Here is a 288,358-nt window from a genome sequence, read left to right on the forward strand (position 1 = left end):
CCAGAGATCTGGCTCCCAGAACCTGTAATGTCAAAAGCTATGCAGCACTATCTAGCATTAAAAATAAATAAATAAATAAAGAGCTTCAGATTCAATTCTTAACATCAGGAGTTTGATTTGACAGCTTATTTCATGAGAGCCATGAAAAAAGGAAAAATCAGAGAAAAATGAGTTCTCAGAAATGAAAAATACGATCATCAAAATTAAAAAAAACTAATAGCATGAGTACAAGATAAAGTCAAGGAAATCTTGCAGAACATAAAGTGACACTAGGAGAGAAAACATTAAAAGAACGATAGGCAGCACAGAGAATCAATCCAGCAAGTTCAAAATTCAATTAATACTAATTCAAAAGAGATAAGAACTAGAAAACAGATGGGAGGAAATTATATAAGAAACATTAGAATAAAATTTTCCAGTAGAGAATATGCAACTTCAGATTGTAAAAGGGCACTCCGTTTTGAGGGAGAAGAATGAAAGAGGACCATTATCAAAACACATCTTTGCGAAATTTCCTGCACATTAATGCTAAAGAGAAAGGTTGAAAACTACCAGAGAGAAGGGGAAAATATTTGTTTTATAAGGAATGAAGGACCTCCCCGCAGACTGATAAGAGATTTTTCATCAGTTACACTGAACGCTAAGAAGTCTTTGGAGCCAGCTCTTTCAGGTGCTGAGAGGAAATATTCTTGAGCCTGGAATGGAAGACAAATCCAAGTATAAATCCATGAATGGGGGCAAAACGAAGGCATTTTCGGACCTTCAAGGATTCAGAAAGTTTAACTTCTAAGCACTTTTTCTGAGGAAGTTATTGAGGGTGGACTATCTCCAAATGAGGTAGAAAACTAAGACCCCCAAATCCAAAAAACAGTACCTCAAATATGTGAATGCTATGAAAAAATGCTCATCATAACCTGCTTATAATTTTAAACAAGTAGGTGTCATTTAATTTAAAATTTGAGTTCACTCTGCATATTTAGTAATTCCTATCATACTAATGCAGAGATTTTATGTTTGTTTTATATTTATAACATGTACATTATTAAACATTATGCTAAATATAAAAACTACCGCATTAGCTTTATAATTTTCCTAAAGATTATCTCATAAAAAAAAAAAAAAAGTATGTGAATATTTCATACAGAAGTGCTGGCAGAATACGGTTTTTAAATTCTGTTCATAGATACTTGTCAACCTTAAAAGAATGTGTCCTCAGGAGAAACATATTTAATTTGTTTTTTTTTTTATGTAACTGTTCCAAAAATAGTGGTTCCACAGAACTTCAAGTTCCCACTGGAAACCAGACTTAGTGTATACATTGAGACTGGAGGAACCCCGGAATCTTTTGTCTGGAAACAACTTCTAAGCCTTGAACTGAAACTGTCTCATGAAGACATCTTTAAACAACAATTTAATTTGTTTAATAAAGAATGCTCGCCTTGAGCATTGGTCTCTTTTACAGAAATATCCATATGAGATCGAATGGACAACAGCAAGTCTACAACACAGAGAACTTTAAGGGGCAGAAAATCTAAGTTAAGGGTATAGAAACAATATAGGCAGAGATAGAGTTGTGATACAGTGTAAAGGATGTTACCATTGTCAATGAACTGTATATGCAGAAATTGTTGAATGGGTATATGCTTTGCTGTGTATATTTTCACCAGAAAAAAAAAAAAAAGGTGGTTCTGGGGTTTGAAATATAATGCAGAGGACATCCATGATCTGAAAAAGTTGCAAGCCATTAGTAACTAGGCGAGTTTGATGTTACTTCTTTAAGTTCCTATTTGAAATATGGCTCTAAAAAATAATCAAAGTTGTTATCACAAACATCATTTTGTCTGAGATGATGACATATTCTTATTGTTGCTGTGTGCCATCAAGTCAATTCTGACTCGTAGAGACCCCATAAAACCAAACCCATTGTCATTGACTCGATTCCGAATCATAGCATCCCTGTAGAACAGAGTAGAACTGCCCCATAGAATTTCCAAGGAGCACCTCGTGAATTCAAACCGCCACCAGAGATTCCAGAGCTTCCAGAGACCCTATAGGACAGGGTAAAATTGCCCTATAGGGTTTCCTAGACTATAATGTTAACAGGAACAGATCATCAGGTCCTTTCTCCCACAGAGCTGTTGGTGGGTTCGAACCAAATATCTTCCTTTCAGTTAGCAGCCAAGCACTTAACCACTGGACCACCAGGGCCCCTTGACCACATACTAGCTACAGCATATTAGTGAAATACTGCTTAGTGAAATTTAGCTATAACAGGACGTGCTGAATGCATTAGTTTCCTAATGTTACTGTAATAATCCACCACAAATTTAGTGGTTTAAAACAACATTAACATATTATTTTATAGTTCTGGAGATCAGAAATCTGAGATAGGTTTCACAGGGCCAAAATCAAGGTATTGGCAGGGCTCTGCCTCCCCTGGAGACTCTACTGGAAAATCTGTTTCCTTATCTTTTCCATCTTGCAGAGGCCCCCTACGCTCCTTGGATTGTGGTCCCCTTCCTCCATCATCAAAGTGCATCACTTCAACCTCTGTTTCCATTGTAACATCTTCTCTCTGACTTTATTCCCCTGCCTTTCTCATATAAATCAAGCCAAACCTGCTGCCATCTAGTCATTTCCAACTCACAGCAACCCTACAGGATATAGTAGAACTGCCCCATAGGGTTATAAGGACCCTTGTAATTATATTGGACTCAACCAAATAATACAGGATAATCTCCCCATTAGAAAATCCTTATTTTAATCACATCTGCAGAATTCACAGGTTCCAGGGATTAGGATGTAGGTACCTTTGGGAGACCATTTTTCTTTCTACCACACTGAAGTATGAAAATAACCTCAATAATAGTAATTTAAGCACAACAGTCCTTTTGAAAGAAACCAATAAAGTTAGTCAAAAGTAAGGAACCAACCATACACATAGAACCAGCCGTAACCTATGACTAACACCAAGAAGAGAAAACAATACTTGATATACAGCTATTATATTTGATCGACATAGTGACTCAGGAGCTCCTATTTAAAAAAAAAAAAAAACTTGCATCTTCATGGACACGATGTATTAATGAGTATGTTGGAGACAGAAGGAGGATGGGAACTTTAGGAGAGTGGGGGAGTGAAGCACGACTCATTTATCATTTTATATCAATATGACTCATGAAAGTCATAAAATGAAAACTTTGTTATCTACAGAAATAATTGAATTTAATAACTGCAATCCAAATTAAAGGTCAAGAAAACAGATTTTTTAATAGCATACTGTCAAAAGAAGAACTTCGCATCCAAGCCCCATTTCTTACCACACGGCCTTGAACAAGGAATAACCTCTTTAAGTGTCCATATCTGTTTCTACACCACGGGGCAATAGTATCTGCCTCGTATATAGATTGTGAGGGTTTGATGCGATTCTGTTAGGCTTGTAGTGAAAGAATCAGTTCTGTCTAGTCACCTCAATCTCTACCAATACATTAACCCTCAATACATCATACAGCCATCTAAGTTTATATCTCACAAGTGATCTGTCTTCAGATAGCGCCGTTGAACTGCCTTCATTCAGAAATCACTGAGCTGCAGAATCATCTGTATTATTTTTTATGGTGTCATTGATCTCAACAGACATTTCTGAGGTTAATTCTAACCAATCACCCAAGATTAATGTAAAATCATCTGACTCAGCCAGACACAAACATAACTTTATTGTATTTCGGTTTGCACTGATTGCTTCAAAATTTAGGATTAAGTAAACTTAAGTAGCTCAATGACATGATCTTTTCTTCTGTGAAGTACTGTTTACCATCAATTCCAGGACTTGCTCCAATTCTCTAACTCACTCCAATACTTACTTCTATATAGTACAATACATACAATCATCTAACATAATCTGAAATACACAGTATCTGCCTTTTTTCTTTTTAAATTTTGCAGAGAATTAGTATTATTCCTTCCATATTTACAAAATTTAAAGTTACTTGGTCCATGTCATCAGTTTGGGTCCCAGGACTTTAACTAGATATTCAAGAAAAATAAATCCACATAAATTCATAGAATCTTGGCATTACAATTGTCCTTGACAGTCATCTAGTCCAACCTCTTGTTTAAATTCTCCATGTGCTAATGGGACATACAGGCAGGGTCTCGTTTTCTTAAAGAAATGTATGATAACTATTTTGGAGACAATGCCTCCCAGCTTTGTCACCTAACACACAGAAAATTGTGTAGCATTTTAGAACTTTTCAAATCCTACCCTCCATATAACATACCATCAATATACATATTTCAAATCTCGAATGCAATTTGAAATCACTTTCTTGATGAAAAAGAGATTTGCAAACAGGGTTTGGCTCATCCATTCATAATATCTGAAGTTTTTCCCCATTTCAAAAACCTGTAGTCCTGGGAGGAAAAAAATCAATGTAGTTGGATAAATTGTCTTTAGCTAGGGATGAGTGCCTTGCAAGTGCTTGCCCAGGCCCAAGGGAAACTGAGGAATTATCAGGTTGGAAGGATTTTAGCCATTACATCTTTTTTTTTTTTTTAATTTCTTTTTTGCTGTTGAGAATATACCCAGTAGAACATACACCAACTCTACAGTTTCTATATGTAGCGTTCAGTGACACTGATTACATTCTTCGAACTGTGCAACGATTCTCACCCTCCTTTTCCAAGTTGTTCCTCCCTCATTAACATAAACTCATTGCCCCCTAAGTTTCCTGTCTTATCTTTCGAGCTGCTGTTGTCAGCTTGATCCCATATAAACAGATCTTGAAAGAGCGCAGTGCTCTATTACCATTACATCCTGATACATAATTTTTAAAATTTGGGTTATTGCCATGGATAATTACACTCATTTCATCTTAGGACATTTCTAAATCCTCTGTTCAGAAGGTGATTTTTTGAAATATTAAGGAGGATTTTCCGATATTGAAACGAACAAACAAACAAAAAATTAAGGTACCATGAGCATAGAACTCATGGAAATTTTTTTCTCAAGGAATAACTGAAATGTATTTAAGAAGGAAAATTATCAGAGGGCTTTTATTACAGACAGTAAGCAACACAGTAGTTTTCTAATGGTCTGGGACCTCCAGGATCAGATGATCAAGAGTACTTATTAAAAATGCAGCTCTGTGGTCTGCCAAACTCACTAAATCTGATTATGGGGGCCGGGTGAAATCACAACTTGCTGTTTTAATAAATGAATACAATTCACAAGTTCTCTATAATTTACAAACTATTCAAATATTCCTTGAGTGCTTACTACCTGCTAGGCATTTTTCTGGATGGGGATTGGCAAACTGTGGTCAACTCCAGCCTGTTGTGTACTATTGTGTGACCTGTGAACACAGGAGCAGCTTCCATGTAATTATACGGTTGAAAAAAATCAAAGAAGGTGCCACTTTGAAATGTGGTGTCTGGGGTCTTAAATGCTAACAAGCAGCCATCTAAGATGCATCAATTGGTCTCACCCCACCTGGAGCAAAGGAGAATGAAGAACACCAAGGTCACATGATAACTATGAGCCCAAGAGACAGAAGGGGCCGCATGATCCAGAGACTTACATCATCCTGAGACCAGAAGAACTAGATGGTGCCCGGCCACAACCGATGACTGCCCTGACAGGGAGCACAACAGAGAACCCCTGAGGGAGCAGGAGATCAGTGGGATGCAGACCCCAAATTCTCATAAAAAGACCAGACTTAATGGTCTGATTGAGACTAGAGGAATCCTGGCGGTCATGGTCCCCAAACCTTCTGTTGGCGCAGGACAGGAACCACTCCCGAAGACAACTCATCAGACATGGAAGGGACTGGACGATGGGTTGGAGAGAGATGCTGATGAAGAGTGAGCTACTTGTATCAGGTGGACACTTGAGACTGTGTTGGCATCTCCTGTCTGGAGGGGAGATAGGAGGGTAGAAGAGGGTTGGAAGCTGGCAAAATTATCATGAAAGGAGAGACTGGAAGGGCTGACTCATTAGGGGGAGAATAAGTGGGGGTATGGAGTAAGGTGTATATAAGCTTATATGTGACAGACTGACTTGATTTTTAAACATTCACTTAAAGTTCAATAAAAATTATTTAAAAAAAAATACGATCCCCTTTAAAAAAAAAAAGAAAAAAAATCAAAGAAGGATAATATTTTGGGAAACATTAAAATTGTATGAAATTCAAATATTAATGTCCATAAATAGTTTTATTGGAACATAGCCACACTCATTTATTTCTGTATTGTCCATGGTTGCTTTTACGCTACAACAGTAGAGTTGAGTAGTTCCGAGAGATTCTATATGCAGTGCAGTTATCTGTTTCACACTACTGCTTAGCAGAGTACTAATAACAGGCAAACAGTTATAACTCAACAGCATTTCAAGTGTCAAGTGCGTCCTACATTGTGACATTTTAATTTTTATTACCAGTTCAAAGCCATCATGTCAAAACTAAAAAGGAACACAAAAAGTAGACTTTAACCGTTATGCTTTCAAGGCGCAGTTGAGTGTGGATTATTTTCTTATTAAATTAGATTGTGAAACATTGTGCTTATTATGCAAGGACACCATACCTGTGTTAAAACAGCAAAATATATCTCGACACGACCACATCAAGCACTCATGACAATATTTTCAACATTCAGAAAAATTAAAATATTTAAAAGAATATATCTCACCACAGCAGAATTTCTTCATAAAAATAGAAATGAAAATGAGCTACAAATCATTTGTTGGCTGAGCAAGGGAAGCCATTTACTGGTGGTTATATAATCAAATTATGCTTGCTGCAACATCTGAAGAAAAGTGTCCTAGAAAATAAGCTTATTTAAAGCTGTAAACTGTGCTACGCAGATGACACAACCTTGCTTGCTGAAAACAAAGAGGACTTGAAGCACTTCCTGATGAAGATCAAAGAATACAGCCTTCAGTATGGATTATACCTCTACATCAAGAAAACAAAAATCGTCACAACTGGACCAACAAGCAACATCAGAGATAAGATTGAAGTTGTCAAGGATTTCATTTTACCTGGATCTACAGTCAATACCTGTGGAAGCAGCAGTCAAGAAATCAAAATGACATATCGCATTGGGCAGAATTGCTGCAAAAGACCACCTTAAAGTGTAAAAAACAAAGATGTCACTTGAGGACTGTCATGGATTGAGTTGTGTTCCCCCAAAATATGTGTCAACTGGGCTAGGCTAGGATTTCCAGTATTGTGTGATTGTCCACTATTTTTGTCATCTGATGTGATTTTCCTAAGTGATGTAAATCCTAGTTCTATGATGTTAACGAGGCAGGATTAGAGGCAATTGTGTTAATGAGGCATGACTCAATCTATAAGATTAGGTTTTATTTCAAGTCAACCTCTTCTGAGATATAAAAGAGAGAAGGGAGTAGAGAGATAGGGGAACCACCTACCATCAAGAATGAAGAACTGGGGTGGGGGGGAGTGTATCCTTTACAGCTGGGTTCCCTGTGCTGAGAAGCTCCCAGACCCGGAGAAAATTGATGACAAAGATTTTCCCTCAGAGTCAATAGAGAGAGAAAGCCTTCCCCGGAGCTGGCACCCTGAATTCGGACTTCTAGCCTTTAGATTGTGAGAGAATAAATTTCTTTTTATTAAAGACATCCACTTGTGGTATTTCTGTTATAGCAGCACTAGACATCTAAGACAAGGACTAAGGTACGCCTGACCCAAGCCATGGTATTTTCAATCGCCTTATATGCATGTACAAGCTGGACAATGAATAAGGAAGACTGAAAAAGAATTGATGCCTTTAAATTATGGTGTTAGTGAAGAACATAGAATATATCATGGACTGCCAGAAGAACGAACAAATCTATCTGGAAAGAAGTTTGTTCAGTCAGCTTGTTCCTTAGAAGCACGGATTGCGAGACTTTGTCTCACATACTTTGGACACATTATAAGGAAGGACCAGTCCCTGGAGAAGGACATCATGCTTGGTAGAGGATCAACAGAAAAGAGGACAACCCTCAAGAAGATGGATTTGCACAATGCCTGCAACAATGGCCTCAAACAGCAAGGATTGTGAGGATGGCACAGGACAGGGCAGTGTTTCATTCTATTGTGCATGGGGTTGCTATGAGTCAGAACCAACTCAAAGGCACCTAACAACAACAGTATTAGCTTCTTGGTGAAAAAATTTGCTCAAAGAGCCAAGAATATTGAAAGCAACATCACTAGTCATTTAAAATACAAGACAAATGATTCTGAGTGGTTTTCTTGGCTCTTGTTAAATCAATATAAATTAAAGATACTGCTCGATTTTTGTTGTCTATTCAAGGAAGCAATATTGAGTTTGAAGTAAATAAAACATTAGCCTTTACAAATAGCCTGCATATAAACATCATGGGAAGAATATTTTGAAAGTAGTTGAGAAAGCACTAATTCAATACAAGCTGAAACAGAATCTGCTAAGATGTGTTAAAACTGATACTGGTAAGTATATGCATGGAGCAGAAAAAATCATAGTTGGACAAATATCAGAAAAAAAAAATCAGAAGCTTGTGAAAATGCAAAGTGCTTAAAGCCTGTGATTATTCATCAGCAGGTACTTCGTAAAAAATACAAAATCTACCATGTGGCATTGGATCAGCAGTGTCAATAGTGAATGTCATCATTCTCAAGGGTTTAGCCATACATAGTCAGTTCCATGATTTTTTTTGTCAGAAGTAGAAACTGAATATTCTGACTTGCCCTACCACACAGAAGTTGGATGGTTTAGCAGAGAGAAGTTTTTTTGCATGTGTGATTTTTTGAGCTAAGGGCCAATATTAAAGTTTTTCTAAGTGAGAATCATCGTATACCACTATCATCAATGGCTAAGTACTTCCCAGAGGTCAGATCCTTGAAAACCCTACAGAGCAGGTCTACTCTGCACCTGTGGGTTTGCCATGAGTCAGAATCCACTCCACAGGAACTAACAACAAAAACAACTACAATCACTTTGAAAATTAGTTTCTGGTGCATAGTTGATTATGTTTCTTTATTAACTCAACCTAAAATTACAAGGGAAAGCAGCGCTTACATAAGAAACTTACACTGTGGTAAAGCCATTTTGACAAAAACTAACATTATTTGTGTCATCGGTTGAATTGTATCTCCCCAAAAATATCTGTCCACTTGGCTAGGTCATGATTCCCTTGCATGTCTACCATTTTATCTTCTGATGTGATTTCCACATGTGTTGTAAATCCTATCACTATGATGTAATAAGATAGATTAGAGGCAGTTATGCTGATGAGGTCTACAAGATTAGGTACTCTCTTAAGCCAATTTCTTTTGAGATATAAAAGAGAGAAGCAAGGAGACAGACCTGGGGACCTCATACCACCAAGAAAGCAGTGACAGGAGCAGAGCTTGTCCTTTGGACCTGAGGCTCCTGCGCTGAGATGCTCCCAGACCAAGGGAAGATTGACGCATCACAAGGACCTTCCTTCAGAGCCAACAGAGAGAGAAAGCTTTCCCTTGGAGCCGGCAACCTGAAATTAGACTTCTAGCCTACTGGACTGTGATGGACTTCTCTTTGTTAAAGTCACCCACTTGTGGTATTTCTGTTATAGCAGCACTGGATGACTAAGACAATTTGAGTCACAAGTAATGTCAAGCTATTTATACACTTCCCATGCTCTCAAAGGTTAAAATAAGGAGCAAGGTCTCCATTCATACACAAATATGCTGTGGATGTATCTTCTGAGTTCAAACTACAGTTCCAGTAACATCTTTGGGACTTGATGCAAGTAGGAATAAAATTTTCATTGTTCAAAAATCCACTTTACTGTGCAATTGAGGAACTTCTACCTAACCTTCAAGTGGAAGTTAATAATTTTTAATGTAATCATATACTAAAAGACAAATATCAAAAGAAGAATCTAATAGAATTCTATAAGCACCTTCCAAGTGATAGATATGCTCAACTAGAATCATATGCTAATGGACTGATGTTGGTATTTCATAACACCTGTCTACCTGAAAGGATTTTCAAATATGAAACATGTAAATCTCATGGCACATTTTACAAATCAGCATGAATAGATAAACATTTGCAACCAATTTTGATGATAAAAGAAAAATACTAAACCCACTGACATCCATTCTGACTCACAGTGACCCTATAGGGCAGAGTAGAACTATCCCATAGGGTTTCCAAGGAATGGAGCAGCTGGTGGATTCAAACTGCTGACCTTTCAGTTAGCAGCCAAGTGCTTTAAGCACTGCACCACCAGGGCTCCTACAGAACCTATATGACAGGTATTCCACAAATTACTTTGAACCCTAGCATGAACAAGTTTTAGTTTAAAACACGCAAAGTTTATACAGTAATACCTCTCAAATAGTGCAAAAAACATAGTGGGCCAGGGTTCAGAGCAATACCTATGTATTGCTAGATTTTTTAGAAAATGCTGCCCCATCCATCTCAAGACACATTTTCTGAATTTAGGAATCAGATCAGGAGCTTGCACCATTGGAAGAGGAACGGGAGGGATGCACGTGTGCATGTGTGTGTGTGTGTGTCTTTGGAAGGTGTTATGGATTGAATTATGCTCCCCCAAAATATGTGTTGTAAATTCTAACCTCTGTGCCTATGGTTATAATCCCATTTGAGAATGGGTTGTCTTTGTTATGTTAATATGACTGGATTAATATAGGGTGTGTCTTAAATCAGTAACTTTTGAGCTATAAATCGAGACAAGCAGAGATGTGGGAACAGACATACCAAGCCACTTGAAAATCACTCAGGAGCAAAAGCTCAGCAGAGACAAGGACCTTCCTCCAGAGCCGACAGAGAGGGAAAGCCTTCCCCTAGAGCCAGCACCCTGAATTTGGATTTCTAGCCTCCTAAACTGTGAGAAAATAAATCTCTGTTAAAGCCACACATTTGTGGTGTTTTTGTTACAGCAGCACCAGATAGCTAAGACAGAATTGTTGCATTCACAATAAAGGATCTCTGGAAGTAATGGAGCAGGATGGGGAATACTGAGAGTTACAGTTTTCCCTCTGTTTATCCAGAGTTCCACTCTGAGTTGTGGAGGAGACACTCACATGCCCTCAGGGATTCAGGGCTCTTTGCTACTGTGGAATACAGTTAGCATTTTCAGTATCTTTTCCATTTTTTTTATTAGAGGGAAACAGGGAGTAAAGGAGGATATAGGCCATTGCAGGGCAGTTTCCACAGACTACCTTAGAGAAAGTATGTATTCTGAGAAAACATCCCCTTATGGGTTTCTAATACAACAGAGTCAATATATTGTTGAAGAAATAAAGGACTTGCTGACACCCAACACCCCCTCTAGAGTCACACATCAAAAATGGGTAGTCTCAGATTGCATGGTCTCTTTTTTGTTATATTACTTTGCCTTTAACTATTTTTTGTTTTAAATTACTAAATAAGCCATGTTTTCTAGCTCATTTGGCAAAACATAGTTTATAAAGAAACTGTTCTACATTCTACTTTGGTGAGTACCATTTGGGGTCTTAAAAGCCTGAGAGCTACCATCTAAGATATGAGACTGGTCTCACCCCTGCAGGAGCAAGAGAGAATGAAGAAAACTAAAGATACAAGGGAAAGATTAGCTCAAAGGACTAATGGGCCACATCTACCATGGCATCCACCAGACTGAGTCCAGTACAACTAGATGGTGCCTGGCTATCATCACTGATTGCTCTGACAGGGATCACAATAGAGGGTCCCAGACAGACCTGGAGAAAAATGTAGAAGAAAATTCTAACAAAAAAAGACCAGACTTACTGGCCTGACAGAGACTGGAGAAACTCCAAGAGTATGGCCCTGTACACTCTTTTAGCTCAGTAATGAAGTCACTTCTGAGGTTCACCCTTCAGCCAAAGATTACAGAGGCCTATAAAACAAAATGAGACTAAAGGGGCACACCAGCGCAGGGGCAAGGACTAGAAGGCAGGAGGGGACAGGAAAGCTGGTAACAGGGAACCCGAGTTGGAGAAGGGAGAGTGTTGACGTGTCATGGGGTTGTTAACCAATGTCATAAAACAACATGTGTACTAACTGTTTAATGAGAATCTAGTGTGTTCTATAAACCATCATCTAAAGTACAGTAAAAAAAAGTAAAAATAACCAATTTTTTTTGAAAAAATACTACCAAGTTCCAAAAATCAAACCCGTTGTCATCAAGTCAATTCCAACTCATAGCGACCTTATAGGACACAGTAGAATTGCCCCAGCAGGTTTCCAAGAAGCAGCTGGTGGATTTGAACCGCAGACCTTTTGGTTAGCACCCGAGCTCTTAACCACTGAGCCACCAGAGCCCCACAATACCAAATTATCTGTAATAAACAGTGAAAATGTCCTCCTCACCTACCATGTCCCCAGGAACGACCACTGTTCACGTACTGGTGCATAACTCTCCAGAGCCCTTCTGTAAATACACACACTTGTGCAGTAGTTTCTTTTTTAATTGTATTATTGTATGGCATCTACTCTACAACGTTGAGTTTGGTTTGTATTTTTTGGATATGTATTATCTGCTTTTCATTCAACAATGATAATGGACGTCTTTCCACGTGCACAGATCCACCTCTCTCTTTCATTTTTATTTTTGATCTCCCTTAAGTGTCTATGTAGTATCTTGGAGCCCTGGTGGCACGGTGGTTAAGAACTCGGCTGCCAATCAAAAAGTCAGTAGTTAGAATCCACCAGCCGTTCCTTGGAAACCCTGTGCAGTTCTACTCTGTCCTATAGGGTCACTATGAGTTGGAATTGACAGCAACAGCTTTGGTTTTTGAAAGGTAGGATCTTATGGTTTTGGATATAGTATAAATTATTTAACTCTTTCTACTTACTTTCATTTTGGTTGTCCACAGCACATTACAGTTAAAAAAAAAAAAATCTTAAAAGAACATATTTGTGCATATAGCCCTGTTCCCCTGGGTGCACATTTAAATCTATTGGATTGGTTCTTAAAAGCAAAATTTCAAGAACAAAGCATATTTGCCATTGAGATAAGGTTTTCAAAGCTTTTAGTATCAACTGTCTACATAAGTGTTAGGATGGAAATCTGTCAGAAAATGTTAAAGCCCACAAAGATCATTCCTGTGAATATTTGTGGATATAATCTTGATAGTTTTTTTTTTTAAGGAAGATGTGCATATAACTATTAAAACTCAAAAAAAATGGAATACATAACTGAAGAACAAGCCCTTGTTGTCATTCTAATTTTTCTAGTATAATATTTTTCCTTAAAAAGTTTTTCCTTAAAAACTTATAGTTTTTATATCTTTAAGGTTTTATTTCTAAATCTGAGAATTTTTTTTTAAATATAGTAATTATGTTCTTGAATATAGGAGTGCCACACAGCAAGAGTATTGTATTTGTATTTTAGAGATTTAGAATAGTACAAACCATATTTAAGAAACTTTCTAATTCACAATATTTGTATTAATTTTATCTGAAGAAAAAATTATAGAGTGTCATCATATTTGCTTCAAGTGCCAAAAATATCAATATTACAGAAAATGTTTAGTTGGTTTCTATAGAAACTACTTTGTTTTTACTGTAGCTGTTTTATTATTATAGCATTTGTATGACATTCTTTTGAGATTATATCCTCCTAAAATATAAATTGTGTTTATGATTTTTTTCCTGGTCTTATGTATTTTTACCACTCCCAGCTTTAACCACTGAACTAAATCAAGGTATCAAACATGAGTTTCATATATTTTTTTGGAGCAAGAACTGGAGAAATTTTGCCTGATGAGAAGATTTGAAGTACTGTTTAAAGAGAAAAAGAAGTTGTGTGGTTTATTTTTTAAATGTGCACTCACACACAAAGTACTGGAGTTGAAAGGAGAGAAGAAAGAGTAAAAGTTCATTGGAACCCAGTGATTTATAGGGAAATGCGCAGCGAGCTTACAGAAAAACTAAAGGGGGGAAGTGGTCGGACATTGGGTTAAATCTTCATTCACATGTCGCGTAATAAAAGGCGGACTGCAGCCTTTCAGCCTTGCTTCTAGTCATAGACAGTGGCAATTGCCGAGCAAGACTAATAACAGGATTTAGCATAAATCCACCACAGGAAGTGAACAGTTGTACTAGCAAATAATTAGCCAGGAAACATTTTATAACAGCATCAGGATGCATCCGTGAGCTCTCAAAGCATTTGTCATCATGAAAACATAATTAGTTCTCAGCGATTGTAATTTTTGTGTGTGTTTGTTGTAGGGTGGTTCTGTTCCCCTCCTTTCTTTTCACCAGCAGGCCTTACTTTTCCTGTCCTAATTTAGCAGCCCCGGCGAGGGTTTTGAAGTCTCTAGGGAGGGTTTTAGAATGTTCTCTTTTTTTCTCCTGCTGATGCTTTTTATTGCAAGGTGGATGGTGTTTATTTTGCACAGCTAACAAGTGAGTTCAAAGCAACACGTCGCTCTTGAACTCCTGCCAGATTCCCAAAGCTGAAAGCCCCCCTGCGTGGTCGAGCCGACCTGTACTAGCAAAGCCTGACTAATTTGCAAAGGAATGTCAAAATGACTGGTGCACCGCATTTTCCATCACCCGCTTCATTTGACACTTAAAGGAAAGCTAAGTGGGAGTGTAAAAGGAAGGAAATTCATTGAAGGCAGCACACCCCATAATGTGAATTGATTTCAGAAGAAAATGCGGGCTCTTTGCTGAGCACTTCCCATTTTCATCTTCTTGTTCTTTGTTGTAGTCACACTTAGTAAGGGCTGCAAATAAACATTCTATTTCCCTTCTCACATCATTCATATTAGGAGGAAAGACTGTCGCTGTCGTTAGACTTGGCTTTGAAATTCGTTGTGTTACTATGTCTACCTGAGGCTGCTGCAGCTGATTTAGTCAAAGAGCGGCCCCAGGTAGACAAACCCACGGTGCAGGCCAACATTTTTCTCCTTTCAGCACTCTAAGAAATCATTCTATCAGGACTAAGAGAGCTATGTTTTTGAGAAAACACACATTTTTGTTAGAGGAGACAGGACTAATGGAGCTCTAATGTATTTAACTCAACCCACAAAGTCCTAGGCTGGACTTTGGAAAGCCTAATTCAGAGATAATGTTTGAAAATTCAGTACAGCTCACATAAGAAGTATTAATGCTAAAACAAAGGTCACAGAGCTAGTAAGGGCCAAATATGAGATTTAGATTTAATTCTGTCTGATTCTAATCTCTGCATCTTGCTGCATTTTATAATCTCAAGCTTTATTTAAAACTTATACCGAAAATATCATGTGACATATTCTCCCCAAGTAAGATCATTTACAAATCATTTCCCCGACATTGGCCCTAGAGCTGTATAAATATTCCTGATTATTTCCCTAATAAGTTTGCCATGATTTGTATAAACTGCCTGGGCTAACAGGAATCTCGCCTTCAAAGATCACCCCCTTCGCTTCAGTTTTTACCATGGATTTCTTCAACATTAACCAGCAGTCGCCATTGAGTTGATTCCGACTCATGGTGATACCATGTGTGTCAGAGTATAGAACTGTGCCCCACAGAGTTTTCCATGGTTGATTTTTTTGACGTAGATCACAAGACCTTTTGCCCAAAGTGCCTCTGGGTGGACTGAAATCACCAACGTTTAGGTAAATAGCCAGGAACGTTTAACTGTTTACCCCACCCAGAGACTCCTTCTCCCACAGCACCCGCTACCTACCCTGAACTCCGTTCTCAACAAGTGTTGCCGTTAAAAGTCTACCTTATCTCTGTTATCAAAATATGAGCTAATCTGGAGTTCAAACTTCTAACAATGCCTCAGTTGTTTGGAAGTGAGTTACGAGGATATGGTCATGCTGTAGTTCTCTAAAAAGTAAGTTAATGTCAAACTGGGTGGTATGCTGCTGAAGAACGAAGGCTGCAGTCAGACAGATCCAGGTTTGGACTATAACTGGAATGCTTACTAGTCATGTGGCTATGACCAACTAATGAACCTTTTGACGTCTTAGTTAACTGATTCATGTGTAAAATGAGGCTAATAACTGTGCACCGTAGTTTTCAGTGGTTGATTTTTTTTTTAGTAGATTAAGGCACGTACCTTGTAGTTTACTGTGTTCAGTATAACGAATGGCAAGTACCAAACACTGAATGAATGTTTCAAACCCAGAACCAAACCTGTTGCTATTGAGTCGATTCTGATTCATGGCGACCCCATGTGTGCAGAGCAGCACTGACCTTTCAGAAGCAAATCACCAGGCCTTTGATCTGAGGCACCTCTGGGTGGGTTCAAACCATCAGCCTTTTATTAGTAGTTGAGCACTTAACTCTTTGCACAACCCAGGGACTCCTCAATAAATGTTCTGACTGCAAAATCATAGCAGTTGGAAGATGGTATGGTGCGAGAATCAGGAATCCCCTTAAGCTGGCCTAAAAAGTAGGAAATAACATACTTTATGGAACAGGAATCTATAAGAATGGCAGACTCCAAGTCTGGTATCATCAAGACTCCAGCTTTGTCTTGGCAATGCTCTTGGCTTTACTCTCTTCTCTGGTTAGTTTTGTCTTCTGGCGGGCTCCCTTTATGGTTGCAAAATAGCTGCCAGCAACCATTCGAATACCCAACTTTTTTATTCAAGTCCAGCATAATATAGAAGAAGGTGTTCCCTCAACGATGGGATAAAATTTCTCCCTGCAGCATGTCTGGGGGCAACTTAAACTGGGCACCCAACCCATGTGGCATGATGGCGGTCCCCAGGGAAATAGTCTACTCTTTCTTAAGCCTAGTTCCCTAAGCCACTTTCTAGCAAGGGGAATGAGGCTTTCATGATTGGCCTATACCAATGAGGATTTCACCCTGGGGTTGAAGATGGAGGTCATCATCCCCTAAGTCACATGGGCTGGAGGCAGGAGGGCGAGTACATGAGCCAAGCTGGAGTTCTGATAAGGAGGCTGAAACGGCTTGTGGGTCTATCAGTCAGGGTCCCTGAAGGACAGAAGTGGTACACTCTAGTTTAATAAAATTCTAATTACGAAATGAAGACTGGGTATTCCTTTCAAGTAACAACAGTCGGGAACTGTTACCACTCCTAAACCTGAAGGGGAAGGGAGAAAGTAGCTACTGAAAGCCGGAGGGAGGGGGGAGGACCATGTAAATAAAGCAGTTTGACAGAAGGTGTGACTTTATCAAGGGCCTCAACCAGCCCCCACCCACCGTAAACAGCCTCGCAAGGGAGACTTGGAGGGATGGCTGTGGAATCACTGTTTCCTTTTCTCCAATCTCCTGCAATTGTCTCCTATTGGTGGAACCCAACTAGCCCCAAGAAGTCCTGGGGCCCATTCATGATGTTCATAGAAGTCAGCTTCCTGAGACACAGACAGAGGAGAGAAACGAATGTAAGATACCCTGGGCAGGAAGATAAGGCAGGCAGCTTTTACACCAACAACCAAAGACAGAACGATAATGCCAAAGAAAGAAACAGGAAGGAAGAAACAAATAGAAGTATTAGAAAAGTGTACAGGTCTGGAAAGATAGGGAGAAAGCCCTTAGTAAACAAAAGAGAAAATACATTGAAAACCCCAGACTTAACTGTGATGTAAAAGGATTGCACATTTTGCTAAGCAAAAAGGGAAGGGTATTTTCAGTGTCTACAGCAGGCAATCAAAGACATCCCCTACTGGAAACAAATGCATTAATTCATTCCACAATTATTTTAAAGTGCCTACTCTGAAAGGCAATAGAGGGAGGTACTTAAAAGATGGAATTTGGGTCTAGTTTCTCTGATTTCAAAGCCTAAGGTCATGACTTACTGGCTGTGCAACCTCAAACAAATTGCTTCAACTCTCTGAGTCTCTGTTTCAAGTGAGGCTGTCCACATTACCTATCTGTTAGGATTGATTGAGAGTTAAATGAGCCAAGACATGTAAAGCACTTTGAACTGCCTGCCATATACTGAGTGTCCAATGATGTTCACAACCACCGGTTGCCATCAAGTCAGTTCCAATTCATGGTGACCCCGTGTGTGTCAGAGTAGAACTGTGATCCATAACACTTTCAATGGCTTATTTTTCAGAAGCAAATCTCCAGGCTTTTATTCTGAGGTTTCTCTGAGTGGAGTCAAACCTTCAACCTTCTGGTTAAAAGACAAGCGTATTAACTGCACCACTTGGGGACTTCTCAATAAATGTTAGCATTTCTTATTACCTTGTACTGGGCATTGCGCTAGGTGTACTTTTAAATGTTACTGTCATGGGGTTTACTTCCTAGTAGAGAGATACAAAGCCTATAAATAAATGGGCATAACAACATGTTATAGATGGTAGGATAATAGTTTGTCCGTGTACAGATGGGTCACAGAGGAAAAAAACGGCCAGTTGGTTTAGACCAGAGGTTTATACACAGGGTAATCTCTGACTTGAGCCTTGAATGAAGATTAAGTATTTGTCAGGCATGTTGGGGCTGGGAAAAAAGGATGTATATGGTGTATAGTCTTACACTATACCATATCCGATCCATATAAAGACGGTCTTGAGATAATAAGGAAAAAGTGTTTCTCTATTCAGGTTACGAAGAATAAAAATTGCCTGATATTTTTTAAAAGAAATTTCTTATTTCAGGAAATGGTTAATGTTATTTAAAATTACCAGTTACAATCAATTTCAGATTCAACTATGTTTAAAGTTCACGGAGCAATATCTCATCTTTACAATTCAGGATAAAGTGTCATATAACTGTGGATAACATTTAGGTAAATTACAATTTCACAGTCTCGCATCAATTCATTCCACTTAGCACAACTTCACTCAGTGATAAAGACTGTCCACCACTGTATACGCAGTCATTTTTCCCACCCCTCTTCCTAAGTTACACTTACTTTTGTCTTAAGACCATTGCAGAATTTATTTCTCTCAAGATTCTTGGTTTTGGGGAGAGGGTTAACTTTTCTCTATGGACCACTCATAATCAGGCCCTGCTCTCTATTGCTCTCCTCACATAAGTCAAATAACTAATTCAGTGATTTTTTTCCCCATATATTCATCAACAAGATGCTAGTGAATTCATTTCTGCAATATTCAATATAATAAGCGGTTATCGACTGCCTGTAATGTGCTAGCAATGGAATAGCAAGATGACTAAGACAATAAGGTTATCTGTGAAGGGCTCACAAATGTGTGAATAAATGTGAACACATGTGTAATGGACACATACATACTTGAACTGGGAATGGTATGGGGGCTCAGGAATCAGGGAAAATTCCAGAACACAGAATGACATCTGAGTGATACTTGAAGGCTGAGTAGCAACTCGCCATGCAAACGAGGTGGAGAAGGATATTTCAGTGAGTGCCAAGTGCTTAAGCAAAGATGTAGAAGCAGAAAAATGCATGATATGTGCAGGAGATAGAGGTAAATTTGCTAAAGACAAAGGCACATGGGAATTTGGAATTTGAGTCCCCTTCGCCCCCTTGTATTTCATGTTAAGAAGTCTGGCCTGTAAGCAGCGAAGAGGCTTTAATAGTCATTAATCATCAAATCAAATGAACACAGATCAGATTTTTGTTGCAGAAAGAAAATTCTGGTGGCACTACAGGGAAGGCCGGGGGCAGGGAGTAGTCAGAAGGCCCTCTGGGACAGAAAGTAAGGACCTGAATCAGGATCCTGGTGTGGAATCACATAATAAATGTATACATTTGGAAGATGTTTCTTGGTGAACAAATAGATTTGATGAGTAGGGGCAAGGAAGAAGAGAAGGGTGGCACTGCCATTTCATTGTACGTATACTAGCCTTCCACGCAGGAGACCTGGGTTCAATTCCAGGCCAATGCACCTCAAGCACAGCCACCACCCATCTGTCAGTGGAATCTTGTATGTTCCTATGATGCTGAATAGGTTTAGGTGGAGCTTCCAGATTAAGGCAGACCAGAAAGTCCTGGCGATATACTTCCGAAAATCAGCCAATGAAAACCCTATTGATCCCAAAGGTCTGATCTGGAACCAATTACAGGGATAGCACAAGACCGGGCAGTATTTCGTTCCATTGTTCATGGAGTCACCACGAGTCGGGGCCAGCTGGACTGTACCTAACAACAGCATTCATGCTTCCTAAGAGATGTAGCCCACTCATGAGGTCAGCTGTCACATATATATTTATATCTCCCAGACTTACATCTTCAGGACAGACACATTATCCAATGTCTAACTATTACCACTACCTGGATGCCCTGTAAGCACCTCAAAGTCAACAGATCCAATTAAAGCAGAAATTATCAACTTCTTCTCTAAATACATCTCTGGTTATACTCTGCCACTCAAAAGGTGGTACCTCTCAGCAGTCACCATGAGTCCGTGCTCCTACCTCCACCCATCCATTTAATCACCAAGTCCACTTGATTTTTACCCTTGAAGTAGTTTTTAAAGCAACTGTCCTTGCCTTTCTGTCAATGTTGTCAACTACCTGAGAGTCATTCCTTAGATACTCCTCCTACTTTTACACCATTCAATTTATCAAAAACCCTGCCAATTTTATTTCCTAAGAATTCAGTGTAATTCTGCCTTGGTCTAGACCATCACCATTTCTCAGTTTTCTTACCTTGCAGTCTCCTCACCAGTTCACTACCTCAGCATTTCTCACCTGGCCTACTAAGACACCTCTAACTGGTTTTTCTGCCTCCCATTCAGTCCAGTTTCCACCCCTTCTTCCAAGCAAGTCATCTAAAACACAAAGCTATCCATGCCACACCTCTGCTTACAACCATTCAGTGTCTCTTTGTCACCAACAGGATGAAGGCCAAGATCTTTAGCAGGGCTAAGGAAGCCTGCTAAGATCAAGCCTCTACCCTCTTCTCTTTACCATCAACTCCCACCACTCCTTGCTTCACTAAGTAGTTTTTAATTACATACATTAGCATAACCATAAATACAAGTTACTGAAATCAAGGCTATTTAGTCATTTCCTCTTCTTTCATGCGCAAACTGTGGTTCTTCAATACCTCTAATTATTGAATTAGAATATATTACAACATTCTCTAAAGGGCACACAGTAGTCAAGTAGCTCTCTTAGATAATGATAATTACAAATGTAGTTTTAGGGCTCTGTATTAAGGTATTTAAACTTTAATAGCATTTCTACAATTGAATTACAGAGCAATTAATACGGCTTAAGTTAATCTGGTTATTTCAATTCTGGGAAATCATATTAATAATGATGATAACCACCATCTACTGAGAACCAATAATGAATGCCCCAAATGTTGCTGAATGCTTCATCTACATTATCTCAGCAGGCCTCAAAGTGTTTATCATTTTCCCCATTTCACAGGTGAATAGACTAAATCTCAATGAGACTAAGGTTCTTCCCCCAAACAGTCATGCCAAAACAAAGATTCAACCCCATATCTCTCTGATGCTAAGCTCATTTTCTTGCAATCATGAGGTACTATTACTAAAAGTTTATTAAATGGGTGGATGAGTACATGAGTTATAATAATAAAGTACAAAGTTATCCTTAATTCTGTACTAAAATGTTTGCTTTTCTTTCCCTTATTTTGTGTAAAAGGGTTGGTTCACCAAAGCTTAAACACCAACAGTAATGCTCAAAAAGTAGCAACATAATGTTTAATTTTGCACTTGGCTGTAGAAATTCCCGTTTAAATTAATTGCATATCAGAAAGCAATCTTAAACATATCTGAGCATCTACTTGTACCAAGCCTCAGTTAAGCCTGAGACAATTAAAAACTTGCTCAGAGAAGACTTTGTTATCTGCCCCCTACCCCCAACATAGGCACACACATAAGATTATATTCCTGTATTGCAAAATTGCAACAGTCTGTCCTTCTTCATATCGTTCTTTAACAATTATAATTTAGCTAGTTTTTCAAGAATTATTTCTTCAGGACTATCTCCCACAAAGTGACTAAGAAGCCCACGAGAGGAGGGAATTTATCTTTCTTCTTCACATGGCCTCCTGCCACCTAGCCTGGTGCCTGGCACAGTGTATATGCTTTATATCTGTCCAACGAAGGATTGTATGCATGAAAGAAGCAAGGAATATGGGTATGTGAAAATGCTTTCAGTGTTAAACCAAACCAAGCCCACTGTCTTTGAGTTGATTCTTATTCATAGTGACCCCATAAGACAGAGTAGAACTGCCCCATAGGGTTTCCAAGGCTGTAATCTTTATGGAAGCATATTGCCACATCTATCTCCTGAGGAGCAACTAATAGGTTCGAACTGCCAACCTTTCGGTTAGCAGCCGAATGCTTAACCAGGGCTCTTTTCTCAATGTTACGAATCATCAAATACAGATCACAGGAATTTAGGGAGTGTGAGAGGTCGAGAAGGTGCCGATCCAATTGTAAAGGACCATGGATGCTGTGCTAAGGAGTCATGGACAATAACTAATAGGAAGTACAATGACTAAAACAATGTATTGTAACAGTAATTGATTTATTTGCTAGAAGTTCCTATTTATATGCGTTTTTTTAAGCAGCTGCATAAACAATTTTGAAAATTCTCCTGATAGGAGCCACATTTTTGTTTTTCATTTACTGTTTTGTAGATGAAAATTGTAACCACTTTTAAGTTTTCTCTAAGACACCATTCACATTACTCTCATAGAACTTTTCCAAATCTCTGCACTCAAGAGATGAATGGCCTTTGTAGTCAAAGCTCTTTGTCTTACAGTTCCTGGTTTGACCTGATGTACAAGATGAGACTAGGGAACTGAGTGTGATCAAGAATCAGGTAGGAGGCCTTGCATTCTCTAAGTGATGCTGTAGTTCAGTGCATGGCTGCCAGAAATGGTACATGTACTGTTGGCCCCATTTTCTTTACTTTAAAAGTTAGCCAGTCATGAATTGAAAATCACCTCATGGAATCCAGCAACTTAATTATTTACCTTTTATATTTTTATCATAGGCGTAGGAACCAATGGTTACAGAATAAACTTGCACAAAGCATGAGAGTCCGGTACAGAAAAAAATTCACTTTCATTTTCAGATCACAAAATTATGTGTATAACATTCAGCTAGTCAGTAGTTTCCCAGAGCCTCAGTTGACTACTCTTTAAAATGCCTGCCTTGACTATTGTGGGCACCAATACTCCAGGTGATCCAGTGATTCCCACCCCTTGGTGTTCACACTCTAATGTAGTCCCCTCCCACATTGTACCAATGTTGTTCTGCGTGACTGATAGCATACAGCAGAAGTGATGATATGTCACTTCTGAGATTAGGTTATAAAAAAGACTGCGGTTTTTGTTTTAGGCTTTCCCTCTCTCATCTGGAAGAAATCAGTAGCCCTGTCATGAGAACACTGAGTCATCCTATTTGAGGGGCCCATATGGCAAGAAATTGAAACTTCTGGTCAACAGCTGTGTGAGTTCACTTGGAAGCAGGTCTTCCAGCCTAGTTTTGAGCAAAGAAATTGATCATTTACTGTTATAGTACATGGTGTTAGTCATTGAACTTCCTGCTAGTTATTGTCCACGGCTCCACAGCACAGCATATGTGGTCCTTTACAATGGAGTTTTTACCTTTTGCAACAGCTTCCACTCCCTAAATTCCTGGGATCCGTATTTGATAGTTCCTAACCTTGAAAGTATTTTCATGAATTCATATTCATTGATTCTTGAATTCATTACTCCAGCTGCCATCTTGGCTGGAACTTATGGAAGTACCCTGAGCTAGAACCAAACAGCTAGGCTTGCTCCACATTCCTAAACTCTCAGAAACTGGGAGATGATAAATGTTTGTTTCATGTTGCTAAGGTTAGAGATAATTTCTTATAAAGCAATAGGTAACCATATAACTATCTCTCACAATTCTTAAAAAAAAAAAAAAACATTGCTGTCATGTTGATTCCGACTCATAGCGACCCTACAGGACAGAGTAGAACTGTCCCATAGAGTTTCCAAGGAGCGCCTGGTAGACTTGAACTGCCAACCTTCTGGTTAGCAGCTGTAGCACTTTGCCACTATGCCACCAGTGTTTCCTCACAATTCTTAGAAGGATAAAATAAAATACTGAGAAAAATGATAATAAAAGTGCTATTCAAAGGCCAACGTATCACCACCGGTAATTCCAGCTCACACTAATTCTGATTCTAGGCAGGATGCCCTAAGTGTCTAAAGGAAGATTCGGGCATAAAAAATTTTGCCCTGAAAATGTTCTCCTCAAATTTAAGTTAAATAAAAAATCTCTGAGATATCATAGGCTGCATTCATTATTATAGCCAATCTCCAATTCACTTTGTATGCCCTTCACAATGAAAATCAAACTATAGTAATTTGCTTTCATAAGCAATAAAAAAAAGAAGAATGTTTACTTTTTCTCACTAAGCAGACATAACTGTTTAGCACTATGAAGATAAAGATCACGCTGGGATAAAAAATATCAATGCTACATTCATAATTTCAGCATGCACTTTAAAATTAATCCAATGTGTGACCATCACATATGCATAGTCAGAAATATCCCTGAGAAATACATATCTTTTAAAGAGGCAAATGGCTTGGCATGGTTTTTCCAAACTGAAGCTGGTAGTATCTCTAACAATCATCCTATAGGAAAAACATTATGTCATTATCAAAGTCACTTTGGGATGAAAAATTGTGAAAACAGCAGTGAATGCTTTGCAGCTTTAAATTCAAAGATTAACATATTTCAGAAATGATTTAAACTCCAGGATTAATATATTTCTGAACGTAGTTAAAAGAAAAACATTTCTGGCAATGGATCGTCTACAACAACGTATAACTAATTTATGACTCTTTTTCCACATGAAAAAAAGCTTTGACAAACACATTTAGCAAAAGAAAATATAATAAACCAAAGCAATGCAATGGCTTTATAAAGCTGTCAAATACCATACAAATAATAAAAAAAAAAAATTTCAATAGGTATTATAATATTGGTAATGTTATTTAGAAAGCAAATCGTAAAGGGTATTTGGGAAAAAGTGTGGACAGTGAGAAAATAAAACCTGCATAGAAGAATGAAGAAGGAAACTTAGACTCAGTCATATCGAGAGCAATGTCTTTCTTAACCACTGAGAGAAAACATGTCCATTAGAAGAACACGCTTAAGTGGTTTAACATTGGGAGACCACAATCTTCTGAAGGATAGAAATCTGTGAAAAGATCTGTTAATAGTAAAGGTACCCAAAAAACCAAACCCATTGGTGTCGAGTCAATTCCAACTCATAGCAACAGAAAACATAAAAAAAGGAAGAAGATAGGACAAGGAAGAAAAAAAAAAATAAAGAATGCATCTGAACAGTATGATTTGAATTTAGAACTCAGAACATCTGTTTTTTATAAAAATCTGAATGGATTAGCCCATAATAGAAAAACATGTTGACTTGCATCTTCAATTAGAAGAAAGAAAAGTCTATCAGGAAAAAAGAAGAAAAAAAACACCATCTTGAGGACAATAAAGTTTTCTCTGACTGAAACCAGGAGCTTCTTACAGACCCGTAGAAGCTATATGTGCATCTTCCTGAGAGAATTTATATCAAATATAGCTCATTTATTTTATTTATTTATTTTGATAATGAAAAATTGTATCTATAAAAAAAGTGTTTGGCCTGCATTTGGTCTTCTTTTCCAACCCCACCTTTTAAGAATTTTACATGATGGAAAGAAGGACCTCTTATGTGAAGAAATTTAATTTTTTTATTTAAATAGGCTCTCCAAATGGGTTGTTAGAAATACTTAGTTTTCTGAAAAAGAAAACTGTAGATTCCAAAGTTTCATGATCTCCCAGTTGTCCTTTTCGCTTAAGGCAATGAATTCTTCTTTTGGTAATAATTGCTAATAGATCATTTCTTTTCTGTAAAGACAACTTTAAATTGTATTTTCTGGGAATTGTGTGATTTATTTTTATTAATTTCTGGGAATAAGACACATTACTATAAACTTCTTTAGGTTCTGGGAAAAAATACTTAGCATAATGTTTACTTCTTGATAATATGGTTTTTCCCCTCTTCATGCAGCAAAATTCTATTACCCTCAGATTCTTACTGGTTTTCTACATCTGGTTATATTTATCCCTGATTTTGCATCTAGCAAAATTATTATTTTCTAAGTTGATGTTACAATGGTTATAATGCGTCTGAATTCCCTTCCATATCTCACCTGGTTAAGAAAAATAATGAACTTTTCTAGAACTTGTATACGTTGTGACAACATCATGTCTCATGTGCATCAGATCAGCACAAACTGGAAACAAGGATATGACTAGAAACAGAGTGCAAGTGAAGGGGGCAAAACAGAGCAATCTAAACCATCAATTTCAGCTGCATAAAGGTTTTACAGTTCTTCCCTGGCATCATTCCAGCCAGGCCTCCAAATCTCCAGCCATCCCAAGCACTGCTCTGACTTGAATTGTCTATCTTACTACACTGCCCAAATGACTGGATACTTGCCAAACCACAACTTTGCTTTAGAAAGGGTTCCTCACGTGAAGTAGAGAGTTAAGACAACTATTGAGACAATTCAGGGCAAAAAAAAAATGCACTGAGAAAAACCTGCCTTTTTTTTAAAAAAAAAAAAAAAAACTTTTTCAAAGTTGGTATTATCTACATGGATAAAACTCATTGTGCAATTGTTGCATTTTGCCTCCACAAACACTTTCTTTGTGAAGAGTAGACCTGACTTCATACTATTATTAAATACTGACCACTTCTGAGTTTGTTTCCTACTGAAGTTTGTCAGGTGCATATCTGTGTTAACAAACAACAGACAGGTTTTCTATTATCTACAGAACTCATTGTTAAGTATTTGGTTCAGTGGTTTTTTGAAAGCCAAAGTAGTTTTGTTGACCATCATAATAGAGACTGGTTATTTCATTTTTATTCTATAAAGAACATCCATAGCCCTTTGCAAGAGTATTTAATTGTCCATCTGAAAAACATTTGTTAAGAAAGTATATTCTGATTTCTTGGTTTGTTTGTCCGATTTTCAGTGTAGTAAAACTGACATGTCCACAAGCTCTGTTTTCATCAATGAAAGGGTATCAATGATTTTTTTAAACCTGAAAATGAACTGATGATATCAGTAATTTTGTAAACATGGAAACGAACTGGGTATAGAATAACGTAAGGATTCCACATGTCTCCTTTAGAACATAATAGCCAGTCATGGTTTCCACATAAATTTTTAGTTCTTTCAAAACATTTATTGTACAAATTAAATATTTTTTAAATTTTAATTCATATAATAGAGCTTACTTTACGCTTCTTCTAAGTGTGATAGAAGCCTTCACAATACATGAGGTAATAACTATTATTATTATCCCAGTGCATCATCAAGCATTAGTGGTAGTTGCTAGGGATGCCCACAAGCTAGTTCTCATCTTTTCCTTCTTTCATTTTCCATTTTCCTGTGATAAATGTTGAGCCACCAAATGGAATTTTACAGAATCAGGGTTGGAGGTGGGTAAATTTTGTTTCTGGATACAGAAAGTCAACGTGGAAGCTTCTCATTTAGGACTCAATAGAAACACCCATTTGCTTAATTTGAGAATATGGTGGGGGAACAGCCTATTCCAAATATGAATTATCTTTTCTTTTTTTCTTACTTTTGAAAACTCTCAAGACCTCGTGGCTCAGTGGTTAAGAGCTTGGCTGCCAACCAAAAAGCTGGCAGTTGGAATTCACCAGCTGCTCCTTGGAAAACCCATGGGGCAGTTCTAGTCTGTAGTACAGGGGTGCTATGAGTTGGAATCAGCTCGGTGGCAATGGGTTCTATCAAATTGCCATTTTGTGGGTGAAACTGTTTGAATAATGGTGAAACACCTTCAAGGCTGTCATTTATGAGCCTTTCAGAAAACACTAGAAAGAATACTAATTGCATAAGACATGTTCATAATTTACCTAGACTGAGAAGCTGAGTCAAGGGGACCCTTTCACCACTGTTACTTCCATGCACATATCCTGTTTCTGCATTATTGATATCATCGTAAAAAACCTGTTGTCATCAAGCTGATTCTGCCTCACAGAGGCTGTTAATTTCAATTCATTGTCACAACATCTCTGTGATCTAGGTAGGACTGGGCTTAATCTCCCCCTCTTTTAGTGGGGAAACTGAGGCAAGTTGCTTCACCAAGATCACACAGCAGAATTCAAGAGAAATCTGAGATCATCAGAGCTAACATACTGTGTGACACCATTAGCAAAGGACTGCATGTTTCCTAATGGGACAAATATGTTTTATTTTTAAGTTAGGCATGGCACCAAAACAGCTAGTTAATGTGAGCAGTCTCTTTTTTATTTACCACATTCTAGATGTTTCAGTCAATTGATTAATCTCATACAAATGCTATAGCCACTTAGATGATATGTCAACTTTACAAAAGACCTATCCCTTCTCCTTCCTAACCACTTCTACCCTGGCTCAGAAATGGCTTCCTGGCTCAGAATCCTGTAAAACCACAAGTTCCAGATTAGATTTAAATTTATGAAGGCATCTGAGGTCTGAGCCCGATAGTGCGATGTTTGTCTATTCCATCGCTCTCTTGCTGATTTCACTTTCTTCACTGTGTCTAGGACACACACTGTATCTTTGTTCTCCTCTTGCTTCAGGGCTGCATCTTCTCAGTATACTTTGCTAGTTCATTTTCATCTTTCTAATCTCTAAATGTTGGACAGTCCCAATGTTAAGTCCTAGAATCTCTCTCTCTCTCTTTTTTTCTATCTGCACTCATTCTCTAACTAATCTCATCCATTCTCATGTTATTAAATCCTACGTATAAACTGTAATTTCAACCACTCCCTTGAACTTCAGATTCATGTCTTCAATTCCTATTCCTCCTTGCCATTTGAGTGTTTAACAGGCATCTCAAGCTTAACATGTCAAAAATAAAATTCCTGATTTCCCACCAAAACTTGCTCTTCCTACACTCTTCCCCATCCTTCCTGTTACTCAACACAAAAAATTTGGAATGATCTTAGACTTCTTGTCTCTCCCATACCTTATGTCCAAACCATCAGGGAACCCTGTTAGTTACATTTTAAAATAAACCTGGCATCACACCATTTCTTACAAGCCCACTAATTCTCCACACCACCACCACTTACAACCACATCACCTGTCACTCGGAATTGTGTAATAACCTTTTAACACCTGGCTTTTCAAGGTTTAGTTTGTGTACCAGCAGCATGGACATCACTTGGGAGCTGGTTAGAAATGCAAAATGTCAGTTCCCCTCCCAGGTCCACTGAATCAGAATCTGCATTTTAACAAGACTCCCTGTGATTTATATGCACAGTACAGTGTGGGGAAATTTTGTTCTAACTGGTCTTACCTGTTCCTGCCCTATAACTTCTGCTGTCTATTTTCAACACAGCAGCTGTTAGAGTAATCCTTTCAAAAGAAAAGTAATATCATGTCCCTTTTCTGCTTAAGACCCTTGGAATCTCCCCATCTCATAAAGTAATAGCCCAAGTCCTGACAGGGGCCTACCTAATAGCCTGCATTATCAGGAGCACACTAGCTCTGGGCTCTCATCACCTATGACTCACTCCTTAAGATCATGTTGATTGGATAGGGGAAGTTTCTAGATATTCTGGGCAGCTTTAGATGTTTCAAGCATCCTCAATATGTCTTATTTCTATGGATGAGTAATTTCATTCTTAATGTTGGGTGTTTACTGATGTTAGTTTTTCACTCAGAGAGTGAATTCTACTTATTCTTGTCTCTAATTTCTGGAAAATACGTACAGAATTTCCCAAACACTGATTACTTTGCCCTAAATATTTTAGGGTGTAATTTTTTTTAAGTTCTTATTTCTTACAGAGATATACTGAAATGCTTAGAGATGTGACTATGTAATGCCTCAGATATGTCAAAATAAGGTGGGAGGAGAAGCAGATTTGAGTATAGACGGAACAAGACTGGCCATAAGGGAAGCTGACTGATTGAAATAGGAAGTTTGATTAGGTTTTCCTGTGTATTTTTGTATAAGTTTGAAATTTGTCATAATAAAATATTTTTAATGTGTATACAAATTTGTTAATATATTTTTCTTTTTGTTTTATAATTTTGCTGTTGAGAATATACAAAGCAGAACAAACACACCAATTCAACGATTTCTACATGTACAATTCAGTGACATTGATTGCATTCCTTGAGTTGTGCAACCATTCTTGCCCTCATTTTCCAAGTTATTCTTCCCCCAATAACATAAATTCACTGTCCTCTAAGTTTCCTAGCTAATCTTTCAAGTTGCTGTTGTCAACTTGATCCCATATAGGCAGATCTTAAAAGAGCACAATGCTCAAGGCAGACATTCTTTACTAGGTAAGCTAAACTATTGTTTGGTTTTAAAAAGAATTCAGGGGATATTTTTGGTTTAAGGTTTAAAGATTATCTCGGGAAAATAGTTTCAGGGGGTTCATCCAGGCTGCATGGCTCCAGAAAGTCTGGAGTCCATGAGACTTTCTGGAGTCTGAAATTCTGTTTTACATTTCCCCACTTTTGATGAGGATTCTTCTACAGAATCTTTGATCAAAATGTTCAGTAATGGTAGCTGGGCACCATCCAGTTCTTTTGGTCTCATGACAAAGAAGACAGTTGTTCATGAGGCAATTAGCCACATATTTCATTTCCTCCTCCTATTCCTGACTCTCCCTCTCCCTCTGTTGCACCAATTGTTGTGCCTTGAATGGCTATTGTCTTCTTTTTTTTTTTTTTTTTGATACCAGAATAAAATTATACGATGACCTAGTTTAGCTTTGGCAATAATAATGAACAAAATGCCAAAGTAATACTGTAATAATTGTCCTCTGTCCTTATGATCTTGTGTTTCCCTACCCTTATCTAGATTATATCTCTTGTGTAGTCTGTTGCTATCAGCTTTCCAACAGCAGGTGATTTTAATGAAAAATTCTGTGCCCAGTGGAATTGAGAGAAACAAATTAACTATAACTACTTCGGGAAGCATTAAGCTTTGAGGAAAATTACTGTTTACAATATGTGAAAGAGTAATGAGGTCCTATTGTTTAATAGGCAATATTGAATTCATTTATTTTACTTTTCCTCTCACAATGTCTGGCATATAATATATAGTCAATAAGTATTAGCTGAATAAAGGAATAAGTGGAAGAGTTGATGTCAAAAAGTAAAATTCAATGTAGTCTTTCCTGCTATTAAAATTGTATTGTGTCAAAATTGCATTTTCTCAAGTGATTGCACAACGAATTTATATTTCTCATGTCGCTGGGATCACTATGCAATATATGTCTTAGATTGTGTTCACAAGGAACAGATTCTAAGATGTAGATTTGTGTGAACAAGGTTTATTGGAAGGTAGTTACATGTAGACTGCCCTGGGACTCTCCACCAAGGGCAATGCCCAGAGAGAGGCATGGCTATAAGCCATCAGCAGCTAAACTACAATACTCACCACAGTATTCACTTTCACACTCAATAGTGGAAATTTCACCGAAAAAGTATTCTATAATGATTTTCTTCCCACTCATTTCACAATGTAACCTTTGTCCCTACCACATACTGAATCATTTCTGTGTAAAAGAATACTGAACTTTTTTTTCTTAACTGTTTTTCCCTTTTCCCTCTCTAAAACATAGTAAATCTGCTTTTCTTCCTCCTTAGGCCTCTTATTCCTTAACCCTATCTATTCTTCCAGCATGCCAAGTCTTTTGGTTCACAAATCCTTACTACACCTAGTTGTCCTGTGTCCAGTCCTTTCATCCCTTGATGCTCTACTCTCTCTGCCATGTCAATCCAAAATTCTCAGTTACTCCCACAATCCAATTCTCCATGTTCAGTTCCAAACTGAGAAGTATGGTCAGAGAAAGCAGGAAACTATTGACTGAATCCCTGTCAAATCCATGCCATTGAATTTCAGCCTAGCCCTCCCTGATGCTTTGAAATATATTTTATCATATGGATGATATGGGTTATTTGGAAGCAATGAATTCATTGATCACTTCTTCCTTAATTTGAAATTATTTGTGTTCATGTCTAATTTTGCTTATTTTTTAGGTTCTATGGAAAAACAATTATGTCTCATTAACAACTAGCACATTTCCTTAAGCACAGAAGGCACTCAATAAATATTCGTTAAGGAATGAAAGAAATACTCCTGGGTAAAAAGTACCAAACATAAAAATTATGCTAAAAAACTATAATTTACAAAAAAGGTCACACAGTCACATATGTGGTGTTCTGTGGCTTACGAGTCCCACGTAGAAATTCTTTTGTAGAAGACAGGGTATCTCATGATAGCATTGTTCCAGGGAAGGGGATAGAATCAAGTTGAACATCCACAGCAAAATTAAATAAGCAGTAAACAATCATGTGTATGTATACAAGATGGGAGATCTTGCTGGGTGTTGTGTGTGTCAGAAGGATAGAAAAGTTGTGGCCATCTCATTAATTGGCAACAACATTCAATAGATTAGCAGATTGGAAGCAGGAAAAGGAAAGGCTAAAGAGGAATAAACTGAAAATTCTTGAAATATTGAAAACAGGTGCAAATTGTATGTGTTCAATGACAGACAGCAGAGTGAAGAATAAGATGGGGAGCTAAAAGGTTGCAGGAGAAGTAGAAAACAAGATGAGTGGAGTCAGAGTACAGGAACTTCAAATGAAAGGTTTTTATAGGGAGAAGAGAAATTTTGATAGTTCAGTCAACACTATCTCCTTACTTTCCAGCATTGATCTTTGGCACGGGATACGTAACACAGAAATCAATTAAAGGAAGTTGCTACAGATAGGAATAGGGGAAGGGGAAAGGAGTATAGTAAAAAGTCAAAGAGATGAGAGGTGTTGGGTGCTAATGAAGAGATTATTGAAGACACTGCCAAGGTTAAGGAGTGCTTTCACAACCTGGTGGTTCAGAGGCACTCTACATCCCTGAACTACCCACCGTCTTGTGATTTTACAGACGAAAAACAGCAGTTTTTAGTGTTTGTTTTTGTTTTCTGTTAAAGCAGCCAATCCAATATTTTAACGTATTCAGGCAAGAGTGCTGCTTGGGAGATATAGTGCAAAGCTAACTTATGAGAAGAAATAGCTAAAAGTATTCCACTATCTTTTTAGCTTTTGTAAAATAAAAATGGAGTGTGAAAGCAATTCATATTAAGAGTTTCATAAGTCAAAAACACACTTCCTGTGAATCATGTGCAAAGTGGTTGCCAAGAAATCAATTCAATAGAAGTGGATTTGCCAAGTCATCCATAAATTGTAAGGGACTCACAAATTGCTCTCAATTGGGCTGCTGAATTGATCCATGGTTTCCATATCCAAGGGGGGAAATAGGTGCCCTGTTCTTGGCACACAGAATAATCATATCCCATCACGGCATTCAATCCTTGATGCATTTTTTCAATGGGATATTGACATTTTGTGTATCCAGAGGAAACTAATCCAGAGAGTACAAACATTGGAAGTTGTGCCATAGAAGAACTGTTGAGAAAACTAGAGGTTTGCATCTTAAACAAAACGTCTCTTGAAACAGTTCCATCAGCTGTCACATGGAAGAAAAAGATTTGACTCTGTGTCGAAGCAAGGGACTTTGCATATTTCATTTGACTTTCAAACATCCTGTTCAAGTGATATTTTTAATAATACTTGCACATGGCAGGAGGGGATTCCAAAACCAACCAAACCCAGTGCCGCTGAGTTGGAATAAACAGTGTAAATTTGTGTCACTAAAGTCAGTCTTCCTCCTTTATCTGACCCCAGTCCCACTCTGTAAATCTACCATCAGTAATTTCTTGTGTATCATTTCAGAAAATATCCATGTATATACCCACATACATGTTTATAGTAAGACATAAATGAAATCATATTATATGCATTGTTTTATAACTTGTTTTTTTCATTTAATAATATATTAATAATTATATGTATAAATTTACTCTTTTTGATTTCATGTAGTTTCCCTCTTGTGGACAGACAAAAATTTATTTATTTAGCTTGTTTCCAGTTTATTGCTATTATAAGCAATTCTTGTTCATGTCTCCTTGTGCACCTGTGTGACTGTATCTTTAGACTAGATACATAGAAATGAAATTGCCGAGTCATATTTTTTTTTTAAGGAATACACATTTTCAACTGAATAGTTTTGTCCAAAGAGCCTATCAAAGAAGCTTCATTAACTTATACTCCCATCAAATACTTATGAGACTCTTTCTCTACATCTTCAGTAATACTGTATTTTATCAAAGTTATAAATTTGGTTGTTGGTAAATGGTATTTAATTTTTTCTATTACTTTAACTGTAAATGACATTGAGTATTATTTCACACATTTATGACATCTATGAAGTGCTTGTTAAGTCCTTTCTCAATTTTTCTATAATTAAGTCTATTTCTTAATGTTACGTAGATTTTTAAAAATGTCTTTCTTTTCCTTTGGCTGCTAACTAAGAGTTGGCTGTTTGAATCCACCAATCGATCCTTGGAAACCCTATAGGGCAGTTCTACTGTGCCCTATAGGGCCCCTATGGGTCGGAATCCACTCGACCGTAAAGGGCTAACAACAGATTATATGAGGCAAGAATTTTTTTCTCTAACTTTACACATTTATTTCCATAGGAAAAGTTTTTGTTTGTTTGTTTTAATTGTGACACAGTCAAATTGATCAATCTTTTACTATTTCTGGGTTTTGGAGGTCTTGCTTAGAATTACTTTCTCCATTATAAAGTAATTATGCTATCTATGATTTCAATTTTTACATTTAAAATCTTGAGCCATTAATTTAGAAGAAGGAGTGAGATAGGAATCCAACTTAATTTTTGTCCCAAATGACCAGCCCAACAGAGGTAGTTCTTGTTACTATCATTCCTGATTTTAAGAGAGAGCAAATTCAGAAAGGTTGTATGTCTGGTGCAAGTCCAAACAACTAGTACTTGGATGAAATAACTAGATTAAAGTAACAGATTTGACTGAACACGCCACATTCTTTGCATTTTACCACTCTACTTTCCAATGCTAAGCTCGTATATTTTAGTTCAAAACAAAGGGAAAAATAGCAAAAGTTACCAAAAGTAAAACCAATATCTTACAAAGTAATGAAGTCTCTATTGATAGTTAAATTCGAATGAAAATGGGAGGATTATTAACCCCAAACATGAACAGAAAAATTTTGCAATGGAAAAGATGTCGGATTGGATCTTTTGTTAGGTCATCCTTATTAAGATTTTCGTTTCTATGAGATTCAAAGAAAGCTTAGGATTCTGAAGAGAAAGTAGACTAGAATATTGGGATCTGCCATATTTAAATAGATCTCTAATACACAAACTCCTATCCCTCCCCCCATCCTTTGCAATTTTCCAGTTAGAGTCTAGAAGTGGTCCTAATAAAAATTCAGATTAGAGGCAAATGGTTTCTTCTTATCCAAGGTTTACAAATATGTCAATTTTTATGGAGCTCTAGTGGCACAGTGATTAAGAGCTTAGTTGTTAATCAAAAGATCAGCAGTTCGAATCCACCAGCCGCTCACTGGAAACCTTGTGCGGCAGTTCTTCTGTGTCTCTAGGGTAGTTATAAGGCACCTATGAGTCGGAATCAACTCCACGGCAACGTGTATTTTTTTTTTTTTTTTGGTATGTGTATATATAACTGAGAAAAAAAATGATTTTTTTCCAACACATGTATAAATTAAATTCAACAGACAATAATCATAATCTGGAGTATAGATTCTGTACACCTGACTTTTATAATTGGTCATGCCACTGTCAATTTTCTTAGAATATTTTACACTTACTTAAGCGGTAGTATTTATTTCATAGTTAAAGTGTTGTTTTCTCTGATAGATTCAGAACACTTAGTGTCTACCATCCTCTGCCCTCAAAAAATATTTACTGAATGGTTGAGTTAAGTTTCACTCTTCACTTAACACTGAGGCTTTTAGAAGCTATCCTGAAGAAAAAAGTTATCATCGTTTTGGTTTTCTTATAATTCTAGTACTCCTTTATATAACTCACAGTGTTTGAATGTTATGATTTCATTTTCATTTTGTAATAACTCCAAATCTGTAAAGTATAGTTGGTAGCTGGTTCCATTGGTTTTGCCATGTAGGAACAAATGAAACAAGATTCCGGGACTTCAAACCATCTAAATCAAAAAATACTTCAACGTTTCAACAAAATCCAATCCAAACAAAACTGCTGAGTCCCTTACAGTTCTAGTTTCAGTACATGCATAGTCATGAAGTGAAAATTAGTAGTTTCATACAACTCTAATTAGTAACAGTGGTTCATAATTTCTTTGCAGATTCTCCTACACTGGGGTTTAGCTCTGTAAGTGTCCAATTAATACCAGATTGCAAGAATGCTCTAGAAAGTCTCCTTATGAATTTTATCTTTTCCTGGCTCTTTCTATATGTGGTGGAAACCCTGGTGGCATAGTGGTTAAGAGCTATGGCTGCTAACCGAAAGGTTGGCAGTTAGAATACACCAGGTGCTCCTTGGAACACTGTGGGGCATCTCTACTATGTCCTATAGGGTTTCTATGAGTTGGAATCGACTTGATGGCAATGGGTTTGGTCTGTAAGTGGTACCTTATCTTCCCATATTAGTAATTTTTATCCCTCATTGCTACTTCCTGTTTTTAAAATATATTTACTGTTTTTATTTTTTATTATGAAAGTAACACTACAAGCTCACTGAAAAAAGAGCAAGAAAATTCTAAAATTATCACAAAGAAAATGATAATTACCCACAATCACGTCATCCAGAGACGATCCCTGTAAAGCTCTTTGTGACTACATTTCCAGGCAACTCACTACGTGTATCTACTCAAACCTACATACAACCTTAAAATCAAAGGGATCACTCTCTGCATACTATTCTGTAATCTCTCTTTTTTTTATTTTCTAATAACTTTTTATGTCATTATATAACTACATCATAAAAAGTGATCCTTTGCATAAGTGTCTCACAGTTATTTAAAGGTTCCTTGTTAATGGACCTATGGTGCCTTTCCAGCCCTTCTTTATTATAAACAGCGAAATGCTTAAGGTTAGTGTTCTTTACTTACTTTGTGAATATTTGTACAATTATTTCTCTAAGACCAATTTCTAAAAGTGGAATTGCTGTGTCAGAGATTGTGACCATTTCAATATAAGTGGATATTTGCAAAGTTTCCTCCAGAAAAAAGGAGTCGTTACTTGTTTGCACTGTTTTGTTTTGTCCAGCTTTTGTCTTAACCAGCGTAGATACCCAGGAGCCATCGAAGACAACACTGTCTTCCCGCCTCCTGACAACTCAGGTGTGGTTGTTACTGCCGCTGACAATCCGATCTAAGTGGAAAGTGACATCTTATCTTTTCCATTTACATTTTAAAATAATTACTGAAGTTCAATATTTTTTTATGTGTGTACGAGATATTTTTATTTCATCTTTTGTGATTTGCTTATTCACTCCCTTTGATCTTTGATCACTTTTGTAAGGGCAGATTTAACTTTTCCTTATTGGTTTCTTAAAAATACATAGAGATATTGAACTTTATCATATATAAAATCTCCAGTTTGTCATAAATCTTGTAACTTTTTGGAATTTTGTTTTTTATCTTGCATAATTTTTTGTTTTAATCAAATTTATGTCATTTCTTTTATGCCTGACACTTGTTCCAGTGTGTGTAAGATATTTTCTTACATATTCCATTTACATCATCTTCTTGTATTCTTATGATTTTCCCCATTTATCCGGATAAATTTCAGATTGGTTAAATTATGATTTGGGGGAGGCAATACACATGCATTTTTTTTCTGGGACTTTCAGATAGCTATGTAGTCAGTAACTTTTATGTAAGCCTTGTAGTAAATTTAATTTGGGGGAGAGAGTGACACTCCCTAAGTCTCACCATTGCATGGGAATTACTGTATTTATGCATGAACCAGTTTTCCCTATTAGATATAATGGTTCGAGTGCAGGTGTTTTATCACATCCAGTGTTGGAACTCACATGCCCAACAGAAGTGCTCAGAAAAGTTATGGAAGGAACAAATTTTATTTTAAATCAGCTCTGTATTGATCTGGGTCTGATGTTCAAAACCAGGTTTTATATAGAAATGTTTCAGAAGGTATTTTTGACCTTCTTAACCAAAGAGAAATAGCAGTGTCTTCTAAGTAGGGGCTTCCAAATCAAAGGACAAAGCACTTTATTTCCATTAAAACCCTAAGCCATAGAAATGAAATCGATGCTGTTGTATTTTATGTGGAAATTAGAAGATGCAGAACTTTTAACATCATCATGATTACTAATATTAGTTTATAATACAGAGTTAGGGTTTAGACCAAAAAAAAAAAAATTAAATAAGTTTAGCAAGCATTTAGTTCTTTGGATTGTTCTGTACTTTTCAAAGTCACTCTTCACCAAAGCTGGGAAAATTAACTTGTAGAAAATCTTCTGAAGAATTACTGCAGTCAGTTGATAGCCTTAGAGTTAATATTTAAAGCTTTTCTTTTTAGGAGGCAGTTGTACCTTTTTTTTTTTTTTGTACCTTAGCTGACTAGCTGTCCAAGACCTGGCTCTGCTCTTACCTACAGTAGGTTCTACATGACTAGGAAAGAACTCTTACCTTGTGTTTTAGGTAAAAGATTAGATGAATATTAAGGAGAAAAAGTTATCCATGGAAATAAAAGAAAATAGTAAATCTTTTTTCTATGAATAGGAGTGGTGTTTACTTCTGAGAACCACAGTCCTTCAACATGTGTTTATCTACTTTCAGATACACCAAAATAACTAATACATGATAAAATCCATTTTTTTTTTTTTTTTTTTAGCGAAGGCTACTTTCATTTATAATGTTTTAACCACACAAGCATGATGTAATGTGTTTATTTCAAGCCTATAACCTTAAATCTTAATTAGGCTGTGGAAATCTGCTTTTATTCTTTCAAGCATTCGTTTGTTGATTTTTATGTTCTAATGATTCATGTACTTTTTAGGACCACGGATACTGAGGTGCTTTTTGGAGAAAAGTAAGAACAATCGCATATTTGACAATAGGCTAAAATGGAGCAAATTGGCCAGAAGGCCCTACTTATCTGATCATTTAGGATCTTTCCCTTTACCCTTTTTTTTAAAAAAAATTAATTTGTTATTAATCAGCCATGAAGCCATTTTGTTACAAATTAAATTACTTCTATGCACAAAAGAGAATTTCATTGTAAATGAGATCTCACCCAGCTGATAACCTAACTTGTCATTCAGAAAAGTCTGACTGTCCTTCTGCCCCTAGGAGGCCATGGCTACCTCTTCTGTACTTTCCGCAAAGGTTGCTTAATAAGCAAGACACACTGATCTTACTGAACTTTCTTATAAGGACCTCTTAGCCTTGATTGTTTATCTTTTAATTTTAAAGCCTTAGTAGTGGCTACAAGTATTATCAGCCTGATGTATTTAGACATTCGCGTTTGTGAGATCCTAATGGTAGTGCTTCAGTTACATTGGGAAATGTTCAATGCTGCCTTAAGATTTGTATCTTAGTTTCCATGGATCTCTTTATGCTTGTCCATTACAAAATATTTGCTTGGAACCTAATTCTCATAGTTAGAGCCCTGAGAAAACAAGCTGCTAAATCTTTATAGTTCTGGCAGCTCATGGGTTCATAGGAGCCAGATTCCAAACCACTCTTCAAAAATAGCTCTAAAATGATGATCAAAAGAATCTGTTTTAGAAGCCAATAACCACATTTCTGTTGGGTCTGATAGTACTCTTGAAGATGTCCTCCAGATCTTGGTATCCAACTCATGATAATTTCTGATAAAGCTTCAATATGAAATTAAATGATGCTAAAATCTGAAGCACTTAGAACAGCCTGGCTATATAAAAACTTTAGTTTTTTAAAATTAAATTACTCATCTACTAAAGTGAGTAAAACTAAATTAGCTCCTAAAATTTTTAATGTAACTTGAAAATTATGACATTATCAAAAGGAAAGCCTCTTCCATTGGCATGAGGGTAGAGTTTTTAAGTTTTAATATTATCAAAACATGCTTTCAGATCCAGGGAGCATGCTAATTATAAACTCTTCTAAGTTAATAGGGTAGAAATGAGCACTTCCTGGGTCTCTTTGCCCTCCGCCTTCCTCCAAGTCCTAAAATCTGCTATTCTGACTTCTTATCAAAAGAGAGTTCTTTAAGCTGAGTTAATTCTTTAAGCCTGGTGGGAAAATCATTACCAGTTTACTGTGGCAATTCCACTCCATTTCAGAAATGGCTACGCTTCAAGCTATATCCTTATAGATAGTTGCTTAGTGCTGAAAGTCTTTGTACAGTTGCCAACAGTACAGAAAAGCAACTTCATGAGAACAGGGGCTCTCTTGTTCACTGCTGTAGTCCCAAACCCTTGAATGAGCCCAGAAGCACGGCAGGTACTCAGAAAAGTTACTGAATTAATAAAAGCATATTTACCATATTCACTATTATCAGTGCTGTATCATCTTCACTCCTTTGTGTAGACACAGTTTACATCTAATAGTATTTTCCTTCAGCCTAAAAAATTAGAACCTCATTTAACAATTCTTGGGAATGCAGGTCTTCTGGCAACAAAGTCTCTCAATTTTTCTTTGTCTGAGTAGACTTTATTTTTTGGCTATTATTTTTTGAGAGAGATGTCTCTGGGTATAGGATTCTACATTGACAGGTTTGGTTTCTTTTCATCATATTAAAGATGTTATGCCCCCCCTCTTCTGGCTTGCCTGGTTTTCTACTGCCATTCTCTTCTTTATCCTTCTGTAGATAATGTAGCTTTGATATTTTTCTCTTGATCACTAGTCTTCAACAGTATACGATTTGCCTTGGTTTGTTTTTTGTGTGTGTTTATCCTGTTCAGGGTTCACTGAGCACTCTAGATAGATATCCAGATCTGTAGGGTTAGATTCTCACCAGATTAAAAAAGAAAAATCAGTCATTATTTCTTCAATTTTTTTTTTTTCTTTTCCTTCTCTCTCTTCTCTCCTTCTGGGGCTCCAGTTAGACATATGTTAAACTGTTCTGTATTAACCATGGATTACTGCTTTTTGTTTGTTTGTTTGTTTTCTTTCTTCTCTCTGGGCTTCATTTTCTGTATTTCTTTTTTTAAAATTGTACTTTAGTTGAAGGTTCACAGAGCAAACTAGTTTCTCCTTAAACAGTTAGATTTATATGTATTGTTTTATGACATTGGTTAACAACCCCATGATATGTCAACACGCTCCCTTCTCAATCTTAGGTTCCCTATTTCCAGCTTTCTCGTCCTGTTCTGCCTTCTAGTCCTTGCCCCTGGGCTGGTGTACCCTGTTAGTCTCATTTTGTTTTATGGCCCTTTCAGATCTTTGGCTGAAAGGTAAACCTAGGGAGTGACTTCATTATTGAGCTAAAAGGATATCCGGGGACCATACTCTCAGGGTTTCTCCCATCTTCGTCAGGCCAGTAAGTCTGGTCTTTTTTTTGTGAGCCAGAATTTTGTTCTACATTTTTCTCTACATTTTTCTCCTGTGTTTCTAATGATATGCTTCAAGTTCACTGATTGTCTTAGTTACCTAGTGCTACCATAACAGAAAAACCACAATTGGGTGGCTTTAAAGAACGGAATTTTTTTTTTTTCCCTCACAGTTCTAGAGGCTAAATGTCCAAATTCAGGTTGTGACTCTAGGTAGAAGTCCTTCCTATTGGTAGACCAGGAAGTCCCTTGACATTCCTTGGTATTCCTTGATGTCTGTCTTCTCCCTGTGTCTCTCTATGTCTAGTCTGCTGTTTTTAAAACTTAGAATTGACTAGGTTTAGGACAGCCCTTCTCAGAAGACCTCATTAACGTAACAAAAGAAAGCCAAACAGGGTCATATTTATAGGTAGAAGGGTTGGAATTTCAACATATATTTTAAGGAGACACAACCCTATTTATAATTCTAATTTTTTCTTCTGCAGTATCTAAACTGATGTGAAATTTTTATTTCAGATATAGGATTTTTATCTCTGAATTTCAATTTGTTTCTAATTTGTATTTTTTATTATTCTTTCATTACACTTATGATGTCCTTTAGATCCTTGAGTTATTTTTATATCCTTGTCTGATAAATGCACAGGGTCTGTCTTTTTGGGTCTCTTTCTACAGAGGTTTTTTTTTTTTTTGACTGTAGGTCATATTTTTCTGCTTCCTCACTTGTCTAGCAATTGTTTTTTCCCCTTAGTCAGACACTAACCATTGTAATTTTACACTGAGTGCTAGATTTTTTTTTTTTTCTTTAAAGAATGTTGGACTTTGTTCTGGCAAACAGTTAAGCTACTAGGATTGGTTTGATCCTTTCAAGGCATGTTTTAATGCATTATTTGGGTGGATCTGGAAGAGCCTTTCCTTGAGGGCTAGCAAACTAAAGTCCCACTATAAAAACATGGTCCATCTGATTCCTCCATTCATTCAATGTTATTCAACTCATTCTGGCTCATGGGAACTTGAACAATTGTAGACCTTATATATAGATGTGTGATTTAACCTGCTTTTCTCACATACCAAATAAGGAAGAGAAAATGTAGAGAAACAACTCTGCAATTATGGAGGAAAATTCGCAGTGGCAGTCGTCTGGCTGAGTGTCGAATTAACATTGAAATGTCATTGCAGAGCTTTGATGGGAGTAGGTAAGTTAGCTATTCTTACTGCGGTTAAGAAGAAGAGGGAAAAAGACTCAATTTTATATTTGTAAGTTTTTTCAACAGTGTAAACCCTGAATTCTATTGAACAGATAACTGTAGCTTAAAAGCAGTAATGTATCTGTCACAATGCAGCTCTATATGGACAGAGTCTTGCCACTATGCAGATGTATCAACATCCCACCAGTTCTGCTATGCTTTTGTTTCGAAACATGATAAATGACTCGAATAAAACATCATAAACTATTTTTAAAAGGCATCACCAGGTTGTAAGCTACCTACTACGAAGAAAACAAACGGTGGCATTTTTTGTAAGTATGCCTCCTATATCTAATTAGAAAAATGGAATGGTGTAGTGAGTGGTTAGGGACTCTAGAAACAACCTAGACTGTCTCCATTCATATTGTGGGTCTACCTATTACTTTCTGCTTGAGGCTGAGCAAGGAACTTAGCCTTTAATACCTCAGTTTTCTTGTGGTTAATGGTGACTGCCTCACCCCCAAAAGGCTACTGCTATTCTACAGATTTTCATGTTAAAAGTTATTACAATTAAAAATTATGGCATAATTTCCTCAGCGACTATCAGAAAGTCCCCAAATAACCCAGGATAATTTAAACTTCTCATGATTGTGAGTTTTGTAAAATGTAACTGTGATCATTACACTTACTTAGGACTATCATTACAGTTACTTATGACTACTGTTTAAAAAAATTTTCATTTTTATGAAAACACCATTTTCCCAAAAAATAACTATAATTATACTTCAGATTTTTATTAGATTTTTAGATTTTCATTTTTCCTAAAATTCATACTTAAAGGAATAATAATCATGTACAGTTTCTGTCTTTTAATAAATGTCTTTTAAAACTGCTTTTAAAGAAAAATGTAGAACAAAATTCAAATTCCTAAAAAATGGCCAGACTTACTGGACCGGTAGAGACTACATGAACCCCGCGACTATTGACTGCATTCCTGAGACCCTGAGATACTCTTTAAATTTGGAACGCAAGTCACTCTCAGAGGACACCTTTTAACGAAATGACAGATTGGCCTGTAAAATAAATAATATCAGCCTTGAGTGCTGTGTTCCTCAAAGTGATCATCTAGATGAAAGATTAACATTTACCCTAGATCAAAGATGAGAAGGCAAGTGGGTATAGGGAAGTTAGAATAATGGCAACAGAACAACCAAAATGAAAATAAGGAGAATGCCGATATATTGTGAAGAATGTAACCAATGTCACTGAAGAATATATATACAAATTGTTAAATGAGAACCTAATTTCCTGCATCTGCTGCAAAAACCTCTTTAAAGTGTTGAAAAGCAAAAATGTCAGCTTGAAGACTAAGGTGCTCCTGACCCAAGCCATGGTGTTTTCAATCATCTCATAACCAAGTGAAAGTTGGACAACGAATAAGGAAGACCGAAGAAAAATTGAAGCCTTTGAATTGTGGTGTTGGCGAAGAATATTGAATATACCATGGACTGCCAAAAGAACAAACAAATCTGTCTTGGGAGAAGTACAGCCACAATGTTCCTTAGAAGTAAGGATGGCAAGACTAAGTCTCAACTACTTTGGATGTGTTATCAGGAGGAGCCAGTCCCTGGAAGAGGATATCATGCTTGGTAAAGTAGATGGTCATTGAAAAAAAGGAAGACCCTCAAGAGGAAGGATTGACACAGTGGCTGTAACAATGGGCTCAAGCATAATAACGATCATAAAGATGTCTCAGGACTGGGTGTTGTTTCTTTGTGTTGTACATAGGGTCACTGTGAGTTGGAACCAACTCGAGGGCACCTAACAACAAAATTTCCTATATAAACTTTCACCAAAAACATAATAAACTATATTTTTTAAAAAACTGCTCCTATAAATTGAGAATTATGCTTAAAAGGAGAAGAAAAAAAAAATTAGTTACACACTTCTAGTATTAGCTACCAAGTACAGATTTCCACTAACTGCCTCCTTAGGCAAGGACCCAAAGGTATCATTTTCTAGATAAATTTTTCAAGTTTTAGAGGTATCTGTCAGCAATTTAGAAACAGATACATCAATGAGAAAATTCCTTTTTTATTCGGTAACTCTTAGTTATTTTTACTTTTTATTTCTTACCCTAGGTAAGCCATTTTAACGGGTGACATTTTTTTCTTCAGAAGAATCCTAATATTGCATATTAGGACAATGCAACATTTTTCTAATTACTGCTTCATGCATTTGATTTTTATCCTACCCTTGTGAGATAAGCAAGGTAATGTCAGTTAAAAAAAAAAAAAAAAAAAAAGCTGAAATGCAAAAAGGATAAATTGCTTGTTAAAAGACAGTTTAGGGGCACATTAAACACTATCCTTCAAAAATGCTGACTAACCTCCAAATTCATTAGTGGTATAAATTTTGAACTTCAATTTTCACAGTACATCCACAGTAAAGCCCAATATGTTTCATGTCCAAAACGCCTACATTCTCGCCTGCCCTAACTCTCCTTTTTCTACTTTCTTGTTAGAAATTGGGTACCTGAGGGTGAGCCATGAAAACATGTCATCAGACTATATCAAAAACAAGTGAAAACCATAAAGAGTCAGTTTCCATCCATCCTTACTCCCTCCCCCATTGCTCTAATGGGGTAGGGGGGGACAGGCTTGTAAGCATCCAGCTCTGGCCACAGAGCTGTTTGATTGCTTAAGCCGGGTGGTCAGACAATAGGACCAGAAAGAATGGCCGCTTCCTTCCTTCCTGTTGAGTGTTCTGCCCGAGTGAGCAAATTCAATAGCACTTTGCTTCACAGCAACACTAGGCTCTAGCATGAGGGAAAATCAACAAAGAGCCATTCTAGGGCATTTCCAACCCCACCTAAACCCAGCTTCTGTGCTATAGAACCGTGGGGAGGGGGTGGTGAGATTCAGCACTTCTGGGGATGTGTGTTAAGGGCCACTGTTCTTGCGGCTCCGTACAATTTTAATTTTCCAGTTTAGTTATCATTTTCTAATCTACAATTCTCTGAAATGTTTGAAAACTTTCTTAAAATTTGGCTATTTCATTGTGACCAAAAAGACCAAATTGGCATGGACAGCTGTGATGATGGTAACTCTAGAATGCTCCCTCAGTGTGATGGTTAATTTTATGTACCAACTTGGCTGGCTATGGTGCCCAGTTTTTTGCTAAAACACTAGTCTAGTTGCTGTAGTTCATGTGACTAAATCTGTTGGCCTTGGGTAAAGCAGATTACCTTCCGTAATGTGGGTGAGCCTTATCCAATCAGTTGAAAAATCTTAAGAGCAAAAAGGGAGTTTCCACAGGATATATTCTCTCTCCAGGCTATAATTAGGCATTTTGCCAGAACTCCCACTCTCTTCACTCTTCCTGTTTCCTGACCTTTGGATTTTGGTCAGGGCCTGTGGCCTAATTTTGGATTTGCCACCTCCCCACAATCTTGAGAGAGAGTTTTTTGAAGGAAATCAATCTCTCTCTCTCTATCTGTCCATATACATATATGTTGTTCTTACTGCTGTTGTTAGGTGCCATCAAGTCGGCTCCGACTCACAGCGACACTATGCACAACAGAACAAAACACTGCCTGGTCCTGCGCCATCCTTAAAATCGTTGTTATGCTTGTGACCATTGTTGCAGCCACTATGTCAATCCACCTCACTGAGGGTCTTCCTCTTTTCTGCTGACCCTGTACTCTGCCAAGCATGATGTCCTTCTCCAGGGACTGATCCCTCCTGACAACATGTCCAAAGTATGTAAGATGCAGTCTCACCATCCTTGCTTCTAAGGAGCATTCTGGTTGTACTTCTTCCAAGACAGATTTGTTCTTTCTTCTGGCAGTCCGTGGTATATTCAACGTTCTTCGCCAACACCACAATTCAAAGGCACCAATTCTTCTCCGATCTTCCTTATTCATTGTCCAGCTTTCACATGCATATGATGAGATTGAAAATACCATGGCTTGGGTCAGGTGCACCTTAGTCTTCAAGGTGGCATCCTTGCTCTTCAACACTTTGAAGAGGTCCTTTGCAGCGGATTTACCCAATGCAATGCATCTTTTGATTTCTTGACTGCTGCTTCCATGGCTATTGATTGTGGATCCAAGTAAAACGAAATCCTGGACAACTTCAATCTTTTCTCCGTTTATCATGATGTTGCTCATTGGTCCAGTTGTGAGGATTTTTGTTTTCTTTATGTTCAGGTGTAATCCATACTGAAGGCTGTGATCTTTCATCTTCATTAGTAAGTGCTTCAAGTCGTTTTCATTTTCAGCAAGCAAGGTTGTGTCAGCTGCATAACACAGGTTGTTAACAAGTCTACCACCAAACCTGATGCCTCGTTCTTCTTCATTTAGTCCAGCTTCTCAGATTATTTGCTCAGCATACAGACTGAACAGGTATGGTGAAAGAATACAACCTGGCACACACCTTTCCTGACCTTAAACCAATCAGTATCCCCTTGTTCTGTCTGAACAACTCCCGTTTGATCTATGTAAAGGTTCCTCATGAGCACAATTAAGTATTCTGGAATTCCCATTCTTCACAACAATATCCATAGTTTGTTATGATCCACACAGTCCAATGCCTTTGCACAGTCAATAAAACACAGGTAAACATCCTTCTGGTATTCTCTGTTTTCAGCCAGGATCTATCTGACATCAGCAATGATATCCCTCATTCCACGTCCTCTTCTGAAACCGGCCTGAATTTCTGGCAGTTCCCTGTCGATATACTGCTCCAGCCATTTTTGAATGATCTTCAGCAAAATTTTGCTTATGCGTGATATTAATGATATTGTTCTATAATTTCCACATTCGGTTGGATCGCCTTCCTTGGGAATAGGCACAAATATGGATCTCTTCCAGTCAGTTGGCCAGGAAGCTCTCTTCCATATTTCTTGGCATAGACGGGTGAGCACCCCCAGCACTGCATCCCTTTGTTGAAACATTTCTATTGATATTCCATCAATTCCTGGAGCCTTGATTTTCGCCAGTGCCTTCAGAACAGCTTGGACTTCTTCCTTCAGTACCATTGGTTCCTGACCATATTCCACCTCTTGAAATGGTTGAGCATCAACTAATTCTTTTTGGTATAATGACTCTGTGTATTCCTTCCATCTTCTTTTGATGCTTCCTACATCGTTTAATATTTTCCCCATAGAGTCCTTCACTATTGCAACTTGAGGCTTGAATTTTTTCTTCAGTTCTTTCAGCTTGAGAAACACCGAGCGTGTTCTTCCCTTTTGGTTTTACATTTCCAGTTCTTTGCACCTGTCATTATAATACTTTATTTTGTCTTCTCAAGAGGCCCTTTGAAATCTTCTGTTCAGTTCTTTTACTTCATCAATTCTTCCTTTTGCTTTAGCTGCTCGACTTTTGATAGCAAGTTTCAGAGTCTCCTCCAACATCCATCTTGGTCTTTTCTTTCTTTCCTGTCTTTTCAGTGACCTCTTACTTTCTTCATGGATGATGTCTTTGATGTCATTACACAACTTGCCCGGTTTTCGGTCACCAATGTTCAATGCGTCAAACCTATTCTTCAGATGGTCTCTAAATTCAGGTGGGATATACTCAAGGTCATATTTTGGCTCTCATGGTCTTGTTCTGATTTTCTTCAGTTGCAGCTTGAACTTCCATATGAGCAATTGATGGTCTGTTCCTCAGTTGGCCCCTGGCCTTGTTCTGACTGATGATATTGAGTTTTTCCATTGTCTCTTTCCACAAATGTAGTCAATTTGATTTCTGTGTGGTCCATCTGGCGAGGTCCATGTGTATAGTTGCCATTTATGTTGGTGAAGGAAGGTATTTGCAATGAAGAAGTCGTTGGCCTTGCAAAATTCTATCATTCAATCTCCGGCATTGTTTCTATCACCAAGGCCATATTTTCCGACTACTGATCCTTCTTCTTTGTTTCCAACTTTCGCGTTGCGATCACCAGTAATTATCAATGCATCTTTATTGCATGTTCGATCAATTTCAGACTGCAGCAGCTGATAAAAATCTTCTGTTTCTTCATCTTTGGCCCTAGTGGTTGATGCATAAATTTGAATAATAGTCATATTAACTGGTCTTCCTTGTAGGTGTATGGATATTATCCTATCACTGACAACGTTGTACTTCAGGATAAATCTTGAAACATTCTTTTTGATGATGAATGCAACACCATTCCTCTTCAAGTTTTCATTCCCAGTATAGTAGACTATATGATTGTCCAATTCAAAATAGCCAATATGAGTCCATTTCAGTTCACTAATGCCTAGGATATCGATGTTTATGTGTTCCATTTCATTTTTGGTGATTTCTAATTTTCCTAGATTCATACTTCTTACATTCCAGGTTCTGACTATTAATGGATATTCGCAGCTGTTTCTTCTCATTTTCAGTCGTGCCACATCAGCAAATGAAGGTCCTGAAAGCTTTACTCCATCCATGTCATTAAGGTCAACTCCACTTTGAGGTGGCAGCTCTTCCCCAGTCATCTTTTGAATACCTTCCAAGCCGGGGGGCTCATCTTCCAGCACTATATCAGACAATGTTCCGCTGCTATTCATAAGGTTTTCACTGGCTAATACTTTTCAGAAGTAGACTGACGGGTCCTTCTTCCTAGTCTGTCTTAGTCTGGAAGCTCAGCTGAAACCTGTCCTCCATGGATGACCCTGCTGGTATCTGAATACTGGTGACATAGCTTCCAGCATCACAGCAACACACAAGCCCCCACAGTATGACAAACTGACAGACATGTGGCGGATATACATGTATACCCAACACACCCTGTGTATACCCTGTGTATATATATGTAAACAAAACCAGTCATCTTCCTTCACCTTTTAGATCTATGTAGAGTAGAAACATTAATTTGTCCCATTCAGCAATTAAGAATGGCAACCAGTGAAGGTTTGAAAGAATGACATTAACTATTTAATACTATATAGTATTATATATAGTGTATATATAACACTATGTAGTCCCTCGAACCTGTGAAAGTGATGAGATCTCATTCCTTAACTACATTATATGGCACAGTTGACCAAGATAATTACAAAAGTCCTTTGAAAGCAAGAAACTTTCTCCTGATGTGACAGAAGAAGTCAGAGAGAGTGGAAGAATGAAAAGGACTTGGTGCACCACTGGTAATTTGGAGATGAAGAGGTCTATATGGGAAAGAATGAGGGCAGTCCCCAGGAGCTGAGGGTGTGTCCTCAGAAGACAGCCAAAAAAGAAACAGCAACCTCTGTTCTGTCACTTCAAGGAACTAGATTCTGCCAACAATCTGAACGAATTTAGAAAAGAGATCCTCCCCCCAGGGCTTCCAGATAAGAGCCCAGCACAGCTGGTACCTTGATTTTGACCTTGTGAGACCCTAGGCAGAGAACCCAATAGAGCCCACCCAGATTTCTGATCTACAGAACTGTGAGATGTTATTTTAATTCAGAAATCCTGGTAGCATAGTGGTTAAGTGCTACCAGGTGACCCTTGGAAACTCCATGGGGGCAGTTCTACCCTGTCCTATAGGGTCGCTATGAGTCGGAATTGACTTGACAGCAACTGGTTTGAGTTTTTTTTTTTTTTAAGCCACTAAATTTGTGGTCATTTGTTACAGCAGAAATAAAAACTAATACATCTTTCCTCTTTTTCAACTACACTGAGTTTTCTCAGCTGGAATGGCAACCTTATGAATACGAAAATTATTTGTTATCTTTTGTTGCTGATTTGGGCATAGTTTTTGTCACTGTAACATTCATAATGTTTGAATGTTTCTGGAAGTCAAAGTTATGTGTATTTATACTTTGACGTTTCCACAGTTGGAACTTCGTAGCATCCTACATTGTTATTATTGAGGCATTTAAGTACATTAAAACTATTATATGGTTAAACTAAATTATATTACTCATCTGATGGATTTGAAAAAGAACATATCATGGATTTCCAAATTGAAAATGACAGATAAGAGTTTTTAAAGTCATTAAAGAACTTACAATGCTTCATCTTGCAAATGAAAAATCCAACTCTACAAGCATTCTAATTTGTAGTCATTTACACATGAGACTAATTAAGCTGTTTATTTTATTTCATAACACAGGAAGAAGAAAAAAATTCTCTAAGGAATAACAGTAAAATGTCCTAAGAGCTAGAGACCAGGATAAGACATTTTCATTTCGACTTTAAAACAACCCTGCACTGGGACACTCCACACTGGAACATCGTCCTTATCCTGCTGCAGCTTCAAAACCCCATCAGGCCTTTTCCCCACATGAACACGTTTATCACTTTGCTGCTTGGACCTGCTGGAGCCCTAACTCTCTACACATAGCTCCCATCCCCCTACTTCCTGCCCCATGTAAATGCCCTCACTACCATCTTAGGCTAAACCACCTGGTCACCCAGAGTGAACACCCTTCCAGGGCACTGTCATCCAATGCCAGACCACTCTATGTATGAATACCTTCCTCACTCTGCTTGGGCTTAGGACAGATTTATGCTTCATGAGCAGGACAAATTCCATTTTATTCATTGCAGAACATGCTGAATGGTCTGACCTTTCAGGCTCTTACAAACAGCTCAGTCTCTGCCTCCATAAAAGATGGATTCCCTTGGTCTTAAGCTCTGCTCTATGCACAGAAAGGCACCACTTCTAAGTCACCCTCCAATACTGCCATATTGGCTAATTGTTACCTTCATGCCAGCTTTACAAATTGTTGTATATCAAGATTATTCAGGTAAAAATCTTTGAATACTGGTTAGGAAAATGACAATTTGAAAGGGTATTGCAATTGTGTAAACAAGAGTTAACAGAAAACTGAACCATCCTGTATGAATGGGAGAAGGGGGAAAACAGTGGGCATGGTTTTTCTGTTTAGGGTTTACAAGAAGAATTTATTTAAAGTTGAGTGTAGTAGAAGATTCTCAGATGGATTTTTCCATAAAAAAGAGCTAGAAATGAAAAATGGTCAGGTGTTTGTGGAAATATGTACACGTGTAACAACATACAAAAAAAATGTACACAACGTGTACCAATTATAAGAAATCTACTTCCGCTAAGATCATAGTAAAATGCACATTTAAGGTGTGATACACCTCATTTACATGATGCTTCATCCTCTGCATTTACTCAATGTACAAAAATGTGCACAGGGAACAAGGTGTCTAACCTTAAGTAAACTATGAAGGAAGTGTGATTGGTTGTCATCTTGTAGAGATTTTATTCTCAGGTCTAGATTATTCTCAGTCCTACACTTGCTTGGGCATCTTTTCACTTGTCAGTAATGAAAACAAAGAACGAAAGACTCATACTATGTGTCTTAGTCATCTAGTGCTGCTATAACAGAAATACCACAAATGGATGGCTTTAACAAAGAGAAGTTTATTCCCTCACAGTCCAATAGGCTAGAAGTCTGAATTCAGGCTGCTGGCTCCAAGGGAAGGCTTTCTCTCTCTGTTGGTTCTGAAGGAAGGTCCTTGTGATGCATCAGTCTTTCCTTGGTCTGGGAACATCTCAGTGCAGGAACCTCAGGTCCAAAGGACGTACTCTGCTCCCACCACTGCTTTCTTGGTGATATGAGGTCCCCATGTCTCTCTGCTTGCTTCTCTCTTTTATACTCAAAAGAGCCTGGCTTAAGAAACTACCTAATCTTGTAGGCCTCATCGATATAACTGCCACTAATCCATCTTATTACATCATAGTGATAGGATTTACAACACATAGGAAAATCACTTCAGAAGATAAAATGGTAAACAATCCTACAAGGGAATCATGACCTAGGCAAGTTGATAGATATTTTGGGGGGACACAATTCAATCCATGACACTATGATACTCATAAAATGTTAAACAGCTTAGGTATGCATTCCATTTTCTTAATCTTGAGGGCATTTCTTGTCTAAGTCCTGGCCTATATAACACCTTCTCAGAACCTCAGCATGTTCCATATGTTGTTGTTAGGTGTCATCAAGTTGATTCCGACTTATAGTGACTTTGTATGATGAAGTAGAACTACCACTTAGGGTTTTCTAAACTGTAATATTTGCAGAAGGAGACCACCAGGTCTTTCTCCCACAGAGCCACTGGGTAGGTTTGAACTACCAACCTTTCATTTAGCAACTGAGTGCTTCGCCATTGCGCTATCGGGGCTCCAGGTTCCATATAGACTAGAAAAGAAATCAATAGAGGTAGATCTTAAAGATTACCTGTTCTATGATTTTATGGAGTCTTATGGCTCTGTTGTCATCAGTCCAACCCCCTCCAATATATGCATTTAATTCTTTCAAATTACATTTATAGAAGTGACCATTATAGTAGGTGCTTTGTGTGCTCAGGCACACATGCAGGCACACACGCATTCATTTACTAGCCCGGAATTATAAATACTGACACCAAAACACTGGTATCAGGCCATGTTTCATTCACTCTTTGTTGCACACTTCTATTTTAGTTTTTCAGCATTTACACAGTAGTCTTTCTATTTTACTCCATTATAACTCAGCTTACCAAGACAATTTAATAAAAAAGAAAAGAGCTAGATTAATTCATTTATTCACCAGTTGTCTCCTATGAACTAGGCAATATATATAGAACACAAAGATGAACAGAAAATATTCCCGATCTCCAGGAGCTGTTAGTTTAGTGGAAGATAGAGACATATAAGCAAATACTCGCAACTGCTTGTAAAATCATTAATGACTTCTCTGATAGGATTATGTCCAATGTATATGGGAATATGAGGAAACCAAGACCAATTAAGTCAAGGGGGCTGAGGAAAAACACAAAGGGCTGTATTTTAGGTGAGGAAAAGCACCTGAAAAGCAAGAGGTTGAGTGATGACAGTCCAAGAACTTCAAGAAGGTGGGAGGAGGGGAGGATCAAGAGGTGAGGCTGGGAATGAGGTGGTTTTGATCTGGGAAGGGCCTTATCTACCAGGTAAGGAAGGGATTGGGGATTGATTTTATAGGCAGTAGAATTCTGCCGAGATTTGTGAGAAGGAGAATGTTGTATTTTTTTTTATTTTTAAGATAATTCAGACAGCAGTGAGAAGGGAATGAGGGCCATGGTGGTTCAGTGGTAGAATACTTAGCTTTCACGTGAGAAACCTGGGTTCAATTCCCAGCCAACGCGTCTCATGCCCAGCCACCCCTTGTCTGTCAGTGGAGGCTTGACTGTTGCTATGATGTTGAATAGTTTTCAGCAGTGCTTCCAGACTAAGACAGACTAGGAGGAAAGAAAGACCTGGTGATCTACTTCTGAATATCAGACAATGAAAACCCAATGGATCACAGTGGTTTGATCCATAACCAACCATGGAGATGACGAAGGACCGGACAGCATTTCGTTCCATTGTGCACCGGGTCACTGCGAGTTGGGACCAATTGGATGGCAGCTAACAACAACAGTGAGAAGGGTAGACTGCACTGAGAAAGAGATAGGAAATAGGAGACACAATCTGAAAAAATTATAACTGTGTAAACAAGCATTTAATGTAAATCTGAACCCTCCTGTAAGAATAGGGAGAAGGAGCCAAAGCAATGGGCATGGATTTTCTGTTTATTAAAATACCTTAGTTCGTAACTAAAAAATGTTTTTCTCCTTGTCAAAAAACAGTAACTTCAAGTCATGGTTCAATCCACACTATTTACAACAAACACTCTCTGATGCCTCTGTTCCCTTGAGGATCAGGCCTTGGCATTATATACGAACAACCTTTGATCTATCTGTTCAACCCTGACCAAGAGATGTGTGGTAGTAAAGTGAAATAGCTCGTTTTCATGAAGCATTTTACAAAGTATCAAGCTGTCTCTCAGATGGTCTTTGAAAAAATGAACATAATTATTATTTTAATAAAAGCAACTCTTCTCTGTCCTTGCTAGTTCTGTAATATTTTTAGAGTTAGGTTACATGTTCCCAGGAATCAGAATTTCCACAGTGAATACCTGAGCTGCTAACTTCAGAATGTTCTTTGCCAAGCTCCTGCTGGCTTCTCCAGAATTTTTTGCTCTTTCCTTATCTATTCTCTAAGCTTCCAGTTTCTTGCCCACACACCTACATTGTAATTTATTACTCTATAATAGCATTATTTGCATGCCTACTTTACTGGACTGCAAATGCCTTGAAGATAAAGGTGTTTCCAAAACAGTACTTGGCACAAAATATATTAATAAGAATTTACTAATTGAATACATAGTAAATGAGTAAAGTGGCCAATGCTACACTCTTTCAATAGAGACAAGGACCAAATGACAGATCCCTGGCTTCATCTGACAGGGAAGACCAAGTATTGCTTAGGCTCTAATCCCAGGGCCAACTTGGAGGACCAGACACAAGGCACATTTCTTTTTGGTGTTCTCAGAGATTACGTTTGTCATGTTGAAAGGAGATTTCAGACCTTAACATTTTTTGTTTCACTTTATTGTGAATTTACCTATTTATTGTATACAGTTTAATTCTACTATAAGTCCAGTCAAGCCTGTTATAAGGATGCAAACAAGGACAGAATGGAAAGGGAGATATTGCCATATCAAGTTAGCAAAACACCAGAGGAAATTGGAGTAAAGCAACCAATAATTACTTATGCAATTATTAGCAAGGCCATATTCTCCTTTTTGATATTTTCAAAGCTATTTAAATCCTTTTTGGAAGTTTTAGTTATTCTGGCTTTTAGAATCAGCTTAATTTTGGAAATAAGAGAACTGAGACATAGAGAGTTCAAGAACACTCCAAGTCACAGACCTAGTGTTTGAGGGTTAGACTAAGCAGATGGATGCAGTGTTTGAACTTTGATCTAGTAGTTCTGACCTTTTATTTCAGAACTCTGTTCACTAGTTTGCAATATCCTGAATGAATACTTTTTTTCCCAAGATTCTTTTGCATTCTACCTCAGGAGATTTTATCACAATTGTATCTTAAGATTTTTTATTTTATTTTTATGTTGAACAGTATGATTTACTCTCCTTTTCCAAAAAGGGCCACACAACAAGCTCTAACAATTACAGATCACGCAAAGCGATTGATATCCCATTCCTTCATTAGAAGGTTGAATTTGGTTGAAGCTGGGAGGAAAACGAAATTGTCCTCTCTCATGCTGGTTAATAAGTACACCTTCCTAGTGGGATACAACACTTCTTCTGGTGGATGTTTTGGCAACCCCTTTAGTTAACTGGAAACTGGTGGCATAATGGTTAAGTGCTATGGCTGCTAATCAAAAGTTGGCTGTTCAGATCCACCAGGCTCTTCTTGTAAATTCTATGGGGCAGTTCTATTCTGTCTTATAGGGTTGCTATCAGTCAGAATCGATGCCAGCAATGGGTTTGGCTTGGGTCTAGTTAGCTGGAAGTATTGGTGGTGTCCTGGTTATGTGCTATGGCTGCTAACCAAAAGGGCAACAGTTCAGCTCCATGAAGTGCTCCTTGGAAACTCTGTGGGGCAATTCTACTCTGTCCTAGAGGGTCTCTATGAGTCAGAATTGACTCAACAGCAACGGGTTTGGTTTTTTGGTATCATTATTTCACTTTACAAATGGAAGAGCATAAGCCCTGCCTTCATTTACACTGACTGAGTTGTGCCCTCAGAAAGAGAAGAAAACATCAAGTTGAACTACATCTGGATATTAATATTTGTAAACTCCAATGACCTCTGAGAAGATTCTTTTAGAGAAAATGATTTTCTGAAAACGTTTTCGGTATCCCATATACTATCAATAATGGAGACAAAAGGACTTTTACACTTCACTTTCCCTCTACTTTGGTAAATATTAAATATTTTCCTTCTTTCCTCCTCCTCCCCGCCTCAAAGCAGCAAATTTTCCCCTCTTGTCATAAGAGTTCTTCAGAGGCGTTCATACATGCTGAAAGTCTTGAACGCTATATTCTTCAGTTGTGATTATAATAACTAAATAATTTCCCTAAATCCCAATTTCACTCTTGGCTAATCCATTTGTTTAAAATGTGTGTATACACAGGAGAGTTTTCACAGGGTGTCCTACTCCTAATAACCAGCAAGGCTTTGTTAGAAACCATACAAGAGGCATTCAAGGTTAAAATTCAGCGTGACTCACCCAGCAAACCTTGCACCTTCACGCCACCCCTGCTCCAACCCTCCAGAGTTTCCTCCTCCCCCCTTCTCCCTCCCAGAAGGGAGCTCATCAACATTAGCACACAAATGCAAAATAACAGCCAAGCCTCTTCCTAGGAATACAAATTAGGGGCAGGTAGTTGAAGAGCTTAGAAAGCTGAAATCGTCCACAAAGAAAAGGATGAATAGATGAGAGACTGAAAGTGGGGTAAAGTGTTCAGCTTTTGTCATTTAAAGTGACGTCTTTAACTCTTTGCCTTCTAGACACTATCCCTTACCAAATAATAGAGCTTTGCAATCAAGAATTCCCGGGTAAAAAAAGGTATTGAGTTTCCTTGTATAAGGTATGATGATAAAAATTACATATTGATTTCATGAGGGCAAGTGTCTGACAAAAATACACTAGCAGAACTGTGGTATTGAATAATTTATTAGTGGACCTTTTCATTAAAAAAAAAGAGAGAGAGAGCTCCACATTAGTTGACCTTTTTTTTTTTTTGGTCACTACTTTTAGCTAAATGCAAATCATGTTTTACCGCATTTACACTTGAGTGAGTTTTGACTTGGGAGACGAGCTTGAATGGAAGCTTGAATCTTATTTTCTAATTAGATCTACCTTATCTAGCAATCAATGGCATAGCTACAACACAGCTCTCTGTAGTAATATATGAGATCAAATGGCCCAGCAAGGCTTTTTCTAGATTCCTGACGCTTTGGGTGCGTGACTTGGATATCCAGAAACTAATACTGCAGGCAAAACAACAAAATGTGGATATACATTCTCAAGCTAAGTCTCCATGTTTTAACCATGATGCTGCCTCAGTGGCTGGAAGTAGGATTTCCAAGTAGGGAGACAACTGAGGGACACGGAAGTAACACAGCTTAGCAAATAAAACTCAAGACTTCTATTACAATAGCACATTTTAACTTATAGCTATTTTTGTTTATTTTGTTTTTTATTAAGAATGCATTTACTAATTGGGAGAGACTAATCCTTGCTTTAGCTTTGAGAGTATTGTAGAGATCATAACTCATATACTGTAATTAATGATTTATTAAACACCTATGTGTTCTTTTCAAACTCATGCACTTCTTTTACCTTTTACCTTTAAGTTTTGATAAGATTAGTTTGGACAGATGAGTTGTAGTTCCTGAAGAAGGTATACATCACTGAAGCAGAGAGAGGGTGTGTAAATAAATAATTTTTTAAATATCAAAAATGGTTATTTATAAGATGGTATTGAAGGGGAAGTCCCTGGGTGGCAAAAGCAGTTTTTGATTAGCTACTAACCTAAAGGTTGACAGTTCCAACACACAGAGCAGCACTGCGAAAGAAAGGCCTGGCAATTTGCTTCCATAAAGATTACAGCCAAGAAAACCTGATAGGGCAGTTCTAGCCTGCACATATAGGCCCACCATGAGCTGGAATTGACTCAAAGGCAACAGGTTTGGTTTTGGTTTTTACTGAAGGACAGGCTGGGAGACAAACCCACTTTTGAGGAATGTAGGAGGGAGCAAGCATGTAATGAGATTTTACACCTATCATGGCATTTTATTCACAGTGTTTCCATTGCACAGGAGGGGAAGCAGGCTTCAGAAAATTTTGGAGTTTTGTTTTGTTATTTATGACACCTCCAACTAAAACCAATGCATTACTTTGTTTCCCTCTCCCTCTCATTTCTCCAGTGGTATCCAAGCTTTTGAGAACATAAGGGTCTTTCCTTTCTCAGTGTCTTGAATAGTGCTGTTTACATATTATCCATTGCTGTGGAGTCGATACCGACTCATAGTGACCCTATAGGACAGAGTAGAACTCCCCCATAGGATTTCCAAGGGGCGGCTGGTAGATTCGAACTGCAGACCTTAACCACCCCAGCAACAGGGCTCCATTTACACATCAGTGCTTAGAAAACATTTTATGACTCAAGGTTGCCACATCACACTTCCATGTTCCCCATAGGTAACAAAGAGGTATTTAACTACCATTTTTAATTTCAAACACAGGTAACACCATAAATATCTAGTCTGAAATTTATTAATAGTAAAATTGATGTATAAAATCTAGGAAATGATTATTAGTATCAGATAAACAGTTCTAAGGAAGACATTCTCTAAAACTTAGCTATCACTTTGTCAAGCAATTTCCATAGAGAACTCCACTTAAGTCTCCTCTTTAAGTTGACTTTGGGATTCCAAAGTAGAAGCTTCTCCCACCTCCTCTTGCTTGGTTTCACGAGTATCTCATTATTTTTCTACCTTTTTAAAGGAACCTTGTAAAATCATGATGAATTCAGGGGCAATAGGGTCGAAATTAGTGGATAAAAATGCCATCTTTGGAATGAGACCCAGTTTGAACAGGATTCTGCCACTAATAATTATCTGTGTGATCTTTGGTGTTCCCTATCATCTCTGACTGTCTTAAAAATAGATTTGACACACTGAACGCTAATGACTGAAGACAAGTTGTGGAATGACATCAAGGGAATCATACATGAAGAAAGCAAGATGTAATCAAAAAGACAAGAAATGAAGAAAAGGCCAAAATGGATGTCAGAAGAGACTATGAAACTTGCTCTTGAATGTTCAGTAGCTAAAGTGAAGGAAGTAATGATGAAGTAAAAGAGCTGAACAGAAGATTTCAAAGGGTGGCTAGAGAAGAAAGTGAAGTATTGTAATGAAAAGTACAAAGACCTGGAGATAGAAAACAAAAAGGGAAGAACACACTTGGCATTTCTCAAGCTGAAACAATTGAAGAAAAAATTCAACCCTCAAATTGCAATATTGAAGGATTCTACAGAAAAAATACTAAAAGACGAAGGAAGCATCAAAAGAAGATGGGAGGAATACACAAAGTCACAGTACCAAAAAGAACTGGTTGAAGTTCAACCATTTCAGAAGGTAGCATATGATCAAAAACTGATGATACTGAAGGAAGAAGTCCAAGCTGCACTGAAGGCATTGGAAAAAAACAAGACCCCAAGAATTGACAGAATACCATTTGAGCTGTTTCAACAAATGGATGAAGCACAGGAGGTGCTCACTTATCTATGCCAAGAAATTTGGAAGACAGCTACTTAGCCAAACAACTGGAAGAGATCCATATTTGTGCCCATGCCAAAGAAAGACGATCCAAAAGAATGTGGAAACTATCGGACAATATCGTCAATACCACATACAAGTAAAACTTTCTTGAAGATCTTCAAAAGTGGCTGCAGCAGTACATCCACAGGAAACTGCCAGAAGTTCAAGCTGGATTCAGAGGAGGGCATGGAACCAGGGATATCATTGCTGATGTCAGATGCATCTTGGCTGAAAGCGGAGAATACCAGAAAGATGTTTACCTGTGTTTTATTGACAATGCAAAGGCATTCAACTGTGTGGATCATAACAAATTATGGATAACATTGTGAAGAATAGGAATTCAGAACACTTAATTATGCTCATGAAGAACCTGTATATAGACCAAGAGGCATTCCTTCTAACCGAACAAGGAGGTACTTACTCAATCTGCATGCTGAGCAGATAATCTGAGAAGCTGGACTGTATGAAGAATGGGGCATCAGGATTGGAGGAAGACTCATTAACAACCTGCAAAATGCAGACAACACAACCTTGCTTACTGAAAGCAAGGAGGACTTAAAGCACTTACTGAAGAAGATCAAAGACCACAGCCTTCAGTATGGATTACGCCTCATAAAGAAAACAAAAATACTCACAACTAGACCAATAAGCAATATCATGGTAAACAGAGAAAAGATTGAAGTTGTCAAGAATTTCATTTTACTTGGATCCACAATCAACACCCATGGAAGCAGCAGTCAAGAAATGAAATGATGCATTGCATTGGGTAAATTTGCTGCAAAACACCCCTTTGAAGTGTTAAAAAAAAAAAAAAAAAGTCACTTTAAGGGCTAAGGTGCGCCTGACCCAAGCCGTGGTGTTTTTAATCGCTGAATGTACATGCAACAACTGGACAATGAATAAGGAAAACCTAAGAAGAATTGATGCCTTTGAATATTGAATATACAATGGACTGCCAGAAGAATGAACAAGTCTGTCCTAAAAGAAGTACAACCAGAATGCCGTTTAGAAGAAAGGATGGTAAGATTTCGTCTCACATACTTCGGACATGTTAACAGGAGAGAACAGTCCTTGGAGAAGGACATCGTGCTTGGTAAAGCAGAGAGTCAGCAAAAAAGAGGAAGACCCTCAACAGGATGGGTTGACACAGTGGTTGCGATGATTGTGAGGATGGCATAGGACCAGGCAGTGTTTCCTTCTGTTGTACGTAGGGTCTCTATGAGTCGGAGCTGACTCGATTGCACCTAGCAACAACATCGTCTTTGAGCTTCTGTATCTTATCTATAAATATAGGATAATAATATCTACCTCACAACAGATTACAAGGATCAGTTGAAATCCTGTTTGTAAGTAGCCTAGCCTACTGGCTGCACATGATAGCTGCTCACTCCATGTCAAGCCTCTTTCTTTTAGAGAGTGAACCAAACCAAAAACCAAACCCATTGCCATCCCCTAGGGTTGCTGTGAGTCGCAATCAACTCTAGAGGACAGAGTGGAGCTGCCCCATAAAGTTTCCAAGGCTGTACATCTTTATGGAAGCAGACTGCCACATCTTTCTCCCACATAGCTTTCAGTTAGCAGCTGAGCACTTAACCACTGCACCACCAGAGCTCCTTAGAGAATGAACAGAACTTGTCAATTTTGTAGCTGTGTTATTTACAAGGAGATTGACTTCAGGAAGAACGAGTTGAGGAGTTTAGCCTCGTATCAAAGTGAAACTAAACTGGGTTCTATGGAGGGAGCTGGAGTCCCAGGGTGCTGTAATGGGTTAATGTGCTTTGAGGTTAGAGTTTACCCAGAAAAGCCTGGAGGTCTACTTCCAAAAAATCAGCCATTGAAAACTCTATGGGGCATAGTTCTATTCTGACACACATGGGTTTACCTTGAGTGGCAAATGACTTAATGGCAACTGATTTTCAAAAAAGGGAGCTGTTGGCTGCTTCCTAGCAAGGAGTAAAGACTGGGAAGGCCCAGGATAATTTGGTTTGAAGAAGAGCCTCCATTCTGTCACTCCATGTCTTTCCCCAACCCCAGAGGACTCTATGTCATGTTGGATCAGGGAGCTATATATATCTAGGAGTTCCTGGATTCTATCTGGACATTTCACATACATCTCAAATCTGTCATGTCAAAAACTGGATGCAGGATCTTCTCCATCCAAATCTGAACTCTACCTTGCATTCTCCAGCTTTATGACTGATGTCATTAGTTAACCTGGAAAACTGGATTACATCATTAATTTTAACTTCACGAACTACATTCAACTGGTTACCAAGTCCTGTAGACTCTTCTCCCTAAGATTGCTTCTTCTTCCTCCCCTCATCACCACTGGTTTCTTTTAAACTCATGCTTAGTTCCACCCCTTAGCCTTGATACACATGGTTCTCTTCTTTTGAAATACCTTTCCCCTCTCTTCTCTACCTCAGGAATTATTACTTCTACTTCAAAAACCAAGTCCATGGTCCTCTCTGTTAAGTCTTACTCAACCCCATGAATGGATGGTTACTCCCACTCTGTGATCCAATACAGTGGGCTAAAAAGACAAATTTAGAATACAGGCCATTCTATTATTTTATAGTTTTTAACACAAATTTACACATTTTAAAATTATAAAACAAATAGAATAAGAAAATGTTTACAGTAAATGATTGAACAATGCATAAAATAGAAAGTGAAAGTCCTGCATATTTCATCCTCAGACAAAATTACAACTATTAACAATTTGGTGTATGTCTTTCCACACTAAACAGAAACACAGACACACATATGAAAGTAAACATAACTAAAACCAAATCCACAGTTGTTGAGTCAATTCCAACTCATAGAGACCCTAAGAGGACAGAGTAGAACTGCTCTATGGGGTTTCCAAGGCTGTAATCTTTACAGAAATGGTCTGTCACATCTTCCTCCTGTGGAGTGACTGGTGGGTTTTGGAGGCTGAGCTTTTGTTTAGCAGCTAAGCACTTCAACCACTGTGCCACCAGGGATCTCCAAAAGTGAGCATAAACACATATTTGCAAGAATGAGATTTTAAATGCGACCTCTCTGTTATCTGGTCATTGCATTTGATAGACTATGGACAGTTTTTCATGACTTACCGTGACATAGCACATATGACACACATTATAATTGGTGCATACTGTGGAAGGTTTTGCATTATGTAACTGTGTCATGATTTATTTAACTATCTTTTAACTATTTAGATTTGTTTGATAGTAAAATAGTAGCTATTATAAACCTGGGTATTGCACGTATTTGTACGTATTAGGACATTTTCGTAATAATTTTTTGGGATGCATTTCTAGAAATTTAATTATACTATCAGAGTATGCATTTTTTTACATTAGTAATACTTCACCTTTGTTCTCTAGAAAGTTTGGGCTAGTTTTTAATCTTCTCAATTGTGAGCTTTCTCATTTTTATCAACAATGAATATGATCCGTATTCTATTTTTTATCTTCCTGGTCTTTTAGCTGATAACTGATGCCTCACTTTTCTGTCCTTGACTACTAGTGAGTTTGAACATATTTTCATATTTTACTTCCACAATTATTTTATAAATTATTTTTTCACATTTATTAATATTTTGCTCTTTTTTCCCCTATTGTAAGAACTCTGTATATATTTTTGTATATATTTCTCCAAATTTTGTCTTTCAATTTTGTTTATGGCTTTGCTATTTCTTGTTGGTGTTAGTCGCCACTGAGTTAGTTCGAGTTGAATTATAGCGACCCTATGTACAACAGAACGTTGTCCTGCACTGTCCTCACTATCATTGCTATGTTTGAGTCCATTGTTGCAGCCACTATGTCAGTCCATCTGATTGAGGGGCTTCCTCTTTTTTGCTGACCCTCTACTTTACCAAGCATGATGTCCTTCTCCAGAGACTGGTCCCTGGACATGTTAACATGTTCAAAGTACATGAGACAAAGTCTATACTCTCTAGCACTCCTTGCAGCCCTTCACAATTTTATTTTTCTCCTGACCACATATTACTGTCTAATATATATTTTGCCTAATTATCTGATTTGTTGTTTGCTTTTCCCTCAAAAATGTAAGCTCCATGAAGGCAGGGTTTTTATCTATTTTATTTACCACTGAATCTCCAGAACTGGTCACATAGCAGGCATTCAACAAATAGTTGTTGAAAGAATAAATGGAGTTAGAAGGTATCCTTGGTATTTCTTCTGACTTCTGGGGGAATTTCTCTAAGGTTTCATTTTTTCATTCTGATACTTACCGTTCATCCAGGTAGACACCTTTTATTAAGAAAAGTTTGTTTTACTCTCAATTTACCAAAACTTGTTGTAAATAATAGATATCAAATTTTACTAAATGCTGTTTTCATAAATATCAAATCACATCATTTTACTCCTTTAAAATACATTGAACTGTTCTTGCAATCCTTGACAGAAACACTACATGATAATGATTTATTTGCATCTATCACTTCTGAATTTTATGTAGAGGATTTTTGCATCTATATTCATAAGTGTATTTGATTTTTGTTTTCCTTTTGCATTACATCTTTGTCAAGTTGAATATTACTATTTTGCTAGCCTTGTAATTAATTGAGAAACATTCCCTTTATCCCCTAGCTTTCCTACGTTCTGGAATAGTTTAAGTAACATTGTTATTATAATTCCTTATAATTATATTACAGATAGAACAGCCTATAAATCTGTTGATGCAGGGCACTCTTTTAGGTATAAATCTTAGAATACTTTTCAGTTGCCTCTGTGCTTGCTCGTCTACTCATATTTCTTTCTCCATGAATAAATTCGAGTCATTCATATTTTCCTAGAAAACTATCCATTTCATCAATTTTCAGATTGTTTAATAAATAACCCCAATTGAATAACAGTATGTCCTTTGCATGCAGCCTTATGCCTGTATTAAATTGATTAAAACCACTTTGAAATCTCGTTGCATATCATAAAACCGAATTTTTAACTTTCTATCTCTGATAAAAAATAGAAGTGCTGAGGTCTTTGAAGTCAAATTCCTTGAGGAGGGGAATTATACCTATTTCCTCCAAGCATATGCTTAGACATGTTGAACACCCAACAATGGCATATATGGACTGTGTCAGATGGGGCCAAGAACTTCCTCATTCTCTGCACAGTTGCAATATGTGAAGTCAAGTACCTCACTTGTCTACTTTAGTCATTCCATTTAGATATACACACATATCTGTTCAAACGCTACAAAATCCAATGTTTTCTATTAGGTCTTGATAGTGTCAAAACAGGAGCATTAGGTTTACTATTAAGCTACAAATCCAATTAAATTGATCTCCTACTATGGGCAAAATCTTACTATACCATACTTCCAAAATGTTTCTATTGGCCCTCTGGAAAATATAAAGACCAATGAGAAGCATTCTTTGTCATCTAGTTACTGACAATCTAGTCAGGAAAACTTGTCTGGAGGTTGTTTTTGTTGCATACCGTCAAGTTGATTCTGACTCATAGTGACCCTATATGACAAATTAGAACTGCCTCATAGGGCAGTAGCACCGATAAAAGTCAGTTTATAAAACAGGTTCTAGATATTACTATAGTATTTTCCACTAAACAAAGATTCACTCAGTATCTATAAACCAAGTGCTATACTAGAAATTATTTGTGTAAAGACTAGTGGTCCTTAGAAAGCTGATGATCTTACCAGGGGATACTCCAAAACCAAAAAACCCACTGCTGTCAAGTCGATTCCGACTCCCTACCCTATCCAAACACAGGTTTACATGTCAACTTTATCTGTAAGAGTATGCATTTTCTTGCCTTAATGTCTTTCCTTAAGCTACTCCTGGGCCAAGAATGTTCCTCTCTTGCTCTACCTAATAACATATTTTCTTATTCTCAAAAATCCACCTTAAAAATCAGTCCTACAATAAAATCATGCTCATAACTTATTTCTCTACCCATTCTCAACTTTCTTTTGGGCCCCCACACAACATTTCATTCATGCTGTTAGCATAACATGTATCACATCCATGTGTAGTTAATTTTACATGTCTGAGTATCCTCCCCACCACCCCCCCCCATTAGTACATGTCTTGTCTGCTACTTTCATGGGCATTCAATGTGGGTTCCAGTAAAATGAAATCCTTGATAGCTTCAATATTTTCTCAGTTTATCATGATGTTATTTATATGTCCAGTTGTAAGAATTTTTGTTTTCTTTAGGTTGAGGTGCAATCCTACTGAAGGCAGAGGTCTTTGATCTTCCTCAGCAAATGCTTCACGTCCTCTTCACTTTCAGCAAGCAAGGTTATGTCATCTGCATATTGCAGGTTTTTAATGAGTCTTCCTTGAATCCTGTTACTGCATTCTTCTTCACAGAGTCCAGCTTCTTGGATTATTTGCTCAGCATACAAAGTATGGTGAAAGAACACAACCCTGATGCACACCTTTCTTGAATTTAAACCCCTCAGTATCCCCTTGTTTTATTCCAGCAACTTCCTCTTGGTCTATGTGCAGCTTCCACATGAGCAGAATTAAATGTTCTGTAATTTCCATTCTTCATAATGTTATCCATAATTTATTATGATCCACACAGTCTAATGCCTTTGCATAGTCAATAAAACACAAGTAAACACCTTTCTGGTAATCTCCGCTTTCAGCCAAGATTGGTCTGACATCAGCAGTGATTTCCCTGGTTCCATGTCCTCTTCTGAATCCAGCTTGAATTTCTGGCAGTTCCCTGCCAAAGTACTGCTGAAACTGCTTTTGAAGGATCTTCAGCAAAATTTTACTTTTGTATGATATTAATGATTTTGATCGATAATTTCCACATTCTGTTGGATCACCTTTCTTTGGAATGGGCACACACATGGATCTTTTCCAGTTGGTTGGCCAGGAAGCTGTCCTCCAAATTTCTTGACATAGAAGAGTGAGCACTTCCAGTGCTACATCCACTTGTTGAAACAACTCAGTTGGTATTCTGTCGATTCCTGCAGCCTTGTTTTTTGCCAATGCCTTCAGTGCAGCTTGGACTTCTTCCTTCAGTACCATCAGTTTTTGATCATATGCTACCTCCTGAAAATGTTTGAATGTCAACCAATTCTTTTTGATACAGTGACTCTATATATTCCTTGTATCTTCTTTTGATGCATTGTTTAATATTTTGTCCATAGAATCCTTTAATATTGCAACTCAAGGCTTGAATTTTTTCTTCAGTTCTTTCAGCTTGAGAAATGCTGAGTGTGCTCTTCCCTTTTGGTTTTCTAACTCCGGGTCATTGCACATTCCATTATAATAATTTATCTTCTTGATTTGCCCTTTGAAATCTTCAGTTCAGCTCTATCACTTCATCATTTCTTCCATTTGCTTTAGCTGCTCTACGTTCAAGAACAAGTTTCAGAGTCTCTTCTGACATACATTTTGGTCTTTTCTCTCTTTCCTGTCTTTTTAATGACCTTTTGGTTTCTTTGTGTATTATGTTCTTGATGTCATTCTACAACTCGTCACACAGGTGTAGGGTTTACAACAATCTTTACCCAAAGAATTTGGTCTTTGTCCTTGGTTCCGGAGAGATAACCTTTAACATCTTGGAGTTTCTCCAGTAATAAGTTTGTCCAGTTTCTCCAGTCTTTGATGAGGGCTCCATAGCACACCTACCTACCAGGTAGGCTAATGAGTTTACTCAAGTGGGGCCTGGCCACTTCAGAAAGACTCTTTGCATGATAATAGCTGACCTCAGGGAAGGGGAGTGTGATTCCATCAGTCCTGCTCTGTAATGAGGCCCCAATTAAGGCTCTGGCCAGGCTGGTGAGATACATTGATGCAGGTGGGAAGGTAGTGCATCCCTTTTGGAGACATGGAAGTTGCACTTTGGGAATCCTCCCAGATCTTTTTCCATGCTTTTCATCTGTATTTTTCTTCTTTTGATAAGCTGTAATTTTAAGTATAACACTTTGCTGTGTTCTGTGAGTTGTTCAAGCAAATTAGTAGTGGGAGCTAGCACATGAGAAATAAAGGGAGCTATAGGGACCCTCGAGTTTAAAGTCAGTATCATGAAGGAATAGTGGGAAACCCCAAATTTGAAGTCAACAGGTCAGAAGGGAGGGGGGCATGAAGATCCCCCAATCTTGTGGTTAGCATCTGAAGTCTTAGGCCGACTTGGCAGGCTGGAGGACTGTGCTCTTTAATCTGTGAGATCTGACATAGCTCTGGGTGGCTAAGATCAAAGGAAGAAGTACCATATGGGCAGTTGGTGTCAGAGTTGAATAGAAGTGTCACAGAGAGTAACAGAATTGATATTGAATTGGATTGATTGAATTCCTTTCCTCAGTTGGTGTGAGAAGTGAAATAGATTGCATTGATCCTTACACTTGGTATCAGAGAAATGGGATTTGATTTCTTTACAACAGGAAATGTAGGAAAAGGAGCAGGTTTTAGTGGGAAACTCAGAGGATTTTGTCAGAGCTGAAGATGTAAATTTTGGACTCAGTTTCATTTTCAAACAGCTAAAATCAAGGGATAGATGACCTAGTCCAGGGAGGGAATCTATAGTAAGATAAGATAAACAGGCTAAAATCTTAGAAAAATCCAATACATACTAAAAGTTAAAACAGATGCTATGAGGGAAATATATTGAAACCAAGGATTATTAATGGTTACCAGAAGTGGGGAAAGAGAGGAGCTAGGGGGATTTTTTGTTTGGGGGGCACTGAGTTTATGTTAATGGTGGTAGAACATTTTGGAAAAGGATGGTGATAATGGTGGCACAACATAAAAAGATGTAATCAATGTCATTGAATTGTAAATGTAGAGGTTGTATTGGTGAAGGTTTTGGTGTGTATATTTTCACATAGTTAAAGATGCTATGAGACTATAAGCAACACAGAGTTTAATTCTTGCAGAAGGCATGAGAAGAGACGTCTTGGAGGCCATGGTATTCACAATGAATTTTAAAGGTGTAGTTAGGGAGAGTGAAAGAAGATGGAAATTCTAAGATGAGAGAATACTTTGAATAATAATTGATGAATGTTAATTCAGGAACTAAGGATGTATAAGGGAAAGGCAAGTTGGGATGGGAAGGAGATGGATGGTGCAGTAGTTGATAAAACTAAAAATATATGAATTGATCTACTTGTAGAAGATATGTATTGTTATGAAGTATTCTGAACATGAGACTAACACGACCAGTTCTTTGTTTCTGGAAGAAAGCTTGTAGAGGGCTCTCTTTTGCCTATTACAGACCAGACCTCCAAATGACTGCTCCTGTTATGGAACCAAGGAGCAGTGCGGCTAACTACAATAGGGCTACCTTTTTAGACAGAAAAAAGAGGGTGGAAGGATAGATCTTCTTTCTCATAAACCTTAAGAATTCTCTAACTCAGACCCCTATCTGACCCATGAACTTGAGAAAAGGGCTCATTAATCATCCAATTATGAAAATTCTGGCTTTTAACATTAGCAAATTTATAAACTAGTTATGACAGCATTTAGGAAGAAAAATATCTTTCATCATCTCTGTAAATTAAAGAACAGAGTCTTAAATTATGTATTATCTACTGCATTTAAAACTTGGATATTGTTCAAAAGTTTGCAACACTGAAGAATAAAATTATTTGAGACTATATATTTATATTTCAGATATGATATATTGATATATTCTTACAAGTAGACAAATTAAATTAAAAAGACTTTTTTTTCTGCCCTGAAGTTGTGTAACTTCTTTTATCTAGACATTTTAGTGATTTCTTGAACATTTTTAAGTTCTATTTTATTAAAAAAGTTAAAAAAAAAAAAAAAGCTCTGAAATTTGTTGTTATTCCTGGAAATAGTTCTGTTTGTTCCAGGCTCTAAGTTTTCTTAAAGCAGCATGAAGAGATCCTTCCATTATATTTTGCTTTTCACTTCATATTTTATACTTTTTTTCCAGAAATATTAATATTAAAACGCTTTTGGTTGTAAATTTCTGGGGAAATATAGGAATAATATTATTGAAAAATCACAAAAAAGAATAAAAAGAACCTGGTAAGATTCAAATGACATTTTAAGTAACGATGTTGGAAAGCTCTTCATATGCTTTGCTATTTGCAAGAAGGTTAGAAAATTTGATAGCTAATGTTGATAATTTCTTAGAAAAGTTTTTGCAGGAAATTGGAAGAAAATGTAATTTCCCATGAGGAAGAGAGAGCAGGCATTCTGCTGGGTTGACTTTAACCTTAAGGACAAAAGAAAGAAGTGGAAACCCATTCTTCTGAGAGGGTTAACAGAGGTGTATAAGGTGTACTGTACTTTGCAAAGTATCCTTGGAGTATCTGTTATTAAATTTATGTTCAGCAATGTTCATGCCTAATTCATGTTCTATACGAGAGAGGTCAAGGGATGCTAACGTTTGTTTACTTTAACTGCCTAAGAAGTTGAGCCCACTGGGATTAAAATCCTCCCTTCTTTCCCCCGCAATGATGCTATTATGCTATAATTTGGGAAGGTGTCCTGGTATCTTTTGATTTTTGTGATACACCACGATAAGGAGAGAATAAGCACTCACTCATTAAGCATGTGTTTTCTCTAGGCACGGACCTAGACTTTGAGGGTTTGTATCAACTGACTTGAACTTTAATATTCATCACATATAGGCAGCAGAACAACATTAAGTCAAGGCACAAAGAATCAGAAAGAAATGTGTGTGATGGTTAAGGTTGTGCGTCAGCTTGGCCGGGCCATGATTTTCAGTGGTTTGGCAGCTATGATGTAGTTTGGCAGTTAGGTAATGATGCAATCAACTCCATGATGAGATCTGCTATAAGCAGACAATCAGGTGAAAGGGTGTTTCCTCAGGGGTGTGGCCTGCCTCCAGTATATAAATGAATGTTCTAGCCAGGCCCTCGCTCTGGATCTTGTATCCAGCTTGTCATCATCTGACCTCTGGTTCTTGGGATTTGAGCTAGATGCTTACCTGCTCATTTTGGGATTTGTCAGCCTCTGCAGCCTGTGAGCCAGTGGCCTGCCATCTGATCTGCCAATCTCAGGTTCACCAATCTCTGCAGCTACATGAATCAGGAGACGCCTTCAGCCTGACACCTGGTCCACACACTTGGGACTTGCCAACGTCTACAACTGCATGAGCCATTTCCTTGAGATAAATCTCTGTATATACACATGCCCAAACACACACACACACACACACACACACACATTTCACTGATTTTGCTTCCAGTAGATTCTGGAGTCAAATATATTTGACCAATGAAGAATTAAAGTGAAATGTGTGTGTGTGTATATATATACATCAGTAAAATATATACTCATATATCACTGATTTTACTTCTTTAGCAAACCCAGCCTAAGGCAGATGGTTTTTCTGAAGTGTGTTTTGAGATACATTCATGTGTGTGTCCATTTAAAAAATAGTAGCTGGAGTCAAATATATTGACCAACGAAACCTTAAAGTTTCACAGGTTCCTTTTTTTTGTAGGAACCCTAAAAACTGTTACCACAGTAATTTGGTTTGCAAATCTATAGGACAAGGTAAGAGTATGCAGCATTGCTCAAATGTATGCAGATATTTTTCTGGAAAGTATATTGCAAGAAAGTTTGGGAAATGTTGCAGTTAACAATAACAACAACCGTATCAATAGCTTCTTACACATTGTGCATACTATTTTCTGAGAACTTTTTTGAAAATACACACTCACACACGCATTCATTTAATCCTTACAACAATCATATGGATTAGGTGCTGTTATTGTGCCCAGTGTACAGACTATGACCCTGAGGCACTTCCCTAGTGTTCTTTCTATACTCCAGTGGTTCATCGTAATACCTCTGGGAAGCCCTTACCTTACCAGACCATAAAGATAAAAGAGGAAATCTGGTCAGAAATATTAGCTTCAATAAAACAACAGCAACAAAAAAAATGAACAAAATCACTTACTGATGAAAAAACAATTTTGTTGCCTGTTGAAAATGAACGGTTTTAAGCGGCAGAATAGCATCTTGAATAAGAACTTATATAAGAAGTACACACTTGGTAAATGTCCTTTAAATTGATAGTCTGCCTTGACCTTTTTTTATGATATGTCTAAGCCCCAAGTAATGAACTCCATGAGCTATCTATTGATAGGTGTTGAAAAAATTAGTTTACTACGTTCACATATAGCATGGAGGGATGATTATGTACTTTGGGGATTGTAGGGTGGTTAAAGAAATTAAAGTATCATTGCTTCTTTTTATATTCTTTATTTTTAATACAGTTGTTTCTTGGTGACTAGGAAAAGAATGATGAAAGCATTTAGCTATCACCACGCTCTACTTTTTAGCTTTACTAAAATCAGAAGCCATTATTGCTGAAAGGCTGTTAGTGACCAGGTGGCACTAACCCAATCCTTCTACTTCGCGAGAGGCAAAAATGGATTAAAGGACTTGCCCACTCTGTTACACAGAGTGACAGAATCAGTCAGGGTCAGAATCCAATTCTCCTGACCTTTGGCCCATTTATTCTGCGTTTTCTCAGTTATGAAGACAATCCCACAATTGCTCTTTTTAGAAAGTGACAGCCATGCAAAAAAGGTGCAAACAAAGCACCTGTTGTGCAGGGTATTTACTGTCAATAATTCACTGTACTAAACAGATGAACAAAGCATTTCTTTGAGCAACTAAGCAATTAAAAAAATAGTTCTGTTTTATAAGGCACCCTTTCATGAGGTAGCATTTGTTGTCCTGGAATTTTATCTGTAAGATATGCCTCTGCAGAATTGCTTCAAGAAACTCCAAGATTCACTGATGCTCGACAACCTTATGACTGCCTTTCAATCTGTAATTTATACTCACAAGCTTCAAACTCGTACAGGTGATATAAAGCGAAACTGGATGATACAAGTAATGTGGTCATCTTGGGATGAGGAATGCTTTAGGAAGAAGTTTTGTTATTTGGTTACTCCCTTTGCTCATATTATTTCACAGACAGCAGTAATGGTGGCAGGACCAAAGTCTGGAGGAGGGTTTAAGGCAACAGGTAGAGTCAGTACAATTATTGCAGCTTCATATTAGATTGAATATATGCCCATCTGATGGGTTTGGGTGCTGTGCTGCCATTACTTCACACGTGCAGCAGGTATGAATGTACTAGAACTGTGATGTTCTTCTTATCAGTCCAAGGCAAGGATCTGTGCCCTGGTGTAGGAAAATATGCCATTTGCATGCCTAAGTTGTTTTTTTTAAGGGCATAACTACAAATATATCATTGAAATGCAAGGGTTCCCACCAAACGGAATTTGTGAGATTATGCAGGAATATTGAGTCCCTGGGTGGCGTGAATGGTTACCACATCCAGCTGCTGACCAAAGGGTTACAGGTTCAAGTCCCACCCAGAGGCACCACAGAAGAAATGCCTAAACATCTGCTTCCAAAAAAATAAGTCATTGAAACCCTATGGAACACAGTTCTGCTCTAACACACATGGGGTCACCCTAAGTCGGGATCAACGAATCGGCAACTTTTTTTTTATGCAGGACATGAGGTTTGCTTGAACTTGGAGATCCTTTTACTATAGTTGATTATGCCTTCAATTACGCTGATGTCCTTGGCATCTCATAACCAGCACCCTGGGATGGGTTCATTCAGAGTTCAGTAGCATTTGCCTGCCTGACACCTGAGTAGCTCAGGGAAATGTGGTCAGGCTGGGAAAGCGGGAGAAACAATGTGACTCCCAGAAAGTTTAATTAATTTCATTGTGGTCCTGCTTCATGAGCAGGTTAAGAGGGGCACAATACTAGAAAAAGAATCTTAAAAACAACAAGTATTCAGCCAACACATCTTGCTTAACAACAAACCTAAAGCTGAAACACCGAAAACCATGGGTATCAGGAGAGCTATCATATCAGCAATAAAGACATTGGGAGATGGGAAGGAAGTAACACATTAACTGCCCACCATGAGCTAGGCGCTGTGTTTGCAAATTCTCGTACCTTATCTTTTCATGAATTCTTATAAATGTGAAAGGTTAAGTATCACTTTCCCCTTCAACGGAGATGAAGAAACTCACAGAGACTAAAGCACTCACACAGTTTTTATCTGGTAGAGCAGAGATGAAACAAGAGTATTGCAGACTTCAAAGTTCAAGCTCTTTCTGGGACACTGAACCAATGAATAAGTAGAATAAATACATAAATTGGACTATTTATTTTTGTAGGAAAGAGCACCCCTACAAAAATATACAAATAAACCAATAAATAAAATGACTCAGAGGAGTCTTATTTATAGGTGTGCTCCCTTCATCACATATATTCCCAACAAAAGACCAACCTACATTGATGATGTTGACATAATCCATGACAACATCTCAATATAATTTGTTCTTGTTCCGCATGCAGAAACAGAGTGAGGAACAGCTGTGTGAAGGAGAGAGAGAGACATAACTAGACACCTGGGCCTTTCTTCCACCTATGTTGCTTGGTAGGCTCTCATCACCTCCTGCTCAGAACAAAGACTGCCCCGGTGGTATTTTCTGTATGTTCCTCTAAAAATTTATTTTCAAAACTTTGAAAATGATTTATTTTTTCTGTGTCAGCATTTAAGCTTGTCCTTTCAACTTTCATGATTACACCACCTAAAAAAGGAATATACAAACCACAGCCTCTCCTGTATTAAATATTTTAATGTTTTTAATACTTCCTGAACAAATGAGGGTCAAAGAATCTAGGCGATGGTCGTAGAACTAAAGCTAACTCAACATTCTTTGAGAAAGGGACAGAACAAATGCAATTACAAGATTGTCTTATTCTGTCAATTTGTACATTTTAGGTTATTGCAAAACTCAGTCATCCTTTTTCTTACTTAATGGATGATGTCACTAAACTTTAAATCCCTAAGACTTATCTTCAGGCAGTTAAAGTATATTGCTTAGTGGCTCTACCCCTACTTTCTTCTCCACCCCTGTTTACGAATCACACCTAGCAAGCTGCTAGCTGCCTGAGCTCTGGGAACAAAAGGCAAGGAATGGAAGAAGGCTATCAGCCCAACACCCGCTCTCCCAAGCCCTATCTAAGAACCACTGGGAGACACAAAAACCGAACCCATTGCCAGTGAGTAGATTCTGATTCTGACCCCTAATGACCCTATAGGACAAGGTGGAACTTACCCACAGGGTTCCCAGGGCTGTAATCTTTACGGAAGCAGACTGCCACATCTTTCTCCTGCTGAGCAATTGCTGGGTTCAAATCACTGACCTTTTGGTTAGTAGCCAAGTGTTTAATCACTTGGCTACTAACCAGGCCTCTATGGGGAGGCAAGAATCTGTGAATATTTAAATTCTGGCATAATAGTTGTGTTATGGATTGAATTGTGTCCCCCCAAAATATGTGTTGTAAATCCTAACCTCTATGCCTCTGGTTATAACCCCATTCGGGAAATGGTTGCCTTTGTTATGTTAATGAGGCAGGATTAGTGTAGAGTGTATTTTGAGTCAACTTCTTTTGAGATACAACAGATTAAACAAGCAAGCAGAGTAGAGATATGGGAAGAGAGATGCCAAGCTGCGGAGCCACATGAAGATCGCCCAGGAACAGAAACTCAGAAGATACAAGGACCTTCCTCCAGAGCCAACAGAGAGAGAACGCCTAAGACAGGCCGAGACCAGACTTTTTATGTGTCCAAATGGGAGACAAATTCTTGTTAGCTTAAAATAGAACATAGTGATTTAGTATGTTTTTGATTGAATTATGGCAATAAAAATACCCTTGCTACCAAAAAAGGAATGTAAATTTTGAAAATGAAGTTATACAGCCACTTTACAGCAAAAGTTCAGTTCTTTGAAAGGTTATCCTTCTCACAATAGAAACTGATTTTACATCCCTAATGAGGCATGGGAGACAAAATCTGTTCTTGAAACGTTTTAGCTCTCTTCAGTATTCTCTATTTAATTAGAATTACTCCCTATACTAATCTCCCCAGCTAGCAATCTAATAGCTATTAGCAGAATTTATTTACTGTTTCAATCGCTGCTTCAAGTTTAGGCTTACTTCCAAGGATTTCAGCACGTAACCAAGAGAAGATTTGGCATTTTAAGTCAATTGCTTGCCTCATCTCTCTCTTCAATATAATGCACAAGACCATTCTATGTTATAAACAAAGAATCATGTCCTAAGATAGAAGACTTTGGGGGGAATGCAGAGGTGAAGTAGCACATGGTTAAGTGTATCTAAATATACCTGCAAATCTGCTGAACTTGTAAAAAGTTTAAGTAGATTCTTTTATTTTTTCTTTCTTTCTTCCTTTTTGGTAACTCTTTCAAAGCTCAATTATTTTCTCCTTTGAATTTTTTGTTGATACTATGTGTTTTCACTATTGAAGGTATGTTGATTAAAGGACCAATTTAGAATTTTTATGAGTTATGGATTTTGATATCCATTATCTGGGATCCCATATGTCCCAGTGGACTGTGGACAACATAAATCTTGCCAATATGACTCAATGATAAAATCATTTTTCAAAATTTCTATTTCTTGAAAATTTGCAAAACATGAGATAAAACATGAAGGCACCTGGCAATGACTGCACATACATTTTATTCTAGTCTAGTCTTCTTCTTGTTTTCATTATTTTTCTTGAAACTTTTCAAAACATGGTACAATGTATTCTTTATTACTGCAAAAGCAGTATTTAGAGGCCAAATAAATAAAAACAGAGGATTTTGAATCTCAGGAAAATTACCACTACCGTGTATTCTTCATTATAACGAAAGAAGTACTAACAGCTAGGAAGCAGGAACAGCTGTCCTGGAATACTCAGAACTGCTCACAGTGGTGCATTCTACCTGCTATACATGAAAGCAATGATTGGACCTTAAGATTGAATGCAGGTTAAGAATAATTTATGGGAGTTCCAATATCCTGAAAAGTACCATGCAATGCATTATTCCTTTTTCCAAAAAACCCAAACCCAGTGCCATCGAGTCAATTCCAACTCATAGCGATCCTATAGGACAGTGTGGGACTGCTCCACAGAGTTTCCAAGGACTGCCTGGTGGATTTGAACTGCCGACCCTTTGGTCAGTAGCTGTAGCACTTAACCACTACACCACCAGGGTTTCCAAACCAAACCTGCTGTCATTGAGTCAATTCCGACTCCTAGCAACCCTATAGGACAGAGTACAGTTACCCCATAGGGTTTTCAAGGAACAGCTGGTGGATTTGAACCGCTGACCTTTTTGATTAGCAGCCAAGCTCTTAACCACTATACCAGGGCTCGGCTTATTCCTTATTGGAAAGGCATTATTTACTGTTCAGAAGCTAGAAAAGAAGGGAGACACTAACACCTGGAAACAAACAATGGTATAAAGGAGAAAATGGCCACTATGACTGAATGAAGACTGGTGATAACTTTATTGGCATGTGTGTGTTTTTGTCTATGTCAAAGACATTGCAAATCCAAGTTGCATGGGCCACCAGGGCTCCATTTCTTCCAACAGTCTCTTCAAAATAATCTAGACTTTTTCTATCATGTGCCTCAAGAATTGTCTAGCTTCCACTCATTACCTCTAGCCCTGGTGGCACAATGCTTAAGAACTCAGTTGCTAACCAAAAGGTTGGCAGTTCAAATCCACCAGCCGCTTCTTGGAAACTCTACGGAGCAGTTCTACTCTGTCCTATAGTGTTGCTATGAGTTGGAATTGACTTGACAACAAGGATTTTGTTTTGTTTTTTACCTACCCATCACCTAACTTCAAAGCTACTTCCACATTGTTAGGTACTTGTTACAGCAGCACCCCACTTCCCTATACCAACTTATGTATTAGTTTTCTGAGCCTACTATAATAAATTACCACAAACTAGGTGGCCTAAAACAAAAGAAATTTTTTCTCTCATGGTTCTGGAGGCCAGAAGTCTGAAATGTAGGTATTGGTAGGCCTGTCCTCCCTCCAAAGGCTCTAGAGGAGAATCCTGCCTTTCCTCTTTCATTTTCCTGTGGTGCCAGGTGTTTCTTAGCTGTATAACTCTAATCTCTGCCTTTGTCCTCACGTGGCCTTCTCCTCTGTGCCTCAAATCTCCCTCTGTCTTTCTCTTATAGAGACACCTGCCATTGCATTTAGGCCCACTGGATAATCTAAGATGATTTCATCTTGAGCTTCTTAATTATATCTCCAAAGACCCTTTTCCAAACAGGGTCATTTTCACAGTTTCTGGGGATTAGCACATGGGTAAATCCTTTTGAGGGTCACCATTCAACTCACATATTAATAAATTTAATATAGGAGCATCCCATTTTTTTTTAATCCCATCTAATCGCCACCAGGCAGTTAAATTATGATATACTGATGAAACCCTAAAGACAAAGAAAACCATACATAACTATTCTAATTAGGAACCAAGTCTTTTTCTAGATTCTTGCTGCTCAAACCATGAAAGCAGATCTACAACATTGACATCAATGGCATCACTGGGACCTTCATCAAAAAAACCAAACCAAACCCAGTGCTGTCAAGTAGGTTCTGACTCATGGTGACCCTATAGGACAGAGTAGAACTGCCCCATAGAGTTTCCAAGGAGCATCTGGCAGATTCAAACTACCGACCCTTTGGTTAGCAGCTGTAGCACTTAACCACTATGTCACCAGGGTTTCCAGGACCTTCATAGGAATCTAGAATCTCTGGTTCTTGCCTTCACCTATTGTTGAGGATCTGTATTTTAACACGCTCCCCAAGTGATTTGTATGCACAATAAAGTCTGAGAAAAGGGTGAGCAGAAGTTCAAGGTTTGTTTTTCCTCTTATGTTTGTAGGCGTATCTCTGTTAGACTTTGCATCTGTCTTCAGAGCAGTTGAGGGCCAATTTTTTTCAGGTTGCTTGAATGTTCTCGGGCAGTGAAGGGGTTAATGAGGGAAAGTGTTGCTGCTTCTTACAGACAGTTAGGCTTTCAAACCTATCTAAAAGGTTTCTATCTGACTGCTGCTAAAGTTTCCAAAAAATGGTAAAACTCATTTTAAGTCTGTCATCTAATTCACTACCCTAGTGTACTGTCCAGTCTACATTTATGAAGTAGGTACAGAAGTCTGCTCAGCTAAGGGAAAAAAAAATCATTTTAAAGGGTCATGAAATCGATACATATCATATCATAATAGATTAATCTCAGTAACTGTTGGGTTGTAGTTAATTCATTCAAATGACATTTAGAGGGCATCTGCATTGTGCCCGGCATTGTGGTAAGGACTGGAGACGAAAAGAACTTCTCACCCCGTATCAAAAGAGTTACAATCAGTTAAGTAGAAGGATAAATGTGTAAGCAAATAAGAACAATTACATGATACAGCTACCCTATACAAATGGCCATAAATTCAATACTTCCAGGAGAAAAAATGGCAGAGAGGTAAGTTTTTCTTTAACTAAATTCTCACTTTTTTGATTCATTCCACATAAAATAGTCAGTTGAGTTTTCTAAAGTAGGTACTTCTTCATGCCCTTTTTTTCTTTCTTCACTTTGTTTTTGGGGGAATTATATTTATTCATTTTACTGTTGTTGAGAATATGCACAGCAAAATATACACCAATTCAACAGTTTCTATACATAAAATTCAGTGACATTGACTACATTCTTCTAATTGTGCAACCATTCTCACCCTTCTTCTCTGAGTTGTTCCTTCTCCATTAACATAAACTCACTGTCTCCTAAGGTTTCTGTCTAATCTTTAAAGCTGTTGTCGTTGTGATCCCACATAGATAGTTCTTAAAAGAGAATAATGCTTAAGGCAGATCTTTTTTTTACTAGTTAAGCTAAACTATTGTTTGATTTTAAGGGGACGTCAGGGAATATTTTTGGTTTAAGGTTTAAAGATTATCTCAAGGCAATAGTTTCAAGGCTTCTTCCAGCCTTCATGGCTCCAGAAAGTCTGGAGTCCATGATAATCTGAAATTCTGTTCCACATTTTGCCTCTTTTGATCTGCGTTCTTCTATAGAATCTTTGATCAAAATGTTCAGTAGTGGTAGTCCAGCACTGTCTAGTTCTGCTCTCACGGCAAAGGATTCAGTTGTTCATGGAGGCAAGTAGCCATATATTCCATTTCCTCCTTCTATTCCTGACTCTCCTTCTTCCGCTTTTGCTCCAGGTGAATAGTGACTAATTGTTGTACCTCGGATGGCTGTTTGCAACCTTTTAAGACCTCAGGTGCTATGCAATGAACTAGGAGGTAGAACAGAACCACTAAACAGTTTATTAGGCCAATTAACTGCATACTCTTTCTTTCTTAAACAACCAATGGGAACCCCAGTGCTAGACAACGTTTAAAAGCAAGGAAATTTGAATAAGTTGACCATTGCAATAAATTTAATCCAGTTACTTTTTAACTGTGTAGCATTTACGTACAGAGTTATGTCCTAAGTTTTGTAAGCAATAATGTTTATAACTTTAACTTTAAAATGTTTGGCATACACGTGAACTCAATCTAGCATACATTCAATATAATGCTAACATGGGGAATGATTTAATATAATACTGACATAACAAACATCCACAAATGCTGGAAATATTACTATTTATCTAATATGAAAAGTTTTAATTTATGTATCAAGTGATTTTCATCTTTTAAAATAGTGCTTGATATTATGCTCTATATGCTAATAAATGAGGTATTTGGCACATTAAAAACCAAAAACCAAACCCATTGCCATTGATTCAATTCTGACTCATAGCCACCCTATAGGACAGAATAGAACTGCCCCATAGGGTTTCCAAGGAGGTCGTGGTGAATTTGAGCTGCCTTCCTTTTCGCTATGAGTCGGAATCAACTCGACAGCACTGGGTTTTTGTCTGGTCCTTTTGGTTAGCAGCCTTAGCGCTTAACCACTACACCAGCTACATTAAGAGGATGCAAAATTCAATATTTATCTTGCAAAATACGTTTATTATTTTGCAACAATGAGTTCCAAGAAAGCAACAAAGGCATTACCTTAGAAAATATTGCTGAAGACAGACACAAAAAGGGAGATACCAAAAGAGAAGCTGAAAACATCACCAACAAAATGCAAACACTGGAACTTGTATTTATGTTGGTTATGTGGAATAATATACTGCAGCATTTTCATCAGACGAGACAAGTTCTCCAAGATTCAAAAGTAAATGTAAAGACATGCACAGATCTCTACCAGTCATTAGCAGAGTATTTGCATAATTTAAGAGAAGATTTTGAAAATATTGAAAACACAACAAAACAAATACTGCCAAATGCTGATTATCAAATAGTTCACCATTGCAGAAGCGTTAAAAAGAAACAGGTAAATGATGGAAGAGCTCCAGACATACTGAGTGCCAGAGATCAGTTTTGCGTAACCACATGCCACACCATCATTGATACACTTGAATCTTGCATGAAAAGAAGGACGAAAGTGTATGTTCTTTCAAATAGATTTACCTTCTTAATGTGGATATACCGGATGAAGACTGCATGAAGACATCCAAAAAATTAGTGCATGTTTATCCCGATGACTTAAATATAAACCTTTATGAAGAAATGTGACAATATCATTCTTATATGAGAACTAAGCTTACAGATTCAGAAAAGACAAATTTTATTCATGTAGGCATATATGATTCCATAACAGAAGATGAAATACAATGGATATTTCCCCATGTTGAAATTGCTTTATGTCTATTTCTAACTTTAATGATCACAAACTGTATAATAGAATACTCTTTTTTGTCCCTAAAGAGGCTCAAAAACCTTCAGCATACAATGATTCAAGAAAGACTCCGTCCATTATCCTTATTATGTATGGAAGTAGATATAGTTCAGCAGCTTAATCATGACAAAATCATTGAAGAATTTATAAAACAAAGAATAGAAAGAAATATTTTTCATTATAACTTGTTAGAGATGAAAGATTTATATAGCAATTTGTTTTAATATCTGTTTTCTGATCATTACATTTTCTTCTATGACATCTTTTCATTTGTTCATTTATTTATTTTTAATATTTTATTGTGTTTTAGGTGAAAGTTTACATAGCAAATTAGGTTCCCATTTAATAATTTTTATACAACTTGTTCCATGACATTGGTTACATTTTTCACAATGTGTCAACATTCTCATGATTTCCATTCTTTTTTGTTCTGTTTCTATTAATTTAGCTTTCCTGCTTCTACTTAGCTTCTCATCTTTGTTTTAAGGTAAATGTTAACTATTTGGTTTTATATAGTTGATTATTTAAGGAAGCACAGTATTCACTGGTGATATTTTTTATTTTATAAACTGTTGTTTGGATGAAAGCTGACCTCCAGAAGTGTCTTCAGTTCCAAGTTCAAAGGGTATCTTAGGGCAATAGTCTTGGGGGTTCCTCTAGTCTCTATTGGTCTAGCAAGTTTGCCTGTGTTAAGAATTTGAGTTTTTCTGCATTTTTCTCCCTTTCTATCTGGGACTATGGTATCCCTGGTCAGAATGATCAGTAGTAGTGCCAGGCACCACCTAGTTCTTCTGGTCTCAGTCTAGATGAGGCCACAGTTCATATGGGCTATTAGTCCACAGGACTAATTTCTTCTTTGAGTCTTTGGTTTCCTTCATTCTCTTTTGTTCCAGACAAGTAGAGATCAATAGTTACATCTTCAATGGCTGTTCACAAGCTTTTAAGACTCCAGATGCTACTCACCAAACTAGGATGTAGAACATTATCTTTATGAACTATGTTCTATCAATTAGCCAAACTGTCCCGTGAGACTATAATCCCAAGCCTTCAAGTTCAGTAATCCAGTCACACAAAGTGTCATCTGTTTATTTGTACTTACAGCGTCTATTACAAAACAGGCATCAAAATTGCAGTATAACCCATTTAAAACAAAATGGACGAAAGTTAATTTTTCATTGTGGGAATTTTAAATTGATTGTTGAAACAGCTAAGTTCACTGAATCATTTTCTTTGTTGTAGAATATGTGGAATATTGTTTTTGTAGAAAACATGGTGTATAGTAAAAATCTTAGTATCCTGCACCCACTAAATATTTTATAATCCAATTCATCTCGTTCTACTAAAATGGCATATGCCACTTTTGGGTTCAATTGCTAATATAATCACATTTTAGAGGAAGTTACATCATGGGTAGCTAAGATATACACGCACACACGCATGCGCACACACATACATGCATATGTATAACTCACATATCCTGTTCAAATGTGTGAGTAAGCAGAGGAGAGAGCACCACAGATTATTAGTGTTTAAGGACCTCATGTGTCTTAATCTGCCCTGGGAACAGTCATTTGATTTAGTGAAAACTGCAGACTGCAGAAGTTGGTAAAAATCTTCAAGTTCCTCATCTTTGACATTATGGTTGGTGTGTAAATTCGAATAATAGTCATATTATCCTATCACAGACATACATTGATATATACGTGCATTCTCTATAGAGAAACTGCAGTAAATTGGAATGCATATAATTATATTTTTAACAATACCCATTTAACAGTTAACCGTTATCAAGGTATTTTTTTTAAAAAAAGTAGTATCTCAATTACCACCACGCATCTGTCAGTTTGTTGTACTGTGGTGGCTTTCCTGTTACTATGATACTGGAAGCTTTGTCACTGGTATTTCAAACACCATCAGGGTCATTCTTGGTGGACAGGTTTCTGCAGAGCTTTCGGACTAAGACAGACTAGGAAGAAGGACCCAGTGGTCTATTTCTTAAAAAATTGACCAGTGAAAACCTTATGAATAGCAGTGGAACATTATCTGATATAGTGCTGGAAGATAAGCCCCTCAGGTCGGAGGGCAATCACAGTGTGACTGGAGGAGAGCTGCCTCTTCAAAGTAGATTTGACCTTAATGACATGGATGGAGTCAAGCTTTCGGGACCTTCATTTGCTGATGTAGTATGGCTCAAAATGAGAAGAAACAGCTGCAAATATCCATTAATAATCAGAATGTGGAATGTATAGAGTATGAATCTAGGAAAATTGGAAGTCATCAAAAATGAAATGGAACCCATAAACATCGATATCCTAAGCATTAGTGAGCTGAAATGTACTGGTGCTGGCCATTTTGAATTAGACAATCATATGGTCTACAATTCCAGGAATGACAAATTGAAGAGGCATGGCATCACATTCATAGTCAGAAAGAACATTCCAAGATCTCTTCTGAAATACAAAGCTGTCAGTGATAGGACAACATTCATATGCCTACAAGGAAGACCAGTTAATATGACTATTATTCAAAGTTGCACACCAACCGTAAGGCCAAAGATGAGGAAATTGAAGATTTTTGCCAACTTCTGCAGACTGAAACCGATCAAACATGTAATCAAGATGTACTGATAATTACTAGTGATTGGAATGTGTAAGTTGGAAACTAAGAAAAAGGATTGGTAGTTGGAAAATATGACTTTGGTGATAGAAATGACGCCAGAGATTACACGATAGAATTTTGCAAGACCAACCACTTCTTCACTGCAAACACCTTTTTTCAACAACAGAAGTGGTGACTATACACGTGGACCTCACTGGATGGAATATGCAGGAATCAAACTGACTGCATTTGTGGAAAGAGACAACGGAAAAGCTCAGTGTCATCCATCAGAAAAAGGCCAGGGGCGGAGTGAGGAGCAGATCCTCAATTGCTCATATGCAAGTTCAAGTTGAAGCTGAAGAAAGTTAAAACAAGTCCACAAGAGCCAAAATACCGCTTTGAACAGATCCCACCTAATTTTGGAGACCATCTCAAGAATGGATTTGATGCATTGAACACTGATAATTGAAGACCAGACAAGTTGTGGGAAGACATCAAAAACACCATACGTGAAAAAGCAAAAAGTCATTAAAAAAACAGCAAAGAAAGAAAAGGCAAAAATGGATGTCAGAAGAGACTCTGAAACTTGCTCTTGATCATAGAGTAGCTGAAGTGGAAGGAAGAAGTGATGACGTAAAAGAGATGAACAGAAGATTTCAAAGGGCAGCTTGAAAAGACAAAGTAAAGTATTACAATGAAATGTGCAAAGACCTGGTAATAGAAGAAAAAAAAAAAGGGAAAAATGCTTTCAGTATTTCTCAAGCTGAAAGTACTGGGGAAAAAAAAATCAAGCCTTGATTTGGAATATTGAAGGATTCTATACGCAAAATATTGAATGATGCAGGAAGCATCAAAAGCAGATGGAAGGAATATTCAGAGTAAAGTCACTGTACCAAAAATAATTGGTTGATATTCAACCATTTCAGGAGGCAGCATATGATCAAGAACCTGTGGTACTGAAGGAAAAAATTCAGACTGCACTGAAGGTATTGTGGAAAAACAAGGCTCCAGGAATTGATGGAATACCAATTGAGATGTTTCAACAAATGGATGCAGTGCTAGAGGTGCTCACTGGTCTACGCCAAGAAATTTGGAAGATAGCTACTTGGCCAGCTGATGGAAAGAGATCCATATTTTTGTCCATTTCAAAGAATGATGATCCATCAGAATGTGTAAATTATCAAACAATATCATTAATACCACATGCAAGTACAATGTTGCTGAAGATCATTCAAAAGCGGTTGCAGCAGCACAACAAGAGGAAACGGCTAGAAATTCAAGCTGGATTCAGAAGAGGACACAGAATGAGGGCTATCATCTTGGCTAAAAGCAGAGAATTCCAGAAATATGCTTACTTCTGTTTTATTGACTCTGCAAAGACATTCAACTGTGTGGATCATAACAAATTATGGATAACATTGTGAAGAATAGGAATTCAGAACACTTAATTGTGCTCATGAAGAACCTGTACATAGACCAAGAGGCATTCCTTCTAACAGAGCGAGGGGATACTGCATGGTTTAAAATCAAGAAAGATGTGAGTCAGGGTTGTATTATTTCACCATATTTATTCAATCTGTATGCTGAGCAAATAAGCTGAGAAGCTGGACTGTATGAAGAAGAATGTCTTTAACAACCTGTGATATGTAGATGACACAAACTTACTTTCTGAAAGCGAAGAGGACTTGAAGCACTTATCGATGAAGATCAAAGGCTATACAGCCTTCAATATGGATTATATCTCAACATAAAAAAAAAAAAATCCTCATAACTGGACCAATAAGAAATATCACGATAAGTGGAGAAATGATTAACATTGTCAAGGATTTCATTTTACATGGATACACTATCAATGCCTGTGGAAGCAGCAGTCAAGAAATCAGACAAATATTGCATTGGACAAATCTGCTACAAAAGACCTTTTTAAAGTGTTAAAAAACAAAGATGTCACTTTGAGGACTAAGGTGCGCCTGACCCAAGCTATGATATTTTCAGTCACCTCATATGCATGTGAAAGCAAGACCATGAATAAGGAAGATCAAAGAAGAATCTATGCCTCCGAATTATAGTGTTGGTGTAGAATATCGAATATACCATGGACTGCTAGAAGAACGAATAAGTCTGTCTTGGAAGAAATATAGCCAGAATGCTGCTTAGAAGCGAGGATAGCAACATTTCATCTCATGTAATTTGGACAAGTTATTAGGAGGGACCAGTCCCTGGAGAAGGACATGATGCTTGGTGAAGTGGAGCGTCAGCAAAAAAGAGGAAGACCCTCAAGGAAATGGATTGACACAATGCCTGGAACAATGGGTTCGAAAGTAGTAATGACTGTGCCGATGACATAGGATTGGGCAGTATTTAGTTCTGTTGTACAAGGGGTCACTATGAGTCAGAACCAACTCAATGGCACTTAGCAACAACAACAACAATCTTAATTGGCAGACCACTTATCATGTATGCATTCTTACCCACCATTTGCAGGGAAGAAAGTAAATCTCAGAGATTTTAAGTGGCTTGCCCAGAAAAATACATAGCCTATGATTTTTTTTTTTTTATGATTCTATAGCCAATGCTCTTCTTAATAAGCCATACCTGAGCTTCTCACCTTCAATATCTTACAGGCAGTAAATTCCAAAAATTAGTTTCATGAATGTTCTTTTTCAGACTTCTATCAAACTTTTTTTTATCTTAATAATGAATAAACTAATTTTGAATTTTTAGTCATATGAAATATTTCATTGCTCTGCAAAGGATTTACCTTTTTTTTTAATAGAATTTTATTTTAAGAATATGTCTCAATTCATCAACAAGTAGGTGATTGGGCAGGAAATAACATGTTAGCACCTATCAACAATAGGAGCCTGGAAAGAGAAAAAGGGACTTCTGAAAAGATATTTAATCTTAACCTAAGCGTTTTTTTTTTTTTTTGCCAAAGTATTAATTACTACAATTTTTGCTCTACCAGGAGCCCTGGTGGTGCAGTGGTTAAGAGTTCAGCTGCCAACCAAAAGGTCGGCAGTTCAAATCCACCAGCCGATCCTTGGAAACCCAATGGGGCAGTTCTACTCTGTCCTACAGGGTCACTATGAGTTAGAACGGACTCGATGGCAACAGGTTTAGTTTTTTTTTTTTTTGGTATAGCCCACCTATTCCCCCAATAGCTTTAAAACAACTTCAATCAAGAAAAATATATATACCAAAAATGAATTAAAACTAGAGTAAATGATTCATTTTATGTAGAGAATAATTCTAAAAGTAGAGTTTTCATTTGGTGTGTTTTTAGGTAACAAAGGAGTCTCGTGAATTTTATGGGATAATTGACTAAGTTTTTCTACTTGAAACTAATTATGTCCATTAAGAAATGTCAGTAAACAATATCAACAAATTCTAAAGATGCACATCTCTTAAGATTTTTCTCTCTTTATTAGAAGCCATGTTTTAGAACCTAAAATCTCTTATAAACATTTATCTGAAATATATCCATTCTTTTAGTTTCAAGACAATTTTTTTCTTTTGCTAGATTCAAGAAAAAGTACAATTTAATTAACATTTTCAAGGGTGGTTATCTAAGGGAGATAGAATTGGATAATTTTTGTTCTTTAAGAATTTATGTATCCTTCAAATTTTCTATCATGCTTCTGTAAGGCTTTTACAATCAGGAGGAAAAAAAAAACACACTAAATATAATCGGATGGAGAAAAGCCAGGCAATATGGGAGCAGGGGAAGAGGCTAATGGGTGGAAAAGGAAGAAGAAAGGATAATTACATTAGAAAAATTAGGTCCAAGTAAGATACAGTAATTGAATAATACTTTGCTCAAAGCTTCCTGATAGCCAAGATAGAAGAGAAATTTGATATATTACCATCTCTCATCATCTCAGGAAGTGTAAAGATAACCCAAGCCTCTGTTCACCTAGAGAAGCTTTACTTTATTTTCTGTATTGAGGTTTATAAGCCTGGAGCCCTGGTGGTACAGTAATTAAGAGCTTGGCTGCCAACCAAAAGGTTAGCAGTTCGAATCCACCAGCCTCTCCTTGGAAACCCTGTGGGGCTGTTCTACTCTGTCCTATAGGGTCGATGTGAGTTGGAATGGACTGGACTGCAATGGGTTTGTCCCCCTCCCACCCATCTTCAGATGGAAATTTCTGCTTGAGGAATATTACAAAGTGAGGTACTAGAAAAGGATGCAAATATATGCAAAGCAGATGGCACTTAAACCCCTCACTCAAAACAAAGGTATAACAAAGTCAAGTGATAAAGGGAGATTAGCAAGGAGCGAGCTGTTGGTGGGCTGTCAGTCCTACTTCCCTCTTCAACCACTACAACATCATCTTCAGCACACACTTTCCAGCTTGAGGTAAAGGCTTTAATGGGATCACTTGGAGAGTTTGCTTGCTGACCTCTATAGTTTGGAGGACAAAGTGGACTTGTGTCTGATTCACACTTGAAAAACTCAAAGGGAGAGAAATACTGTAGACTTTCCAGCTAATGTGTCCACTGAGGGAAGAAGAACAGGCTGTGCTGGGATCTGTGTTCCAAGAGTTTTGTGAAGACAAAGAATGTGAGCATGTTTCATGTCTGGACCATGCTCAGGAGAGCTTTGTCTTAGATACTATCAAAGAGGGCGGTCTGGAAGGCTGAACAGACCACGGAAAAAAGGGCTGAAGGCATTGCCAGATGCCCAGATGTGGGGAAAGGAATAAACAACAAACTAAATTCAAATGTATTCATCCTCAGAAAGGGAGTTCTTAAGTGGAAATCCCAGAGAAGAGGGTTCTCAAGTACAGTGGTCCTCAGCTAGAGGTTCTTCTCTCAGAGGGCATTCATTAATATCTGGAGACATTTTTGAATGTCATACCTGGGTGGGGAGTGTGCTACTGGCATCTTGTGAGTAGAGGACAGAATGTTAACCATCCTTCACAGGGCAACACCCACAGCAGGGTTCTCTAACCCGAAATGCCAGTAGTGTCCAGGTTAGGAAACCTGCCCTAGATAGAAACCATGAAAGTGCCCACCTCCAGGGAAAGATCTGACTTTAAACATTTGCCAAGTGCTCAGAAATGAGCCTGAAATGAGGGTACCTCTGTGGCTTCAGTCGAGTAAAGACATTTCTGTTTCCCTTTCCTCTTTTCTCCCCCACTCTTCCACTGGAGTCCCTCGGTAGTGCAGACGGTTAGCACTCTCATCTGCTAACTGAAAGGTTGAAGATTTGAGTTCATCCAGAGGAACCTCAGAAGAAAACCTGGCGACCTACTTCCAAAAAATTAGCCATAAAAAACCTTATGCAGCGCAGTTCTGCCCTGAAGCACAGTTCTACCCTGACACACGTGAGTATGGCAACTGATACTATTCTATTCCTAGAAGACACAGAAAGAGAAGAGTAAAAAGAAAAGCACTTTGAGAGGAAAGAAAGGTCTTCCAGGTCCCCTCAATTTGACTGTAGGTTTCCCTTTTGCAGGTGGTCCAGGCTGGGGAAGAGAAATATCAAGTTCACAGTTTTGCCTATTACATGGAATTAGATTTTTAATTACTAAGTTAAGGATATGTTCTGGGTTATACAATGGGGCTATAGGATTTTCTTTTTCTTTAAAAAAAAAACAAACAAACAGATTACTGTTTTCTAATTAGGATTAAAATAAGATCTACAGGCTGCGATTGGTTGTAATTCTCTAATTGTCTATTGAGGAAATCAGGACCTTTCTTCTGGAGTGTTTCCCACAGTCTCGATTTTGCTGATTTCAAGCCCTCTGAGCATCATTTCCCATGTTCTCCTGGCCCGTACATTTCTGGAAAATGGTAATTAGATCTGTGGGCTTTATGACTTTTTATTACTTAAGAATGGCTGGAATAATTTTGGAGTTTCAGTCAAAGGCAGGGGAAGAACTAACGCCACTGAAAAAAATAAAAGGGATTGTGGAAGAAAAAGAAAGTTGTTTTGTGATTACATCCCACAAATCATATTTATCTAACACAATAGTTACGAACTTTAATTTTAATTAAGGGCTCCCTGAATTAAAATATTTAAGACTGTAATGACTTCCTAAGGTGCACTGATTGTTCAGTGGTAGAATTCTTGCTTTCCACGTGGAAGATCTGGGCTCAAGTCCCAGCCAATATACCTCACACATAGCCACCACCTGTCCGTCAGAGGAGGCTTTCATGTGGCAATGAGGCTGAACAGTTTTCAGTGGAGCTTCCAGACTAAGATGGACTGGGAGAAAGGCCTGGTGATCTACTTCAAAAATCAATCAACGAGGCAGAGCCAAGATGGCGGACTAGGCAGACGCTACCTCGGATCCCTCTTGCAACAAAGACACGGAAAAACAAGTGAATCGATCACATACATAACAATCTACGAACCCTGAACAACAAACACAGATTTAGAGACGGAGAACAAACTAATACGGGGAAGCAGCGATTGTTTTCAGAGCCTGGAGCCAGCGTACCAGTCAGGTACAGCACAAGCACAGAGAGCTGCCCCACACCCCTGAACTAACCCCGGGAGGGGGACCAGCCAGTTCCGCGGGCGGCGTGGGATGCAGCCGGTAGGAGAAGTCCCCGGGAGGCAGTGACTGGTCTTGGAGCGGGGAGAGCAGTATCCCAGCCGGGGAACCGTCCCACAAGGATTTGGACTGGACGCAGGTACGGCATAAACACGGAGAGCTGCTCCACCACCCCTGAACTAACCCCGGGAGGGGGCCCAGCTGGTTCGAGCGGGCAGCGTGGGACGCAGCTGGTAGGAGAAGTCCCCGGGAGGCAGCGACTGGTATTGGAGCGGGGAGAACAGCGTCCCAGCCGGAACACTCGGTCAGGGCACTAGCACGGGGAGCTGCTCCACCCACCTGAACTAACCCCGGGAGGGGGACCAACCGGTTCGTGGAGGCGGCACGGCAATGCGGCTGGAGGGAGGAGAAGTCCCCGGAAGGCAGCGACTGATTTTGGAGTCGAGAGTGCACCGTCCCAGCAGGGGAGACTTGACCCTGGGCGTGGGGCTGGAAGCGGAGGATCTGACCGTGACTCCAGCGGGCCAGACCCCCCGGGGGCAATCTCCACACAGCCAGCACACATAGGCAACGTGCCCCGCGGGAATCTCAGATATAATAGTTATTCCAAGCAAGACAAGCAACTCTGGCTATATTCTGAGGTGCTACTCTCCTATCTCTCTGTTCCCTCCCCCACTCTCCCCAGGCAGCTTCATTAACGTCCGAATAGCCTGAGCCAGAGGGAGAAATCTGATAGGGATCTGACTGCATTTTTTTTTAGCGGATTTTCTGGAAAAATTAGTTTCCCAGTGATGGCTCAGAGACAACAACCCATATCAAACCACTTAAAGAAGCAGACCATGACAGCTTCTCCAACCCCCCAAACAAAAGAATCAAAATCTTTCCCAAATGAAGATACAATCCTGGAATTATCACATACAGAATATAAAAAACTAATTTACAGAATGCTTCAAGACATCACAAATGAAATAAGGCAAACTGCAGAAAAAGCCAAGGAACACACTGATAAAACTGTTGAAGAACTCAAAAAGATTATTCAAGAACATAGTGGAAAAATTAATAAGTTGCAAGAATCCATAGAGAGATAGCATGTAGAAATCCAAAAGATTAACGATAAAATTATAGAATTAGACAACACAAGAGGAAGTCAGAGGAGCAGACTCGAGCAATTAGAATGCAGACTGGGACATCTGGAGGACCAGGGAATCAACACCAACATAGCTGAAAAAAAATCAGATAAAAGAATTAAAAAAAATGAAGAAACTCTAAGAATCATGTGGGACTCTATCAAGAAGGATAACCTGCGGGTGATTGGAGTCCCAGAACAGGGAGGGGGGACAGAAAACACAGAGAAAATAGTTGAAGAACTCCTGACAGAAAATTCCCTGACATCATGAAAGACGAAAGGATATCTATCCAAGATGCTCATCGAACCCCATTTAAGATTGATCCAAAAAGAAAAACACCAAGACATATTATCATCAAACTCGCCAAAACCAAAGATAAACAGAAAATTTTAAAAGCAGCCAGGGAGGAAAGAAAGGTTTCCTTCAAGGGAGAATCAATAAGAATAAGTTCAGACTACTCAGCAGAAACCATGCAGGCAAGAAGGGAATGGGACGACATATACAGAACACTGAAGGAGAAAAACTGCCAGCCAAGGACCATATATCCAGCAAAACTCTCTCTGAAATATGAAGGCGAAATTAAGATATTTACAGATAAACACAAGTTTAGAGAATTTGCAAAAACCAAACCAAAGCTACAAGAAATACTAAAGGATATTGTTTGGTCAGAGAACCAATAATATCAGATATCAGGACAACATAAGGTCACAAAACAGAACGTCCTGATATCAACTCAAATAGGGAAATCACAAAAACAAACAAATTAAGATTAATTAAAAAAAAAAATACACATAACAGGGAATCATGGAAGTCAATAGGTAAAAGATCACAATAATCAAAAAGAGGGACTAAATACAGGAGGCATTGAACTGCCATATGGAGAGTGATACAAGGCGATATAGAACAATACAAGTTAGGTTTTTACTTAGAAAAATAGGGGTAAATAATAAGGTAACCACAAAAAGGTATAACAACTCTATAACTCAAGATAAAAGCCAAGAAAAACGTAACGACTCCACTAACATAAAGTCAAACACTATGAAAATGAGGATCTCACAATTTACTAAGAAAAACGCAAAAAAGTATGTGGAAAAATGAAATTGTCAACAACACACATAAAAAGGCATCAAAATGACAGCACTAAAAACTTATTTATCTATAATTACGCTGAATGTAAATGGACTAAATGCACCAATAAAGAGACAGAGAGTCACAGACTGGATAAAGAAACACGATCCATCTATATGCTGCCTACAAGAGACACAAACAAACTAAAACTCAAAGGATGGAAAAAAATATATCAAGCAAACAATAAGCAAAAAAGAAGAGGAGTAGCAATATTAATTTCTGACAAAATAGACTTTAGACTTAAATCCACCACAAAGGATAAAGAAGGACACTATATAATGATAAAAGGGACAATTGATCAGGAAGACATAACCATATTAAATATTTATGCACCCAATGACAGGGCTGCAAGATACATAAATCAAATTTTAACAGAATTGAAAAGTGAGATAGATACCTCCCCAATTATAGTAGGAGACTTCAACACACCACTTTCAGAGAAGGACAGGACATCCAGTAAGAAGCTCAATAGAGACACAGAAGATCTACTTACAACAATCAATCAACTTGACCTCATTGACTTCTACAGAACTCTCCACCCAACTGCTGCAAAGTATACTTTTTTTTCTAGTGCACATGGAACATTCTCTAGAATAGACCACATATTAGGTCATAAAACAAACCTTTGCAGAGTCCAAAACATCGAAATATTACAAAGCATCTTCTCAGATCACAAGGCAATAAAACTAGAGATCAATAACAGAAAAACTAGGGAAAAGAAATCAAATACTTGGAAAATGAACAATACCCTCCTGAAAAAAGACTGGGTTATAGAAGACATCAAGGAGGGAATAAGGAAATTCATAGAATGCAACGAGAATGAAAATACTTCCTATCAAAACCTCTGGGACACAGCAAAAGCAGTGCTCAGAGGCCAATTTATATCGATAAATGCACACATACAAAAAGAAGAAAGAGCCAAAATCAGACAACTGTCCCTACAACTTGAACAAATAGAAAGTGAGCAACAAAAGAATCCATCAGGCACCAGAAGAAAACAAATAATAAAAATTAGAGCTGAACTAAATGAATTAGAGAACAGAAAAACAATTGAAAGAATTAACAAAGCCAAAAGCTGGTTCTTTGAAAAAATTAACAAAATTGATAAACCATTGGCTAGACTGACTAAAGAAATACAGGAAAGGAAACAAATAACCCGAATAAGAAACGAGAAGGACCACATCACAACAGAACCAAATGAAATTAAAAGAATCATTTCAGATTATTATGAAAAATTGTACTCTAACAAATTTGCAAACCTAGAAGAAATGGATGAATTCTTGGAAAAACACTACCTACCTAAACTAACACATTCAGAAGTAGAACAATTAAATAGACCCATAACAAACAAAGAGATTGAAACGGTAATCAAAAAACTCCCAACAAAAAAAAGCCCTGGCCCAGACAGCTGCACTGCAGAGTTCTACCAAACTTTCAGAGAAGAGTTAACACCACTACTTCTGAAGGTATTCCAAAGCGTAGAAAATGACAGAATACTACCCAACTCATTCTATGAAGCCACCATCTCCCTGATACCAAAACCAGGTAAAGACATTACAAAAAAAGAAAATTATAGACCTATATCCCTCATGAACATAGATGCAAAAATCCTCAACAAAATTCTAGCCAATAGAATCCAACAACACATCAAAAAAATAATTCACCATGATCAAGTGGGATTTATACCAGGTATGCAAGGCTGGTTTCATATCAGAAAAACCATTAATGTAATCCATCACATAAATAAAACAAAAGACAAAAACCACGTGATCTTATCAATTGATGCAGAAAAGGCATTTGACAAAGTCCAACACCCATTTATGATAAAAACTCTTACCAAAATAGGAATTGAAGGAAAATTCCTCAACATAATAAACGGTGTCTATGCAATGCCAACAGCCAATATCACTCTAAATGGAGAGAACCTGAAAGCATTTCCCTTGAGAACGGGAACCAGACAAGGATGCCCTTTATCACCGCTCTTATTCAACATCATGCTGGAAGTCCTAGCCAGGGCAATTAGGCTAGACAAAGAAATAAAAGGTATCCGGATTGGCAAGGAGGAAGTAAAGTTATCACTATTTGCAGATGACATGATTATATACACAGAAAACCCTAAGGAATCCTGCAGAAAACTACTGAAACTAATAGAAGAGTTTGGCAGAGTCTCAGGTTATAAAATAAACATACAAAAATCACTTGGATTCCTCTACATCAACAAAAAGAACACCGAAGAGGAAATAACCAAATCAATACCATTCACAGTAGCCCCCAAGAAGATAAGATACTTAGGAATAAATCTTACCAAGGATGTAAAAGACCTATACAAAGAAAACTACAAAGCTCTACTACAAGAAATTCAAAAGGACATACTTAAGTGGAAAAACATACCTTGCTCATGGATAGGAAGACTTAACATAGTAAAAATGTCTATTCTACCAAAAGCCATCTATACATTTAACGCACTTCCGATCCAAATTCCAATGCGATATTTTAAGTGGAGAGAGAAACAAATCACCAATTTCATATGGAAGGGAAAGAAGACCCGAATAAGCAAAGCATTACTGAAAAAGAAGAAGAAAGTGGGAGGCCTCACTCTACCTGATTTCAGAACCTATTATACAGCCACAGTAGTCAAAACAGCCTGGTAGTGGTACAACAACAGGCACATAGACCAATGGAACAGAATTGAGAACCCAGACATAGATCCATCCACGTATGAGCAGCTGATATTTGACAAAGGACCAGTGTCAATTAATTGGGGAAAAGATAGTCTTTTTAACAAATGGTGCTGGCATAACTGGATATCCATTTGCAAAAAAATGAAACAGGACCCATACCTCACACCATGCACAAAAACTAACTCCAAGTGGATCAAAGACCTAAACATAAAGACTAAAACGATAAAGATCATGGAAGAAAAAATTGGGACAACCCTAGAAGCCCTAATACAAGGCATAAACAGAATACAAAACATTACCAAAAATGATGAAGAGAAACCCGATAACTGGGAGCTCCTAAAAATCAAACACCTATGCTCATCTAAAGACTTCACCAAAACAGTAAAAAGACCACCTACAGACTGGGAAAGAATTTTCAGCTATGACATCTCCGACCAGCGCCTGATCTCTAAAATCTACATGATTCTGTCAAAACTCAACCACAAAAAGACAAACAACCCAATCAAAAAGTGGGCAAAGGATATGAACACACATTTCACTAAAGAAGATATTCAGGCAGCCAACAGATACATGAGAAAATGCTCTCGATCATTAGCCATTAGCGAAATGCAAATTAAAACTACGATGAGATTCCGTCTCACACCAGCAAGGCTGGCATTAATCCAAAAAACACAAAATAATAAATGTTGGAGAGGCTGCGGAGAGATTGGAACTCTTATACACTGCTGGTGGGAATGTAAAATGGTACAACCACTTTGGAAATCTATCTGGTGTTATCTCAAACAGTTAGAAATAGAACTACCATACAACCCAGAAATCCCACTCCTCGGAATATACCCTAGAGATACAAGAGCCTTCACACAAACAGATATATGCACACCCATGTTTAGTGCAGCTCTGTTTACAATAGCAAAAAGTTGGAAGCAACCAAGGTGTCCATCAACGGACGCATGGGTAAATAAATTGTGGTATATTCACACAATGGAATACTACGCATCGATAAAGAACAGTGACGAATCTGTGAAACATTTCATAACATGGAGGAACCTGGAAGGCATTATGCTGAGCGAAATTAGTCAGAGGCAAAAGGACAAATATTGTATAAGACAACTATTATAAGATCTTGAGAAATAGTAAACCTGAGAAGAACACATGCTTTTGTGGTTATGACGGGGGGAGGGAGGGAGGGTGGGAGAGGGTTTTTTATTGATTAATCAGTAGATAAGAACTGCTTTAGGCGAAGGGAAAGACAACACTCAATACATGGAAGGTCAGCTCAATTGGACTGGACCAAAAGCAAAGAAGTTTCCGGGATAAAATGAATGCTTCAAAGGTCAGCGGAGCAAGGGCGGGGGTCTGGGGAACATGGTTTGCGGGGACTTCTAAGTCAGTTGGCAAAATAATTCTATTATGAAATCATTCTGCATCCCACTTTGAAATGTGGCGTCTGGGGTCTTAAATGCTAACAAGCGGTCATCTAAGATGCATCAATAGGTCTCAACCCACCTGGAGCAAAGGAAAATGAAGAACACCAAGGCCACACGACAACTAAGAGCCCAAGAGACAGAAAGGGCCACATGAACCAGAGACCTACATCATCCTGAGACCAGAAGAACTAGTGGGTGCCCGGCCACAATCGATGACTGCCCTCACAGGGAGCACAGCAGAGGACCCCTGAGGGAGCAGGAGATCAGTGGGATACAGACCCCAAATTCTCATAAAAAGACCAAACTTAATGGTCTGACTGAGATTAGAGGAATCCCGGCGGCCATGGTCCCCAGACCTTCTGTCGGCACAGGACAGGAACCATCCCCGAAGACAACATATCAGACATGAAAGGGACTGGTCAGCGGGTGGGAGAGAGACGCTAATGAAGAGTGAGCTAATTATATCAGGTGGACACTTGAGATTCTGTTGGCAACTCTTGTCTGGAGGGGGGATGGGAGGATAGAGAGGGAAGCTGGCAAAATTGTCACGAAAGGAGAGACTGAAAGGGCTGACTCAAGAGGGGGAGAGCAAGTGGGAGTAGGGAGTGAGATGTATGTAAACTTATATGTGACAGACTGATTGGATTTGTAAACGTTCACTTGAAGCTTAATAAAAGTTAATAAAAAAAAAAATCAATCAACGAAAATCCTCTATCACAACGATCTGATCTCCAAGCAATCATGTAGATACAGCAGGATCAGGCAGTATTTCATTCGGTTGCACACGGAGCCACCGTGAGCCAGGGGCTGACTCGATGGCAGCTAACAACAAGGACGACTTCCTACCTGCTGTTCCTGCCTCCATGTTGCCTCTTTTCAGTCCATCCTACACCGGTGAAACTGGTATCATCTCCCTGCTCCAGCAGGTCAGGCATCTCTCTCACCACTCTGACTCATTAGATGGCACAGAAATCTTGCTGGCCTGGCTACAACAGAGGTTTCCAGGCTCATTGCCTATCAGTACCTCCTCCTTCATGCCTTATGATCAGCTTACAAAAATTTTCAACCGAAATACAAAACTATAGTAAATATTTCTTGGGGTTCTATTGACTTACCATGTTGCTCCACGTACATTCATTGTCTTCTGCCTAGAACGAATCTCTTGCTCTTCCATGCACGGGCTGTCTGAGGACTCCTACCACCACATACAAGTCCCCTTGTAGCCATTACCTACTCCAAGAAATTTAATTGACCACATCAAGCAAGCCCAAGATAGACTTAATCATTTCCTTCCTGTTTGTGTATATTTTAAGTCTACTACCACATTTATTACACTGTAAATATTTTTTAAGGAGCCCTGGTAGCACAATGGTTAAGTGGTCCACTGCTAGCCAACAGGTTGGTGGTTCTAATTCACCAGTGACTTTGTGGGAGAAAAGACCGGGCAATCTGCTTCTGTAAAGAGTACAGCCTAGGAAAACTATGGGGCAGCTCTACTCTGTCATAGAATGTTGCTATGAGTCAGAATCGACTTGACAGCACACAACAACAAATATTTGTTTACTTGTCTGACAGACAAATTTAAGGAGGGCAGGTAATTGTGTCTTCTATTTTCAGAATTTAACACTGTGCCTGAGGGGGGAAAATTCATCTGAAATACAAAATTATATTTAACATTTCTTTAGTACTTACTTTTTACCAATCACATGGGTTAATGTTTAACAAATACCTCTTAATAGCAACCTTTGAGGCAGGAGTTATTATCTCTCAGATGAAGACTTCAGGCTTAGAGAAGTTAAATAACTTGTGGCCACGCAACTATTAAGAGAAAGGGGAGGGCATTTGCACAGGGGCTGTGTCTCCAAAAGCTCATGAACTTAAGCATCATAAAAAAGTAGCAGTATTGAACATATTATTATACCGATATTTTACAAATGTAGAGCATTTTTCCCCTGAATGAATTTCAGAGGCTTAGCACTCAGAAAATTCTCAAGTTATGGTCACAAGGATCTCCCCACGTCCTTTGACCCAACTTGCCTCCACATAGCTGACAGCTTTCCTTGCCATGTGTGAAGATACACTGCATTCTCTGCTCTCCTCCCCCAGCTTCCTCTATAGCAGCTTTTCTCAGCCTCAGCATTATTGGCATTTAGGGCTGGATAACTCTTTGTTATGGGGGCAGGGGAGGCTGCTTGGTACCCTGTGTGATATTCAGCTGAATCCCTGGCCTCTACCTACTAGATACCAGTAGCTCTTCTACCTCCCCACTTCCCCAGTTGTGATTTGACAACCAAAAATATCTCAGACCTTGGCAAATGTCCCTTGGGGGGCAAAATCACCACCCAGGGCAAGGTGCGGGTAATGCTAGCAGTCATTTTCTATGATTCAGAATCTAAGTCTTATACTATTGCTTCCAAAGGGCTATAACTAATCATTTTTAATTTGCTTGTCCACAGTCATAGACTTGATGAATTAATGAATGCGCCCCCTACCATCACTTAGCATAACAACTTTTACACTGAAGATACATCATAAATCAGTGACAAGTAATTGTGCCCTGGGCCTATAGTTTTGGTTGTTCATGAGGCAAGGCAAAGACCCAGGAAACACATTATTGGATTCATACCTGGTAACTGTTCATGAATGATTAGAATTCAACCAACGATCTGCAAAATAATCCATATTCTCAGTATTTTCAACCTTCAAGCTTAAAGCAATTAACACACTTGGAACTAAATCAATCTGGCTCTCTCCTAATTGTCAGAATTACAATCCTGGTGACACCGAGGCTTCAATGCACTTGCTGAAGGTGTGATTGCTTATATAGTTCCTCACTAGCAAAGCGATGGGTCAGAGGCAAGCATCCCTTGGGGTTCCCTAACTATTAGCACTGTCAACATAAAAAAAAAAAGATTTTTTTTCAACATAGCATGTACTAAATTTATACCTCGTGCTGGGAAGCACTTCTTCATTCATGAAATGTACACACGTGCTACTGCTTGATACATGCTAGGCTGCATGGCTACTAGGCTTTATAATGTGCACACTGACCATTTGAAACGCATCCTTAAATGTTGTTCTGAAGGTGAAAAGATGATTCTCTCCAACAGGAATCTCAAGAACAGTTGTCTAGTGTGAGTAGCCATAGATATTAGCAAGAAGCAGCCTTGTACATATGCCTATTTTGGAGCTGGAAAAGTGGGACCACGAAGGGTTTACTGAGTCTATTAAGAGCCTAGAGAAATGAGGGATGGCACAAATGTTGTATTTACCTGCTTGACTGTAAGCTCTATTGATGGAAGTCAATAAACCAGATGGCATTTGGAGCAGAAAACCATTTAAAAAATGGGAGTTATGTTAGCTAAGGCACTGGAGAAGGGCATCTAGGTTTTCAGAGCCATGCAGAGTTGAATAGCTGGGTCTCAGATACCATTTTTGGCACTGGCAGAATTGCTGCAAAACTCAACTGCTTTCTTTCACACTACCACAGATGCTTCTCATTTTTCCCTGCTTCATTATTCTCCAATTCATTCTTCACAATTATTCATCCTTCTCTAAGTACAGAGCAAGTTAAAGTTTTGGGTTAATAATAAATTCCAGCAAGAGTGACGGAAGGGTCTTTCCAACTTGTTTCTTAGTTATATATCTTGAAAAAATATATTTTTTAAATCCGTTTTTTTTTTTTTTTAAGGCAATCTTTTAGTGAATCATGAATCTTAAAACTAAGAAAAAAGCAAAAATAGTAGCTCAAATATTATTAAACATCCATAACATTTCATTTAGGATACAGGATATGAACATGATGACTCTAGTTTTAATGAGCAATACTAATTCTTTTGCATCTCTTTTAGCAGAAACTCTTGACTATTTAAGTAACCACAACCATTCCAAAGACATGGAGACTGGACCCACTATTGAGCATACATCAACACTTTTCCAAATTGTTTACTCTCGTAGCATCTTGCTAGTATATTTGTATAAAAGTGTTGTGCATTGGAGTGGCTAACCCTTTCCTTTTGTATTAGATAAAGTAGCCCTACCCCTACGTATCTGTCAGTTTGCCTTACTGTGGGGGCTTACATGTTGCTGTGATGTTGGAAGCTATGCCACTGGTATTCAGATACCAGCAGGGTCACTCCTGGAGGACAGGTTTCAGCTAAGCTTCCAGACCAAGACAGACTAAGAAGAAGGACCTGACAGTCTGCTTCTCAAAAGAACTGGTCAGTGAAAACGTTATGAATAGCAGTGGAACATTGTCGGATATAGAGCTGGAAGATGAGCCCCCCAGGTTTGAAGGCACTCAAAAGATGACTGGGGAAGACCTGCCTCCATTAATAATGAGAAAGTAGAATGTACAAAGTATGAATCTAGGAAGCTTGGTAATCATCAAGAATGAAATGGAATGCATAAACATTGATATCCTAGGCATCAGTGAGCTGGTATTGGCCATTTTGAATCAGACTATCATGTCAGGAATGACAACTTGAAGAGGAATAGTATTGCATTTGTCATCAAAAAGAACATTTCAAGATATATCCTGAAGTACAACTCTGTCAGTGATAGAATATTCATACGCATACAAGGAAGATCAGTTAATTCAACTGTTGTTATTCATATCTATACACCAATCACTAAGGCCAAAGATGAAGGAATTGAAGATTTTTATTAACTTCTGCAGTCTGAAATTGATCAAACATGCAATCAGGATGCATTGATAATTACTGGTGATTGGAATGCGAAAGTTAGAAACAAGGAAGAAGGATTGGTAGTTGGAAAATATGGCCTTGATGACAGAAACGATGCCGGAGATCGCATGATAAAATTTTGCAAGACCAACGACTTCTTCATTGCAAATACCTTTTTTCACCAACATAAACGGCGACTACACACACAGACCTCATCAGATGGAATACAGAGGAATCAAATTGACTACATCTGTGGAAACAGACAATGGAAAAGCTTAATATCACCAGTCAGAGCAAGGTGAGGGGCTAACTGTGCAACAGACCATCAATTGCTCATATGCAAGTTCAGGTTGAGACTGAAGAAAATTAGCACAAGTCCATGAAAGCCAAAGTATGACCTTGAGTATATCCCACCTGAATTTAGAGATCATCTCAAGAATAGATCTGATGTGTTGAAAGCTAAAGACTGAAGACCAGATGAGCTGTGTAATGACATCAAGGACATCATACATGAAGAGAGTAAGAAGTCATTAAAAAGATAGGAAAGAAAGAAAAGATCAAAATGGATATCAGCAGAGACTCTGAAACTTGTTCCTGAACATTGAGTAGCTAAAGCAAAAGGAAAAAATGATGAAGTAAAAGAACTGAATGGAAGATTTCAAAGAGTGGCTCGAGAAGACAAAGTAAAGTATTATAATGACATGGGCAAAGAGCTGGAGCTAGGAAACCAAAAGGGAAGAACACGTTTGGCGTTTCTCAAGCTGAAAGAACAGAAGAAAAAATTCAAGCCTCGAGTTGCAAAAGTAAAGAATCTATGGTGAAAATATTAAAAACGCAGGAAGCATCAAAAGAAGATGGAAGGAATACACAGAGTCACTATGCCAGAAAAAGCTGGTTGGTATTCAACAATTTCAAGAGGTAGCATATGACCAGGAACGAAAGGTACTTCAGGAAGAAGTTAAAGCTGCATTGAAGACATTGGCAAAAACAAGGCTCCAGGAATGAATGGAATACCAATTGGGATGTTTCAACAAGTGGATGCAGTGCTAGAAGTGCTCACTGGTCTATGCCCAGAAATTTGGAAGACAACTACTTGGCCAACCAACTAGAAGAGATCCATATTTATGCCTATTCCCAAGGAAGGTAATCTCACTGAATGCGAAAATTATCGAACAATATCATTAATATCACATGTAAGCAAAATTTTGCTGAAGATCATTCAAAAGTGGCTGCAGCAGTGTATCAACAGAGAACTGCCAGAAACTCAGGCCAGTTTCAGAAGAGAATGTGGAACAAGGGATATCATTGCTGATGTCAGATGGATCTTGGCTGAAAACAGAATACCGGAAAAACGTTTCCTGTGTTTTATTGCCTATGCTAAGGCATTCAACTGTGTGAATCATAACAAATTATGGATAACACTGTGAAGCACTGGAATTCCAGAACATTTAATTGTGCTCTTGAGGAACCTGTACATAGATCAAGAGACAGTCGTTCGGGCAGAACAAGGGGATACTGTGTGGTTTAAAGTCAGCAGTTGGAAAGGTTTCAAGTTAGAAAAGGTGTGCATCAGGGTTGTATCCTTTCACCATACCTATTCAATCTGTATAAAAAAAAAAACCCCAACCCATTGCCATCGAGTCAATTTTGACTCTATAGGACAGATTAGAACTGCCCCATGGAGTTTCTAAGGAGCATTTGGTGGATTTGAACTGCTGGCCTTTTGGTTAGCAGCCGTAGCACTTAACCCCTACACCACCAGGGTTTCTGTTTTGTATGCTGAGCAACTAATCCAAGAAGCTGGACTATATGAAGAATGGGGTATCAGGATTGGTAGAAGACTCATTAACAACCTGCATTATGTAGACACAACCTTGCTTGCTGAAAGTGAAGAGGACTTGAAGGACTTACTGATGAAGATCAAAGACCACAGCCTTCAGCGTGGATTACACCTCAACATAAAACAAAAATCCTCACAACTGGACCAATAAGCAACCTCATGATAAACGGAGAAAAGATTGAAGTTGTCAAGGATTTCATTTTACTTAGATCCACAATCAACACCGATGGTAGCAGCAGTCAAGAAATCAAACGGCGCATTGCACTGGGCAAATCTTCTGCAAGCGACCTATTTAACGTGTTGAAAAGCAAAGATGTCTCCTGGAAGACTAAGGTGTGCTGGTCCAAGCCATGGTATTTTCAATCACATTATATTCATGTGAAAGTTGGACAATGAATAAGGGACACAGAATAATTGACGCCTTTGAATTGTGGTGTTGGTGAGGAATATTGAATATACCACGGACAACCAAAAGAACGAACAAATCTGTCTTGAAAGAAGTACAACTAGAATGCCCCTTAAAAGCAAGGATGGTGAGACTATGTCTTACGTACTTTGGACATGTTGTCGGGGGGATCAGTCCCTGGAGAAGGACATCATGCTTGGTAAAGTACAGGATCAACAAGGAAGAGGAAGACCCTCAACGAGATGGATTGACAGTGGCTGCAAGAATGGGCTCAAGCACAACAACGATTGTGGGTATGACATGGCACAGGACGAGGCAGTGTTTTGTTGTATTGTACATGAGGGTCGCTGTGAGTCAAAACCAACTTCAGGGCACCTAGCAACAACTGCAATGCAGTCCTATGATTCCTAAGCAGTAGGCATTCAAAACATATTTGTTAAATTGAAATGCCTAATTATTTTCGTGCTCAAATTCCATTCCAAGGGGATCCTTGTATTAACTCTTCAATTATTATTGGTCTAACAGTATACCAGCCACTTTTTATGTCTCTGGACCTCAGGTGGTGTTGTTAGGTGCCATGGAGTCGATTCTGACTCATAGCGACCCTATATACCACAGAACAAAACACTACCTGGTCCTGTGCCATCCCCACAGTCGTTGTTATGCTTGAGCCCATTGTTGCAGCCATTGTGTCAATCCATCTCATTGGGGATCTTCCTTTTTTGTTGACCCTCTACTTTACCAAGCATGATGTCCTTCTCCGGGGATTGTTCCCTCCTGATAACATGTCCAAAAAGTGTGTGAGACAAAGTCTCGCCATCCTCACTTCTAAGGAGCATTCTGGCTGCACTTCTTCTGAGACAGATTTGTTTGTCCATGGTATAGTCAATATTCTTCACCAACACCGTAATTCAAAGGTGTCAATTTACCTTCAGACTTTGGCTCTAATGCATTTAGCATCTAGGTGGGTCTGTTTTGAAACGCAGAAAGCTCTGCAGACTGAAGCTGGAACCTCACTGTTGTGTAGGTTGAGCATTCTATTAGGTGATGCTTCCTGGATGTATTAGTTTTGTAAACTTTTGTCTCCTTCCCTTTGTTTCTGTGAGATAAGACTTGCAAACACAATTACGGCTTTTCTGTGTGATAGGGATCCCTGATGGGAGTGTTTTGGTTTTTCTTTGTCATATTTGGAAAACCAGAGGTTCCTCATGTAACCTAATGGAAAGGCTCCCACAATAAATTCTCTATTTAGTTCTCACTGGTATACTGTCATGGCACAGATTGGTGGTGCCAGAATGCCACTCACCTTATTAGCAGCTTGTATTACCAGATCATATTTCTTAAAATCCATATTACCAACCAAAAAGGTAAACACACTCAATTAGTAAGCACCCATTCCAATACTGAAAACACATGCCATCGAAGCTTTTTAAAAAACAAAAACTTGGTTAGGAAAGGGTTCTTAAGCCAAATGATTATTCTCTGTGTATAACGAACTGTTTTGAGAAATCAACTCTGGTAAGCTATGCTGAAGCCTTCCACGCCTCATCTAGCCAAGCCAGAGGCCAAGGCAGCGGGCTTCATTACAATCTCCTAATAGTTATTTAAAAAAAAAGGCATTTGCCAAAGTAGTCTGTCTTTTAAAAATCCTTTACATCAATCAAAATGTGATATTAAATAAAAATGTGAAACACTTGCTAGCCACGCCAGATTTCTGTCTCCTCTCTCCTTTAACACATAGTTGTACATTAAATGAGTATCTTAACTTTGACCGGAGGTGCAGTTTTATCAGTGGTATTCACGTTTTGGAAACCCCGGTGGTGCAGTGGTTAAGAGCTCGGCTGCTAACCAAAAGGCTGGCAGTTCAAATCTGCCAAGTGCTCCTTGGAAACTCTATGGGGCAGTTCTACTCTGCCCTATAGGGTCGCTATGAGTCAGAATTGACTTGATGGAAATGGGTTTGGTTTATTCATATTTTAATGGATGTTTCTAATACTAACAAAGAACAAAAATAAATGCCATCATTTCTCTGATTCCTGTGAACATCCGCCTACATCTAGGGGGAGTGAGAAATGTGGGAACTGGCATCCAAATAAAATCCACAGTATAGGACATGTGCAGTCTGTCTGGCTTATCCTCCTGTGAATGGCCAAACCAGTGATTACGTATCCCAGATGCATACCTCTACTGTAGTAATCAACTAGGCCAAATCAGATAAGCTGTATTTTAAAATGCTGGTCTGGCCTTCCCTCAATGGAGGCTTATCCTTAGTATGTCACTGAGACATGAGGTAATTGCTTAAATTAAAACTGAAATTAATGACTTTTGTCTTAATGTACACGGCAAGCCAAAAAATGCATACTGATACAGTATTGACATAACGAGTTAATATCCTATTTTTATATCTTTCTTTACTAAAATGGTACAAAATATTCTTCATAGTGATACACTTAGTTTTGATCTACACAGTCCGATCAATTTTCAGTTGACTCTCTTTTTACCTATACCTGGTCCTTTTGTACATTAGCCAAAAAACATGCCAAACCCATTACTGTCGAGTTGATTCGGACTCATGATGACCTTATAGGTCAGAGAACTGCCCCATATGGTTTCCAAGGAGCGCCTGGTGGATTCGAACTGCTGACCCTTTGGTTAACAGCCATAGCTCTTAACCACTATGCCACCAGAGTTTCCTTTTAGAGGAGGGCAAAAGGCCAGTTGTGAATATAATCACATTTGAAATCATAAACTTATTAAACCTTTGAAAATTCTGTCCTATAAAATAAATTACATCCAACCCATCAACTGTGACAGCACTATACAGAGAAATCCTTTTTTTTATGTAACCAAAATCTCAAGTAGTCCTGGAGACAGAAGTGTATTGGAGAAAGAAGTTGTGCAAAGAGTTTCACTGGGAGTACTTCACTGGCTTTTGGCTCTCTTGTGTTCACAATCCTCAGAGGGTGCTCCAACATGGCAGAAATTTGGGGTGGGGGGGCTTAAAAATCTCCTCCACAAAACACATGAATGAATGTTCTAAGTCACAACAATCAAGTTGACAGTCATTCTTCAATGAATCTCAAATACAGATAATGCACAAGTTTCTAACAAAAATAAAGGCAAGAAACTAGAAAAATATTTAAACTCCCCTAACCGCTGAGCAGTCTTCCACGAACATCTCTATCATCCTTTTAACCTACCAGGACATATAAAAGCTATTGGATTATGAACAGATTTAAGTTACAACATAAAACTTCATGACTTGAAATAGATTAAGAACTTGAGGTGGTTATTTTTTCATCTCAGTTCCCTTGAAATGATAAATTTGCAAGCAACATTTGAAAACCTCTCTTCTCTAACCCACTGACTAGAACAGCATCAGCCATCTTGAATTCATTTGGAAATAAACGCTTCATTTTCCATATTCTTAGAAGGACCTCTACACTGGTTTATAAGTTCAGCAATGGAATAGGCTAGTTGGAAGCCCATTGAGGAATCCAATTTTCTTATCTTTAAATGATTTTCATCAGGACTCAGTATGTAATGTCAAATGCTCTTCTAACTTCACCTGGCTATCTCTATGTGTTCTTCCTTCAAACCAGTAAATTATGCTTCACAACAGAGTTCACTAAAAAAAAAAAAAAGCTAAATTAGAAAAAAGTAGGTCCTAATTCAGCAGTTCCCAAGCTGTGTATATAATCACTCCTGGAATGGTTCAAACTGCACGTTCTTAGGCCACACCATCAGACATTCTGATTCAGTAACTGTAGGAATGGGTTCTCAATCTATTTTCTAAAGCATCCCGATTGCATCTGATGGAGTGTGTCTATAGGACACTCTCTGAAAACTGCCTGTGTGGCTAAGAAAAAAAATTAATACTCATGATTTAGAAACTCCACCAATATGCATAGCAGTTTTTGAAGAACAAATTGAGTTGAAATTTGCGTGCCTTAACAATCTTGAAAACTATACACAGACTAAGAAACCCTGCCTTGTTTTCCAGCATTCTAATTTCTCTTAGACTACACCAAAGATAAATTTAAGAGTTTTAGAATTGCAACATTCAGTATTCCAAAGTTGAAATTTAAGAGTAAATCATTTCTAAATTAATTTAACCTTGTGTTTCTCAGAGGTAGGTCAAAGGAAACTGAAGGTCCTTATAGGCACGTCTTGAATTTAGAAGGCTATATGGTTCCTTGAAAGTCATTTATCGAAAATAAAACAAACAGCAGACAACCTGTACTAAGACCTTTTAACCTAAGAGAAGGAGTCTCAGAAGAGGAAACAAGAGATTAAACAGTAATGACAGGTAAATCATTTCCTATACTTCCGGTGATTCTTGGCAGCAAAAGGCTATGCTTAGGGGGAAAAAAATCATCAGCCACAAAGTGACTAATCAAATGACTTCTTATAAATAAGAAAGCCTAATATTTGTGGAGATGGGCTTGTAGCAGCTTGCTGTATGTTTGCTCCCAAAAGACAACCCCAAGTGCACTGACTGACTGCCATACTGCATACTTTTCCCAGAGTTAAATTTAACAATTTTCTGGCTAATTTCATTAAATAAGACAGAACCTTAAAAACTGCCCTAGTTGGGCTTGAATTATTAGGCAAATATAGGATGAACTTTCATGCCACCAATATTCAAATCAAAACAAAAGTTGTATTATTTTTATGCCTGTTCTCACATAAAGTACTATCATGGTGTTGAACCTAAGAACCTAAACCAAATAAACCAAACCAAAACCAAACCCAGTGCCGTTGAGTCGATTCCGACTCATGGCGACCCTAGAGAACAGGGCAGAACTGCCCCATAGAGTTTCCAAAGAGCGCCTGGTGGATTCGAACTGCCGACCCTTTGGTTAGCAGCTGTAGCACTTAACCACTATGCCACCGGGGTTTCCTCTAAACCAAACAGACTGGAAAAAACAGGGCCAAGATTAGCTCAGTCCAGAATATAGTTTGCCTCAATTCTAAGAATCGGTCTGTGCATTCCTGATGCCTAACACAAAGACTGCCACAGACATTCAATTTTTGTCCCCCTAATTCATTTCTCTGGTCTTGAATTATCCTGATGACATTTATTTTTAATATCATATATAAAGTCTAATTGCTATCATTTTACGGAAAGTCTCACCAATAAATCGGTTTAAGGTTTTTTTTTTTTTTTAAAAAAAACCTGGAAAACAAAGGTAAATCTGCAAAAACGAAGGTAAGAACAAGAACGACGACAGAAAAAAAGATCATGGCGAAATAAGCTCTCATTCAATTAACACAGATAAGCCAGTCCAATGTTGTTATTATTTGACTGTTAGAATTAACTCCAAAAAAATTACCCAATCTCCACTTCACTTTGAGATAAAAATCACCTTATAGGTAAGTGAAACTACTTCATTAAAAGGCTAGCCTTATCATAAAAAAGGTTTGTTTTTCACTTCAGAGAGAAAAGGTAAAATAAGACAAAACAGCTTGGCTGAATTTCCAACGTTAATATATTTTCTATTTTATATTGGACACATGCATCTGTAGCCCCTCATCTGCAGCAACTGTCACATCCTCATAAAAGGGGCGAAATTTGTAAGATGCCTTTGAAAATAAATATTCTTCTTTATAAAATAATAAAACTTCAAATAAATATTCTTTACACTAAACAATATGTTGAAAAAATTAGAAAATAAAGGCTGGATTTTACTGTAACTGTACAATATACATGAAGTCCAAAGGGGAAATCAGAGTCTCACAATAAAGGCTTTCTGTAAGGCAAGATACAATCTAAGAACATACGGATTGATTCACATTCTTCCGAATGTACAACATATTAGTATAATATTTTGTGACTATGCCATGTCGTACGGCACAACTTGTTTTTCACAGTTGCAAATATTACTGTATATACAAAAATATAGCACATGATCTCTGAAGAAAACCATGGGGAAAAAAGTCCTTTGCTAATTTACAAATTTTGCAGGTACTATTCACAAAAACTTTGCCTAGGAGTGTCTGTGTGGCTTTAGCTTATGCAATACATGGGTCACACCAAGTTCTCTAGCCCGTATTTTGAGCTCCATTAGCTGAGTTCTAACAAGCATATCAGTTAAGATGGCACATGGACAAAAAAGCATTTCACTGCAAACAGCAAAGAATATCCCGACCCTCTGTGAACAGTGCCAAGATTATAACTCTCTTAGTTGGTTGCATATGTGTTAAAAAAAAAAAAAAAAAAAAAAGAACAATCCTTATTACTGTAATATTCCTGATGAATGGTGCTATGTTGGTTTTTCAAAGTTCCTGGGTGGGACAGTGGGAACTTTGCAGCAAACTGTGTTTGAGTTTTTACAACGGCATCCGGGCCTGTTAACACGGTCATAACACCCCTGGCACAATTTAAGGCAACCCTTGGCTGGAAGGTAACACCATAAGCAAGGCAAAAAGAGGGACATGACGCCCATGGCTGACCATCGTGTACAACAGTGAGACTGGCTGCAAGAACATGGGTTGTCAGCACAATTGTCCTCATCATCGTTAGAACAGTGATAGAAGAGACCTTTCACACAGCACACACAAGTCCCATAGTCAATCACGTTCTGGGCCGAGCAAAGGCACTGCTTGTCACAGATCCAGTCTGACGGCAGAGGCCTCGGGTAGGTGCACTCCTTACACTTGCACTTGCCACAGTCCTCACATCTGTAGGCGTGCAAGCCCAAATCTTCCTTGCTCAGCGGCTTAAGCTCACCTGGCTTGAGCTCAGATTTAGGCTGCACCCGGATTATTCCATCAGCAATAGGCCCCGAGGAAAAAGACGATCCTAACAGTCTCTGTTCAGAGGAGCTGCTGCTGGTACTTGTCCTCGTACTGCTCCGTGACCCTGAGCTGACTGTGCTGATGGACCTCATCAGAGGCACCCTTGCAGAAGAGTGAAGCTGCGTGTGCTGGAGCCTGGGAGGCTGGCGATGCTCGGGCAGACCATGGAGTCGCTCATGTTTGTGCTGAGTGGAAGGGCGAGGAGCAGGCTTGAGCCCAGGTCTTGGGACCACGGTAGGCCCCTCTGTGTACTCATTGGTGTTTCGGATGGCTCTGATCTGATCCAGAGACAACACGTGCACCTGCTGGGTGACAGCATCTCTGGGGTCGGGCTCCCCGCGCTGCCTGCCACCGTCACGGGGTGCCTGCAGCAAGGGCTGTGACCCGCTGCCACTCTGAGCTCTGGCCTCCATCAGGTCTTGGAAGTGTGGTCACTCCAGCAGGCTTAGAACACATCTGAACTCCTGTGGAAACCAAGAGGAAAGAGACTGGTTTACACTCCAAGATGCTTCCTCCATTCTCCACCCACCTGAGTTGGCTTTTCACTTTCCACTTCCCCTAGAGACACAGGATTTGAAATGGAGTGTGGGTGGGAGGGATGAGAATAGCTACATGATCCATGCATCCACCAAAGAGTAAAAATTACTGCAGGATACTGACAATTCTTTAATCCTGTGATAAGTAGCAGCACAAAGCTGATCTTTATTTCAATCACATATACAAAAAACCAAAACTAAACCCACTGCCATCGAGTCAGCTCCAACTCATAGCAACGCTACAGCATAACCTTTTGCTGCCAAGAATCACCAATAGGGTTTCTCCCAGGCTGTAATCTTTACAGAAGCAGACTGCCACATCTTTCTCCCATGAGTGGCTGGTGGGTTCGAACCACCGACCTTCTGGTTAGCAGTTGAGCGCTTTAACCACTGTGCAACCAGGGCTCCAATCCAATAAATAGCAACTGCTTATTCAAATACACAAAAAATTTGCAAGGTTCAGGTTCTATGTAAAAATTGTCAAAGCAGTGTTGGGATTTCAACACCACTTTTTTTTTTTTTTTTTACATATAACATTTGCAAACGTGGATACCTTGTCAAAACTTGAAATAGATTTAAATTGATCATGGTCATTTTTGTCTTAAAAGTCAATAAATGCAGTCTTGAAAATTTCTTCGTGGTTCTTTCTCCAAGTCTGCTTTTACATCAAATACTCTGAAATATACAATATTCTACAACTTTTTAAGTCCCATAGGGGCTTAAAAAAGGATTTTTTCCTCCAAGAAATAGTTATAAATTTTACAAGCATGCCATTGTGTATGACTATATAACAGCACAAAGATATGGGATTAAAAACAAATCAATTCAAATACCATTAGGTGCAAGGAACACATTAAATCAAACTTACACAACAAGCAACCAGACAGGAACTTATTCTCAACCTTCCAACAACTTGAGAATCAAGGATCTCATAACCTGATAGCCTAGGAAAAATACCTTAGATTCTGCAGGCCAACGGTTACTGCATCCTGCTGCATATAAGAATTATGTCAAAATCTTAACCGATTTGCTTGTTTTCCAAAAAACTTACAGTTGAGAACATAAATCAACTGGAAGAGGAAAAAAAAAAAGCTTTAAAAATTCAAGTGTCACATCTTGAATTTAGCATTTTGACAAGTAATCCCTTTAAACTGTAATCCTTCTGTAAGTTTCCAAACTATTATCCCCCTTTCCATGATTTCATTAAAAAAAAAAAAAAAAAAGGAACCTTATCCAACCTCTCCTTTTCAGAAAACAGAACCACAGCGAACAGGGCAGGTGACACACGCCTAGCAATTCGGGAACAAGACAGAGCTGGAAGCCAGATCTCCTCCTTACCTCCAGCAGAAAGACAAGACAACGTTGCTCTCTGCTTTCATTCCATTTATCGGTTCTATCTGCGCCCCGACGCCGTCCCCAGCAGGTGGGACTCAGCCGGAACCTCGAGAGAGTTTTCTCCGAGCGGACTGACGCTGCCCAGGGGCCAGCCCCACCCCTTCCCACCGTGCACGATCCCCAGGCCGACAGAAAGGCGCGCGGGGTGGGGGGGTGGGGGGAGGCACGGGCGCCTCCAAAAGGGACGTGTCACGAAACGCAGGAGCACGCTTCCCCCGCCGCCGCTCCCATTACCCCAACTGAGAGCCGCCTTCCAGCCCCAAGAGGGAGCCACTCCACTCCTAGGCTGGGGTCACACACCCCACCGTAGGGCGTTTTTGAAAAGGCCCTTGAGCGCGGGACCTAAGTTTCCAGCACCGACGCGGCGAGGAAGAAAGCCCTGCCTAAGGTACACAGCCCTGACGCCCATACTTAACCTCGCGCGACTCCACGCTGCACTGACCTAAGTGGACACTGTATGCAATCTGCACACTATTATCTACTTTCGGTGTAGAGAAACTAAACACACACACACATTTCTTAAAGATAGAAATTGTTTTAAGAGTTTAGGGCGCTTTCCAAGGCGCCACTGCACTCGCCGCGCAGGCAGGACTTAGATGCCTGAGCTGCAAACATTCAGCGCAGATGTGACTGCAAGTTGAGAGCAGCATGTTAAAAGAAAGTTAAGTAGTCTTTTTTAAAGTGATTTCTGTCGATTCTTGGTCTCCTTCTTCCCAGTCTTCCCCGCCCCACCCCCGCCACTTAGTGCGTTCCCAGTCCCCCCAGCCCAAAGTGCTTTGAAACCCCCATTAATAACAGTGTGTGATCAGACTATGGATTAGGAGGAAAGGACTTCGGTACTAGGGTGGGGCAAACCCACAGAGAAACCGCTCTGTAAAAACACACAAGATACCGAAATTTAAAAATAGCAACAGCAACAAAAAAAATCAGCCCATCAGAGGAAATGAAAAAAATAGCCTCTTTTGCCACCCATTTTCAGATAATGGAAAATGATCGCTACCACTTGATGACTTTCTTCCTGTGCTGGGTCAGCCCAAGCTTCCAAAAATAAAACCATGACCCAGGCCGACCACGGAGAACGGAAAAAAGAGAAAGCGCCACTTCCAAACCGCAGAGACACGGCGCCGGGCAGGGAGACGCTCCCACCAGCACAGGGCTCGCCCCCGTCCACACCAGGCAGAGGCGGGGGCCTCTCTCCACCCGCGCACCCTCGGCCCGTCGGAGCCCTGCCTAGGGACAGCGTCGCCTAGGACTTGCCTGCCCAGGAGAGAAACAGGTTACAAATCCCCGCGCCTGCAAAGACGACCTGGAAAACACAAAATGCTTTCCCTCTCCCGGCTCTCAGAGTCCAATTCGCTGCCCTCGCAGGGCCAGGAGTTGATTCCTGAGAACCTGATCGTCGTCCCAACCCACCCCCCACCCTCCCGAGCGCGGGTGCGCGGGGTCGCCGGGCTAGGGAGGACGCGGGGATACTGCGCGGGGTGTGCACGGCAGTCCCCGCTGAGGCGGGCCAAGACCGAGTCCGGGACGAGGCAGCTACCCCTGATCCCCGTGGGGAACCTGCGGGGTTACAGAAAGGGAGATCCGAGGTGAAATGAACCCCACTCGCAGTCCAGCTGCACCTACTCCATGTTGCCCGCGACACGCCGGCCACGGAGCCAGGAGGGGAAGAGCCAAACGCGCCTCACCGTGATCGCGGCTTTGCACCAACTCCTCTCCCTTGGATTCTCTTCTAACTGCGATGTGCAAATAAATCCAGCCTCGACGCAAACTTTTTCCCCTTCTTTCCAAACTCTGTTTCAGTCCAACTTCCGAGCAATCGGCGGATGAAACGTAAAGAAAACCGGGTGCCAAGTCGCTATCCGATGAACACTCCGGTGTTCGGGGATAGAGTCGACCCCCCTTCTACAAGCGCACGCGGAGTATTTCCTCTTTTTCTCAATGAACAGGAGGCCGAAGCGCCAACGGCGAGTCTCTTTCCCTGGCAAACGAGCGAATGAGACAAGAAAACGGCCTTACAGAGAACCTAAAGCCAGATCGCCAAGTCGTGCGGTCTCAGCTGTGTCGGAGCGGTGGCGGCGCGGGGGCGCGAGTCGGGCCGGACGGGCGCGGGGGCCTGGGCGCTGCGCGCTCCGCCGGCCCCTGTCCTCCGCTCGCGCTGCGGCGCGCAGCTCTCGGCGGTGCAGACTGGGCGTTGCGGAGGCGCGGCGGCGAGGCCGAGCCTAGGGCGGTGGGTGCGGAGGAGGAGGAGGAAAAGGAGGAGGAGGTGGGCCTGTGGCCCGGCCGGGGGGGGCTCGCCGTTGGCCTGCGCCCTCGCCTTTCCGGAGGAGGCAGGGAGCTCTGCGGCCGCCGCGGCAGCAGTAAATGGCGTCATGTGGATCCGAGGCGGAACAGAGCAGTTGTTGTCCCAGAGGATATATCGCATCCGGTCCCAGCTCATTGGCTCCGCGGGGCTACATTCACTCACACTCCAGCGCCCGCCAGCGCTCCGAGCCGCAGGAGGCATTCAAAAGGGCAACCGCGCCGCCCCGCGCGTCCTCTGGCCGGTCTTGCAGCCGGGGCGCCGTCACGCGGGGCGCTCGCGGGGCTGGGCTGGGCACGGCGGGGTCAGTTTATCTAGTTTCAAGGAAACACTGACCTTAAGGTTTTCCCAGAGGCCATGAAGACGAGCCATAAGCTCGGTCTGACTTATGGAACTTTCTCCCCGCCACTAGGAAAGGGGAGTGAACATTTACAACTCATCCCAGCTCTGCAATGTTCGCATTAAAAACAAGTTGCATGCAGGTTTTAAGACTTTATCCGGAACCGACTTCAAGTCCATCTCTCCCCTTTTCTGTCCCCCCTCCTGCGGGGAGGGGGAGCAGGGGGAGGAGAGGGGGAAAGGAAGGGAGCGGGAAGTGAGGTGGGAGGGCTATTGGTTTATTCTTTGTCTCCCGGATTAACCCGATTATACACCAGGCACCAGCACAAACCGCCTCCCCCACCTCGGAGCCGAGTACGGGAGGAACGGAATGCAGATTCGGGCTTCAAGTCCCTTACTCTCTTGCCGGGGTTTGCTTTTGATTGTTTAGATTGGTAGTTTTTCTGTTTAATAGGTTTAATCGGTTTTGGTTTTAGGAGGGTTAGCTATAGATGGAGGCGTTCTTAATGATTGAAGAGCATTTTTAATGATTTGTTGGGTGCAAGGAAATTCTAAAATTTAAGCCTTCTGGAAGTAGTTAATTCAGTAATACTCAGAGCAACATCGTGGGCTTCTGAAATGGGGAGGGTGCCACTTGCACTTCAGGTTTCCTTCTTCACTCAATCAGAAGGCATCCTTCATTTCTGTGTCTCCTTGTTACCTAGCACACTTTTCAAGAAGATCCTATTGTCCGTCTTGAAGGTGAATTGTGTTTTCCCACTTAAGAATAAATAGAAATACAAAAATGTAAGATGCATGCATATGTTCGTCTCTGCTGTTTATTTACTTAGAAACGTGCTTCACGTGGAAGCACAAGTAGAAAATTAAAACACCAATGATACTTTATTCTACCTAATGTCTTACAGAAATATTTTCCTTTACAGGAAAGTACCTGCTTGTAGGGGTCAACATTCCTAACAGCACCTGCGAATTTGTCCCCATGCGGGGTGGGAGTTCTTGAAGCTAGAAAAATGTGGCGCTGGATTCCCCCAGTCCAGCTCCGGCCCACATCCGTACGCAGCTACCTGGCACTCGCTGGCTTCTCCAGAGCTCTGGGTCTGGGATGCCCTCGCACGTTCCCTGTCTCGCTGCGCTCTAGCCCCGCTTTCGCCTTGTTTCTCCAGGACTCTCCCCCGCCGCCCCAGGTTTGGAACTAGAAGTGGCAGGGGAAGTAGCATGCGTTATTTCCGGACGCTGGCCCACGTTCCCAACCTTATGAGTGGAGAAAGGTGGACGAGGCTACGTCCGCTTCCACCGCGGCGTCCCCCGGGCTTCCACCGCGCGGCGGAGGGGCCTCCCTCGCCCCCGCTACCCGCTGAATGCGGGAGTCCACTGAGCCTCCGGGTGAACTGAGGCGCAGCTGCGTTACGGCCCGACAGACCACCAGGGGGCGCCCGGGGGGGCGCAGGGCTGCGCCTGCTTTCTCCACGAAGCACTGCACTCGACGCGAGCAGAAGGGGGTTGCTTTCCAAAATGTGCGTCAGGCCGGCTGATTCAAAATGGAAAAAAAGAAAAAGGTGTTTATAATTTAAAAGCCACAGAAGGTAGCTTTCCTCACCATCTCTTCGGATCGCAGAGCGATTGCGTTTTGAACGCGAGGTGAGGTACTTAGGAAGGACCCTTGCTTTTACTAAGGGTAAGGTGCTGGGGCCACAGCCAGGTTGTGCAAAGCTGGTGGGACTGTGCTGCTGGCGTCTAGCTAACAAGGTTAGGGCAGAGCAGGTGAAGGAAATGCGTTTTCTTCGACCCTTCAGACTCCTGCACGGTGGCCGTTTCTATGATACAGTTGTATCTATGCCTTTCTCCCAGAGCTGCAGGAACTTTGCGAAGACACGTGGTCAGAAATCAAAGCATAAAATGGAATTTAAGTTAGGAACTTAAGGCTAGTTAAAGAGCCCCTTTAAAACAAAAAACAAAAAAAACTGTTTTTAGTCACTCTGACTCATGGCGACCCCATGTGTTAAAGAGTAGAACTGCTGCCTAAGGTTTTTGAGGGTGTAATCTTTACGGAAGCAGATAGGCCTTTCTTCCAGGATACCTCTGAGTGGATTAAAACTGCCAATCCTGTTTAGTAGTTGAGTGCATTAGGTCACGCAGGGACCTTAGAGCACCTTATATTTTTATTAAGCCAGTGGAGAAGAATCTGTAATTCATGTTTGTCTTGCATGAACTTGAAGAAATACCATGTAAACTAGCTCCCCTCTCCTTCCTGCGCACCCTCCGGCTTGCTGGCTGGGAAAACATTCAGCCTGTAACTTATGCACAGAGTTAAAACAAGAATCTGTTGGATTCTTTCTCATTTACTTCTTAGTCTTTATTTTAATTAGTTCAATTATTATTTTTTCAGATAGTGAAGGGCGGAGAGCTATTTTTTGTGCTCTAAAGGTTACTTGTAGTTCTGGTGGTGTAGTGGGTAAGAGCTCGGCTGCTAAACAAAAGGTGGCAGCTGGAATCCACCAGCTGCTCCTTGGAAACCTTATGGGGCAGTTCTACTCTGTTCTGTAGGGTCACTATGAGTTCGAATTGACTGGACAGCAATGGGTAGGTAGTAAAGTTCACTTGGCGAGTTATAATCCAAAAGAAGAATACAATATGAGGTGTTTAGTGCAACCATGATAATGTGTCCCCAAATTGATTCCCTTATTGCGTTCCGAAATACATAACTTGGATTAACGTTGTGAGGTATTGGAGAATCATGATGGAATACTAGATAAAACTTCACAATGAAGCTCATTTTCAGGTGTGTTGTGGAAGGTTCTAGAGAGGCCGTCCTGATGCATGAACAGATGTTCTTATTTGCCTAATGTTGAAATTTACTGAAACCATGGAAACCTGTGCTGCACCAATACCTCCGAGTCATTGGGACTCACCAAGTAACGTGCCTTCCTACTTCTTGCCATTGAAGACTGTGTACCCTACATTTGGGATTTCATCTTTGGCTTCATTTTATTTTCTCTAATTCCTCATTTATTTGTATTTGCTTTTGTTTTATTTTATGACTATAATCTTCTTCTTTTTTAAATTTTTTTTTAAACCAGATCAGTGTAGAAAATGCATGTCAATTTTGCCATCTCCTGTCTTGGGTAGAATGTGTCTATGGGGCCGATGTAGACAGGATTCTTTGCTAGTATGTGTGTTGGGTGAGTTAAAGTCAGGTATTATCAAGGTTGCACTTGGCCACTGATCTAAACTTCTGATTTATGCCCTAAACATGGAGGCACTATGAGTCAGAATTGACTTGAAGGCAACTAGCAACAATAACAATAGAAGAATACAGTTTTAAACAAATCAACATCTCTAGTTCTAGCTTCTGAAATTGCTCAAGCCACTGATTTCAGCCTTAGAACTTGATGTTGTTGTTACTGCTATTTGCCTTGGGGGCAGCTTTGACTCATGGCAACCCCACGTACCATAGAACAAAACGCTCCTCGTGATCACTGGCATGCTTAAGTCCATGGTTGGTTTGCAACCTAGGGGGCTTATCTTCTAGTTTTATGTTGAACAGTATTCTGTTTTGATCCATAGAGTTTTCCTTGGCGAGTTTTCAGAAGTAGATTGCCAGGGCTTTCCTCCTAGTTTGCCTTCGTCTGGAAGCCCTGCTGAAACCTGTGCACCGTGGGTGATCCTGCTGGTATTTGAAATACCGGCTGCATAGCTTCCAGCATCACAGCAACACGAAAGCCACCATAGTATGACAGACTGATAGAAGGTGGTGATGGAACTTTATAACCAAAGGAAAATCTTACAGTAATATGATGCATTCTTGAGGAAAAAGAATTAGTAGCTATAGGTTGTTTGGTTATTTTGTTAGTTCCCTCACTAAGGTTATCTGCACACGCATTTCAAGATGCACAAAACACAGCAGTGTGTGTTGCTCCCAGGGGTAACAATTTGAGGCTTTCAACTATTAGATCTCATCACATTCCAGTTGTAATAATAAAATGAATTTAAGCACAAACACTTTAGTAACCTCCCTGAGTTAAAGAGCTTTGTAGTGATGGACCTTCTGATTTGGCAGCCGGGATGCTTGTCGTTTCAGTTTTTGAGCTGCTTTGGCTCCCTAAATTCTGTTGATACGGCCTTTGGGGGTGAGGGGTGGGGGAGATTCAGAATGGCTGCAATAAAATATGCAAAGGAATTCAAAACAGATCACTTAACTATTGCATTCTTAACTAGTTCTTTTGGAGGACTGGAAACAATTCATCTCCTGATCTAGACTTCTTGGGAGATGTTCTTCATCCCTAACTAAACTGGGAGAAGGATCTGGCGTTTTCGTAGAGCAAGTGGGCGGGGGGGGGGAGGTTTCTGTCATTTTGAGCCCATGTTAGAGTTGACCTTGGACTAAATACTTCCGTTGGTCTGGGTGTTTTTTTTTGCAGAGATCTTATCTTCAACCTGAATCCATCTCTTGGTTTCCACTGGTTACTTAATGCTAGATTCATGCACATTCTTACCACAATTCATGCAAGGTCAGATGTTCTGTAATAAGGCTGAAACAGAACAACTGGCCAACATATTTCTCACATTATATTTCCAATATACGTCTTCCTTGACCTTGAAGGTCAAGCTTCTTCCTCTGTCAGAGAGACGTGCATAATCAGTGAGGACATCACGTTCTTGTTTTCCCTTTTCCTAAATAGCCCTAGGTTTGTTTTTCCTGTTTGTTTTTAACATTTGATCCCCTTTTCTCCAGAATCGTTTTAACTAAAGCCTCATGTAAGTGAAAATCATAAATTGAAATTAGTATTTGGACATTATGGGGCAAGCTTAGTAGCAGTAGAAAGACTTTAGACTCTGAATAAATGGAAGTTTTATACTTCCCATTAAGCGGACACTTTATCTACAAAAATTTTTTTTTCTTTTTTTATCTACAGGGTATAGGAAGTTCAACCTGTTTTCTAGGGAAGATGTAGCCAAGCAAATTCCACTAAAGCCATTCATATGTTCTAGATGCCATGACATAGAGACTTCTAGCCAGTTCTGAGTTAATCTCAGTTAAGAGATCAAGTCTAAAAATGTTCAGTTTGGTAAAAGGAATATGATTAACATGCAGGTTTAATATGTTTGTGACTTTGCACAGGAAGTGTTTTGAAGTCACAGCTAATTGTGACTCATTTGAGAGCATTATGTGGTTATATAACACAGCTTTTCTGTAGGGACTCTGCGTTAGGTGTGGCTCTTCAAAAGGACAGACTCCTTCAGAGGTCTGGGGAGTCTGTATCAGGACTGGCTTCAACTTGTTGGGGTCTGGAATTGAAATAGATTCTTCACCCTCTTGTCCTTAAAACAAAAAATCTTCACTCGGATTTCTATACATTGTTGTTGTTGTTGGGTGCCATCAAGTCCTTTCCGATTCATAGCAACCCCATGTGACAGAGCAAAGCTGCCCCATAGCATTTTCTTGGCTGTAACCTTTACAGAAGCAGATCACCAGGTCTTTCAACCCGTGGAACCGCTGGGTAGCCAACCTTTCAATTAAGAGCCGAGCACTTAACTCTTGCGCCAGCAGGGCTGCAATAAATGCTTTTGAATGAATGAAATTTAGGAATGGACTTAAAATATGTGAATATGTTTCAAGCTTTTCATTTTGTAGAAGCAAATTAAGACTTTTTGAGTTTTTTCGACAAAATTTAAGAGTTATTCTGCTATCTTAGAAACTACCATTGTGGTTTATATAGTCACCAAGAAGTTACTAAAACAAGTTTATTAAGGCCAATTTTTTTTTTTAATTTTTATTTTGTTGTTGAGAATATACACAGGAAAACATAGACCAATTCATCAGTTTCTACATGGACAATTCACAGACATTGATTACATTCTTCGAGTTGTACATCCACATCTTTTCTGAGTTGTTCCTTGCCCATTAACGTAAACTCACTGCCTCCTAAGGTTCCTGTCTAATCTTTGAGTTACTGTTGTCATTTTGAGCCCATGTTAGATAGTTCTTAAAAGAGCATAGTGATTAAAGTAGACATTTTTTACTAGTTAAGCTATACTATTGTTTGGCTTTAAGAAGAATTCAGGGGATATTTTTGGTTTAAGGTTTAAAGATTATCTCGGGGCAATAGTTTCAGGGGTTCATCCAGTCTCCATAGCTCCAGAAAGTCTGGAGTCCTTTAGAATTTGAAATTCTGTTCTGCATTTTCCCCATTTTTATCAGGATTCTTCTAGAGAATCTTTGATCAAAAGGGCCATGATTTTTAATAGCTGAAATGTGTGTATTTATATAGTTAAAAAAATAAATGTCTATGAGATGTCGTGTAACTAGAAGGGAGGCTGTAGGGAACATCTATTCTGAAAGTATGCAATAAAAAAATCAACAAATATGCTAATAATGGGTGGCTACCATGAATGTCTTACTTTGGAAAATTGCATTTGAAAAATAGTATGGCTATGTTAATCATTAAAATTAACTATTAAGCTGAAATTTCAATTTAAGCAGTTAGCATTTTGCTGGCATTTAAGAACTTGTCTTAAAAATAGCTTCAGGGCAGCCACCAAATGTCAGTGAATGATTTTTGCCTTTCATGTTCTAGGTGAAAATTCCTGTGCCATCTTGAGAAATAGTCTTCACACTCTGGTTTCACAATGCGGAGACATACTCACATGAGAGCCAGAAAGATGTTCAAATCGTGCCTGAGCAAAATTAGAAATTAGATCCTCAATATTATTATTATTACTTGCATTCTAGCTGTAATTCCTGAAAGAAAATGACACGCAAGGTTGAAGCTTTGGAGTTCTGAATCTGGATTCAGTCTAAGCCACTTTGGACAAATTTGATCACAATCCTGAACTGGCTTCTCCAAGATTGAAGTTCCTAAAACAACACAGCCCAGTGAACTCCAGCCCCTTTCCCAGCCTTCTGTTACACCACCCTCCCCTGATTTCTGCCCTGCAGCTATGGAGATAGCTTCGTAATTATGTAAAAGTACCTCTCTACTGCAAGGAAACCCTGGTGGCCTAGTGGTTAAGTGCTAGGGCTGCTAACCAAGTTGTTGTTAGTTCAAATCTGCCAGACACCCTGTGGAAACTCTATGGGGCAGTTCTACCCTGCCTTATATGGTCACTATGAGTCGGAATTGACTTGACAGCAGTGGATCTGGGGTTTTTTTTTTTTTTTTTTTTGGTTTTCTTCTGCAAGAGGACCTTTGTAGTTGCTATTTCCTGATGCACTTTTCTTGCCAATCTCTTTTGCCTTATTAACTCCTATTTCTCTTTGAAATCTCTATTGTCATTTTCTCAGGAAAGCTTTCTCTGACCTCTCTGACTAGTCAAATGCCCCCCTCCCTCCTTTTTTTTTTTTTCTTATGACCTTCTCCACTGCAACTATACATGTAACGGGGTGAGCCTTTGAATAAAAACGATTTACTTCCCTCTATTCTTTTTTTTTTTTTTTTTTCTAGGTTTTTTTTATTCTAGGTTCCTGGGTGGCACAAATAGTTTGCTCTTGACTAGTAGCCAAAAGCTTGGAGACACTAAAGGAAAAGTGGGTGATTCCAACCCACCCGTCAGTGCCACAGAAGAAAGGCCTGTTGATCTACAGAGCTCAGTTTTACTCTGTAATACGCGGGGTTGCCATGAGTCACAATCAACTTGACAGCAATAGGTTGTGTTTATTTTTTATTTTTCACTCTATTCTAAGCTTCATGAGGGCTGGAATTCAAGTCTGGTTTTGCCCTCCATTTTATCCCAGCACTGACGGGCTTGGCATACAAGGATTTCAAATACTATATCTTAATAGGATGAATGATTGAATGACTAAAATTAATAACCTTAGTTCCTGTCTGCAAGAAGGGCACATAGGGTTGCTGTGAGAATTGGATGATGTGACGTATCCCCCAATGCCTAGCACATGGGAGGTTCTTAATAATTTCAGTTAACTTGGGCTTGGTAGTTTTTTGGTAAAGTTAGTTGTTTTCCCTCTATAGCTTCAAAAAGTTTTCAAATTAATAAGCACAATTTGATTTATTTTATGTGTCTATTTGAGCTTACATGAAAATAAAAGTAGAGGGATTTCAAACACCTTTTAACCGTTGCCATTAGCTGTATTCAGCTACTAATATATTCCTATAGAAACCTTAACCTTACATTGATTTTTGTTTTCACGTATGACTTTCTCAAAGTAGGTAATGCACTTTAGGGAAGAAGGACTTGCTTAGCAGATGTGGCAGTTTCTGTCTGGTCTACTCACTAATTACTTGTTCAGGTAATCCGTAGGTTTGAGAAATGCGAGTTCTCTCTTACTTGAGAATGGCCTCAGCTTTGGGGCTACTATCCAACTAAATTAATAATTTCTTTTGTAAGGATCAGCACAAACCTGATTCCTATGAGGCAGAAGTTACAGATGTCCCAAATGTCCAACTTTTCCAAACTGCTGTACCCCTCCATGGAAACCCTGGTGGCGTAGTGGGTAAGTGCTATGGCTGCTAACCAAAAGATTGGCAGTTCGAATCCACCAGGCACTCCTTGGAAATCCTGTGGGGCAGTTTTACTCTGTCCTATAGGGTCGCTATGAGTCGGAATCGACTCGATGGCAGCAAGTTTGGTTTTGGTTTGGTACCACTCCATCATCTCTAACATCAACTGCTCCCTCCCTTCTCAGTACTCTCCCTCCTGTCCTTCAGTTTCCTAATTCACTGCCACTTCTCGCAGAGCTCAGCACCACATAAGGGAAACAACTCGCACAGTTGTGGAGGCTGGCAAGTCCCAAATTTGTGGATCAGGCATAGGCTTCTCCCTAGTCCTCAGTCTCTGCCCAAAGTCACGCAGCTTTCTCCATTAGTGGCCTGGGAAGCCCTGAGGGTCTCTCCTGCCAGGCTTTCTTTCCTTGGTGGTGGTGGGCTCTTCTCTCTGCCGTGAAATTGGCTATTTTAAGGTAGAACTGACCAGTCCCCTTGGTGGCCACAATTATCTTTGCACAGCCCTACCCAATCACCTGGGTGGGAATTACAAGACCATGTTGAGAAAGCCCATACTAAGCAATTCATCACACTGCACCAACACTGAATGTGACTGTATGTTTTGGAATGGATCTCTGTGTCTGAAATAATATAGAAACTCCGTCTCCTGTCAGGACGAGGATGTACGTTCGCTTACATCGAATTATGTGTGGCAGAGGTATTTGTTGTGCACAGAATGCTGTGATATTTCATTGTTCTAACTTCCTCAGGTTGTTATGATCCTGTAAAGGTGAATTTGCACATGACACAGAATAATAATAAAACACCAGTCTTGGGTTTAGAGCCTCGCTTTATCTAACAAATCATATTTTTTGCAGCATTATGAGGAGAACAATATCAAGTTCTCCTCTTTCTTTTAGATCTACATGCCATGGATCTCTGGAGACAGAATTCCCTGGACTAGGAGCTTCCGGCTCCATCGCTTTGCTCAATGGTTTTGAGATGAGAAAAATCTCGCCTCTGACTGCAAAGAAGTGGCAGTCTAATTGGAGAGATGAAGCAAATAGTCATGAAAATACTAGAAAGCCAATCAAGGCAATCTAAGAAGCCAGTTTTTAGTTATATGATATTGAAGCTTAAGGATTTGTTAGCCCAAAGGAGTCAAGGAGGCCTATGAAGGAGGCAGCCCCTGGAAGGCAGTAGGCAAGTTGTTGTACCACTTTGGGCTCTATTTTCTCTGAATATTTAGAGAATTGAACGTTTATTTTACAGGTCTGTCATTCTCTGATTTAGGCAGCATAATTTTTTTTTTTTTAATTGTGCTTTAAGTGAAAGTTTACAATTCAAGTCAGTTTCTCATACAAAAATTGATACACACATTGTTATGCGACCCTGGTTGCTTTCCCTGTAATGTGACAGCACACTCCTCCTTTCCACCCTGGATTTCCAGTGTCCATCCAGCCACCACCTGTCCCTCTCTGCCTTCTCATCTCACCTCTGAACAGGAGCTGTCCATTTAGTCTCATGTATCTACTTGAGCTAAGAAGCACACTCTTCACGGGTAGCATTTTATATCTTATAGTCGTGTCTAATCTTTGACTGAAGAGTTGGCTTTGGGAATGGTTTCCGTTTTTGGCTAACAGAGAGTCCATGGGCCGTGCCTTCTGGGGTTCCTCCAGTCTCAGTCTGACAATTAAATCCGTTTTTTTTAATGTGAATTTGAGTTCTGCACCCCACTTTTCTCCTGCTCTGTCAGGGACTCTCTGTCATGTTCCCTCTCAGGGTGGTCATCTGTAGTAGCTGGGCACCATCTAGTTCTTCTGGTCTCAGGCTGATGGAGTCTCTGGTTTATGTGGCCCTTTCTGTCTCTTGGGCTCATATTTTCCTTGAGTCTTTGGTGGTCTTTATTCTCCTTTGCTCCAGGTGGGTTGGGGCCAATTGATGCATCTTAGATGGCTGCTTGCTAGCATTTAAGATTCTACATGCCATTCACCGAAGTGGGATGCAGAACATATTCTTAATAAACTCTGTTATGCCAATTGACCTAGATATCCGCTGAAACCATGGTCCCCAGACCCCTACCCCTGCTACTCTGTCCCTTGAAGTGTTTGGTTGTATTCAGGAAACTTCTTTGATTTTGATTTAGTCCAATTGTACTGACTTCCGTTGTATTGTATGTTGTCCTTCCCTTCAACTAAGACAATTCTTGAGTACTATCTAGTTAGTGAATAACCCCTCCCTCCCTCCCCAACCTCATAACCATTCAAGAATGCTTTCTTCTGTGTTTAAACCTTTTTCTGAGTTCTTATAATAGTGGTCTGGTACAATATTTGTCCTTTCGTGACTGACTAATTTCACTCAGCATAACTGGGCAGCATAATATTTAAGTGGATTATTATTAGGAAGCTGAGATTCTCTGAATATATGCTGAGAGTGTGGGTGTAAAAGAGCGTTTTGTTTACAGTTCTCTAACATAATAATGAAATTCAGAGAAGACAATTCTAGATAGAAGCTGAAATATTTGAGTTTCGGAAAAGAATCCTGTAAATAATTTGAGATATTATAGGGGCATTTCAACCTCAGGCAGGGCCAAGGTTTGTGGCGGTTGACAGAAGACTTCTTCACATGTTTGGCATCTTTTTCCCAAGAATTTCATATAATTGATAAAATAAGCTGTTTTAATGTCCTACTGCTTGGCAACTTTTCAAGTTACTAGTGAGTCATGATAATTCCGAAACCTAAGATAGTACCAAAAATCCTGGGTCAAGCCTATGGTAGTTAAAGGCAAAGGGCATCTTCCACGTGGAGGTTATTAGCACCATGGCTAGGCAGGCATTATAAATCAGATTAGCAGAGGCTGGGAGGGATTTAGCATGTTTTTGGTAATGGAGTGGGGATTTTTCCAAAAATCGCTAGTATATTTTGCGGACCATTTTCCTTAATTTTTACTAAATACTTTATGTTCTGGAATTATCCAAAGATAACTGTCCTTTCTATCCTTTTTTCTCTGTCACGGCCCCTCCCCCTAGCAAAATGAAAATAATGATTTATATTTTCTGAATTGCATCCTCACTGTAAAAAAAAATAAAAATAAAGTTAAACAGTCTAGAAAAGTATGAAGTAAAAATCCCTCCATCACTAACATTTGATGAATGTTTACTTAAAAAAATCCTCTAATCTGGGACTTCTAAGTCAATTGGCAAAATCTATTATGAAAACATTCTGCATCCCACTTTGAAATGTGGCATCTGGGGTCTTAAATGCTAACAAGTGGCCATCTAAGATGCATCAATTGGTCTCAACCCACCTGGATCAAAGGAGAATGAAGAACAGCAAGGTCACACGATAACTAGGAACCCAAGAGACAGAAAGGGCTACATGAACCAGAGACTTACATCATCCTGAGACCAGAAAAACTAGATAGTGCCCGGCCACAACTGATGACTGCCCTGACAGGGAGCACAACAGAGAACCCCTGAGGGAGCAGGAGATCAGTGGGATGCAGACCCCAAATTCTCATAAAAAGACCAGTCTTAATGGTCTGACTGAGACTAGAAGAATCCCGGCGGTCATGGTCCCCAAACCTTCTGTTGGCCCAGGACAGGAACCATTCCTGAAGACAACTCATCAGACATGGGAGGGACTGGACAATGGGTTGGAGAGACATGCTGATGAAGAGTGAGCTACTTGTATCAGGTGGACACTTGAGACTGTGTTGGCATCTCCTGTCTGGAGGGGAGATAGGAGGGTAGAGAAGGTTAGAAACTGGCAAAATTGTCATGAAAGGAGAGACTGGAAGGAGGGAGCGGGCTGACTCATTAGGGGGAGAGTAAGTGGGAGTATGGAGTAAGGTGTATATAAGCTTATATGTGACAGACTGACTTGATTTGTAAACATGCACTTAAAGCACAATAAAAATTATTAAAAAAAATCCTCTAATCTGCTATTCATTAAGTTCTAGGTTTTGGAGGATTTGGGGATGGCACAATAATACCGTGGTGGGCATTCTTATCCATATATATTCATATATATTTGCACGTTTTACCTTCTTAAGATAGACTTCTGAAAATAGAATATTTGAGTCAAATTGTATGCGTGTTAAAATTTCTGACAATATTGCCTATCTGGTCCCTAAAAGATCACCTCAGTTTACATTTCCAATCAGTTTGTGAAATGACTGTTTCTCCAAAAACCTTATTAGCATTGAATTTTGTTGAAATTTTTAATCTGTGCTTATCTGATAACTGAAGCATGAGATCTCATTGGTTCGCTTTGCACTTCTTTGTTGACTTTTGACCTTGAGCATTTTTTTTTATATTTACTGATAGTTTGCTTTTTTTCTGTGAATTCAATTCTGTATCTGTTGTCCATGTTTTAATTGGGATGCTTGTTTTTTTTGTTTATTTTGTTGCCTATTCTATTTTAAAATGGCAATATTTTCCCTATTTTTCATTTACATTTTAAGTTTGCAGTGTTTTTCCCTCTATTTTTTTGCCGTATATTTCAGTGTTTTCCTTGGTGGTTTCTGGCTGTGTTCAGTTGCTTAAAAGAGCTGTTTCGCATTTAAATTATAAAAATGTTGACCCTTCTAGTACTTTTATAAGGACCCCTAGTAGTTCGGTGTTTAAAGCACTTGTCTGCTAACCAGAAGATTGGCAGTTTGAACCTATCAGCCATTGAGGGAGAAAGATGTGGCAGTCTGCTTCCATATACAGCCCTGGAAACTCTATGGGGCAGTTCTACCCTGTCCTGTAGGGTCACTATGAGTTGAAATTGACTCAACAGCAGTGGATAACTAGTACTTTTATAATTTAGCCTTTAAGTACCCAAATCACTGGGAATTCACTTGGTATAGATAATAAAGTCATGCTGCTTACTTGCATACTCATAATGCCAAGTTTCAGTGATGGGTATATTTGGATAGTGGGTGATAAAGAAGGAAGTTGATGACGTGTGAAATTGTGATTTGAAGCATAGAATGCTGGCCCCAAATTAAGTTAGGATTGCCAGATTTAACAAATAAAAATACAGGACACAGCTAAATGTGAATTTCAGGTAAACATCAAATAGTTTTTTTAGTATAAGTATGTCCCATACTGTTTTTCTTCTGGCAACCCAAAGTTAAACAAAATCAGGGAATACAAACATAATATTTGAAATGGAAGTTAGGAAGTCCTTATTAATTTTTTTTTGGTACCTGACTTACTGAGATATTTAGATTATTGAGAAAGTTTTGAGAAAATCTGCATCTCATCCTAATGGTGACCCATATTTTCACCTCATTCATCTCTGCAGAAGTTTTTAAAGGTCTAGTGTGCATCTGTACAACCAAATAGAAGTGTGAATTGAGCTTCATCTAAGACTTAACATACAGTTACTAGTACCATTGCCATTGAGTAAATTCTGACTTATGGCCTCCCCCACATGTGTCTACAGTTCTGTGCACCTTAGGGTTTTCAATGGCTGACTTTTCAGAAGTACATCTCCAGGCCTTTCTTTCAAGAAGCCTCTGGGTGGACTCAAACCTCCAACTTTTCAGTTCGCAGCTGGGAACATTGACTATATACAACACCCAGAGACTCCAACATGTAATTAGCCACATTAAATCGAAATGCTGTTATAATTTTTTCATATAGCAAGGTCCTTGCTTTGTGGCCTAGATCAGTGATTCTCAATTGTGGCTGCACATTAGAATTACATGAGGAGATTAAAAAATCACATGCCAAGATCCTTCACATGGAGCTTGGTGTAGGTTCAACTGGGCTGGGGCCCAGTATAAATGACTCAATCTCTTTGTGTCTTAGTTTCCTCACCTGTAAAGTGGGGATAATAATAACTCCCTGTGACAGCATCTTTGTGAGGATTGAATGAATAATACACGTGGAGCTTTAGAAGAGGTCTGACTGGTAATGACTCTTCAATAAATAAAAGTCACAATGCTATCATAATTTGAAAAAAAAGCATACAGAAATTCCCAGCTCAAGAGAGAAAGAACAGAACATGGAAGAGACATCAAAGTATGGCTAGATGAAGGTGCTAGAATAGCCTCACACCTGCTTGCAAGAGCAGATTATGTTCTCTCTCTTCCTATCTCCATATTTAGTCATATCACCTTTGAAAATCAACCATGGTGGACCTAACTGTACCATAGAAATCGCTGAATGCCGAAATCAGGGCTTTTTTTTTTTTTTTTTTTAACTTTAGAGAGCTAGTTATCATTAGACGACCACATTAGATGACAGGGAATCTAGGAAGACACCTGCCCCTGGGCCTGGCCAGTCATGGCATCTGTCACTCATGGAACAGTGTCCTGAGCTTCAGGTGCCAAAGCGTGGTAGGTGGAGGAGTGTGGTAGGCCTCGCTGGCTTTGAATTCAGGCTCACCTGGATGATTGAGAACTAAACCAGTCATTAATTCTAGCCTTGAGGCAAGTTATTTAATCCTGTTGTCAAACACCCAAGGATTTCTGGGGATATGCCAGGGGGGTGCAGGAACCCTCAAAACATGGATTACTTTATTTGAATTCACATACATTCTTAAAACACCTAAAAAACAACTAGTAAAACCCACTTGGGATCTGTTTTAAGTTAGTTTTGAAATTCTCTGGGAACACAATCACTGTTTTCTGTCTTTGTTGGATAGGCGTCTCCACCTCAGTTTCCTCTTTAGGTTTAGCAGGATAGTTGACAGAAGGAAATGAGATAAAGGATGTGTTAATAGCTTAGTTGTTGTAGTTAAAGCCTCAGTTTTTAAGAATGTTTGTAGGGTCAGTTTCTGACATAGAAACTTAGAGCAAAGGAGCTCTGGTGGTGTGGTGGTTAAGTACTCAGCTGCTATTCCAAAGGTCATTGGTTTGAGCCCACCAGCTGCTTGGTGGGAGAAAGATGTGGCAGTCTGCTTCTGTAAAGATTATAGCCTTGAAAACCTTATGGGGCAGTTTTACTCTGCCCTATAGGGTTGCTATGAGACAAAATTGACTCAAACGGAACAAGTTTGTGTTTTTTTGTTTGGTTTTGTTAGGTCAGTTTCTGACCTAGGAACTTAGAGCTAAGTAAGCAACCATCCCAAGTTCTGAACTTTGACCTTAGGCCTCAGTAGTCCTAAATGCTCCCTAACAACACTAGCCCTGATAGATTCAATGTAGATAGAGCTACAGAGTTCCACTGCCTGAAAATTTTTTTCTGCTAATCTCTACATGAATCAGCATTTGTTATTGTTCAATTTCACCTTTATTTGACTTGCTTTAACAAAGGAGAGACATAGTAAGCATTTTCTAAGAATTATCGAAACATTCTTCATTTATGGAATTACTCTGGTTTTGAAAAAAAGCAGCTGTTATCATTTTGCTAATTCACAACAGATTAAAAATGTGCCACAATGTTATTTTCAAGTATTTTCAATGAATCTATGTGTAAAATCATGCATTAAAAAAAGCTTCAATAAAATACTTTTAATTTCTTATTTAAAAAAATCTAAGCCACATCTTACTGTTTTAGCAAGAAAAATAAATCTCACACTTAGCTATACAATGAAATCCAATTGTAAGTTTACATTTTTGCAAATTCTCGTTTGAAGCAGCAAGTATGTAAAATCATTATATATTGTATCTATTCTGCATGAACATAAAATTTTAGACATAAAATGTCCAAAAGTAAGCTCTTTGGAACCCAAACTAATTGTCAAGCTGAACCACAATGGAAAAACAAGCCCTCTTTGTGTGACTATATAAAAGGTACCGAAAGAGAGTGAAAGCCAGTTTTACCTTAAAAAAATTCTTTTTTTTTTTTTCTTGGTGGGTAGGAGAACCAGCAGTGGAAGAAAAGATCACTTCCTCTCTAGACACTTTACGGGTTTCAGATTCTGTAAGCTTTGGCATGCAACTTGACCCCAGAGTTAATAAAATCCTGTTAGACTTTCCCTGCCCTCCTTCTTGCTTCCATCTTTTGGGTTCTCTCACCTTTTACAACTCGATTTGTATTTGTATACACGTGTGATCTTCATGTCACTATTTGGCTTTTTTGCACAGGCGCTTTTCACCTACGTCCTCTTCTTCCCTGACTTGGCAGCCTGTCGGGCTTCTTCCTGTCTTGAATACCACATCCCCTAGTTATTCAAGCTCAGTCATTAGCACCCTGTCCCCCCACTAAAATTATGAATGAAAAGCCTTGTTGTACTTTACAAATAACTCGGGCTTCCTCAGTCAGTCAGATTCGAATGGAAGTGACTGCCAAACAAAGGGAGGGGATGATGGACAGTCCTCACAGCAAGTGATCAACACCCACAGGAAGTTTGTTAAGCCACAATATAGGTAGCGAAGCTTGGGCGTTCCCTGGAGGACCAGCCTGCTGGAGGGGGCTGAGAGGGAGGGGGCTCTTTGTTTCTGCTTGGATCTCAGAAAAAACTTCCACGGAGCCCAGAGATAACAATGTGCGGAGTCAGTTCTCCCCTAGCAAGAACTTAAAACTCCTTCCATGGAGACATCTACACCTTCCAGTCATTCCGGTTTGAACTGACACACACGGACGAAAGCGAAGGCACCAACCATTTACTTGGTTTTGAAAGCTGAACTGTGCAAGAGTGGTTACAAACTTGGGGCTGCACAACTCCCCGCTGAGAAGTTGCATTGTCCTGGGCCCCTTTTTCACAACAGGGGAAAAGGTAATTGACAGCCTGATTGTTTGGCTAGGACCCCTGCTGTTCTAAAATCCTGGAAGGCCCCAGTCACACGTTGTCAATAATAGCCGTCGGAGGTGAGGAGGGAAGAAGGGCTGTTCAGGAAAACAGTTTGAGCCCTTCCAGTGGACAGGCCTCAGTGACTTCTCTTGCACCCTGGCTGCCACAAGCAGCTCATTCAAAAATAACCTTAAAGTAATAAATCAAACTTGTTTCCTGCACTATACAAGGAACAGCTGGTTATTTTTTCCTCACTTTTTTTTTCCCTCAAAAAAAAAAAAAAAAGATTTTTACTACAGGAAATCAAACATGTCAAAATTTGGCAAAGCAATTTGGATGATTTAACAGTTAAACACTTCTCTTTCTAATATAAGGCTTACATTGGTCTTTTTTTATTTAGACTTGTCATTTTTGCATTCCGTTTGCTGCAAGGAGCGTCCCTGGTCTGTTATTTTCCCCTCCCTTTTTGAGAAAGGAAAATGAGTTTATTATTCCGTCATAGGGTGTTTGCCATGTGATTTCTAACGTCTTGGTCAAGTAGCTTCAAGTTATTGTATAGGTGAAATTTGTTTTCTCCCACAAAGGCAGCTTCCAGTATTTGTCTCTCCTGAGATCCATCCGAGTTGGAGTTCTGATGACAAGGTGGCTTTGCTTCAGTCTGTTGACTTAGACACCCCACGCTCCTGCCCATGTCATAGTTGAAGTAGTCAGGTATTTTATGAAAGCGTGGTTTGCATTTTCTCCATTTCTTTGGGTCCCTGTGCCTGTCTTTGTGTCTTCCTGTGTATGCCTCTTTCGCTTCAGGAATATACTCACTCTCCAGATTCTGGAAAACCTGCCAACCTCTTACTGACCTTACTGATTATTAAAAATACAGGTACAAATAAATAACATAAAAGTAATTCCCTTCTGTGATGATTACTGTTTAACTTTATTTTATGCCTGCATAGTGGCTAAGAGCTACAGCTGCTAACCAAAAGGTTGGCAGTTCAAATCCACCAGGCGCTCCTTGGAAACTCTGTGGGGCAATTCTACCCTGACCTATAGGGTCGCTAAGAGTCGGAATCAACTCGATGGCAATGGGTTTGGGTTTTTTTTTTGGTAACAGAAATCCACTTTAAATGAAATATTTTATGATCAGAGTTCTGTATCTTGATTAACTTTTCAGAATTAAGAAGTGGACATATTTCAGAATCACTCAGATTTTAAAGCACTTCGTCTAGTTCCATCAATTTAAATAGAAGAAAACAGTAATCTTCAAATTAGGTATAAGTTTATGTAAAGTATCTCTTTTCATGGAATATTTTGGTCACTATTTAATAATTAAAAAAAGATTGTTTATTACAATTTAGCAGTGTATGAGAAATTGTACTTTGGTATATTGTCCTATATGTCTTATCTGTTTATTTTTTCCCTTCATTTTGTTAAAGAGATTAGTATTTTTAATAAAAGATATATTTATAGGAAAGTAATAATGAAATTCACTTTACAATAGAATTAGGTCATTGCAGGCTTCATTTTCTTTTGCATTTGCAGTAAATGATAGTGCTAAAATAGCACAACGAAATCCATCCTTGTGCTACACAGCGAGACAAACTTATTTCATATGCACAATGCCTTGGCTGATAGAACTGTGAATTCAGCAGTGGGTGTGGTTTCCATATAAATATCTCTTCCATATATGGTTGATATTCATACTGAATCTGCCTTTATGTAACATTTCTTCACTTTTAACATTTTGAGTTTCAAACATGTTACATGACTGTGTGGAATTCTCTGAGAACTGTACTAGCGTGTTTCAGAGTTAAATTAACAGGCTAGTACCATGTCAGAGTGGTTAAGAGCTCAGCTGCTAACCAAATGGTTGACAGTTCAAATACACCAGCCACTCCTTGGAAACCCCATGGGGCAGTTCTACTCTTCCTGTAAAGTCACTATGAGTTGGAATCGACTAGACAGCAACGAGTTTAGTTTTGGTTTGTAACATGTCAAGGAGCTCTGGTGGCACAGTGGTTAACTCCCTGTGGGAGAATGATGTGGCGGTCTGCTTCCTTAAAGATATACAGCCTTGGAAACTCTATGGGGCAGTTCTACTCTGTCCTCTAGGGTCGGTATGAGTTGGTGTGACAGCAATGGATTTGGATTTTATTACCACATTTGCCTAGTAATTATTTATGCAGTTCATAAATAATGTTTTATATAATATGTGATGTATAATATAGTTCACAATTCATATGTGAATTATAACACAAAATATTATGCTACACTTAAAATAATAGAAAATGCTTAGCTCTGTAGATGATCTCTTTTTTTTCGCATTAAGTCACATTTGTTTTCCCAAGAGACGCTTGGGAATTGAATCCTTAAGTGGACTTTTACACTGGACGATGCTCCCCTGCAGCCGTAGAAAGTCCTCCACTTGGCAGCTGTGGACTCGGCAGCAGTGGGGTGAGATGATGCGTGTAGACTAAGAGTGCTGTGCACAGACTGGCTTTCTGGCCTCCCGTCCAGCTGCCAGTCTCACAGCTTGCCCTCAGAATGTACTTCCTGTTCTGTCTTTTACACTCAATGTCACACTAAGCGCTCTTTCTCACTCAGCCTTGGAGACAGAAAGGGGCGAGAGAACAAATCTAGACTGCTTGTGTTGACTTTGTGGATAAAGTAAAAGGCTGGAGTCAAGAACCCTGGGTCTTATCCTAACTCTGCAACTGGCTTTCCTGTGACATGGAGCCAGGCTTTTCACCTTCCATTCCTTTGTTTTCCTCACCTACAGAATCAGGATCACTCTACTGTGTTCTCTTATTTTATCACAAAGGTGTGATTATTGAAAGGTTTTCTAAATGCTTAAAGCCTTTAGTGGAAAAAAAAAAAATAGATAAAATGACCTTCTTCTGCTCTCGGGAGTGGAAAAGGAAGAGTCACAGCTGAATAAGGACTCCTCACTCCTAGAGCTAATTCTCCCTGTAATCCCGTCAGTAAGGCCTTTCCTTTCTCCTCCTACCCTTGTCAGTTTTTTTCCCCCCTCTCCGCCCGACAATATTTCCTCTTTTTCCATATGGGGACCATGCTATGAGGTCAAGGTGCATAGAATTTGCAAAGATGAAGAACATCTCTAGTAGGCTGGGCTCAAAGTGAGTATGTAGAGACTCAGAAAAACAAGGAGGGTTTGTGGAGGGCTGAGGTGGATGGGGAGTCACTGGTAAGGAGTCTGAAGGCTTCTGCAACTTTTCTAGGCTCAGAAAGATAAACCCACAGAGATAGCTACCAGCTGGCCATATGGATCTCTGGACTCTGGGACAACTTAAGAAGAAGGTTCTCTTTGGGAAGAAGAAAAAAAAAAAGAAGAGATGGGATTAAATCTGGGTGGGAACTTGGGAGATGCCTGTGGTGAAATTCAGGGACTCTCTCTGTGTGATCTGATGGAAGGCCTCTTCTGGCCACGTCTATGGTGACCTCCTTTTTTTTTGTTGTTTTTTAGTTCAATTGTGTAAATGGATGGAATAGGAAGGGATTTTGTCCCCTACTTCAAATAGAATTTGTGATAAACCGTGACTTTAAAAAAGAATGCCTTTTAGTATATTTTATTTTAAAAAACCTTGAGTGGTTGAAATCTATTGCTGCTTTGTTCTGATTTTGGTAATACAGAAGGATATTGGAAGGATAGTGGTAATACAAATTGTAAACCAGAAACTCATTCATCTAATATTCACATTTTAAGAAGGGCATTGAATATTCTGGCTTGCTTATTTTTTTTTTTTTTTCGTATTCACACATTCATTTATATTTATTTAAAATTTTCATTTGGAAGGCACTGATATCATTTGAGTGTTGGATGCTTTTGGTTCACTGAACATATATGGTTTTATATGGCCTGGCATTGTGTTTATTTCACATTTACTATTGAATGAGCCTATTGAAACACGTAGGGTCGCTATGAGTTGGAATCAACTCAACGGCAATGGGTTTTTTTTGAAAAAATTTTTATTGTGCTTCAGGTGAAAGTTTACAGAACCAATTAGATTCCCATTCAATAGTTTGTACATAAAGTGTTCCATGTCATTGGTTGCATTTCCCACAATATGTCAGCACTCTCCCCATTATAAATGCAATTATGTTCTTGACAAAGCACTCCTTAGGTTAATTCTCAAATGCTTCCTCACCTGGTGTCTTAGTTACCTTTTTTTTCCTTTTTTTATTGAAACATTTATTTCATATGCTTTTTATGATAAGGATATGAGAAGATACACACAGGTATAGTTATTACAGAGAATCTGAAGGGGAGGTAGGAGATTATTAACTTTTAAAAATTATTTTCTGATTTCTTTCACTGCACAACAGACGTGCTTTTCTTTCTTCATTAAAACATCAGTAAAAACTTTCAATGCTGATTTAATAAAAGTAGTTATATAGGAAATTTAGCAGTCACAAATAATATTTGTATTTTAAAGTGTTTCGCCAACCTGAAAGTTCACAAAAAAAGACAGTTCCTTTTGTTTTTAGTGCACACACATACACGCAAAAAAAAAAAAAAAAAAAAGGAATGGTTGGTGCTCCCTCTGCTGGTTTTCCTGCAACAGTTGCTGGCTGACTTGGGAGGATGAAAAGATAGCAAATAAAATTACGATTCTTAGGTCTTTAAACTCGCTTTTTACATATGAGTTTGAAACTTGATTGGTAGAAAACGTCAATGTAGTTTTGTGAAATGAATTCTAATGTTTAAGAGTGACACTGAAGTTCAGCTAGAGCAGCACAGTCTTTTTTTTTTTAAACGACTCTCCTTTCTCACATCATAAAGGAGGATATAAAACACGACTGTTCTTAATTTAGGTGGAAATTCTGGGTGGTGGTTATTCTTACCTAGATAATTCTTAGTAACTGGACCTGATAGTCAGCTGACTTTCTGAACATCCAGTTCACACTAGTAAGCAAAACTGATGGTGGGAGTGGATGTTATCATGAGACAACTACATTTTTTTTTTGTTGTTGTTGTTACACATTTAGTTATATCATCATTGTTATCTACATGATTCTATATAAAGGATATTGGGCAGTTCTTTGGTTGATTTAATTATTCTTGGTCTCCAAACTGTAATTACTGATTCTTAGAATCCAGGGAATTCTCAGTTTGCTCTCAGGAAATCCTAGTTTTCTTGGATCAGAGAATGTTGAGCCATATCTACTGTTCATTTAATAAATACTTGTATTAAATAACCATTAAAGCTTTATTATATTCTTCATTATAGTATTATATTTTCTGTCTTAAAGGTACTTAATGTGAAGATTCTGTTTGTACATATTCAACTCCTTCTCCGCACTTTTACCTTCGGATAGATGCCAGTTAAAATATTAACTGATAGAAAGCATGAAACTATTCCCTCGAGGGCTATATGGTTTTAATAGTGAGTTCTGGAGAATCCATAAGCTTTCAAAAGGGGAAATTTTTTCTTCTTTTTTTTTTTTTTTTAACTGTGCTTTAGGTGAAAGTTTACAGCTCAAGTTAACAATTTCTCACACAAAAATTTATACACATATTGTTATGTGACACTAGTCGCAATCCCTGTGAACTGACAGCACACTCCTCCTTTTCACCCCAGGTTTCCTGTGCCCAGCTGACCATCTCCTGTTCCTTTCTGCCTTCTCATCCTGCCTCAGGGCAGGAGCCACCCATAAGGTCTTGTGTATCTGCTTGAACTAAAAAGCACATTCCTCACAATTATTATTTTACGTTTTATAGTTCAATCTATGTCTAAAGAGTGTACTTCTGAAATGGTTTTCATTATGGGTTAAAAGAGCATCTGGGGGCCATGGCTTCCAGGGTTCCTCCAGTCTCAGTCAGACCATTAAATATGATCTTTTTACATGAATTTGAGTTCTGCACCATACTTTTCTCCCTCTCCATCAGGGACTCTCTGTTGTATTCTCTGTCAGGGCGGTCATTAGTGGTAGCCGGGCACCATCTACTTCTTCTGGTCCCAGTCTGATGGAGTCTCTGGTTTACGTGGCCCTTTCATCTCTTGGGCTATTTTCCTTGTGTCTTTGGTGGTCTTCATTCTCCTTTGTTCCAGGGTGGTTGGGACCAATTGATGCATCTTAGATAGCCACTTGAAAGCTTTTAAGACCCCAGGTGCCATTGACCAAAGTGGGATGCAGAACATTTTCAAAAGAGGAAATTTTAATTGTAGGTTTCAGGGAGAGGGCTTGTAGTAAGATAGAGTAGACTGGTATAAGGAGACCCTAGAAAATGGATAGGCCCGTGGGAATGGGGAAAAGAATTAGGGAAATCCCTAGCAATAGGCAGTGGGGACTGGGGGAGGGTACTGTTCAGCAGGGAAGAACAGGAACCATATTTCCTTTGTAGGGAACTGCTCTTCTCTTGAAATCATCTTTGTGAGGGGTGCTCATGAAATGGTGAAGGAAAGAGGAAATATCAGGGTAGACATTAGATCTCCAAAATCAACTTTACCCACCATTAGTGAGTCAGATATTTTAGGATATATATTTTTAGGATACATTATTTTAGGATCTATTATTAGATGGAGGTCATGCTCCTTGCTTCTCAAACCATGTTATATGGGCTAATGCTCACTTAGCGTACTCATAAAGTCAGATCATCCTAACACCCTGAAACACACCAGGTAGAGGTTTAAGCAAGTGACAACATTAGGAGAGTCAATTTCAGATAGCAAAGATTTAGCCATGGGTACTGGATTTTAGTTGTGAGATTTCCAGTCTCTGGAAAGAGTGGGGGAGATTGGTGGATGATGGGGGCTCTGGTTGTATTGAAAGGACATATTATGGAGTAAATCGTGTCCCCCCAAAATATGTGTTGCAAATCCTAAACTCTAGGCCTATGGTTGTAATACCATTTGGGAACAGGTTGTCTTTGTTATGTTAATGAGGCAGGATTAGTGGAGGTGTGTTTCGAGTCCATCTATTTTGAGATACAAAAGAGATTAAACAATTGAGCAGAGTAGAGATGGGGGAAGAGAAATGCCAAATCACATGGAAATCTCCAAAGAACAAGCTAAAGACACAAGGACCTTCCTTCAGAGCTGACAGAGAGAGAAAGTCTTCCCTTAGAGACAACACCTTGAATTCAGACTTTAGCCTCCTCAAGTGTGAGGAAATAAATTTGTTTGTTAAAGCCACCCACTTGTGGTATTTCTGTTATAGCAGCACTAGGTAACTGAGACAGGGCACAAATTCTAGGAACCCAGTGCTAGAAGACCTGGTGTACAAGGCAATGCATCAAAGCAAAGACTCAATTCCTATGGCTGGGCTCTGAGGTCATAAGGATTCATGGCAGGATCCTTCCTCCGGAACCTGGGATATGAACAGTCAGTGTCAAGGCTGATTTGATACTGACCCAAATCTGAAGAGAGGTTGCACACATGAGTGGCTCTTCAGGAAGCCACACAGTTAACTGTACCAAAGGGAGAATTTTAAGATATGTTATTAGATGGAGATCATGTCCCACCTCTCAAACCATGTTATATGGGCTAGTATTCACTTAGCCTACTCATAAAGTCATTCTGCAATAGAAGTAAGAGATTAAAGAGATCAGAACACCCTTTCTTTTTCCTTTATTGTGGCAAAACTATACATAAAAAATATTTACTGATTCAACATTTTTTACATGTGCAATTTATACTGATTAGATTCACCATGTTGTACAACCATTTACCACAATTCATTTCCAATTTTGTCCATCACCATTAGCAGAAGCACAGTAACTCCTAAGCAGTGACTCCCCCTATCCCCATCTCTCCACCCCTGCTAAACACTAATAAACTTTGGTCTTTATACATTTGCCTATTCTGGATATTTCATGTAAGTGGAATTATATAATATTTGTCCGCTTATGACTAACCTATTTCAGTCAGCATAAGGTTTATCCATGTTGTAGAACATATCAGGACTTCATGTCCCTTTATGACTGAGTAATATTCCATAGTATGCATGGACCACATTTTGCAGAATGATCTTTCTTTAAAAACCTATATATTTATCATCAATATAACATAAGCATTTGCCATTTTTTTATGCATTTGTTTGCAGTTCTGACCCTTCAGATGATATATTGTAAGTTTTTTAAAGGTAGGACTATTTTTCTTTTTTAAAACCTTTTGCATTTCCTCAAGTGCCGAACTTAATTTTCTGCCCAGATTATTCTAAATGATAGAGCTGACGGGGTGGTGGGGGGAGGTTTCAAAGATACTCTGTAGAGCTATAGAGAGTCCACAGAGTTACCACACGAGGGTGAAGGAGGACAGGAAGCTTTGGTTTTACATATTTGTTTTTTGTATCATATTTTCCTTGAAGAAAAAATGGCTCTAATTTTTTTTTTTAGAAAAACCACAAAGGTGTTTTGCTGCTGCTAGTTCTACTTAGAAGAAATTGAGTGCAGGAAACTTTTCATTGAAGACCTACATTTCTAAGATAGGTTTTTTTGGAATTTGTTTCTATATAAATAAATTATTAATTTATTAATTTACTGGTTTTACAGTATTAATTTGCAGTATTAATAACTGTTTGTTAATATAATATTTTATATGAAACCAGGATCCCTGGTGGCACAGTAGTTAAAGATCAGCAGTTCAAATCTACCAGCTGCTCCTTGAAAACCCTATGGGGCAGTTCTACCCTGTCCTATAGGGGCACAATGAGTCAAAATCAACTCGGTGGCAATGGGTTTTTTTTATATACGAATCAAAGACCATGATGTGGATTATGTGCACCCTAGTCATCAAAGTGACATCTTTATTTTTTAAAACTTTAAGGAGGTCTTTTGTAAAAGATTTGCCCAAAGCCAATTTGACTTCTTGACTGCTGCTCCCATGCACATTGATTGTTGATCTAAGTAGAATAAAATTATTGACAATTTCAATTTCTTCTCCATAGTCTTTTTAATCTTCTCATAAACATGTGAAGTCGAATAATGAAAAAGGAAGACAGAAGAATTGATGTATTCAAACTGTGGTGTTAGTGAAGAATATTGAATATATCGTGGGCTGCCAAAAGAATGAACAAATCAGTCCTAGAAAAAATACAACCAGAATGTTTCTGAGAAGTGAGGATAGTGAGACTTCAATCCACTTTGGACATACCATCAGGCAAGACCAATTGCTGGAAAAGGGCATCATGTTTGGTAAAGCATCAACAAAAACGAGGGAAACCCTCAGTGAAGTGAATTGACACAACGGTCGCAACGATGGACTCAAATATACCTCTGATTATGAAGATGACACAGGACCAGACAAAATGTCGTTCTGTTATACATAAGGTTGCCATGAGTTGGAGCCAACTTGATGGCAACTAACAGCAATATATGAATCAATTTTAAATTTAAGTTTGTTTTCTTTGCCTGTTTTTGGCTACAATAACTATTTTTAAAACTATGCCTCTTATTGTTAAAATAACTACTAGTCAAAGGAATGTTTGTTGGTCCATAAGACTCAATCTTGGAGAAGCAATTTAGAAAGAGAGAATCCACTCTCCATTCTTCAAGAATTCCACATCAAATAGTGTCTTTGTTTCCAAGGGCTACTATAACAAAATACTACAAAGTAGGTGACTTTAAAAAGCAGAAATTTATTTTCTCACAGTTCTGGAAGCTGGAAGGCCAAATCAGGCTGTCGACAATGTTGATTCCTTCTGAGAGCTTAGAGAGAGGAACGGTTCCATGCCACTCTTGCAGTTTCTGGTGGCTCCCTATAATTCTTGGCATTCCTTTGCTGCTTATAGATTCACATGTCTTCATTGGAACATGGTCTGTTTCCCCCTGTTTGTGTTCCTCTCTCCATGTCTGTTCTTCCTTTTTACAAGATAACACCAAGTATGGATTAAGACCAGGACCCACCCCACTCCAGTATGATTTAACTGATGATATCTTCAAAGAAAGTAGTCTGTTTCCATAAAGATTACAGCATTGGAAACCCTATGGGGCAGTTCTACTCTGTCCGATATAGGGTCGCTATGAGTCGGAATTTGTATGCTGAAATGAAAACAAGTCCACGAAAGCCAAAGAACAACCTTGACTATATCTCATCCGAATTCAGAGACCATCTCAAGAATAGATTTGACACATTGAACACTAATGACTGAAGACCAAACAAGTTGTATGACAACATCAAGGACATCATACATGAAGAAAGCAAAAGGTCATTAAAAAGATAGGAAAGAAAGAAAAAAACAAAATGGATGACAGAAGAGACTCTGAACTTACTCTTGAATGTAGAGAAGCTAAAGCAAAAGGAAGAAATGATGAAGTAAAAGAGCTGAACAGGAGGTTTCAAAGGGTGGCTAGAGAAGACAAAGTATTATAATGACATGTGCAAAGACCTGGAGTTAAAAAACCAAAAGGGAAGAACACACTGTGCATTTCTCAAGCTGAAAGAACTGAAGAAAAAATTCAAGCCTCCAGTTGCAATATTGAAGGATTCTACTGGGAAAGTATTGAACGATGCAGGAAGCATCAAAAGGAGATGGAAGAAATAGAGTAACTGTACCAAAAAGAATTGGTCAATGTTCAACCATTTCAGGAGGTAACATATGACCAAGAACCAGTGGTGTTGAAGGAAGAAATCCAAGCTTCCCTGAAGGCATTGGCAAAAACCAAGGCTCCAGGAATTGACAGAATACCAATTGAGGTGTTTCGACAAAAGGGCGCAGCCCTCGAAGAGCTCAATCATCTATGCCAAGAAATTTGGAAGACAGCTACCTGGCCAACTGGCTGAAAGAGATCTATATTTGTGCCATTCCAAAGAAAGGTGACCCAATAGGATGCGGATATTATCTAACAATATCATTAATATAACATGCACATAAAATTTTACTGATGACAGTTCAAAAGTGGTTGCAGCAGTACCTCAACAGGGAACTGCCAGAAATTCAAGCTGAATTTAGAAAGGAGATGGAATGAGGGACATCATTGCTGATGTCAAATAAATCTTGGTCAGAAGCAGAGAATACCAGAAAGGTGTTTACCTGTGTTTTGTTGACTATGCAAAGGTATTTGACTTTGTGGATAATAACAAATTATGGATAACACTGCAAAGAATGGGAATTTCAAAATGCTTGATTGTGTTCATGCGTAACCTGTACACAGACTAGGAGATAGTCGTTGGAACAGAGCAAGGGGATAGCGCATGGATTAAAATCAGAAAAGGTGTTTGTCAGGGTTGTATCCTTTCGCTGTACTTATTCAGTCCGTATGCTGAGCAAATAATCAGGGAAGCTGGACTCAGAATAAGAACGCGGCATCAGGATTGCAGGGAGACCCAATAACGTTTGACACGGCTTTCCTTGCTGAAAGCGAAGAGGTCTTGAAGCACTTACTGATAAAAGATCAAAGGCTACAGCCTTCAGTATGGATTACACCTGAACATAAAGAAAACATAAATTCTCACAGCTAGATCAATAAGAAACATCATGATAAATGGAAAAGACATTGCAGTTGTTAAGGATTTCATTTTACTTGGATTCACAATCAATTCCCACGGAAGCAGTAGTCAAGAAACCAAATGACGAATTGCATTGGGAAAATCTGCTGCATAAGATCTCTTTAAAGTGATAAAAAGCAAACATGTCACTTTGAACACTAGGTGCACCTGATTCTAGCCATGGTATTTTCAGTCACCTCATATGTATGCAAAAGCTGGACAATGAATAAGGAAGACCAAAGAAGAATTGAGTATTGAATGTACCATGAACTGCCAGAAGAATGAACAAATCTATCTTGAAAAAAGCACAGCCGGAATGCTCCGTAGAAGCGAGGATGGCAAGCAAGACTTCACCTCATGGACTTTTGACAGGTTATTAGGAGGAACCAGTCCCTGGAGGAGGACATCATGCCTGGTAAAGTAGAGGGTCAGTGAAAAAGAGGAAGGTCTTCAATAAGATGGATTCACACAGTGGCTGCAACAATGGGCTCAAACACAGCAACAATTGTGAGGATAGCTCAGGAATGAGCAGTATTTCCTTCTGTTGTACATGGGGTCACTATGAGTTGGAACAGACTTGACAGCACCTAACGACAACACCAACAGCGTATATTGAAGTGACAATATTTTGGCTTTATTGGTTTAAATAAAACAGCATTTACTGTTAATTTTACTTTTTTAGTGTGGCTACTCAGAATTTTTAAGTGAAACATATATGTGGCTCACATTATATTTCTATTGGGCAGAATTGCTCCAGACCATTAGTTCTTAACATTTAAAAAAGAATAAATAATGGATTCCTTTGAGAATCTGATGAAAGCTTAATAAATTATAGATAAGTATAGATGTTGTTGTTGATTTTAGGTGCTGTCCAGTTGGTTCTGACTCATAGTGACCCTACGTACAACAGAAAGAAACCCTACCTGGTCCTGTGGCAGCCTCACAATGGTTGCTATGTCTGAGCTTGTTGTTACAGCCACTGTGTCAGCCCATCTTGTTGAGAGTCTTCCTCTTTTTTTGCTGACCCTCTACTTTACCTAGCATGATGTCCTTCTCCAGGGACTAAAAAACAACAACAACAACAAAAAATCTTCTCCAGGGACTAGTCCCTCCTAATTAGATGTCCAAAGTGCGTGAGATGAAGTCTCACCATCCTTGCATTCTGGCTGTACTACTTCCAAGACAGATTTGTTCATTCTTCTGGCAGCCCATAGTATATTTAATATTTTTCATCAACACCATAATTCAAAGACATCAATTCTTCTTCTCTCTTCCTTATTCATTGTGCAGCTTTTGCATGCATATCAGATGGTTGAAAATACCATGGCTTGGGTCAAGGATGCACCTGACCCAAGCCATGGTATTTTCAAAGTGACATCTTTGCTTTGTAACTCTTTAAAGAGACTTTTAGCAGCAGATTTGCCCAATGCAATAAGTCATTTATAGGTATAGACAGACACAGTCAATTCAACCGTAATGCAACCCCTGTGTGCCTAAGAATCACTGTGTTATGCAGAATTGTGCAATAGAAACTATGGTCCTGGGACTAGGGGAAAATATTCAAAACTTTCGTTGTGGTATAAAAAAAAGATAGGGACATAATAAAAAAGTAACACAATTTTATCCATGGTAAATGGTGAAGAAATATATCAATACTATACTTTATCTTGTAAAATACCTGAAGTTTGTGTGTAGGAATGAGCCCTTGCTGCAATTCAACTGCTCCCACCAGCCTGCCCACCGTGCTCCTGTGTCCATCCTGTGTGTGTGAAAGGAAGAGAACAAAAGATGGAAAAAAAGTGAGTGAGAAGAGAGTTAAAGAGAGGAAAAGAACAGAGAACAGAGAGGAAAAATACAAAATAGGTTGATAACAAAGAGGGGGCAAATTAAAAAAAAAAAAAGGAGAAATTAAAGCAAAGGGAGAGTGTGGGCCAAGGTGCAGCAAGGAAGGATTGCAGTTTGTGAGTTATTGGAAGGTAGTCTGAAATTGGATGGAAAGTTGTAAAAGCAGATGTGGAAGGGTGTGGTATTCATTGCCCCCGTGAGGTGTGTAGCATGTGTGGTTTTGTATATTTGTGCTCAGCTCATCAGCTCAGCACAGTTTTCTGTGTTAGCTGAATATTTCTGGCATATGAAATTGGCATAAGCAAACGTGAAAAAAAAGTTGTGCTAAAATTTTACCCGTGAGATATCAGCCATGTTGGAACAAAATGGAATTTTCAAAACAAGCGTTATAGAAGAACTATATGTACATATGCATAGATATGTAATGAGAAGTTTATATACACATATGTATACATAATTTTTTTTTTCTTATGTTACAATAGATTGTCAGGCACAGCCCCTTTGGCAACATCCAGACTGGATCAGTATAGCCTCTAGGAGTTAGGCATCAGTCCTGGGGTACTAGGAGCAGAGCTTTACTTTGGATAGGTTCTAGCCTGCAGTGGTCCCCAGTAGAGGTCCCTTTAGTTGCAGTGGCCAGTCGTTTAGTCATGCACTATCAATCAGACTTTTCCTCAGGATTAGTGATTTTTGATCTTTTCAGGGTACGATGGTGGTGGTATTGCAGTTAGGCAATATGGACTGGGCTCTGAAAGTAGCAACCCTACGTATAACAGAACAAAACTTTGCTTGGTCCTCACGACAGTAGGTATGTTTAAGCCTATTGTTGCAGCCACTGTGTCAATCCATCTCGTTGAAGGTCTTCCTCTTTTTTAACTGATCCTCCACTTTACCAAGCATGGTTTCCTTTTTCAGGGATTGGTCCAAAGTAAGCAATATGAAATCTCACCATCGTTGCCTCTAAGAAGAATTCTGGCTGTACTTCCTCTAAGGCAAATTTGTTCGTTCTTCTGGTTGTACATAGTATATTCAATATTCTTCACCAACACCATGATTCAAATGTGTTAATTCTTCCTTCTTCCTTTTTCATTGTCCCAGATGTCTATGAATATGAAGGCACTGAAAAATATCATGGTTTGGGTCAGGCACACCATAGTCATCAAAGTGACATCTTTGCTTTTTATGATTCTAAAGGGGTCTTTCGCAACAGATTTGTCCAATGCAATATGCAGTTTGATTTCTTGACTGTTGCTTCCATGGGCTTTAGGTGAAAGTTTATGGAGCAAATTAGTTTCCCATTTGATGTTTAAGTGTTACGTGACATTAGTTGCATTCCTCTCAAGGTGTTAGCACTATCTCCATTTCTGCCCTGGGTTCCCCTGTTTCCTTTCGTCAGTGATTTGCTACCCGCCCCGGCCTTCGCATCTTTGCTTTTGGGCAAATGTTGTCCTTTTGATTTTGTATAATTGATTGTTCTAAGGAACACGTTCCTCTCAGGTGTTACTGTTTATTTTATGAGATTTCTATTGTTGGGTTGAAAAGTGGTCTCTGGGAATGGCTTCAGTTCCAGTTCAGAAGGGTGTCTTATGGCTATAGCCTAGGGGCTTCCTCCAGTCTGTCAGACCAGTAAGTTTGGTCTGTTTTTTGTAAATTGATTTTCTTTTGTTCTTCATTTTTCTCCCATTGTGTCTGGGACCCATTGTTGTGTTTCCAGTCAGGGTGGTTGGTAGTGGTGGCTGGGTACCATATAGTTCTTCTAGTCTCAGGGTCATGTAAGCTGTGGTTCACGTGGTCTGTTGGTCCTTCGGACTAACTGCTCCCTTGAGTCTTTGGTTTTCTTCACTTTCCTTTGCTCCGGACAGGAGGAGGCCAATAGTTGTATCTTATTTGGCTGTTGGCAAGCTTTCAAAACCCCAGATGCTACTCAACAAAGTAGAATGAAGGACATTGTCTTTATGAACTATGTTGTACCAATTGATGTTGATGTCACCTGGGCACTGATTATTGATCCAAATAAAATGAAATCCTTGACTTCAGTATTTTCTTCGTTTATAATGATGTTGCTTATTGATCAAGTTGTGATGATATTTATTTTCTTTACCTTGAATTGTAATGCATGCTAAAGGCTGTAGTCTTTGATCTTCATCAGTAAGTGCTTCATGTCATCTTCATTTTTGGCAAACAAGGTTGTGTCATCTGCATATCAAAAGTAGTGAGTCTTCGCCAATCCTGCTGCCGTGTTCTTCTACATATAGTCCAGCTTCTCAGATTATTTGCTCAGCATACAGGTTGAATAAGGGTGATGAAAGGTTACAACACTGCCACATACCTTTTTCAATTTTATTTATTTTTTCATTGTACTTTAGATGAAGGTTTACAGAACAAACTAGGTTCTCATTAAACAGTTAGTACACATATTGTTTTATGATATTGGTTAACAACCCCATGACATGTCAATAGTCTCCCTTCTCGACCTTTGGTTCTCTATTACCAGCTTTCCTGTCCCTTCTGCCTTCTAGACCTTGCCCCTAGGCTAATGTGCCCCTTTAGTCCATTTTGTTTTGTTGGTCTGTCTAATCTTTGGATTAGACAAAGGACAACCTCAGGAGTGACTTCATTACTGAGCTAAAAGGGTGTTCAGGGGCCATACTCTCGGGGTTTCACTGGTCTCTGTCAGGCCAGTTAAGTCTGGCCTTTTTTTGTGAGTTAGAATTTTGTTCTACATTTTTCTCCAGCTCTGTCCAGGACCCTCCATTGTGATCCCTGTCAGAGCAGTCAGTGGTGGTAGCCAGGCACCATCTACTTGTGCTGGGCTCATTCTGGTGGAGGCCCTGGTGGTTGTGGTCCATTAGTCCTTTGGACTAATCTTTTCCTTCTGTCTTAGTTTTTTTCATTCTCCCTTGCTCCTGCAGGGGTGAGATCAGTGGAGTAACTTAGATGTCCGTTCACAGGTTTTAAGAGCCCAGACTCATGAAAGCAGCATGGAGAACATTTTCTTTACAAGCTATATTATGCCATTTAAGCTAGATATTCCCCGAGACCATGGTCCCCACAGCCCTTAGTCCAGTAGTTTGGTGCTTTGGGGAGTTTGGATGTGTCTATGGAGCTTCCATGGCATTGCTTTGTATAAATTGTGCTGGCTTGCCCAGTGTACTATCTTATCCTTCACCAAAGTTACTACTTCTCTGTTGTCTATTTAGTGTTTTTTCCATCCCCACCCACCTTCCCTCATAACCATCAAAGATTGTTTCTTTTTGTATGTAAATATTTTCATGAATTTTTATATTAGTGGTCTCATGCAATATTTGTCCTTTTGTGATTGACTTATTTCACTCAGCATGATGCCTTCCACATTCATCCATGTTGTGAGATGCTTTGCAGATTGATCATTGTGTTTATGTACCACAGTTTTTTTATCCACTCTTCAGTTGATGGGCATCTTGGTGTTTCCGGGTTTTTGCTATTGTGAACAGTGCTGCAATGAACATGAGTGTGCATATGTCTATTAGTGTGACAACTCTTATTTCTTTAGGATTTTTTCCTAGGAGTAGGATTGCTGAATCATGTGGTATTTCTATTTCTAGCTTTCTAAAGAAGCGCCATATCGTTTTCCAAAATGGTTGTATCATTTTGCATTCCCACCAGCAGTTCATAAGAGTTCTAATCTCCCTGTAGCTTCTCCAACATTTGTTACTTTCTGTTTTGTCCTTTCCTTTTTTATTTGTCCTAGTAATACCAGGGTGAGATGGTATCTTATTGTGGTTTTGATTTGCATTTCTCTAATTTTTTTTAATGGCTAGTGATCTCAAGCATTTCCTCATGTGTCTGTTAGCCACTTTAATGCCTTCTTCTTCGGTGAAGTGTCTGTTTACTTCCTTTGCCTATTTTTTCATTGGATTATTTGTCTTTTTGTTGTAGAGGTCTTGGGTTCTATAGATTTTAGAGAATTGCCCTTTGTCAGATTTGTAATAGCCAAATTTTTTTTCCCAGTCTGTAGGTTCTCTTTTTACTCTTTTGGTGAAGTCTTTTGATGAGAATAAGTGTTTAATTTGTAGAAGATCCCACTTATCTAGCATATCTTCCGGAGTTTGAGTGTTGTTAGTTATGGTTTGTATCCTGTTAATGCCGTGTATTAAGGCCTCTAGCATTAATCCTATTTTTCCTTCTATGATCTTTATAGTTTTTGGATTTATATTTAGGTCTTTGATCCATTTTGAATTAGTTTTTGTGAATGGTGTGAGGCATGGGTCCTGTTTCATTTTTTTAACTTTTATTGTGCTTTAAGTGAAAGTTTACAAACCAAGTCAGTCTCTCATACAAAAATTTATATACACCTTGCTATATACTCCTAGTTGCTCTCTCCCTGATGAGACAGCACACTCCTTCTCTCCACTGTCTATTTTCATGTCTATTCAGCCAGCTTCTGACCCCCTCTGCTCTCTCATCTCCCCTCCAGACAGGAGCTGCCCACATAGTCTCATGCGTCTACTTGATCCAAGAAGCTCACTCCTCATCAGTATCATTTTCTATCCAATAGTCCAGTCAAATCCCTGTCTAAAGAGTTGGGTTTGGGAATGGTTCCTGTCTTAGGCTAACAGAAGGTCTGGGGACCATGACCTCCAGGGTCCTTCTAGTCTCAGTCAGACCATTACATCTGGTCTTTTTATGAGAATTTGAGGTCTGCATCCCACTGCTCTCCTGCTCCCTCAGGGGTTCTCTGTGTGTTCCCTGTCAAGGCAGGCATCGGTTGTAGCTGGGCACCATCTAGTTCTTCTGGTCTAAGGCTGATGTAGTCTCCGGTTTATGTGGCCCTTTCTGTCTCTTGGGCACATAATTACGTTGTATCTTTGATGTTCTTCATTCTCCTTTGCTCCATGTGGGTTAAGACCAATTGATGCATCTTAGATGGCTGCTTGCTGGTGTTTAAGACTCCAGATGCCACTCTCCAAAGTGGGATGCAGAATGTTTTCTTAATAAATTTTATTATGCCAATTGACCTAGATGGATGGACATCCAGTTTTTCCAGTACTATTTGTTAAAGAGACTGTGTTTTCTCCATCTGATGGACTTTGGGCCCTTGTTGAAGATCAGGTGACCATAGGTGGATGGATTTCCATCTGGGTTCTCAATTCTGTTCCATTCATCAGTGTATCTGTTTTTGTACCAGAACTAGGCTGTTTTGACTGCCATAGCTGTATAGTAAGTTCTGAGGTCTGGTAGTGTGAGTCCTCCTACTTTATTCTTCTTCAGTAATGCTTTACTTATCTGGGACTTCTTCCCTTTCCATATAAAGTTAATGATTAATTTTTCTATCTTTTTAAAGAATGCTGTTGGTATTTGGATTGGGATTGCATTGCATTTGTATATTGCTTTGGTTAGAATTGTCATTTTCACAATGTTGAGGCTACCTATCCATGAACATGGTATATTTTCCCATTTTTGTAGATCTCTCTTGGTTTCCTGCAGTAGTGCTTTGTACTTTTCTTTGTATAGATCTTTTACATTCCTGGTTAGATTTATTCCTAAGTATTTTATTTTTTTCAGGGGCTATTATAAATGGTATTGTTCTCGTGATTTCCTTTTTATCATTCTCTTTGTTGGTGTATAGGAATCCAACTAATTTTTGTATGTTTGTCTTGTATCCTGCCACTCTGCTGAATCTTTCTATCAGTTTCAGTAGTTTTCACAAGTATTTTGAGTTTTCTATGTATAGTATGATATCTTTCTTAAAGAGGGACAGTTTTACTTCTTCCTTACCAATTTGAATGCCCTTTTTCTTGCCTTATTGCTCTAGCTAGGACTTCCAGCACAATGTTAAAAAGGAGTGGTGGTAAAGGGCATCCTTGTCTTGTTCCTGTTCTCATGGGGAATGTTTTCAACTCCTGTCTATGAAGAATGATGTTGGCTGTTGGTTTTGTGTAGATGCCTGTTTTAATGTTGAGCAATTTCCCTGCTCTACCTATTTTATACAAAGTTTTTATCAGGAATGGTTGTTGGACTTTGTCGAATGCCTTTTCTGGATAGATTGAGATGACCTTGGGATTCTTTTCTTTATGTGATAGATTATGTTGATTGATTTTCTAATGTTGAACCATCCTTGCATACCTAGTATGAATCCTACTTGGTCATGGTGTATTATTTTTTTGATATCATGTTGAATTATATTGGCTAGAATTTTGTTGAGAATTTTTGCATATATATTCATGAGAGATATTGATGACTAATTTTCTTTTTTTGTGGTGTCTTTGCCTGGTTTTGGTATCAGAGTCATGCTGGTCACATAGAATGAATTCAGAAGTATCACTTTCTTTTCTATATCCTGAAATGATTTGGGTGGTACTGGTGTAAGCTCTTCTGTGCATGTTTGGTAGAATTCTCCCATGAAGCCATCTGGACCTGGGATTTTATTTTTGGGTTTTTATTTTTTTTTAATTGCCTTTTCAGTCTTTGCTCTCATTCCCCAGTTCTCAGTTCCTCAGCTGAGCAGCACTTCACAGCCTATCAAGAAGAAGCAAAGATGGCGCATGGAGCCAGATGTTCAAAAGAATTGAGGGGGAGGAGATGAGAGGCAGAGAAGAAACCAAAAGAATCCAAAAAAAAGCAACATCAGCAACAACAAAATGGCACTGAAGGAGCCAGCCAGTGTGGGCAGAGTGAATCTGTGCAGCACAGAGCCGGTGCCTTCAGGGCCATAGTCACTAGATCCTCTGGGATGTGGCAGGAGCCAACAGGAGGAAAAAGGGTGGGGGGTGGGAAAGCATGTATTGCTGGTTGCCGGGTGCTCTGTCTTCTGCTGGGAGCTCTGTGAAGCTGCTTTTCCTTACTCCCTGCCTGCGATCTCTGACAGGAGTCCAAGATGGCTAATCCATGCATTGTTAGCCGATAGAGTACCTCTGCTCATATCTCTCCTCACTCTCTGTTCTCTGTCAATTTCTTATTCTATTCAGTGCTTGGTTGTGTTCTTTGCCTCTTCATTTGATGCTTAGGGTTCCAAGATTGTCGTTTGTCTCTATTTTACTTAGTTTTTCAGGTCTTTGCTGTGGAGAACAGCTTGGTGCTTCTGTCTATAACGTTATGTTGGCTCTCACCTTTTTCAGTTTTAAGCCACGCAGTAATTCCTTGTTCTGTTCAGATGACTGACTCTTGGTCTATGTACACATTCCACATGAGCACAATTAAGTGTTCTGGAATTCTCATTCTTCTCAGTGTTATCTATAATTTTTTATGATCCATACAGTTAAATGATTTTGCATAGTCAATAAAACACAGTAAACATCTTTCTGGTGTTAACTGCTTTCAGCCAAGGTCCATCCGCTATCAGCTGTGTTAGCCTTCAGTCCAGGTCCTCTTCAGAATCAGGCTTGACTTTCCGGCAGTTCACTGTTAATGTACAGCTGCAGTCATTGGTACTCTTATACTGCCTAGGAATTATGAGGATGTGGAGGCCTGATGAGCAAGTAAACTGAGTGGAGTGAAGAGAGTGGATATTTTTGGTAGGGTTAGGATCCATAAAGGCAGGACAGACATGTCAGTTTTTGGAATCAAAGAATATGTATTCCAATAAGGTGAAACTGGGAATTATTCACCTAAGCAAGTCTTTTCTAATCTATGCCAAAGTTGTCCAGAAAAACACACGGGAATACGATTGTTGACATTTTCTTCAGTGATAGTTAACAAATGCATGGTGAGTAGGGGAATTCCAATAGGTAGCAAAGAGAAAGGGCAGATTCTGCCCTAATTTTCTGCTCCCACTTATTCTAGGATTTAGCTTCAATTCGCAGAATTTGGTTTCTGGAAATCGACAGAAATAGGCTTAATTATCAGTCAAAGGGACGTAAATTGAGGAATCTTCAAGTTTCTAAGAACAGTGAAGTAATTTTGAAATTAAATCAAGGTAGTTGCCTATTAAACATAATGGTGATGATGATGATGATAAGGATAATGATTATAACAAGGTAATATTTATTAGGCTCTTGGTATATGTTAGGAACTATACTATGTGATTTAGGTGGATTATCTTATTTATTGTTCACAACATTTTGAGGCATATTTTACTGGTATCTCTTTTTATGAATATAAGAAACTCAGCCAACATCACACGGCAGAAAGTAGCTGAGTTGGGACTTGAACTCAGGCAGTCTAAAGCCAGTGTTTGCATGGGAGCCACTGGGCTCTTTGGCCATATAAGTAGTATTGTTGGGGCCTTTCCTGCTCTACCATGTATATTCCCATACCATTTACATTTTGTATAATGAAATTCTATTACCTGAATTATTTTAACAAAGGAGAAAAACACTAAACAAGGATTTAAAAAGAAAGGAAGTCTACAAACAAAACTGATTTTTGAAACTGAAATTCTATGTCCAACATTTTATAATACCTGTTTTAGGGTAGCATGATTTGAAAATGTGTGAAAGGTATGAAAAGATGCTTGAAAATATTATACATATGTTTAGAGGGCTGTCTCAACATGTGGGGGCTCTCCAGGGAACTTCCTTTGCCTGGGAGTATTTGTTTAAGTGTATTTGCCTAAAAGTACTGCGCTGCTACCTTCTTTGAATTATCACAACAGCAATTACTATAGTCAGTTTTCCATTGTTGTTCAGTTTTACAGAAGAAATAATTAATATTAGGCTATTAAAATGTTAATGATACTGTTCATTGTTTTTCAGAAATGGATAGAATTAATAATTATTTCACAAGTCCAGTATTTTTTTTTTGTGATGCAAGTGGACGTTATGCTGTGCCAAAAAGATAACACATTCTAAAATTCTAAGTTATGTGTTTGCTACAGTTGTTTTCCATTTTATTATCTGTATAATGGATGTACATATTAAAATATTTCCTGGTTAAGCTAAATCTATTTTTAAAGGAAAAGTTTTTTTCTTCAAGTGGCTATATGGGTGGGACCTCATTTTAATCCCTTTATTTTTATAAATCTATTGTTTCTCTGGATTCTTAATTCTCGCTAGTGGGTTAGAAGTGAGAATTTTTAGAAATGACAGCAGAAAAGCACAAGTTAGTAACCCTCCTCCCCAGTTTATCCCTAGTTTCAGATATTTTGTGACTAAGCATGTAATTTCATAAACTTTTTTTTTTTTCAGCTTCGTTTCTCAGTTTTGTGAGAGGAAATAAGAATAAACATTTGCAAATTAGATTTCCCTAACAAATTCTTTTTTTTTTTTTTTTTTTAAGAATTCTAGAAGGAGCCCATTTTCTCCTGTTATTGGATAAGAGAACCTATTTAAACACCCCTTTTATTTATTTATTTATTTTAGACACTCTGCCTTCCTGGGTTTCTTCTTTAGATTTTCACAGAGAGGAAGAGAAGAAATGTGTTTGCTGCTTTGTCCTCCCATGTTCCCTTGCCTGGCTCTTCAAACATTCTTGGCTGTAATTCCAGAATGATGGTACGTCTGGGACAACTCAGGGAAAACTGTTTAGGTGCAGCTGCTCTCCCCTCTACTACTGGCCACGGCTCAACTCCCCTGAAGGGAATATTCGTACATGGCTTCTCAAGTGGTGTAACTGTGCTCCTCTGCCAGCAGCCTTGTAGGCCGGGGGCCAAAGAGGAGAAAGGAGGAGGGGGTGAAGAGTATCCTTATCCACCACACAACAGATACCTTCATGTCCTGAAGGCTTGAAGAGAATTTTGTTCATCCCATAGTGTTATGGATGAGAGCTATGAGTGGCAGGTGGGAGCTAATCATCAATAAAGTGACATGCTTTTTCTGAAAAAATATGGTGGTAATAACTTGTGGTAAAGGTTTGAGTTCCAATGAGGTAAAGCTGATGGTCGTGTATTTGTGATATTAGGAGAATGGATAATAGGCTTGCCTTTTCCCTTTGAGTCTGGGATGAATTTTAAATTGTTGCATTTCTTTGGTGGGGAGGGGCTTAGTCACTTTTCCAATCTTGATCACAGATTAAGGCATTTCTTGGCTGCCCTGGCATTACAATTTAGCTTGTCCAGGGGACCAGGAAAATGGTGCATTATCAAACTCTTCCCTTGACAAGGGAAAATAAAAGATGGTGATTGAATTAAAGAACTGTTTTTCATGTTGACCTCCCTCCCCATTCTCTTCTTATCCTCTTTCCCTTGTCCTTACCCACACTCCTGCCCCAATGGCTCCAGTCCACACTCACATTTAGGGTGAGTGTCTCTGGCCATGGAATCCCAGTATATGTCCTTGCAAGTCATCTTGCCCCATAACTACCGAAGTAGAGAGTAGACTGGGGCATATAATTTCTTTTATATTTGAACAATGATTTGCCCAGCCCCTTTCTTTGGAAACAAACTTAAACACACACATGCAATGACAACTCTAGCACCATCCTCCCATCACCTCAGAGGATTAGAATGGGCAGATTAGGGGGAAAATGGTCCTATAGATCAGCTGTGTGTATTAGAGGAAAGAAAAAGGCATCATGCTAATTTAAAGCCATGAGGCATGTGGAACATATCAAGATATATAATGTCATGGATTGAATTATATCCCCCCAAAAGTGTGTATCAACTTAGTTAGTCCATGATTCCCAGTATTCTGTGGTGGTCTTCCATTTTGTGATTGTAATTTTACATTAAGATGATTAGAGTGGGATTGTAACACCCTCACCAGGTCACATCCCTGATCCAGTGTAAAGGGAGTTTCCCTGGACTGTGGCCTGCACCACCTTTTATCTCTCAAGAGATGAAAAGGAAGCAAGCAGTGAGCTGGGGACCTCATACCACCAAGAAAGCAGTGCCAGAAGCAGAGTGCACTCTTTGGACCTGAGGTTCCTGAGCTTAGATGCTCCCAGACCAAGGGAAGACTGATGACGAGGACCTTCCTCCAGATCCAGCAGAGAGAGAAAGCCTTCCCCTGGAGCCAGCGTCCTGAATTTGGACTTCTAGCTTACTGGACTGTGAGAGAATAAACTTCTCTTTGTTAAAGCCATCCGCTTGTGGTATTTCTGTTGTAGCAGCACTAGATGCCTAAGACAATGTAGAAGAAGGTAATGAATTTTGTAATATTTATTAAATATTTCACTGTATATATTAACCATTAAACATAACTCCCAGATTAGGCAAAAGAACGTGAGTTCCTGAGGTTCCACGTTGTGCAAATGTAGCCTGTAGTCATCCTCCACCATACCCTTATTTTCCCTACGTGAATGAGGATATATCCTAGCAGGAGAAGAGACCTGGCAAAGTCCAAGAGTCTTTGTCCAGTTTCTGGTCACCCTTTTTCTAGAAGGCAATGGGAGATCGGTAAGGTTCTGAGGCCAACTGAAAGTTTAGGGCCTTTCAGGGTAGGCAGTTCGTGGGCTTCATTTTGTTCCCGAGATTTTCCAGTAAAGAAACACCCATTCCTCTGAAGGCCCTGCAGTCCCGGGTGCTTCTGCAAGTCACAACTAAATTGAATGTCTGTTATTTCCATGAGAAAATAATTATGAGTTCATTAAGATATTTTGAATATTGTTTGCATATTGATAATAACAAATTATTTTTATGCTTTAGGTTATATAAAGGCATTTTGGTCATGTTTTAAAAGACTATCATGTATATATACAAATAAAACATATTTATAATTATCTATAATATATTTATATATTTAATGAATATTAAAATTACATTTAATAGTCAATTAACATACTAACTTAAATATTTTAATTTATATTATAAATATATTTACTATATATACATTAAAATTTTTTTTATTGTACTTTAGATGAAGATTTACAGAGCAAACTAGTTTCTCATTAAACAGTACACATTGCTTTGTGACATTGTTTGCCAACCCCACAACACGTTAACACTCTCCCCTTCTCGACCTTGGGTTCACCATTACTAGCTTTCCTGTCCCCTCCTGACTTCTTGTTCTTGCCCCCAGGCTGGTGTGCCCATTTAATCACATTTTATTCTATGGGCCTGCCTAATCTTTGGCTATTCATAAGGTTTTCACCGGCTAAATCTTTTCAGAAGTAGACTGCCGTGTCCTTCTTCCTAGTCTGTCTTAGTCTGGAAGCTCAACTGAAACCTGTCTGCCGTAGGTGACCCTGCTGGTGTTTGAATACCAGTGGCATAACTTCCAGCATCACAGCAACGCAGAAGCCCCCACAGTACAACAAACTGACAGACATGTGAAAAAGAGGAAGACCCTCAATGGGATGGATTGACACAGTGGCTGCAACAATTCACTGACATTGATTACATTCTTTGAGTTGTGCAACCATTCTCACCCTCCTTTTCCAAGTTGTTCCTCCTCCATTAACATAAGCTTACTGCCCCCTAACTGTCCTAGCTAATCTTTCGAGTTGCTGGTGTCAGTTTGATCACATATAGGTGGATCTTAAAAAAGCACAATGCTCGGCAGCCATTCTTTATTAGTTAAGCTAAAGTATTTTTTTTTTGGGTTTTAGGAAGACTTCAGGGGATATTTTTGGCTTAAGGTTTAGAGATTATCCCAGGGCAGTAGTTTCAAGGGTTCATCCAGCCTCCATCATGCCAGAAAGTCTGGACTCCCTGAAAATTTTAAATTCTATTCTATATTTTCCCCCTTTTGATGAGGATTCTTCTATAGACTTTTTGATCAAAACATTTAGTAATGGTAGCCAGGCACTATCCAGTTCTTCTGGTATCATGGCAAAGGGGGCAGTTGTTCATGGAGGCAATTAGTCACACATTTCATTTCCTCCTCCTATACCTGACCCTCTTTCCTCTCTTGCTCCAGGTGAATAGAGACCAATTGTTGTACCTTGGATGGCCACTTACAAGTTTTAAGACCCCAGAACAGGGCATTCAACAGGTTATTGGGCCAATTAACTGGCACGTCCCATGAAACTATGACCCTAAACATGCAAACCAAAGAACCAAATCCTATGAGCTGTTTGATCATACATAGCAGCCTCAGCAGCTACTCTTTTTTTTTGTTGTTGTTGTAAATGCATCTCTCACACAACTTTTGCCAATTCGACTTTTTACAGGTGTACAAGTTATTGACAGTAATTACATTAATTAGCCGTACAACCCTACCCTTAATGCGATTTTTCCATCACAGTAAACTGAAACCCAGTACTCCATAAGCAATAATCCTCCTTATCCCCCTCCCTGGTAACCACTAATAAACTTTGGTCTCTATACTTTTACCTGTTCTTGCCTATTTATATAAATGAGGTCATATGATATTTGTCCTTTTGCGATTGGCTTGCTTTACTCAGTGTAATGTCTTCAAGCTGTATCCTATAGTAGCATTTATCAAGACATCGTTTCTCTTACTGGCTGAGTAGTATTCCAGTGTATGTATGTATCACGTTTTGTTTATTCATTCATCTGTTGATGGGCACTTATTTTGTCTCCACCTCTTGGCTGTTGTGAATAGAGCTGCGATGAACATTGGTATACAGGTTATCTGTTTGAGCCTCTGCTTTAAAGTCTTGTGGGTATATACTTAGGAGTAGAAATGGTATCTCATTGTGGTTTTGATTTGCATCTCCTTATGGCTAATGACCGCCACACACTGAACATCTTTTCATGTGTTTGGTGGCCATTTGAATGTCCTCTTTGTTGAAATGTCTATTTAAGTCCTATGCCTATTTTATGATTGGGTTATTTGTCTTTTCATTGTATGTTAGCAAAGGTTTATATATATTGTTGTTATTAGTTTCTTATTGGATATGTGGTTTCTGAAGATATTCTCCCAGTCAGTAGCTTGTCTTTTCACTTTTTTGGTAAAGCCTTTTGATGAACAAAATTTTAAAATTTTTATGAGGTCCCATATATTTATTTTGTCTTTTTCTGTTTGTGCTTTTGTTATTATATTAAATAACCCATTGTTAAAAGTAGGCTCAATAACATTACCCCTGAATTCACTTCTAATAATTTTATGGATTTAGTCATATTTATATTCACATTGCCTATGGCATTGCCTAACACTATCGAATGCTCAAGGAATGACTGTAAGGTGAATGGCAGATTGACTTCATGGTGGAAATCTAAGGGCCATTCTTGGACAATTAATGAACCAATCATCATTTATTGGAAACCTTTTGAATAAGCAACATCTTTTGATGGCATTAAATAGCCCTAGCTCTATATTCTGATAATAGAATCAGGTGCCAATTCTATTCTGTCCATATAAGTAGATAAATGATTAAAAACAAAACAAAATATCAACAAAAAATGAAAACAAACCTGTAAGTGTTGCTCCTCTGTAACAAAATAATAATGTTAAAAGTATTTTGAGCTTTTTACATGCCTTAACCCAGGGAATCCTCATAACAATCTTCTTATCTGAAACATAAGAAAATTGAGGCACAGAAAGCTGAAATAGCTTGCCAGATGTCACAATAAGTGAAGGAACCTGTATTTGAACCCAAGCAGCAGAGCTCCAGAGTCCATGTTCTTAATTACTATGCTGTACTATAAAGTATAAGAATAATAAAGGGTGCCAAGTTCTCCCATATGGTTATGAACTCAGCTCACTGGATGTCCTCAGTGCAGCACTCTAGGACTTTGGCTTAGCATTGAGCTAAGACCAGGAATGTGCCCAACATATGCTGTGGATATCTCTGTCCTGTTTATGTCTCTATCTGTGCCTAAAGAAAGTACTTGAAGACTTAATAGGAAGCTTTGTGAAAATTAGACAGCAAGCCTAAAAAAAATGATTTCCATCATTCAACAATAGCCTCAAGAAGCTCATCCCACATGAATGGGTAGGAAATCCAGTACTCTTTACTATGGGAATAATTGCTCTTTGTTTCTTATTTAGAACATTTGAGGAGTAGTTGACCTACGCCCCAGTCTTTTCTTTTGAAAGGCAAGGTGGTGTCTTTAGAAGGAACATGAACTTTGAAACTCAACTGATAAGAGTCTAAATCCTAATTAAGTCACTTACTCTCTTTTCCATTTTGGAAAGTGTGATATCTACTTGGGTATTAGGTAAGACAATGTGTGGCAAGTGCTTGGAGCAACGATGTAGGCGCTAAGGTTAGATCCACCTCTCTTTCTTATGGATAAGTAAAGGTCTCTGTTATTATCAAGGGAAGACGTTCCTCCTTGGCTCCTCTAGTGGGAATTCAATAAATTTTCCCAAGGGATAGAAAATGATGAAGAATTTAGTTGGTAATACTAGCAATGTTACTTTTAAGGGTACCATGCTTTACTTAGACTTTTGTGGCTTGGACTGGAGACTAGTAATAATTTATAATTCATTAGTTTAGATTATGTTCAGTTTGGGAATAAGAAATAGGGAATCAGGGACATGCCCTGGGGACAGAGGATGGCAAGATTTGGATAGGGGGTTAAAGATCCAAAAAATGGTTGCCAAATAAACTAACACAGAAGAACCAGTCACTAGGACTGAGCAAGCATAATGGGGGCTTGAGGGATGGCTGCAGTTTAATGGGTGTTGAAGAAAATCACATTTGGGGCCACAAGACAACTTTCAACTTGAACCTAATGCTAGAGCTAGGGCTTATGATATAATACTAATCAGAACTGGAAAGGTTCACTTATAAGTTGCAAACCTTTAGAATTTGTTATCTGAGTAAGGCTGGGAATGGTAGGGGTCTAGATAGTAGTCTGACACTTGAAGGTAACTAAAAGCATTTTCAATATTATTGAACTTGTGGGCATAGTGACATTTTAATTGTTCACAACTTCTTCGAATGTGTGTGTGTATGAACATAATTGTTGCTCATGTGTTTTGGCCATTTATCGCACCATAGAAGTAATAAACTGCACAGCATGTAATTTATAGTTCATCACCATGTTTCCTTGGCTCTCAGATCACTTCTAGAACACATTTCTGATGATATCATTTTTGTCTGTTTTGCTGTCAAAATTAGTTACAGAGTCGATGCATGAAAAAAGAGTAAAGTTAAGAACTGAAACATACAGTCTAATGGTAACTTTCCACTTCTTAAGAGAAAATGTCGCTTTTCTCCAAAACAGCCCAATCCTTACTCTTATCACCAATGTACATAGCATGATTGATATTGCATATCTGCTATGTAAACATTACTTTAATAGTTCTCATTACTTTTGCCCAAATGACCCTGAGTAAATGTAGTATCTGGCACAAGGTGCTAGAGTCATGGCATTGTTTCAAAGCCAGTGGCTTTGTTACAGAACATGGAAACTCTCAGAACTTTGGCAGAGCTAGAGTATTATTCAATTGTTTTTTAAAGAAAATTTATTGGGGATTTCACCTTTATTATCCATGAAGCTCTATTGCCTAGTAACCAGACACTAAAGGCTAAAGGGAACCAAACAAGTGAGATACTTTAAACTCTCTAATGGGGTAATAATAAAGCAACACTTTGCATGTGAATAATGCCAAATATTTGCCAAAATACTTTCATTCTTCTCTCTCTCACACACATACACACACTACCTTTTCAGTAGAAATAGTAGGAATAAAACTTGCCTTCTAACAAAAGAGAGGAATGTTACCCATCATTACCTTTCTGTAAAGGCCTTCATATTCCCTGATATTAAGGTTTGGAAAGAATGTTTTAAACCCCCAAATCACAGTTGCATTATTACCCAGTGAAGGCAGGATATTGGTACTTTTCCTACTAAGTTAAGCAGATTTCAAGGATGTTTAGATTTCTGTCTTGTACCTCTGTTAGAATAAAGAAAAGCAATTCAGACTTGGAGAAAATATTTGTAAAGCATATACCTGTTAAAGAATTCATATCCAGAATATATGAAGGACACTCAGAACTCTATATTAAGAAAACAAACAATCCTATAAAGAAACAGGTGAAAGATTTTAACATTTTATCAAAAAAGAGATATAGATGGTCAATCAGTGCATAAAAAGATGTTCAACATCAGTAGTCACTAAGAAAATATAAATTAACAACAAAAAGATAATTACTTAATTATAATGAATTTAGGTATCAACAAAGACATTCCTAAATTCATTAAAATTAAGTAAACAGACAATACTAAGTGTTAGCAAGGATGTGGAACAACTGAAACTCATACACTGCTAATGCGAAAGTAAGATGGTACAACCACTTTAGAAAACAGTTTGGCAGCTTCTTAGATGTTTGTCATACACTTTGTTTTTGTTGGGTGTGTTGAGTGGATTCCGACTCAACATATTTGTTCATGAAAAACAAACAAACAAAAAACCCTTTGCCCTGGAGTCAATTCCAACTCATATGATCTTATATAACAGAGTAGAACTGCCCCATAAGATTTCCTGGGCTGTAATCTTTGTGGGAGTATATCACCAAGTCTTTTCTCCCTTGGAGTGGCTGGTGAGTTCAAACCGACTTTCAGTTAGCAACCGAGTGCTTAGCCACTGCACCATCAGGGCCCCTGAACCATACACTAAAGCTGTTTTAAAAAATAACTTAAGTGAAGAATTGAGGAGGAAACGTATTCACTCATAAAAAAATAACTGCAAAATTCAGAGTAATTTTGCTTCAGACATTGCTCAAACAGTATCCTCAAGACGGCCATAAGGCCAATTTAAGGCTACCTGATTTGCTGCCTCATCATCCATAACTTCCTCCTAGTTGCCCACTCACCCAGCTTCTGGCATGGCAGTTCCTACTTTATCACACAGTCTCTCAATGCTTGTGGTCTCTAACTGACCCTCCTGGGCATGCCCCACGTAGTTTACTGTGATAGGAACCCATTGCTAATTTATAACGCAGTCTCTCAAAGGCTGTGTCTCATCCAGTCATGTATCATATAGGTATTGTGCTTTTCCCATGCTAATATAGTAAAAACTTTTAAACTGATCAGTAAGATTTCAGCATACCTAACCCCAAGATCTCCCCCTGTTTGCTCTACATAAGCCTATCCTGGAGGTCGCCAACCACTTTTGGTGATGTGACTGGCACCCGCTGTTGAAAGCCAGGCGGAGGACTCGAAGGTTTTCTTCTTATAAAAGAGGTGAATCTAGTCCGTTAAAAGATGGTTTAGAAAACAATGAACATAGAAGTGAAAAGCTTTAACTTTCATTGCTTTTTTGACTAAAACAGACATTAAGAACTCAGTGACATATGGACTAGAATATGCAGTTGTGAAAATAAAAACCAACATAGGAGTCTTTAAGTCTAATTATTAGTAAATCACTGTTAATATATCTTATACTGAGTTTTGATATTCAAAGGGAATGTGTGTCAGATATACAAAGCAGCTCCATATACTGGTTATGAAAGCTCCAGTACTTTCCTGGCTATTTTGTTTTCCTCAGAAAGACGTTCCCATAGCCCTCCAGTTCTGTAATCTTCCCACTTCAACCCTTTAAATTAATTTTGCTGCCAGCAATCAGCCTATTTGGCTCTTGGTATGTTTTAATAGAGGAGCCCTGGTTGCACAGTGGTTAAGCGCTCAGCTGCTAACTGAAAGGTCAGCAGTTCAAATCCATCAGCTGCTCCGCATAAGACAGATGTGGTAGTCAGCTTCCGCAAAAATTTACAGCTTTAGAAAACTTATGGGCAAGCTCTACTCTGTTCTACAGAGTTGTTATGAGCAGAATTGACTCAAAGCTGCAGTGGGTTTTTTTGGTTTATATTTAAGTCAAGTGTTGTGCTTTTTAGTAATAGAATGCAGGCAGTGTCAGAAGACCTTCAATCATATAGCCTTTTATGGTTGTGAAAATATTACGGCACTCGCCTTTTTTCCATTTTTTTAATGAAAATTACTATAGCGATAACCGACTTATGAAGAACTCTAAAGATTCAAAGAAGTCCTATTTCTGAACCTCAAAACAGGAGAGGAGGAGAGTGTCTGGGGTGATAAAATGCTATCCATAACAAATGTGGCTTCTTGCTTGCTGTAATTCAGCAAGTGCTTTGTGCTCGGTGCCCTTGAAAGGTGCCCAGCAGAGGGGTGCCCCCTCTGAGGCTCTTTGTTTACCTGTTTTGGCAGATAAAAACAAGTTAACATGATCAGAAATTAGCAGTTGTAGTGGCCAGAGAAGAACAAATACTTGTTCGTTTTCCAGTGTGCTGAGCTCTCCCAAGGAAAGTGACAAACAAATAAAACAATCAATGCCGGACAGCATTCATACTCCTGATTAGGAAAGATGCTTCTAAATATTCTTCAGCACATAAGGTGGACATTTGGTATTTTTGCTTGCTCAATAACTATTGTGCCTTCTTTTCTTAAATACCACTTTAACCTCCTTGAAGGAACTCATCCCTTCTGCCATCATCAGTCTCCGTGGATTAGATGGACTAATGCTACCTTCGGCACTAATGTGTGTGTGTGTGTGTGTGTGAGAGACAGAGTTATGGGCAGATAGAGGACAGAGAGAGAGAAAGACTGAGTCCTTTACTTAATCTAAGCGTACACAGATTTTCTTCAATGATTTATTTATTTTTTATATTTTTATATTTTACATTTAGATCTATGGCCATTTTGAGTTAATTTTATGTATGGTGCAAGTAATGAATGACTTTTTTTTTTTTTTTGCATATGGATACCCAATCACTTCAACACCTTTTACTGGAAAGACTATCCTTTCTTCACTGAATTATCTTTGCACCTTTATAAAAAACCAGTTTTATAAGTGTGGGCCTATTTCTGAGCTTCATTCTACCGTTTTGATGTATTTGTCTATCTTAATGCCAATATTACACTGGCTTAGTTACTGCAGCTTTTTAATAAGTCTTGAAATTAGGTAGAGTTAGCCTTCCAAATTTCTTCTTTTTCAAACTTGTTCTGACTGTAATGTATCCTTTGCATTTTCATCTAAATTTTAAAATCAGTGAGTCAATTTCTCAAAAAAAAAAAAAAGTCTACTGGGATTTTGATGGTGTGGGGAAATTGAGGAAAAATGGACATCTTAACAATGTTGAAGTCTTCCAACCCATGAACATGATCTCTCTCTCCATTTTGTTAGGTCTTTAATTTATCTCAGCAATGTTTTATAGTTTTCCATATACGGGTCTTGTGTATCTTCTACAAATTTATCCCTATGTACTTCATATTTTTTCATACAATTGTAAATGATTCTGTTTTAATTTAAATATTCAGTTGTTCAAATTATTGTATGGAGATACAATTAACTTTTGTATATTGATCCAGTATTCTGCAACCTTGCTAAAGTCAGTTATAAGTTCTCGTAGCTTTTTTTGCCATAAATGCCATCAGATTTTCTGCATAATCATGTTATCTGTGAATTCCAATCTGCTTTTTATTTCTTTTACTTGTCCATTGACACTGGCTAGAACTTCCAGTACAATGCTGTATGTGAGTGGTAAAAGTAGAAATTCTTGCTTTGTTTCTATTTTCATGAAGAAAACAGACAATTTTTTTCACTTACATGCGATGTTAGCCGTATACTTTTTGTAGATACCCTTTATGATGCAGGTCTATTTAGCTGCACAACTAAGTTACGTATTTAACCTTTATCAACAATAATGGTGATATTTTGATTCTGGAACACTGCTGCTACTTAGTTTCTCATTTTTTTTAGAAGGGAATGATTTAAGTGGGTTTTTCCCAGAGAATTCAGCTATTGGGGTTTCTATTTCAGAAATTCCAAATAGCTTTATATCAGAAAGTCTTTATTGACAGTACTTATGTTCTTTTCTCTAATTGATTTTATCCGCTTGTTTTCTTGTATTCATCTATTATTATTTTTTCAGGACATTCCTTAATGTTAGAAATTATATTTTCAGCATGCCTAATCTATGTCTGCTTCTAACTTATATAGTTTTATATTAGTGTTATTTTAGTACTACATTAATTTTCTGCAGATCCTTTTATCTGTTTTCCTTTCCTTCTCTCCTTTCTTTCTTCCTTGCTGTTTTTGTTGTCAGCTTTTTAACCGTTGATGCTATGGAAGGTTTTTATAATAATCAGAGCTGACCAGAGGTGAAGTGTTTTGCTGTTCCTGGAGGTGAACATATGCTTGGTGCTCACCCTATTGTGGGCGTCAGATTTCAAATGGTTGAATTAGAATATGTTTTAAGAACTCCTTTAAACTCAAAATTCAAAAACCTACTTCTAGGTGCCTCAGAAGTAAGGACTCACTCCCTGCTTCAGAAAGGCCACAGCCTTGAAAACCCTGTGGAATGCAGCTCTACTTTGCACACACGGGGTTGCCATGAGTCAGAATCAACTGAGGCGAACTAACAACATGTTCAAAAGGACAAATATTGTATAATCTCACTTGTATAAACTAATCAAATACAAACTTGAAATTTAGGAAAAAGGTGAGTTTTGAAGGAAAATAAATGTACCTATTTCTTATTTCTTATTTATGGGAGATTTCCTAAGAAGGATAAACTCTTCATTGCTGTCCAAATGGCTAACAGGAGAGTATTGTAGTGAAAGGTAATTAAAACAAACAAACAAACAAACCCTAAAGATTTTTTATTTATGAAGAAATTTTCTCTCAAAAAGAAGTAATCTCCCCAAAGTCACAAGTGAAAACTCCTGGTTCTTCATCTGCTGCTGGTTTTTACACGAGATTCTTTTTGCAGTGCTCAGCAGTCCCTGCTGCTTTGTGTACCACAGAGAAGAGGCTAAGGACTCATCTTCCTGGCGTTTGGAGAAAGCTTCTTTAGCTGTCTAATGAATTCTTTCCCGGAGTCAAGAACAAATCTCTCTTCAGCCGAAACTAGTACTCAGTTTTCCACAGCCTGAAGCAGTCCCTGGTGGAGTTTTGTCACAGAGATGCTGGATTCCACCTTGAATGGCCTTGGAGGCCTTTGCTTAAGGGAGCAGTGTAGGGCAAGGCTGTGTTTTACCAGAAATAGAGTTTTTTTTTTTTGTATCTGGAAGCACATGGGAGCGAAAGATAAGATAATTTACTCCTTGGAAACCATGATGTAAGACGCACTGCATATTCTATTTACAAACAGAACAACGAAGCATAGAAAGACTAAAATCTGGGCTGCGTTGTCAGTAGCGGATTGATTTATTTATTGAAAACTTACGTAGATATGTGCCAAGTATATTAACTCATTTAATTGTTGTAACAACCCTATGAAGTATTATTTTTATCCCCATTTTAAGACGAGAAAGCTGAGGATCAGAGAAGTTAAGTAACTAGCCTAAGTCACACAGTTGATAAGTGGTAGAGCCAGCATTCAAAGCCAGATGGCCTGGCTCCAGAGACTGTACTGCTTATCCCCCTGTCAAGTCAGAACTAGGAGTAAAATCCTCTGACTTACGAGTTCATTCCCTTTCCACTTAACTCAGTAAGTGCACATTAAGTTTTCTACTGAGTAACCAAAGCCATATCCAAATTTCTGTACCATGTGCCAACTCTATCAATTTCTCATTTAGCATTCTTACAAATCACACTCCTTGCACTTGATCTGCTAATGGTTTTTATAAGTGACTCTACAACAAAAGAAACAAAATCTGTCCTCTTCTATAAGAAACTGAATCCTGGTGCACAAAGTCTCTGAAATCTCACCCTGGAAGCCACAATCTTTAAAGCAGACTAGACAAAAAGACATATAAAGGAAACCAAACACAAATGTGGTCAGGAAAAAGGAATTGGAAGACTTCTATACTTTCCTACAAGCAGCTGGAAGAGGACCATACTAGCCCTGTTCTCATCAGGGTATGGGTCACAAATAATACAAGGGTAAGTCTAACCCTCGAGCACCAAGAGAGACAAGAAAAGCGTCTCAACACTACGTTATTGAAGAGACTACGTAATAGAGTTCAGATAAAGTAAAATACCTAAACTATGATAGTGACTATTACCCCTTCAACTTAAATCTGAACCTAATTGCTGCAACTATAAGGATCAAATAACTTTGCTACTATCTGTAAGAGAGGGGACCTTGAGCTTATGGTAAGTATATTCTATGTCTACTCAGTTGGAATTCTGTGAACTCTCACTTTCTTCTTAAATGAAGTGCAAATCTTAAAGCATTATGCTAAAATGTTTGACTAGCTCAGGTTTCTTTGAAATGCCTCATTTTTTAGTTTTTTTAGATATATATACATCAAAAAATCAGAGAAAACAGAAAACCACTTATACCGTTAATATCTGTAACATTCAGAGGTATCAATATTGTCATTAGTATGCCCTCTTCCCACAGTAAAATATTTACTCTTCTGCAGAATGAACTAAAACACTTCCTTAACCAGCCCTTTGAGTTGGTTGCTGAAAACTGTAACATATGGTTTTCCTCTTCCATGTTTTAATATTTTGATCTCCGGTGAATCCACATACAAAAGCTTCCTTCCTTTAGCTGGAGTCCACAAATGAAAGGCTTTTCTTTTTCAGATTGTAGATTAGCCTGCCAAGAAACAAACACGAGCTGGAGAACATCACTTTAATTTATTGATGGGATACAGATGACAAGGAAGCCTGTCCTCTCCTAGGCTTATTGGGAATGCTGCAGGCTGACCCAGCACAGCCGAGTTCATACAGCAAAGACAGACGTTGCCAAAAACCGAAGCCAATTGTCATTGCAAACCTCTGAACCAAAGCATTCCTTTAGTGCTTGAATTTCCCTATAATTTGTGTAGATTCCCTTTTTGTCAATGAAGCTAGCAGTGGATAACTAGCTTAGTGCAATCAGACAAAACAACCATGCCATTCATTCAGTAATTAGATGATAACCGTACTCCAGGCTTTATAGTTTCCGTTCTTCATTCTTTCCTTTCTTTTCAAGTCCTTGGAGACCAACTCTGGGATGTTTGGCAAAGCGGAGGCCCTTGTTGAAAAATTTCCTGTCTTTTTTACTTAAGGGTTGCTAATAAGTTCTATTCTCAGAGGCAAAACATTAGATGCACACAGCAGGAGACAACCAGCCAAGTTTTAAAAAACGTTTGCTTTGGATGTACGGTACCTTTTGCCTTACTCAAGAAAGTTTTTCTCTTTTTAGATCGAACAGCATGTAAATGAATTGGATACTCAAGCTAAATGCTTATAACAGGTTTAATGTAAATTATTTTATAAACTTTCAGACATAAAAATTTTACCAGAGGGGAAGCACAGCCAGAAAGACAGGAAAAATAAATGAAGAGGAAGACTGTGTGATAAAAGTTAACCCGCATTGAAGAGTGCTTAGCAGATTAAGTTGCTGGATGTTACATTAAGCAAATAATTGCTGTGCTAGTAGGTTCCTTTCAAAACTTTTTCGTTTCCTGTACCACTAGAACAGAAGGGAGAGTAAGCTTCTACAAGAAAACAGTAATGCTATTTTAAGATTTGTTGCCATGATTGCCTTTTAAGGTGTAGCGATATCAGCATCCTCAATGTTGGTGTTGTTTGAAGATCATCTGGCACTGTTAATTAGGAGATGCGAATGATACCATTTGAGCTAGCTGAAGGAAAGGAGGGATCGTTTTGGCCTGCACTATCTAAACTACAGGGGCAGTGGTGGGTCAATGGTAGAATTCTCATCTTCCATGGAGAATACCAGGTTAGATTCTTGGCCAGTGCACCTCACGCACACAGCCACCACCCATCTGTCAATGGAGGCTTGCATGTTGCTGTGTTGCTGAACAGATATCAATGGAGCTTCTGGGCTAAGACAAACTAGGAAGAAAGGTCTGATAATCTACTTCTGAAAATCAGTCATGAAAATCCTATGGATTACAATAGTCTGATCCCTAACCGATCATGTGGATGGTGCAGGATTGGGTAGAATTTTGTTCTGTTGTGCCTAGAGTCACCATGAGTTGGTGTCAACTTGAAGGTAGCTAGCAATAATTTAAACTGCAGGAAGGGCAGTGGAGCTGTGTTTATGAGTCACTGGAACCAAGGTGGTGTAGTGGTTAAGTGCTATGGCTGCTAACCAAAAGGTCGGTGTTCAAATCCACCAGGTACTCCTTGGAAATGATGGGGCACTTCTACTCTGTCCTATAGGGCCACTGTGAGTCTGAATCAACTCGACTGCAATGGGTTTTTTAGTTTTGAACAAGGGACTTAAATTCTTAGCAGTATTCTTTTTCAATTTTCAACTCTCATCTCTGCTTTTCCTTTGGCTTAAACTCCTTCTCCTCCACTCCCAGGCTACCTAGAACCACTGCTAGAAATATGGCTAACTAAATTTTCAGTTTCAACTACAGCTCTGAGATCAAAGGGTTGAATAGGACTTGGTACTCCCTTCTCAAACTGTAGATATTCTGATATGCCCAGCTTGGGACATTTCCCTCCTCTTGGACTAAGTGCCTTGAACATTAGAATGAGATATTATAACTGGTGGAGCCCTAGGTCACAAACCCATCTCAGATCCTGAGCCCAAGAGCATGGGCCATTCACCCAGAAAAAAAAAAAAAAAAAGAGAGAGAGAAAGATGGCTGAGCAGATGAAAATAAGAGCCACTAGAAATTTCTGTCTCTGTTCCTAGTTTATTCCCTTGAAAACAGTATTTGATATTTGAGAATGCCAGGCAGTTTGAATCCACCAGTTGCTCCTTGAAGACTCTATGGGGCAGTTCTACTCTGTCCTATAGGGTGGCTATGAGTCAGAATTGACTCAGTGGCAACCAGTTATAATTTGAGATTCTCCATGGAAAATATGGTAGAACTGAGTATGTCAAGTTGTAACGCTGGAGGAGTTAATTGTGTTGCAAAGTAAATGGTGTGTATAGTTCTTGGTCTGATGTTTGAGCATAAGTAAAATTTATAATTGTATCAAGATTAAGCTTCCTTTCCACTCTGTTGAACACTTGAAGGGTTCTTTTCTAATTATTCCATGGGGAAATAGTACTTATACCACATTATTATTAAATGATAGTCTAATTTTTTATTATCATTATTATTAAAGTATAACAAGTTGGTCTGAAGGTAAGCTATAATGTGTGGGCTAGGAAAGGGATAAAACTCTCACCTGTATTCCAGAGCAGTGGTCAGCCATCTTTTTATGTGAAGGGCTAGTTACTAAGTATTTCAGTTTTGCAGGCCACACAATCTCTATTGTAACTTCACAATTCTGTTGTTGAAGCAGGAAAGCAGCCATAGGCAATATGTAAACAAATGGGTGTGGCTGTGTTCCAATAAAACTTTACTTACAAAAACAAGGTGTGGGCAGTAGTGTGTGGCCCCTGACATATAATGTATGTCAAAGAAGTGTGTAAGGTGAAACATTAAACAAAACAAAACTACGCATTGTTCTTGAGTGATCTAAGACTAGATTTATAGAAATAACTTATCAGAAGATTGGCTACTAAATAGAGTAAATAGAAATTTAAAATTATATTTCTTTGGTAAAACCATAGCTCAATTAAACTATATCCATCATTGAAAGGTACTTGCAGATTGTTTTTTATCGTGTTAAAGGTTTTCAACAATGAATTTAGCATTGATTGAAGTTAAAATCTAATATAAATCTTTTGGAGTTAAATGTATTTTTCATAGCATGTTAGCACACCTAGCTTTTTACCTGTTTTTCTTCTGGGACAAAATGGTTACTGGCAACACATGTTGTGAGCAAATTTGTCCTTTTATTTGTAATACTCATAGCCATCTGAGTGTGCCCTTATTGCCTGACATTTGAAATATGCCTCAGGTGAAACATGAAACTTTTTATGAGCTGGAAAACTTGGAAGTCCTTCAAGCAGAGGATTATATTTGTAATATACCATTCAACATTTCCATTATATCCCTTCATTTTTAAGCATTTATTAGTTAGCTATAAAAACAATCACTTTGGGACCAATCTCAATGTGTTTCCTAAATGTGATGATTGTACCTAATAAGAAAATGTATTTTCCATATTTCTTCACTTCTACGGTGTGTATTTTTACATCTCTGAAATCAGGATTCCTCTAATGATGGAAGGTATCTTACAAACTGCTGTCTGCCAGGTTGCAGTCATGAAACAGTCATTAAAACCTGTGTGAAATGTGTCTACAAACCTCCTTTTGGAAACTTATGCTGAGATCAGCATGAAAATTTTCAGTATCATAAAAGAAGATCCTTGAGATTTTTAAGGAGTGATGTTATGTATCAAGTTGTATCACCCTAAAATATGTGTTGGAATCTTAACCTTTATATACCTCTTGATGTAATTCTATTTGGAAATAGGGTTTTCTTCTTTATATTAATGAAGCCATATCAATGTAGGTTGTGCCCTAAACCTAAACACCTCTGAGCTATAAAGCGTAATAGCATAGTCACTGAAACAAGCAAATACAAACAAGGGAAAGATAGATACCACGTGAAGATCGCCAAGGACCTTCATCTGGAGCCAAGAGACAGAAAGTACCCCATCCCACCCACCCCCTCCCCAGAGCTGATGCCTTGAATTTGGACTTCTAGCCTTTCGAACTGTGCAAAAATAACTTTCTGTTCTTTAAAGCTACCCCATTTTGGTATTTCTGTTACAAAAACACTAGGAAACTAAGACAAATGTTTTCTTAAGGAATATGCATCTCACCAGTCTTTATGGTGCAAAGAATGTTGCGTGGAAAGTCATAGACATCGGTGATGCTCAATCTAAATGTACTTTTGAAGAGCAGCCTCTGAATGCAAAGTAGCTCATAAATACCTTTACCAGTTTATTTTGCTGTTATATTCCTTTTTATATATGGGCAAGAGTAATATACAATAAAAATCTATATCTAGATATGTCTGAAAGAGTTCTTCCAATAAGCTGAAGAAATTCTAAGTGATAAAAATCATTGTGCCAGTTTAATTGAAAGCATATATTTTTTCTTAGTGGTTTATAATACAATAGTGTTTCTTACAATTATGTTTAGCTGCAATGATACAAAGTTATATATATATATATTTAAATTAATGAATGACATCTTTGTTTCTCGTACTTGAGGTGGTAATGAGAAGCTTTTATTGCTCCTATTAAAGAAAATCCAACTCCTTGACTGAAAAATATGGCAAATACATCTTTTACTTACTCATTAAACTCTAACACACAACTTGAAAAGGATCAGCATGAATGCTGAATTTCAGTGCATTGAATTCAAGACCAAATACACATTTTCAAGCATCAAGGCTAGACTGTCATCAGCAGCAGCTTTGTCATCATCCGTGTCACCTTCATGTTTTCTTTTCAATGATTTTTGATGATTCGTTGGCAGGAGTTTCTGAGGACCCACTTTATTGGCAATAAGAATGTTTTTGGATGTAATGAACGATGGCTTCATCGGAACATTTTGAACTGCAGGTGTGACAACACTGATGATTTTGTAGTTGTAAGCTACTATCTTAATTGTAACCGGAAGGATACATTTTGGAAAATAATTATTGGGAGCCAATACTTGAATTGCAACTGACGTGGATTGTGGGGTTTGTGTGCCTAGGCTGGCAATACTAGGTCTGCTGGAAACCAAAGCCACACCTAAAAAGAGAACCGTTATTTTTCCCTTAAAAGTAGATGCCTTTTTTGGCAAGGACTTAATCTATAGTTTAGGTCAGTTAAGCACTATCTCTTACAAGGCAATTTAAGCCCTGAGTGTGGCTTAACTAATGGCAAAGAGATTGGATATTAAACAAATAATTTATTCTATAAGGGTCAGCACAAAGCTGGTTCCTATGAGGTGGAGGTTCGAGATGTCCCAAATATCTAACTTTTCTAAGCTGCTGTACTTCTCTATCATCTCTAACATTAACTACTGCCCCTCGCCTCTGTGCTGTCTCTCCTGTCTTTGGTTCCCTAACTGACTGTAACATCTCATTGAACTCACGAACCATATATAGGAAATGGCCCACGAGGCTGCAGAGGCTGACATGTCCCAAATTCGTGAGTCAGGTGTAGACTTCTCCCTGGCCCTCAGTCTCTGCCCAAAGACACTCGGCTTTCTTGCCCCATGGGCTAGGAAGCCTAATGCACCATCTCCTGTGGGCCTCTGCTGCGGGTCTCTCCTTTGTTGGTGGTGGGCTCCGCTCTCTGCTCTGGAATTGGCTCTCTTTTAAGGCAAAACTGACCAATCCCCTCAGTGGGGCACAATTATGTGCACAGCCCTACCCGGTCACCTGGGTGGGAGTCACAAGACCATGGCTAGAAAGGTCACACACAAAAGTAATTGTACTGCAGATATATATAGATAATAAAAATAATAATTATTTGCCTTGAGATACCTAATAAAGAATTTCTTGGGAAGAAAGGTAAGTTTTGTCAGAGTGACACTGGACTGATGGGCAATCATCAGTGGCACCAACATTAGTTTTCTCAGTGAGGTTTGACTACGTTTTTGCCTGAGATAGGATGTAGTCGTATAATGGAAGAAACACTTCAACATCTGACTTACAACTTTTGGCTCCTATACTTTGATGCCCACCTCTTTCAGGATTTCTGCTACCCTTTGAGCACTTTTGGCACGACTTGGGAAGAAGCCATCTTGCCAGAATCCATGATAGCAAGTGATCACACTTGCTTAGTGAAATCGTCCACATTAATGTGTTTCTGTCATGATTTCCATGCAAGGGTTTGGCCTAGTGCAGTTTTTCCTACCTCCAGTGTATTGATGAGCAAGACGTTCAACTGCAACATGACCTTTGCAGCGATCAGTAATATATATTTTTATCTAAAATAAAAATCAAGTATTCATTTTTTTTCTTTGAGATTTAAATCTTATTTTAATTACTTTTAGGGACAGTGTGTGCTCCCGCTTAGAGTTGTCCTACTTGAAAAGATTGGGCAGTTTGCTTCTGCTCTGGCAACTTGGAAAACTGACTTTAGCTTCCTATCTTGTAAATGCATTTTATATTTCCTTTTTTATGTAGATTAAGAGACTTGATATAATTGATACCTGGAAGTGGAGTTTTACTGTAACAAATAACTAAGATGTAAGAGTGGTTTTGGAACAAGAAAGTGGGTAGAGGCTGAAGAATTATGAGGACAGTGGTAGAGAAAGCCAAGGTTTCCTTGCACACTGTTAGTAGAAATCTGGACTTGGAGGACACTGCCCAGTGAGTGGAAACCCTGGTGGCATACTGGTTAAGTGCTATGGCTGCTAACCAAAAGGTCGGCAGTTTGAATCCACCAGACGCTCCTTGGAAACTCTATGGGGGCAGTTCTGCTCTGTCCTATAGGGTTGCTATGGGTCGGAATTGATTCAACAGCAGTGGGTTAGCGGTCCCAGGGAGTGCTCAGAAGGAAGTGAGGAACATGCTACTGGAAACTGATAGAAGAAGGAACCTTGCTATGTAGGGGCAGAAATCTTTAAGAAATTGATTTTTGCAGCTGTGTACAAAGCTGAACATGGAAATAATGAACATGCTTATGTAGGAAGAGTGTATGTGCACGTGTGCATGTGCGTGCATATGTGTGTGTGTGTGTGTGTAAGATTTTGGGATGTTGAATGCTGGTACATTCACAGCTGGACAAGGAAGGAGGCATTTCTCCTCTCCACATAGCCATGTAGAGGGAGTCCTTCTTTGGGTTTGTGGAAATTCACTTATCACCTTGAATATTGGATAATTAGACTCATTAATAGTGTGTTGGGAACTCATTTTTTTCTTCAGTCCTTTTAAGGAACTAGAGGTTTGTCTCTTTTAGAATAGGAATCTCCTTCTGTCTTCTTGTATTCTGTGTGTCCTGATATTTTGCATATGCTCCAGCCCTGAATTTGCGGCTGCCAGGAAAATGTGTAGAAATCAACAAATGCTAAAGTTAATTGAGTCGCAGGAGGTGAAGCAGAATAATTTAATTAATTATACATTGTTCTTTGTATGTTCCCATGGAAAGACACTACATATTGAAGAACTGCTATCATGTTGTAGTGTTGGCCCTGTTTCTGTTCTTCTTTAGGCCGTATCTTCCTTGGGTTACCACGTCTATCCTAATGTACACATTGCTGACATGATATTATATAAACCTATGTCCCCACATACTAGATTTATGATTTTCCCTCATTAGCCTTCGTCTGATTTTATTATTATTATTTTTAACAGACGGTTGTGTTTTTCTTCAATTCTCCTTCTCCCTACCCTTTGGGAAGGGTTGCTGTCACAATCTATTACCCAAATGAACTTGAGGTTATATGAAGTTCTGCATATGGATGGAACATTGCTCAATGCTTTTTCCTTCCTCTACTGCCCTTCTTCTCACCTTGCTGTGTTTCAGGGATCAAGATACTGAAACAGAGAGAGGTTAGATATACAGTGAAGCCTGTGAAAGCCAGAACTCAATGGGACTGCCTTGTTTTTCTGGGTCTCCCAAGTTTTCCACCTTTGACAGGGTGCAGTCGTAACACTCTTCTATCACTCACTTTAGTGGAAAATATTTGAGTTTTCCTTCTCTGACAGGTTTCTGCCTACACAGATTCCGGCTTTTGCAGGTTTTACTATATTATGCAAGGGCAACCAGAAAATCGCTAGGGAAAGACCTCATGTGAGTCCCCTCCTCAAAACTGTGCCAGATTCTATACTGTCTTTCACAGCAAATTCATTAGATTTAGACAAATATGCAGATCTATGCCAGGAATCTTGCTCTGTGAGGAACATTACCTCCAATCCAGTCTCAGATTTCAGCTTGTACTTGCCTCCAGCACTAAATCGCTAGTCTTTGCCAAGAACACGATTCCAAACTTTTCTCCTCAGCTGTTTCTCCATATTCTAAAACTGGACGCATAGACAGTCACCAGGCAAAGTGTGACAACTCATATGAAACAGGAAGGAGTAGTGGGACCCGAGCAGCCAATACCAGGGCTACACAGCAGCAGCTGTCCTTCAGACATGGCTGTGTTACCTCAGGGTTTCATCCCTTTCTGATATTCATCTAATTAAAAAAAAAAAAAATTAAACTGTAATTATTTTCTTGTGGTGCAAGTTCCACGCGCCATTTGAAGGAAAGTTGGGGAAAAAAATGTAATGAGAACAAAATAGCCATAATCTTACTACTTGCTATTTTACATGTTAACAAATTTCTTTCTATGGTTCTCTGGCCTTTTTTAGCTATTTTATTTTTAAACTTTAAAAAAAAAGTTTATTTTTTGTTGTTGTTGTGGAGAATATACAGAGCAGAACATATACCAATTCAACAATTTCTACATATACAATTCAGTGACATTGATTACATTCTTCAAGTTGTGCAACCATTCTCACCTCCTTTCTGAGTTGTTTCTCGGCCACTAACAGACTCACTGCACCTTAAGTTTCCTTCTGTTCCTTCCAGTTGCTGTTGTCAATTTGATCCCACATAGATAATTCTTAAAAGAGCACAGTGCTTTTCTAGATTCTTTACTAGTTAAGCTAAAGTACTGTTTGCTTTAAAGAAGACTTCATGGCATAATTTGGGTTTAAGGTTTAAAGATTATCTCAGGGCAGTAGTTTTAGGGGTTCATCCAGCCTCACGCATATGTGTGTTACTTGCCCTATACTGTCTTAGGTATCTGGGGTTGCCTTTAGTACTCCACTTGTGACTAGAATCCCATAATAATATATGGTTAGTACTTTATAAATTTTTAAGCATGTATGCATGTTACTTGCTGTGTACTGTCCCCAGCCTTTAATACCCGTTTGTCACTTGGCTCCATACTGTTCCTTCTGTCCCATCCTTCATGTCAATCATTGACAACACATGGATAATCAGTTCCACTCACATTATCATTCCCCAATTCCCACGAAAATTTACGTGCCATGTATTGTCCTTTAAGATCCATTGTATTATTTTGAGCAACAATTTTTTGCCAAACCTAGTGCTAGATTCTAGTGATTCAAAGTAGAATGATGCATAGCCTTTTCCCTTGAGTAATAAATCTATTTTATTCATAAAATGATGGGGAAAAAGTTTGAGTGGAATCCCATAAATAAATGTTTGGGTGTTTTTTTTTCCAGTTCTTTTCCTTTTTATTACTTAAAGCAGACACTTCTATTTCAAATAAGCAGAACATTAGGAAAGTGATTACCATTTAGACTCACCAAATTTCTCAGTTTTCAGCAGTTCATAGTGAATGATAGAGGTAACACTCCAGAGGCTGAAAATCCTTGGTTAATGGCTGAATTGTGGAAACATATACAAATCAGGTGTTTATCCCTTTGCTTCTCTACTCAATTATGAACTTCCCTCCTGCCCTAAAAAACAGATGAAAAATTGCAAATAAGGGAATATATGAGGATTAGGATTAAACAAACAAACAAAAAAAGGAGTTCCTGAGTGTTACAAACAGTTAAGTGCCAAAAAGTTGGCAGTTTGAACCCAGCCAAAGGCACCTTGGAAGACAGGCCTAGCAGTTTGCTTCCGAAACGTCAGAGCCTTGAAAACCATATGGAGCAGTTCTACTCTGCACATATGGGATCACCATGAGTAGGAATTGACTGGTTGGCAACTGACAACAACAACAGGGCAAAATAATCTGTGAATTTTTTTTGTGTGTGTGTCTGTGTATTTTCGTGGTAAAAATATATACAACAAAACGTACACCAGTTCAACAATTTCTACATAAAATTCAGTGGCATTGATTACATTCTTCATGTTGCTCAACCATTGTCATCACCCTTTTCCCAATTATTCCACAACCATTAACATAAGCTCAATGTCTTCTAAGCAAAAATTCTTCTCCTCACCCTCCTGCCCATGGTAACCAATTACTAATAATTTCTGGTTTCTTTATATAAAAAAAAGTTTTAACTTTTTTCTATATATTTGCTTCTTTCATGTAAGTGAGACCATATGGTATTTGTCCTTTGTACGACTGATACATTTCTCTCGGCATAATGTTTTCAAGGTTCATCCATGTTGTGACATGCATCAGGACTTCCTTATGGCTGAGTAGTATTCCGTTGGATATATGTACCACATTTTCTTTGTCCATCCATCTGTTGGTGGACATTTCGGTTGTTTCCATCTCTTGGCTGTTGTGAAAAGTGCTGCAATGAACGCTGACCAGTATAAGTTTCTGTTTGCGTTCCTGCTTTTGCTTCTTCTGAGCGTGTACCTAGGATCGGGATTGCTGGGTCATGTGAATTTTTTTTTTTTTAATTAATTTTTGTTGTGCTTTAAGTGACAGTTTATAAATCAGGTCAGTTTCTCATGCAAAAATTTACATACACCTTGCTATATGCTCCTAATTTTTTCTTAGCTATTTTAAATTGTGCTACATTTACAATGCTGTATGCAATTTCATTTGTTTGATATTACCTCATAGGATTTTCCAATGTCATTAGAAAATACTCAGAAACATATTTTGCTATCTGCACTATATCCCATCATCCTAAAGAATTAGTAACTTCATTAATAGGTTGTTCCTCTAATTTGGAGAATGAAATATACCCGGATTTGTAATTATAAGCCCAAGTCCTAATGATGGCCACCAAGGCCCTGTATGATCTGGTGGTTGAACGGTCACCTCTCCTGGTTCATCACATGCTACTCTACCTCCCTTCATTCCACTCCAGCCACACTGGCCTCTTTCCTGGTTGTCTAACCTGCTAGTCTTACCACACCCCAGGCCTTGCCAGCATTCCCTGTGCCTAGAGTGCTCTTTCTTGGAGAGCTTCATGTCTGGTTTTTGCCTTCTCAGGCCTTTTCTTGAACTTTCATCTTCTCAAGCTCTTTTTCTGTCAACACTAAAATTTCAACTCTTGTATGGACTTTCCCTAATCCTCTCCTAGCTTTATTTTAAATGTTTCCCTATAATATCAGCCATCATAGAATACAAAATATATCTTATTTCTACATTCATTCATTGATTTATTTTCTCTCTCCAGTCCCCAATTAGAATGTAATTCCATGAGGGCAAACTTTTCTGCTTTCTTTGCTGTTCTATCTCTGATGCATAGAACAAGGCAAGGTTCTTAAAAAAAAAAAAAAAAAATTTTTTTTCAATAAATATGTGTGAAACGAATGAATAAAGAAATAAACACTGAAGTAACTGTCTTTGTAAACCACTAGCTTTATGGGATTCTTTCTTAGGACAGACTCCTAGCAGTGGAATTATTAGGCTAAGGTTTATAAATATTTGTAAAACATTTCTTTTCTAAATAGCTTCCATTTACCTATTTACATTCACTTTTATTATGTATGAGACTATTTTGGCAATTGTTTTTACTTAAAAAAAACAACAAAAACCGATTGTTGTCAGTGAGCTCCAGCTCACGGCGACCTCGTGTGTGCCGAAGAGGACTGATCTCCGTACGGTCGGCAATGGCTGATTTTTGGGAACTAGATCATCAGGACTCTCTCCCGACGTACCACTGGGTGGTCTCCGATCTCAAAACATTTAGTTAGCAGAAAAGCATTTGAAGATTTGTGCCATACAGGGCCTGTTTTTATTTGGACAGCAGTAATCAGAATAAATGGTCAAAGTATGGTTCATGTGGCTCTTTTGATATGAGAACGTTCCTGTCGATTCTTGCTGAAATATTATTAGTTTAAGACCATGTTACACATATGCACTTTCATGCATAATTTATAGGGAACATTTGGTGTAAGTTGGAGTTTGGTATTGCTAATGAGAGAATAGTTAGTACCATGCTTACGATAGAATGATTACCAATTAATAGCAAATTATTCTCTACTTTTTTTACAAAGTACATTATTTGATTCAGCAATGCAAACTAGGGCCCTGGACCAAATCCAGCCTGTTGCCTATTTTCTTGAAACATGCCAAGCCCATTCATTTAGGTATTTTTTTTTATGGCTACTTTTTTTTTTTTTTAGTTTCCATATTAAGACAGACTAGGAAGAAAGTCCTGGCAATCTACTTCTGAGAGTCAGTCAATGAAAATCCTATGGATCACAACGGTCCAATCTGCAACTGATCATGGGAACGGGGCAGGACCAGGCAGCATTTCTTCCTGTTGTGCATGGGGTCACTGAGAATCAGGGACCGACTCAACGACACCCAGCAAGAACAAGACCGCTTTTGCAGTACAATGGCAAAGTGGAATGGTTGTGACAGGTACTGTGTGTCCCACAATATTTACTATCTGCCCTGTTACGGAAATGTTTTGCTGACCCTCAAATTAAGAGGTAAAAATCAATAATGCCTGTCAAATCAATGTACTTAGGTAGAGACTCACCAGATAGGTTATTCACGATTTCCCAGCGCCTCTTGATTTGTATACTTTGTGATTCCTATTATGTGATAACTTTGGGCTTCGATGTCTTCACACACATTTGTGGACTAATTTACACTTAGGAACTGTAGAATATTAGTTTCTGGTTTAATCTGAAATATAAAAAAAAAATTGTACTTAGAAATGAACAGTATCATGCCATTTTAGAATCTAGAGCGAAAACTCTGGAATCCCTGTTCTGGGGCTGATCTTTCAGTTTTTGAAAAGGAGTAAAGGAAGTGATGATTTTTTTTTTTCCCAATTTATTCCAAATCTATTTATTTCCTTGCATGAGGTCCTCACATACTGATACCTAAATAGCAAGTTAACTCCAAAGGGACAAATGCAGAGAAAATAAATATTTACCAATCTATTGGAAATGTGTTTTTAGTGTTTTATGGAGCCTTGGTGGAGCGATGGTTAAGAGCTCGGCTGCTAGCCAAAAGGTCTGCAGTTCGAATCCACCAGCCACACCTTGGAATCTCTAGGGGGCAGTTCTACGCTGTCCTGCAGAGTCGCTATGAGTCGGAATCGGCTTGATGGCAACCGTTTTTTTTTGTTTGTTTGTTTTTAGTATTTACAATGCCTTGATATCTTGGTATGGTTGTGCCTATGTATTTAGTTCTCTAGTATATAGTTACCACTGAGTCTCTTCATTTCTAAATGTCAAGTTGTGTAAATAGGGAGTTGTTGAATTTATGACATGTGAGATGTGTGTGTGTACACAAATGTGTGTATATGAATATATGTTTATACATACATGTAATACATGAGCATATAAGTGGGGAAATTGGTTTTTAAAATTTATGAATCATTTGTATAAAAATAGACAATTTAAACTATTCATTTAAAATTACCTTTATTTATAGATAAGAATGATATTTAATGCAAGTAGGAACAAAATTCCCAGAAATATAAATATTATTTAATACAACATTTTCCTTGTTACTTTTATTTCTAGGTTTTACTTTATGTTGCATGGCTTTACTTGTGCATATTTGAAGACACAACTCCCAGAGGTAAAGCAGTCATCTTGTGACTGTGAATATGAGAGTCATAGACTAAAATTAGGAGACAAGAAGAATAGATGCATTCTAATTCTTAGGGTATCAGGATTTCTGTGGTGTATTGGGCTTTGTATTATTTGCGGCAAAGCTCAACCCTAACTTACCCAGTTAGTCTTGCTATCATCTCTCTTTTTTTTCTCCCCATATACTCAACTATAGTGTAAGCTTTACAAGGAGAGGAATTATGTTTTGCTTGTCAATAGATTATCAGAATTTAAGACAGTGCCAGTTACACAATACCAAACAACAACAACAAAACCAAAAACCCGACTCATAGCGAATTGAAGTACTTACCTAGTGATGAAGATCAAAGACCACAGCCTTCAGTATGGATTCCACCTCAACATAAAGAAAACAAAAATCCTCACAACTGGATCAATAAGCAACATCATGATAAATGGAGAAAAGGTTGAAGTTGTCAAGGATTTCATTTTACTTAGATCCACAATCAACGCTCATGGAAGCAGCAGTCAAGAAATCAAAAGACACATTGCATTGGGCAAATCTGCTGCAAAAGACCTCTTTAAAGTGTTCAAAAGCAAAGATGTCACCTTGAACACTAAGGTGGGCCTGACCCAAGACATGGTGTTTTCAATTGCCTCATATGCATGCAAAACCTGGATGAAGAATAAGGAAAATGGAAGAAGAGTTGACGCCTTTTAATTGTGGTGTTGGCAAAGAATATTGAATATACCATGGACTGCCAAAAGAACGAACAAATCTGCCTTGGAAGAAGTACAACCAGAACAGTCCTTAGAAGCAATGATGGCGAGACTACATCTCATATTTTGAACATGTTATCAGGAAGGATCAGTTCCTCCAGAAGAACATCATGCTTGGTAAAGTAGAGGGTCAGCGAAAAAGAGGAAGACCCTCAATGAGATGTGTCATGGATTGAATTGTGTCTCCCCAAAAATATGTGTCAAGTTGGTTGGGTCATGTGTGGTTGTCCTCCATTTTGTGATTTTCCTATGTATTATATAAATCATAATCTCTGCCTGTGGTTAAAGAGGATTAAGGTGGAATGTAACACCCTTGTTCAGGCCACATTCCTGATCCACTGTAAAAGGATTTTCCTTGGGTTGTGGCCTGCATCACCTTTTGTCTCTCAATAGATAAAAGGAAAGAGAAGCAAGCAGAGAGTTGGGGACTTCATACCACCAAGAAAGCCGCACCAGGAGCAGAGTGCATCCTTTGGACCTGTGGTCCCTGTGCCTGAGAAGCTCCTTGACCAGAGGAAGATGGAGGACAAAGACCTTTCTCCAGAGCTGACAAAAAAAGCCTTCCCCTGGAGCTGACATCCTGAATTTGGACTTGTAACCTACTAGACTGTGAGAAAATAAATTTCTCTTTGTTAAAGCCATCCACTTGTGATATTTCTCTTATGGCACCACTAGATGACTAAAACAAGATGGATTGACACAGAGGCTGCAATAACGCACTCCAGTATAACAACCATTGTGAGGATGGTGCAGGACCAGGCAGTGTTCCCTTCTGTTGTACATAGTGTCACTATGAGTTGGAACCAACTAGATGGCACCTAACAACAATAACAACAATACATATTTTGTTCCTCATTTCCTCCAATATTACTTCTTTTGTATTTAGTGGATTTTTTGTAGTGGACCATTTTGATTCCTTTCTCATTTTCTTCATTTTCTTTTGTGTACGGGATTTTTTTTTTTTTGGTGTGGTAAACATGGAGATTACATTTAACATCTAATATAACAGCCTAGTTTAAATTTATTCAAATTTAACTTCAATAGCATATGAAAACTGTATTGTTATACTGCTCCTCCCTCCCTTATGTTGGTATCACAAAATTATCTTTATGCCTTATTAGCTGAATAAGATAAAGCTTGAATTATTTTTTATGCATCTGTGTAAATCATGTAGGGTGTAACAACTGGGGTTAATAAAAAAATACCATAAAACTTAACCTTCATATTTGCCCATGAAATTACTTTTACCATAATTTTTTTTTTTCTTTATATGACTTCAAGCTGGTGTTTAATGTACTTTCCTTTTGATCTGAAGGGCTTTCTTTGTAACAAACTCCTTCAGCTTGGTTTATCTGGAAAAGTCTTAATTTCACTCTCATTTTTGAAGGGCAGTTAGCACTTTAAATATGTTATTCCACTGCCTTCTGGTCTCCAAGATTTCTGAGGAAAAATCAGCACTTAATCATATTGAGAATCCCTTGTATGTGAAAATATGCTTCTCTCTTGCTGCCTTTAGGGTTCTTTGTTTATCTTTGGTTTCTAAGAGTTTGATTATAATGTATGTGCCTCTTTGAGTTATTGTACTTGGAGTTAACTGAGCTTCTTAGATTTGTAGATTCACATCCTTTGTTAAATCTGGAAAATTTTTGTGCCATTATTTCTTCAGATATTCCTTCTGCCCCTTTTCTTTCTCTTTTCTTCTTCTGGGATTCCTATGTATATGTTGGTTCGTTGATTATGTTCCACTGTTTCATTAGGCTTTGCTCACTTTTTTTTTTTTTTATCTTTTTCTCTTATTGCTCTTCAGACTCAACAATTTTTTTTATCTTTTAGGTTGCTGATTCTTTTTTCTGCCAGCTCAAATCTGCAGTTGAGTCCCTCCATTGAAACTTTCATTTCAGTTATTGTATTGTTCAGCTCCAATAATTCTGTGTGGTTCCTTTTTATAATTTATATCTTTTTATTGACATTCTCATTTTGTTCCTGTATCCTTTTCCTGATTTCCTTTAGCTCTTTGTCTGAGTTTTTTTTAGTTTGTTGAGCATACTTAATATTGTTGTTTTAAAGTCCTCTAGTCTATCCATTGTCCAATCTTCCATATGAATGATTTATACCATTTCATACTGGTCTTTTGATTGAGATTTCCCTTTTTATTTCTTTGTATCTCTTGGTATTTTTTGTTGAAACCAGGATTTGAATATTGTAATGTCATAACTCTGGAACTCAGAAAAACTCTGTAACTCCTCCCCTTCCCCAGGGATCATAATTTTTTTTTTAATTGCTGAAGGTTGTAGTAGTCTGCCTACTCAGTGACCTTCCATATATTTTTTTTAATTACCCTCCAAGATGTACATACACACTGAGGACTCTGTTTCAAGTTCATGCCTACCTAGTGTTTCAAAGGAGATTAACGTGTACTCCAGGGAAAAAAACAAAACCCAGGAATTATGTGATTCTCCCTTTCCTCAGTGATTGCTGTTGTTGTTTAATGAATGCTGCAGTAAGTTGGTGACATTTCCAAGCTATTTTTTAAAGTGTGCATTCCAATTCTGTTTTATGTGTAATCAGTCAGTGGCCTGACAGATTTCACCAAAGAGAAAAAAATGTGTGTTGAGCTTTTAAATTTCTGTGGGCTGCAAGAAACTTCTTCTGCAGGAAGACCCAAACCACTGCAATGGTCTGCATCCATATCTCAGGGTACCTACCAGACCAATACATCTGTGTAATGTGCAACTCCAAATCTTTGGAGGACAAATTTCCCACTACCCACTCTGGGATTAACCAGCTGCTCTAGGAACACTAGTCACAGTCCCCACTGCTGTGGCAGGGCTGAGGAATTGAGGATGGTAGCTGGTTGGTGACAGGGCTCACCTAGGAAAAATCAGCAGCCTTTTCCTTCATTTAGTGCTCCCCTGTATGGCTTAAGTGTCTGCTCAGATGCCAGAGTTCCAAAATAATTGGTTCTAACCGCTCTTCCCAGTGCAATTGTTGTTTTAGTTAGCAGGACTGACCTCTATAGCATCCTACTCTATTATTTTGCATGATGTCACCATTCAGTAAGTACTTTTTGATTGAATAAAATTAATTTAGAAATACATTTTAAACCCTAGATTGTAAAGTGCTATAAGTGCATTCACATCCTTTGATAAAGCAACATGAAACTTTCTGTAATATCCCACTACTGAATTGGATGAAATATGTTACTTGTAGGTTGTCATTTTTAAAAAAAAAAGAAAAGATTTCTCTACTAAACCTCACTTATGGTAGATTCTCTGTTTCTCACTTTTTGCATTTAATTTGCTGCTAAAATAAAATGCTATTTTTAACGGATTTATAATATGTGATTAAAGAAATTTTTATCAAGGCAAAGTAATTATAAGTTACTATAGAAACTTGGAAATAATCTGTTTTAATCACCTTGATTTAAAGTCAGACCATTCTGAAATGCTGTTATAATTACTTTTGTGAGATCACATATTCTCATGCTTATTGCACACATATACATGCTGCAAATAAAAGGTTATTAGTGTCTTAATATGGAACACTATGTATTCAAGTATGTTCTTAAAAAAATCCTGGTATTTCTTTAGCCTGTGATTGACTGTAGCCCCTTCCCTCAAATATTTTTCAACCATACTACATTATCTGATGATAATCATTTTTCCTCAGAAGTAATAAAGTGTATCAGACAGAAACTGAATTTTATGTTTTCCCTTTCTCAGAATTATTAACATCAATTCTATTGTCTTTAATTTGCTTTTATAATCCAAGAGAGGTGGTAGAGTCTATCAATATCAATATTCTGGTTGTGATACTCTAACTATAGTTTAATAAAATACTACCATGGGAAAAAACTGGGTAAAGCATACATGGGATTCTCTGCATTATTTTTTGTAATTCATGTGAATCTACCATAATCTAAATAAAAATTTCAATTATAAAAATAATCTAAGAGCGATCTATTTCCAAGAAAGATATATTGACTTCAGAAATGCAGGCAGGCAATGATGTTGGTGATGGTAAAATATAGTCTGGGTTATTAATTTATGTGTTGCAATGTGTGGTATTGTTTTCCTACCTAAAGATAATCTCTTCTACTTTATTGCTGATTTATGTCACCTTTTGAATTACAGAATTGTGCTCCTTGAATAATTTCCTGGTATGACCTTTTCAATTTCTCTTATTTGAATATTATAGTGCACACTTCTTAATTGTCCCCTAAATTTAATTACTTTTTTTACAAAGTCCCACAACTTTGATTCCTGATTTTGAGAATTTGGCTCATGAGAGGCTGAACTCAGTCCTGTGGAATGTCTTTGAAACTTTGTCATTCAGCTCATGTTATTGTGTCAGTCAGGGTTCCCTAGAGAAACAGAACCAAACACACACACACATACACACATACACTTGGTTCTGACTCATAGTGACCCTACAGGTCAGAGCATAGGACTTCCAAGGCTGCAATTTTCATGGAAGCAGACTGCCACATCTTTTTCTTGCTGAGCAGCTGGTGGGTTCAAACCGCCAACATTTAGGTTGGCAGCCAAGCATTTAACCACTGTACTTACAGTGCTCCTTCATACACACACACACACGTGGAGCCCTGGTGGCACCACAAACACTCAACTGCTAACCAAAAGTTTGGAAGTTCAAGTCCACCAGCAGCTTTGCAGAGGAGAAAGACCTGGAGATCTGCTCCCATAAAAATTATAGTATAGAAGACTCTGTGGGTCAGTTCTACTGTCACATGGCATTGCTATGAGTCAGAATCGACTCTACAGCACCTAACAACAAATATAATATATATATATTTTGTACATATCTTTAAATAGATGTATGTTAAGGAATTGTTTCATGCAATTGTGGAGGGTGGCAAGTCTGAAGTCTGTAGGATAGGCCAGTAGGATAGAAAATCAGGAAACATTTCTATGGCTTGACATTTCTTCTTCCAGAAAACCCAGTTTTTGCTCTTAAGGCCTTCAACTGATCAGATGAAGACCACCCACATTATCAAGGGTAATTTCCTTTACTTAAAGTCAACTGATGGTGAATGGTAATCACATCTACAAAATACCTTCACAGCTACATCTAGACTACATTTTGTTCAAATAACTGTGCGCCTTAGCCTAGTCAAGTTGACACGTAAAATTAACCATCATAACCTCTCTCATGTTTTTATTTTAATACTCTCAAACAGCTTCTACTCAATCTCTTAGTTTTATCTTCCTCTGCTGATCTACTAAATTAACTTTTCTAGAGCTCCACAGGGTTATTCTCTGCCCCTTGAATTATAAGCCAGCCAAACCTCACTTTATTTCTTTATATAAATGATAAACCCTTGCCTGTGTTTGTAGCAATCCCAGGACTCCTCAGTTTTCCAATCTGTTGATTTCTATCCTAAAGTATTGGCTCTACGACTTTAATTTTTATTTAATTTCCATATATTCTGATCTTAGTATACTTCCATGTGTTTCCCTTATCAGAGTCTCAGCATAGTTTAATAAATTTAAGCTTGGCTTGTCACTTCTTTCTCAGTTTCTCCTGTTGTATTGGTTAGGAATTCTCTGTTCTATATTGCACCCATAGAACACAATCGTCTTCTCCATCCTTTCCCCTCTCCAAGGCAATATAAAGAGGAAAGAGTTGAACTCACATTTATTTTCTTTCTCATCACCCCTTCCACATCAAGTAAAGCTGACTTTTATAAGCCAAAGGAAAACCAAAGCAGTTGCCATCAAGTTGATTCTGATTCATGGAGACCCCATGTGTTTCAAGGGAGAACTGTGCTCCAGAGGGCTTTCAATGACTGTGATTTTTCAGAAGTAGATTGCTAGGCCTTTCTTCCAAGGCACCTCTGGGTGGATTTAAACTGCCAACCTTTCTGATAGTAGCCAAGTGTGTAACCATTTGTGCCACCCAGGGACTCCGGGCTGTGTTATAAAAAAAAAAAAAAAGTTATAGCAACAGTTAAATTCTAGGGAAGCCATTGAAAACCAAGGAAAAGATAGAAGTGTGGTGTCATAACTATTAACAAAGTCTGCACCTTTAACCAGTAATATAGGTTTGATATAAGGCAACGAAGACAAAAACTAAGGTTAAAAGTCTAGGGAGGAGTTGGTAGTATCTCTAGTGGGTCAAGCAGATCCTAACTGGCTGACTGAGATAGGCCTCTGCTTCTCTAGGACCCATAAATGCTTGGGGGAAATGGAGAAACCTGCACATATAGAGATCAATGTGGGAGTGTTAGTGACAGATAAGTTAGCCCCTCCTTTGTGTTACCGTTACAGATTTACCCTCTGACAGAATTGCCTAAAATAGAGAGAGATTTCTTATTCTTCAAATCTTGAAGATAGAGGTTATCAGCAAAGAATGAGATCTTGGGTTAGAAAATTGAGGCAGGTAATAATTATTTGAAAACATTGTTCATGGAGAAGGAGCTGCCAAAGACAATAAAATGATTTTCAAGTGGTACTACATGTTCAAGGAAACAAGAAAGAGTAATTAAAGTCATACCATCTCATCAGGAAATGAACTGTGAACCGGAATGATATGATTTATTTCCTAGGCTTCATAAGCTCATCTCCTAAATTATGGTATTCTCCAGATGTCCACCATGACCCACTGTTCTCATGCTAAGAACTCTTCCAGAGTGATCTCATTTCCTCTCATGATTTCAATTCCTGATGACTATCAAAGTTCTATCTTTATCCTTGACGTTTTCCCACAGATTTGTACTTCTACTCATCTGTCTATTCCCCATCTCCCGCAACATCGTCTCACAGAAGCCTCAGACTCAACTTTTATAAAATGGAACTAATTATTCCCATCACTACAAAACTAACCCCCCACTGGCAACTTCTTTCTTTATTTATTTTTTTACTTTATTTTTTGTTATGGTTGGAAGCACTGCCAGTTAGCTAGTTCATTCAGGCTAAAAACCACTACCTGTGGCTCTTTCTTCTCTTTATCCCAATATCCAACACATTCTTTCTCTCCCTTTCTCTCCATTTTGTTACCCTTATTTTAAATCAAGCCACTTTCCTTTTGTACCCTAAATTATTGCAACAACCTCCTAACTGACCTGCACCCATTAGTTTACATTATAAGGAATAGAAAATGACTTTGGCTAGCTACAGCAAAAGAGAACTTATCACACAACTTTGGGAATACTTACAGAATCAACAGACCAACTGAAGAACCAGACACTGGGAAATGTGTGGGAACTATTGGAGTCTAGCAGGCAACTGAGGTCACAGCGAAGGTGATGTGTCTGGACAATGCTGCTGCTGGAATAACTACTGTATTAGGCGGGGTTCTCTATAGAAGCAAAACCAGTAAAGGGCATAAATATATAGAGAGAGAAATTTATATAAAGGAAATGGCTCATGCAGTTGTAGAGGCTGAAACGTCCCAAGTCCGTGTATGAGTATAGAGTCTTCTCTCAATTCATGTGGCTGAAGGGGCTGGTGAACCCAAGATTGGAAGGTCGGTGAGTGGGGGCTCCCATTCTCAGGCTGTGAAGGCTGATGAATTCCAAGATCTGCAGATAAGTTGATAGCTCAAGTCCCAAGAGCCAGAGGTCAGATTAACAGGAAGCAGTGCAGGATCCGGAGTGCACAAAGAAACCAGAATGTCTGCTTATATTTCAATGCAGGCCACACCCCCAAGGAAACTCCCCTTCAACTAATTGTCTACTCATAGCAGATTCAGTCATGGGAGTGATCACATATAAACACTGAGAATCAATGACCAGCCAAGTTGTCACACAATCCTAACTATCACAACTACCATTCCCACCCCTGGCCCTGCTTGCACTCTAGTTTCTGGAAGTGCTATTGCTGAGTGCTATAGCTAAATATCCCTGCACATCGTTTACTCCAGATTCAAAATTCTGTGTGCGGTTATTGAATTACCCAAGCCTTTTTTTTTAATATGTCAATGCCCAAGGTTCTAGAGGATGGAGGAACAAGTCTGTCTCCCATCAGCTTCTGTGATGGGGAGAGGAATCTTGCCTATTTCAAACTTTACAAATAGGGAATTTTCCTAAAATTGGAAATTCTGAAAACTGGACAGCAATATTATTATTATTGTTAATAAAGAAATGTCCAATAAAGGGGCCTCTTCCAGTCAAAATCCCAATACTCCACTTTCTGCATGGAAACCAGGGGAAAGAAAGAAAGAAGACAAGGGTACTAGTTAGGAAGCTCCTACAGAGATCCTGGCAAGAAATTATGGACTCCTGAAGTAAAGTATGGCAGAAAAGTAGAAGGAAATGGGCAGATCTGAGAAATATATAGGAGCTAGAATCAACAGGACTTTGTGGTTGATAGAAGTGTGGGATAAGAGAGATAGAGAAATTAACGCTGGCATTACAATTTCTTTCTCAAGCAATTAGAAATGGGTAAGAGATTCTTTTTGTTTTGGATATATTTAGTTTTTTGGCTTATGAGACAGTCAATGAAAATGTCATGTAAGTAAATGGTTATGTGAGTATGGGGCTCAGAGGACAGAGCACCACTGGAGACATATTTTTGTGAGCCATTAACAATTGATGATTAATGTCAAAGGGGCTGTTGAGATCACCCAGTTCCGCTTGTTATGGATTGAATTGTTGCCCTCCAAAACATAGGTTGAAGTCGTAACTCCTGGTACCTATGAATTTGTCCTTGTTTGAACATAGTGTCTTTGAAGATGTTATCAGTTAAGTTATCATGAGGTCAGACTGAACTAGGGTGATTCCTAATCCAGTCTGAGTGGTGTCCTTATAAAGGAGAAGAGGCACAGAGGGAAGGTCACCCTGTGATGATGGAGGCAGAGGTTGGAGTTATACTTCAACTGCAAGCCAAATTGCAAGAACACCTCAGGCTACCAGAGGCTGGGAGAGACAAGAAAAGATCTCCTAGAGACATTGCTAAGAACGTGTCTCTACTGACCTTCTGAATTCGGACTGCTAGCTTCCAGAACTGTGAGAAAATAAATGTCTCCTCTTATAAACCACCCAGTTTCTGGTACTTTGTTATGGCAACTCTAGGAAACGCATAGATTATTGAAGCTCAGACAAATAGGTTCCAGCACTCAGCATGCCTTCTGTGGCAGTCATCTAGAGATGCCTGGGCTACTTCACCTCAGTTCTTTAAGATTTAGTGCTTAGCTCATTGTTTCTTTTGTGTTAACATTAATCCTGCCAAACTCTTGGTAATATCGATATGCCTCTACTGAGTGTATTCCATTACCCTGGTCTCCCAAACCCTTGAACTCATTTCCAAAGATTTTTCCATAATTTCGCATTAACTACCACTTTCCATTGTCAGGCCTTGGACTGGCATTTTTAGTCATTACCCTTTAGTAGATTAGAAAATCAGTGAAGTTATCATAAGCAGCATTTCTTTTAAATGAAATGTAATAAAATATATCATCACGATTACTTAGCATAAGACTAGTGTACAAACTGAGTTATGCATCAAACATATCTAATTAAATACAGGATTTACAACTGTTTACGTATTGCAGAAGGAGAGAATGCAGATTAAAAGCATGCTGGCAATCTTGGGTAGGATTTCTTTGAATTTTTTGATGAATTTAAAAGCATAGTCTTTAGAAATGGGACAAGTGCAGCAATGATGTCTTTGTGTGGGGAAGAGGGAATGAGATCCAGTACCCAAAATATTCTTTCTTTTCCTGCATCATCAGTCTTCCTTGTCTATAAGATTATTCTCGTCTACAAACAAATATGCTGTAATATCTTTTATCTGGAAAAAATTACCCAAATTAACCCCTCCATGCTAACTGTTTTATTTCCGTTATAGGAAAAATTCACCAAAGAATGTTTTATACCCCTTATTTCCTTTCCTTTTACCTTGCACATTATTCTGCCTGTCGTAGTCAGGTTTTCATTTCCACTGCTCCACCTAAACTTCTCTTATTATTAGGCTTACAGAGATTTCTGTTATACAAACCGCAGCACCATTTCTGTCATAAATTTACTTGATTCATCAACATTTTGCTTTTTCAAATCATTTCCTCACTTGATCCTTGTTCTTTACTATCTCTCTCTGTCTCCCTCACACTTTACTGGCCACTCCTTTGTGCAGTTTACAGTGTTAACCACTTCCTCCACCTAGAATCAGTTGCTTCCCTTGGCTTCACTGACATCAGCTCTTCTGGTTTCCCTGCCACCTCTTTGGTGACTGCTCAGTTTCCTTTACAAAGTACTCCTATTATTATTTCCAAAATCCCCAAAAGCATCATTCTTCCAGTGGTCCCTCCTTGGAACTCTTCTCCATCTTTCATTAATTTTTATTCAACAAATATACAGTAAGGGTCTATAAATGGGGGGAGATTATCATAAGAGTTGGTATGTAACAGTGAACCAAATAAACAGTTTGTTTACATGAAGTACAATCTGGTGGGAGGCAACAGAAAATAAACATATAAGAAAAAATATGGAGGCAAGTGGGAGGAGGAAAAATAAAGCATGATGAGAGAGTGCAAAATAACCTGGTAAGGAGGCAACTTTAAGTAAGGGTCAGGCAAGGCCCTGAAAGAGGTAAGGAAATGTTGCAGTTTTTAATTTTGAGATGGACATTTCAGGAAGATGAAACAGCAAAATGCAAAGAGACTTCGGGTAGGAGCATGCCTGGTATGTACAAGAAAGAGAGCGGGCGCTAGTATAGCTAGAGTGGAAAGAGAGGCAGAAGAGTGAAGAAATAGAGGACTAGATCAAGGAAATCCTTGTGAACCATGGTAAAAATGTCAGACATTTTCTCTGAGGAATATGCAAAACCACTAATGAGCTTTGATCAGCAAGGTCCTATGTTTTAAAAATTTAACCCTGTGTCTTATTTTCCTGGTGAACTATAACAAAAAATACCACAAGTGGGTAGCTTTAGAGAACATAAATTTATTTTCTCATAGTTGTGGAGGCTAGAAGTCTGAATTAATCATTGGCTCTAGGGGAAGGCTCTTCCTTGACTCAGCTCCTAGTAAAAAACCAAAACCAAACCCATTGCCATGAGTCGATTTTGACTCTTAGTCGACTTTATAGGATGGAATAGAACTGCCCAATAGGGTTTCCAAGGAGTGCCTGGTAGATTTGAACTGCTGATGTTTTGGTTAGAAGCCGAACTCTTAACCACTATGACAGTAATCCTTGGTGTTCTTAGGCTTGTAGATTCATTTGCTTTCATCTTCACATGACGCCTCCCTGTGCGTGTGTCTGTGTCTGCTCTGTTCTTTTCATAAGACACCACTCAGGATAAATTAGGTTTATAGCCCATTCTACTTTGGTATGACCTCATTAACATAATGAAAGGAAACCCCCATTTCCAAACAGGGTCATACTTATAGGCACAGGGGTTAGGACTTCAACATAATTTTGGGGGAACACAAGTCAATCGATAACACTCTGCTTGATAAGTGCCACTTAAATAGCTTCATTGAAGGTTGAGGGGAGAGGAAAATTTATTCAGAAAGACTGATTAGGAGTTATTAAAACTGACCACGTAAGAAGTGTTGATAGCTGCACTAGGGCAGTGGTGGGAAAATGATGTGACCTAGTCAAATTCTGGGTATATATCAATGATTTGCAGGATTTCTTGATGGTTTGGATGTGAAGTCTGAAAAGAAGAAGGAAGTCGAAGACGACTCAACCTTTTGGGCTGAGCAACTGGTAGAATAGAGCTGCAATTAACTGGGATGGGGATGACTGGGAATAAATAATTGGGAGAAGGATGTTGAGGAAATCATGAGTTTGGTTTTGCTGATTTTAAGTATGACATACCTGTTAGACATCCAAGTGTATATGCCAAAAATAGCAGGTAGATATATGAACGTAGAGTTTAAGGGAAAGATTAGTGCTGGAAATATACATTTGGATCTTGCGAAATGATACCTGAGGTTGAAGAACTCAATGAGAGTCATCTAGAATCAGAGTATTAGACATAGAATAAAAAGTCAGAGTCCTGACTGCCCATATATTTTTTCTACTAGAGTTGGTCCCACTTAGCCCAATATTCCTCACTTTCATCTCACCCCTGTTGCTGTCTTGAGTCCCAGCAATATTCCCATGTTTGTCTGTTAACTATACTCTCAGATCAATAAGGGCCCCTCAAATACTTGAGGCGTTGAGGAGGCATTAGGGCTGAATTTTGACACAGAACACTGCCAGATCCTTTTAGAGACTGTCCTGCTAAGAAGGGAGCAGGAGGATGAAAATTACTACATGCAAGTTCATATTTGAGGTCCTCTGGGCCACGGACCCCTTTTTGATAATGCTTGCAGGATATCAGGCTAAGCTGGACTCACGGTGGATGAGCACATCCAGCTGCTTGGTAGATCTTTTTTATTATACCAAAACAAATTGCTTAAGGAATATGTGGGAATTGGAGTTTGGAATTACATCCTTGTGGTCTTCTCCACTTTGGTTTGTGGTAACTTCATTTTCTTCCCTCATTGCTGTTCCTCTGTTGCCATTGGATAGAATACATTTTGAGGTGCTGTGCCTTCTGGGGTCTGGAAAGTGGTGCAAAGGGCCAGTTTTCATGTCAGCAATGTGACTGGGAGCATGCCCACTGGTATGAATACCTTGAAGATGTCAGCTGTAAGATTCACACTTAATATCTTGAAGCTTGGAGTCAAATCTCTCTACTCATAATCTTCTCAGAGATACTGTAATAGAGTATTTGGGGAGAAGAATATATATATAAATATATACACACACACATATATATATATTTATTTATTTAAAATAATTTTTATTGTGCTTTAAGTGAATGTTTACAAATCAAGTCAGTCTGTCACATATAAGCTTATATACAACTTACTCCATACTCCCACTTACTCTCCCCCTAATGAGTCAGCCTGCTCCCTCCTTCCACTCTCTCCTTTCGTGACAATTTTGCCAGCTTCTAACCCTCTCTACCCTCCTATCTCCCCTCCAGGCAGGAGATGCCAACACAGTCTCAAGTGTCCACCTAATACAAGTAGCTCACTCTTCATCAGCTTCTTTCTCCAACCCATTGTCCAGTCCCTTCCATGTCTGATGAGTTGTCTTCGGGAATGGTTCCTATCCTGAGCCAACAGAAGGTTTGGGGACCATGACTGCTGGAATTCCTCTAGTCTCAGTCAGACCATTAAGACTGGTTTTTTTAATGAGAATTTGGGGTCTGCATCCCACTGATCTCCTGCTCTCTCAGGGGTTCTCTGTCATATATTTTATATATGTATGTATAAAACAAACCCATTGTCTTCAAGTGGATTCTGACTCATAGTGACCCTATAGAACAGCATAGGACTGCCCCATAGGGCAGTATATATACTATATATATATATACACACACATATATAAATTTAAGAAAGTAATACAACACAGTAAATGATAAAAACTTGACTCCTGAATGAAGATATGGGTCATATAGAGAAACCAATCACTGAAAGACAACAATGGGCTGCTACATTAACCAACCACATTTGGAGAGTGCTCTTTGGTTTGTTAAACAGTTCAATAAGCAGGGTGCTAAAATATTATGTAGGGTGGAGATTTGCACCTACCCAGAGATACAAGCATTACATAATTCATGTGAAATAAGAGTTTTGAGGTCAATCATGTCAATTTTGCTATATAGCACCAAGGTTCTACAGAAAACCATAAAAATTTCATACTAGCTGCTTCACAAGGCACATCCAAAAAGTTGCCTAAGTAGTAGCTAAATCTCCAGCAGAAATATGCTTCACTAATAACTCAGCATTTCCAAAGCTGAAAGAGCTGAAGAAAAAATTCAAGCCTCGAGTTGCAATACTGAAGGATTCTACAGGGAAAATATTAAGCAACGTAGGAAACATCAAAAGAAGATGGAAGGAATACACAGAGTCACTATACCAAAAAGAATTGGTCCATGTTCAACCATTTTAGGAGGTAACATATGATCAGGAATTGATGGTACTGAAGGAAGAAGTCCAAGCTACACATAAGGCATTGGCAAAAAACAAGCCTCCAGGAATCGATGGAATACCAGTTGAGATGTTTCAACAAACTGATACAGCGCTGGAAGTGCTCACTCTTCTATGTCAAGAAATTTGGAAGACATCTACCTGGCCAACTGACTGGAAGAGATCTGTATTTATGCCTATTCCCAAGAAAGGTGATCCCACAGAATGTGGAAATTATTGAACGATATCATTAATATTACTTGCAAGCAAAATTTTTCTGAAGAGCATTCAAAAGAGGCTGCAGCAGTATATTGATATGGAACTGCCAGAAATTCAAGTCAGATTTAGAAGAGGACTTGGAACCAGCGGTATCAGTGTTGATGTCAGATCAATCCTGGCTGAAAGCAGAGAATACCAGAAAGATGTTTACCTGTGTTTTATTGACTATGCTAAGACATGCAACTATGTGGATCACAACAAATTATGGATAACATTGCAGAGAATGGGAATTCCAGAACACTTAATTGTGCTCATGAGGAACATGTACATGGATCAAGAGGCAGTCATTCAACCAGAACAAGGGGATACTGCATGGTTTAAAGTCAGGAAAGGTGTGCATCAGGGTTTATCTTTCACCATACCTACTCAATTTGTACGCTGAGCAAGCAACCGAGAAGCTGGACTATATGAAGAAGAAAGGGGCATCAGGACTGGAGAAAGACTCACCAACAACCTGCATTATGCAGAAGACACAACCTTGCTCACTGAAAGTGAAGAGGACTTGAATCACTTACTGATGAAGAAGATCAAAGACCACAGCCTTCAGTATGGATTACACCTCAAGGTAAAGAAAACAAAAATCCTCACAACTGAACCAATAAGCAACATCATGATAAATGGAGAAAAGGCTGAGGTCATCAAGGATTTCCTTTTACTTGGATTCACAATCAACACCCATGGAAGGAGCAGTCAAGAAATCAAAAGAAGCATTGCATTGGGCAAATCTGCTGCGAAAGACCTCTTTAAAGTGTTGAAAAACAAAGATGTCATCTTGAGGACTAAAGTACTCCTGACCCAAGCCATGGTGTTTTCAATCACGTCATATGCATGCGAAAGCTGGACAATGAACAAGGAAGACCAATGAAATATTGAATTCTGGTGTTGGCAAAGAATATTGAATATACCATGGACTGCCAAAAGAATGAACAAATCTGTCTTGGAAGAAGAACAACCAGAGCGCTCCTTGGGAGCAAGGATAGCGAGACTTCATCTCACATGGGACATATTGTCAGGAGGGATCAGTCCCTGGAGAAGGACATCATGCTTGGTAAAGTAGGGGGTCATCAAAAAAGAGGAAGACCCTCAACAAGATAGATTGACACAGTGTCTGAAGAGTAAGCTCAAACATAGCAACATTTGTGAGGCTGGCATAGGAGTGGGTAGTGCTTCGTTTTGTTGTACATAGGGTCGCTGTGAGTCGAAACTGACTCGGCAGCACCTAACAATGACAACAATAATTTCAGTGTCAGCTGCCGGGTTGCCCAGTGGTAGATAAAAAATACCAGAGTTTGGCAGAGAAAATGATTGTGTGACATTTTAATATTGTCCGTAACTAGAAGACTTTGCGTAAAAATGGGCAATGGGAGCCTGTATCTTGAAAGGCTGTGGTCAGTGTTGTCAAGCTTTAGTATAATGAAGTTTTAGGTTAATGAAAATGAACTCTCTTAATGGAAGCAATGTAGTTGATGACTTTTTTTTTTTAATCACAGACCTTTTTAGCTTAAAAAATATTGGTTATTCAGGAAGAAGATGGTTGACATTGATTTCTTCATCATATCTGTAATTAAAAAAGTTGGAATTAGTGCCTGTCTTAGGGTTCTCTACAGAAATAGAACCAGTGTGCATATATATATATATAATTGGAAACCCAGGTGGTGTAATGGTTAAGAGCTTTGGCTGCTAACCAAAAGGTTGGCAGTTCGAATCCAACGGGTGCTCCTTGGAAACCATATGGGGTAGTTCTATTATGTCCTATAAGGTCGCTATGAGTTGGAATTGACTTGACGGCAATGGGTTTGGTTGGTTTTATATATATAATTGTTGTTTGATGGAGCGCTGGTGGCACATTTGTTAAGAGTTTGGCTGCTAACCAAAAGGTTGGCAGTTTGAATCCACCAGCCACTCCTTGGAAACCCTATGGGGCCGTTCTACTCTGTCTGAGAGGGTCACTGCAAGTCAGTATTGACATGATGGCAAAGAGTTTGGTTTTACAGCTATAGTTATTGTGTGCTGTCGAGTCTATTACAACACATAGCAACCCTGTGGAACACAGTAGATCTGCCCATAATGTTTCCTAGACTATAATCTTTATGGAAGTAGATTTCCAGGTCTTTTTTCCTGAGGAGGCATTGGTGGGTTTGAATCACCAAAATTTCATTTAGTTGCTGAGCACTTTAACCATTGCAGCACCAGGGCTTTCTATACATATATGCGTGGATACGCGCGCGCACACACACACACACTCACACACGTATGCAGATGTACTTCAAGGAATTGGCTCACACAATTTTGGAGGGCTTGTAAGTCCAAATCTGTAGATCAGTTGACAGGCTGGAGGCTCCTGCACGTGTGTGTTTCAAAATCCATAGGTTAGGCAATAAGAAGAGTGAAGAGTATGAGTGTTTTGGCAAAATGTCTGTTTATAATCTGGAGGTAGAACACACTCTAGGGAAACTCCCTTTTTGCTCTTAAGACCTTCAACTGATTGATGCCTACGCACATTATGGAAGGTGACATGTTTTAATTGAGGCCCACTGATTTCACCACGTGCAACTGGTTTAAAACAGCAATGAGACTAGTGTTTTGCTAAACTTGGCACCGTAGCCTAGCCAAAATGACAGATAAAATTAACCATTACAGGACCTTTAGAGAGTAATCAAGAATTTCTTCAAAGTGAATTTCTATTTTAATGCCCATAACTTACATGGCCAGGTTCCAGAACTAGATGTTGTCAATGGTTTTGGAATTTCTACAATATTAATCATCTGTGGTTTCTTTTAAAAAGCTCATGTCTTGGTAAATTCTTGGTGTTATTTACTGACTTGATTAACTTATAGTACACATATGCTTCACTAACTAAATGCTTAGGATACCACCTATTTAAATTATAGCAAGAAATTCTATATCACTTCATGGGCAGAACTACTTTCCCTTACCTCTGAATTGTGCAAAAGTTTTGTTTTGCTTCCAGACAGAGAGAGAAAATTGCAGAATCTAAACAGTCCACAGTGTCTCTTGATTCTGTTCCATCCTACACAGTCTTACAGGAACTTGTCCACGTTACCCTTATCAACGATAACCTTGCTGTCTTAGAGCCCCGCCTAGGCCACTGTGGTGCCCCACGCTTAGTCACGCAACTCTTGACATTCTTAATCGCATGCTCACCCTTTGTTCCTAAAGAATCATTATTATGCTCTTTCAGAGTTTTAGTTTCAAGCCAAAATGGAAGAAAGAAATTAGTTGAAAGGATATTGGGAGTCTCACAGAATCACTGGGGAGGCAGAACAAAGAAGATTAAATTTGATGCAGCAAGAACTACAACCAAAAACACGTCATGTAACTGGTCTGTTGAGAGTACAATTGTTACCACTGCTGAGGACAGGGTCCTGATATGTGTCCAGTCTACACTGCCGGTCGTTCCTGGATTTAGCTGCTAGTGCTATAGGTTTGGCAATCCCCCAAAAGTGGATACTGATGTGACCACCACCACCACTATCAGGACACATTTTCTGCTGTTCCTTCCTTTTGCCCCTAGTTCCTGACTTATAATATAGGATGAGTGTGTCTGGTTGGCTTAGCCTCAGAAACATGCCCTTACCCTTGCTGCCAGAAAATCTGAGATGGTGAGTATTTGTCATAGTTTGCTTCTATATTGGAATAAGCCTCCTAGGAAGATGTATAAAATGTGAAGTTACCTAAATTTATAGAAGATTCAGATGATGGGCAGCCAGAAAAGGAACAAATGCCACTATAATAGTACACATTCCTTTGGCTGCCTAAAACCAACATACCCTTCTGTTATGGATTAAATTTTGTCCCCTCAAAATGCATGTTAACTTGGCTAGGCCATGATTTCCAGTATTACGTGGTTGTCTTCCATTTTCTAATCTTATGTAATTATCCTATGTGTTTTAAATAATAACTTTATGATGTTAATAAGGCAGGATTAAAGGCAGGACACAATCTATAGAATTAGGTTGTATCTTGAGTCAATCTTTTTTGAGATATAACAGAGAGAAATGAGCAGAGAGGAGAGGGACCTCATTAGCACCAAGAAAGAAGAGCCAAGAGCCGAGTGCATCCTTTGGACCTGGGGTCCCTGCACTGAGAAGCTCCTAGGGCAGGGGAAGATTAATGACCTTCCCCCAGAGGGAAAACATTCCCCTAGAGCTAGTGCCCTAAATTGGGACTTATAGCTTCCTAAACTGTGAGAGAATGAATTTCTCTTTGTTAAAGCCATCCACTTGTGATATTTCTGTTATAGTGGCACTGGATAACTAAGAAGCCTTCTTTCTACATTTATGCTTCTGAAAGAGAATATTACTTCCATATAATATAATTGAATTATTCTGTATAAAGCAAAGGATGCACTCACTTACTGCTTTCCAAAGTGGAGACAACCCAAACCTTTATCATCTAGTGCATGTAGCTCAGGGTGGGAATATCTATTCCTCCCCTTGTCCTGCCATGACCCTGACCAGAGATGCTGTCAACTACGGATTGCAATGTGAAGTTAACCACTTTATATAAAAATGGAGGGGGAGAGGAAGCACAAAGAGTAGGAAATTAAAGTATGTAAGTTTTTTTTTTTTTTAAGTATTTATTTGACACAGAGAGGAAGTCTTTTTTGATAATTCACAGTGAAGTATTTAGAGACCCTCCACTTCCGTTCTGTGTTTTTTTTTTTTCCTTTTATCTAGTTTTCTCTCACACGTGCATGAAAACAATAATTATCTTAATGATAAGGCTTATCTCAGTTTATCACAACCTCTTCCATGTTTTTGCCACCGCCATAGTCTTCGATCAAGATGTGTGGAGTACTACATGAGCCTCTGAACATGTTACCTCGCTCCCTTTCTCCCCACCAAAATATTTACCTAAAATCCAGTTGTCTTTATAGATGTACATCTGATCATTTTGCTACCCTGTTTCCAGTGACTTGCAATTATCCTTTGGAGAAAGTCCACGGTTCTCAACGTAGCCTAGCAGGTTTTCCCCATTTGACCCCTGCCTTTCCCTTGCTTCATCTCCTCTTTCTCTCCCTCACTCTTTGTGTTCTAATAACACTCGTGTCTCAGCTTTTCAGAAGTTCCTTTCTTTTTCCATGCTCAGGGCCTTGCAGTGGTATTCCTTCTGCCTGGACATTCTTGCCAATGCCTTCTCATCCTTTATTGTCTCTGATCTCAGCTACAATTTAAACTTTCAGGTTTCCATCACGCTTTTTCTCCCCAAACCCAGACAAACATAACCCCTACCTCAGCTGCTCTTCCTAGCACCAATTGTCATGAACATCATTTCTATTATCATTTGCTAATTTTCTTTCTTTCCAATAAAGCCTAAGGTCCATGAGGAAATGAACCTTACCCAGCTAGTGCACCACTGTCTACTCAGAACCCACAACACTTACTACCTAGCACATGGTAGGTGCCCGTCATGTAATTGCTGAAATAAGTGAAGCTATCCTGGATTGGTTATTATTAGACCAGGCATAATATGTGACTGTTTTTAGGTTTCTATTTTCCCACCATAGAGCTCCTCAATTATTTAATCCTCTGATTTCTTAGGTAATTGAAATTTGGCTGGAAAGGTGTTAATAGAAGAATTTTGTTTGCATTAAGGTATGAAGCTTATATCTGCCATGGAGAGGTGGGATCGCTTCACAACAGACCAAATGTCATTTGTTTCCCATCATGAAACTTTGGCAAGAGCAGTTCTCTGTTAATTCTAATGACCAAGAATTTATGCAATTTCCTCTGAAGAAAATGATCCTTTTGAGAGCATGAAGAAATACTGTTTTCCTTTTACCTAAACGTAATTATTCTACCAGGCTCCATTTTTTTCTTGCAACAGATATTCCTTTTTTCTTGTAGAACCAATGGCATCTGTCTTGTGTAAAGCTCTCATATTTAAAATTTTGCCTTTTAAACTCACCATGTCTTAGGATGTGTACATTGAAAGACAAGAAATAACTCTGTGACATATTCTTCTTGCTTCTTTCATACATATTTCCAAGCTATGATTCATTGGTTTGGAGAGGACAGATGTGAACTAAGAGCAAAAGAGAGGACTTGATGTACTTGTGACCGAGAGGAAGATGAATCACTGTGACTGCTGGCAAAGCATCCTGGGTCAGGGCTGTGTGTCTCATGGGTGTGAATGACCCCCACTGTTCCTGTCCAGGCTCCACTCATAAGCTCACATGCAACCTCATGCAAGTACACATCGAAAACACCAAAACACCACTCACTTCTTACTTTAGAAGCCCCATGAAACTATTTTGGGCTGAAAGGCATGTGCATCCTAAAGTAAGTGGCTGTCTTAGAGGTTATAACCTGATATATGAACACATCAGAGGGACCCAGAACTTCAGCAATGGCATTTTCATTCTCAGTTTTCAAAAACTTTTATTTTCCTCTCTTGTCCCACCATCTGTTTTTCTTACTGTAGCAAATGTCGTTTCCTATGGAGTTAATTGGAAATGAAATGGGATTGTTTTCAAGTGAATTTTGATGTAGTTTTATGATTTTCCTGAGAGTAAACTTCCTTCCTTTCTCTCTTCCATTTTAATCAGAAAAAATAGAGCTAACTTTGATATTACTTTAATCATAGCAACTTTAAAGTAAACTGGTTTACCTACAAATCCTGGGATGAAATTTAGAAGATGAAGTTCTTCAATATGCACATTTTTTATTTTGTTTATAACAAACACAAACTCTCAAAGTGATTTCCTGTTGCAGTAACACACAAAGCCTTTTAACATCTGTTTGGGAGTATGTGTCAGTATAAAGAAGTAAAGGTGGAAACAATCAAAAGAGAAAATGCAGGATGTAATAATAACAGCCCACATTCATATCACAAGTTCTAAGTGTCAGGCACTGTTTAAACTCTACATGTATTAATTTATTTAATTCTTACCATAACCACATGATGGAGGGACTATTGTTTTCTCCATTTTACCTATAAGGAAACTGAGGCATAGAGAGGTTAAGATCACAAAGGTACTAAATTGCAGAGCTAATGGGCCCACACACTAAAGGATTGTACTCTTCTTTTGTTGTTGTTTGTTTGTTTTTCTTTTTTTAATTTCGACTGAGACTCAAGTATAAATCCATAGTGTAATGGCGGAAAGAATTTTTCAAGAAACATTAGAATTGAATTTAATGTATTTCTCAGAAAAAAAAAAAAAAAATGAAGGGTTTTGGAAAACCCTGTCATCACAGTCGGGGTGGAGAACTCTGGCAGGTAGGAGCGTGGTCTTGCTGAGAATGTAACTGTGCGCAATAACGGAGAAAGGTGGAGAGAAGCAAAACAGAGAACTCAGAATGTTTGAGGAATGATGTTCAATTACTGGGGCTCTGTAGATGGTGAATTCCATCCATGAAGAGGAACACCGTGGCCTCTGCCTGAAAGACTTTTCTGTGCCTGAAAAGTTTCACTTCTTCAACTCTTTCCTCTCCACCAACTGATTTGATGAAGATGTACTCCTTCCCTGGGAGAATAGGGATTATGATGGGAGGACAAGACTCCATCTGTTGAGAATGGCAATGTTCTGGAGTTACTGGGAAAGGAGATTCCATGAGAGGATGATGTTTTAAGTTAAACAATCTGTGCTCCTCAGGGAAAGGTGAGATAGAAACAAACTGATACATATTTGGAGATATGTTTTAGGGTCAACTACTATTCTTTTATTCAACTTTTTACAACTCTCTTCATTCCAGTAGGCTTTCTCCTCCTAACAAAAGATGTAGCTGAAGGATGAAGTCAATTTCTTAAGTTTGACCCGTTGCCATCTATTTGATTCCTACTCATACTGACCCTACAAGACAGAGTAGAACTGCCCCATGGGATTTCCAAGAAGCGGCTGGTGGATTCGAACTGCTGACCTTTTGGTTAGCAGTGGAGCTCTTAACCAGTGCACCACGAGGGCTCCTTCTTAGGATTAGGATACCTCTGTTCTCAATTGCTTCTCTCTTATTTTTTCAAGGAGTCTGATTTTGGCCCTAGATTCTATGTTAGATCACCTTTATCAGTAAAGAAACAGTGTTAAATTTTGCAGCCACTGTAGCAATAGTAAACCTGGGAACCCTTGTTCACTCTGAGTATGTGGCTTTCCTCAGGAAGACTCAGAAAAATTGACAAGTGTGTTCCTCAGATTGTCTTTAGGATGAGTTTGCTGAGCTCTCTACAGCTTTTGGTAGGACTTTATCCTCATGTGTTTTTTGATCCACACAGGTATTAACTTGCCAACAGTTGTGGGTCCCCAGCAGGCAAATCCTTAGTGGCACTTGCAGTATCTGAGAGATGAAAAGGAAGATCTCTTAGCTTAGGTTCCAATAGGAAAGAAAGAATGAGACAAAATACTGCCTCTTCGTTATATGTTTAAACAATATTCCAGTTTTATTCTTCTAAAGTGGAAGGAAATGTGCTCATAAAATTGAACACTTTTTATAGTATGGGGCAAGACTGGTAGAATGGATCCCCTCCTAAATAAATACACACATAAGTACTTTACTCCCAAGTGGAATTGAGCGGGTGAAAAACAACAATTCAGTAAAATGAAGTAAAACCAAACAAAACAAAATTATTGATTGAATATGTGCTCAGTGGACATGATGTTTTAATCATACATATTTTTTAACTGAGCTTTTTTTAGTGTTGTGAACATATATATAAGGAATTGTTCTCCATTTCAGCATTTTTCACGTGTACACTTTGGTGATATTAGCTATGTTTATCATGTTGTTCAACTATTACCATTATCCATTTTCAAATCACCCTTAAAAGAAGCTCAGTGTCCTTTAAGTAATGACTCCCCTTTATTTTTCCCTCCCACCTGCCTCTGGTAACCACTAACAGACTTTGATCTCTATACATTTACCTATCTTAGATATTTCATATAAATGCAACCATACAATATGATGTTCTTTTCTAGTGATTGGTCTTGACTGATGACATGTCCAAAGTAAGGGAGTCAAAGTCTTGCCATTTTCTCTTTTAAGGAACATTCTGGTTGTATTTCTTCTATGACTTTGTTCTTCTAAGATTTGATCATTCTTTTGGACATCACGTTTGGTAAAGAAGAGGGCCTACGAAAACGAGGGAAATCCTTAATGAGATGGATTGACATAATGGTGCAAAAATGAACTCAAATATGCCAATAATCATGAAGCTGGCACAGGATCAGGAAATGTTCCATTCCGTTATGCATAGGTAGCCATGAGTCAGCACAGACTTGATGGCAACTAACGACGCCATTATCTTTTAAGGTTGGGAGACTGCTGGGAGTAGTTCACATGGTCAAAACAAAATTTCAAGGATTAGGATTTTAGGGTTTGGGACGATTAAAGTACAATGTCAATAAATTTCTTCTCTCTTCTCCTCCCCTCCCCTTTCTTTCCTTTCTCCTTCTTTTCTCTCTCTTACACACACACGCACACACACAATGAAACTGTATTTTTGCTAACTATGTATTTTGAAACAATGTGGAAATTTAATTGCGTTAAATTTAATTGCATTAAATTTCAATCTCTTCTAGACAGCATAAATGAGAGATGTTATTGGGCCCACTTTAAAGAATATTCTACCAAATCATTGATTTTCATCAATACTCCAAATAGGAAACAGTAGAAATCATGGGTTTCTTATGACAAAAGAGCACATTAAATAAAAGTATATAAAAGCTGTACAGTCAGAACACCAGAGTTTTTTTGAAGTGCATTATTTCAGCTTTTCCAGTGGTGCAGAGATTAAAGACAAGTGAGAAGTACCATACGCTCCAGGGTGCTGCACTCTGGGTAGTGGAACAGATACAGAGAATCCAGCTCATGGGTCATGGCAGGTGGGAGAGCACTGAAGGGGGAAAAGCAAATAAACGTATGATGCACAGCCCTGGAGGACAGAAATGCAGTATTTAGACAAAAGTCCATGTTCTTTGTGCTAGTATTTGAGTGTCATAAATAAATATATATATATATATATTTTTGGACAATTATTTTAGAAGTTTAAATTTTCCTGTTGGATTCCATTCAAATTTCATATATTTATTCATTCATTTTCATTTTAATAAATAAATACATTTTTATTGAGATTAAATACACGAACATAAAATTAACCATTTTAAAGGGTAGGTAACATTCAGTGGCATTTTGTACATTCACAGTGTTGTGCAACCATCCCCTCTATCTAATTATAAAACATTTTCATCTACTCTTTCATTTTTATATACATAAAAAAAATATATACATCATGTAAATTCAAAGATTCTATGTTTTCATAAACATAGAATATAGACAACGCTATTGTCCGTATGTACAAAGTTATCAGTCAATCATTATCTATTGTACAACTCTGGAAGACCCAAACCCAAGCTCACTGACATCGAATCGACTCTGACTCATAGTGACCCTATAGGACACAGTAGAACTGGCCCGTAGGGTTTCCAAGGCTGTAAATCCTATGGAAGCAGACTTCCACATCTTTCTGCCAGGGAGCAGCTGGTGGGTTCGAACTACTGACTTTTGATTAGCAACTGAGCTTTCACCACTGCTCCACCGAAGCTCCTTTAACTCTGGAAGAGGACTTAGTGTTTTGTCTAGTCCTTAATCTGATTCAACCAGATATAAGACATTTTGTCATGTGATGACTCTCTTGTTCTTCACATAAACCCTTGACAGAGACAAGAATGTCTCTGACAAAACAAACAGTCACACCGAAAACACCCCAGTTATCTAAATCATTACTTCTCAAAGTGTTGCCATGGGCCACCAGCAATAGCTAGGGCATTTATCAGAAATGTAAAATTGTAGGCTTGACCTTAGATCTACTGAATTCAAACTGGCATTTTAACAAGATTGACGGGCGATTCAAACTGTCTCTAGCATTTGAATAAGCAAACAATAATGGAGGAGACCATTCCAGAAGGAACACTCAGAGGCAGCAAGGATGCTTGATTTGAAGGTTATCCACGATTGATCAGGATGTGGTTAATGACGTAATCCAAGTGTTATTTAAGGAAGAATGATGTGACTGCTTGGCAGGTAGGGATGGAGAGTGAGAGTGGAAGCTCTGAGAACAGTTGAGGAAATACTGCAAAACATGGAAGCAAGGGGTATCTTCCCTATACGGGCTTTTGTCAATAGGAGTGGAAAGGGAAGGAGTCTGTGAGACCTTCTGAATCAGTTAATTTAAGTAAACGATGACTGGTGGAGATGAGTTGACATTATCCTAGGGAGACGAAGCAGGTAGTTCTGCTTCAAGTTAGGAGGCAGGGAGGTAGAATGCAGAGAATATATGTGCAACGATGGAAGATGGGGAAAGAATATATAAATGAACCCAGCTCTCTGTTTCTCAGGTTTGTATCCTATTTAACGGAATATATGACAACCCCTGGGCCTGACGCTGCGACAGTAGCTATTAAAAAAAAAAAAAATCAGGGGAAGAGTGCAGTTATATATCATTCAAGGAATTGATTTTGCCCTTATATGATTGCATGATTTGCATAATATGAGTTTTGGCTTCTACTCTCTTTTTGCAAGAGAGAGCTTAGATATCTATTTTCTCAATATTAGCCAAGCATATTTAATGAGCACTGACACAATGATAGGGCAACTTTTCAATACAGTAAAAATTAATATCCTGAAATAATTCAGGGCTGTTTTCTTCAAATCAAAAACTGGTATTGAGAAAATTTGTGTTTGACAATGATGGTTTTTTCTTCACTTTTTTCTCCATGAGCATTATCAAAAAATATACTTCAAATTAATTTAATAGTTACAGTAAATCCCAGAGTTTGAGACCATTGGTTAGTGAAAGGCACTTACACCATTTATATATTCTTTATATAAAGCATCTGTTGCTCTTTCACCATTTAGTTCAATGAATTCAAAGAGAAAAACCAATGGAAACCAAGATTTCTCTAAAAATCATAAACCACGGGCTTTTTACTTAGATGGATGGTCTTGACATTTGCTGTTAAATTGTGTTGTTGCATTCTGCAGTGGACATTGGAAACCAGGGCTTCAAATTGGATCTAACCTGTTCAAATTTTTAAAATTTGGGCCAAGTGGAACGATAACAAGAACAGGAAAAATTACAAGTTGAAGACCTGGAACAGGAGACTCAGAAGAGAGGTAGTGAACCATTTCAGGAGCCTGATACAGGAGATTGGATTATTGCCAGGAGGGTAGAGAACAACACACTTTCCAAGTGGCACGGTCAGCCACCATCTTAGATCGGGACACCGCTGTTTCTGACTCTGCTGGTCAAGAAGATTTGGTTGCTATGCAATGTGCATGCTGCCTTGGTTTTCTAGGAGGGAGATTAAATTTCTAGCAGGGCTTCAGCCAGTAATCTTTCCTGTTCAGGTTATCATTCCGCTTCACCCACATTTTAAAAAATTCAGGTCCATTTGAGTTTCGCTTTGTGGGTCATGAGAGAACCAGGCAGAACTGGCTGTAAGCCCTGCTGCAAACTCTAATTACAAGAGCAAAAACAAAACCAAATAACTACCCCTCTCTCAGCATCTCCCACTTTATTGTTCCTACATTGTTCCCACTCATTCAAAATAAGGAGTAACTACGAACTACAGTCAGATACAGGAACTGCTTAATCAGGCCTGGGAACCAGGCCTTAATTAGCATGCTGGGAAAAGAAGACCAAATGAATATTATTAAGCTTTGCTCTTGATTCCTGTTTCTAATTTTAAAGAGGAAATCATGCGTTAATCAAGCCCTGAGCTAGATCTCAGAGGAACATTATAGAAATATACTGAAACACCAAGGAGAAAATTTTGGTCTGTTTTGATAAAAACTACCCTTGACTACTTGCTATGTATTAAAAAAAAAAAAACCATTGGCATCGAATGGATTCCGATTCATAGCAACTCTGTAGGACAGAGTAGAACTGCCCCATAGAGTTTCCAAGGAGCACTGGCGGATTTGAAGTGCTGTCCTTTTGGTTAGCAGCTGTAGCACTTAACCACTAGGCCACCAGGGTTTCCTGCTATGTATAAAAACTATGTAAAGTATGATATATTCTGACATGCAGTGTTATCCATTAAATATATTCAGTTTTGGTTACATTAAAATTTTTTTTTCTGGACTTAACAACTCTACAAAAAGCACATGGGCACATGATTTTTGGTGAGCAGAAAATTGCTTTGATGGCAACAGCTTTTTGTGATCTAGACTCTGAATTTGTCGTTGTTGCTGTTGAGTTTGTTCCGACTCATAGAGACCCTATGCACAACATAACAAAACACTGCACAGCCCTGCACCATCCTCACACTTGTTGCTATGTTTGAGCTCGTTGTTGCAGCCACTTTGTCAGTGCTTCCTCTTTTTGCTGACTCTCTACCAAGCATGGCGTCCTTCTCCAGGGAATAGTCTCTCCTGATAACATGTTCAAAGAATGTAAGAAAAAGTCTCACCATCCTTGCTTCTAAGGAGCATTCTGACTATACTCCTTCCAAGACAGATTTGTTTATTCTTCTGGCAGTCCGTGGTATATTCAATGTTTTTTTTTTTTTGGCCAACACTGTAATTCAAAGGCATTCTGAATTCAGTCTTCATTATTCATTGCCCAGCTTTCCCATTCATATGAGGCAATTGAAAATACCATGGCTGGGGTCAGGCTCAGACACCTGGTAGAGTAGTGGTTAAGGGATACAGCTGCTAACCAAAAGGCTGGCAGTTTGAATCCACCAGCCGCTTCTTGGAAACCCTATGGGGCAGTTCTACTCTGTCCTATAGCGTGGCTATGGGTCAGAATCAACTCAACGGGAACAATTTGGGTCAGGTGTACCTTAATCCCCAAAGTGACATCTTTGCTTTTTAACACTTTAAAGAGGTCTTTTGCAGCAGATTTGCCCAATGTAATATGTCATTTGATTGCATGACTGCTGCTTCCGTGGACATTGTGGATCCAAGTAAAATGAAATCCTTGACAACTTCAATCTTTTCTCCATTTATCATGATGTTGCTTATTGATCCAGTTGTGAGGATTTTTGTTTTATGTTGAGGTATAATCTGTACTGAAGACTGTATTCTTTGATCTTTTTCAATAAGTCCTTCAAGTCCTCTTCACTTTCAGCAACTAAAGTCGTGTCATCTTCATATTGCAGATTGTTAATGAGCCTTCCCTCAATCCTGATACTGTCTTCTTTTTTCATATAGTGTAGCTTTTTGAATTATTTGCTCAGCATATAGATTGAATAAGTATGGTGAAAGGATACGACTGTGATCCACACCTTTCCTGCTTTTAAGCCACACAGTATCCGCTTGTTCTGTTTGAACAACTGCCTCTTTGTCTATGTACAGATTCTGCATGAGCACAATTAAGTGTTCTGGAATTCCCATTCTTCCCAATATTATCCATAACTTGTTATGATCCACATAGTGGAATGACTTTGCATAGTCAATAAAACACAGGTAAACATCTTTCAGGTATTCTCTGATTTCAACCAAGATCTATCTGACTTCAGCGATGATATCCCTCATTCTAGTTCCTCTTCTGAATCCAGCTTAAATTTCTGACAGTTCCCTGTTGATGTACTGCTACAACCATTTTCGAATTATCTTTTGAATTATCTTTACCCTTGTGTGATATTAACGACACTGTTCGATAATTTCTGCATTCTGTTGGATCTTTTCTTTGGAATGGGCACAAATATGGATCTCTTCTAGTCAGTTGTCCAGGTAGCTGTCTTCCAAATTTCTTGGCATAGATGAGTGAGCACTTCCAGCATTGCATCTGTTGGTTGAAACATCTCAATTGGTATTCCATCAATTCCTGGAGCCTTATTTTTTGCCAATGCCTTCAGTGTAGCTTGGATTTCTTTCCCCAATACCATCAATTCTTATTCATATGCTACCTCCTGAAATGGCTGAATGTCAACTATTTCTTTTTGGTATGGTGACTCTGTGTATTCCTTTCTTTTCTTTTTTTTTTTTTTAATTGTTGTTACTTCCTGGGCCAATTAATTTTTTGGCTATGGAATCCTTCAATAGTTGCAATTTGAGGTGTGAGTTTTTTTCTTTAGTTCTCTCAACTCGAGAAATGCCAAGCATATTCTTCCATTTTGGTTTGCTAACTCCAGGTCTTTGCATACTTCACAATAATATTTTACTTGAGCCACCCCTTGAGATCTTCTGCTCACTTCTCTTTCTTCATAATTTCTTCTGTTCACTTTAGCTACTCTATGTTCAAGAGCAAGTTTCAGAGTCTCTTGACATCCATTTTGGTCTTTTCTGTCTTTTTATGACCTTTTACTTTCTTCATGTATGATATTCTTTTATTATTATTATTATTTTGTCTGTGTGCTTTAAGTGAATGTTTACAAATCAAGTCAGTTTCTTATGCAAAATTTATATACACCTTGCTATGTACTCCTAGTTGCTCTCCCCCTGGTAAGACAGCACACTCCTTCTCTCCACTCTGTATTCCCCGTGTCCATTCAGCCAGCCTCTGTCCCCCTCTGTCTTCTCATCTCCCCTCCAGACAGCAGTGGCCCACATAGTCTCATGTGTCTACTTAAGACAAGAAGCTCACTCCTTCAGTCCAGTCCAATCCCTGTCTGAAGAGTTGGCTTTGGGAATGTTTCCAGTCTTGGGCTAAGAAAAGGTCGGGGGTCAATGACCTCCAGGGCCCTTCTAGTCTCAGTTAGACCATTAAGTCTGGTCTTCTTACGAGAATTTGAGGTCTGTATCCCACTGTTCTCCTGCTCCATCAGGGATTCTCCGGTGTGTTCCCTGGCAGGGCAGTCATCGGTTGTAGCCAGGCACCATCTAGTTCTTCTGGTCTCAGGCTGATGTAGTATCTGATTTATGTGGCTTTTTCTGTCTCTTGGGCTTATAATTACCTTGTGTCTTTAGTGTTCTCCATTTTCCTTTGCTCCAGGTGGGTTGAGACCAATGGATGCATCTTAGATGGCCGCTTGCTAGTGGTTAAGACCCCAGACCCCACTCATCAAAGTGTAATGCAGAAGGTTTTCTTAATAGATTTTATTATGCCAGTTGATCTAGATGTTCCCTGAAACCATGGTCCCCAGACCCCTACCTCTGCTACTCTGGCCTTTGAAGCATTGGTTGTATTCAGGAAACTTCTTTGCTTTTGGTTTGGTCCAGTTGTGCTCACCTATCCTGTATTGTGTGTTGTCTTTTCCTTCACCTAAAGTAGTTCTTGTCTATTATCTAATTAGTGAATACACTTCTCCCTCCCTGCCCACCCTCATAACCATCAAAGAATGTTTTCTTCTGTGTTTAAACCTTTTCTTGAGTCCTTATAATAGTGGTCTTGTACAATATTTGTCCTTTTGCAACTGACTAATTTCACTCAGCATAATGCCTTCCAGGTTCCTCCATGTTATAAAATTCTTCACAGGTTCATCATTGTTCTTTACCGATGCATAGTTTTTCATTGTGTGAATGTACCTTAATTTATTCATTCATCCATTGACGGGCACCTTGGTTGCTTCCATCTTTTTGCTATTGTAAACAGTGTTGCAATGAACATGGGTGTGCATATACCTGTTTGTGTAAAGGCCCTTATTTCTCTAGGATATATTCCAATAAGTGGGATTGCTGGATCATATGGTAGTTCTATTTCTAGCTTTTTCAGAAAGCTCCAAATTGATGTCCAAAGTGGTTGTACCATTTTACTTTCCCACCAGCAGTGTGTAAGTGTTCCAGCCTCTCCACAACCTCTCCAATATTTATTATTTTGTGTTTTCTGGATTAATGCCAGTCTTGCTGGAGTGAGATGGTATCTCATTATACTTTTGATTTGCATTTCTGTAATTGTTAATGATCGTGAACATTTTCTCCTGTATCTGTTAGCTGCCTGGGTGTCTTCTTTGGTGAAGTGCCTGTTCATATCCTTTGCTCATTTTTAAATTGGGTTCTTTGTCTTTTTGTTGTTGAGTTTTTGCAGTATCATGTAGAATTTAGAGATCAGATACTGATCAGAAATGTCGGAGCTAAAAACTTTTTCCCAGTCTGTAGGTAATCTTTTCACTCTTTTGGTGAAGTCTTTGGATGAGCATAGGTATTTGATTTTTAGTAGTTCCTAGTTACCTGGTTTCTTTTCTGGTCTTTGTGCATTGTTAGCAATGTTTTATATACTGTTTATCCCATGTATTAGGGCTCATAGCATTGTCCCTATTTTTTCTTCTATGATCTTTATTGTTTTAGATTTTTTACTTAGGTCTTTGATCCATTTTGAGTCAGTTTTTGTGCATGGTGTGAAGTATAAGTCTTGTTTCATTTTTTTTGCAGATGGATATCCAGTTATGCCAGCACCATTTGTTAAAAAGACTGTCTTTTCCTCATTTAACTCACTTTGGACCTTTATCAAATATCAGCTGCTCATATGTAGATGGATTTATGCCTAGATTCTCAATTCTGTTCCATTGGTCTGTGTGTCTGTTGTCGTACCAGTACCAGGCTGTTTTGACTACTGTGGTGGTATAATAGGTCCTAAAATCAGGTAGAGTAAGGCCTCTCACTTTGTTCTTCTTTTTCAGTAATGCTTTACTTATCTGAGACCTCTTTCCCTTCCATATGAAGTTGGTGATTTGTTTCTCCATCTCATTAGAAAATGTCATTGAAATTTGGATTGGAATTGCATTGTATCTATAGATTGCTTTTGGTAGAGTAGACATTTTTACAATGTTGAATCTTCCTATCCATGAGCAAGGTATGTTTTTGCACTTACGTAACTCTTTTTTGGTTTCTTGCACTAGTGTCTTGTAGTTTTCTTTGTATAGGTGTTTTATGTCTCTGGTTAGATTTATTCCTAAGTAGTTTATCTTCTTGGAGGCTACTGTAGATGATATTGATTTGATTTCCTCTTCAACTTTCTCTTTGTTGGTGTAGAGGAATCCAACTGATTTTTGTATGTTTATCTCATATCCTGACACTCTGCTGAACTCTTCTGTTAGTTTCAGTAGTTTTCTTGAGAATTGTTTAGGGTTTTCTGTGTATAAGATCATGTCATCTGCAAATAGAGATACTTTTACTTCTTCCTTACCTATGTGGATGTCCTTTATTTTTTATCTAGCCTAATTGCTCTGGCTAGGACCTCCAGCATGTTGTCGATTAAGAATGGTGATAAAGGGCATGCTTGTCTGGTTCTTTTCTCAAGGGGAATGCTCTCAGAATCTCTCCATTTAGGATGATGTTGGCTATTGGCTTTGTATAAAGGCCCTTTATTTTGTTTAGGAATTTTCCTTCTGTTCCTGTTTTGCTGAGAGTTTTTACCATGAATAGGTGTTGGACTTTGCATGTATGACATTCTTGATGTCATCCCACAACTTCTCTGGTCTTCAGTTATTAGTGTTCAATGCGTCAAATCTATTTTTGAGATGGTCTCTAAATTCAGGTGCGATATACTCAAGGTTATATTTTGGCTCTTGAGGACTAGTTTTAATTTTCTTCAGCTTCCACTTGAACTTGTGTATTAGCAATTGATGACTTATTTCTAAGTCGGCTCCTAGCCTTGTTCTGACTGATGATTTTGAGTTTCTCCATTATTTCTTTCCAGAGATGTAAATTTTCATTCCTGTGTATTTTACCCAGTGAGGTGTATAGTTACTGTTTGTTGTTGAAAAAAGGTATTTCAAATGAATAGGTCTTTGAACTTGAGAAATTCTATCACGCAGTCTCTGATGTCGTTTCTATCACCAAGGACTCATTTTCCAACTACTGATCCTTCTTTTTCCTACTTTTGCTTTCCAATCACCAGTAATTATCGTTGCATTTTGATTGCATGTTTGATTAATTTCAGACTGCGCAAGTTGGTAAAATCTTCAATTTCTTCATCTTTGGCATTAGTGGTTGGTGTGTGAATTTGAATAATAGTCATTTTAACTGATTTTCCTCATAGGTGCATGGGTATTACCCTGTCCTTGACCGCGTCTTGCTTCAGGTTAGCTCTTGAAATGTTCTTTTTGACAAGAATGCAGTGCTGTTCCTCTTCAATTTGTTATTCCTGGTATAGTAGACCTTGTGGTTGCCTGTTTCAAAACAGCCAATACCAGTCCACTTCAGCTCACTAAGGCCTAGGATATCCATCTTCAAGCATTCTATTTCATTTTTGATAACTTCCAATTTTCCTAGATTTGCACTTTGTACATTCCATATTCTGATTACTAATGGATGTTTGCAGCTGTTTCTTCTCATTTTGAGTTGTGCCACATCAGCAAATGAAGGTCTCAAAAGCTTTTCTCTATCTACATCATTAAGGTGGGCTCTACTTTGAGGCTCTTCCCCAGTCACATTTTAAGTGCTTTCTAACTTGAGGGGCTCAGCTTCTGGCACTGTATCAGAAAATGTTCTGCTGCTATTCATAAGGTTTTCACTGGCCAATATTTTCGGAAGTGGATTGTCAATAGATCTTCAGTTAAAGATGCTGTAATTTTTGATGATCAAACTTATGTTTAAGAAACAATTAGTGATTCTGTCATGTGAGAGTGGAGAAATTTTCATTTTCTATAAAACAATGAAGTATGGATACCATATTCTTAAAAAAAATCTTAGAAATCATTTCTGTAATTTCTTATCCAGATCAACATTTTGAGAATAAAGAACATAAGTGGAAATAATTTTATCACTTTCCATGACTCCAAAGTAATAGCTCAAGGTTTTACTTTTTGTAGCTCCCACTGATGTTAATAATCTCCTTTCAGAGGAGATTATACGGTGGTGCTAATGATGATTCCTGGATGGCTCCTTTGTGAGGCAGTATTTACTCACAGCACAGGGACTGTCTTTCAGTAGCCAAAGGCTATAGAAACTTGCTTAGCTTATATTGTCTACTTTTAATTTCATTCTGAATATCTTCCTGATAAAGGTGGTCTAGTCTTTTTTTTTTTATTGTGGTAAATATATATGTAATAGAACATTTTTCATTTTAACATTTTTTGCACGTATAATTCAGTGACATTCATTGCATTATTATCTTGTTCAATCATCATCATTATCAATTTTTGAATTTTTCTATCACCCTTAACAAAATAATATGTAGTGCCACCTAAGCAATGATGCCCTCTTTCCTGTTCCCTCTCACCCCTGGTGACCACTAATAAACTTTGGTCTCATAAACTAGCCTATTCTAGATATTTCATGTAAGTAGGATCATATAATATTGGTGGGACTGTAAAATGGTAGAGCTGCTGTGGAAAAAATCTGGCCATCCCTTAAAAAGTTAAACAGAATTATCATAGGATCCAGCAATTGTACTCCTACACATATATCCAAAAGAACCAAAAGCAAGACTGCAGACACTTTCATACAAGTATCCATTGTAGCACTATTCACAATAGTCAAAACATGGGAATAGCCTAATGTCCATCAACAGATAAATGGATAAAATGTAGTACAGTAAAACCTGTGAAAGCTGTAACCTGTGTAAAGTGGAACCTGTCAGAGAAAGAAAAGTCAAATATTTTCCACTAAAAACAGCGATAGAAAAGTGGTAAGACTGCACTCTGTCAAAAGCAGAAAAGTTTTCCAGGCAAGACCTGGAAAAACAAGGCAGTCCTGAGCAGTCCAGGGTCTCACAGGCTTCACTGTGTATACATACAATGGAATGGTACTCAGCCATGAAGAGAAATGAAGTTCTATAACACGGATGGACCTTGGAAACATTATACTGAGTGAAATAAGTCAGTCATAAAAGGCTAAATAATAAGCATGCAGAAAACAGTTATAGAGTGACTGAAGTTACAAATGGAGGTATCATTAGGGTTAGGAGAACATGCCTGGTGATACATACCTATGATTTGTTAAGAAGGTGATAAAACAGTAAGAAGATCACGAACGTATATCTCTTCAGGGAAAATCATAACAGGCAGGGTTTCAAAACAGTTTTACGAAGAAGAAAAACTCATATCCTGAAACCTAAAGTTAGGGTGAGTCTTCTTTAATTTTCTTTCTTAAGACTACACTACACTAATATGTTTGTTTATTTCTAGCACTTTATTTCAGGTGTTTTTGTGTTTCTGACATTTTTCTGAGTTTGTTACACTCTGGAGTCAGACTGCAGGATTTGCCAGCAGCCAGTTCCTGCGTCTCACCCTGCCTGAGCACTACCGTCTACTGCGGAGTCACCTCTAACTCAAGGCGACCCTATACGTGTTAGAGTAGAATTGTGCTCCACAGGGTTTTCTTCCTTTTTAAATAATATTCTATTGTGTTTTCAGTAAAGGCTTACATAGCAGTTTAGGTTCTTATTCAACAACTTCTATACAAGATGTTCAGTGACATTGGTTACATTCTTCACAATGCAGGAACATTCTCATGTCTCTGTTCCGGTTGTTCCGTTTTCATTAATCTAGTTTTCCTGTCCCCTTACGTTCTCATCTGTGTTTTAAAGTCCATAGAGTTTTCAGTAGCTGACTTTTAGGAAGTAGATCACCAAGCCTTTCTTCTGAGGCATCTCCGGGTAGACTTGAACCTCTAATCTTTCAGTTAGTAGTTGAGGGTGTTAATCATTTGCACCACCCAGGGACTCCCTGTGACCACTACCATCATTAAAAAAAAAAAAAAAAAATCAAATAAACAAACAATAACAAAAAGAGAAGAAACCCGTCTCCCTAAAGCCCTTTGAGACTCAACTGCCAAGGCTCTGTTTTTTAGCAAAGACCGTTATCCCAATCTTTCACTACGCTTTGACACATGTAGTATCACAGTCTTCTTTTTTGCATGTTTTCGTTCCTAATTTAGCTTGTTCGTTGTAGTAAAGTCTGCCTAAAGGAAGGGCAGGATAACCAACAACAGGATTATGACATGGTGTCACAGCAAAGATAGCCAATTTTTGGTCTCCTGGTGAGGTGGGTGAAAGAGTTAGCATTTAATGAATAACAAATTATAAACAGACCCTGAGGTTAAAGGATAACAGACATGTTCTGGGCCCCCACTTTACTAAGTAGACATACTTTCGCAGACGTTGAGCCAGTTACGTCAGCGACACCCATAGGGGCTGATTGAAACCTTCCTGCTGTGCTCGCTGTCCTGTTTACTTTCCTGGACTGCAGGTCAAAACAGGCCCAGCCTTCACCTTGCTGTTCTGTACTGTTTTAGTATCCTTTAAAAAGTGAGAAACCTTAGAGTGGAAAATTAGGTAAATTTAGCTGCAGTGAAGTAAACGTTAAGGGTTTGTGGTTAACAAGTTTAGAATGTGTAGGCCGACCGAGAGGAGCTTGGTCAGACTGAGGCACAGAGGTGCGAAAAGATGTTAACAAAAATAAGGTTATAAAAAGACATGCCTGTTATAAAGCAAAACACTGTTTACGTTTCTTAAAAGAGGTAAAAGGTCCTAATATGCTGTGATAAAATTCACATCACAGTTAATACTTCCCAGAGAAATGGATCTCACACACATATACACACTCAAAAAACAAACAAACAACACCACCACAAAACAAAAATCCAAACCAAACAAACCAGTTGCTTTAAGTTGACTCCGGCTCATGGCAACTCCTTGTGTGTCTGAGTAAAACCATGCTCCACAGGGTTTTCGATGGGTGATTTTTCAGAAGTAGATCACTAGGCTTTTTTTCTGAGGCATCCGTGGGTGGACTCAAATCTCTAAACTTTTGCTTAGCAGCTGAGCACATTAACTATTGCACCATCCAGGGACTCTGGGCCTGACTCTGGATGTTAGACAACTTTTTTGACCTATGGGTTATTTGCATCCAAAAAAACATTTATTATGCTTGTATCAGGAGCCCTGGTAATGCAGTGATTAAGAGCTATGGCCATAACCAAAAAGCTAAATCCACCAGCCGCTCCTTGGAAACCCTATGGGGCAGTTCTACTCTGTTCTATAGGGTCGCTATGAGTCAGAGTCAACTCGACAGCAATGGGTATTATGTGCCAGGCATTTTGCTCAAAGCCAAGAATACAAAAAAAATGAATAGATCATTATCTTTTCTCTAGGGGAACTTAGAGACTGGGAAGAATGACAGACGTAAACAATACTATGTAACCTTCTGATTTTGGTGCTGGGTTAGAAATAATTCTAAACGGTATCTAATGGGAATAGATGAAGAGCATTAATACTGCTAGGAGTTGGTGGGAATTGGGAACAAAAAAGAAAGATTTGACGAGGAAGTGATTTTAATGACTTGAATCTGGATGTTGTTGGGGATTCACAGATATGATTCATAGATACCATACAAAAGGAACAACAAGTAATCTGGTGAGTTCATAGCAGATTGGTTCTCAAAGTGTGGTCCCTGGAGCAGCAACGTCAACATCACCTGGAACTTGCTAGAAATCCTATGTCCTACCCCAGATTTAAAGAATCAGAAACCCTGAAGTAGAGCCCAAACCAAACCAAAAACCAAACCCAGTGCCGTGAAGTCGATTCCGACTCATAGCGACCCTATAAGGACAGAGTAAAACTGCCCCATAGAGTGTCCAAGGAATGCCTGGCGGATTCAAACTTCTGACCCTTTGGTTGGCAGCCGTAGCACTTAACCACTACGCCACCAGGGTTTCCAAAGTAGAGCCCAGCAGTGTGGAATTTAACAAACCCTCCAAGCGGCTGTAATGCATGCTAAGGTTTGAGAGCCATTGACCAGAGCCTAAGATTTCAAACCTGTCTTCACGTCAGACTCATATAAGAGTTTACAAATATGATGCCTGGGCCTGCATCCCAGAGAATTTGATTTATTTGGTCAGAGGAGATTGAGACTCCAAGAGACTGAATAATTTTCTGAAGGTCACACAGCTCATAAGAATTCAAATCTAGGTCAGTCTTATACAAAGGACTTTGTTTGTCACTACTATCTCATGGACTTCTCAAGCTGTGTGGGAGCCAAGTTTGAACTGCCTTTCTTGTGGGCACCTGGGCTTAGGGTTTATTTCTGTTCTTTGAAATGAGTCACGGAAAATTAACATTAAAAAAAAATTAGAAATGACTTTGTATATTGAGAAAAAGACATAAACATACCTTAGTTATCTTGTTTTATATTAGTTTTTATACATTTGTTTGTAAATTCCTGAACCATTTATTCTTCCTACAATTTACCTATATTTTCAGTAAATCCAATATACAAAAATTCCGTATGGAACCAAAAACTAAAATCATCTTCAAACAGGGCAAATATTTTCACTTTACAGAAGTGTTTATGATAGGGTTTCAGGGTTCTCAAGTGTTACATTAACCCAAATATTGTGTGCACCACTGGTAGTGCTTGAGGTGATGTTAAAACCAGTTGCCATCAAGTTGATTCTGACTCATGGTGACCTCATGAGTGTCAGAGTAGAACTGTGCTTCATAGGATTTTTAATGACTGATTTTTTGGAAGTAGATCACCAGGCCTTTCTTCCTAGGTGCATCTGGGTGGACTCAAACCTTTAACCTTTTGGTTAGCAGCTATGAAGCTAACCATTTGTACCACCCAGGGACTTCAAGATAATTTTAGTGGTTTGCAAATTAATATTCCAGTGTTGAATATTTATATACGATTTAATGACTATTCTTAAGCAATAATATCTGATCTTTCTTCTAAGTGCTTTACAAGAATTATCTTTGCAATCCATTATACAGGGGAAAAAAAAAAAAAAAACCCAAATCCATTGCTGTAGAGTTGATTCCGACTCAAAGCTATCCTATAGGACAGAGTAGAACGGGCCCATAGGATTCCTAAGGAGCGGCTGGTAGGGAGCGGCTGGTAGATTTGAACTACCAACCTTTAGGATAGCAGCCTAACGCTTAACCACTAAGCCACCAGGGCTCCCCACTATGTGATAGGTAATTGGTAATATTATTCTACTCATTTTATTGATGAGGAAATAGAGGCTTAAGAAGATCGAATAGCTTACACTAGCTGTCTGAGCTTGGGTGTAGTAAAGCTGGGATTTAGCTTCAGACGGCCTAAACACAGAGCCCAACTTAAAGCTGCTTTGGACTCCACGTCACTGAAAATCAGCATGTAAGTAGCCTCCTTTTAGCAAAGAAACCGCAGACAGTTCCTTTCTCATTGATCGCTAATGGCGCTAGCTGTGGACTGGGTACCCGGTAACCAGGCGATAATCTAGGAGGTGACCTAGAGTTAGAACTCGGTCTATTAGGGATGCTCTTTAATGAATTTTGTTTGATCCAATTGGATATTTTCTTTCAAATAATTTTGGAATATATTAATCAGATGGTAGATTGCTTAGAAGTTTGAGACACATGCAGAAGCAGGAGTCCATCTGACTGCGGCAGAGACAGTTCTGGTTTACCTAATTCTGAGTGTTACACTCTCATTCCTTAGGGAAAGCTTGCTGCATCTCTCTGTTCCTTGTCTTTTCAAAGAACCGGACTAATATAATCTCAGAGACTGCAATGGGAGTTGTGTATGTATGGCTATGGAAAATTAAAAATTTAGCCCTGAATCTGTCTATGAGTTGGAGACTATTTTTCAGCCAGGAGACATAACACTCCACCCACTTTCTTCTAGTTATTTGTGTTGATACCTGGGATAGTGAAAAGGAGGGTGTGAGTTCTTCCACCAGGTCTGCTGCAGGACTGCAAAAGACCCCTCAGGTTACTTTTATTTTTCCTCCTCTGTTGCAGATTTCAGTGGTCCTGGCATTCAGTATGGAGCCCTGGTGGCACAATGGTTAAGAGCTTGGCTGCTAACCAAAAGGTTGGCAGTTCGAACCCCCAGCCGTTCCTCGGAAACCTTATGGGGCGGTTCTACCCTGTCCTGTAGGGTCACTATGAGTCGGAATTGACTCGACAACAACTGGTTTTTGACATTCAGCATCTCGTTCTTCACAGCAGAATTGAGAAATTGTGTAATCATCAGGGTTGCAGAAGTTCATTCTTAAGCAGGCTTTATTGGAAACAAATAATTTTCAGATGTTCTTCTACACTATCAGCAATGTGGGCGAAACTATGATTCTTCATACATCTTGATGGAGACAATTATCATTTTCTTTAGTTAGCATATACAGTAAAAGCATATAACATATGCAAGAGCCAGAGCTTATGTAAGGCAGAAACCTGTCAGAGAAGGAAAATGCAAACACTTTCCACTGAAATGAGTGATAGCAAAGTGGTAAGACTGAACCCTGTCAAAGGCAGAGAACTTGTGAGACCCGGAAAAATGAGGCCTTTCTGGCTTTCAGATTTCACTGCATTATTTTCTTTTATATTTGAGTTTTTCAGTTGAAATCTAAGTAACAGCTGACCTATTGTGCCTAACATGTAAACAGCTGAAACTCTCTTCTGCTCCAATACCTGGAATCATAATTGCCTTCTTTAAAACCTGGCCATAGGCAAAAACTTTGTGTAATACTTTCTCATTGAGTGTGCCGAGTCAGAATATGAGAATATAAGACAAAGTCTTTGTTAGATTATCTCAGTATTCATGAAAACATAATATAACCACAGACTAACTCCTTTTAAAAAACAATTCTTAGCATGTTATTAACCTAGCTACCGCAGTCATTAGTTTTTTTTTTTTCTTTATTATAATGGTAACTTAAAATAATTGGCAGGAAATCTGCAGCTCTTTCTCATTCACACAGTTGGCTTTGACACTGGTATGTTAACCACTGAATGCTTTAGGATATAATTATATGAACAAATTTAAATACTGTTTTCATAATTCCTATCCATAATGAATATTATCCAAAACAATACAGCCTAAGTTTTATACAACATTCCACTTCATGAAGATGATGTCACATGGTCCAAAGAAGGTCAAAGAGACTTAAGAGCTTTTTAAAGACTTCTTGGACTATCAATGTTTTTTGGAAATAACTCAGTTTTATTATGCCATAATCCTCACAATAAAACTGAGAAGAATATAATCAATTGATTTTCTGAATAATTTTAGATTACTGTTAGATTAGAATTTTCAGAGGACTAGATAGTTTTTGTCCTTAAAGATGGTTCTAACACATGGAAGTGAACTGGGTTTGGTCATGCCTGTATCCAGTTAAGCAAACCTATGGTATTCATTCCAAAGGATTTTCCTTATTACTATCAGAGCGTAGAAGGGAATAAAGTATGCTTTGGCCATTATGGAAACCCTGGTGGTATAGTGATTAAGTGCTATGACTGCTAACCAAGAGGTCAGCAGTTCAAATCCGCCAGGCACTCCTTGGAAACTTTATGGGGCAGTTCTGCTCTGTCCTGTAGGGTCTCTATGAGTCAGAATCGACTCGACAGCAGTGGGTTTGGTTTGGTTTTGGCCAGTATACTACTTCCTTTATTTTATAAAATTAGATTTTTCTGATGGTATGTCGAACACACATCCACTTAGAAAACCCCTATAATAAGATCAGATGTTCAAATGAGCCATGACAAGAGGAAAAGTAAATACAGAATAAGATCTTTTGGTAAAGTATAGAATATAGAAGAAGTTATTGTGGCCTAAAAAATTTACGACCAATCCTTATGGAACCAAAATGTCACTATGATACACTGGTCAGATTTGTGTCAGATCATAAATGAGATTTTGGTCGAAGGCCGTTTCATTTTGGATCCAGTGAGTCTCCAAACCCATATCATGGTTATTTCCATAGTCTCTGTGTGGACAATTGGGTTACATATATTCAGAAAATGACAGATTTCCTGATTTTTCCCTGACGCATGCTGTTAGGGCTGCTATAGTGGGAAGGGCAAAGCAGAAGTCCATGGAGCATGCCTTCTAAAAAATAAGTCAAAAGCAATGCCACAGCAGAGGATTTACCATCACAAATTTAACAGACATAGTGGCAATGATTCTTAAGACATTCCTATTGAATTTACCTGTTTGGTTTGTGCAGAAGACAGATGGATAGGTTTTGGGGAATGATAATGGATTATTGTAATTTTAATCATATCATGACTCCTGTGATGGTTAAGGTTGTGTGTCAACTTGGCTGGGCCACGATTCTCACTGATTTGGCAGTTGTATTATGTTGTGATCACTACCATGATGAGATTTGATATAATGTGATCATCTCCATGGTGGGTTCTGCTGTGATCAGCCAATCAATCGAAAAGGAGTTTCCTTGGGTGTGTAGCCTGCACTGAATGTAAGTGGACATTCTGGTAAGGCTCGTGGGCTTTTGCTACCTCTGGATCCTGCAACTGGCTCCTGTTCGTCTGACCTCCGGTTCTTGGGATTTGAGCTAGCTGCTACCTGTGGTCTTGTCTATCGACCTTGGGATTCATCGATCTTCGCAGTTTGTGAGCAAAAGCCCTGCTGCCTGACCTGTGGATCTGGATTTGCCAGCCCTGTGGTTATGTGAATCAAGAGAAGCCTGACCTCTGGACTTGGGACGTTCCAGCTTCTACAACTGCGTGAGCCATTTTCTTGATATAAGTCTCTATGTATATTTATGCACTTTACTGGTTTTGCTTCTCTAGGGAACACAGCCTAAGACAACTCCAGTTCAACTACTGTTTCAGAAAGCTCTCTTTAGTGGGGCAAATCAACACAGACCTGAACTTGGTTTGCTACGTATTTATCAATATAGCACTTGTCTCTTCCAACGAGTTGAGACCACCAGAAGACATCTGCTTTTGTTTGATAGGGATAAAAGTAAACCATCAGTTTTATCTTTGTCCACTCTCTAACACTATGCCATAATTTAGTCCTCAGGGATATCTATCATCTCATCATCCCTTAGGATCAGAAGCAGAATGTAGCAGTAGTAGTAAAATAAATGTTATCATTATACCTACCTATGAGAAAGGAGGGAAGGCATATCACACAAAATTCAGAGATCTGCTACTCTAAAATTTCTGTGAGTCCGGTGGTCTGGGGCTTGCTGAGAAATCTCCTCCAAAGTAAAAGTCTACTAGTGGTCCTCTTTATCATATTAAGAAGGATGATAAAACAGTTTGTGCACTTACTTCAATTTTGGATTAATATATAACACATGTGACTATGTGACTCTGACCTCTTTATCTAGTTAACTGCTTACCAGACGGTTTACAAATAATGGGGCCAGAGTAACAGAAGGTTTTCCAGCTGTTCTAGATTGCAGAGCAAACAGTTCTTACCCTTGGCCCTCACACAGTAACAGATCCCATAGGGCTTGTGATATCTTTGACACATTGGTATGCTGTATAGAGCATGTGGAAGCCCAAAGAAAACTACAGAAGAAGCCACTAAAATTTTATCGGGAAACCGTGTTTTCTTCCGCAAGTTATCTATTTTATTTTTGAGAAAATTGTTCTTAGTTTGCTTCTGGTCTTGGGTAGAGACTGCAAGCAGGTGATTCTGCTACCCGGATTGTTTTTATCTTAACCTCCAAATATAAAGTCAGGTATGCTAAGCAGTTCTTCAACAGCTTGGAGTGATAAATCTTGTTGTTGTTGTTAGGTGCCATCCAGGCAGTTCCAACTCATAGCTACCCTATGTACAACAGAACAAAACACTTCCCGGTTCTGTGCCATCCTCATGATCGTTGTTATGCGTGAACCCCTTGTTGCAGGCACTGTGTCAATCCATCCCATTGAGGGTCTTCCTCTTTTTTGCTTACGCTCTACTTTACCAAGCATGATACCCTCCTCCAGAGACTGATCCCTCCTGATAACATGTCCAAAGTATGTGAGACATAGTCTCCCTATCCTTGCTTCTAGGGAGAATTCTGGCTGTACTTCTTCCAAAACAGATTTGTTTGTTCTTTGGCAGTACATGATATATTCAAAAGTCTTCACCAACACCATAATTCAAAGGCATTTTTAATTCTTCTTCTGTCTTCCTTATTCATTGTCCAGCTTTCGAATGCATATGAGGCAATTGAAAACACCATGATTTGGGTCGGGCACACCTTAGTCCTTAAAGTGACATCTTTGCCTTTTAACACTTTAAATAGGTCTTTTGCAGCAGATTTTTTCCAATGCAATGCGTCAGTTGATTTCTTGACTGCTGCTTCCATGGACCTTGTTTGTGAACCCAGGTAAAATGAAGCTCTTGACAACTTCAATCTTTTCTCCATTTATTGTGATGTTGCTTATTGATTCAGTTGTGAGGATTTTTATTTTCTTTATATAGAGGTTTAATCCATGCTGAAGGCTGTGGTCTTTGATCTTCATCAATAAGTGCTTCTAGTTCTCTTCACTTTCAGCAAGCAAGGCTGTGTCATCTGGATATCACAGGTTGTTACTGAGTCTTCCTCCAATCCTGATGTAGTGTTCTTCATATAGATCAGCTTCTCGATTATTTGCTCAGCATACAGATTGAATAAGCATGCTGAAAGGAAACAACCCCGGTACATACTTTTCCTGACTTTAAAACATGCAGTATCCCCTTGTTCTGTTCGAACAACTGTGTCTTGATCTATGCACAGGTTCCTCATGAGCACAATTAAGTATCCTCGAACTTCCATTCTTTGTAGTGTTACAAATAATTTTTTATGATCCACACAGTCAAATGCCTTTGCATAGTCAACAAAACACAGGTAAACACCTTTCTGGTATTCACTGCTTTCAACTAGGATCCATCTGACATCACATCCTTTTAAGAATCCAGCTTGAATTTCTGGAAGTTTCCTGTTGATGTACTGCTGCTGCAACTGCTTTTACCTGCATGTGATATTAATGATATTGTTTGATAATTTCCACATTCTCTTGGATCACTTTTCTTTGGAATAGGCATAAATATGGATCTTTTCCAGTCAGCTGGCCAGGTAGCTGTCTGCCAAATTTCTTGGCATAGAAGAGTGAGCACTTTCAGGGCTACGTCTGTTGAAACATCTTAATTTTTATTCCCTCAACTCTTGGAACCTTGTTTTTTGCCAGTGTCTTCAGTGCAGCTTGGACTTCTTTCTTCAATACCATTGATTCTTGATCATATGCTACCTCCTGAAATGATTGAATGTCCAACAATTCTTTCTAGTACAGCGACTCTGTGTATTCCTTCCACCTTCTTTTGATGCTTCCTGAGTCATTCAGTATTTTGCCCATAGAATCATTCACTATTGCAACTCAAGCCTTGTATTTTTTCTTCAGTTCTTTCAGGTTGAGAAATGTCAAGTGTGTTTTTTCCTTTTGGTTTTCCAACTTCAGGTCTTTGCACATGTCATTGTAATACTTTATTTTGTCTCTTTGAGCTGCCCTTGGGAATCTTCCATTCTGCTCTTTTGCTTCATCATTTCTTCCTTTAGCTACTTGACATTCAAAGTCTCTTATGACATCCATTTTGGTGTTTTCTTTCTTTCCTGTCTCTTTAATGACCTCTTGCTTTCTTCATGTATGATGTCTTTGATGTCATTCCATGACTTGACTGGTCTTTGGTCATTAGTGTTCGATGCACCAAATCTATTCTTGAGATGGTCTCTAAATTCAGGTGTGATATACTCTAGGCCATACTTTGGGTCTGGTGGACTTGTTCTAATTTTCTTGAAGTTGAACTTGTATATGACTGATGATATTGAGCTGTTCCATCATCTCTTTCCACAGATTTAGTCGATTTGATGAAATTGAATAAAATATAAAACTAAGTAAAAAAACATTAAAGCAAAAAAAACTAAGGTTTTCCTGTAAAATTCATTGAATATCTCCATTCATTTAGTCTAGAAGGATTTGTTGGTTGCCTAATATGTACAAGGTGACATCATTTTACCACAGGAAGGAATTGACATAAATTCCTATTTGGTTATGCTAGGAGTGGGGAAGACTTTACTGAGCTAGGATGAGAGGTTAGTTCCGTAAAGCTTAAGTATGTGGCAAGCTAACAAATGTAATCAGAAACCCTAAACAGCACGCTAAAAGTAAGTGTTTAAACAGTGCGTTGACCAGATCAGGCAACCATTAAAATCAAACACATGGAGTATAAAGTCTGAGAATTATGTGTGCATCAGACCATGTCCTGGGTGACAAGGCAGAGAGGATTGTAAACAGAGGATCCAGCAAGTGGCGATGGTACAGAACATCTTATTATTCCTCCAGAATTTGAGATCCTTGAGATCTTAAGAATTCTGTTTGGTAGGAGCCCAGGGAGATGGACAGACAGGACACCTACTGGGTATTTCCACAGAAGTGACAGACAATTATTACTGAAGCAATAGGAGTCTCAATTCCCAGGAAGAGAGCCCTAGAAGAGGATTTAACCTTTGTTGATTGGTAGGCTGAGAACTACTGATAAAAATCCTTTGGTTCCAGGGAGGGGTAAAACAAATTTCCCAAGATAAGGAACTTACACTTAGCAGTTAGGATTTGCACAAAGTCCTCCACTAGGTACTAAAGAAAATTGAAAGAAACCTTGTCTCAGGTCCTAACATTCATTACCTAGAGAATATATATGAGAATACATATAGATACACACACACCAAATATATATATGTATATAGTATATATTTATACATAAGAATATAACATGTATTTATATAGTTATTGTTGTTAGTTGCCGTCAAGTGGATTCTGACTCAGGGCGAGCCCATGTGTGCAGAACAGAACCACTGACTAACAATGACAACAGGCTCAGTTTTTATTTTCCCTAAAAAAAAAAAAGAAGATGTGGGAAGTACCAACAGTGAAATAAGACTTATTAGAAGTAAAACTGGTCTAAATTTAGAGATAATATAACCAAATTTTTACTACTCAGAGAAAAAAAAAATTTATATTGACTTGAAATCACGGGATCATTTTTTGTTTCATTATACCCATGGTTTTAATTTTAGTTAGTTTGATACCATTGGACACAAGATCCATTTATCAATACAATTCTCCTTTAGTTTTCTCACAAATAATTACGATTTTTCAAAAGTGATGCATAACTTCAAAGTGCCTGTCTCTAATCACCGATCACAAGATTTGAACTAGCAGTGCTTCTCTCATTCTGAGTTGGAGGAAAATGTCAGCTTCTTGGCTGCTGGAAGTGTGTCGAATCCTTTTTCCTTATCTGCATTTTCAGTAAATTAATCAAAAGCAAGCCGTCATGGAAATTCAATTTTGGCAATAATTTTTGCTCAGAGGTTTAAAAATTGTTATTAACATTTGTTACCAAAAAGGAAATAAAGATTATTTAAATTTAAGGAGAATTTATGTGAGGAGCTTTTAAAAAACACTTAATGGGAAAGACTGAAAAATAATTAAACTTAGAAAACAATGCTAATTTTCACATGACTAGAGCCATAATAGTTTATAATTCTTATATTCCTGAACAACCTTCCTATTGTCCTTTTTCTTGTACTTATTCCATAGACAAAAAGCAAAGAGTTAAGTTTCTTCTTAAGTACACAATACATAAATACCTATAAAAAAATTCTTAGGTGTGCTTTAAAACACAGTCAAACCAGCCAGTGTTTTTTATTTGCTTACTATGTGAATGTCCCATTAATCATAGATCACAGCCAAAAATTCTTAAGATAATTGAGTAAATGAAATTTAAATACATGTGGTAAAAAACTTTTAAATAACTGTTTAAGAGAGTGTAGAAAGGATATCAAAAGACAGTCTACATGTAAACCACGTTACTTTTTGTACATTAATTCAGAGACGGGACAGATAACTTCAGGCAGCCGTGGTCTGGAACGGTGCTACTTTTCATTGGCACATCTAGGTAAATGTGCTTTCCTGGGCTAGGTGGCATAAGTAGACAAATAGTTATAATAGGCTAAGTTTTAAAACTTCTTGACTAAAAATATGCATAATTTGGAATTTTTATTTTTTAAATGTCAGTATTGCCTTTGAAATGTTAAATGAGTAGTCAAATGTTAAAGGACTAGGATTTTGACCGCCATCAATTCAAAGAAAGTGGTGAGATCTGAGCTGTTTAAAAAAAGAGAAATAAATTCCATGAAGAGAGAGGAAAATCTCCACCTGTAGAGCATTCTGGGAATGTGTGGCAGAGAGTTCTGGAAATGCTTACCGCTCAGAGAGAGATTATGTTGATTGAAGCAGAGGCATCCTATAGGGAAGTAGTTGGCAATGAGGCTGGGAGTTTGAGGTGTTTGTTGGGGTCAAGAATGAAAGACCTTGAATGCTCAGATTTATTTAATTTATGGAAATGAAGAATTGTGGATCATGTTTTTAAGACATGAATGAAATGGTAGGAGAATGAAAAGACAATAAAGAATGACAATTTCTCATTTACTTCCTGACATGTGAACATTACTCTTCATGATGCATTTTTCTGTGAAACCCCGTATCAACCTTGGCTCAAAGGGCTATCATCCTAGCATACCCATTCAGGGCCAGTTTTGTTCAGAGGCAAGCATAAAGCACAGGTTGAGTCTCCCAAATGCTTAATACACGGATTTATGGGTGTCTGAAATGACAAAATCAGAGATTGCTTGTGTTTAAGATGCAAATACAAATACATTCAAGGATGGTAATCAAATCAGACATATTTACCACATACACCTTCGTGTGAATGCCTTTGGTAAGAACCTTTCCCAAAGAGTAAAATTTAGATGGTGCAGAAGAGAAAGCCTGGGCAAAAGAGGTTAGGTACAGAAAGCATGGAGAGAAGAGGTACAGCAGGCTGGTGTCAGCGCAATCTTCTCTTAATTCCATGTGCATAAAGGTGTAAGAAAGGATGCTTACATAGGGGCATGAAATGGAAGCGAATGGTCTTCTGGTCCCAACCTTACTACCTCAATTTTGTCTGGAACCAGCCATTTACCCAAATTAACTTTCCCCAGATTGTCTTGTAGACAACCCTTGTTATTTTAACAAATGTACCATGCAACAGTCAGTGGAGTGATTCTAACATTAAGCTAACTGTATACCTGCTCCCTAAAATGGAAACCTCGAAGAATTGCTAGACAGATGAAGAGCAATTTTCGTTTTACTGCCAGCCATTCTCTTTCATTTAGTCATCTTATGGGGAAGTGCACCAATATTCTCTTTCCAGTTCCCTGGATTTTAAAGTTACTTTCAGAGTGTAGTCTCTAGAGGGCTCTACTAATACATTCTGAATACAGCCTTGGACTACATTTAAAGATTTTCATTGGTAAATCTAGGTATCTTGTTTCAAATGTGCTTCATTAGGATAGAATAGATAAATAAGTAAAGAATTTTGTATGACCCTGAAACTCCCTTACAAAAGATATTTTAGGACATTTAATGAATATCGATGTTATCCAGAACCAAAACATGGACAGTAAGATGCTGACGTATCAAGATTTCAATTATCAGTTTAACAGTACAGCTTTTAGTCAAGGGCTGGGATGATTTATGTGGCGATTTAAAAAAAATCACACATGGACTTATTTTGTTAATTCCTGCTTGTTATGAATCTGATTTTGCCCATATTTGGTCAAGTTGACAAGTTTCTAAGAATTCTTCGACATTCCAGACTTATTGCTTATTAGCATCCTGCCAAGTCACTAAGTACACAAGGCTGCTCACGGCAAAGCATTTGCTTCAATATTTAGCATCGTATTCTCAAATGGACCAGAAGGACCAGCTGGAGAACACACGATACTTGGATACTTGACAGATATTTGAACCAGTGTTGTAAGTTATGTGTGAAAAACAAAAAAAAAGTTCGATCATAGGATGATCAGCTATGAGGTCATTAAACTAGTGCAAATGTGATTTGAATAAGGCCTGAATGAAACTGTACATCAGATTTCTATGGCCAAAATAACATGGCATAAAAATAATAAGTATTTAGTTAGGCTACAAGCCTGCAGGTCGTGATTTAGTTTTGGCTTAGCTGGGCAGTTCTTGTTTTGACTGGGTTCACTCACATGTCTGGTGGCTGTCTGGCTGTCAGCTGGAGTGATGAGGTGACTGGGCCTTCGCATGTCTCTTATCCCCCGGCAGGTTAGCCTGGGCTTGGCAAGACCAGAGGACTGAGAGAGAACACAAGAAAATGCACGTGGCCTTTTGAGGTCTAGGCTCAAATGTAGCACACCATTCATTTCTACTGCATTTTACTGGCAGAATAAGTCACAAAGATAGCCCAGATTCAAGAAATAGGGAAATAGGCTTTACCTCTTAATGCAAAACACTGAAAAGAGGTGATAAATAGGAGCAATTAATGCAATCAATCTCCCACCAAGCCCTGAGCTCCAAAGACTGCATACTCTATCCCCAAGCTTTCGTGTGGTAACGGGATAGTCCAGGTGATTCCAAACTAGGATGATCCAGGCCAAAATGACCTAAGGACATGAGGTTCGATCCCAAGTTATTCTCAGCCCAAGTTATTTCCAGCTCAGAGTGAGTAAGGGGGTATCTCTTTTAGACTTAAAATAGGTATAGATAATAAACAGTTAAAAACATAGATTTATGTACATACTGTCATGAATATGAGTAATAAGGTATTTATTTAAATGTTGGAAATTAAATATTATGAAAATATATTAATCTTTTCCAAAAAGAACTTTTAAAAGGGCTAAAGAATTGAAAATGATGCCATTTTCCTTTTTATTGAGCTTGCCATGCCAGTATACTTGACAGATTCATTTTTCAAAAAATATTTATTGGTTGTATTTTATGTGCCAAGCAGCATTAGACTCTGAGGGTGTAAAGACAAATGAGGGGATAGGAAAGAGAACAGACAGAAGCCCACATTAACTAGTTGCTAGGTATTTCCAGGGGTCATGTTCAGCTTTCTGTTCCTCCTTACTTCTGTTAGTATATACTCTTACCTGTTAGTAGATACTCTTTCCAGCTATAATGATTGATTCAAGCATGGGCATGTGACCCAGGCCGGTCGATGTCTTTCCTATATCCTTTTCCTGTTGGAGCTCGATGATAAATCTCTTAGTCAGAACTTGTTAATTTTTAGATTCAGAACCACCAGTCAATGGCCTCTGCCTCACAGAGAAAGTTGTATGGAGGAGAGGATTAGGCCTATTCTCAGAACGCAGCAGAGATGAGAAATGGCGTAAGGAATATACTGACAAGCTTTGAGTCTCTGAAACCAATGATCTTGAGACCAATTCCACCTCCGGCTTTTCTGTTGTTTGGTTGCATCAGCCAAGAAATTCTTGTTTTTGAATGAAGACAGTGTGAGTTGACTTTCTATTACTTGCACACCAAAAGATCCTGAATAATAATGGGTACCAACCTTCAGTAAGCACTGATTATATTTATTATCATAGATTGAACAAAAGACTATCACCTTCAAATGGGACAATGTCTAGCACGGGTAGATGATGATGGTGATGGATAAGGAGGAAGTGGATGAAGAGAAGGAGGAGAAAGACATCAACACTAATCTAGCTAACATCTATTGCTTTTCTAATATGCATCTGACATTGTCTAAACATGTTACTTGTATTAGCTTCCTTAATCTTACAACAACTTTGAGATGTGTGTTATTTTTATCCCAAATTTATAGATGATGAAACTGACATAGAAGTTAAATAACTTGCCCAAAGCCACAAGACAAGTAAGTGACAGACCAAAAACCAAACCCACTGCTGTGGAGTCGATTCCGACTCATAGCGACCCTATAGGTCAGAATTGAATTGCCCCATAGGGTTTCCAAGGAGTGCCTGGGGGATTTGAACTGCTGACCTTTTGGATAGCAGCCATAGCTGTAGCTCTTAACCATTACAGCACTGGGGTTTCTTAACCACTATGCCACCAGGGTTTCTTTGAAGTGACAGAGGCAGAGCTAACATTCACTTTGGTAGGTTCTCAATAAATATTCGCTGATGGAATAAACCTGCAAAGATCTACTGGAGAAAAGTGATTATAGTGCAATGCGATAAATGCATTATACACTCAAAATATCACAATAGAATTATTATTATTATTATTTCATAAATTTGAAAACTGAGGCATAGAGAGGCTAGTGGTCTCCTTAGACCATCATACAGGTAGAAAGTGGTGGAGCTGGAATATATACCCGTGCTTAACCTAAAGTGCCCCTGGATACTTTTATGTAAGGTGAGTCTCTAAGTAGGGGACCACCTTTATATGAGAGAAAAAAATTCGTTTTTTGGTGATCTGTTTTTGGAAATTTCTCCTTACAAGTTTTCTACACTTCTTTAAGTTTTTACTTGGCTCTGAGTGCTAATATACTTGAGCATTATCACATTCCTTTCAAATAGGTTATTACTGTCTTTTTTCAAAAGGTTCATCAAAATTCGAGCTTTCGAACACGATAATTGGCACCCCTTCCTACTTTAAACCAGATCACATAAAAACAATTCCTATATAAACCTTTTGAAAATTATTACTCTTGGTCACTTTTACTAATACAATGATGGATGTTATGGGTTAAATTGTGCCCCCTTCCCCCCCATATATGTGTAGGAATCCTAACCCCTGTACCTGTGGGTGGAAACCTTGGTGGCATAGTAAAGAGTTCGGCTGTTAACCAAGAGGTCGTCAGTTCGAATCCACCAGGAGCTCCTTGGAAACTGTATGTGGCAGTACTACTCTGTCCTCTAGGGTTGCTACGAGTTGGAATCGACTCTACAGCAACAGTTTTGGGCTTTTATTTTTATACCTGTGGATGTAATCCTGTTTGGGAATAAGGTTTTCTTTGTTGTGTTTATGAGGGTACATGGGTGTAGGGTGTGTTCTATATCATCTCTGAATTATATAAAAACCAGCATAGACACAGAGACAAGCAGGCACATACAGAGGGATGACAGACCCTATCTGATGATGATGAGACAGATGACTCTACAAGCCCAGGAACTCCAAGGACTGGCAGCTACTAGAAGCTGAAATAAACAAAGAAAAGACCTTCCTTTAGAGCCACGTGATGAATTTGAACTTCTAGCCTACAGACCTGTGATAAAATAAGTTCCTGTTCTTTAGAGACACCCAATTGTGGTATTACTGTTACAGCAGCACTAGGTAATTAAGACAGAGGGCATATGGAATTTCTGACTGTAAGACACTAATTGAAACTAATATAATGAATACATTTCAGAAGACTGTCTTCCCTTGAAAGTCCTTGTGCGTCTTTCTCTATTCCAAGTAAATAAATCTGTGTGGCAAATAGGGCAACCTGGAGTCGAATCCATCAGTCAGCTGTTTACTGTTTATCTGGCTTGCTAGCTGCAATTCCTCTCACTTATATATTTTTCTACCAGATTTATGTGATTAAAGGACTAAAAACATATCTGTGTAGATGGCTGTGTTAGCCATCCTATTCTTCAGTTCTTCCTTATCTTAGGTATTTGTGTGTGTGTGCACTGACTTCATGCCAGTTTGTTATTTGGTGAATTCTAACAGTGCAGTAGTCTTTGATCACAAAAAGCTGTTGTCTCTAGCAGATATTTCATTTCTGATAAAATATGTAAACAATCTTTATTTTTAGCTTCTTCAACAGCACTATTGCAAATTGAATGTTGCATTTCTGACTCTTTTGCCCAAATAAATCTTTGAAAATAAAGCAGTATACCATTTTCAAAGCTTACATCATACAACTCTGACATTTAAATCACTGCTAAAATGTGTCTTGGAAATATTTCCAGGGTTTTTTAGTCAAAGTTTTATAATCTAATCCCTACATGGACAATCACTGACTTTCTTGTACCTTTTCCTATTTGTAACTCTAAAATTTTTTTTAACATATCTATTTGTCTGTCTAACTACCTACCTATCTACCTACATATCAATCAATCAATCTAATCTATCTATCTGTCTATCCATCTATCATCTATCTATCTATCTGTCTGTCTGTCTGTCCGTCTGTCCGTCCGTCTATCTAATCTGTCTGTCTGTCTATCTCTCTCTATCTTTCTATCATCTATCTGTCATCTATCTATCTATCTATCATCTATCTATCTATCTATCTATCTATCTATCTATCTATCTATCTATCTATCTATCTATCTATCTATCTATCATCTATCTATCTATCTATCTATCTATCTATCTATCTATCTATCTATCTATCTATCTATCTATCTATCTATCTATCTATCTTCATCATTATCTATCTATCATCTATCTAATCTATCTGTCTATCTATCTACCTATTTTAGGTATGTGTTCTGCTCTTTTATATTAAGTGAGTTAAAGATATGAACATATGAAGATGTAAATATGCTCTGGAATACTTTGATTATTGTCTACTTCTGAGGATCTTTCTTTTCTTCTTTAGAGTCTTCCAGTAAGTCAATGGATACCAAATAGCACCAGGTAGAACTTTTTCTTCTTCCCCTTTTTTATTACTCCATTTTTCTCATTTCCCTTGTAAGTATTGCATTCTTTATTCTTAGGGTCTTCTGTTTTCCCCTTCTTTGCACATCTGTAATTGCTATAATTTGGGCATCGTGATTTTTACTTCCTTTTTTTCCTCTGTTCCATACTTTGCTCCTCATTTTTTCCCATTCAGATCTTCAGTGCTAACATTTTATTTTGACTTGCCTACTCCTTCCCAGTCTTTTCCTGCAGGAGTTTTACTGCCTATTCTTCTCCTCAGTGTTTTTCTACCAAATCCTCATAGCATGCTTTTGAAATACAAGGTAATTATGCTTCTCCGTTTAGGCATTTTATGTAAAGAAACAGATGAACACTGACCTGAGTAGTGTCATGGTTGATGACAGGTCTTGGTTCAGAGATCAGAGTCCAGGTTCTCCTCTTAGTCCAAGGCTGTCCCATCTGGACTGCAGTCTCCACTCTATGAAAGGGTAAATCATGGCATTTGGAACTCCAACTTTAATTTATTTTATTTTATACATTTTTTTTTTTTACTGCAAACACAAACTTTCTATCTAATAAGATGTTAAATTTTGTTCTTAAGCCCTCCCATTTCAAGTAATATACCCACACAACACTTCATTTGAAGAAGACAAAGAAGTCAAAATACATTGTCAGTAAATTTCTCCAAATTAGAGAGATGATATGCATAGCCTCAAAGTTTCTTTTTTTTTTTTTTCCTGAGTTGTAGCATACCACAATTGGTTGTCACTCTGGAAAAGAAATTAATCTCCAATTTGATCAGCTTTTGTTCTCTCAACTATCAGAATGTTCCTTTTTTCCAGTTTTTTTTTCTGAAGTTGAAGAAATCTTGAAGAGTTATTGGACTCTGATGGAATTGGAAACCTTATGATTTGTGAATGAAACCTCAGAAATGTTTAAAAATAATACATATGTGGCTTATAAAACTGCATCAAGAAAAGAGAATATGGTTCTATCAGTAGACTCTCTGAATAAAATTCACGTATAACTATTTCCCATTTAACAAGAAGTTATAGTTTCACCTCTTCAGATACAACATGAACAAGGCTGATTTTGGGCAGTAGGTTTTCCCTTTTTAAAGAAGATCATGCCACATGAGGGCCATGGGGACAAAATTGCATTGACTTGCAATTTTAGGCAGTTAATTCTTTAAATTTTTTCCTGCTGTTTGTTTTCCAGAAACTTGTTAGGTTGTAGAATATGTTTACTCATTACTCCTGTTTTAGGGGTTGACTTCTTTACTTTAAGAAAAAAAAAAACAAACAAAACGTGATTCTCCCTTTTCTCTTACACCATTGAAAGGAAGGCACCATTGCACATAGAGGAGAGGGCCCTTCTTCAAACTAATTTTTATCCTGAATTTGCATATAACCAAACTGGCAGGTGATCTCTTTGAGGAGATGGAATGTGTGGCCATTGGGAAAAGCTTTCCTACATTACTGCAAGAAATCCATATAACAACCCTCTCTCTAGTCACACAGTACCTTTAGCAATACCTTCTTTCTCTTTTTCTGAGATATTGAACCGCCAGCCTACAAATTTGGTTTAAGTGCAACAATTAAACAGGTTTACCAATCTAACCAATGTTCTGAAATTGTGTGTTTGTGTGTGTGTGTGTTATATAATCACTCAACTCATTTTTCAGTGATCTTGGCATAAGCTTCAAGTAAAAAAAAAAAAAATCATGGTCTCAAGTGTTTCTGGCATAGAAGAATGAGTGTGAGCTTTTGTTTAAAATCCTTTCTCTGGCAATTACCAACTAGATAGCTTTAGGCAGGTTACTTAATCTTTTGGCAAATTGATTTCATTACATGTGAAATAAGGATGATAGCATCCAGTTTTCAAGGTTGCTGTAAGGTTTATGGGACCAGGAGGTTAAAACATCTTTTACAGTGTAAGTATTCACTAAATGATACCTGTTAGTTTCATAGGGATTATGTTTCAAGGCACAGAGTATTCCTTAAGGCCTCAGTCTTGAGGGAGATAGTTCTAGTTGTTCATTTTTCTTTTCTTTTGACCTTAAATAGAGCTTTCTACAGTTAACATCCTTTTGATTTCTAGGAGTACTATTCATATTTTAATGTCACTACTTCAACAATTCCTGTTCAAAATCATTTCTTGTAAAATTCCCCAATTCGTCAAAGTAGCTGATGCTCCATAGGATATTTTTGATTCTCATTTCCTGTCTCCCTGGGTCCCAACTTCTTCTGACCCTGCCACTCAGGATTGGGGCCCCTGGCTTTTCCTCTCTGTAATGCACATTCTTTAGGCTTGGACAGCACAAGAAGCTCTAATAAGAATGTGGGCCCTTCAGGTTGAGGTCAAGGTATAGAAGCATGGTTGGAAGCTGTAGGTAGGGTGAGTGGGGCATTTCGAATCAGATAGGTCATGTGAAATACTTAATGTAAAAGACTATGCTCTATAAATTCCTCTGAAGCATGTCTTTTACTACTCAATATCTCCTCCTGTCTCCTTTCTGACAACCCTTCTTTCACCCGCTTAGACACGCTCACCATTTTCTTTTCTCCCACCTTTCTGCTGACCTGACTTGCTATGTGTATACATGGGCAACTATATTGTGCTTACTAGTCATGAATGCTTCTGTTTCCTCAGCTTGAAAGTGGTTCTTGCTTAAAACATCTCTTCCTGGGATTGTGGGTAAGATTAAATAACATTACATATATAAAATTCCGGCTCCAGGAATTGATGGAATATTAATTGAGATTTTCAACAAACAGATGTAGCGCTGGAGGTACTCACTCATCTATGCCAAGGAATATGGAAGACAGCTTCCTGGCCAACTGAATGGAAGAGATCCGTATTTATGCCTATTCCCAAGAAAGGTGATCCAACTGACTGTGGAAATTATAGAACAATATCATTAATATCACACGCAAGCAAAATTCTGCTGAAGATCATTCAAAAACGGCTGCAGCAGTATATTGACAGGGAACTGCCAGAAATTCAGGCTGGTTTCAGAAGAGGACGTGGAACCAGGGATATCAATGCTGATGTAAGATGGATCCTGGCTGAAAACAGAGAATACCAGAAGGATGTTTACCTGTATTTTATTGATTGTGCAAAGGCGTTTGACTGTGTGGATCATAACAGACTATGGATAACACTGTGAAGAGTGGGAATGCCAGAACACTTAATTGTGCTCATGAGGAACCTTTACATAGATCAAGAGGCAGTTGTTTGGACACAACGAGGGGATACTGATTGGTTTAAAGTCAGGAAAGGTGTGCATCAGGGTTGTGTTCTTTCACCATACCTATTTAATCTGTATGCTGAACAAATAATCCAAGAAGCTGGACTATATGAAGAAGAGAGGGGCATCAGGATTGGAGGAAGACTCATTAACAACCTGCGTTATGCAGATGACACAACCTTGCTTGCTGAAGGTGAAGAGGACTTGAAGCACTTACTAATGAAGATCAAAGACCACAGCCTTCAGTATGGATTACACCTCAACATAAAGAAAACAAAAATCCTCACAACTGGACCAATGAGCAACATCATGATAAATGGAGAAAAGGTTGAAGTTGTCAAGGATTTCATTTTACCTGGATCCATAATCAACGCCCATGGAAGCAGCAGTCAAGAATCAAAAGACGCATTGCATTGGGCAAAACTGCTGCAAAGGACCTCTTTAAAGTGTTGAAGAGCAAAGATGTCATCTTGAAGACTAAGGTGTGCCTGACCCAAGCCATGGTATTTTCAATCGCATCATATGCATGTGAAAGCTGGGCAGTGAATCAGGAAGACCGAAGAAGAGCTGATGCCTTTGAATTGTGGCGTTGGTGAAGAGTATTGAATATACCATGGACTGCCAAAAGAACAAACAAGTCTGTCTTAGAAGAAGTACAACCAGAATGCTCATTAGAAGCAAGGATGGCGAGACTGCGTCTTACATACTTTGGACATGTTGTCAGGAGGGATCAGTCCCTGGAGAAGGGCCTCATGCTTGGCAGAGTACAGGGTCAGCAGAAAAGAGGAAGACCCTTAATGAGGTGGATTGACACAGTGGCTGCAACAATGAGCTCAAGCATAACCACGATTGTAAGGATGGAGCAGGACCGGGCAGTGTTTCGTTCTGTTGTGCGTAGGGTCACTATGAGTCGGAACCGACTCGACGGCACCTAACAACAACAGCACATATAAAATTCCTCGTGCTCTATCTGGCGGGCAGTAGGTGTGCTGTAAATCATAATTATTGCTATTATGTGACTCATATGGAATAGGGTATGAGTTCTAAGGTGAGGAGACAGATGGGGACAGCAGCCCAGGAAGAGGTAAGACAATGCATCCTCATTAGAGAAATGTGGTAAAAGATTCCTTAACATTTCAAAAGAGAGTGTCTTTGTACATACATTCAAAGACCAAATCAAGGTCAAAGTTTGGATATTCTGACCAAACAAGTCAAGAAGCAGAACGAGACAGATTGTAGGGATCCGGAATGGTTAGGAGGTAGCAGAAAGAAGCACAGTTTACTTATGCCAGGAGGGGTTAGACCCAGAGTTCAAACCAAGGGCAAAGTTGCGAAAGAGAACAGGCTTGCAAATTGTCACAGCCAGTGTAGAGGACTACACACTCTCAAGCATGGGTAGGCTGCCTGTGCTATGCGTTGGTAACAGCACCACTTACTGAGCATGGCTTACTGTTAGGTGTAGGAATCAACCTTTTTTTTTTTTTTTTAATTTTTATTGAGCTTTAAGTGAAAGTTTACAAATCAAGTCAGTCTCTCACACAAAAACCCATATACACCTTGCTACACACTCCCAGTTACTCTCCCCTTAATAAGACAGCCCGCTCCCTCCCTCCACTCTCTCTTTTCCTATGCATTTCGCCAGCTTCTAACCCCCTCTACCCTCTCATCTTCCCTCCAGGCAGGAGACACCAACATACTCTCAAGTGTCCACCTGATCCAAGAAGCTCACTCCTCACCAGCATCCCTCTCCAACCCATTGTCTAGTCCAATCCCTGTCTAAACAGTTGGTTTCTGTCCTGGGCCAACAGAAGGTCTGGGGGCCATGACCACCGGGGTCCTTCTAGTCTCAGTCAGACCATTAAGAGAATTTGGGGTCTGCATCCCACTGATCTCCTTCTCCCTCAGAGATTCTCTGTTGCGTTCCCTGTCAGGGCAATCATCGGTTGTAGCCCGGCACCATCTAGCTCTTCTGATCTCAGGTTGATGTGTTGTTGTTGTTGTTACATGCCGTTGAGTCAGTTCCGACTCTTAGTGACCCTATGCACAACAGAACGAAACACTGCCCGGTCCTGAGCATCCTTACAGTCGTTGTTATGCTTGAGCTCATTTTTGCAGCCACTGTGTCAGCCCACCTAGTCGAGGGTCTTTCTCTTTTCCACTGACCCTGTACTCTGCCAAGCATGAGGCCCTTCTCCAGGGACTGATCCCTCCTGACAACATGTCCAAAGTATGTAAGACGCAGTCTCGCCATCCTTGCTTCTAATGAGCATTCTGGTTGTACTTCTTCTAAGACAGATTTGTTTGTTCTTTTGGCAGTCCGTGGTATATTCAATATTCTTCACTAACACCACAGTTCAAAGGTATCAATTCTTCTTCGGTCTTCCTTATTCATTGTCCAGCTTTCACGTGCATATGATGCGATTGAAAATACCATGGCTTAGGTGAGGTGCACCTTAGTCTTCAAGGTGACATCTTTGCTCTTCAGCACTTTAAAGAGGTCCTTTGCAACAGATTTACCCAATGCAATGTGTCTTTTGATTTCTTGACTGCTGCTTCCATGGGTGTTGATTGTAGATCCAAATAAAATGAAATCCTTGACAACTTCAACCTTTTCTCCGTTTATCACGATGTTGCTTATTGGTCCAGTTGTGAGGATTTTTGTTTTCTTTATGTTGAGTCTGAAGTAGTCTCTGGTTTATGTGGCCCTTTCTGTCTCTTGGGGTCAAAATTACCTTGTGTCCTTGGTGTTCTTTATTCTCCTTTGATCCAGGTGGGTTAAGACTGATTGATGTACCAGCAGTGTATAAGTGTTCCAATCTCTAGGGAGCATTTCCTCATGTATCTGTTAGCTACCCGAATGTCTTTTTTAGAGAAGTGTCTGTTCATATCTTTTGCCCATTTTTTAATTGGACTATTTATCTTTTTTTTTTTTAATAATTTTTATTGTGCTTTAAGTGAAAGTTTACAAATCAAGTCAGTCTCTCACATAAAAACCCATATACACCTTGCTACACACTCCCAATTACTCTCCCCTCAATGAGACAGCCTGCTCTCTCCCTCCACTCTCTCTTTTCCTATCCATTTCGCCAGCTTCTAATTCCCTCCACCGTCTCATCTCCCCTCCAGGCAGGAGATGCCAACATACTCTCAAGTGTCCACCTGATCCAAGAAGCTCACTCCTCACCAACATCCCTTTCCAACCCATTGTCCAGTCCAATCCATGTCTGAAGAGTTGGCTTCGGGAATGGTTCCTGTCCTGGGCCAACAGAAGGTCTGGGGGCCATGACCACCAGGGTCCTTCTAGTCCCAGTCAGACCATTAAGTATGGTCTTATGAGAATTTGGGGTCTGCTCTCCTTCTCCCTCAGGGGTTCTCTGTTGTGTTCCCTGTCAGGGCAGTCATTGGTTGTAGCCAGGCATCATCTAGTTCTTCTGGTCTCAAGATGATGTAGTCTCTGGTTCATGTGGCTCTTTCTGTCTCTTGGGCTCATTATCACCTTGTGTCCTTGCTGTTCTTCATTCTCCTTTGATCCAGGTAGGTTGAGAACAATTGATGCATCTTAGATAGCTGCTTGCTAGTGTTTAAGACCCCAGATGCCACTCTTCAAAGTGGGATGTGGAATGTTTTCTTAATCGATTTTATTATGCCAATTGACTTAGATGTCCCCTGAAACCATGGTCCCCAGACTCCTGTCCCTGTTATGCTGGCCTTCGATGCATTCAATTTATTCAGGAAACTTCTTTGCTTTTGGCTTAGTCCCATTGTGCTGACCTCCCCTGTATTGTGTGCTGTCCTTCCCTTCACCTAAAGTAGTTCTTATCTACTTTCTAATTAGTGAATGCCCCCTCCCACCCTCCCTCCCTCCCCACTCTCGTATCCACAAAAGAATGTTTTCTTCTCAGTTTAAACTATTTCTTAAGTTCTTATAATAGTGGTCTATACAATATTTGTCCTCTTGCAACTGACTAATTTCACTCAGCATAATGCCTTCCAGGTTCCTCCATGTTATGAAACGTTTCACAGATTCCTCACGGTTCTTTATCGATGCATAGAACTCCATTGTGTGAATATACCCTAATTTATTTATCCATTCATCCATTGATGGGCACCTTGGTTGCTTCCATGTTTTTGCTATTGTAAACAGTGCTGCAATAAACATGGGTGTGCATATATCTGTTCGTGTAAAGGCTCTTATTTCTCTAGGATATATTCCAAGGAGTGGGATTGCTGGATCATATGGTAGTTCTATTTCTAGCTTTTTAAGGAAGCACCAAATCAATTTCCAAAGTGGTTGTACCATTTGACATTCCCACCAGCAGTGTATAAGTGTTCCAATCTCTTCACAGCCTCTCCAACATTTATTATTTTGTGTTTTTGGGATTAATGCCAGTCTTGTTGGAGTGAGATGAAATCTCATTGTAGTTTTGATCTGTATTTCTCTAATGGCTAATGATCGTGAACATTTCCTCATGTATCTGTTAGCTACCTGAATGTCCTCTTTAGTGAAGTGTCTATTCCTATCTTTTGCCCATTTTTTAATAGGGTTATTTGTCTTTTTGCAGTTGAGTGTTTGCAGTATTATGTAGATTTTAGAGATCAGGTGCTGATCAGAAATGTCATAGCTAAAAACTTTTTCCCAGTCTGTAGGTAGTCTTTTTACTCTTTTGGTGAAGTCTTTGGATGAGCATAAGTATTTGATTTTTAGGAGTTCCCAGTTATCTAGTTTTTCTTCTGCGACTCCACGGCACTGGGTTTTTTTCTGCATTTATTCTTTATAATGTTTTGTATACTGTTTATGGCATGTATTAGGACTCCTAAGGTTGTCCCTATTTTTTCTTCCACAATTTTTATTGTTTTAGATTTTATATTTAGGTCTTTGATCCATTTGGAGTTAGTTTTTGTGCATAGAGTGAGGTATGGGTCTTGTTTCATTTTTTTGCAGATGGATATCCAGTTATGCCAGCACCGTTTGTTAAAAAGAATGTCTTTTCCCTATTGAACTGTTTTAGGGCCTTTGTTGAATATCAACTGCTCATATGTGGAAGGATTTATGTCTGGACTCTCAATTCTGTTCCATTGGTCCATGTATCTGTTGTTGTACCAGTACCAGGCTGTTTTGACTACTGTGGTGGTATAATAGATTCTAAAATCAGGTAAAGTAAGGCCTCCCACTTTGTTCTTCTTTTTCAGTAATGCCTTATTTATCTGGGTTCTCTTTCCCTTCCATATGAAGTGGTGATTTGTTTTTCCATCTCATTAAAGAATGTCATTGGGATTTGGATTGGAATTGCATTAAATATATAGATCATTTTTGGTAGAAGAGACATTTTTATAATGTTCGGTCTTCCTATCCATGAGCAAGGTATGTTCTTCCACTTATATAAGTCTCTTTTGGTTTCTGGCAGAAGTGTACTGTAGTTTTCTTTGTATAAGTCTTTTACATCTCTGGTAAGATTTATTCTTAAGTATTTTATCTTCTTGGGGGCTACTGTAAATGGCATTGATTTGGTGATTTCCTCTTCGATGTTCTTTTTGTTGGTGTAGAGGAATCCCACTGATTTTTATATGTTTATCTTGCATCCCAATACTCTGCTGAACTCTTCTATTAGTTTCAGTAGTTTTCTGGAGGATTCCTTAGGGTTTTCTGTGTATAAGATCATGTCATCTGCAAATAGAGATACTTTGACTTCTTCCTTGCCAAGCTGGATGCCCTTTATTTCTTAATCTAGCCTAATTGCTCTGGCTAGGACTTCCAGCACAATGTTGAATAAGAGTGGTGATAAAGGGCATCCTTGTCTGGTTCCCGATCTCAATGGGAATGCTTGCGTGCTCTCTCCATTTAGGGTGATGTTGGCTGTTGGCTTTGTATAAATGCCCTTTATTATGTGGAGAAATTTTCCTTCTGTTCCTATTTTACTGAGAGTTTTTATCATGAATGAGTGTTGAACTTTGTCAAATGCCTTTTCTGCATCAATTGATAAAATCCTGTGATTCTTGTCTTTTGTTTTATTTATGTGGTGGATTACATTAATGGTTTTTCTAATGTTGAGCCATCCCTGCATACCTGGTATGAATCCCACTTGGTCATGGTGAATTATTTTTTTGATATATTGTTCAGTTCTATTGGCTAGAATTTTGTTGAGGATTTTTGCATCTACATTCACGAGGGATATAGGTCTATAATTTTCTTTTCTTGTGGTGTCTTTACCTGGTTTTGGTATCAGGGAGATGGTGGCTTCATAGAATGAGTCTGGTAGTATTCCGTCCTTTTCTATGTTCTGAAATACCTTTAGTAGTAGTGGTGTTAACTCTTCTCTGAAAGTTTGGTAGAACTCTGCAGTGAAGCCCTCAGGACCAGGGCTTTTTTTTGTTGGGAGTTCTTTGATTACCTTTTCAATCTCTTCTTTTGGTATGGGTCTGTTTAGTTGTTCTATCTCTGTTTGTGTTAGTTTAGGTAGGTAGTGTGTTTCTAGGAATTCATCCATTTCTTCTAGGTTTTCCAATTTGTTTGAGTGTAGATTTTCATAGTAATCTGATATGATTCTTTTAATTTCAGTTGGGTCTGTTTTAATATCACCCGTCTCATTTCTTATTAGGGTTATTTGCTTTCTCTCCTGTTTTTCTTTTGTCAGTTTGGCCAATGGTTTATCAATTTTGTCGACTTTTTCAGAAAAACAGCTTTTGGTCTTGTTAATTCTTTCAATTGTTTTTCTGTTTTCTGTTTCATTTAGTTCAGCTCTAATTTTTATTATTTGTTTTCTTCTGGTGCCTGTGGGTTTCTTTTGTTGCTCTCTTTCTAATTTGTTCAAGTTGTAGGGATAATTCTTTGATTTTGGCCCTTTCTTCTTTTTGGATGTGTTCATTTATTGATGTAAATTGGCCTCTGAGCACCGCTTTTGCTGTGTCCCAAAGGTTCCGATAGGAAGTGTTTTCCTTCTCATTGGATTCTCTGAATTTCTTTATTCCATCCTTCATGTCTTCTATCATCCAGTCTTTTTTGAGCAGGATATTGTTCAGTTTCCAAGCATTTGATTTCTTTTCCCTGCTTTTCCTGTTATTGATTCCCACTTTTATGGCCTTATGGTCAGAAAAGATGCTTTGTAATATTTCAAAGTTTTGGATTCTGTTAAGAGTTGCTTTATGACCTAATATGTGGTCTATTCTAGAGAATGTTCCATGTGCACTATAAAAGAGAGTATACTTGTTTCGTGTTGGGTGGAGTGTTCTGCATATGTCTATGAGGTCAGGTTGGTTGATTGTGGCATTTAGATCTTCTGTGTCTTTATTGAGCTTCTTTCTGGATATCCTGTCCTTCACCGAAAGTGGTGTGTTGAAGTCTCCTACTATTATTGTGAAGCTGTCTATCTCACTTTTCAATGCTGATAGAGTTTGTTTTATGTATCTTGCACCCCTCTCATTGGGTGCATAAATATTTAATATGGTTATATCTTCTCGGTGTATCGTGCCTTTAATCATTACATAGGGTCCTTCCTTATCCTTTCTCATGGATTCAAAGTCTATTTTGTCGGAAATGAATATTGCCAATCCTGCTCTTTTTTGATTGTTATTTGCTTGATATATTTTTTTCCATCCTTTGGGTTTTAGTTTGTTTGTGTCTCTAAGTCTAATGTGTGTCTCTTGTAGGCAGCATATAGGTGGATCTTGTTTTTTAATCCATTCTGCCACTCTCTCTCTTTGTTGGTCCATTTAGTCCATTTACATTCAGGGTAATTATGGCTTTTTGTTTTATGAAGTTAGTGCTATCATTTTGATGTCTTTTTTTGTGTGTTGGCTGTTTCTTTTTCCCACTTGATTTTATGTGCTGAGTATATTTTCTTTATATATTGTCCTTTCCTCATATTTGTTGTTGTTGCTTTTGTTTCTGCTGAGTCTGTGTTTTTCCCTTGTATTTTATTTTGATGAGTAAAATAGTTTGTATCCTTTGTGGTTACCTTATTATTTACCCCTATTTTTCTAAATTTAAAACTAACTTTTATTTCTTTCTACCGCCGTATCTTCCTCTCCTTACAGAAGGTGTATGATTACATTTCTTAGTCCATCTTATTTTAATGTTGTCTTCTTTCATATAATAACATTGCTGTTACCTTGTTTTGAGCTTTTTTTTTTTTTTTTTTAAATAATCTTGCTTTGTTTTTTTTTTCTTTGGATTTCCCTGTCTGGGTTGACTTCTGGTTGCTTTGCCCAGTGTTCTAGTCTTGGGTTGATACCTGATATTATTGATTTTCTAACCAAAGAACTCCCTTTAGCATTTCTTGTAGTTTTGATTTGGTTTTTACAAATTCCCTAAACTTGTGTTTATCTGGAAATGTCTTAATTTCACCTTCATATTTAAGAGACAGTTTTGCTGGATATATGATTCTTGCCAGGCAATTTTTTTTCCTTCAGTTTTTAAAATATGTCATTCCATTGCCTTCTTGCTTGCATGGTTTCTACCGAGTAGTCCGAGCTTATTCTTATTGGCTCTCCCTTGTAGGTGACTTTTTGTTTATCCCTCTCTGCTCTTATAGTTGTCTCTTTTTCTTTGATTTTGGCAAGTTTGATTACGATATGTTTTGGTGATTTTCTTTTAAGATCTACCTTATATGGAGTTCAATGAACATCTTGGATATCTTCTCATCTTTCACAATATCAGGGAAGTTTTCTGCCAACAAATCTTCAGCAATTTTCTCTGTATTTTCTGTTACCCTTCCCTGTTCTGGTACTCCAATCACTCGTAGGTTATTTCCGTTGATAGAGTCCCACATGATTCTTAAGGTTTCTTCATTTTTAAAAAATTCTTTTATCTGATTTTTCTTCAAATATATTAGTGCCAAGTGATTTACCTTCAAGTTCAGAAATTCTAGCTTCTACTTGCTCAATTCTGCTCCTCTGACTTTCTATTGAGTTATCTAATTCTGTAATTTTATTGTTAATCTTCTGAATTTCTGATTGCTGTCTGTCTATGGATTTTTCCAGCTTATTAAACTTTTCATTATGTTCCTGAATAATCTTTCTGAGTTCTTCAGTTGCTTTATCTGTGTGTTCCTTGGCTTGTTCTGCGTATTGCTTCATTTCCTTCCTGATGTCTTGAAGGGTTCTGTATATTAAACTTTTGTATTCTGCATCTGGGAAACCCTGGTGGCGTAGTGGTTAAGTGCTACGGCTGCTAACCAAAGGGTTGGCAGTTTGAATCCGCCAGGCACTCCTTGGAAACTCCATGGGGCAGTTTTAGTCTGTCCTTTAGGGTCGCTATGAATTGGAATCGATTCGACGGCACTGGGTTTTTTTTATTCTGCATCTGGTAATTCCAGGAATGCACTTTTATCTGAAGATCCCCGGACTCTTTGTTCTGAGAGCCTGTTGAGGTGATCATGGCCTGATTCTTTATGTGACTTGATATTGACTGTTGTCTCCGAGCCATCTGTAAGTTATTTTATTAGTTTATGCTTGCTTACTGTGTCGTAGCTGCTGCTTTCTTTTGTTTTGGTATACCGCTATGGGTTGCTTGAGTGAGCTAGCTTGATTATTTTCACCTTTGTAGTTCTGGTGTCCTGTCCCCAGCTGGCTAGAGCTGTTATCAGGTATATCAGTCTAGGAGTCCATTCAGTTTTCTTGTATGAATTCAGCTCAGGTTTCCAGGTAACTGATCTTCAAGTGTGTGGCACAGGCTCTGTCCTACAGTCTTAGAGGGGCAGGGATGATTGGCATATATACCAGTATCTGATTGCAGCAGGGGGTCACTCTCTGAACAAGGCAGGGGGCTGAGAACCGACCCCCAAGTGTCTCTGAGGAAAACACATCTCTCTGTTCCTTAGAGTGTGATGGTGGGTGGGTTCTGCAGAGGGACCATGGGCGCCCAAAGTTTTTGGTTGTAAGGACTGGGAGGTACCAATTATCTTTGGACTCCTGTCGTGGATGGCTGGGTGACCTGAGTGGAGCTACCAGTCCTTAGGTCCCTGATGTGGGTAGGTGGGGACCTTGTTTAATAGGCAAAGCAATGTCAAACGTCAAATACCCACCTCTCTGCCGCACAGCTGAAATGGTTGGAGTCTGCCAGCAAGGACCTATTCTCCCGAAATAGGCCCACACAGGTCCATGCAGAAGGGAAAGGTGCTCAAGGTCCATGGACAGTTTATGCCTGTACAGGAGCCGCTTCTGTCCTGAGCTCCCCCGGTTAATGGAGCTAGGAAATTACCTTTCCCCCCAGTTACAAATTTTTTCCTTCCCAAAGCCCGGGAGGATAGCTCTAGGTTCTCTCCAGGGTCTCTCAGGCCCAGGGATTCAGCTGCTGAAGCCAGCCTGGGGGTGGGAGAGGGAGGCACTGTGAAATATACGCAAGTACTTAGCTTTTGCTGGGAGCGCTGTTCTCCTCAGGTTCTGGAGGTGTGAGTGGGCTGTGTGCTTGGCTGCTTCTCCCTGAGGAAACTGCAGCCTAACGCTAGTGCCAGCCCGCCCCCGCTGCCACCACTGCTCTGGGAATGGTGCCTGAGGGCTCCCCGCGATTCAGGTCCGGTAACTCCTCTCAGCTTCTGAACAGTTTCTTCGTCCCCCTGCCCCTCAGTTCGTTGTCTAGGCTTTCCTTTGATGCTCAGGGCTCCCAGCTTGTCACAAATATACTCGTTTCACTTGTTTTTTCGGGTCTTTGTTGTAAAGAGGGCTCGCCGGAAGCGTCTGTCTATTCCACTGTCTTGGCTCCACCTCAGCAGCTACTCTTTTTTGTCATCACCGTTACTATACTTATCACACAACTTTTGCCAATTCAACTTTTTGTAGGTGTACAACTTATTGACAGGAATTGCAACAATTGGCTTACAGCCCTACCCTCATAAATGTGATTTTCCCATCACCATTAACCCCTTTTTTTCCCTTCCTTCCTGCCTCTGGTAACTTCTAATAAACTTTGACGTCTATACATTTGCCTTTTCTTGTCTTTTTATATAAGTGAGGTCATACAATATTTGTCCTCTTGTTTGGTTTATTTCATTCAGTGTAATGTTTTCAAGCTTCATCCATATTATAGCATGTATCAAAACTTCATTTCTCCCACTGGCTGAGTAGTATTCCAGTGTATGCATGTACCACATTTTGATTATCCATTCATCTGTTGATGTGCATTTATGTTGTTTCCACTTTTTGGCTATTGTGAGTAGTGCTGCAGTGAACATTGGCATACAAGTCTCTTTTTGAGTCTCTGCTTTCAAGTCTTTAGGGTATACACCTAGGAGTGAATTGCTGGGTCATATGGTAGCTCTATTTTTATTTTTTTGAGGAATTGCCATACTGTTTTCTGCAATGACTGTACCATTTTGCATTTCTACCAGCAATGAATAAAGGTTCCAATTTCTCCACATCCTTGCCAACATTTGTTATTTTCTGATGTTTGTCATCCTAAAACCAAACCAAACCCATTGCTGATGAGTTGGTTCCAATTCCTAGTGACCCTATAGGACAGAGTAGAACTGCCCCATAGGTTTACCAAGAAGCAGCTGGTGGATTTGAACTGCTGACCTTTAGATTAGCAGCTGAGCTCTTAACCACAGTGCCACCAGGGCTCCCTAGTTATCATCAAAAATCATAGTGGGAGTGAAATGGTATCTCACTGCAGTTTTGATTTGCATCTCTGTGGTGGTTAATGATGTTGAACATCTCATGTATTTGGTGGTCATTTGAATGTCCTCTTTTGTGAAATTCTATGACGTCCTTTACCATTTTACGATTGAGTTATTTGTCTTTTTGTTAAGTTGTCGAAGTTTTATATGTATTTGTGTTATTAGATTCTAAATAGATACATAGTTTCTGAAGATATTCTCTCAGTCAGTAGCTTGTCTTTTTACTCTTTTGGTAAAGTTTTGATGAACAAAGTTTTTAATTTTTCTAAAGTCCTGTTTGTTTATTTTGTCTTTTGCTGTTGTGCTTTTGTTATTATATTTGATAATCCATTGTTAAAAGCTAGGTCTGACGAGGTTGCCCCTGCATTTTCTTCTATAGATTTTGTAGTTTTAGTTTGCACATTTAGGTCATTAATCCATTTTGAATTTGTTCTTGTGTGTGGTGTGAGGCATGTGTCATGTTTCATTTTTCTGCATGTGGAAATTCAATTTTCTGAACACCATTTATTGAAGAAATCCTTCTTTCCCCATTGAATAGACTTAGCACCCTTTTCAAAAATCAGTTGACCATAGATGTGTGGATTCATTTCTGGACTCTCAATTCTATTCCTTTGGTATATGCATCTATTATCATACCAATACCAGGCTGTTTTGATTACTGTAACTGTAGAGTATGTTTTTAAAATCAGAAAGTGTGAGCCATACATACTCTTGGAAAAAAAAAAAAAGCACCATCTGCCTTGATACATCCAGGAAAACTAATTATTTTTGAAGGCGTTAAAATGGATATATGTTTAGTTTTGCCTTTGTATTTGTTTACGATTAAACATTATTGAGCATTAAGACGTAAAACCCTTTATGACTTTTTTTCTAAAATCTAATACAGCATGATATTGAGCTTAATACCCTAATCGCAAACTAAAAAGAGATGCTTTACAATTACTTCAATGTTTGTAAGGGTATGACTCATGAACAAATTACTTTCATGGTTAGGTTGCTTTAACACAAGACAGGGTGTGAATTTTAAAAATGGATCAACAAGATGGGACAGATTTAGGTGTGGACATATTTATGTAATATGTTTAAATATGGTTATAGAGAAGCAGAAAAACAAATAGCTCTTTTGGCATGGTCAATAAGAAGAATTTGTTCACTATTGTATTGATGAACACTTATAGAAATTGAATGAAAATTGGCATTAGGCAGAATCCTGGCAAAGAATCCTTTAGTAGCACAAGCTGAAAACCCGTGACACCTTAAATCCTTAAGAAAATATGGACTAATGCCACTTGCAAATCCTTTATTTACAGCAGATGGAATGCACGCTCATTCCAAATGGCAAGCCAGTCAAAAGTGGCAAATAAAATTAAACCAATAACGGTAGTGTGAATTTGTGAAATAAAAGAAATAGTCATAAAACCCAAGAATTTAAAATGGAGCATTATTAGTGTGTTTCACGCCTTATTATACATCTCCCCACCTGTGATGTTGTAGCTCACTCTGGTACTTTTTAGTCATACTGTGATGTTGTAGCTCACTCTGGTACTTAGTCATACTGTTTGTCCTATGCTACCCTGGTTTGCCCTTCTGCAAGTGTAGCCTTGTGATTGTTAAGCATTTTACTAAAACTTAAGCCCTGTGTCCCTGAGATAGGTTTTGAGAACAGATACTTTGCCTAAGGCAGTTGTTTTTATATAGTAGGCTTTTTAATGGTCAGACAAGGTCGCAAAATCTTCATCTTGATCATTTAATAAGGGTCATACCCTGAGCCTTCTCTGCGATTCCCGAACCATATGAAGTGCCTACTACTCAGCTCTGCCCAAGGGTAAGACCTGTCTACTCACAGACAATTTCATGAGCAAGTTCAGAATTGTGCAGTAAATAGTACGCTATGAATTACCATTATATTATGGCTAAATTGGTCTTATTAAGAGATTAACTATAGGACAGAGAATAACTCCTAGAGGCTGAAGAACTCTCTTTTAAAATGTATCTCTAAGGAGGAGCCTGGAAAAAGAAATGTCATCTGACTAACGAGCTATTTAGGTGGGGGTGGGGGGAGTTTGGCCGCATGTAGAGAGATTACATAACAAGCGAAAGGAGCTCAAACATACTATGCAGATGTGTATTCTAGTAAACATTTCTGTCTTTCTCCCTCTTATATATATACACACACACACCAGTACCAGTTGTCTTTGGGTTGATTTTGACTCATGGTGACCATATATGTGTCAGAGTAGAGTTGTACTCCATAGGATTTTCAATGGCTGATTTTTTGGAAGTAGGTCACCAGGTCTTTCTCTCAAGGCACCTCTGGGTGGACTCAAACCTCCAACTTTTTGGTTAGCAGCTGAGTGCGTTAACTATATACATAGTCCCTGGGTGGTACAAATGGTCAATACATTTATATATGTGTGTATATGTGTGCATATGTTATTGTAGATACATATATATGGTAGCATATGTACATAAACATACAAATGTGTTATTAATAATTACATAATAATAATAATACTATTTAGTATATTTAATAGTGTATGTACATATATACACACATACATAAATTCATAGGCTAAATCAAACAGATACCAGCACTATTTTCTACTTTTACTCTTGTTCTTTGGATTCTCTGTCACCAATAAACAGGAGGCTAGGTCACATTGTCTTTGCTGCAAACCTTGATTCAGAATCTCTGGGATCCCAGCTCTACAGGTAGATAATCGTCAGCGTCCATTTGAGGTTTGTATAGAGTAAGACTTCTTAGCAGAAACACTTAACAAAGGACTGTGATACAAAGGCCCTTGCTCTGAGCTGGTTGGCATTTTTTGAGCACCCTGTCATTCTTGAGCAGTTCTCAGAGACCATGGTTCTTCCCTTCCCCTTTGGTTTACAGCTACTTTCCTTTGCATTTCTAAAGACTAGCTAATATCTGTGCCCTCAGGTACAAAATCATAAGCTTCTTACATGGACTAATTCTGCAGTAAAGTTTCTCAAAATCCATAGGGAATGTCTACAGGATATAAATTTTCTTGATGACTGCACAGTATTATCCAAATTTTCCTTAAGTTTTCTTTTGAAGGGAAAGATCAAGCTACTCACACCTACTCTTATTAAGTTCTTATGTCTCTAAAAATATCCTCACAGGTGTCGCATTACAAAGCTATGAAAACTAGAAGTGTCCAAACTCAGATACCCATGATACCAGTACAAACTCTCGTAGATTTTTCACAGGTCCCTGTCATAAATCTGTGTTGCATTCTGGACATTGCTTTCTTTCTCATCCAGTCCTGTCATTCTACCTATTTAACAATCTCTTGAATTTCCATCCATCTCAAGCATCGTCCCCCTAGCTGAGCCTGCCCCCTCTTCTTACACAAATTTCCTTTCACCCATATCTTCTGTGATGCCCTCCCATTCATCTTTGTACAATGGCCGATGTAACCTTAAAATAATACACATCTCATTTTGTTCTTTTCCTAGTTAAAACCCTAGCATGACTCTTGATTGTTCTTGAGATAAATACAAAGTTCTAACATGGCCTAGAAGAGTCTCTATCTTGCCTGGGACCTGTCTACCTCAATAACCTCATATCTTGTCACGTTTTCTTTTGCCTATTGATCTTTGGCCTTCTCTCAATATTTTCTTTCTGTGTGCCTCAGGACCTTTACACATGCTCTTCCTTCTCTGGAGAATATTTTTCTGCACCCCTCTTTCCACTTCTTTCTCCAGCTAATTCCTACCGATCCTTTACATTTTAACTTAAATATCCCTTCTTTAGGGAATCCTTTACTGTCTCCAGTTCTAACTTTCTGAATAAGTAAGATCCCCAATTATATGCTCCCAATAAACTATACTTCATTAATCAATCGCCAGTACCATTCATTGTATTATACTTACTTTCTTTAGATATTCAGCTCCAAATCAGCATGGACTATATCCTGTGCTTTTTACTTTACACCACTGTATTCCATGTGCCTAGCTTGGAGCATTGCATCCAATAGGCACTCAATAAATATGTGTCCCTTGATATGTATCTCTGGAAGTGCATGTATAGCCCTTTGTTCAATAAAGTAAACTTGAATGATAACTCAACATTCCTGCTTATTTTATTAAAACTTTGGAGCACATGAAAATTTTAAATTTTTCTCTTGTTGTTTAACTTGAACAAAACTCTTCAAGTTAATAGGACATTCCTAGAAAATTACGTCTTTTTCTTTCAATCACATGTGATGCTTGTAAAATACATACATAAATAGCTGGCGAATTCTTAATTAATACATAAAAGGGGATTCCCATTGTCTTAATTGTTTTTCTTCAGCATCTCTAGGGATTTAGCTATTTCATTTGATTGTTCTTTTAGTTTAATATAGACCACTGGCTTCAAGGAGCCTGGTACTAATTTTCTAAGGAACTTAACTGGAAGATACTTTAAATGATACATAATTATGCTCTACTTAAAAGTATGCCTCTTTGCCCCAGGCTGTATGCAAGAACCTTGACCCTCTTCCATGGAGTATGTTACCTCCCAGCCTGGTACATTGTCTGGAAAGATATCAGGTGACAATGTTTCACCAAGTCAAATACTACTTTTCAGCTCCAAAATGTCTAGACATTTTCTCTGCTATGGGGCTCATTAGACCCCTTACAATTAATATCTAGATTCAAATCATCTTTTATAAGTATAACATCTATGTTATCCAAAATAAATACAGGCAATAAAAAAAAAAAAAAGAGAGAGAGAGAAAGAATAGAGAAATTCAAATCCATCTTTATAGCTCTTTCTTGCCTAGGGCTTTAGTTTTTACTTGTTTGCTAAATGTTTTTATAAGCTTTCTTTGGGTTTGGAATATCTATATATAATTTTTCAAAACCATGTCATGTAGTCGGAAAAGTGCCTATGTATGATGAAAGAAAAAACAACACAAGAATCAAATTTGCTATTGCACCTGATTTAAGTAACCCTTATTACCTGTATGTGGTTATACTGACAGCAGGATACTCACGTTTGGACCTGCATACCAGACTGGGCATTTATAAACAGTGTCAATAGAATTACTTCTGTGTTTCTTTCAGGCCTCTGTGATACAGAGACACTCAGGGACATGTCTTGCTTCTCTTTTCTTCATATTGCCTTTCACAGGCTTCGAAATGACAATGGGTAATGAGCGTAATCTCTTTACATATTAGAGCACGTGTACTAATTAGAATGCAATGAAGATGAAAACATATCGTGAGTTTTTATTCCTGGATTTTGTTTTATTTCTAGCCTCTAAAGATATTGATGCTTTTTGAAGTCTGGGCTTGGATAGAGATCTTGTGTCTTTCTCTGGAAAAAAAAAAAATGTAATTTTTGAGATTGAGATAACTCTGATAATCAATGGTTTATTTCTCTGGCTTAAAGATAAGAAGTTTTCCTCCAATTATTTATCTTAATTCTTTAATTTAATTCCCAAAGTTTTTCATAAATATAGTCTCATTACAAAAGATTTAAACTATACGGATAAAAGAAAACTCCCTTTTAGTAAACCCGTCTCTACCTTCTAATCCCGTTCCCTTTTTCAAGTTGTTTGATAGGTATTTTGACTCAAATTAAAAATATTTTTCCATAAATATATGCATGTATAAAACAAAATTTAGTTTTTTAAAAAACGTAGATGATGGCATGCAATGTTCTCCTTGCACTTAGAATATCGCTTAAAGGCCTTTACATGTCTTCACATCCAATAAAATACTATTTAGTATTCTAAGATTGTCTAACCATTCGGTTGTTGCTGGACATTTATGTTGCATTATGTTTTATGTTATTACAAACATGCTAATGGCTTGTTCATGCCTTTTGTGTATGAAGATACCAGGAGTTATTTTTATAATTATTGCCTAATTGCCATTCATGGAGTCTCTACCAATTTGCATTTCCATCCAGAATTTATAGGAATTCTTGTTTTCATGGGCCTTCAGCGACATTTGCTATTATTATCTTTAATGGTTTTCCAATTTAGCAGTTACAATGGCATTTATTTTATTTGCATTTCCCTTATTCACAGGTATATTATTTTTTATTTTCATTATTCAATGATAGGAATTAGTTATGTATTTCTAGACATCATATATGTTTCAAATTGTTTTCTTCTAGTGTTTCCTTTTTAAAAAACATGTTGTGTTGCCTTTTTAATATAGAAACTTTTTTTTAATGTGGTAAAATAAATCAATTTCCTCCTTGTGACTTTTATGTTTTATATTTTAAGTAGAACTTCTCTACTCTAAGATTATGAATTTATTCTTATATCATCTTTTTTCTATCATAATTTTATTTCTCATTAACTTATTGGAATTTATTTTCATGAATGATATGAGGTAGGACCCTAGTCTAATTTTTTAAAATAGAGTGCATCCTCCAATTTTTAACAGACTTGTAGAATATTAAATGAGAAGGACTTGATGTGACATCATCAGTTATTTCACCAGGGATTAAAACAATGATAAACTAATATGGCATGTGAACTTAAAGCTCTCCAGATTTTGTCAATTTAATTTAGATATCTTTCAACACTATCTATTTATTTTATTATTCATAAAGTTTATTTGGAGATTAAATAAAGGGAAACAAAAATTTTAATTTAAAGGTTTTTAGGAGTCTAAGATTTACCCTTAGGAACACAAATTGATTTGGCATTGTAGGTTGTGGAACAATTGAATGGTTCTGGGAGCTTTCAAGTGGCCTCTGGCAGCCAAAGAATGGGTGTGCTGGAGGCAATCCCTAGGGAGTAAGTGAAATGGGGGATGGTCACTGAGAGACTCAAGGGGAGCGTTGATGATGATAGTCCCTAAAATGCACTGGAGCAGGATATACGTTGCAATAGAATCTTTGTGTTCTAGTACAACACACATGGATTTGTCATGATTCATCAAAATCGTTAACAGGAAAGTTCCCCTGATTTTTTTCTGCCTCCCTTGAAAACAATTGCTATAGTTTACTTTTCATAGCAGGGGTAAGAGTAAATTGAGATAGAAGGGTTTTCCTTTTTGAAGGGACACTAGGGATTATTAGTCATCTGCCCACGTTGGGTTTTATGTAAGGCTTAGAGAAGTTAAGTGACTTGCTCTCAGGTCACACCGTTAGTGGTAACTCTGAGATTACAGACTCACTTTTCATTTCCCTACCCACACCCCGACTGGGTCATATACCTAATAAAATGAGTACTCAATGCGCAAACTAATGACAGATGTTAGGAACTACTTCTCTACATCTCAGTTTGTGAGGGTACCAAGGAATAAATTTCTTGAGCCCAAAATGTAAAGGTAATCCTTGACTCTCTTTCTCTAATTACCCACATCCCATTCTTCAGCTAATTCAGTCAGTCCCATTAAAAAAAATCCAGTATATATTCAAAATCTACCTCATCAAAGCCACCACCATCTCTTGATTGGACTATGGCAAGACCCTCATTATTAGTCTTTTTGCCTCCCCTTTTGCTCCTTCTATTCCATTTGCCCCTTAGCAGTGGTCAAGGTGAGAAAATATATATTTGTTTTATATACCCTAGGTTTCTGAGTGGTGCAAATGGTTTGTGCTTGACTACTAACCTAAAGATCAGTTGGCAGTTCAAACCCACCCAGCGGTGCCAAAGAAGGAAAGCCCGGCTATCTGTTTGTATAAAAATTACAACCAAGAAAACCCTATGGAGTATCTCTACTATATAACACGTGGGATCACCACCATGAGTTGGCAGCGAGGGGTTTTGTTTATATATCCTATATATATTTATAATAATTATAATTATATTATATATATGTGGTTTAAGTAAAATCAAATCACTCCCCTGCTTAAAATTCTCTCCTGATTTCCCATTTCACTTAGTACAAAATCAAGGTACTTCCACCCGGTTTAAAAGGCTTTGCATGATCTGGTTTTGCCAGCTTCTCTAACTCATTTCTTACATTCTCCCACTTATTTACTGTAGTCCAGGCACACTGGATCATTCCACCTGTCCAATATGCCTTGCTTGTTCCTCCTGTAGGGGATATTCATGAAACCCTTTCTCTGCCCAGAATAGTCTACTCCCAGACCGTCACACGGCTGCTTCCTTCTCATTATTAAGGTCTCAGTTCAAATACCATTTCCTCAGAAACGCTTTCCCTGGCTATCCTGGTCCTTTACTCCCCTGTCAGTCACTCTCTAGCTAATTATCCTATGGCACTCACTTTTACTCAGGATTATGTACTTAAAAAAATAACATGATTACTATCTGCTTTCTCCACGAGAACATATGCTCCATGAGGGCAGGGTCTTTGATTAGCTTCTTCACTTATTTATATCTTCAGTGCCTAGAATAGTATATGGCACTTAATAACTAATTGTTATGTGGAATGCAGAGAAGGACTTGGGTATTCCATTCATGATTCCCAGCAAGAGCTTTTAGAATTGGATAAAAATTCTATCTATAGTTGTGTGTTTAACGGGTAAATTACTTAGCTTTTTGAAGTTTTCTCATTTTTAATTGTAATAATGATAACAGAACCTGCTTCATCAGACTGTTGTCAGAATTGAATAGAATAAAACACTCAAAGTTCTCGTCTCATGCCAGACATACAGTGTGCGCTCATTGACAGATAAAAGGAAAGAAAAAGGGGGGAGGGGGGTGAAGGAAGAAATAGAAACTAGATTTAAAATTTGGGATAAACTCGTAACTGCTGTTTCTGAGACCTCTCATTTTTTTCTTTATTGCTGTAGCTCAATACTCTTCCTGAGGAAGAAAGAGGGCTTCTTTTTAAGAAATGTGGGAGAGTAGGACCTCAAAGCTAAACAGCTTTGGAAACCACTTTCTCCTTGTCCCTTGGTTTGCTCTGCCTCCTCTCTTTCCCTTTTTTCAATCAATTTAGGTATAAAGATAGAAGGAGAAGTAGGTAATAAAACACACTAAAATTCTCTTTTTTATTTGCCACATGGTAAGATGTATACTGTCAGTGGGATTCACCAACTCCGTCTACACAGTTGAGTCACACCCTTAATGGTCAATTACCCATATTATAAGCAACAAACCTGTGGAGGAGACAGAAAGATGGGAAGTTTGTTAGTTTAGGACTAATGTTTGCCTATGTTTAGTACACAGGACTTAAGTTTATCTAAAATTGTAGACAAGCTTTTCCTACCAACCAAATAATCTTCTACTATTTACAAACAATTGTAAACTTGGGTCCCATTTGATTTGATAGTGAAGACAAACAGGAAGGGAAAGAAATGAAATACTTAAAAGCCTGTAATACAAACAACTGACTAATGAAGGGGCCCTGACCTTAAGAGCGAGGTTCTCCCTCACTCTCTCACTATCTTTTTTTCCTGGGCTTAAACCAGAGTGAAGTTAATCAGGTTAGTAGAGATTTCTCTTCTTTAAAGATTATTTACAACTGGGATTGAAAACTACACAAAATATTTTCCTTATGTAACAGCATAAATTGAAAATATCCAAGTCTCAGGCACCACTTCAACTAACCATACATAACAAAATCTGTGGGAAGCAGAGGGGAGGCCTTAATCTGAGAGGATGTGAGGACAGGATTAACTGGGAATGTCTGACTTTACACTTCGGAACAAGAAATCTACTATATAATGAACTCCAACACCTTCGGATTCAACACATTCTAAATAATATGCAATGGATTCTGCTTCTAATTCTTATTTTGCTTTTAACTAAAAAGTCAGTGAAATCCTTAGTTTGACATATGATCAGTTTTTATAGTTTAAGATTTCTCCTCTTGCGCTGTCTAAATCCTGTGATTCTGTTCTCTGTGTTCTTTGGCCCTTTGTACCATATTTCATTTCATTTCACAAGAATCTTGTAATGGGTTCTTAGGCAAAATATGTATTAGTGTCAGATGCCAGCGATCTAAGCCCAGCTTGGCCACTTACTTCCTGTGTGGCTTTTCCTGTAAGTCTTTAACCTTTCTATGCCTCACTTTGCTTCCTGAAAAATGGGACTTACCTGCCAAATTCGTAGAATTGAAGTGAAGATTAAATGAGCTGATAAATAAAAAAGTGTTCAGGAAAGTTTCCAGCACAGAGGAAGTGTGATGTATATTTTAGCTATTATTTTTATTTCCAGTAGAAGATTTTGTTCAGTCTCATCTGAATTGGTTCAAATTTCACTTTATTAACCAGTCTTTTCAACAGTTTCCTTAAAGATGTTGTTCTCCACATCATATTCTGCCAAGTGCTCATCTCATTGCTTATTGCTCAAGAAACAACTTTAGTAACGGATATTTTCTTGTTGTTGTTCTCTCCAAACACCATTCCATTTGTCTTTTAAATAATATCCCAGTTTCCTTTTGGGGAATCATCTCTCCACCCTTAGGTGGAGTCTGCCAGGGAAGGTGCTTTCTTCTCCCACTCACGTCCAATTGGGCACTCCCGGAATTCTGAGAATTGGAGTAGTGAGCAGAGTAACAAATAGACTGAAAATGGTTGGACCCATTCGTTCTAGCAGTGGCATCTGGATGAACTTGTCAAGTACCTCCTTCTGACTTAAACTCTAGAAGTTACCTGATTACTGCCTGAGTTCTCCTTTTAGTCCTTAATGCCCCCCACCATTTACCTATTCAATAAACTATGTTTTTACTCAAGCTGACCAGAGAAGATATATTTTACTCAAAACTGAAGATCCAGTTGATATACCTAGTGGATGCAGATTCCTTCTCTGTTGTTTGTTTATAATGTTGCAATTCTGCTGTCTAACCCTCAACTTCAATGCCCACCCTCACATTTTGTTCCATTGCATTCTGTGTGCTCTGGCCAGCTTCCCTCTGTGTTCTTTCCCATTGCAACAATTGCAAACATATTTTATTTTACAGCATTTGGCAGAAAGAGTCATTTCTTGATTAGTATCTGAGTTGAAAAGAGTTGCTCAGTTGAGCAAAATTTCAGAGCTGTACTAGACTTGTTTATAATGGCCCACTACTTTCTCACTCTCTTCTAAGGGAAGCTGCTGGGGCCCTTGCTTGCTAATGAGAGAGTGTCTTATGATCATGTACCATGTGACCACATCATTTGGCAGATGCTTATTAGACCGGGGGTGTGCATCTACCCCAAGGCAGCAAGTACATGGGTCACCCAAAAACTATTGCTTGTACAGACAGTCTGACTCAAAAAAAAAAAAAAAAAAAGAAGTTTGGAGAATCAATCAGATCCATCTCTTAGGAATTTGGAGTTGAGAAACAGACCTGCCTGAAGCATTTAACTGGAGAGACATACATGGGAACAGTGCATCCAGAGTTATTGTGATGTAGAGGGGGCTGGAGCAGTCACTTGGAGACATAAGCAAACTGAAGAGGAGAGGCAAGAGAATGAAGTAGCTGGGGAAAAAGCAGCAGAAATGCAAGGAAATGTGACCTCTGATGAGGAATCAGGGAGGCTTTGGTTTCTGATGGCTTTCGTGGTCCAGTGCATATACTGTTGTTGTTGTTGTCAGGTACCACTGAGTTGATTTAGACTTACAGCAACCCCATGTGACTGAGTAGACCTGCTGCATAAGGTTTTCTAGACTGTACTCTTTATGGACGCAGATCGCCAGTACCTTCTTCTGTGGACCAATGGGTGAATTGGAACCACCAACCTTTTGGTTAACGGGGGAGTGTTTAATTGTTTCATCTTCAGAACTCCTAGTTTACATGAGGCCTGGTTTTATAGCGCTGCTGTCTGTCCTTGAACTTCTGGGATCCTTATGTATCCTTAAACTAATATATTCTGTTTCTTATTTCTCTGTGGTTTGTGAAGCTAAATATTTCATGATTAAAGCAGATATAAGGAGCCCTGGGGAAACTCTGGTGGCGTAGTGGTTAAGCGCTACGGCTGCTAACCAAAAGGTCTGCAGTTTGAATCTGCCAGGCGCTCCTTGGAGTTCTACTCTGTCTTATAGGGTCACTGTGAGTTGAAATTGACTCAATGGCAGTGGGTTTGGTTTGGTTTTGGTTGAGAAACCGTGGTGGTACAATGTTTAAACCCTTGGCAGCTAACCAAAAGCCTGGCTGTTCAAACCCCCCCAACAGCTAACTGCCCTGGAGAAAAAACCTAGTGATCTGCTCCCCTATAGATTGCAGACTAGAAAACACTATGGAGCAGTTATACTCTGTCTCTTTGGGTCGCTATGAGTCTGGAATCGACTCGATAGCACCTAATAAGAACACCACAAATGTGACTCTTCCTATGTAATACTGAAGAACTCTGAACTCTTTGGTAGTAGGAGGTCAGGGTTATTTTTGTTAAACCACCTCATATTAATTGTGAACGATAAAAGCATTGGCATTTTCTTTTCTTTTTTTTTTTTTTTTAGCATATCATTGGCTTTGCATATGCAGTCCCTTCTTCCCTAGATTGCCTCTTCATCTGATTGTTAAACTCTAACACATTCTTCACATCGTCCTTAATCTCTATGTCCTCTAGGGAGGCATTCCAGATCATTTACCAAGAAGCTATCTGCCCTTTTCCTTCGCGTCCTCTCTATACCTTCTGGATACTAATCTTCTTTCAGGCACCTTAGCAAAATTTCTTTCAATAAGGATTACACAAAGTATGTGGAATCAGATCAAATCCCCACGTCTCTTAAAAGATGGTTGGTGCTACAACTTCTGCTTTGTCTTTTTCTCCTGGTGCTTGTGTATTGGTACACTGAAAATAAAATAAGTGTAATACTTATTTGACCTCATTTCTTTCTCATTCTTCCTTCTCTGTTGGCTTTAAAATCTGTGGCATATACGTCCTACACACAGTGCTAGATGTAATTAGATGTATACTATCTTCTTTTTTTCTGTCCTTTTTAAAAAAAAAATTATTGTGCTTTAAGTGAAAATTTACAAATCAAGTCAGTCTCTCATACAAAAATTTATACACACCTTGCTATATACTCCGAGTTGCTCTCCCCCTAATGAGACAGCACACACCTTCTCTCCACTTTCTATTTCTGTGTGTTCATTCAGCCAGCTTCTGTCCGCCTCTGCCTTCTCATCTCCCCTCCAGACAGGAGCTGCCCACAAAGTCTCATGTGTCTGCTTGAAGATGGATATTATCTTGAAAAACAAGAAAACAAGAAAATCGTATTTCTTTTGAGTGCTTCTAACTGAAAGCTCAACAGTATGATGTCATTCTGTAATAAGGGACCAGAAGATTCTATTTGAATAGACTCTGCTAACCAAGGCAATAATAAACTGTGCCAAGTCCCGCTATACCATTAGACATTAGTATTTACAGTCAGCGTAGCCCACTGATTTCTTGTGACTACATCAAGGACACTATGGTTCAATTCGGTGTATAAAGCTCTTCTTTAATTTTTTTCTCTTTGGAAGAAAAAAAATATATTCTGGATTTCAGTGGAATTAATACAGTTGCTATAGTACTGTAACTGCTATTTCCCCTTTGTCAATTCCAAGTCTCTTTGGAAAACATCGGGAAATCTTTTGGGATTTTCTTGAAACCATGCCTTTCCAAGAGTACAATGACTTTTACAAACTCTAGCTACTGATGTAACATTACACAGTGGTCAGCAACACAGGATCTGCAGTCATATTTGGCTTGATTTTAACCTTTACTTACATACTAGTTGTTGCTTTGGTCAAGTTTTTAATTCTCTGTATTACATATTTAAAACAGTGATAATAATAATATACAGGCAGTTCTCGGATTAGAAATGAGTTCCTAAATCTGTCTTTAAGACGAATTTGTCCACGAGTCAGAATAGTCAGGTACTGTTTGTATCTCACATCAATTAGTCAAATGTTTGTCTTACTATATAGTATATAGGGTACTTTTCTATGGACAAAAAACATTAAAGAAACACTTCCAGATACACTAAAACGTTGTAATAAATGCATATGTTAATTTTAATTAAACTTTTGAGGAAAAAACTAAGAGTGTCTTTACCATTTATGTTAATGAATTGAAGATGATGTTCATGACCATTAGTTAATGAGAACAATTGAAAAGTTTGCAGTGTCAAGATACTTCTTGTACTAGATTATCTGAAGTTTTCAGTTTCTTCACTGAGATAAAAATCATAATGATTATCTGTTTTCACATGATATAAAATACTTTAACCCTTCCTAAATTCAAACTCATCCTAAAATTTGAAAGGGTTATTCTTTCAGAATATGTACTACAAATGGCTGTCAGTGGGTAAGTCTGTGTCCTCTAGAGACACAGATGGGAGGAGTATGAGTAAGAACTTGGAGTTCTGCATAGAGGCGTTTGGGGGAAAGTTGCCTGAAAATGCCATTGAAGTCCCTTAAAGGACCAATGAACATTTTCCAAACCCTTAATTATGACTAAAGGGACTGTGAATCCACTGTGCTTAAAATATCTGCAAAACACTTATGAAAATAATATTTAAAAAAATAATAGAATCATCATCTTATTGCATAAAGCTTGGAAACCCAGAAAAGGTCAAAGACAAAAATCATTAAATGGTATTCCTTGCCAAAACAACTATGGTTAACATTTTGATGGACGTGCTGCTAGTTGTCATCTATTCTTCCTCTTTTCCTTTTCCTCTTTGGATATAGATGTCTGCCATCTTTACCTAAGTAAGTCTAATTTTTCTTTCTTACTGCATTATTTGGAAGTTGAGAAAAGTCTAATTTTTCTTTCTTATTGCATTATTTGGAAGTTCCAGAAAAGTTTTAAAATAGAAAATAATATTTATAGCAGTAATAGTAGGCATCCTAACCTTGTTTCTGACATTCATGGAAATGTTTCTAATATTGACCATAAAATGTGGTGTTAAATCTTGTTTAAAATACTCTTTCCTATCTACTCTGTGTAGATATTCCTTAATATTGTAAATCACCGATTGAGGTTCTGTTAGCAATGGGCATTAAATTTAATAAAGTATGTTTCAATTTCTATTAACATTATCTAATGTTTATATTTTTATGTAATTTTTGATGTGATAGATGACATTGGTAGATCGTCTAATATTAAACAATTATTGCATTACTGGAAATCCTGAACTTGTTTATTATGTGTTGTTATTTTAATGCAATGGTGGATATGATAGCTTCCTTAAGATTGTCCTGTCTTGATATATAATTTAGATAGGTTTATAGTAGTATTTCCAACAGCAGATTTTGCAGAACCCTAGTCTGGCAAGAAAAGTTTCCATAGTTAAAGTAGTTATAAAATGCTCACAGGTTAATATTATCCGTTACCACCGAAATACTCTGATGAAATCTTACAGTCAGAAACGTTTTACTTTTTAAAATTTAGCATTTCAATAATATTTAACTAGGGAACTCCCATTTTTTCCAAGGACTATTTAGTATAATCCTAGATAAGTAGAACTCCATAAAAATACACTTTGAAAAACATTGTTTTGTTGTTTTCCTCGTAGGGGATAACTTTAAGGAGACCAAGTCCTTCATGAAAAATGAGATCTCTTTTTATCTTCCTCAACAATTTAAGTAGCATTGTAATTACTGACTTTTTTTAACATGTAAATATAACCGGGCAAGGCGAAGTTTCTGTTGAAATTACTTCTTTGAAAACATTGCTGGCACTTCACTGGTTATAGCTGTATTTCAGTTTTCTAATATCCCCTGAATAAATTCTGATCTTCTATAACTTCCTAAGAAAATAATTTATTTGACTGAAAATTTCAGCTTTATTAACATAGAACTCTATTAATACTATTAATACTAATTATTTTATATTAGAGACAAACGGCAGTAGTTATATTTCAAAGACTTAGAGTATTTTTGACATCTGTTTTTTCTTTCATTAAACTTGTTAGAGGTTTAGCTCTCCTATCACTCTTTTTCAAGAACCAGCACACTATTTTAATTTTTAACTCTGTTATTCTTCTTGATATTTTTATTACGTCGCCCTGCTTTCAAGATATTTTGTTCTTAGCTTCCTAATATTAGTTGAATTCTGACTTTATTTTCATCACTTCTTTTCTTGGAATGAAAGAATTACAATTTTGCATTTTTTTTCTGAAGACAATTTGCAAAAAAAAAAAAAAATCCACAGAGATAGGTGGCATTTGCATTTTGTTATTTTTGGAGTAGTCTTTGACTGTGGTACTGCAGTGTTTAGTTCTTCTTTGAACCAGAGTTATTAGTTTTATTTGTTTGTTTTTTGGTGTATTTTTGTGACTCAAACTTCTAAATATTTAAACTTTGGTTGATAAACTCTGATTTTAATGAATTTATTGGCCTTAATTTTTTTTTTTTTTTTAGGCAGCAATGGTACAAGTTGCAGAAGGTTGTCAACGTGACTTCTCATTTTGGTTTGCCATGATAAACTGTTTTTCCTTTTTTTTCTGTGGCAGGTACACACCTCCTAACTTTACCTCCAACTTGCCTTTTTTTTTTTTTTTTTAAGTTTAATAGTTTACTGCAGGATTTAAAAAAAAATAATAAAATTTTACCACATTTTCAGTGTAAGTGACAGCAAAACAGATTCCCATTCAACAATTTCTATACATAATGTTCAGTGACATTGTTTAGATTCTTCACGTTGTGTCACATTCTCATTATTTTTGTTCCAGTTGTTCCAGTCCCATTAACTTAATCTCACAGCCCCCCAACCTTCTCATCTATGCTTTAAAGTATTTGTCGGCCATTTGGCCTTATATAGATGATTTTATAAAACAGTGCAGTGTTCAAGGGTGATATTCATTACTTTATGAGCTAACCTGCTTTTTAGCTAAAAGGTGACTTAAGGTGGTTGTTTTGGTTCAAAGTTTAAAGAGCATCTCAGAGCAATAGCCTCTTGTCTTAATGGGCCTGTAAGTCTGGAGTTTCTGAGAATTTGAAGTACCTTTGCATGTTTTTCTCCCTTTCTTTCAGGATCTATCTACTGTGGTCCTGATCAGAAAGGTACAGTGGTGGTAGCCAGGCACCATCTACTTCTTCTGGCCTCAGGGTACAGGAGATGTGGTTCATGTAGACTATCAACCCTGAAGATCAGTTCCTTTTATGAATCTTGTGTTTCCTTCCTTTTGTTTTGCTCCAGTTGAGTAGAGACTAATAGTTGTATCTCAGGTGGCTGTTTGCAAGCTTTTAAGACTCCACACACTACTCACCAGGCTAGAATGTAGAACATAAACTTTATAAACTATGTTACGCCAATTGGCCAAGTTGTTCCACAAAACTATGACCTTAAGTCTTCAAACCAAGAAAACTAATTGTTTGAGGTGATTGGTTATTTTTAAGAAGTGTTAGTTTCTGTGACCGTTATTTATTATCTATCCATCCACGCATACATCTGTGCATCCATCCATTCATTCATCCATCCATCTATCTAAATATCTGTGTTTATATATATAACATATATATACACAAACATATATGTATACATATATATAATACTTATGTATATTAAAAAAAAAAAAAACAGATCCACTGCTATCAAGTCGATTCTGACTCATAGCGACCCTATAGGACAGAGTAGAACTGCCTCATAGGGTTTCCAAGGAGTGGCTGGTAGATTCCTACTGCCGACATTTTGGTTAGCAGCCACAGCTCTTAACTACTATGCCACTAGGCCTCCGTATGTCTATTTATATTATATATGTATACATATTATATATATATACCAACTTACCTTTTTGGGAGCTTTTTAATCAGTAGTCTCATGTCCTGGTGATTTAAAGTATTTAAGGAAATGGATAATAATCTTTTTTCACAAAAGTTTGAACAGCCCATCTGGAATCATTTTAATTATTACAGAAGCTTTTTAAAATTCTTCTACAGCATAGTTTTCCTCATAATTTTGTACCTTTTATATCAATCCCTTTACCTTTTTCTTTTCTCATTTATTTCACAAGGACTTGGAAGATTGTTTTAAAGATAGCTACAAAAATTCATCCCAGCCCACTGGTAACGTGACTTAGCATCCCTTCTGACAGCTACACATGTCTTTATTTATCTATTTTTATTTCTTCCGTTAGTGTCTAAATAACAGCAAGTTTGTACTGAATAACTGCAGGGATTGACTCTCTTTCTTTCAAAAGAAAGTCATTCATTAGAGTGCTCTACCTTTACTGGAGAAATGTTCTCAGCTTCATGATGGCTGGCAGCCAGAGAAGCAATTTCCTTTCCTTTAAAAGGAGTTGGAAAGCATCTGATTATATCAGGAAGAGGTATTTCAGCTTTCAAGGTGAAAGAACACTTGCCTTTTTTATAGATAATGGAAGAAATAAGATACATTAATGACAGGCAGAGGGCATACCAATTAAAAATATCCAGGAAGGGTGGGACATAGTCTGTCCACACGTTGTCTCAGCATAAATTAAGAGAAGAGGTTAACAATACCAGTTTTCTTCTTTACTATTTCAGTCATTCCGCTTTTAAGGCAGAGTTTTCTCGGACATATTTTCTATAGCACAATAACTGATAGTACAACATTGATCACTTAAAAAAAAAAAAAGCAGGATCTTAAATTTTGGAGATTTGTTTCACACTAATATTAAATACTTGGAACAGGTATTACAATGCTGGAAAAAATGCGTATTTAACTTATTTTATCCTGACCTTCAGAATTTTAAGAGAAGGTTAATATGGAGGTTACTTGGAATTAGAAGACATAAGAATAATGTTGTTCTGTTGTTAGATGCTATTGAGTCAGTTCTGACTCTTAGAGACCCTATGTACAACAGAACGAAACCCTGTCTGGTCCTGCACCATCCTCACAATAGTTATTCTTGAGCGCATTGTTGCAACCACTATGTCAATCCATCTCGTTGAGGGTCTTCCTCTTTTTTGCTCACCCTCTACTTTATCAAGCGTGGTGTCCCTCTCCAGGGACTGATAACTATTGAAATTATCTTTGGTTGTTGTGAATCTCAGATGAAACTTCGAAACTGAAAAATGCCCAACCTATATAAGGTATTCAATTAATTTTTATCGCCTACTTTTTCCCATGCATCCTCTATCCCAGTGCTGTCCAATAGAACTTATAATTTTAAGTTTTCTAGTATTCATGTTTATACATATACAAAAAAGGGTAGCTTTAACTTTAATAATATATTTTATTTAATCTCATATATTCAGATGAGATCATTTTAATATGTAATCAATATGAATTATTATAATGAGATATTATGCATTATTTTTTGTACTGAGTTTTCAAGATGTGTTATGTTTTTATGTGTACAGCACACCTCAATTCAGACTAGTCACTTTTCAATTGCTCAATAACCACGTGACTATTATATTGGAGAGCACATTCCTAAATTATCTTTATCCAAGCTTACTTCTTTTTTTCCGCTGACATTTGTTTCTAAGGCCATGTTTTGAACTTTTTGGTCTTTTTTTTTCTTCTTCAAATTTTCCATGTGCTGCCTGGGGAACACACATGAGGTCCCTTCCTCCTGCCTGTGGAAATTTTCATATGCTATTTTCATGAATTTCTCTTACATCTTTATTATCTCTTTATGAGCCACCTAGCTGCCATTTACTAAAAATCTGGCAACCTTATACATGCAGAAAAAATACACATTCACTCCACTCCATATACTTCTAAAAGTTCATCATGGTCTAAACTTCTAAAAGTTCATCATGGTCTATTTCCCTTAAAAAGCTGTTTCGCATTTTGTTACTCAATTCTCTGAGTATCTGTTTTGAAATTTGTAAAACAGGGGTGTGTTAACTAGATGATCTCAAAGTTCTTCTGTACTTTTATTATTCTTTGAGTCTACGGTTCAGCTAAGCATGAGAAAATTGGATGCCTAGTTTCCCCATTACAGTGGGTTATTTCTATATGTACTGTACATCTTAAGCAAAAACCTTCTTTACAGCATTCCATCAATTTTTCCTTCCTCATGAATCACCATTATCTAGACCCCAACATGGCTCCAGAAGTTTTGTAGATGTTGTCCTCATATTGTCCCTCTCTCGTGTTGGTTTGGAAACCCTGGTGGTGTAGTGGTTAAGTGCTACAGTTGCTAACCAAAGGGTCGGCAGTTCAAGTCCACCAGGTGCTCCTTGGAAACTCTATGGGGCAGTTCTACCCTGTTCTATAGGGTCGCTATGAGTCAGAATCGACTCGATGGCACTGGATTTGGTTTTTTTTTTTTTTTTTTTTTTAGTGTTGGTTTACTTTGTTGGATTTGTTATCATCTCTAACTTTGACTATATCTCGTGCCTTTTTATGATATTTATGGAGATAGGAAAACAAGAGAGGCTTTAAGTTTGCATACATAGAGGAATTTAAACTAGAATATAGGGAATTAAGATCCCAAGTTCAAGTCTGAAATTGTAATCAGTCTGAAGGTAAGAATTAAATATTAGTCTGGTCCAAAAGACCTCAAAGAAGCTGGAGCTAATCCAGTTACATGAAAGTTAAGAATTTAATGTGTTTTTTTTCCCCAGCAAATAGACTTTGTATTTCTCAGGTATAAAATGAAACTCTCTCATAATGAAGTAGTTTAATGTCATAAAGTTTGAATTTTATAATCTATTACATAAGTCCAGTCTGTGAAATTTATACAGCCATCTGTGATCATGGAATGCTTTCAAAACATGCCATATGGTGCCATCTCAACTTCAGTACAGCCAGGACTTATGGAGAATTGGAACATCATTTATCCTGTTTAGTATATAGTATACCACAACACTTTCAGGCTCAATAACATTACTTGGCATCCAACATAATTCTATCATCTTTCTACTCCTCAGCAGGCCCTTTCTCCTTAGCCACTCCACAATGCTCATGATTCAGTGCTTTTTACTGCGTCCGTTGTTATTATTAGAACTATGTCTGCTTTTTATTTTTAATAATTTATTTTTTGTTGTTGAAAATATAAGCAGCAGAACATATACCGATTCAACAGCTACATGTACAATTCAGTGACACTGATTACTTTCTCAAGTAGTGGAACCTTCTTTTCTGAATCATTCTCCCCATTAATACAAACTCACTGCCCTCTAAACTTCCTATCTAACCTTTCCAGTTGCTGTTGTCAATTTGATCCTATACAGATTGTTCTTTGAAAGTGCGCAATGCTGAAGACTGCATGTCTGCTGCTTTTGACTTATATTTAACATCCTGAGATAAATGGATTACATAATCTATAATATAGAATCTCCTTTCTAGTGTTCTCCAGACTGCCACAGAATGAGTCAGCTTCCTTTATTGCTAATGTGGAGATGGCTGACCATTGGCCCATCCAATTGTGATAGGGGTTTCACGGTCCCATAGCTCAAAGCTTACCAACTGCCATGCAAAGAACTGTCTAGAGTGGTTATGTAAAGCACACTTAGAGCTTTGTGAGTTTTCTAAGTACCTATTATCCTTCAGGAACTTTTTGAAATACAGTTATTATAAAAACAAATAAGATATAGGCTCAGTCCTAAAGGAGCTAAAAGTAAAATGTGGAAATAAAAAAATGTTTCTTTCTTAATAACAGAGCTATACAAAGAGTCAAGTGTAGGCACAACGAGGAAGTTAAATTTAGTCGAAGATTTCAGGAAGTCTTCATAGGAAAATTGATCTTGAAAAGAGTTTTAGTTGTGGATATTCCCAGTTGGGTATGCAGATGGGGAAGGAGTGGGAGATACAGTTTCAGACTGATGATCCAGTCTGAATGGAAGTACAAGTGTGTAAACCAGGAGCTGGAAGACATAAATTATTACTACAGTGTAGAACACAAGAAGGTACAACAAGAGATAAGAGTTGATTATGGAAGGCTATATATTACTGGGTTTGGACATTTATTTTTCTGGAAACTATTAAAAGGTATTAAACCATTACATAAAATGACAAGATGTTTATATTAGATTAGATAATTTTGGTAGCAGTGTAGAAAATGTACTGGAGATGTGGGAGAGCCAAGACTCTATGAAAGTAATGTTAACATGAGAATTTGAAAAAACACAGTAGCAGTGACGATGGAGAGAAGGGATCAGAGAAACAAATGAGAAGGATTGGCAATATACAGTACAGGTGTAGGTGCCTGATGTGAGGTTACGGAAGAAGGAGGAGACTAGAATTGTTCCTAGGCTTGGTCCTCTGTTTTCATGTGGATTGTGGTGCTTTACAAGGAAAAAGAGGAAACCCAGAAGGACAAACAGATTTGGCAGAAATTTTGCATCCAGTTCTGGTCATTTCAAGAGCTCCAGTCAGGAGATAGGGTGGTTAAAGATGTAGATAAGATTGTCAGAGAATGTCTAAATGTAAGAGGAGTGGACCAAAGACTACTAGGGACTCTAGGGACTATCTAGGGACTCTAAGCTTTAAGAGATAAGAAAGAAGAGGCTGAGGGATGCTTACAAAAGTAGGTAGAGAACCAAGAGAGGGTAGCCAGGAGAATAATAGTGACAGGTGATATGCTTAAGTCAAATGAGATAAGGACTGAAAATAACCCATTACAAAATAGTGACAAATAGTGGGGATGATGGAAACTTATTTGAAATACTTCAAAGAGCTACATTTGAGAAAGTGGAGGCAGAAATTTCAGATAATTCTTTTTAGAACTTGGTTGCAAAAGGAAGAGGAGAGCAAGAACTGTGCATGTGTAGTAGGGACCAATGGAGAGGTTGAAGTAGGGCCTGATTTTCTTCATTAATTAATTGACCTATAAAACAGAGAGCGATCTGAGCATGTTTATAGTCCATGAGCTAGGAGCCAAAAATAGGAGAAAAAATTATACAGCAGGAGTCCATAAGTATTGGAGCAGGTTCATATCAACAGTAAAACTAAGCTTTCGGGAAGAAAAAAGACAACTTCCTCTAATATAAAGGAGAGATAATATGGGTGGATGCAAGCTCTGTTATTTAAACTCTTCTTTAAGGTAGCAGTTTCTAAGAGTATTACATGAGATGATGTGGGCAAAAAGGCTAAACACACATTGTGTGATCAATGTTAATTTATCTTTTTACTCCAACCCTTAAACTTTTCTCTTTTCAATAATATATATAATTAAAAGCTGTATATCATGATTTGGATCTCAATTATTTTTCTCAAAATTTGTGTTGGCACCAGAAAAATTCACTCTGAAAAAATCATTAGCATTGATTTGGGTTTCAGTTACTGTCATTTCCCATTACTTCATCAACCTCAACACTTTTACCATATGGAATGGTTCAGAATCAGACTAGGTAATCTCATTGTCTCGTGGAAATTGATTCCTTTCTCAGCATTACCAATATTCTTCTTTTACAGTTAAGAACTGAAATATTATGAAAGTATTATTAAATTTTAATAATTGCCAGAAATCATGGGGAATTAAAGGAAATCTTAAATTCATCAAAGCCAAAAAACCCCAAAGCTATAGTAATATATCTTATAGATTATTTATTTTCCTTCCCCAGATACATTTTATCAGAGTTTAATGTTTGTAGTAAAACTGAATAACTTGTTACAGAGAAGAGAGTATAAGACAAATGATGAGGAGGTATCCTTCCATAAAATCTTGTTTGTAGTAGTAAACAAAGTTCTTCCTCTTTCCTCTAAGATCCCTTTCCACTATGCCTTATTTCTATATAGACAAAATACAAATGTAAATGATTTGCATATTCAATCAGATTTACACGTGTTATATATAATATTAAAGTTTACAGATACGTATCATTAAAAATAATTCATTATACGTTTACTCATTCCATCTTTACAAAGCCTTTTGGTACAGGTAAAGTAAGTACACTGGTAGTAGTTTTATATAGAGGAAAGTGAAACTGAGAGGGGAAGTGACCTCTCCTTCAGATGAGCCTTCAGATGAGGCCACAGCCCTGGTTAATTTTAAGTTGGAACCTCTATCTCCAAGCCCAGAGTTTGTTCCAATATGGCATACTAATTTTTTAAAAAACAAACAAACAAACTTAATGTTTAATTATTCATTAAGATTACTTTTAAAAGAAATATACTTATAACTTACGAAAACTTAAATTTCAATTATTCTACATGGTTTTTGGTGGAAACAACTATCCATTCTCCTCTCTTTTCCTATACCTTTCCCAATTTCAATGCTTTCATCCATTTCTTTGGTATTTACGTCTATATTTCTGAATAATAGCCTTATTTCTAAAGTGGCTACAGCAGTATATTGACAGGGAACTGCTAGAAATTCAAGCTGGATTCAGAAGAGGATGTGGAACTACGGATATCATTGCAGATGTCAGATGAATCCTGGCTGAGAGCAGAGAATACTAGAAAGATGTTTACCTGTGTTTTACTGACTATGCAAAGGCATTTGACTATATGAATCATAACAAATTATGGATAACATTGTGAAGAACGGGACTTCCAGAATACTTAATTGTACTAACGAGAAACCTGTACATAGATCAAGAGGCAGTCATTCAAACAGAACAAGGGGATACTGCATGGTTTAAAGTCAGGAAAGGTGTACATCAGGGTTGTATCCTTTCATCATACCCATTCAATCTGCGTGCTGAGCAAATAATCAGAGAAGCTGAACTATATGATGAAGAACAGGAGATCAAGATTGGAGGAAGACTCGTTTACAACCTGTGTTGTGCTGGTGACACAACCCTGGTTGCTGAAAGAGAAGAGGGCTTGAAGCACTTACTGATGAAGATCAAAGACCACAGTCTTCAGTGTGGATGGTACCTCAACATAAAACAAAAATCCTCACAATTGGACCAATAAGTAATGTCATGATAAATGGAGGAAAGATTGAGGTTGTCAAGGATCTCATTTTACTTGGATTCACAATCAACTCCCATGGAAGAAGTGGTCAAGAAATCAAAAGATGCATTGCATTGGGCAAATCAGCTGCAAAAGACCTCTTTAAAGTGTTGAAAAGCAAAGATGTCACCTTCAAGACTAAGGTGCACTTGAGCCAAACTATGGTATTCTCAGTCGCCTCATATGCATGTGAAAGCTGGATGATGAATAAGGAAGACTGAAGAAGAATTGACGCTTTTGAATTGTGGTGTTGGTGAAGAATATTGAATATTCAATACTATACTATGGGCTGCTAAAAGAACGAACAAATCTGTCTTGGAGGAAGTACAACCCGAATGCTCCTTAGAAGCAAGGATGATGAGACTGCGTCTTATATACTTTGGACATGTTATTAGGAGTGGTCAGTCTCTGGAGAAGGACACCATGCTTTAGAGAGTCAGTGAAAAAGAAGAAGACCCTCAACGAGTAGCTACAACAATAGGCTCAAGCATAACAATGATTGTGAGGTTCATGCAGGACTGGGCAGTGTTTCATTCTGTTGTACATAAGGTCGCTGTGAGCTGGCGCAGACTTGACGGCACCTAACAACAACAACAAACTATTTGAATAGTACATCTGTACTTTTCCCATTTAGACTTTATGTATTGGCTTACTAAGATGGAAGATGGCTATTTAACTCTTTCATATGCCCACTCCCCCTCACTTTCTTCTCCTATTTTTCCAATAAGCCATGAATTTCTTCCTTTTTTTTATTTTGTTTGATCAATAATCAGTGTTTACATTATTATGAACATGTAAATAGTTTTTACAGCTCCTTTGGATTGATTTGTGTTTCCCAAAAATACATGCTAAAATCTTAACCCTTGTACTTGTGAATGTGACCTTGTACGAAAATAGGGTTTTTCTTTGAAGATGTTATCAGTTAATGGGATCATGTGTGAGAAGGGTGGGTTCTATTCCCTTCTAACTGGTGTCTTATAAAAGGGGAGAACAGACACGGAGACAGAGTCACACAGAAGGAAGACAGATGCCACCTGAAGATATATCTACAAGCCAGTGAATGCCAAGAGACACACCTGGGACCCGGGGATACCAGAAACTGGAAGTAAAAAAGATGGATCTTTCTCCAGAGTGGACCGAGTGACTTTGGCCCTGCCAACACCCTGAATGTAGACTCTCAGACTCCTGAACTCTACCCCTTGCCATCGAGTCAATTCTGACTCATAGCAACTCTATAAGACAGAGTAGAGCTGCCCCACAGAGTTTCCAAGGAGCACCTGGTGGATTTGAACTGCCAACCTTCTGGTTAGCAGACATAGCTCTTAACCACTAAGACACCAGGGTTTCCAACTAAGAGACAGCAAATGTTTGCTCTTTAAAACCACCCACTTTGTGGTATTTTGTCACAGCAATCCTAAGAAACTAAGACAGCAGCTAATCCACCGTTCCAATGGGGACAAACGGTGCCTGTTTAGCTTTCTGGATATGTTTGGATCCCTGATCTTCAGCAGATGAAGAAAGAGAAAAATCTGTATAGGATGACATCGTGAATGGTTGAAGAATCTTCCGCAAGCAACAGAATCCTGTAAATTCCCACCCTTTTTTTAGTTGATTTTTTATTCATTTCAGGTATCATATTTCTAATTTCTAAGGGTTTTTCTTTAATTGTCTGAGTCTTTATTTTAATATTATGCTGTTTTTCTTTTTTTGAAAACATTTTTTTAAATCTCTTGGGGGATAGATATTACACACATACACACATAAACACACAGTTTTCTTCTGATCTATTACCGTCTTTTACAAATTTATTATTTCTGTTTGGTTTCTGTCTTCCATGTTAGAGACTTTTCTCAAATATCTGAGGACCTTTAGCTGCCCATAAATGTTTAAGAATGAGTCACTAAATAATCTGATTGGGCACCGGTGGTTAGGTGATCCAGCTCTGCTATTTGATCAGTAGACTCATGACTGTTAGTTTTTTTTAAAATTATTATTATTGTGGTAAAAAATGGAAAAAAAAATTGCCATTTCAGCATTTCCATTAGCATTTTTGAGTGTTTTTTTCCTCTTAGAGTGGTTAGATTCTCTGAAGAAGAATTATCCATTCTACTTAAAGAGTCTAGTACCAGCTATTGGTATTCTCGGAGCTGGGTACAGGAAGAAACCTGGGCGGTGTGGAGGGTCAATATGCAGTCCATTGACGTTACGGCAGGCTCAACTGTGCTTCGTGTGTTCTAGTCCTGAGTTGTTCTGACTCATCCCTTATGGAAGGTAGAGCTCAGCTTTCTGCAGAAGAGGAAGTATCCACCTATGCGTGGTGTACTTAGGGACCTGGGTGTCTACTTGTGGATTTCCGACAGTCCGCCTGTATTTAGCCCTCCCTATTTATTTATTTATTTTTCTATCTTCAGGTTCATGGGTACTTGGTGCTGTCAATTCTGGAGGTTTTCTGAGTTTTGAAGGATAAATCTCTTTGCCTCTGCTTCCAGACTTTCTCTATGGCTGTTTTGAGGTTCAGCTTTCTCCAGGCTGATAAGGCAGTTATTATTTGTCTATTTTTTTTCCTGGAGTCTGTAGGTGATGCAGAATCATAACTTGCTTGGCTGTTAACTAAAAGGCTGGAGGTTTGAGTCCATCCAGAGATACCTCAAAAGAAAGATCTATGTCCAAAATATCAGCCATTGAAAACTCGATGGAGCAGAGCTCTACTCTAACACACATGGGGTTTCTGCTCAACGACAACTAGAAATTTTCTTTCTAGCTTACAAAATTATGCTGACGTCTCTTTTTACACTACGCTTGTGTTTGTGGTTTAATTTCTTAGAAACTACTTACTGTTATTTCAATAGAGTGCATGAGCAAATAGAGTTAAGCATGTGTCCTACCATTGTTAAGTGAGCGTTGCTGTCCAATTTAGATTGTTTGGAATACAGAATTTTTGATAGGACCTCTTAAGATATAGTATTGGTTAATCACACAGCTTTAAGCGTGGAAGTCACAACTTCCAAATGTTCTATAAAAGGCAAAAAAAAACAACATACATTTCTTCAAAAGTGATAAAATTGAATCATGAAGCCCTTTAGTAACAAATAATCTACATCTATTTTTATGTGCTTCACACATCTCTTAATAACCATGAAGGGATTACAGTATTCCCAGTAGATCAATTCCATACTTCTTCTTATTAATCATTGTAGCTTTTATAATGCTGGAAGTGCCAAAATGTCTCCGCACTGCAGCTGCATATTCACGGGCCAAAACATTCTTTCCAGTATGACTTGATTATCCTTCAACTTTGTAACAACCATCATATGTGAGGTGAGAGAGTGAAGAAATCAATCTTGCCACCCACCAGAGTGGACTCAGATTAGCTATATTACACTACAGTGAAACCTGTGAGAGCTGGAACTTGACAGGACTGCCTTGCCTTTGTGGGTCTCGAAAGTTCTCCATCTTTGACAAGGGTATAGTCTTACCATTTTTACATCATTTTCTCTTACTGGAAAATATTTGAGTTTTTCTTCTCTGTCAGTTTTCTGCCTTACCCAGGTTCTGACTTTCATAGCTTTTACTGTAGTTTTAAGAAAGATTAGTTGGAGTGAATTACTAGTTCTATAGCAGAAACACTGATTAAAAAAAAAAGAAAGCGTACAAGTGAAGTAGAGTAAGAAGCTTTGTAAACATGACTGCTCTTCATTTTTCAATAGTTTGATTAAATCTTTAATAGCTTCAATAAATAAATGAAGAAGTAGACATAATTGTAAATCATGTCTACTTAATTTTATTGCATTAAAACCAATGCAACAAAAATGATAAAGAAAATATCTGGTGCTGTCATTACCATTGTCCTAGTGGAAAAAATGAATAACATGTAAATTAGGATTGAAGAACTGCCTCCTCTCTTATAAGATGCAATTCTGAGGTCTGAGCCATTTCTACAGAAGAGTTAAAAAATCTAAATCAATGAGTGGTTCTTAAAGGAAATCTTTGTATGGCAAAGGAATCCCTGGGTGGTGCAAAAACTGTTACTGTACTTGGCTGCTAACAAAAAGTCCACCCAGTAGTGCCTCAGAAGAAAGACCTGGCTATTTACTTCCAAACAACTAGCCATTGAAAACCGGGTGAAGCACAGATCTACCCTGACACATGTGGGCTCACCATAGGTCAGAATTAGCTGGTTGGCAACTAGTTTGAACAGCAAAAGAAATTGAAGAAAGTTACAAAGTTCCCCTGAGAGTTAACTGCCCCTATTCAAGTTAATAGCACATGTGCCCAATTAAGGGCTCAGGCTGTTAAAAAAAAAAAAAAAAAAAAAAGCAAACAAAATTGATTAGAAAAAAAAGTATCTTTAATCAAAAAGGACTTTCTCCTACTGAGTGCTTCAGGTGATATTATTTTTAAAAATTTACATGAACTCTCTTTTTTTTCAAAAAGTTTCTCTATTTATATGCCACTTGGCTCTATGTAAAGAAAAAGATCTTGTTACTTCTATTTCACCAAATAGAAAACCGAAGCCTAGCAAAAATGTTGGGAGTAGAGAGAAAGCTGGTGAGATATTCTGAAATTAAGTGAAACACAATAAAAATGGAAAACATACATTTTTTTTTCACTTGGTTATATTTCCAAATATATACCCTGTAATCATTTATTATTTTTATTTTTTTTGCCAGTACCGGTTATTGTTGAGTCAATTCTGATTCATAGTGGGTCCATGTGTTGCAGACTAGAGATGAGCTCTATAGGGCTTTGGAAGCAGATCCCTGAGCCTTTATTTCAAGGCATCCCTGGGTGGGTTCCAACTATCAACCTTTCTGTTAGTAGTTAAGCACTTAACTTTTTGCACCACCCAAGAACTCCTTATTAAGTACTTAAAAAAAAAAAAAAAAAACCCAAAACCCTCTGCAGTCAAGTTGATTCCAACTCATAGCAACTCTATAGCATAGGGTAGAGCTGCCCTATAGGGTTTCAAAGGAGGGCCTGGTGGATTCAAACTGCCAACCTTTTGGTTAGCAGCCGTAATTCTTAACTACCACACCATCAGGGCTTCCATTAAGTGCTTAATGACATGTAAGTCCATAAAAATATAAAAGATGTATTTATACCCAACTCTGAATTTTAAAGCCAAGAGAGAAAGCAAAGTAAACAAATTTAAAAATAGAATATAAAACCATTGCACAAAAATATAAGAGAACCATGAAATGCAGAACCAACTGTATGGAACAAATCTCTGTCAATTATAGAATCACTGGAACTATTTTATTGTGCCAAGTCATGAACTCAACTTCAAGTGATATATAATGTGTTTTAGTAATTTGTCAAAATTGGTCCAATTGTTCAATTTCATTTAGCCTAACAAGGAGGTAATTGCAAAATGATAACCAGAGTTGAATCAGAGATTTCACTACTTAAATCAGTATATATCTATCATTCATTGACCCATTCATTCACCTTACAAGCAATTATTGATTGTTTATTGCCTGCTGGGTTTGAGGTCATTAAAAATGAAAAAGACATAGTCCTTATTCTCTGGGAGGATGGAATAAGTTTTTTTTTTTTTTTCTTTTATATAGAGATGGATGTTAAGTGCTGTGATGGAAAAAGTAAAAAAAAGGTTTTAAAAGAAGTCATGTTTGATTTGAAGCTAAGTATGACTAAGTTCTCACCAGTAAATCAATGGAGGAAATGCCATTTTGGGTAGGAAGAAGAGAATGTGCAAGGGCCAAGGTCAATGAGATAGCATTCATTGTTTGGGAACCTGCAGTCCAAAGCATTGCAGATTTTCAGAAAGTGATAGGAGATGACATAGAAGAAATGTGCTGAACTGTGTTTTAAAGAGTTTGTATATGCTAAGACAAGGAATTTGTACTTTTGCGTGGGCATTGGGGAGCCACTGAAAGATTTTTAGGGGAAATATTGACATGATTGGGTTTGCCTTTGGAGTGATACCTCCGGTAGCTCCACAAAGGGTGAATTGGAAAATGTAAACTGTCCGAGCAGAGAGGAAAATGAGTAGCAACTATAACAACAGAGGAGAGACGAGATTTGAGAAATATTTAATAGTTTACAGCTATCCGGTCTTCATCATTAATTAGATTCAGTGGTATGAGAGAAAGACACCAAAAATGATTAACTGGCTTCTAGCTTGGCCAGATAGTGGATGATCTTTCTATTACTCAGAAAAAGAGGAGAAAAAGGAAGGACATGATTCTGTTTTGAGGGTGTTTGGATACTTTAGAAGTGGAAAATAAAATAATTTACTTAAAAATATATATAGAGACTTTGGGGTAAACAGTTTATTCCTCTAATACTAGTAAGCCTTTCTTGCTTTCTTTTTGTTTAATTGTGGAAATGTGTTTTTATACCAGTTGATCTCCACCCATCCATCCGTATACCTTCCTTCCCCATTCCTGGAATGAGGTATTATTTCAACTTATTTTCTCTGGAATGTTGTCTTTGGCAAATAGCCTTGGAGCAGTATATAGACTTAGGAAAGTCTTTGCAGATGGAAATTCTGCTTTCCCCATTTTATTACCATTAACATCCTTCCCCTTTTTTGACCACAGAGGAAGAATTCAATTAGAGGACGCCTTTAGGTTTAAATTTGCCTTAAAAAAATTGGATTTATTTCGTTATCACAGGACTAACAGATGTTCCTGAGAACCACTTTATATTTCCCAACATTTACAGGGCTGACCTCTAGTTTTATTTTTTTCTTTTTGGATCAAGGACTAGACAAATGGTGACCAGACGGTCCAGCCTAGAAAAGCATAATTGGCAACTCTGATTTAGGCGGGGGCGGAAAATTCCTCAGAGGAAAATGGGAATTTAGCCTCAAGATAGCATAGTTGTTTCCAGGTGTGAGTGGGTTTTAAGTTCTCCAAAGTGGGAAAAATAAAGGAGTAATTGAACAAAACAAAACAAAACAAAACAAAAAACTGGAAGAAAAAATCACTTACAGGATTTAAGTTTATTTTTAAGGACACTTTAAAATTGCCATCTGTTGCCTAACTTATACAGATATTTGCACTAGTAGAAATAATTAGCCTTCATTTTTGTAGAATTCAGGGTTTCACATCAATACGTTTGAACTAGTTAACTGAGCTGACAGCTTTGATTACTCAAAGTGGTCAGTCTCATTTTTATTTCCCTTTGACATAAGACTTGGCACAAGCCTATTACAAGCAGTGCTCATTTATTGCTGCACTTTTTAGTAATAAATCTGGTTTACATCTATGGAAAATATAGTGTAGAATTGAAGACATGTCCAATTATCTGGGCAATTTGTTTTATGAACTTATACCAAATTAAATAGAAAGCATCGCCAGTATTTGTTCTTCCTCTGTGGGCTGCAGATCAGTAGGAAAAAAAAAAAAAAAAAGAAAAGAAAACCTGCTTGAACAGGGGCATTGAAAGTTCTGGCTTTTCAGCCTGTTTCCTGAATATGTCCTGATTAAAACGGAATCTGAAAGTCTGATTGATAGTCTCTATTTCCTTTCTTAATGTCACAAATGCATTCAGAATGTTGAGTCCAGTGAAAGGAGAGCTGGATTGCATTGCCTTAAGCATTTCTTCATATTGGTTAGAGGAAATGATTTTGGTAAGCACTTAAGTCATAGATATGCAAGACTGGTTTTCTCAGGAAACGGTTATTGAAAGGGATTTTGTGAGATGAAATAAAATTCAGCCTAGGATGGGCAACCAAGACTTAATATTATATGTATATGCATTTGGACCTTTACAAATCAAGTGATTCGATATCTGGACCCAGCATACTATGTCAAGGTGAATTGTCCAGTATTTGGCTGCAGACAATAAAGAGTGGGTAGCTGAAATCTACTCCATGGCAATGGGTTTAACGGGTTACCGTAGATCACTGGGGGTGGATAGTGGGAAGCTTTTTGTTCTGCTTTTGTGGTTCTACTCTATTTTGGAGATGGAGATTATTGAATTTGAAAAAAAAAAATCCAAAAAGAGAGGACTTAAACCTATGAAAACTTGTGAAACTTTCTGGGCTAAGACTAAGCTATTTTTAAAGAATAAAATATATGTTGATTTGGAGGTGGTCTTGGATTTTATTCCTTTTTTGGGGGGGTATTCATTCTTTAATTTTATAACAGTTTATTCTTGTTGTATAGATGAAATAGTCTCCGTCACCTTTCTAGGGATACCATACTTACTTTAAAGTCTTGTTCTAGTTGTTTTATCAGCTCTGTTTACTCAGATGTAAATCATTTTGTTTGCTGAGTTTGCATCTCTTTCACTGTGTTGCTTTACTTAATCGTTTGGTGGTGTGATTCTTGATTGCATAAGTTTGTGTCTAACATTACTTGTTGGGATGGCTGCTGCATTCGTTTGCACAGCCTGGTTGACAGAAGTGTTGGGAGCTTTTACTAAGGCATGTGCTCCACTCTGGGGTTCATTTGGAGTTTGAGGAAATTTATGAGTTTCTTCAGAGGCTCGTCTTCTTGTTCTGGGTATGTCCTGTTTTTTCCCCAGGGGTTGACAGTAATCCAGGGCTGTGTTGCCTCTCTAAAACAAGCTCCCATACTCACCTTCCGTCTTGAAGGTAAACCCCTTACTCATAGAAAAAGGGGTGGCTGAATAAGAGTGGCATTCCCTGTCCACCCCCTAGGATGACCTCTCACTCCCAACCTCTACTGCTTCTAGTGCTGGAGCATTGAGATGGAGCACTCAGTCTTATCTGCCTAAAAAAAAAGAGTTACATTTTTCTCTCGATTTTTTATTCCATCACCTTTCTGTCTTTCAAGGATAAAAATAACTCATCTTTATTGGAAGAAGATGCTTTGCTCCCTGGGGTGTTGACCATCTCTGTTTTAATCGTAGTGTCAGAATTGAAAACTATTTCTCAGGAGTACTATTATAAAAGCCTTGAAAGGCACCTCCTTCTTCCCATATACTTTTTCTGACCTGTTTTTCTTTTGGTTGTTAAAAATTAAGAGAATGCTGTATTAAAATTTACCCTTGTCGCTTTTTATTCTTGTCAGGATTGTTCACATCATAGACTATTTTCTACATTTATTATGCTAATTTGCTTTTAATTTGACAGTTTTACTCATGTGTCAATGCATTGTTTTGACGAGCTACTCATGAAGATTTTTCTTGAAAAAGAAAGCAATTCATGTTCACATTTTGAACTTAACTCCATTTAGTCTCAGTTTATTCTGTAGTCCTATGTGTATTACAAGATAATGGATTAAAGCTTTATAAGTTGATCTAAAGAGGCCTCATTGGCTATTTAAAACTAAACTGAAAGCATTAAAAAATATATATTTTATTGTGTTTTAGGTGAAAGTTTACACAGCAAATCAGTTTCCCATTCAACAATTCATACATAAACTGTTCCTTGACATCGGTTGCTATCCCTTCAAAGTATCAACACTCTCTCCATTTCCACCCTGCTTTCCTTGTTTCTATCCGTCCAGTTTCTCTGCCCCTCCTTGCCTTCTCATCTTTGCTTTTGGGCAAACACTGCCCATTTGGTCTTGTATAGTTGACTGTTTTAAGGAGCATATTCCTCGTGGGTGTTATAATCCAATTTGTAGGTCAATCTATTATTTGGCTGAAAGGTGACCTCCGGGAATGACTTCAGTTCCAGGTTAAGAGGTGTTTTAGGGCAATAATCTCGAGGTTTCCTCCAATCTCTATCAGTCCAGTAAGTCTGACGTTTTTATGAATTTGAGTACTGTTTTATATTTTTCTCCCATTCTAACCTGGATCTTCTATTGTGTCCCTGGTCAGAATGGTAGGTAGCAGTAGCTGGGCACTATCTAGTTCTTCTGGTTTCAGGCTAGAGGGGGCTGTGGTTCATGTGGGCCTTTCATCCTGTGGACTAATTGTTTCTTTGAATCTTTGGTTTCTTTTGCTCTCCTTTGCTCCAGATGGGAGGAGACCAATAGTTTTACCTCAGATGGCTGCTCCAAGCTCTTAAGACCCCAGATGCTATTCACCAACTATGATATAGAACATTATCTTTATAAATTATGTTATGCCAATTGGCTTAGATGTCTCCTGAGACTGTGGTCCTGAACTTTCAAACCCAGTTACTCAGTCCCATGACGTGTTTGGATATGTCTGGGAAGTTTCCATAAGTGTGCCCCCTACATGCTGTGTTATATATATGTGAATATATATGCAGCATATACAAATATGTATATACAAATGCCCACAACTATAACTATATATGCACATGCATGTAGTCCCATACGCCCTCCACACCTATATAGCATACGTATCTGCTTACATAACCACACACAAATTTTTGGTTGTTATTACTGTTATTGCAGAACTGTGTATGTTATAGAGTTTACCATAGTTGTCCTTTATTCTTGTGTACTTCTCAGTATCTCCATTTATCTTGTTCATGTTGAGCTGACTTCTCCTGTATTGTGTATTGTCTTTCCCTTCACCAGGATTAACACGTCTACTATCTAGTAAATCATTCTCTTGCCATCTCCCACCCATCCCTGGTAACCATCAAATAAAGTTGCTTTCTGTGTATAAACCTATTCTTGTCTTTTTATAAAGTGGTTATCATATAATACTTGTCCTTTTGTGATTGGCTTTTTTCACTCAGCATAATGTCCTCCAGATTTACCCATGTTTCACCAACTCATCATTATTCTTTATCGTTGCATAGTACTCTGTTGTATGTACACACCACATTTTGTTTATCCACTTAGGTTGCTTCCATTTTTTGCTGTTGTGAATAATGCTGCAGTAAACATGGGTGTACATACGTCTATTCTTGTCACTGCTCTTATTTCTCTAGGATATATACCTTGGCGTGAAACGGCTGGATCACATGGTAGTTTTATGTCCAGCTTTTTGAGGAAGCACCATACCATTTTCCATAGTGGTTGCACCATTTTACAATCCCACCAGCAGTGAGTAAGAGTTCCAATCTCCTCAGCATTTTTTTTTTTTTTTTGATCAGTGCCATTTTTGCAGGGGTGAGATGGTATCTCATTGGAGTTTTAATTTGCATCTCTGTAATGGGGGGCTAATGATTGTGAGCATCTCTTCATGTGTTTGTTGGATGCCTGAATGTCTTCTTTGGTTAAGTGTCTGTTCATGTCCTTTGCCCATTTTTTGATTGGATTGTTTGTCTTTTTGTTGGTAAGATGTTGAAGTTTTCTATATATTTTAGAGATTAGACTCTTTTCAGCTATGTTGTTGGCAATTTTTTTCCCCAGCCTGTAGTTTCTCTTTTTACTCTTTGGTAAAGCTTTCGATGAGCATAAGTATTTAATTTTTAGAAGGTCCCAGTTATCTAGTTTATCTCCTGTTGTTTCTGTTTTTTTTTACTTATGTTTGATAGTGTATTTATGCCATAAATTAGGACCCCTAGCTTAGATCTTTGATCCATTTTGAGTTGATTTTTTTGTATGGTGTGAAGTATAGATCATGTCTCATTTTTCTGCAAATGGATATCCAGTTTTGCCAGCACCATTTGTTGACTATGTTTTCCCCGATGAATGGACTTCAACCCCT

The 288,358-nt window shown here is 38.3% G+C and overlaps 1 protein-coding gene across 1 annotated transcript; it reads right to left on the reverse strand.

Annotated features, from left to right (window-relative positions):
- Nucleotides 1-109,901: 109,901 nt before the first annotated feature.
- On the reverse strand, nt 109,902-114,786 carry SPRY2 (sprouty RTK signaling antagonist 2). The gene is made up of 2 exons (XM_049853192.1): nt 114,119-114,786; nt 109,902-110,963 (listed from the first exon to the last, which is right to left on the reverse strand). Exon 2 carries the CDS (start codon nt 110,910-110,912, stop codon nt 109,965-109,967), a length of 948 nt encoding a protein of 315 aa, XP_049709149.1. The 5' UTR covers nt 110,913-110,963; nt 114,119-114,786; the 3' UTR covers nt 109,902-109,964.
- Between the last annotated feature and the right edge of the window lie 173,572 nt (nt 114,787-288,358).

The sequence above is a fragment of the Elephas maximus genome, chromosome 14 (assembly GCF_024166365.1).
Source record: "Elephas maximus indicus isolate mEleMax1 chromosome 14, mEleMax1 primary haplotype, whole genome shotgun sequence".
In the NCBI taxonomy this organism is placed as follows: Eukaryota; Metazoa; Chordata; class Mammalia; order Proboscidea; family Elephantidae; genus Elephas; species Elephas maximus.

Bases quoted from the DNA above. Each gene is read 5' to 3' on its own strand.
- SPRY2 (XM_049853192.1), bottom strand. From the start codon at position 110,912: ATGGAGGCCAGAGCTCAGAGTGGCAGCGGGTCACAGCCCTTGCTGCAG.